This window comes from Hyla sarda, chromosome 2 (genome assembly GCF_029499605.1).
Source record: "Hyla sarda isolate aHylSar1 chromosome 2, aHylSar1.hap1, whole genome shotgun sequence".
NCBI lineage: Eukaryota > Metazoa > Chordata > Amphibia > Anura > Hylidae > Hyla > Hyla sarda.
In genome coordinates, this window is record NC_079190.1 from 79,299,673 (window position 1) to 79,588,030 (window position 288,358).

The 288,358-nt window shown below is 46.1% G+C and overlaps 2 protein-coding genes and 1 long non-coding RNA gene across 4 annotated transcripts; 1 reads left to right on the top strand and 2 right to left on the bottom strand.

The window, feature by feature from the left end:
- Positions 1 to 69,582: 69,582 nt before the first annotated feature.
- On the bottom strand, positions 69,583 to 117,376 carry TROAP (trophinin associated protein). Its single transcript, XM_056562205.1, has 17 exons — positions 117,190 to 117,376; positions 114,339 to 114,610; positions 111,767 to 111,959; positions 108,016 to 108,170; positions 103,109 to 103,202; positions 94,922 to 95,028; positions 94,458 to 94,615; positions 90,260 to 90,324; positions 90,028 to 90,176; positions 88,687 to 88,774; positions 87,269 to 87,369; positions 85,716 to 85,832; positions 85,517 to 85,600; positions 84,181 to 84,243; positions 82,941 to 83,217; positions 78,161 to 78,342; positions 69,583 to 70,051 (listed from the first exon to the last, which is right to left on the bottom strand). The coding sequence occupies exons 2-17, from the start codon at positions 114,549 to 114,551 to the stop codon at positions 70,019 to 70,021; spliced, it is 2,079 nt and encodes a 692-aa protein (XP_056418180.1). The 5' UTR covers positions 114,552 to 114,610; positions 117,190 to 117,376; the 3' UTR covers positions 69,583 to 70,018.
- A 73-nt stretch (positions 117,377 to 117,449) lies between these two features.
- On the top strand, positions 117,450 to 186,189 carry LOC130358660 (uncharacterized). Its single transcript, XR_008889601.1, has 3 exons — positions 117,450 to 117,582; positions 181,506 to 181,834; positions 185,573 to 186,189. It is a non-coding gene; the product is annotated as an uncharacterized LOC130358660 (long non-coding RNA).
- PRPH (peripherin) lies at positions 161,793 to 193,961 on the bottom strand. Of its 2 annotated transcripts, none has more exons than XM_056562208.1 (9): positions 193,367 to 193,961; positions 183,888 to 183,948; positions 176,231 to 176,326; positions 175,183 to 175,347; positions 174,670 to 174,795; positions 173,974 to 174,194; positions 173,377 to 173,426; positions 163,377 to 163,459; positions 161,793 to 162,461 (listed from the first exon to the last, which is right to left on the bottom strand). In XM_056562208.1, exons 1-9 carry the CDS (start codon positions 193,876 to 193,878, stop codon positions 162,414 to 162,416), a joined length of 1,362 nt encoding a protein of 453 aa, XP_056418183.1. In that variant the 5' UTR covers positions 193,879 to 193,961; the 3' UTR covers positions 161,793 to 162,413. The 2 variants fall into 2 exon arrangements, with proteins under 2 accessions (XP_056418183.1, XP_056418182.1); XM_056562207.1 differs by having other exon boundaries at positions 161,793 to 162,464; positions 193,367 to 193,960.
- Positions 193,962 to 288,358: the final 94,397 nt, after the last annotated feature.

Consider the following 288,358-nt stretch of genomic DNA (forward strand, 5'->3'; position numbering starts at 1 on the left):
GCTTCACAATTCCCCCCAAAAAACAACACAATTTTTGAAATTTTTGAAAAAGATTTTGCATAATGGGTGCTACCTATGAGAAAATTTGAAATTACCAGACCCAGGCCCCACAGCGGCATCAGTAACCCATATATTGTCTGAATAACACAGCCTGGAGTTGACTGATTCACGAGTACACACCAGGGCTTCACAATCCCCCCCCCCCCCCCAAAAAAAAACAACACAATTTTAGAAATTTTTTTAAAAGATTTTGGATAGCGGGTGCTACCTATGAGAAAATTTGAAATTACCAGACCCAGGCCCCACAGCGGCATCAGTAACCCATATATTGTCTGAATGACACAGCCTGGAGTTGGCTGGTGCACGGGTACACACCAGGGCTTCACAATCCCCCCCAAAAAACAACACAATTTTAGAAATTTTTGAAAAAGATTTTGGATAGCGGGTGCTACCTATGAGAAAATTTGAAATTACCAGACCCAGGCCCAGCAGCGCTATCATTTTTTTATTTGAAAATTAAAACAAACTTTGAGTGTCCCGGACCCCATAGTGTGGGTACAAAGGACCAAATCCAACAAGCCCCCACAGCAACATCAGTAAAGCATATATTGCCTGAATGACACAGCCTGGAGTTGGCTGATACACGAGTACACAGCAGGGCTTCACAATTCCCCCCCAAAAAACACCACAATTTTAGAAATTTTTGAAAAAGGTTTTGGATAGCGGGTGCTACCTATGAGAAAATTTGAAATTCCCAGACTCAGGCCCCACAGCGGCATCAGTAAACCATATATTGCCTGAATGACACAGCCTGGAGTTTGCCGATGCACGAGTACTGTTATGCTATACGCTCCTGCCTCACACTCTGGCCGTGAGCGCATGGTCCCATTAACTTTTGCTGACGACGGGGCTGGGACTCACATTGCGGGACGCACCCGCATGCAAGCCCGGGTGTTTCCCCTGCCTCTGCTTCCGCCTCTCTGCTCCGGCGTGAGTGTCCCCGTCCCTTAGGGCGTGCGCGTGCCGGAGCTTTAAGATTTAAAGGGCCAGTACGCTCATTAGTGTAACCACCTGTGTCTTGTTGATAAATTCCTCCACCCTCCTCAGTTCTCTGCCGGATCTTTGTTGCCTTGTGCCCTAGAGAAAGCGTTCCTTTGTATTGCCTTGCCATGTACCAGATCTCCTGTTGTTGTGACCTTGACCTTGCTTCTCTGCCGCCTGCCTACTGAACTTCTGCTACGTCCCAACTACGCTACTGTGCCGCCTACCCTGACCTACAGCTATCCTGACTATGAGTTGTCTCATCCCTTCTGTGCTTCGCATCTCCTCAGCCACCTGTGTGGTCGAGCCATTGCCGGGGGTTGCGACCTGGGTGTCGTCTGCAGCAGCAAGCCCATCCTGCTTTGCGCGGGCTCTGGTGAAGACCAGCGGCATCTTAGACACCTATCCTTTCATATATCCTTTATGAAGATCATTCAGTGTACGCACACTATCAAGCATCTTACTTCTACGCATCTGAAGGCACATGGAATTGGTGTGCAGGGTCCCCATTGACCCCTTCTCAAGTATTCCCTACGAATCCCTGACGAGCTACCTGTAGTGATACAAGAGTAGCGAAACGTGTTGGATATGTATGGTTTTACTCATTAATGCATATAAATATCTGAGGTTATGCGTTACAGACAAATGTCTATCTTTGATGTATGAATACTATAACCCCTGGTCACCACCCACGGGTTTAAATTACTCCTTTACCTACCACAAGTTTTTGGTTCTATTGTGATATATCTGTGCGTTTGTATTTTTACCCCACAAGTATAGGGGTCATTCCCTGCTGTCTTTATTATATCTGTATACCATATCTTAGCTCGATTTCCCCTATCCAGCCTGGGGTCTACCAGGAGGTGCCAGTGTAGGCCCAGGTCACTAGGACAGGGGACCTACAGACTGACAGGCAGGCATCCAGACAGGGCTATAATTAGTTGTCCCAATCTGATCTGTTCTACACACTTTAAATCGCTATGTTATTGTTCATGTGTACATTAATTGTCTTGAACCACTTTTACTGATATATTGGTGTGAATGAATGAATAAATAATTCATTTGGAATTTGTTGTTCTTGATATTTTTTCTAGATTATTGTCTGAAACACTGTATATTGTGTTTTTTACAATTTCCCCTACTATGAGAAAAGTTAATATTCTGTCTGACCATTATTCATGACTATTCTAACACTTTGCCTAGCCCTACAATCACATTTATTTCTTTCCAGTTCAAGCAAACAATGCACCGTTCACGGGCAGGTACCCAGCATTTCTTGTTTGAGCCATGACGCTTGTCTTCCCTGCTGTAACAGACAGAAGCATTGAAGTGTGTCTCTCTAAACACTGAGCATTCTCACAGGATGACAGCACCGGTCCTGCCCGGAAGATGGACAGTTCCTCTAAAGTGAAGTCTATATACCCGAAATTATATGGATCGCTTTGGAAGGGCTGACAGCAAGAATCATCTTACCCAAAGAGGGCTATATTTTGGTATTGTACTGTATTGGTAAATGAAGCTAGGACTACACTAAGGCTGTTTGCAGGAAGACTATTTAGCAAATTACTTACTTGCAGAATTCTTTTGTTGCAGCTAATTTCATATGGAGAAAAAGAAGTAGCTGCTATCTGTCATTTGCAAAAACTTATTATACAATGTAGATAATACTATTATATGTATATTTGTATTATACATTGGTTAAAAAAGGTGTATATTTTTGGGTGAAAAAATGCTGTCTCTGCAGCTATTACCTTTGTGTCTCTTTGAGGATCCAAATACAGGAAGTGAGGGCAGGACAAGCAGGGCTCTGAGCAGGCTACTAGCTTGTCAATCATCCTACTGTGTGATGTGGCAGCATGTCATAGAGTCTCAGTACACAGAGCCCTGCCTGTCCTCAGTGTACAGAGCCCGGCTTGTCCTCAGTGTACAGGGCCCTGCTTGTCCTCAGTGCCCAAAGCCCTGCTTGTCCTCAGGTACAGAGCTGTCAGGGTCCGGACTAGCGGCTGGTGAGGACACTGGAGGTGGATCCTCTGTGCCGGAGAGGCGATGACGCGGGTCGTACTGGGGAATTGGTTTTAAGCAGTTACTGGTGTTCACCAGAGCCCGCCGCAAAGCGGGATGGACTTGCTGCGGCGGTAACTACCAGGTCGTGTTCCCCAGTAGCGACTCGACCCCTCTGGCAGCTGAGAATGGCGTGGTACACAAGGACTAGACAGAGGCGAGGTCAGACGTAGCAGAAGGTCAGGGCAGGCAGCGAGGTTCGTAGTCAGGGGCAACAGCAGGAGGTCTAGGTACACAGGCTTGGGAACACACTATAATGCTTTCACAGGGCACAAGGCAACAAGATCTGGCAAGGAAGGGAAGGGGAAGTGAGTATTTATGTGTAGGGAGGTGATTTCACTGATTGGGCCAGGCACCAATTAGCGGTGCACTGGCACTTTAAATCTTAGAACATCGGCGCGCGTGCGCCCTAGGGAGCGGGGCCGTGCGCGCCGGGACGAGACAGCCACAGGAGGAGGAGGAGGGTAAGTAGAATGGGGGCGTGATCCGCAAGCGGGTCTGACCCGCCACGCGGATCGCGTCCCTGCCAGCATGAACACAGCAACGCTCGCGGTCAGAGACAGAGACCGGAGCGCTGCTGTTAGCATAACACCGCGAGCGCTCCGGGGAAGCCGCGGGACCCGGAGCGCTCGGTGTTACAGTACCCCCGCCTTTGGTCTCCCCCTCTTTTTGGAGCCCAGGAACCTATGGATGATATTGTCCTCGGGCTCCCAAAACCTCTCTTCGGGGCCACAATTCTCCCAGTCAACAAGAATTTTTTTTTACCTCTGACAACCTTGGAGGCGAGAATTTCTTTTACCGAGAAGACATCACAGGAGCCAGAGACAGGAGCAGGAACGGTGACCTTGGGGGAAAAGCGGTTAAGAATGAGAGGTTTGAGAAGGGAAACATGAAAGGAGTTAGGAATACGAAGAGAAGGAGGAAGGTGGAGCTTGTAGGAGACAGAGTTGATTTGACTTTTGACTCTAAATGGCCCGAAGTAACGTGGACCCAGCTTGTAGCTAGGGACACGAAACCGAATATATTTGGCAGAGAGCCACACTTTGTCACCAGGGGCAAAGACAGGAGGAGTTCTTCTCTTCTTATCCGCATGTCTCTTCATTCGAGAAGAGGCCAGTGAAAGCGACTTTTGAGTCCCTTTCAAATCAAGGAAAAATCCCGGGTCAATTCATCTACAGCAGGAACTCCAGATGAAGTGGGAATGGGGAGGGGGGGGAAGGGTTACGGCCGTACACCACAAAGCACGGAGACTTGGCGGATGACTCAGAGTCTTTGAAATTGTAGAATTCAGCCCAGGGTAACAGGTCGACCCAATCGTCTTGGCGGGAGGAGACAAAATGTCGCAGGTAGTCACCAAGGGTCTGGTTTACTCTCTCCACTTGTCCATTGGACTGCGGGTGGTAGGAGGAGGAAAAATTCAATTTAATCTTCAATTGAGTGCAGAGTGCTCTCCAGAATTTAGAGATGAATTGAACGCCTCTATCAGAGACGATATGCGTAGGCAGTCCGTGGAGACAAAAAATGTGCAAAAAGAATTGCTTCGCCAACTGTGGCGCAGAAGGGGGGCCAGGAAGCGGGACAAAATGAGCCATCTTGGAGAATCGATCAACGACAACCCAAATGACAGTGTTGCCATGGGATACAGGAAGGTCAGTAACAAAGTCCATCGCTATATGTGACCAAGGCTGTTCGGGCACCGGCAGGGGAAGGAGAAGACCCGCAGGCCTCTGGCAAGGAGTTTTGTCACGTGCACAGACAGTACAGGAACATACGAACTCAGTCACATCTTTTTCAAAGGCAGGCCACTAATAGTGTCTGGCAATCAACTGAATGGATTTTTTTATTCCAGCATGACCCGCCAAGTGGGAGGAAAGACCCCATTTGAGAGTCCGGAGGCGAAGACGTGGAGGGACAAAAGTTTTCCCTGGAGGGACAGGCACCAGAGAAGCAGGAGCAGCAGAGATCAGACACTCAGGAGGGATGATGTGTTGAGGAGAGGCTTCAGCTTCTGTGGCATCGGTGGAACGTGATAGGGCATCAGCCCTTTCATTCTTGTCTGCAGGACTAAAATGGATCTGGAAATTGAAGCGGGCAAAGAACAACGACCACCTGGCCTGGCGAGGATTTAAGCGCTGGGCGGACTGTAGGTAGGACAGATTTTTGTGGCCAGTGTAGATGGTGATAGGGTGAAGAGATCCTTCAAGGAGATGTCTCCATTCCTCTAGAGCCAATTTAATGGCCAACAATTCACGGTCACCAATAGCGTAGTTCCTTTCAGGAAGAGAAAACGTTTTAGAAAAAAAAATGCAAGTGACGTTTTTTCCTTTAGTGTTTTTTTTAAAAAGAACCGCCCCGGCTCCTACTGAAAAAGGGTCTACCTCAAGGAAGAATGGTTTCAGAGGATCGGGCCTAGTCAAGATGGGGGCGGAGGCGAAGGCAGCCTTAAGGCGAGTGAAAGCTTCTTCCGCTTGGGGAGGCCAGGATCTCGGATTCGCATCTTTCTTTGTCAGAGCAACAATGGGAGCCACCATAGTGGAGAAGTGGGGGATGAACTGACGGTAGTAATTAGCAAATCCGAGGAAGCGCTGGATAGAGTGAAGTCCCGAGGGGCGTGGCCAATCCAAGACCGCGGAGAGCTTGTCGGGGTCCATTTGAAGTCCTTGTCCTGAGACCAGGTATCCCAGGAAAGGAAGACAGCTACGTTCAAAGAACCATTTTTCAATTTTGGCGTAGAGATGGTGAATAAGGAGGCGCTGGAGCACTTGATGTACATGGAGGCGGTGTTCCTCTAGGTTGGAGGAGAAGATTAGTATGTCATCAAGATAGACCACAACGCAGGTATACAATAAGTCCCGGAAGATTTCATTGACAAAGTCTTGGAAGACTGCAGGGGCGTTGCAAAGACCAAATGGCATGACGAGGTATTCGAAGTGGCCATCCCTGGTGTTAAAAGTGGTTTTCCACTCATCTCCTTCACGAATTCTGATGAGGTTATATGCGCCCCTGAGGTCAAGCTTAGTAAAAATCTTAGCTCCGGGCAGACGGTCAAAGAGTTCCGAGATGAGAGGTAGAGGGTAGCGGTTCTTTACAGTGATTTTATTGAGGCTGCTGTAGTCAATGCAAGGGCGTAGTGACCCGTCCTTCTTGGCAACAAAGAAGAATCCTGCTTCGGCAGGAGAAAAAGACTTCCTGATGAAACCTTTCTTGAGATTCTCCTGAATGTACTCCGTCATGGCCTTAGTTTCTGGAGCGGAGAGAGGGTAATTCCTGCCACGGGGCGGTGTGGTACCAGGGAGAAAGTCAATAGGACAATCGTAGGGCCTATGTGGTGGAAAGGCCTCTGCCTGTTTCTTGCAAAAGACATCAGAAAAGTCCTGATAAGCCTTAGGAAGGCCGAGCAATGGAGAAGCGGTGGACACTTGGCTAGTAGGTACCGACTTAAGATGCTCGATATGCAGAAAAAATTGGAAACACAAAAGGGAAGCGCAACAATGTGCCGTAAAAGTTTTCAGATATAACAAAGACAAAGAGGTGAAAAAAACTTGCTCACCTTCTGGTGTTGTGCAGTGGGCACAACACCATATCGCGCTTGTATCCCGTTGCAAAGGGAATAGTGAAATCAGGGGGTGCAGCTCACACCGTGGCGTCCTGGCATTCCTGGACGTCTGGAGAATGCAAGAGGTGAAGATCCCCGGGGCTCCGGTTCACGTGTAAAAAAGGTGTGTTCGAGCGCTCACTCCTGTAGAATAGCTTGGCTGGGATCGTGGCAGTAAGAAGTAGCCGGACACGGTTAAAGATATAATAACCGGATTTTATTTGGATAGATCACAGATAACGCGCTTCGAGGGGTGGGACCCCCTCTTCGTCAGATTGATCTGACGAAGAGGGGGTCCCACCCCTCGAAACGCGTTATCTGTGATCTATCCAAATAAAATCCGGTTATTATATCTTTAACCGTGTCCGGCTACTTCTTACTGCCACGATCCCAGCCAAGCTATTCTACAGGAGTGAGCGCTCGAACACACCTTTTTTACACGTGAACCAGAGCCCCGGGGATCTTCACCTCTTGCAGGTACCGACTTAAGGCAGCGTGTGTGGCAGGAAGGGCCCAGGATTTAATGTCTCCAGTGGTCCAGTCGAGGGTAGGAGAGTGACGCTGGAGCCAGGGCAAGCTAAGAAGGATGTCAGAGGTGCAGTTAGGCAGAACAAAAAATTCTATAGTTTCTTGATGGAGAACCCCCACGGTCATGTGCACGGGTTCTGTGCGGTAGCGCATGGTGCAATTCAGTTTTTCTCCGTTAACCGAAGAAATGAAGAAGGGTTTAACGAGACGGGTAACAGGGATGTTAAACCGGTTGATGAAGGAGGCTTTAATGAACTTTCCTGCTGAACCAGAGTCCAAGAAAGCCTCCGCAGAGAAGGAGGCTTTAGCGGCTGGAGAAATCCGCACTGGAATAGTCAGGCATGGAGAGGAAGAATTTACACCCAGTGACGCCTCTCCCACGTTCACTGGGTGCGAGCTTTTCCCTGACGCTGAGGACAAAGGGGACAGCCCGTTAGGAAATGTTCAGAGCTCGCACAGTATAAGCATAAGTTCTCGTTCCTCCGGCGAGTCCTCTCTTGCTGGGTCAGGCGTGACCGGTCCACTTGCATGGCCTCCTCAGTGGGAGGCACAGTAACAGGCTGCAAAGGATGCTGGAAGAGAGGAGCCAGGCGTGGGTATCGCCTGGTGTGAACAAGATCTTTCTCCTGGCGGAGCTCCTGACGTCTTTCAATGTAGCGCATATCAATGCGAGTAGCCAACTGGATGAGTTCAGTCAGGGTGGAGGGTATCTCTCGTGCGGCCAGACAATCCTTAATGTGGCTGGATAAACCTTTTTTAAAGGTCGCGCAGAGAGCCTCATTGTTCCAGGCCAACTCAGAGGCCAAAGTACGGAATTGTATGGCATATTCGCCCACTGTAGAATCTCCTTGGACAAGGTTCAGCAAGGCTGTTTCCGCAGATGGGGAAAAAAAAAGGTTCCTCAAACACACTGCGGACTTCAGAAAAGAAGGACAGGACGGAGGCTGTGGCAGGATCGTTGCGGTCCCAGAGCGGCGTGGCCCAGGCCAAGGCTTTCCCAGATAGTAAACTGACCACGAACGCCACCTTAGACCGTTCTGTGTGGAATTGGTCCGACAACATCTCCAGGTGCAGGGAACATTGGGACAGGAATCCCCGGCACTTCTTAGAGTCCCCGTCAAACTTATCCGGGAGAGACAAGCAGACTCAAGCAGTGGTAGCGGCAGCTCGGAGAGGAGGGGAAGCTGGAGCTGGTGGAGGAGATGGTTGGGGCTGTGGAGGCAGAAGCTGTTGAATCATGGCGGTCAACTGCAACAGCTGTTGTCCTTGTTGGGCAATCTGCTGGGACTGCTGGGCAACCACGGAGGTGAGGTCAGCGAGGCTTGGCAGCAGCACCTCAGCGGGATCCATGGCCGGATCTACTGTCAGGGTCCGGACTAGCGGCTGGTGAGGAAACTGGAGGTGGATCCTCTGTGCCGGAGAGGCGATGACGCAGGTCGTACTGGGGAATCGGTTCTAAGCAGTTACTAGTGTTCACCAGAGCCCGCCGCAAAGCGGGATGGACTTGCTGTGGTGGTAACTACCAGGTCGTGTTCCCCAGTAGCGACTCGACCCCTCTGGTAGACTGAGACTGGCGCGGTACACAAGGACTAGACAGAGGCGAGGTCAGACGTAGCAGAAGGTCAGGGCAGGCAGTGAGGTTCGTAGTCAGGGGTAACAGCAGGAGGTCTAGGTACACAGGCTTGGGAACACACTATAATGCTTTCACAGGGAACAAGGCAACAAGATCCGGCAAGGAAGGGAAGGGGAAGTGAGTATTTATGTGTAGGGAGGTGATTTCACTGATTGTGCCAGGCACCAATTAGCGGTGCGCTGGCACTTTAAATCTCAGAACATCGGCACGCGCGCACCCTAGGGAGCAGGGCCGCGCACGCCGGATTGCGTCCCCGCCAGCGTGAACACAGCAGCGCTCGCGGTCAGAGACAGAGACCGGAGCGCTGCTGTTAGCATAATGCCGCGAGCGCTCCGGGGAAGCCGCAGGACCCTTGTCCTCAGTGTACAGAGCCCTGCTTGTCCTCAGTGCACAGAGCCCCGCTTGTCCTCAGTGTACAGAGCCCTGCTCATCCTCAGTGTACAGAGCCCTGCTTGTCCTCAGTGCACAGAGCCCTGCTTGTCCTCAGTGTACAAAGCCCTGCTTGTCCTCAGTGTACAGAGTCCTGCTTGTCCTCAGTGTACAGAGCCCTGATTGCCCTCAGTGTACAGAGTCCTGCTTGTCCTCAGTGTACAGAGCCCTGATTGCCCTCAGTGTACAGAGCCCTGCTTGTCCTTAGTGTGCAAAGCCTTGCTTTTCCTCAGTGTACAGAGCCCTGCTTGTCCTTATTGTACAGAGTCCCGCTTGTCCTTAGTGTACAGAGCCCCGCTTGTCCTCAGTGTACAGAGCCCCGCTTGTCCTCAGTGTGCAAAGCCTTGCTTTTCCTCAGTGTACAGAGCCCTGCTTGTCCTTATTGTACAGAGCCCCGCTTGTCCTTAGTGTACAGAGCCCCGCTTGTCCTCAGTGTACAGAGCCCCGCTTGTCCTCAGTGTACAGAGCCTAGAGGCTCTGTACACTGAGAACAAGCAGGGCTTTATACACTGAGGACAAGAAGGGCTCTGTACACTGAGGACAAGCAGGGCTCTGTACACTGAGGACAAGCAGGGCTTTGGGCACTGAGGACAAGCAGGGCTCTGTGCACTGAGGACAAGCAGGGCTCTGTGCCGTGAGGACAAGCAGGGCTCTGTACACCGAGAACAAGCAGGGCTCTGCTTGTCCTCAGTGTACAGAGTCCTGCTTGTCCTCAGTGTACAGAGCCCTGCTTGTCCTCAGTGCACAGAGCCCTGCTTGTCCTCAGTGCCCAAAAAATTTATAAAAAGCGATCAAAAAAAGTCCAATCAAACTTCCAATCTGATAAAAACTTCAGATCACAGCGCAAAAAACGAGCCCTCATACATCCCCATATGGGGAAAAATAAAAAAGTTATAGGGGTGAGAAGATGACATTTTTAAACGTATACATTTTCCTGCATGTAATTATGACTTTTTCCAGAAGTATGACAAAATCAAACCTATATAAGTAGGGTATCATTTTAACTGTATGGGCCTACAGAATAAAGATAAGGTGTCATTTTTACTGAAAAATGAATTGCGTAGAAACAGAAGCCCACAAAATGGCATTTTTTCTTGAATTTTGTCGCACAATGATTTTTTTTTCCGTTTCGCTGTGGATTTTTTGGTAAAATGACTAAAGTCACTGCAAAGTAGAATTGGTGGTGCAAAAAATAAGCCATAACATGGATTTTTAGGTGGAAAATTGAAAGGGTTATGATTTTTTAAAAGTAAGGAGGAAAAAAGGAAAGTGCAAAAACGGAAAAACGCTATGTCCTTAAGGGGTTAAACATTCATCATAAACTGCAAGTGATTTCAGTCAAAAAAAAAATTGCAATTAGCTTGACATTGACTCAATGCATTATGTGTGGGGAGAAATTTCTGAGTGATTAAAAAAAAAAAAGAAGAAGAAGAAGAAGAAAAAAGAGCAAAAAAAAAAAAAAACCTGTCTCATTGTAGCCGTAGTCTAACAGCAATGTGAGTTGTAACATCAACAGAATACACACATATTGGCTGACACTATGTGAACATTAATTGATTGAATAGGTCTCTATACTACAGTGTGATATAGTACTGAGAGATGGTGTGAAAAAGAGATAACATGAAAAAAAAAATGCCCATCGCATTCGGCTAGAGGAAACAGGGATTCCTTGTTAAAGGAAATCTGTCATCAGTGTCACCTGCACTAACCTGTCGGTACAGATAGCTGGTGCAGGTGACACTGCCACAGTACATACCTTGTCCCGTTCTGTGCTGTCGTTCTCCGGCAATCCTCTACGGTACCTTCAGCTCTGGGCCCGACTTGAAACTTGGGCGGAGCTTAGTGACATCACCACTGCTGTTTTCTGCTTGGTCCCGCTGCTAGCATACAGCAGCAGTGACATCACTAAGCTCCGCCCATGATCCAAGTCGGGCCCGAAGCTGAAAATACTGAAGAGGATTGCTGGAGAACGACACCACGGAACGGGACAAGGTAAGTACTGTTGTCATCAGTGTCACCTGCACTACCTGTCTGTACCGACAGGTTAGTGCAGGTGACACTGATGACAGATTTTCTTTAACCCTGGTTGATACAGAACAAAACAAAACACAGTTATAATATATGGTTTAATAATTCCCAAAAATGTATAAAGTTGAGGAAGCCTATTTCCAAATACACTTTAAGGGTAGGGTCACATAGCGCATACGCAGTTGTGGTGAGCGTGTGATGAAAGCAGATGGAATTACCTTGGGGGCAGATGGCATTAACTCCTTGTGTTCATGACACCAGGGCGTGGTTTATCCTCTACACCACCCGAAGGAATACCGCTGGGTCCTGGGCTAGACATGGGGGCAAATAAAGACTCTGATGCGAAGTTAAGGAACAACTGCAGCTTTACTGAGTCAGACAGATGTAACAGTCTATACAGCTTGGCTAGGCCCACAAAGGTGACCAGTGACTTTAGAGACCTTAGGGCTTGCTGGGACTTATAGTGGACTTGGACACTTTGGATGCAGGCCACGCTGACTTGAGGCAGGAAAACTTGGACTGACTTGACTATGGCAGACAATGACTCACTTTGCCCCTTCTGTAGCTTACCAGGCTTTGACTTGACCTGTAGGGCAATGAACTTGAGAATCCGTGGCTGCCTGACTGACTTTAGGCCTCCTCTGGACCCCAGACACACTCTAGCAGGACTTGACCTCACTGCAACTCAGCATACAAGAGAGAGAGCAGAGGGTCCACCCAGGGCTTATATGGGGGAGACTCTGGAGGGGTCCCATAGGTCACCCTTAGATCACATGGTCACTGATACCTCACTGGGTTACAATCACATTGTGGTGTCCCGGTACCGCATCCTATGTGGTCCCTTTATGTGTATGGGTCCCCATAGCCAGAGTCCCTAGGACGTAGGGGTCCATGTTGTATAGTCTACCCCTTGTCACCTCTATTTCATCTAGTAAACCAGTAACTTATGCAAGGTTTATGTAAATATAGATATATAAATGTAAATAAATAGTTAATTACCTGCGTGTAGCTTACCAGGACCTGCGGGTCACGTGACTAGGTAAACTCTATGTTATTTCTGCTTGAGGACCTGTGGAGGTCCCTGTGACGTATGCAATCCCATCATTCTGTGTACGAGTGAATGACAGGTATTCGGACCAATCAGATTCACCCCGCCCCCTGCCCATATAAGGGAGCGGCGGCCATTATTCGCTCTCTTGCTCCTGCGCTCCTGACGTGGAAGGACCTATACAGCAATCTCCCGCAGTGAGTTAGGCCTGAGCCTTGCGGCAACGGCTGATTAATGCTAAATTCAGAGACTTTCTAAGTACCTCAAGGTCCGCAACAACTGTCAGTCACTGAGCAATATAAGGACTGTTATATTAGACTGTTATTGTGCCTTGGATGTACCGTAAGCACTTAAGTAAAGTTGTTCAAGTTCAATCTCCTTGTGGACCTTCAGTCATTTCATGCACCTATCGTTACTGGGAAGGGCGGCGATAGGCCGGAGAATTAGCTCAGCATACTAGCCTTCAGCCTGGCGTCACGAACTATATTGTTAATCTTAACCCCTCATATACCGAAACAACATTCCCACTACTATACACCCCCCCAAGGGCTACCACAAAGCCTTTTTGGCGTCACGAACAGGATACGGGTGTGTGCCTACTACAGTTTCCACTAGTGAAAGGGTACTCCCCCCCAGAAAAAGAACTTTATTCATGTGTTGCAAACCGTGTTGCTATGTACAAGAACAGTGCTTGTGGGGCACCATACAAGGGGGCCAAGAGAAAAGTAAGGGGGGAGGCGAAGATTTGTCTACAGTTGAAATGTGTAAACTGCGCAATGAGTTCATGCTGCGATCCTCTGGTCCGGTCGGCACAGGCGGAGCCGAACTGCTGCCGGAAAAGCGCGCGAAGAAAGCCCGCGCTGCGCCACGCCCCGCCCCTGGGCGTGGACACCAAGTTGCTGTATCCCAGCCGAAAGGGAACTCAGAGATGCAGGAGTCGTTTCTGGAGGGACCGGAAGTCGGGGCTGCATCGAATTTGAAGTAGCCCACTATAAAAGCCCACTATAAATATGAAGTAGCCCACTGCATTTGAAGTAGCCCACTATAAAAGACGCCACGCAGAGCAACCTCTTCAGTCTGCAGAGAGAGCTGAAGAGTAGTGTTGAGCGGCATAGGCCATATTCGAATTCGCGAATATTCGCGAATATATGGACGAATATTCGTCTTATATTCGCGAATATTCGCATATTCGTTATAGTCTCGTTTTATTTTCGCATATGCGAATATTCGCGTATGCGAAAATTAACACGTGAATATTAGCATATGCAAGATTAACACACGTGAAAATTCGCATATGCGAAAATTAGCATATGCGAATTTTAGCACGCCAGTCTCACACAGTAGTATTACAGCCTTCTTTACACCACACAAGCTGGAAGCAGAGAGGGATGATCACTGTGATGTGTACTGTGAAGAAAAAAAAAAAAAAAGAAAATACGAATATTCGTAATTACGAATATATAGCGCTATATTCGCGAAATTCGCGAATTCGCGAATATGCGATATTCGCGAATAATATTCGAATTGCGAATATTCGTGAGCAACACTACTGAAGAGTACAGACATGGCGGAGAGCAGCGTTCCACGTGGTCAAGTTGGCAAAATGGCCCCGGAAACACGGAAAGTTGTGGCAGTCGCAGCCCAACTTTTTCAAGAGCTTGCTGACCGTCTGCAGTGGTTGTCATTAGACGAAGATGGGGCCTGCAATCTTCCCCCACTGCCTGATGATGATGACGATTGGCCAGAGACACCTCCAGTGAACAGTGCAGGGACACCTGGAGATGCGTCACCGGTGAGATTGTCCCCTCACCACAGAAACTGGGGCCAGTGGCGTTGCGACCGGGGTGCGGGGGGTGCGGGGGGTGCGGAGGCTGATGGGGTGACACCACTCTGCCAGCACCCCCCCCCCCCCCCGGTCCTCAGCCGCTGACAGCACCCCACCCCGGTCCTCAGCCGCTGACAGCACCCCCCCCCCCGGTCCTCAGCCGCTGACATCACCCGCGTCTGACAGCACCAAACTCCACCCCCACCCTAGCTCCGGCACCCGTCCCGGCTTGTGACGGGACGTCAGCGGGCGGAGCTAGATGGACGGCGCTAACATGACGCGCCGCCGCCCACACTAGTGAGCCCGGGGACAGCTGGAGCACCAGTCACCAGTCAGCCTGGTTGGGAAACAGACTTTTAATATTTAAATTTGTTTTTATCTGCCCTGGCCGGCCCGCGCTGCAGCCACACAAGGGATCCGCCCGGGCAGATAATCGCAAATTTTCCCGGGGGCCATATCGATATATAGCAAAAAAGCAAAAATCGCTATTTGATTGTTTTTGCGATATATCGTGCAGCCCTAGTGTATACTAGTTTATTATATTTAGAGGATACAGTGTCTGGCAGGTTTATAATAATTATTATTATTTTCATATAGAGGATCAGAATGCGCTGACATAGTGAGGAGCCGTCTGGGAGTCACATTCTGCAGAGAGAACATTTAGCTGGACCTGGTGGTATGTTCCATCTGAATTAGATAAGGGAAGACTATAGAGAAGACGTCACCTGTAGTTACTGATATCATTGTGTATTCTCCTCACTATAGAGAAGACGTCACCTGTAGTCACTGATATCATTGTACATTCTCCTCACTATAGAGAAGACGTCACCTGTAGTCACTGATATCATTGTGTATTCTCCTCACTATAGAGAAGACGTCACCTGTAGTCACTGATATCATTGTGTATTCTCCTCACTATAGAGAAGCTGTCACCTGTAGTCACTGATATTATTGTGTATTGTCCTCACTATAGAGAAGCTGTCACCTGTAATCACTGATATCATTGTGTATTCTCCTCACTATAGAGAAGACGTCACCTGTAATCACTGATATTATTTTGTATTCTCCTCACTATAGAGAAGCTGTCACCTGTAGTCACTGATATCATTGTGTATTGTCCTCACTATAGAGAAGCTGTCACCTGTAATCACTGATATCATTGTGTATTCTCCTCACTATAGAGAAGACGTCACCTGTAGTCACTGATATCATTGTGTATTCTCCTCACTATAGAGAAAACGTCACCTGTAGTCACTAATATCATTGTGTATTCTCCTCACTATAGAGAAGACGTCACCTGTAGTCACTGATATCATTGTGTATTCTCCTCACTATAGAGAAGACGTCACCTGTAATCACTGATATCATTGTGTATTCTCCTCACTATGTCCTATCAGAGCTGTAGTCACTTGTAAGTTCTGCAGTTAAGATGAGTGAAACTTAACTCCCAGCATAACCTCACCACTGCTTAAAGGGGTACTCAGCTGCAAAACATTTTCTTTTGAATCAACTGGTGCCAGAAAGTTAAACAGGTTTGTAAATTAATTACTTGAAGGATTCAGATTTTAACTTCCTGGCACCAGTTGATTCAAAAGAAAATAATTTCCAGTGGAGTACCCATTTAAGTAATTCTGGGAGTTGTAGTTTTAAATGGTGAAAACCTCTTTAGCGCTTTTCCATTCTGTGGCAATTGGTATATTTCATTATTATACTGGAATTTTTCACAATGCGCTACACTAGTGGTATCCGTCACAACAGGCTAAAAACTTTATTATGTGGAGGGGGGGGTAGGTATGGGGTGACACCATTTTCTACCGCACCGGGTGACACCAACCCTAGCAACGCCACTGCCTGGGGCTCATGGGCCGAGATCCCATCGGAGGAGTCTGCTGTGAGTATCCCGTCGGAGGCGGCCTATTCTTCCTCCTCCAGCCCTGAGGTCATTCCTCAATCAAGCTTGCCAAGTGCACGACCGTGCTCACCAAAATTGCCGCAGTGGGAGATGAGCCGGAGCTGATCGAGTACATGCACAGAGTACTTCAACCATTACCTGGGAAACCACTCCCACCAATCCCAACTGCAGAAAGGGAAAGGGCCCGTCAAGAAGCCGAGCTGGCCGAATTGATGGCAAAGCTAAAGGCCTGATACAAAGAACTCTATGCTCCCAAGCACGTGCATTTGCCTTATGAAGAAAGAGTGCGGTATCAAGAAAATACCAAAGAAATGGAGGCATTGTACATCCGTAAATGGGATCATCCCCGAGAAGGGGAGGAGCCATTAGAAAGAAGCAACTGTGGCCAAGTTCGACAAGGTCAGAGGTTATGGGACACTCCTTGACTGCCACACTGGGCAGACCATCCTCGTAAACCGGCGAGCAGTGCAAAGGCCATATCTCCATAAGAAATTCTATACCTTGGAGGTGGGTGAAATTGTGGAGTACACCCCGTCCAGAGCCTTCGTGGAGAATGGGCTGCAGCGGTCACCAGAAAAACAGCCCCAACACAGCTTCCCTTCAAATATTTCCCGTTAACGGATTGGGAGTCCGATCCCTTCAACTTGAGGCCGAAAAGGTCTGCTCCTAAAGCCTCCACCAGCGTACCCAAGGAGGAGGAGCCTAAAGAGTCAAGTGCATCATCTTCTATGTACAGCAAAGAGTCAAGTTCATCATCTTCTATGTACAGCAAAGAGTAAGGTTCATCACCTTCTATGTGCAGCAAAGAGCCAAGTTCTTCATTTTCTACAGATCGTCGAGAGTCAAGTCCTGCTCAAGTTCAAGAAAGCAAGCCCAAATTGCGGGCTCCAAAGACCGTACCTAGGCCCTCTTGGAGCAATGAGAGTTTGCCTGCTTCCAGGGTACCAACGAAAGAGTCATGGGTCCATCCTAGTTTGAAGATGGTACTCAAGCCCTATTGCCCCACTTTGATCCCGGCTAGTAAGCCTATAACCCCTTCTCAAGCTGCCTTCCACAACTCCATCCTCACCAATGTGGTGTGGCAAAGCTATGTTAAGTCTAATCCTGCCCCTGATGTTGGCAGACACAGAGGAACTAAGAGAGGCACTACAAGAGTAAAGAAGAATGTCTTCTAAAGAGACTCTAAAGTAATATCTTATTGTTTTTTGTCTAAACACTTTCTTACAGCAACTAAGTTCCAGAATTGTGCCCAACAGGACTGTGCTAAGTTGTTCCAGTTCAAAGTTCAGCAACGTAACCACTAAGCATGTGCCTGACTATTAAGTCAAGAGACTCCTAGCCTGTAGGAGATTCATTAACCCCTTAAGGACTCAGCCCATTTTGGCCTTAAGGACTCAGACAATTTAATTTTTACGTTTTCATTTTTTCCTCCTCACCTTCTAAAAATCATAACTCTTTTATATTTTCATCCACAGACTAGTATGAGGGCTTGTTTTTTGCGCGACCAGTTGTCCTTTGTAATGACATCACTCATTATATCATAAAATGTATGGCGCAACCAAAAATCACTATTTTTGTGGGGAAATTAAAACGAAAAACGCAATTTTGCTAATTTTGGAAGGTTTCGTTTTCACGCCGTACAATTTATGGTAAAAATAACATGTGTTCTTTATTCTGAGGGTCAATACGATTAAAATGATACCCATTATTACATACTTTTATATTATTGTTGCGCTTAAAAAAAATCACAAACTTTTTAACCAAATTAGTACGTTTATAATCCCTTTATTTTGATGACCTATAACTTTTTTATTTTTCCGTATAAGCGGCGGTATGGGGGCAAATTTTTTGTGCCATGATCTGTACTTTTTTTTGATACCACATTTGCATATAAAAAACTTTTAATACATTTTTTATAATTTTTTTTTTATAAAATGTATAAAAAAAGTAGGAATTTTGGACTTTTTTTTCGTTCACGCCATTAACCGTACGGGATCATTAACATTTTATTTTAATAGTTCGGACATTTACGCACACGGCAATACCAAATATGTCTAAAAAAAAAAATTACGCTTTTTGGGGGTAAAATATGAAAAAACGGACGTTTTACTTTTTTATTGGGGGAGGGGATTTTTCACTTTTTTTTTACTTTTACTTTTACATTTTTTTAAAAAATTTTTACACTTGAATAGTCCCCATAGGGGACTATTCATAGCAATACCATGATTGCTAATACTGATCTGTTCTATGTATAGGACATAGAACAGATCAGTGTTTTCAGTCATCTTCTGCTCTGGTGTGCTCGATCACAGACCAGAGCAGGAGACGCCGGGAGCCGCACGGAGGAAGGAGAGGGGACCTCCGTGCGGCGTTCTGAATGATCGGATCCCCGCAGCACCGCTGCGGGCGATCCGATCATTCATTCAAATTGCGCACTGCCGCAGATGCCAGGATCTGTATTGATCCCGGCACCTGAGGGGTTAATGGCGGACGCCCGCGAGATCGCGGGCGTCGGCCATTGCCGGCGGGTCCCTGGCTGCGATCAGCAGCCGGGATCAGCCGCGCATGACACGGGCATCGCTCCGATGCCCGCGGTTATGCTTAGGACGTAAATGTACTGTCACGATGCCGGCTGGCAGGAGGTGGATCCTCTGTGCCAGAGAGGGATTGGCGTGGACCGAGCTAGTGGACCGGTTCTAAGTCACTACTGGTGTTCACCAGAGCCCGCCGCAAAGCGGGATGGTCTTGCTGCGGCGGTAGTGACCAGGTCGTATCCACTAGCAACGGCTCTACCTCTCTGACTGCTGAAGATAGGCGTGGTACAAGGGAGTAGACAGAAGCAAGGTCGGACGTAGCAGAAGGTCGGGGCAGGCAGCAAGGATCGTAGTCAATAAGGTAATAGCAGGAGGTCAAGTACACAGTAAGGACAAACACAGTAACGCTTTCACTAGGCTCAAAGGCAACAAGATCCGGCAGGGGAGTGCAGGGGAGGTGAACAGATATAGTCTGGGAGCAGGTGGAAGCCAATTAAGCTAATTGGGCCAGGCACCAATCATTGGTGCACTGGCCCTTTAAGTCTCAGGGAGCTGGCGCGCGCGCGCCCTAGAGAGCGGAGCCGCGCGCGCCAGCACACGACAGCAGGGACCGGGACGGGTAAGTGACCTGGGATGCGATTCGCGAGCGGGCGCGTCCCGCTGTGCGAATCGCATCCCCGACGGCCATGACAGTGCAGCGCTCCCGGTCAGCGGGACCGACCGGGGCGCTGCGGAGAGAGAGACGCCGTAAGCGCTCCGGGGAGGAGCGGGGACCCGGAGCGCTAGGCGTAACAGTACCCCCCCCTTAGGTCTCCCCTTCTCTTTGTCCGGTAACTGCCTCCCCTGGGATGAGGACACCGGGAAAGAATGGAGGGATTCCTCAACAACAGGCAGTACAGCAGGAGTGGGAATGGGGAGGGAGGGCAGAGGGCGAGGCCTGGCACGGGGCAGTGTGACACCAGGACGGGGGCCATGAGGAGGCACCGAGGCTTGCCTGACTGGACTGGGAGGGGGGGAAAGGCACTTCTTATGGCAGGCAGAGTCCATAAAGACTTTAGGGAGACCGGATACAGGGGAACACACAGGGTCACGGCAGGGAGTACTGGGAACCGGTTTAAGGCAGTCCTTGAAACAAGAGGTACCCCAGCTCTTGATCTCCCCTGTGGACCAATCCAGGGTTGGGGAATGGTGTTGAAGCCAGGGTAGTCCAAGGAGAATTTCGGAAGTGCAATTGGAGAGGACCAAAAACTCAATTCTTTCGTGATGAGGTCCGATGCACATTAGGAGGGGCTCCGTGCGGTAACGCACGGTGCAATCCAACCTGACTCCGTTGACCGCGGAAATGTGGAGTGGCTTGACGAGACGGGTCACCGGGATGCGGAATTTATTCACCAAGGACTCCCGAATAAAATTCCCAGAGGCACCAGAGTCCAGGCAGGCCACGGCTGAGAGGGAAGAGTTGGCTGAAGGAGAAATCCGTACAGGCACCGTGAGACGTGGAGAAGCCGACTTAGCATCAAGAGACGCCACACCCACGAGAGCTGGGTGCGAGCGTGCGTTTCCCAGACGTGGAGGACGGATAGGGCAATCCACCAAAAAATGTTCGGTACTGGCACAGTACAGACAAAGATTCTCTTCCCTACGGCGATTCCTCTCTTCCAGGGTCAGGCGAGACCGATCCACTTGCATGGCCTCCTCGGCGGGAGGCCTAGGCGCAGATTGCAATGGAGACTGTGGAAGAGGTGTCCAGAGATCTAAGTCTTTTTCCTGGCGGAGCTCTTGATGCCTCTCAGAAAAACGCATGTCAATGCGAGTGGCTAGATGAATGAGTTCATGCAAGTTAGCAGGAGTTTCTCGTGCGGCCAGAACATCTTTAATGTTGCTGGATAGGCCTTTTTTAAAGGTCGCGCAGAGGGCCTCATTATTCCAGGATAGTTCAGAAGCAAAAGTACGGAATTGTATGGCGTACTCGCCAACGGAAGAATTACCCTGGACCAGGTTCAGCAGGGCAGTCTCAGCAGAAGAGGCTCGGGCAGGTTCCTCAAAGACACTTCGAATTTCCGAGAAGAAGGAGTGTACAGAGGCAGTGACGGGGTCATTGCGGTCCCAGAGCGGTGTGGCCCATGACAGGGCTTTTCCAGACAGAAGGCTGACTACGAAAGCCACCTTAGACCTTTCAGTAGGAAACTGGTCCGACATCATCTCCAAGTGCAGGGAACATTGCGAAAGAAAGCCACGGCAAAACTTAGAGTCCCCATTAAATTTGTCCGGCAAGGACAAGCGGAGGCTAGGAGTGGCCACTCGCTGCGGAAGGGGTGCAGGAGCTGGCGGAGGAGATGGTTGCTGCTGTAGTAGAGGCAGAAGTTGCGACTGAAGTTGCTGCACCGTGGTGGACACTTCCGACAGCTGGTGGGTTAGATGGGCGATCTGTCGAGATTGCTGGGCGACCACCGTGGTGAGATCAGAGATATAAGGCAGGGGAACCTCAGCGGGATCCATGGCCGGATCTACTGTTACGATGCCGGCTGGCAGGAGGTGGATCCTCTGTGCCAGAGAGGGATTGGCGTGGACCGAGCTAGTGGACCGGTTCTAAGTCACTACTGGTGTTCACCAGAGCCCGCCGCAAAGCGGGATGGTCTTGCTGCGGCGGTAGTGACCAGGTCGTATCCACTAGCAACGGCTCTACCTCTCTGACTGCTGAAGATAGGCGTGGTACAAGGGAGTAGACAGAAGCAAGGTCGGACGTAGCAGAAGGTCGGGGCAGGCAGCAAGGATCGTAGTCAATAAGGTAATAGCAGGAGGTCAAGTACACAGTAAGGACAAACACAGTAACGCTTTCACTAGGCTCAAAGGCAACAAGATCCGGCAGGGGAGTGCAGGGGCAGTGAACAGATATAGTCTGGGAGCAGGTGGAAGCCAATTAAGCTAATTGGGCCAGGCACCAATCATTGGTGCACTGGCCCTTTAAGTCTCAGGGAGCTGGCGCGCGCGCGCCCTAGAGAGCGGAGCCGCGCGCGCCAGCACACGACAGCAGGGGACCGGGACGGGTAAGTGACCTGGGATGCGATTCGCGAGCGGGCGCGTCCCGCTGTGCGAATCGCATCCCCGACGGCCATGACAGTGCAGCGCTCCCGGTCAGCGGGACCGACCGGGGCGCTGCGGAGAGAGAGACGCCGTAAGCGCTCCGGGGAGGAGCGGGGACCCGGAGCGCTAGGCGTAACATGTACGTCCTGGTGCGTTAAGTACCACCGCACCAGGACGTACATTTACGTCCTGCGTCCTTAAGGGGTTAAGGACCATACCCAGCTGAGTTTTGGTTAAGGCCGTGTTTACCTTTCCCTTCCTATGAACTCCTAGTGTAGGTGGACTGCTGATCCTTACACGCCAATTTGTATATTGCCTTGGACTCTTAGTGTAGGTGGACTGCTGATTCTTACACGTCTGCTTTATGTATATACCAGCAGCTTCATAATTGCACTTATCAGGTGAATGCACCTGAAACATGTTGGAGTGTTGATGAATGTATAGTAAATATGTATATGGTTCTGTACACAGGAAGGTATCCTCGTGTCTGTGTACATAAGTAGTAAGTAAAGGTTGTACATAGGAAAATAGTCTAATGTCTATGTACATAAAAAGTAAGTTAGAGTTGTACACAGAAAATATCAATGTACTGTACGTGTACACTCAACACTAAAACATAACTAATTCTTGTACATATAAATGTATAAAATGCTAAAGGTGTTTAGTAGGTAACTCAACAGGGGACACCTCGGCTCCTCCGAGGGTAGTATTATTGCTGTCGCCCATCGCTAGCACCTGTCTCAACAAAAATCGTAGGGAGGATTCCCCTTCAAATAGTACTTGTACACATAGTACCCTAGATTACTAACTTAAATGTACTACCTCCAATTTTTCTAGTACATACATCAAAATAAATGTCTCACTTAAGAAAACACTTAAGGAATTGTAACACATTGATACCCAGTTCCTGCCACTGTTAGGTACACTTCTTCTTGTCTTTCATTGCGTGTGTGAGATGCTCTGCCTGGCCAGTAGGTGCTCTTGCTAATATAGAATTAAACACGTAATTCTAAGAATAACCTAGATAGGTTGTTTTTAAAGTGCTCTAGGGGTAAGTAGGGTGTAGCCGATAGACCCTAGCAGCCAATCTTACTGTGACCTAGCTTCAGGCTAGCCAGTATACCTTTTGTGTACTAACAGGTAACTATTGTTTGGCGAAAAAAATTTAATGTGTAAGATAATACAGATGTTTAGTCAGCTTGAAACTAAATGTATAGAGAGCTGTGCTAATGTTCAGTTTAGCCTCATAAAAATATATGGAGAGCTAATAAAATGTCTTAGGAGCTAGCAACTACATGTCAGATAGCTGCCTAATTGTCTAGTAAACTTGAAAATGTATAATAGGTTTAATAAGGTTGTATAGGAAGCTAGAAACTAAAGGATAAATAGCTTCGTAAATGTCTAGATAGCGTTAAAATGTCTAGATAGCATTAATATGTCTAGATAGCATTGAAATGTCTAGATAGATTTCTATTGTCTAATCCAGATACTAGGAAAGGTATCAATAGAATGTAAATGTGTTTAGTTTAATTAGGATGTACACCAAATGTATAGATCATCCTGTTCTATAGCACCCTGTTCTAGTCCTAGTCCCTCTGTCTCAGGGGACAGACGTTGAGGTTGACTTATCTTAAGTAAGGGGGTTTGTGGTGTCCCGGTACCGCATCCTATGCGGTCCCTTTATGTGTATGGGTCCCCATAGCCAGAGTCCCTAGGACGTAGGGGTCCATGTTGTATAGTCTAGCCCTTGTCACCTCTATTTCATCAAGTAAACCAGTAACTTATGCAAGGTTTATGTAAATATAGATATAAAAATGTAAATAAATAGTTAATTACCTGCGTGTAGCGTACCAGGACCTGCGGGTTACGTGACTAGGTAAACTAGGTATTTCTGCTTGAGGACCTGTGGAGGTCCCTGTGACGTATGCAATCCCATCATTCTGTGTACAAGTGAATGACAGGTATTCGGACCAATCAGATTCACCCCGCCCCCTGCCCATATAAGGGAGCGGCGGCCATTATTCGCTCTCTTGCTCCTACGCTCCTGATGTGGAAGTACCTATACAGCAATCTCCCGCAGTGAGTTAGGCCTGAGCCTTGCGGCAACTTCTGATTAATGCTTAATCGAGAGTGTATCAATCCCCAGACACTCTGCAGCATCACCGGACCTAATCTAACCCCTAAATCTGGACAGATCTGCAATATCTACCCTAAATTCTGCGACTTTCTAAATACCTCAAGGTCCGCAACAACTGTCAGTCACTGAGCAATATAAGGACTGTTATATTAGACTGTTACTGTGCCTTGGATGTACCGTAAGCACTTAAGTAAAGTTGTTCAAGTTCAAGTTCAATCTCCTTGTGGACCTTCAGTCATTTCATGCACCTATCGTTACTGGGAATGGCAGCGATAGGCCGGAGAATTACCTCATCATACTAGCCCTCAGCCTGGCGTCACGAACTATAGGGTTAATCTTAACGCCTCATAAACCGAAACAACATCCCCACTACTATACACCCCCCCAAGGGCTACCACAACATGACAACAGGTTAATCGCATGTCAACTATTCTTAAAGGCATAACACTATTATATACAATACACATCATAAAGATAACTGTACAAGGGGAACAGGTGCAAGGGGTCCTAGGGGACACTGTATGGAGGCTGCCTGACAGGGCAGCTAGGGTACAGGGGTGCAACTCCTGTACTGGGCCACAACACAGTGTATTCTGCACTGTAAGAAATGTGCAGCAGTAAATACTTGCACATTTTGCTATGAGCAGACACACAGGGCTTCCCCACCACAGCCCTGTATGTGCAGTAAGGTTTGGAGGCGGACCAGTGCATCACAGTCACGTCGGCACGCATACCTCCAAACCTTACTGCACATACAGGGCTGTGGTGGGGAAGCCCTGTGTGTCTGCTCACAGCAAAATGTGCATCGTATTTCCTGCCATTGTCACGATTCGGCAGGCTGGAGGTGGATCCTCTGTGCCAGAGAGGGATTGGCGTGGACCGTGTCAGTGGACCGGTTCTAAGTTGCTACTGGTATTCACCAGAGCCCGCCGCAAAGCGGGATGGTCTTGCAGCGGCGGTAGCAACCAGGTCGTATCCACTGGCAACGGCTCAACCTCTCTGACTGCTGAGATAAGCGCGGTACAAGGGAGTAGACAAGAGCAAGGTCAGACGTAGCAGAAGGTCGGGACAGGCGGCAAGGTTCGTAGTCAATGGTGGAATAGCAGGAGGTCTGGAACACAGTATGGGTAACACAGTAAAGCTTTCTCAAGGCACAAGGCAACAAGATCCGGCAAGGAAGTGCAGGGGAAGTGAGGTCATATAGCCAGGGAGCAGGTGGAAACTAATTAGGGTGATTGGGCCAGGCACCATCATTGGTGCACTGGCCCTTTAAATCTCAGAGCGCTGGCGCGCGCGCGCCCTAGAGAGCGGAGCCGCGCGCGCTAGAGCATGACAGCCGGGGACGGGGACAGGTAAGTGACCTGGGGTGCGATTCGCGGGCGGGCGCGTCCCGCTATGCGAATCGCATCCCCGCCGGCCATGTCAGTGCAGCGCTCCCGGTCAGCGGGTCTGACCGGGGCGCTGCAGGGAGAGAAACGCCGCGAGCGCTTCGGGGAGGAGCAGGGACCCGGAGCGCTCGGCGTAACAGTACCCCCCCCCCCCCTTAGGTCTCCCCCTCTTTTTGTCTGGATGTCGCTCCACAGAGGATGAGCACATCGGGAGCGATTGTAGAGTCTCCTTCTGGGGGACAGTGAAGTCCTGGGTTTTAACAAGAATGGCAGACCGGTCAGAAGGAGTGGGAATGGGGAGGGGGGGTAGAGGGTGAGGCTTGGTACGGGGCAGAGTGTCACCAGGACGGGGACTATGAGGGGGCACTGCACAGTCCTGACAGGCCTTGGGGAGACCAGGCACAGGAGGAGACACTGAGGACCGACAGACGGGGCTGGGAGCAGACGTGAGGCACTCTTTGCGGCAAGCAGGACCCCAATTCTTGATCTCCCCGGTGGTCCAGTCAAGGGTGGGAGAATGGTGCTGGAGCCATGGCAGACCGAGGAGGATTTCAGAGGTACAGCCGGGAAAAACCAAAAATTCAATTTCCTCGAGATGCGGTCCAATGTTCATAAGCAGGGGCACTGTGCGATAACGCACAGTGCAGTGCAGCTTGACTCCGTTGACCGAAGAAATGTAGAGTGGCTTGATGAGACGGGTCACCGGGATGCAGTATGTATCAAGCAAAGAGGCCAGAATAAAATTTCCAGAAGAACCAGAGTCCAAGACACCCACAGCAGAGAAGGAGGAGTTGGCAGAAGGAGAAATCCGTACGGGCACAGAGAGACATGGAGAAGCAGACTCCGTACCCAGAGACGCCAGGCCCACATGAGCAGGTTGCGTGCGTGCATTTTCCAGACGTGGAGGACGAATAGGGCAATTCACCAAGAAATGTTCGGTACTAGCGCAGTACAGACATAGATTTTTATCCCTACGGCGAGACCTCTCTTCAATAGTCAGGCGAGACCGATCTACTTGCATAGGCTCCTCGGCGGGAGGCACAGGGGTAGATTGCAAGGGATACAGAGAGAGAGGTGCCCAGGGATTAAGGTCTTTTTCCTGGCGGAGTTCCTGGTGTCTTTCCGAAAAACGCATGTCAATGCGGGTGGCCAAATGGATAAGTTCATGCAGGTTGGCAGGAATCTCTCGTGCGGCCAGCACATCTTTGATGTTACTGGATAGGCCTTTTTTAAAGGTCGCGCAGAGAGCCTCGTTGTTCCAAGATAATTCGGAAGCGAGAGTACGAAATCGGATGGCGTACTCGCCTACTGAAGAATTACCCTGGACCAGGTTCAGCAGGGCAGTCTTGGCAGAAGAAGCTCGGGCTGGTTCCTCGAAGACACAGCGAACCTCAGAGAAGAAGGAGTGTACAGAGGCGGTGACAGGGTCATCGCAGTCCCAGAGCGGTGTGGCCCAAGACAAAGCCTTCCCAGACAGGAGACTAACCACGAAAGCCACCTTCGACCGTTCTGTAGGAAATTGGTCAACCAACATCTCCAAATGCAGGGAACATTGTGACAGAAAACCACGGCAGAGTCTAGAGTCCCCATCAAATTTGTCCGGCAGGGACAAGCGGAGGTTAGGAGCGGCCACTCGCTGCGGAGGAGGTGCAGAAGCTGGTGGAGGAGATGGTAGCTGCTGTTGCAGATGCTGTAGCTGCGACTGTAGTTGCTGTACCATGGTGGACACTTCCGACAGCTGGGCGACCACCGTGGTGAGGTCAGAGACAGCTGGCAGGGGAACCTCAGCGGGATCCATGGCCCGATCTACTGTCACGATTCGGCAGGCTGGAGGTGGATCCTCTGTTCCAGAGAGGGATTGGCATGGACCGTGTCAGTGGACCGGTTCTAAGTTGCTACTGGTATTCACCAGAGCCCGCCGCAAAGCGGGATGGTCTTGCAGCGGCGGTAGCAACCAGGTCGTATCCACTGGCAACGGCTCAACCTCTCTGACTGCTGAGATAAGCGCGGTACAAGGGAGTAGACAAGAGCAAGGTCAGACGTAGCAGAAGGTCGGGACAGGCGGCAAGGTTCGTAGTCAATGGTGGAATAGCAGGAGGTCTGGAACACAGTATGGGTAACACAGTAAAGCTTTCTCAAGGCACAAGGCAACAAGATCCGGCAAGGAAGTGCAGGGGAAGTGAGGTCATATAGCCAGGGAGCAGGTGGAAACTAATTAGGGTGATTGGGCCAGGCACCATCATTGGTGCACTGGCCCTTTAAATCTCAGAGCGCTGGCGCGCGCGCGCCCTAGAGAGCGGAGCCGCGCGCGCCAGAGCATGACAGCCGGGGACCGGGACAGGTAAGTGACCTGGGGTGCGATTCGCGGGCGGGCGCGTCCCGCTATGCGAATCGCATCCCCGCCGGCCATGTCAGTGCAGCGCTCCCGGTCAGCGGGTCTGACCGGGGCGCTACAGGGAGAGAAACGCCGCGAGCGCTTCGGGGAGGAGCAGGGACCCGGAGCGCTCGGCGTAACAGCCATTCAGCTGATTTTTTGAAGATATCCTTACTCTTTCACAGGTGATATAATTATGGCCAGAGCATCAGACAGTACCATAAGTGACCTCCCATAGGCTTACATTGAGGGGGTGTGGCATGACATCACGACCCCTGCCACCCACACCCAGCATTCTAAAAGAATGCTAGGTTGGTGCACAGAGATTGTGGGGGTCCCAGCTGCGGGACCCCTGCGATCAGATATGTCATCCCCTATCCTTTGGAGTACCCCTTTAAGGACTGCACTTGGAAAACACTGCTGAAGAGGAAAGTGCAGCATTACATAGATTTCAATACATTCTTACAAGACCTTATTTGCTTTTCAGGGTCTCTCCCAGATAACTGAGCACTTACTATCAGGTACGTGCTCAGACTACAGCTGATCAGTGCGAATCCCAGCAATGGGCCACAATGTTATCAGCAGACTGTGTGAGAGCCTTCAAATAAAAAAAAGAGAGATTGTGCTAAATAAAAGGATTATTAGTGTGCGCACACACAATAATTGTACAGCCACAATTCTAACAGGCATCAAATGAATAGACGTGCTCTTTTTTTCAGCCGATAATGTCCCAAAAAAGCGGCTATTTTTAATTGGTATTTCTGGAAAACTGGTCAATTTGTTTACAATTTAAAATATCAGGGATTAAAAATTGTATGAACATGACTTTAATCCCCCACTAATTTGCACCTTTGTAACATTTGCATTTGATGGGGAGTGTAAAAGAACATGTCAATTAATTAAAGGAGTAGTCCAGTATTGGAAAACATCCCCTATCCTAAGGATACGGGATAAGTTTCAGATCGCAGTTTCACACAGACCGTATCACGGACCATATCACACCGCTTGGTACTTTCTCAGAGTGCGGCCTGATGAAGCACCAAGCGGTGTGATACAGTCCGTGGCCAGCGTCTAAACTCCCCCCGGTTCCATCTGCCGCCTCCCCACATCGGTCCGAAGAGGACGCCTGGATGTTTATTGGAAGTTTGGTTTATCGGGTGAGTGCTCCGTTACGCTTTTTATGTTTATATATTGGTCAGTAGAAACAGTTCAGGAAGATAAAAAAAAAATTATTATTATTAGTAGTAGTAATGATAATAATCACATCAATTATCCTATCTCAATTATCATGCTTCATTTATGCATCAATTATTCTATGTGTGTTATCATGTGTTAATTATTATGCATCAATTACAAAGCGTAAATTATCACGCATTAAATAATATGCTCCAGTTATCATGCTTTAGTTATATATCACTTAACATGTGTTGATCATCTTAAGTAAATTATCATGCGTCAATTATCCTGTGTCAATAATGTGTCAATTAACATCTGTCAGTAAGAATACATCTGTTGTCATGCATCACTTATCATGTGTCTATAGTATTATGATGTGTCAATTATTGTTTCTACAGTATTATCATGTGACAATTATTATGTGTCTACAGTATTATCATGTGACAATTATTATGTGTCTACAGTATTATCTAGTGTCAGTTATCATGTGACAATTATTATGTGTCTACAGTATTATCTTGTGTCAGTTATCATGTGTCTACAGTATTATCATGTACCAATTATTATGTCAGTACAAGCAGAAGAATGATCCAGCGTTCAGGAACAACTCGGCTTTATTCAAAATGGGCAATTAAAACATCACAGGAAATCCACCATGATCAGCATCAGACGCATTTCAGGCGCACCATTCGTCAGTGATGACAAATCAATTATTATGTGTCTACACAATTATCATGTGACAATTATTATGTGTCTATAGTATTATGTGTCTACAGTGTTATCATGTGTGAGTTATCATGTGTCTATAGTATTATCATGTATCAATTATTATGTGTCTACAGTATTATGTGCCTACAGTATTATTGTGTCTACAGTATTATCATGTGACAATTATTATGTGTCTACAGTATTATCATGTGACAATTATTATGTGTCTACAGTATTATCATGTATCAATTATTATGTGTCTACAGTATTATAATGTCTACAGTATTATCTTGTGTCAGTTATTATGTGTCTACAGTATTATTAGGTCTACAGTATTATCTTGTGTGAGTTATCATGTGTCTACAGTATTATTGTGTCTATAGTATTATTGTGTCTACAGTATTATCATGTGACAATTATTATGTGTCTACAGTATTATCATGTGACAATTATTATGTGTCTACAGTATTATCATGTGACAATTATTATGTGTCTACAGTATTATCATGTGACAATTATTATGTCTCTACAGTATTATCATGTGACAATTATTATGTGTCTACAGTATTATCATGTACCAATTATTATGTGTCTACAGTATTATCATGTACCAATTATTATGTGTCTATAGTATTATCATGTGACAATTATTATGTGTCTACAGTAATATCTTGTGTGAGTTATCATGTCTACAGTATTGTGTCTACAGTATAATAATGTGCCTACAGTATTATCATCTACCAATTATTATGTGTCTACAGTATTATCATGTGACAATTATTATGTGTCTACGGTATTATCATGTGACAATTATTATGTGTCTACAGTATTATCTTGTGTGAGTTATCATGTCTACAGTATTATGTGTCTACAGTATTATAATGTGCCTACAGTATTATCATGTACCAATTATTATGTGTCTACAGTATTATCATGTGACAATTATTATGTGTCTACAGTATTATCTTGTGTGAGTTATCATGTCTACAGTATTATGTGTCTACAGTATTATAATGTGCCTACAGTATTATCATGTACCAATTATTATGTGTCTACAGTATTATCATGTGACAATTATTATGTGTCTACAGTATTATCTTGTGTGAGTTATCATGTCTACAGTATTATGTGTCTACAGTATTATAATGTGCCTACAGTATTATCATCTACCAATTATTATGTGTCTACAGTATTATAATGTGCCTACAGTATTATCATCTACCAATTATTATGTGTCTACAGTATTATCATGTGACAATTATTATGTGTCTACAGTATTAATTATCCCCAACAACATTGTCAGGTCCCATCTTTCCAGATTAGGCAATGAGGCACTCATTAAAGCATTTTGTGTGATAAAGCTGAGAAGCAGATATGAATGACACAATAATTAAAAAAAATACTAAGTCTACAAACATCTATAGAAATAAAATATTTAGAACACATAGGCTTAGTAAAAACTGTGATTGTAATGACATCAGTGGGCTCGCTAGGGGGGGGCCAGAGGGGGCCGTGCCCCCCTTTGTCCCCCCCCCCCCCCCAATTTAAAATAAATAGGACTGTCCCGATACTAGTATTGGGGCCAGGGGCGGACTGTTCGGCTGGGTAAAGAGTCCGCTGCAGCTTCTGAGGATATCCCTGCGCTGCTCCTGGTCTGCATATCATTAGCAGAGACAGGCAGAGCAGGGATGAAGGTACCTGATGATGGCTCCGCCCCCAGCACTGGAGAGGACGGGGCCGAGAGCTGACAGGCCTCCGGAACACAGAGCAGCTTCATGTGAGGTGAGTGATGTCCCGTGTCCTCCCTCTCTCCCCCCTGATCAGCAGTATATCCTGGGGCTGGGTCATGTGTATAGTAGCAGTCCAGTGGGGTCACTTTCCCTCCTTCAGTGTCCACAGGTCACATTATCAGAACAATTTTTGGGGATAATCGCTACAAAATTGCGTGGTTTTACAGCAATCTTTCGTAAATCGCTGTAAAACGTGCAATTTTTGCCGCGATTTTTCCATAAATTGTTCTGGTAATGTGACCTGTTGGTGACCTGTGGACACTGGAGGAGGGAAAGAGACCCCTCTGGAAGGACAACACGTGAACACACTGCTAGTTTATCATTAACCCCTTAAGGGTACATTCACATGTACAGGATCTGCTGCATATTTTTGCTGCATATTTTGTGCAGCTGATTTTGCAACCCATTAGCTTCAATAAGTAGCAAAATCAGCTGCAGAAAATATACAGCAGATCCTGTACGTGTGAACGTACCCTAAGGGCTCATTCAGGGGGGGATCCACAATGTATTTTACCCTACAGTGCTGCCTCCATCTGTGCCTGCTCATAACAGCAATCCTTCACTATGAGCAGACACACTTTGAAGTGTATACTCGCACACATCATGGCCGCTCCTCCTGCTCCCTGACCTAGGCCGAGAGCAGCCGCGATGTGTGCGAGTATACACATCAAAGCGTGTCGTAGCGGAGGATTGCCATTATGAGCAGGCACAGATGGAGGCAGCACTGTAGGGTCCATTGTCGGGGGATCCGCAGCGTAAAATATGCTGGGGATCCATCCGTGTAAATGAGCCCTAAGGACACAAGGCGTATGTGTACTCACAGTGCCTGCTCCCACTGTGTTGTATAAATCATTAGCTAGAACTCTCGGCTAATGCAAGAAATCACCAATCAGGCTGATGTCCGACATTAACACTTAAGATGCCGCTATCAAAGTTGATGGTAGTGTCCAAAAGTTTTAACGCCTTAAGGACATAGCGTTTTTCCGTTTTTGCACTTTTGTTTTTTCCTCACCTTTTAAAAATCATAACCCTTTCAATTTTGGACCTAACAATCCATATTATGGCTTATTTTTTGCGCCACCAATTCTACTTTGTAGTGACATCAGTCATTTACCCAAAAATCTACGGCAAAAACGAAAAAAAATAATCATTGCGCAACAAGAATGTATGAAGATTTTAAATGACATTTTTTTACATTTTTTTTGTATTAAACATGTTCTGCACAGTGTGTGTGTGTATATATATATATTTATGATATATACACGGTATATATATATATATATATATATATATATATATATATATACACACACATACACACACACATTTTAAAATTGCCCCCCCCCCCCCCACTTTTGTCACTGGCCCCCCATGTGCCCCCCCTAAATATGAATGCTGGAGACGCCACTGAATGACATTTGTCTCTTTCCCTATGAACAGTATTCTAGCCAGCAATGAAAATATCCCGGCTATTAAGTCAGGTTGCAACCTGAGGATTTTGCGGGCTCCTGCTCCATAGTGCAGTTGTATGAGCATGCATTGCTTTATAATGCATTGATTTATAAAAATCAATAGATAATGAAGCCCCTCCCCTATTACAGGAAAGGAGATGTGCAGAATAAGTCACTCCAAAGGAAAGACATGACCTTCGTTAATTTCTTTTAGCATAATAGGAGCACTTAACCCTTTAGCTGAAGAGCGGAAAGAATGATATTTGTGTAATGGAGAGATTGTGGCTGCTCTGCTATCTGAGACAACTGGTCTGTAACTCAATATGCGCATGTTGATCATTGATAGGAAATGCAGGAACACTTCTCTGATCTGAGGTCTATGTCGCTGCAATGTCACAGCCATTCATCGCAGCATGCAGAACGTAGAGAGTGACACAGTGAGAAGAGTGACCACCGCACATAAAGGTTTATCTTAAGAGACTGAGATAATGCTTTGCTGTTTTATTGCTGATGCCTTGTATATGTTATGTAAATGATGTGATAATGTATGTATGTAATGTTCTGGTATGTGCTTATTGTACACCTTTAGGTCCTTGGTTGCTGCAAGTGGAAGGCCATGGTTTTAAAACTTGCGGCTGTGCCCTGTAATGACGACTGGCACCTAGAATGGTTGGTTTCACAGCTGTCAGCTAACAGAAAGAGGTGCCACACCAACGCAGGACCAGGATGAGCCGGACACTGATGTGGGCATCCACATTATAAGGTATCGAGTCTCAATACTGATGGTTGGGAAAGAGAGGAGTAGATGTAAGGGAGTGCGGGGAATAAGGGGGAGATTTATCAAAACCTGTGTAGAGGAAGAGTGGTGCAGTTGCCCATGGCAACCAATCAGATCGCTTCTTTCATTTTTCACAGGTCTCCTTAAAAATGAAAGAAGCAATCTGATTGGTTGCTATGGGCCACTGCACCACTCTTCCTCTACACAGGTTTTGATAAATCTCCCTCTAAGAAGGTTACTGTGCAGTACTATGTAATGTTCTTCAACCTGTAAGAAACTAAATCCCCTGTCATGCACTCATCTCTTGTAGGGTAAATGACAAAACTGTTACTTCCAGTGCACAATAAAGAAAAAAATATAAAGGAGGACATTACCTTGTATAATCATGCGCCTGGGCTTAGCGGGCTATCAAATACCTCCAAGGCGGCCAGGCATTCCAAAATGAGTGAAATGTTGGAGCCAGGTCTCCAACCTCTTCGTCAGATGCATCTGATCAATACGGTTTACCCTGAAAACATGTTTTTGCTGTTTTATACAATAAATTACTTCAATTATATTTCTTCAAGTCTCCTGACGATTTGACAGTACCAAACTAGGGTCCAACCTTCTCTCATGTGGTATACCACACAATGGGTTCATCCTTGTAGTACTGCCCAGATGCAGGGTATGCTACAGACTGTGTCATTGATAACATAACTTTCCTTTCATGCATAGTGCATTTATTTATGTATTCTGCATGTTTGGTGACTGCATTAAAGACTTCAACAAGGCCGGAAAAAGTGCACACAGCGCGAAACAGCCGACAGTCGCCTCTGAACGCCCTGCATCATGTCTGGAACCGGTGACGTCCGTGCGAGCAGTTGAAGCGGAGTCGTCTGACTGAAGCCTAGTGGTGAGTGCGGGTAACCGTGTTTCTTCTATAGAGGTTCTTAGCGCACTTTTTGATCAAAACATGTCCCCCCATCCACCCCGCGGAGGTGGCCTCATATCGGATGGGACCCTAACACAAATATTGAGCCTAACACTCATGACACTCACCTCTGCTGGGCATATAGCCTCTGACTGGGTGACATGTTGGATCCACTATCAATCCAAACCACCTCAGATGTGAGTGTTCTGTTATTAGTGTTAGGCTCAATATTTGTGTTAGGGTCCCATCCAATATGAGGCCACCTCCGCGTGGTGGAAGAGGTGACACGTTTTGATCAAAAAGTGCTCTAACAGCCTCGATTTTGTTGACCATGTGTGCTGCTGCCATTTTCTTTTTTAACATGTTTTGTACTTGCCACAGCAGCATGCATCCGTGTATTGGGTATAGGTGCTGACTACATTTTAGTTTTTTTTGTTTTTGCCGTGCAATTTGGGGGGAGTGGCTCCCTCTGTAGCTGTGCATCCCCTTCCCTATTTCACAGGAGGTGGTTTGGATTGATAGTGGATCCAACATGTCACCCAGTCAGAGGCTATATGCAGAGGTAAGTGTTATGAGTGTTAGGCTCAATGTTTGTGTTAGGGTCCCATCTGATATTAGGTCACCTCCACGTGGTGGATGGGGGGGACACGTTTTGATCAAAAAGTGCGCTAAGAGTGTGCTGCTGACCAAGTGTGCTGCTGACATTTTCTTTTTTTACATGTATTCTACTTGCCACAGCAGCGTGCACCCGTGTATTGGGTATAGGTGCTGGCTACTTTTTTTTTTTTTTGCTGTGTTTCTTCTATACTAGTTGCGAAATAAGGAAATGATAGAAAGAGAGATAGTGAGAGAGAGACAGACACATAGACATATGCATAAGCTGATATTCAGGATTTGTTACAATCACTGCCAGTACATTTGTTCTTTGTTGGCGCACTGATTTAACTACTAGACTTCAGTTAGCAACATTAAAAGAAAGATAAAAGATTTTTTCAACCCCAAGTTACACCATAGCTGTTTTAATGTTTTCAATGTGATAGTATATGTGATAATGCACCAACAAATAATGTGATAAAAAAAAGGAAAAAGTGTGATAAAATGTGCCAGGGTATGGCATCACAGCTGAATAGCACATAGTCTGAGCTACGTACAGATGCTCTGTCAGGCAGCATTCAGCTCCATGCTTGTCTAGCAGTAGGTAGAGGAGGGGCTGGAGACCAGCAGGAGAAGCACATAGGGAAATGAATTAAATCATTAGTTAGAGGAGAAAGGCGTTTGTTCCCGGACAGGACCTCTCACCTTGGCTCCCGTCACCGCTTATTAAAGATGCCCCCACCGCCAATTAGCCGCACTTCCCATCCGCCTGGCAGGTGACAGGAGGAGGAGCAGAAGAGGGTCATTGGCAAAATATAAGAGTAATTAACTTTTGTTGGTGGGGGGTGGGTAGGATCCAAGCACAGTACTGAACCTGTCACTAGAGGAATCGATTTTCAGCAAGAAGAAATCCCGGTCATGCAATACATGCATTGTGCTATGACACCTATGAGTGAGATAAAATGTGTTTATTAGATTTAGTCAATCCAGAGATAGAATTATATTAGTGTACACATCTCTTTACAGCATCTTTTGAGCAGAGTAGGTCTAGTGCGCTGAACATCCCCTCCAAACCCCGGATCGGAAGGCTATAAGAGATTACATACTAATATAGAAGGAGTCATGGCGTTGGATGACGGTATGTAATGTGTAACACACAGTATGCAATCTTTGACCAATCAGACTATAAACAGTAAACACCAAAATACTTAAGACTCATTTACATACTGTGGTGGCAGCTATTAACTTGTCCTACAACGTTTCAGATGACTTATTCCATAGTTATCAAACAGCAGAGACATTTCAAAATACTGCATAAAAGGGGTTTTTCAGCTGAAGATGAAAGAGGGGGGGGGGGAATAAAATAAAAATAAAGCAGTATTAACCTACCTAGTCCCTCGTCGCTGCTATTCTGATGGTGCCTGGGTCCCAGCTGATCTCCACTTCCTGGTCCCCGCTTCAGCATACAGGAAATGCCTACACAGTTATCACTGGCTGAGGCGGCTCACCACATACAAGCATAAATATCATGCACTCCTGTAGGTTAATGTTTGTTGCAAAAGGCACAGTAAGGCACATAATGGGGGGAGATTTATCAAAGCCTGTGCAAAGGAGAAGTTGTCCAGTTGCCCATAGCAACCAATCAGATTGCTTCTTTCATTTTGCAGAGGCCTTGTTAAAAATGAAAGAAGCGATCTGATTGGTTGCTATGGGCAACTGGGCAACTTTTCCTCTGGATAGGTTTTGATAAATCTCCCCCAATGTCATTACTGCCTTGTGTCATGGCAACAAATCAGGAACAGAACAATGGGTGACAGCCAGGGTGGGCCAACTTATAGATGAGCATATACATGATGCCTCACTTACCAAGTCACCTTGTAATAATATAAAAACCTTCCTACCTGTCGTATCTATATCTAAAATTAGGTAGCAGGTAAAAAGGTAGAAACTAAACTATATCTAAAACCAGGTAGCAGGTAGAAGCTTCAAGCTTTATTCAGGTATATACAGATAAATACAGGCACAGCATGGTAGCCTACATGTTTCCTGTTTGACTTTTATTCAGTTTCTGTCTGCTCTTTAACAACTTTTAAAGGAACCTTTCATCAGATTGTACCCAATATGACTGTTTGCAACACATTATAGAGGGTAAAATCAGCTTGTTCTCCACATCCGGATGTTTTCATGACAGGCAGTGGACAAAAAAAAGATTGAAAGTTGTCCTGCGACCTGATCCAGGTTGATAGAGTCAGACTCTATCAGTAAAGCGTTGATGTTACATAGAACAGGTTCCTGGAATAACCCTTTAAAAAAGTTTTTAAAAAATATATAAGATCCTCTACCTAATAAAAATGTTAATAACCCCTTTCCTAAGAAACATATACTTGGTATTGCAAAGTGCGGTCTGAACTATTGAAATATTATGCATATGATTCCGCATGGTAAGAGCCCATTTCCTCTTATTTAAAGGGGTATTCCAGGATTTGTTTTTTCATTTAACTATGCTACAGGGGCTGTAAAGTTAGTGTAGTTCATAATATAGTGTCTGTTCCTGTGTGTGACAGTGGTCTCGCAATTGTTCCTGTCCTTTTAACAGCATACAAAATGTCTCAGGTTTTCCCAGGTTGCAGTGCAGCCGAGACATTACATCACTAGTCAGGTGATCACAAGGAGCCTGTCCTGCTTCAAAGAGTGGAGCGATCACTGGGTGGGAGAGAGATCATTCTGCAACTAATTGAATTTTTGCAACAGTTGGAGGCACCTTGGTCTTTTGAATGGAATGCAGCTCATTTGTGTTTCAATGGGTGATGTGTGGGAAGGAGGAAAGTGACCTCACACTTACAAACAAGGAACTATGGGATTTGTAGTTGAAGATGGAAACTCCAACAGGAAATAGCCAGTTCGCAAAAAGATAGCTGCAGCACTATGGTCATTTCACAACATAGCCATTTAGCTCCAAGACAAGCGCAGATCCTTACTAAGCATCTAAGCATGTCCATTACTGTCTGCCCGGTACATACTAAAATCACCTTATGGTGGATAACCCCTTTAATGTTACCATGCCTTTTATTAATCAAAGAAGTGGTAGACCCCCTTCCAGGGGGAAGGGGTGACGTAGGTGATGATTAAGACGAGATGGGCTGGATATGTTGGAGAAACCCCCCATGGCACTTGAGCTTCATTTACATATTAGTAAAGAGGTTTATATCTCTGCGACGGTAAGGACTATGGATATAAGAAAAAAGTCTGCCAGGAATTACTTTAAGATACGGTGCACACTCATCTTACTGCACATGTATTTTTAAAGGGGTACTCCAGTGGAAAACCTTTATTTTTTTTTTTTTTTTAAATCAACTGGTGCCAGAAGGTTAAACATATTTGTAAATCAGAAAAAGAAATGGTGCAGCTCACAATTTCTACACTGACCGAGGTTTAATGGGCATACACCTATACCCAAGGTGTAAACAATATAAATACAAATAAATCTATTTTGCCCGACCTCAAGGAAAGTGTACAGGATTTTTAAAAATATGAAGAATAATTAAATTATTGAAAACCGTGCAAGCACGGTTTTCAATAATTTAATTATTCTTCATATTTTTAAAAATCCTGTACACTTTCCTTGAGGTCGTGCAAAATAGATTTATTTAGATTTGTAAATCACTTCTATTAAAAAATCTTAATCCTTCCAGTACTTTTTAGGGGCTATATATACTAAAGAGAAATCCAAAAAAGAAATGCATTTCCTCTGATGTCATGACCACAGTGCTCTCTGCTGACCTCTGCTGTCCATTTTAGGAACTGTCCAGAACAGGAGAAAATCCCCATAGCAAACATATGCTGCTCTGGACAGTTCCTAAAATGGACAGCAGAGGTCAGCAGAGAGCCCTGTGGTCATGACATCAGAGGATATGCATTTCGTTTTTTGGATTTCTCCTTAGTATACAGCCCCTAAAAAGTACTGGAAGGATTAAGATTTTTTTTAATAGAAGTAATTTACAAATCTGTTTAACTTTCTGGCACCAGTTGATAAAAAAAAAAAATAATAATAAAGTTTTCCACCGGAGTACCCCTTTAAATGTTTTACAGAACAGATGCAAACATAAAAAAAACACTTTTTTCCCCCCAATTTTCAGTAAAACAAAAAAAATATTAAAATAAAAAGATCAGATCCATTAGGACCAGGAAATAACAAAAGCAAACCCATTCGATAGTTGTTGTGTATAATATGTGGCGGTGCGCTGTCTTGAAGGCTGGATACTATTACACTTGAAGTGAGAGAGCCTGAGGACTAGCTGGAGGCTCTCTCTGTGCAGTGGGCATTGTGAGCTCAGAGCGCCCGAGGCGAAGCCTGGAGGTAGGTGAGTATTCCATCTTCTTTGGCAAAAAAGGGACAAATTTTGTTATATATAATAATTATATTGTTATGGTAAATGGTTCAGTGTGACAGATCAAAAAAAAAGGAAATATGCGGCTGCATCTCATGGTCTCCCAGGTTCTAAGTTAAATGGAAAAAAAAGTATCACACAGAAAAAAAGACACAAATCCAGTTTTAAGTGTGTTATCATTTACAAATACCGACTATTTTATTACTAACAAAGCTATTATATTATTTTTACAAACAGATTCACTAGAGAAATAAAAGCATTCATGTTAAGTTTTAACTGGGGGGGGGGGGGGGGGGGGGGGTTCTATCGACCGTAAAATCGTGTGCTGTAATATAGAAGAAAACACACAATATACATAACAGACAGCTCGACAACGATGGGTTCAATGTGGAGGCGCGCAGGCAGCCTAGGGTCACGTCTGTGTAAGTGGCTTTAAGGACAAGCCTGTCTATATGGATTTTTATGTAAGCAAGCTCATCCTTAAAGCCACCAGCGTGGTCACAGCTCAAAGCCAGTGTTTCCCAACCAGGGTGCCTCCAGCTGTTGCAAAACTACAACTCCCAGCATGCCCGGACAGCCAAGGGCTGTCCGGACATGCTGGGAGTTGTAGTTTTGCAACAGCTGGAGGCACCCTGGTTGGGAAACACTGCTCTAGGCAATATGCATGCCCATTCTCTGCGCAAAATTGTAATGAAGTCTACATTACTAAATATGAGTTCTCCATGTGTGGCCCTATTTCACTTTTTTTGTGGATTTTTTGTATTCCCAGTAAGGGCATGCTGAACTAAAACAGGAGGTCCCAAGACTTCTGGTTCCAGCACGTGCCGTGCCAGACAGATAGGTGAGAGCTCTGCTGCTGCAGCCCCAAATCTTCAGGTGCCCTGTAAGGCTAGGTTCACACTGTAAGGCTAGGTTCACACGCGGCACTAGGACCGCACGGACTGCATTGCCATTCCCATAGATGTCAATGCATTTCCGAGCAGATCTCCCAAAAGATCTATCCAGAAATGCATTGCCCTCTATGGGGACGGCAATACAGTCTGTGCGGTCCTAATGCCGCCGGCTAAGTCTCCGGCAGAAATTCTGCCCAGAGATTCCATAGTGTGAACTTAGCCTAAACTATTATAAGCGGTCAGTAGATGGCATTACATAGATCTATGTTATTAGGGTTCGATTGTGTTAGCGGGGTGTGATGAGGGTAGATGTTGTTACCCTAGGGGCAGATGACATTAACCCCTTGTATTCGTGATGCCAGGGCATGGTTTAGCTTAAAGCAACCGGAAGGTATACCGCTGGATCCTGGGCTAGACACGGGGGAAATAAAGACCCTGACTCCAAGTTACGGATAACGGTAGCTTTACTGAGGGTAGACAGATGGTAAAGTCTATACAGTTCAGCCAGGGCCCAAGGAGGTGACCAGTGATGTAGTAGGACTGGACAATTGAATGCTGACCACGGTGACTTGAAAGATGACAGGGACTGACTTAACTCATAAAGCGGTGACTTTAGCTTACTTGACTTGATGGTGGCTGCAGGACTCGACTTTGAGGCCTCCAACACTCTGGACACACACACTAGGCGACTGCACTGGACCTCAACAAAGACTTGTAAGGAAAAGAGAGAGAAACTCCACCCAGGGCTTATATGGGGAGACTAGCAGGGAGCCCACAGGTCACTCTTGGGATCACCTGGTCACTGATACCTCTTAGGCTTGTTTTTTTTTTCTGGCAGTTTTTGGAATACTGCCACTGCAGTTTTTGAGCCAAAGTCAGAAGTGGATCCATAAGGAAGGAGACGTGTAAGTCCTTCCTTTATATGTCCTATTCCTTTTGAATACACTTCTGGGTTTGGCTCAAAAACTGCAGTTTCAGTTTTCCAAACCAACATCTCCCATACTGGGCCACCACATCTGCCTAAGGCAGGCTTTAACAATCACTGAAAGGAGAAAGACGCTGAGGCCAAGGTGAGGCCCTGGGCTTCTACAACAACCCATTGGCACCCTATGATTACGCAATTACATTGTGGGGGAGAGGAGCAATGGGACCACTAGACACCAGGGATTACCAGCATGTAATGCTTAAATGACACAATCAATAGCGATCATGGATTTTAAACATTAAAATGATAGACATGATGTTCTTCATTACTGGCAAATATCCCCTGACCCATAATGTACAAGTACATCAAAATTTAATAAGGGGTTAAAGTAATCACTTTTCTGCTCAGTCAATGGCTCTTTAAGGCTATGTTCCCACATTCCGCAGGGAGATTCCGCAGCAGCAGAGTCCCATTGAATTCAATGGGATTCTGCTGCGCTGTGCACATAGCAGAATTTCCGTGCCAGATGTTTCTGGCGCGGAAATTCAAATTCCAGTGTCTGCAGAAAGAATGGACATGTCTATGAGGATGGCGCATTTCCATAGGTCACTTTGAAGACTGCGGGCAGTGGCATGGCATGCTGGCGCTCGCAGTCAGCAGAATGTCCGCACAGAGATTCTCAGTGCAGACATTCTGACATGTGAACATAGCCTTAGGGCTACTGCCCGATGAGAATGTTGATGACCAAGATCGGTGGTCCACTATCATGCAGCCAGGGCTGCAGGAACACTCGCTGGATAATACGTTTATTGATCACAAATCCCATATTACATGGGGAAATACGAAACTGATTTTTAACCTGCCAGAACAATGTAATAATACAATACAGGTGAATGTGAAATATGAACAATGACATTGGCTAACCCTCAACACTGATGTTAAAATTGAGACATTTGCCAGTATATCCTTATATGAAGGACATACCAGAGCCCACACACCAACGTCAAGGTTTCCCAAGTTGCACGGGACCTAGCACTAACCTACCTGGGCGTGATAAGCAAAACCTGGAGGTATCTGGGAGGAGGCAGTAAGTCGGGCCTAATGCTGCTGTAATTGCCTACTGGCCCCTGTTTTTGCTTATCACACACAGGTAGGTTAGTGTTAGGTCCCGTGCCACTTGAGAAACCTTGGCGTTGGTGTGCGGGCTCAGGTATGTCCTCAATATAAGGATATACTGGCGAATGTCTCAATTTTAACATCAGTGTTGAGGGTTAGCCATATGTCACTGTCTACATCTACCACAGTAGTGCACCTAAATTCTTGTATTATTCTAATTGTTACACATCCACACCGTTTATCTGGTGTAGGATTCTATTGTGGCACTTGTAGTCCGCTGCAGGCATCCCCCATTGTATGCATCTTTATGCTGGGGATCGCCCCTAGCAACAGACCACAAGGGCAGGATCTACTCCCCCAGTATATATGCACAACTGCATTTGGGGTTGAGCACCTCCTGCCTGTCAGTTGCTCTTTTTTGTAATACAATGTGATAAGCTGCTCATTGGTTGATTGCTTGACCTATAAGACAGGACGATATCTGCCTGTTCAGGGCTACCATTGGCCCTGATAAAGCAATGATTGTGCCTATACACTGGAGAATTATTATTAAAACTTTATCTAAACTTTTGTGAAAATTGCTTAAAGGATAACTCTGGAAAGTAAAAACGTATCCCCTATTCTAAGGATAGGGGTTAAGTGTTAGATCGCGGGGGTCTGACCACTGTGGCCCCCCCGCGATCTCCTGAATGTCGCCCAATTCTCAGCATGAATGGAGCGTGTCGACCACCGCACGAAGTGGCGGCAAACACGCCCCCTCCATGCAGCTCTATGGGAGAGCCGAAGCGCTGCTTTCGTCAATCTCCAGCTCCGCCATAGAACTGCATGGAGGGGGCGTGTCGGTCGCAGCTTATTGCTGTGGTCCAAAACGCTCATTACATGCTGGGAGTCAAGGCGCCGTTCTGTAGATCGCAGGGGGCTACAGCGGTCGGACCCCCCGCGATTTTAAACCCCTTAGGATGGGGGATACGTTTTTACATCCTGGAGTTATCTTTTAAGGGTCTTTTCACACATACAGTATCCTGCGCATATTTTATGTGCAGGATTTGATGCTGCAGATTTTAGTGTAAACTAAATGACTGAGCACAGCATCAAACATGAGCAGGATACTGTACCTGTGAATACACCCTTAAATGTGAACTTTGTTAAAAATTAACTTATCTCTTATCCACAGGATAGGGGATAAGCAGCTTATTGCAGGGTGTCTGACCCTTGAGACCCCTGCGATCACCAGGACGGGACCCAGAGCTCAATGAGGAGCATGTGCTGCAGACGGCACACACTCCATTAATTTCTATGGGAGCGGTGAAAAGACCCTAATACACTACTCAGGCATAATCGGCACCCACATAGAAATGAATAGAGCGTGTGCCATGTACCAGTAGACAACACGCGCACCTCACTGAGAGAGCCAGGGTCCTGTCCCAGAGATCGCAAGTGGTTCCAGCAGTCAGACCTCCTGCGATCACCTACTTCTCCCTATCCTGTGGAGTTAACTTTTGTTAAAGTTCTCGTTTAAAGGGAACCTGTCACCTCCATACCAGGTATGGCGCTGCAGATCCTGTGAGATAGCTGCTAGGGAGATAAAACTAACCACACAGCACCCCCTCTATGAAACTTTAGCTGCTTACAAAAAAGACTCTTTTAGAGTTTTACAATGTCTTTTTGCAACCATACTGACTATGTAACTATGTAAATCTAAATGTATAGGTTTGGCACTTGGAATACATGAATTAAAACAAAATGAAAAACAAATTCCCTGACTAAAATAGGCTGGTCACAAACGGGTTAATACTTATACATGAAATTGCAAGGTGCTCTCTAGTGATCCAGATGGGCAGAGTACAGATTGATGGTGGTGATGGAGTGCCCAGCAGGAAGACTAAGTCCATACAAGGTTTACACCCTGAACAGCCTAAATAAATCATCCTATCATTTTCTAGAAGGCACCTTACTCCAAGACCCAGAAAAAAAATAATTCTGGGGAAAACCTAAATACAGATGAGGACAGGAAAAGGACTAGCATGACTGGGTGAACAGATGAACACCAACAGCGTCCTCTACCCCATCTGTTGGTGTGACCAGCTTAGCACATCACAAAACACAATGGGACTTGAGTGCACTCATTTCTTACACCAGTAATTCTCAACCAGGGTGCCCCCAGCTGTGGCAAAACTACAACTCCCTGCATGCCCGGACGGCCATCTGCTGTCCTGGCATGCTGGGGGTTGTAGCTTGGCAACATCTGGAGGCACCCTGGTTTGGAAACACTGTCAAAATGCATTGTCGATTGTGGCCTCCTTGGTCACATTACAGAGACAAAACATACACATAAAAGACATTATCCGATCATTTACCTGCTTCTTAAACTCAATGGATACTTATGCTATAGGGAAAGACATCTGGTTCTTCGCGGGATTCTTATCTGTATTCTGTCCCTACAACTTTTTTATTTTTAAGATAATGTGTTTTAGACCTGGTGTTTTTTATAAGAGTACTTCAAAAGATTACTACCATCATGACGATTTCTTCCATCCACAACTCATCTCCACAGGGCCTACCAGACAAACACTTTAGGCTCCACACTTTTCCAACACCTATAGCGCTCTATACAGTAATAATAACCCCCTTAGTGTCTCACAAGGTAGAGTGGGTAGATAAGTGGGTTGGGGAAGAGTAGGAAGGTCCCCTTCCCATTAAGTAGATGGGTCACCAGTAGGTAGACAGGTTGTTTTCCTTCACATTGTTATCCCCATTACACAGGTGCCCTGAGGTAGGTGTCATCTGTAGGTAGGTCTCTCTGTAGATAACTGTCCCCTATAGATAGTTACTCCCTGTAGGTAGTAAGTAGGGGTTACTCCCTGTAAGTAGATCCCCCTGTAGACAGTTGCCCTTTGTATATAGTTGCATCCCCTTATATGTAGTAGTAGCAGCCCCCCACCTATAATAGTAGCAGTCTTCTTTAGGTAGTAGTAGAAGCAGCCCCCTTTAGGTTCTAATTGCCCCCTTTAGGTAGTAGTAGCATCCCACTTTAGGTAGAAGTAGCAGCCCCCTTTAGGCAGTTGTAGTGGCAGCCCCTTTATGTAGTTATAGAGCAGCCCCCTTTAGGTAATAGTGGTAGAGGCCCTTCCGTTTTGGGCACATGCTGACGTCACTCATGCACTGGAGCACAGAGGAAGATTCGCTTGGCCTCTTGTGGTTGCCTGCATAATGCGAGTGGCTGCAAGAGTGATTGACAGGGCAAGGAGCCAATGGCTCTTCGCTCTGTCAAACACACAAGAGAGCACTACGTTTAACTACAGTATAAGTGTTTCAGTGCTTAAGACCTTATAAGACCTGCTTAAAGTTATCACTAGGGATGTCCCGATACCGATACTGGTATCAGTATTGGGGCCGATACTAGCCATTTGCATGGTATCGGGGACTCGTTTAATATCCCCGATACCCTGCCCGATACCTGGTGCCGCTTTGCTGCCCCATTCTTCCATCCTCCCGTCCGCATCATAGTGTTCCATGGAGGAGCATGTGACACACACATCACTCCGCCTCCTCCCCTGCGCCCAGCGTAACGCTACGCAGGAAGAAGAGTGACGTATATGTCAAATGCTCCTCCATAGGACGACATGATGCGGACCGGAGGACGGGAGAATGGGGCAGCAGAGCGGCAGCACCAGCACCCAACCCGAGGAGGTGAGGTGCCTGCAAGGAGGGGGCTGCTACTAATGTCTAAGCGGGGGGCCCTGCTGCTATCTAAACGGGGGGGGGGGGGCCCTGCTGCTGTCTAAACGGGGGGGGCCTGCTGCTGTCTAAAGGGGGGGCTGCTGCTGTCTAAAGGGGGGGGCTGCTGCTGTCTAAAGGGGGGGCCATGCTGCTGTCTAAAGGGGGGCCCTGCTGCTGTCTAAAGGGGGGCCCTGCTGCTGTCTAATAGGGGGAACAGTAATAAAGAAAGAAGAGACCACTGGAACCAGGCGCTACTTAATCCAAGGTATTCAGAGACGCAAAGAGGATATTATCCAAAGGCTTTTATTCAGGTTACAGGAATACAAGGTTATGTCGCATTTCGGGGCATGTTACCCCTTCCTCAGAAAACCTCTAACATGCACCGAAACGCGTCATAACCTTGTATTCCTGTAACCTGAATAAAAGCCTTTGGATAATATCCTCTTTGCGTCTCTGAATACCTTGGATTAAGCAGCGCCTGGTTCCAGTGGTCTCTTCTTTCTTTATTACTGTTCCGGTTTCTTCAGGACGGGTTGCCCCCTCCTGCAACCATCAGGCTGAGCAGCTGATCCCTCAATTTGAGTACCCTTAAGGGGTGATATGTGTATTATTTCTGCAGTAAGGTGAACGGCCACCCAGATCATAATTCCGGGTGTTATATTCCACACCTACCTTCTGAGGGTAATACACGAGGCGCTGCCTTTCGGTTCTTTTTTACCTTTCTATGTCTAATAGGGGGGGCTGCTGCTGTCTAAAGGGGGGGCCCTGCTGCTGTCTAAAGGGGGGGGGCCTGCTGCTGTCTAAAGGGGGGCCCTGCTACTGTCTAAAGGGGGGGGGCCTGCTGCTGTCTAAAGGGGGGGCCTGCTGCTGTCTAAAGGGGGGGGGCCTGCTGCTGTCTAAATGGAGGGTCTGCTGCTGTCTAAAGGGGGGCCCTGCTGCTGTCTAAAGGGGGCCCTGCTGCTGTCTAAAAGGGGGGCCTGCTGCTGTCTAAACGGGGGGGGGGGCTGCTGCTGCTGTCTAAAGGGGGGGCCCTGCTGCTGTCTAAAGGGGGGGCCCTGCTGCTGTCTAAAGGGGGGGCCTGCTGCTGTCTAAAGGGGGGGCCTGCTCCTGTCTAAAGGGGGGGGCCCTGCTGCTGTCTAAAGGGGGGCCCTGCTGCTGTCTAAAGGGGGGGCCCTGCTGCTGTCTAAAGGGGGGGCTCTGCTGCTGTCTAAACGGGGGGGGGGCTGCTGCTGCTGTCTAAAGGGGGCCCTGCTGCTGTCTAAAGGGGGGGTCCTGCTGCTGTCTAAACGGGGGGGGGGGGGCTGCTGCTGTCTAAACGGGGGGGGGGGCTGCTGCTGCTGTCTAAAGGGGGCCCTGCTGCTGTCTAAAGGGGGGGCCCTGCTGCTGTCTAAACGGGGGGGGGGGCTGCTGCTGTTTAAATGGGGGCCCACTGTCTTAAGGGGGGCTGTGGTCTACAGGGGGCTGCTACTTATGTCTACGGGGGGGGCTGCTGTCTACAGGGGGGCTGCTGCTAATGTCTGCAAGGGAATACTACCTACTATTAAAGACAATCTTACAGCAGAGTCACCTGCACTAACTTGAATTTATAGGTAGATGCAGGTGACCCGGTTTCTACCGCTGCCCGCCATGTGGTCATAGGTCTCGCCCTCAATGCAAATTCCCTGTTCTGTCCAATGGAGAAGAGAGAAATCTTGGCTCATACTACAGCAGCCGCCTCCATTGTACACAACAAGGACCCACATACCATACGGTAAACAACGCCAGAAACCGCGTCACCCTGGGGTCAGATTCCCTTTAAAATAAAAGTACTCGTACTTGGTATCGGCGAGTACTAGAATTAAAGTATCGGTACTCGTACTCGGTCTTAAAAAAATGGTATCAGGACATCCCTAGTTATCACCATCGTATGTAGGATTGGTTACAGAAAGCAGCACCCACACCGCCTAATTCAGACAGCCTGTATAGTCTATCCAGACCGATAGAGGTTTACTAAAGTGGTCACCAGGTGCCTGATGAAATGCCATTCAACATTAAATGTCTGCCGTTGCTCAGGTGAAGACGCTCCTGTAGGATCTGCCCTGCATGTTACTGCACTAGAGGTGTTGCTTTTAATTTCTATCCATTGGAATAAAGACTCATTGAGGAAGATCTTGGATGGTGAGTTCTCTCATTCTTTAATTTCTTTTTGCCCAATGACACTTATAGTTAGTTACATGTGTCCTAGAAAAAACAGCCCTGTGGACGGCCCGACCTACCGGGAAAATGCCCTATGGCAAGTCAAGCCCTGCCTCCAGAAATTATGCTTAGAATTGAGTCCAAAAAGTTTAATCTTGGTCACATCAGACCAGAGAATATGTTTCTCTGCCGAATATGTTTAACAAGAGGCAAATGATGGGGAGACTTATCAAAACCTGTGCAGAGGAAATGCTGACCAGTTGCCCATAGCAACCAATCAGATCGCTTCTTCAATGATAAAAATGACTTTAAAAAATAAAACAAGCAATCTGATTGGTTGCCCTGGGCAAATAGTCAGCTTTTTCTTTGCTCAGGTTTTGATAAATTTCCCCAAGTTTGAATGAAGCCTGACAGGCTTTTCTTAAAGAAAATAGAAGTTTAAGGCCCATCTAACTTATAACTAGGAATTCCATAGTGGCTATCATGTATGATGCTGCATTGTGGTAATAGCAATCTGATCAACTGGTGAATTTTAATTCTCTTCTAATATATGGATAGCTCGTCTATATAATATCACAGGGAACCGTTTATATGGTCTCCAGAGGTGGTCTGGTCAGCAGACTCTTACACGTTCCTTCATTCCAGTCGTAAAGGTGACTCTCTCCGTGACTATGAATATTTTTCAACCTCTCTGTATTCTCCCCCAGACTTTTTTCCTCACATCGTTGCTCAGGTAGAAGTAAAAAAAAAAAAAAAAAAAAAACTTCTCATTCAGTCAGGTTCGGAGCCCTCCCTTTATCTCCTCAAGGAATAGCCTGAGCAAAAAGAAAGGCTGGACTTCCATGTTATTAACAGCTCATAGCCAAAGTAGGCAAAACACATGCTAAATATGACCCTGGAACACTAAACATATAAAACTAACACAAAAAGGAAAATATTTGTAGGGATGCACATGCCTCTGCATGCATTATTTTTACTATTGAATTAGGGGATGCCCACGCTGCGTCATATTTGTAAGTTGTATTATACATGTGTAGAAAGTCTGTAGTATGTTTGCACATAATGAATGCCCTGTTGGCTACCAATAATCATCCCAACCTCCTTGCTGTAAAGTCAGCTGTCCATGTCCTTTACATAGCCTTTTGCATGGTGTAATGAAGCAGGTTTTATCCTGGGAGCTTATTAAAGTATTGCGCACACACACACCATGGCTAACACAACACCAGCTCAGTGAGTGATGTCGAAGGCACCAGACCTAAAGTGAGCCAGACGTAGGGCGGGGAATGAGGGGGGGGAAGCATTCTCTGGCTGGATCTTCTCCCTGTGGAGTCCCAGCAATCCCCTCCATAAATCCAGGGCTCTGCTCTTATCCTTCCATCCAGAGCATTGATCTCAAAGTGTACAGAGTGAGGATTAAACTGAAACAGTGAGGGGAGGGTCAGATCAGACTCGAAGACCCCATGAGAATGAGGCTTAAGGTACTGAATATGCTACCAGAGACGTGTGATATCTGAGTACAACTATAGGAGTGACTAAAAGGGTCATAAAACTGCTCCTGGAGGATCTACTTTAGATTCAACATCTGCCCTAACACAAGACCACCATGGGATGGATGACTGCTTGGTATACAGAACCATCAGCTCATGACGAAAATGGTCAGAAGCAACAGATACAGCCATTAGAAGTTGTGAGGTTCATTAAAGTATATTCTGTTGTGATATACTAATAACAAAGAATGTCCGCCTGGCACTACCTGAATTTAGCGAGAAGCGTTTGCTGGAGAAACACACTCTTCGTCACTTTCCTAGGCGGTGTTCTATTTATATTGAACGTTCATAATACAGATTTCAAAGACATGAAAAAACGACACTCAACTATGGTGGCAATTTTCTTTTTACTTTATTCATCTTCAGTGCATTGCAAACTGCAGCAGAGAGCTGCGTACAGACAGACGAGGGATATATGCCTACGCAGGAAACAGCTGTTGCTGATTTTTATCCCTCATCTGTCTATACGCATCTCTTCACTGCAGTTTGCAATGCACCGAAGATGAATAAACTCAAAAGAAAATTGCCACAATAGTTGAGCTTTTGAATTTTGGACGCTGTTAAAAATAAATATTAGCGTGAAAATCACAGAATTGCGAAACTACCATCACACACAGATACAGACACTATATTATGAACTACACTTTACGGCCACTGTAGCATAGTCAAATAGAAAAAAATCCTGGAATACCACTTTAAAGTGTACCTGTCGTTAACAAAAAAAATTTTACAATGTAGATAATACCATGATATGTATATTTGTAAAATATATCGTTTTTTTTTTTTTTTAAATGCATATATTTTTGTCCTTACAGCTGTTGTCTGTGTGTCTCTGTGAGGAGTCCAAATAAAGGAAGTGTGGGTGGACAAGCAGGGCTCTGTACAGTGAGGACAAGCAGGGCTCTGTGCAGTGAGGACAAGCAGGACTCTGTGCAGTGAGGACAAGCAGGGATCTGTACACTGAGGACAAGCAGGGATCTGTGCACTGAGGACAAGCAGGGCTCTGTACAGTGAGGACAAGCAGGGATCTGTACACTGAGGACAAGCAGGGCTCTGTGCAGTGAGGAAAAGCAGGGCTGTGTACACTGAGGACAAGCAGGGCTGTGTACACTGAGGACAAGCAGGGCTCTAGGCACTGAGGACAAGCAGGGCTCTGCACACTGAGGACAAGCAGGGCTCTGCACACTGAGGACAAGCAGGGCTATATACACTGAGGACAAGCAGGGATCTCTACACTGAGGACAAGCAGAGCTCTGTCCACTGAGAACAAGCAGGGATCTGGGCACTGAGGACAAGCAGGGCTCTGTACACTGAGGACAAGCAGGGCTCTGTACACTGAGGACAAGCAGGGCTCTGTACACTGAGGACAAGCAGGGCTCTGGGCATTGAGGACAAGCAGGGCTCTGGGCGCTGAGGACAAGCAGAGCTCTGGGCGCTGAGGACAAGCAGGGCTCTGCACACTGAGGACAAGCAGGGCTCTGCACACTGAGGACAAGCAGGGCTCTGCACACTGAGGACAAGCAGGGCTCTGTACACTGAAGACAAGCAGGGCCCTGTACACTGAGGACAAGCAGGGCTCTGGGCACTGAGGACAAGCAGGGCTCAGTGTACTGAGGACAAGCAGGGCTCAGTACACTGAGGACAAGCAGGGCTCTGTGCACTGAGGACAAGTAGGGCTCTGTACACTGAGGACAAGCAGGTATCTGTACACTGAGGACAAGCAGGGCTCTGTACACTGAGGACAAGCAGGGCTCTGTACACTGAGGACAAGCAGGGCTCTGTGTACTGAGGACAACCAGGGCTCTGTGCACTGAGGACAACCTGGGCTCTGTGCACTGAGGACAAGCAGGGCCCTGTACACTGAGAACAAGCCGGGCTCAGTGTACTGAGGACAAGAAGGGCTCTGTATAATGAGGACCAGCAGGGCTCTGTGCACTGAGGACAAGAAGGGCCCTGTACACTGAGGAAAAGCAGGGCTCTGGGCACTGAGGACAAGCAGAGTTCTGTGTAACTGAGGACAAGCATGGCTCTGTGTAACTGAGGACAAGCAGGGCTCTGTGTAACTGAGGACAAGCAGGGCTCTGTGTAACTGAGGAAAAGCAGGGCTCTGTACAGTGAGGACAAGCAGGGCTCTGTACAGTGAGGACAAGCAGGGCTCTGTGTACTGAGGACAAGCCGGGCTCTGGGCACTGAGGACAAGCAGGGATCTGTACGCTGAGGACAAGCAGGGCTCTGTGTACTGAGGATAAGCAGGGCTCTGTGCACCGAGGACAAGCAGGGCTCTGTACACCGAGGACAAGCAGGGATCTATACACCGAGGACAAGCAGGGATCTGTACACTGAGGACAAGCCGGGCTCTGTGCACTGAGGACAAGCCGGGCTCTGTGCACTGAGGACAAGCAGGGGTCTGTGGACTGAGGACAAGCAGGGCTCTGTACACTGGGGACAAGCAGGGTTCTGTGCAGTGAGGACAAGCGGGGCTCTGTACACTGAGGACAAGCAGGGCTCTGTACACTGAGGGCAAGCAGGGCTCTGTACACTGAGGACAAGCAGGGCTCTGAACACTGAGGGCAAGCAGGGCTCTGTACACTGAGGGCAAGCAGGGCTCTGTACACTGAGGGCAAGCAGGGCTCTGTGCACTGAGGACAAGCAGGGCCCTGTACACTGAGGACAAGCAGGGCTCAGTGTACTGAGGACAAGCAGGGCTCTGTGTACTGAGAAGGGCTCTGTACACTGAGGACAAGCAGGGCTCTATGCACTGAGGACAAGAAGGGCCCTGTACACTGAGGACAAACAGGGCTCTGTACACTGAGGCCAAGCAGGGTTCTGGACACTGAGGACAAGCAGGGCTCTGTGTAACTGACGACAAGCAAGGCTCTGTATAACTGAGGACAAGCAGGGCTCTGTGTAACTGAGGAAAAGCAGGGCTCTGTACAGTGAGGACAAGCAGGGCTCTGTACAGTGAGGACAAGCAGGGCTCTGTACAGTGAGGACAAGCTGGGCTCTGTACACTGGGGACAAGCAGGGCTCTGTACACTGAAGACAAGCAGGGCTCTGTACACTGAGGACAAACAGGGCTCTGTACATTGAGGACAAGCAGGGCTCTGTACACTGAGGACAAGCAGGGATCTGTGTACTGAGGACAACCACGGCTCTGTACACTGAGGACAAGCAGGGCTCTATACACTGAGGGCAATCAGGGATCTGTGTACTGAGGACAACCACGGCTCTGTACACTGAGGACAAGCAGGGCTCTGTGCACTGAGGACAAGCAGGGATCTGTGTACTGAGGACAACCACGGCTCTGTGCAGTGAGGACAAGCAGGGCCCTGTACACTGAGGACAAGCAGGGCTCAGTGTACTGAGGACAAGCAGGGCTCTTGGTACTGAAGACAAGCAGGGCTCAGGGTACTGAGGACAAGCAGGGCTCTGTGCACTGAGGACAAGAAGGGCCCTGTACACTGAGGACAAACAGGGCTCTGTACACTGAGGACAAGCAGGGCTCTGTGCAGTGAGGACAAGCAGGACTCTGTGCAGTGAGGACAAGCAGGGATCTGTACACTGAGGACAAGCAGGGCTCTGTGCACTGAGGACAAGCAGGGCTCTGTACAGTGAGGACAAGCAGGGATCTGTACACTGAGGACAAGCAGGGCTCTGTGCAGTGAGGAAAAGCAGGGCTGTGTACACTGAGGACAAGCAGGGCTGTGTACACTGAGGACAAGCAGGGCTCTAGGCACTGAGGACAAGCAGCGCTCTGCACACTGAGGACAAGCAGGGCTCTGCACACTGAGGACAAGCAGGGCTATATACACTGAGGACAAGCAGGGATCTCTACACTGAGGACAAGCAGAGCTCTGTCCACTGAGAACAAGCAGGGATCTGGGCACTGAGGACAAGCAGGGCTCTGTACACTGAGGACAAGCAGGGCTCTGTACACTGAGGACAAGCAGGGCTCTGGGCATTGAGGACAAGCAGGGCTCTGGGCGCTGAGGACAAGCAGAGCTCTGGGCGCTGAGGACAAGCAGGGCTCTGCACACTGAGGACAAGCAGGGCTCTGCACACTGAGGACAAGCAGGGCTCTGCACACTGAGGACAAGCAGGGCTCTGTACACTGAGGACAAGCAGGGCCCTGTACACTGAGGACAAGCAGGGCTCTGGGCACTGAGGACAAGCAGGGCTCAGTGTACTGAGGACAAGCAGGGCTCAGTACACTGAGGACAAGCAGGGCTCTGTGCACTGAGGACAAGTAGGGCTCTGTACACTGAGGACAAGCAGGTCTCTGTACACTGAGGACAAGCAGGGCTCTGTACACTGAGGACAAGCAGGGCTCTGTACACTGAGGACAACCAGGGCTCTGTGCACTGAGGACAACCTGGGCTCTGTGCACTGAGGACAAGCAGGGCCCTGTACACTGAGAACAAGCCGGGCTCAGTGTACTGAGGACAAGAAGGGCTCTGTATAATGAGGACCAGCAGGGCTCTGTGCACTGAGGACAAGAAGGGCCCTGTACACTGAGGAAAAGCAGGGCTCTGTACACTGAGGTCAAGCAGGGCTCTGGGCACTGAGGACAAGCAGAGTTCTGTGTAACTGAGGACAAGCGTGGCTCTGTGTAACTGAGGACAAGCAGGGCTCTGTGTAACTGAGGAAAAGCAGGGCTCTGTACAGTGAGGACAAGCAGGGCTCTGTACAGTGAGGACAAGCAGGGCTCTGTGTACTGAGGACAAGCCGGGCTCTGGGCACTGAGGACAAGCAGGGATCTGTACGCTGAGGACAAGCAGGGCTCTGTGTACTGAGGATAAGCAGGGCTCTGTGCACCGAGGACAAGCAGGGCTCTGTTCACCGAGGACAAGCAGGGATCTATACACCGAGGACAAGCAGGGATCTATACACCGAGGACAAGCAGGGATCTGTACACTGAGGACAAGCCGGGCTCTGTGCACTGAGGACAAGCCGGGCTCTGTGCACTGAGGACAAGCAGGGGTCTGTGGACTGAGGACAAGCAGGGCTCTGTACACTGGGGACAAGCAGGGTTCTGTGCAGTGAGGACAAGCGGGGCTCTGTACACTGAGGACAAGCAGGGCTCTGTACACTGAGGGCAAGCAGGGCTCTGTACACTGAGGACAAGCAGGGCTCTGAACACTGAGGGCAAGCAGGGCTCTGTACACTGAGGGCAAGCAGGGCTCTGTACACTGAGGGCAAGCAGGGCTCTGTGCACTGAGGACAAGCAGGGCCCTGTACACTGAGGACAAGCAGGGCTCAGTGTACTGAGGACAAGCAGGGCTCTGTGTACTGAGAAGGGCTCTGTACACTGAGGACAAGCAGGGCTCTATGCACTGAGGACAAGAAGGGCCCTGTACACTGAGGACAAACAGGGCTCTGTACACTGAGGCCAAGCAGGGTTCTGGACACTGAGGACAAGCAGGGCTCTGTGTAACTGACGACAAGCAAGGCTCTGTATAACTGAGGACAAGCAGGGCTCTGTGTAACTGAGGAAAAGCAGGGCTCTGTACAGTGAGGACAAGCAGGGCTCTGTACAGTGAGGACAAGCAGGGCTCTGTACAGTGAGGACAAGCTGGGCTCTGTACACTGGGGACAAGCAGGGCTCTGTACACTGAAGACAAGCAGGGCTCTGTACACTGAGGACAAACAGGGCTCTGTACATTGAGGACAAGCAGGGCTCTGTACACTGAGGACAAGCAGGGCTCTGTACACTGAGGACAAACAGGGCTCTGTACACTGAGGACAAGCAGGGCTCTGTACACTGAGAACAAGCAGGGCTCTGTGCACTGAGGACAAGCAGGGATCTGTGTACTGAGGACAACCACGGCTCTGTACACTGAGGACAAGCAGGGCTCTATACACTGAGGGCAATCAGGGATCTGTGTACTGAGGACAACCACGGCTCTGTACACTGAGGACAAGCAGGGCTCTGTGCACTGAGGACAAGCAGGGATCTGTGTACTGAGGACAACCACGGCTCTGTGCAGTGAGGACAAGCAGGGCTCTGTACACTGAGGGCAAGCAGGGCTCTGTACACTGAGGGCAATCAGGGCTCTGTGCACTGAGGACAAGCAGGGCCCTGTACACTGAGGACAAGCAGGGCTCAGTGTACTGAGGACAAGCAGGGCTCTTGGTACTGAAGACAAGCAGGGCTCAGGGTACTGAGGACAAGCAGGGCTCTGTGCACTGAGGACAAGAAGGGCCCTGTACACTGAGGACAAACAGGGCTCTGTACACTGAGGACAAGCAGGGCTCTGTACACTGAGGACAAACAGGGCTCTGTATACTGAGGACAAGCAGGGCTCGGTACACTGAGGATAAGCGGGGCTCTGTGCAGTGAGGACAAGCAGGGCTCTGTGCACTGAGGACAAGCGGGGCCCTGTACACTGAGGACAAGCGGGGCTCTGTACACTGAGGACAAACAGGGCTCTGTACACTGAGGACAAGCAGGGCTCTGTACACTGAGGACAAGTAGTGCTGTGTGCACTGAGGACAAGCAGGGCTCTGTACACTGAGACTCTCCCGGCTCACACATCAGAATGATTGAAAAGTCAAGAGCCTGGACAGAGCTCTGCTTGTTCCTTCCTACCTCCCTCATTTGGTCTCCTCACTTAGATAGATTTTTTTTTATCAATGTATATTCCAAATATACTTATAATGGTATTATCTACATTATACCACATTTTTTTGTTAACGAAAGGTACACTTTAAGAAGTTCCAATAAAACATATTTCCTTAGCATACATAACATACTGCAACTATTAAATACAAAGCCAGGGATGGATTTAAAAAGAGGAGCAATGTCTTGTCTATACAACTCCTCCATTTATGATCCATTCCTGGCTTTGTATTTTATTAATTGCAATTAAGAACCTGAACATGTGAACATACACTCACAATTAAAGTCAGATCTATAATTGATTTTTCTATAGGACTTGTTCACATCAGCAAAAAAACACATTGATTGACACAAACTCTGCTTTCTGCATCATAAGTCATGCAGTTTTAACTTAAAAAATAATATCTCACATCGATTTTAAAAGGGAAATAAGGTACCATGTGAAAAATAGTGACATCTCTTTTTTTGCATCATCCTGCTTTAAAACTCCCATTTAAACCATTGGGAGCTCCAGTCCTCACTATGCAGACCACTGTTCAAGATGACCGCAGCAGAGCAGCACTAGGGACTGCACAGAGGTGGGTTGGGTTTCCCTAAAATTGCCACATCAAAATCTGGTCTGATTTTAAGGGGGTGTTTTTGGCATGGTTTTTGTCCAAGTGAACAAGGCTTAAAGGGGTACACCACTGCCCAAGCGTCCGGAACATTTTGTTCCCAACACTGGGTGCAGTCAACAAGGGTCGTGACGCCATGCACATGCCCCTTAGTGATGTCGCGCCACGCTCCCTCAATGCAAGTCTATGGGAGGGGGCATGGCGGCTGCCATGCCCCCTCCTATAGACTTGCATTGAGGGGGAGGGGCGTGGCGTGACATCACTTGAGGGCGTGTGCATGACGTCACGACCCCAGTAGCCCACACCCAGCGTTCAGAACAAAATGGATGATGGGGCAGTGGAGAACCCCTTTAAAGTATCCCTCTGAATTTCCATGGAAGTCTATGCATGGTTGCTTCTACCCTTTCTGGTTATAGCTGCATGGCCATGTATCCCCCAGGGTTGAAAACAATCCTCCGATCTTTCTCTGGGTTGCTAAAGTTAATGATATCATACACATGAAGAAATTGTCCTCCATGCTCCATGACTTCTTCTCAATTTTGTGCTAGCACTGGATAAAAAATCCAAGACTCTCCTGCTTATACATTCCTACATAGCTTTCAGTGGTAGGACTTGGCTTGGGCCTGACCTCCTACCTTCTTTGATTGCTTCATTTACCACCTGAAGTACACTGCTCAAAAAAATAAAGGGAACACTTAAACAACACAATGTAACTCCAAGTCAATCACACTTCTGTGAAATCACACTGTCCACTCAGGAAGCAACACTGATTGACAATCCATTTCACATGCTGTTGTGCAAATGGAATAGACAACAGGTGGAAATTTTAGGAAATTAGCAAGACACCCCCAAATAAGAAGTGGTTCTGAAGGTGGTGACCACAGATCACTTATCAGTTCCTATGCTTCCTGGCTGATGTTTTGGTCACTTTTGAATGCTGGCGGTGCTTTCACTCTAGTGGTAGCATAAGACAACCCACACAAGTGGCTGCAGCTCATCCAGGATGGCACATCAATGCGAGCTGTGGCAAGAAGGTTTGCTGTGTCTGTCAGCGTATTGTCCAGAGCATGGAGGCGCTACCATGAGAGAGGCCAGAAAATTAGGAGGCGTGGAGGAGGCCATAGGAGGGCAACAACCCAGCAGGACCGCTACCTCCACCTTTGCGCAAGGAGGAGCAGGTGGAGCACTGCCAGAGCCCTGCAAAATGACCTCTAGCAGGCCACAAATGTGCATGTGTCCACTCAAACAGTCAGAAACAGACTCCATGAGGGGGTATGAGGGCCCGACTTCCACAGGTGGGGGTTGTGCTTACAGCCCAACACCTTGCAGGATGTTTGGCATTTGCCAGAGAAGATTGGAAAATTCGCCACTGGTGCCCTGTGCTCTTCACAGATGAAAGCAGGTTCACACTGAGCACATGTGACAGAGTCTGGAGATGCCGTGGAGAACGTTCTGCTGCATGCAACATCCTCCAGCATGACCGGTTTGGCAGTGGGTCAGTAATGGTGTGAGGTGGCATTTCTTTGGGGGGCCACACAGCCCTCCATGTGCTTGCCAGAGGTAGCCTGACTGCCATTAGGTGCCGAGATGAGATCCTCAGACCCCTTGTGAGACCATATGCTGGTGCAGTTGGCCCTGGGTTTCTCCTAATGCAAGACCTCATGTGGCTGGAGTGTGTCAGCAGTTCCTGCAAGAGGAAGGCATTGATACTATGGACTGGCCCGCCCGTTCCCCAGACCTGAATCCGATTGAGCACATCTGGAACATCATGTCTCGCTCCATCCACCAACGCTATGTTGCACCACAGACTGTCCAGGAGTTGGCAGATGCTTTAGTTCCGGTCTGGGAGGACATCCCCCCGGAGACCATCCACCACCTCATCAGGAGCATACCCAGGTGTTGTATGGAGGTCATACGGGCATGTGGAGGCCGCACACACTACTGAGCCTCATTGTGACTTGTTTTAAGAACATTACATCAAAGTTGGATCAGCCTGTAGTGTGGTTTTCCACTTTGATTTTGAGTGTGACTTCATATCCAGACCTCCATGGGTTGATAAATTTGATTTCCATTGATAATTTTTGTGTGATTTTGTTGTCAGCACATTTAACTATGTAAAGACAAAAGTATTTAATACGAATAGTTCATTCATTCAGATCTAGGATGTGTTATCTTAGCGTTCGCTTAGTGTATCTTTTCTATTTTTTCTTCTTATGGAGTATTTAAAAAAATAAAATAAACCGATGGGACCCCTCAGGAGGGGGCATCACTCCATCTTTCCAAGAAAGAAGATAAAGGTCAGCACTGCCATCATACCTTGTAGGAGTGATGTACCTGCAGCTAAATCACTTAGTATGTCCGGTGGACATGGTGCTCAATCAAGAAAACTAATGGTGTATAAGAACCCGATAATACATGAATTGGATGGCACTCACCATGACCAAAGATCACTTTATTCTCAAAACAGTCAGGTCATGGAACACAGATAATGGCTGACAGACCATTCCACACAAAAAGCATTTGCTCATGATCTCTCAAGGCTGTTTTGTTAAGAAAAGTGATCTTCTATTGTGGTGAGTGCCATCCAATTCCTATATTGTTGCATTCTTATCCCTCCATCTTTCACTGTTCTATTTGATATGGTTGTGCATCATGCTTCGATTATATCAGTGTGTGGGTGTGCTCTTCATTACCTGTCTCTGTTGGAGGGGGTTGTTCCTAACTGGCTTCTAAATAGATTTAAAAAAAATTTATATAAAAAAAATAAAAATAAAAAATAAAAAACAAGTGTCTGTCTTTTCAAATGTTACAGAAACATATTTAAAGTTTTTAACAGTCAGGGTCTGGTTGTTCCAACCCCCACTGATCACTAGAAGGAGCAAGGAAAGGAGAGGCCGAGCTCTCCCAGGGATGTGGAGTTCCTGTAGCCCGACGCCAAGTGAATGCTTCCTGGTGGGCTAGTGGGGTGGATCCCACCCCCTCCTGGTGTCCCGTTGCTCTGTCATTGATAGAGCCTGGCTGGACTAGGTTCTATCAATGGATCACAGAGGACACAGATCAATAGAGTTTAATAGAACTCTTATAGAATCTAGTGATTCCTCCTAAAAGTCTAATAAAGTGTAAAAAAAAAAAAATTAATAAAAGTTTAAAAGACACACATTAACCCCTTTCATGTTAGAAGTTCAAATCCCCCCCTTTTCCTATATAAAAACATGTAAACATAATAAACATATTTGTTATCGCTGCATGCATAATTGTACGAACTATTAAAATATAAAACATTATGTATCCCGTACGGTAAATTACGTAAATGTGAAAAAAATACCAAACCACAGAATTGCAATTTTTATAATATCCCAGAAAAAAAAAAAGTTAAAAAGAGATTAAAATGTCAGATCAATACCAAAATGGTACCGATACAAAAAAACAGATTATGACGTAAAAAATTAGCCCTCATACAGCCTGGTATGCAAAAAAATATATATTATTTTTTTTAACCCCTTAACGACGCAGGACGTATATTTACGTCCTGCGCTGGCTCCCGCAATATGAAGCGGGATCGCGCCGCGATCCCGCATCATATCGCGTCAGTCCCGGCGCTCATCAACGGCCGGGACCCGCGGCTAATACCACACATCGCCGATCGCGGCGATGTGCAGTATTAACCCTTTAGAAGCGGCAGTCAAAGCTGACCGCCGCTTCTAAAGTGAAAGTGACCCGGCTGCTCAGTCAGGCTGTTCAGGACCGCCGCGGTGAAATCGCGGTGTCCCGAACAGCTGACAGGACACCGGGAGGGCCCTTACCTGCCTCCTCGGTGTCCGATCGGCGAATGACTGCTCCATGCCCGAGATCCAGGCAGGAGCAGTCAAGTGCCGATAACACTGATCTCAGGCGTGTTAATACACGCCTGTGATCTGTGTAAAAGATCAGTGTGTGCAGTGTTATAGGTCCCTATGGGACCTATAACACTGCAAAAAAAATGTAAAAAAAAAGTGTTAATAAAGGTCATTCAAAAAAAGCGCATTTTTGGTCACTTTTTATACCATAAAAATTTTTATAAAAAGTAATCAAAAAGTCTGATCAAAACAAAAATCATACCGATAAAAACTTCAGATCACGGCGCAAAAAATGAGTCCTCATACCGCCCTGTACGTGGAAAAATAAAAAAAAAGTTATAGGGGTCAGAAGATGACATTTTTAAACGTATAAATTTTCCTGCATGTAGTTATGATTTTTTCCAGAAGTGCGACAAAATCAAACCTATATAAGTAGGGTATCATTTTAACCATATGGACCTACAGAATAATGATAAGGTGTAATTTTTACCGAAATATGCACTGCGTAGAAACGGACGCCCCCAAAAGTTACAAAATGGCATTTTTTCTTCGATCTTGTCGCACAATAATTTTTTTTTCTGTTTCGTCGTGAATTTCTGGGTAAAATGACTAATGTCACTGCAAAGTAGAATTGGCGACGCAAAAAATAAGCCATAATATGGATTTTTAGGTGGAAAATTGAAAGGGTTATGATTTTTTAAACGTAAGGAGGAAAAAACGAAAGTGCAAAAACTGAAAAACCCTGAGTCCTTAATGGGTTATAGTAGGTAGTTATGGCTATTATAGGGGGAGGAGAAAAAAACGAGAGTGTAAAAATTGGTCCGGACAAGTGGATCGTCATGAGGGACAAGTAGATTTTGCTCCGTTTTAGTCCCGTGGACAAGTAGTTTTTTTTATTAAATTCCCACACCCCTGTCTCCTCTGCCCAACAGGAGATGGATTCTATAGTAAGTACCGTATTTTTCGCCACTTTTTCTTCCCCAAAACTGGGGGGGGGGGAAGTTGGTGCGTCTTATACAGCGAATACACACCTATCGGGTCGGTCCAGGCATCCATCAACGGCCGGGACCCGCGGCTAATACAGGACATCACCGATCGCGGTAATGCCCTGTATTAATCCTTCAGACGCGGCGATCAAAGATGACCGCCGTGTCTGAAGCGAAAGTGACATTAACCCGGGGACTCAGTCGGGCTGTTCGGGACCGCCGCGGTGAAATCGCGGCGTCCCAAATAGCTGACAGGACACCGGGAGGGACATTACCTGCCTCCTCGGTGTCTGCTCCGTGCCGGGATCCCCTGCATGGCCGGCGCTCTCCTTTGACGTCATCGCGCACGGCATCCCGTCATCCAATAGGAGCGGCGTGCGTAGCGACGTGATGACAGCGACGGAGAACGTGGATCCCGGGGAAGAAGACGTCCGGAGTACAGCGACTACACTTTGCCATAGCTATGTTCCTCACCTTGCACTGTACCTGGACACATATTTACTCTCTAGTAATCCAACTATTTTACAAAGATCATTTTGATTAAATGTTATGAAATGTTTTATTGGATTGCAAATAACAAATAGCAAGACAAGCTTGGAGTGGCAAGTATCTGTAAGAAGGGAGATCCTACTTGGGCACCTACACACAGGTTTTCTTCTACGTGTCAATAAGATATAACACTAAGATTAGTCCAGGTGTTGGGTCTGCTCATTCCAGTGTGGCTGTGTTGTAGTCCTCAGTAGAGATAGCGCCACTAAAGAGGTGAAGTAGTAGCTGTGCTTGAGAACTGGTCCTGCCAGTCAGACCTCTTTGCAATAGACAAATCACTTTCATAAAAAAGGGGTTTTAGGGAGGTCTCACAGATTCAGTTTTTAGCACCAAATTCAATGTTCATTTCTACATTTTCTTCTTTTTGGACCCTCCTCAAGTGTGTAGGTGTGATTCCAGCCTAAACATGGAAAAATGTGACCATAAGGCTAAGTTTTTTTCTGGCAGTTTTTGGAATATTGCCACTGCAGTTTTTGAGCCATATCTAGAAGTGGATCCATAAGGAATAGGACATATAAAAGGAAGCACTTCTACTTCTCCTCCCTTATGGATCCACTTCTGACTTTGGCTCATAAAACTGCAGTGGCAGTATTCAAAAAAACTGGCAGAAAAAAGTGGAAACTTAGCCTAAGGAATACAAGCAAGCAAGTCTCCTGAGCTACACATCACCCGAGAGGATTTATGCCTTTAAAGCTCATAATCAATCAGGTTCCACTCCTATAAAACATACATTTTATACCGCTTTCCAATTCTTCCCTAGGGAACACTATACACTGCAAGACTATTAAATTATATATCAATGTGTGTCCTGGTTATAGTTTTTACTGGGTTTTTATGATTTAGGTGTGTATTTACGCATCAAACAATGTTGGGCAGATTTTTATTAGGTCATGAAATTACAGCTTTTTCAAATTACATTTTTGTCCAGTCGCGAGATATCTGATATGAGTCCAGTATAGTCCAGATGTTGATCAGAACATTCATTTTTTTTTTTATTCAGAACAAAGATAGTACCAGACAAAAACACCTAAATCTCATGTTCAGAAAAATGGTAGTCCAGCACCAGATTAGTCAAACAATCTTGTTTTATTTGGGAATTCCTTATGTAATGGAGCGTGTTTCGGGGGTCTCTAGCACTTAATCATAGTGTGCATAGAAAACATATAAAAACATTAAAATACCCTGGATGGGATGTACTTTGGTCTAGTAGTATAAATTTAGTTAGTTTTCTGTATTCACATATAAAACAATATGCAAAAAAGAAATCTAAGTATTCAATAAATACTGTGAAGGACATGTGGATATAGAGAACACAATGGATTACCCAGAGGGAAAATGGCACAATGAAGAGTAGAGAAAACCTAACACACTGCAATGGAAAATAATGATGAGAATAATGTCAAGTACACTAAACAGAAGAACAGAGACACTTATTACATGATCCATGGAGAGGGGCATCTTAAAACACAATGGGGGAGATTTATCAAAACTTGTGCAGAGGAAAACTTGTCCAGTTGCCCATAGCAACCAATCAGATCGCTTCTTTCATTTTTCACAGGCCTTCCTAAAAATGAAAGAAGCGTGCTGATTGGTTGCCATGGGAAACTGGGCAAGTTTTCCTCTGCACAGGTTTTGATAAATCTCCCCCAATGTTGCAACAGATTGTTCCAAGAATAAAATGGCATAAATAAAAAAATGTCTGACCACAGTCCTAACCTATTCAGCACTTATTTTCTTTTTGAATTTCCTATCTGTCTGACCACAGTGCTCTCTGCTAACACCTCTGTCCATGTCTGTCCAGAGCAGGTAAGTTTTGCTATGGGGATTTGTTCCTACTCTGGACAGTTCCTAAAATGGACAGAGGTGTCAGCAGAGAGCACTGTGGACAGACAGAAAAGAAATTCAAAAAGAAAATAAGTACTGAATAGGTTAGGATTTTTAAATATAAGTAATTTACATACATACCTGTTTAACTTTTTGGCACCAGTTGATTTAAAAAAAAAATAAAAAAAAATAATATTATATATATAGAATCCAATATGAAGCAGCACCTCCAGGAAAATCTATAGGTGGGGGCAAGCCCTTGAACCTCGGTGCTCCGGTCCGTTTTTGAATAAAGATGAATATAGGCAGCAACCAGAATTAGTGCAAAGTTAAAGTGTACAAAAATCCTTGGAATAAAAACACTTTAATTTTGCACTAATCCTGGTGTGCTGCCTATATTCATCTATATATATATATATATATATATATATATATATATATATATATATATATATATATATATATATATCTATATATCTATATATATATATATGTTTATTTATTTGCAGGGGAGTACCCCTTTAACAGGAAACTGGTCACACTAAACCCAATACACTGGGTTATTGTGCGTGTAAACAGGAGGCCATTTCGGGATGGTGTCCCTCTGAAGGTCCGCTTCTTTCTTTGGCGAACTGCACCCTGGAGGCGGGCCCGCTCTTGCGTCTACTGAACGCTCAAATGACCAGCACCCAAAATTCATCAATAGCCAACAGTCCAAAAATTCTGATAATCCAACACACAAATTCAGGAGGATTCAAATCTGCTCAGTCTTCTGGTTAAATCTGGACCCCGCGATCATAACATGTCTAGTGGCGGAGTATCCCTTTAAATCAGAGGACTCTGCCAGCTACATTTTACAGGTGACAGCAGCTCATTCTGTACTGGGATGGTATAGTAAACGGTCACAAGCAAGACTTACATACATACTATATACACACACTTGTCAAATATTTAATAATTTGGAAAAAATCGGGTTCGTTAATACCAGAGTAAAAGGACTTTTTTTTACTGTAATTATACAAATTTCTATGCAAAAATAATCCAAAGAAGGATGCCCTAGCTATACAAGTTAACAGGGAAAAAATTATGAGAGCTGGAATTGCAAATGTTAAATAAATAAGTTGTTCTAGGGCAACTAGTCTGATAAATAAATGATTATTCATGTCCTTTAGATTAGAATTCTATTAAAAGGCAGCGACAGGCTCCTCTGACAATAGACTTCAGGAAAGATTACATTGGCTCCTCTTCACAGTTTGGTTCTACAACACTTACCCTTGTATTTTCCCACTCCGCCTCCACTGTTGATAGCTTGTTAGAACAAATTATCTGATAGCATTAGGCTACATGTTGTCTATTGGCCATTCTAACACCGCTAAATTAGGGTGAAGCCTGCACCAGACTCCGTTAATGTTCTAGTCCCGTTTTGAAGGTTAACAGTACAAAGCTGCCCCCTGCTGGTATGTACATTACTAACATTTGGAAAAGCTGGATTATTTTACTAAACTAGATTCTTTTAAACCAGCGTATGACACAAATCGAGGAATTCTCTTTTCTGGATTGTAGGCTCTTCTGGAAAGTGGTGTGTATGTATATCAATTTTCAGTATAACATTTTTCTCTATATGGCTGCAAATACTGGATACGATAAAATGGCATGTCACTCACTTTTACAGCCATAAAATGAGTACATGTGTGAACAAACCTACTGTTTTACTATTGAGTTCAACAGAACTCAGTTTAAAGGGAAAAAAAGCCCTTTTATCAGTTAAAACAGGCAAAAATACATTGGTCTCAATGTTATGTTTAGAAGCATTCTACTTTTGTCTTTGTTCTGCGTGGTATAATTCTAGCGATAGGAAAAAATAAAATCCACAATTCAATAGGCATTACAGGGTTTATAAAATTTGCGTATAGGGGTAGACCTATTTAGACTCCGACTCCTACTAAATTTAGATTGGAATGAAAAAAAAAGCAAGTTTAAATGTCCCAAATCACAAAAAGTTATAATTAATAACTTCTCTACTGTAAGAATAAAGACCAATGCATGCAGTGCCTCATGTAACCGCAAAACGAACACGTTAAGTGACCGTGAAGAAGCTTTTCATGTGCTTCACTATATGGCACGCAACGCACAATTAGGAGCGGCAATACTTATACTTTCCATAGTGTTGTGTTCTGCTGTTACAGGGAACCCATGGGTAACCTAGCCTCTCACTGATATGGGATTAAGTAAATATGTTTTTTGCAGGACTAGAGACACTTGTATAAGTGAAGGGAATGGAGGGTCAATAGTTCAAGACTGAAGCAGTAAATCATTGGAAAAACTGCTGCCATTCAGCTAAGGCTATAAAAACTTGTAAACTCCGATTGTTAGCTTAAACTTTAAAACATTCGCATATTAATACAGAGGAGTCGGAGGTACAAAAAATTGCGGAGTCGGAACATTTATCTACCGACTTCACAGCCCTGGTTTTCCAACCAGGGTGCCTTTAGCTGTTGCAAAACTACAACTCCCAGCATGCCCGGACAGCCAAAGGCTGAACGGGCATGCTGGGAGTTGTAGGTTTGCAACAGCTGGAAGCACCCTGGTTGGAAAACATTGGGATAAGTATCTGATGACAGGGGGGTCCCACCTCTGTACGGCGCTCCGGTTCAACTCGTGCATGGAGCTAGGGTTGACATCCCCTCCATCCAGCTCTATAGGAGAGCTGGAAATACATAACCACGGCAGCTTGTGTATCTTGGGCTCTACTATAGAGATGGATGGAGGGGATGTCAACCCTCGCTCCGTGCACAAGGAGAACCGGAGCGCCTACAGATACTTATCCTTTGGCTAGGGGATAGATTTTCCTAAACAGCACTACCCCCTTTAAATTATTATCTATTAGTGGTTTAGACTAAGTTCACACCAGAAAACTAGCTTGAGTTAAAGTGTAGCTGCCACCAAGTTATATATAATCTAATATGTCGCTACCTATTAGTAATCTAGCCCTAACCCCCTACCTGGCTTTAAAAACATTTTAAAATCGCTTTAATAGAGCAGATTTAGTGCTTCTAAATCTGCTCTATCAAGCAGGGCAGGAAGCAGCGCTTCCCAGCAGGCACGACGTCACTGATGCCTTGCTGGGCGCTTGCTTCCGCCCTCCGATCGTCTATGCAGCGCTCCTGTCAGGAGCGCGCATAGATGATCTGCCAATGGCACGGCAGGCCGCTCCGGGGTCTCCTCCTCCCTGTTTAGCTGTGGATGTGCTATCCAGGGAGGAGGAGTAGAGGAGCAACGCCGGCCTGCCGTGCACGATATTACTGCCGGTGTGAGGTGGTTTTTTGCGCCCCCGTAGATTCATGCGTCCACCTCACACCGGCTAATATAAGACCTCAGATCAGACTTACCCATCCGGAGGATCAGCGCAGCAATGAGTGCTCGCGCTGCCTCCGGACAGGGTAACGGGGGCGGGCAGGGCGGCGCGCAAGGCCAGTGTTGCTGGCCAATGCGCGCAGCCCCAGCTATCAGCGTGCTCGCTCTTGCCTGTTTGATTGACAGGCGGGAGCGAGCACAGCAGTGCCTGAATTTCGACTCATTGCCAGGCTTAATGAGTCGAAATTCAGTGGTGACGTCACTGCTGAATGCATTCGGCCACTAGGAGGGCGACCCCTAGTGGGCGAATTTAAAAGTGATTTTAAACTTGTTTAAAATCACTTTTTTTAATTAAAGTATATTAGAGATATGTTGTAGTACTTAAGTACTACAACATATCAATTTTTGTACTTCATGACAGTGCCCATTTAAATGTTGTAAAACTAGCTGAATGATATGCCAATATATACCACAAATAACAAAACAAAAAAATAAATAAATAAATTATGCTCACAAGTGTACAGAACAAATTGTAATAAATTGATTAAGCCTGGTTATACTGTTTAGGGTGCATTCACATCACGTTTTTGCAATACTGTCGGTATAAGAGTTTGTATTTAGAACTATATACAACTGTATTGCTTGCTGTACTCATTGACTTACAAAAACTTACACAAAAAGATGCATCCATTTGTGTGAGTTTTTGTACATTTGCCTTTCTTAGCGTTTTTCTTTCATGCACAAAACCGTGGTCAACGACCGTTTTCACCCCTGTTCTGTCCTGTTTTGACCCCGGTTCTGTCCTGTTTCTTGAGCCTACGATGGTTTATAAAAACAGTATATAAGGCTGGGTTCACACCATGTTCCCGTATCACGTTTTTGATGAACGAATTCCTCAAAACCGGACTAAACTGTATCAAAACGTGTGTACAAATTTTAACCCGTATACGGTTTGAAAAATGTCCGGTTGCATCCATTTTTTAAGAAAAAAAAAAAAAAAAAGTATACGTTTTTAACTTTTCACTCCATTATGAATAAAGTTTTACTTGTTTGATTGAAATTCCAAGAAAAAAAAAACAAAAAAAACTTCCGGCTTGCACTGCGCATGTGCAAAGTCAAAAACTGTATGGTGCAAACCGGATGGAACCGTACGCACATACAGTTCCCATTGATTCCCATTTAAAAAAAAAAAATAATTATTATTATTTATATTGTTTCAATACGGTTTTTCACCCGGACCAAAAAACCCTCTTAAGCAAAACTGACAAATCTGTACAAGATGCAAAACAGACACAACCGGATGAATGGTTTGGCATATGGTTTTCAATACAGGTTCGTACAGGAACTGTATTGCAAAAACGTGGTGTAAACCCAGCCTAACCTAACATTTTAGTAAATGCAAAGCGCAATAAACACAGCATAAAATTAATACGGTTTGGTCAGGTTTTTTTTGTATACCATCTTAAAAAATATGACACAAAACCATATTACACAAATTGTGATGCGGCTGTAGCCTAAGACGGCTTTCTCATGAATACCACATGCATAGGCTAGCTTTCTGATGTAAATTTAGTCTAAGACTCCAAGGGAAATCCTCATATTTAAAAAGAACTGCTCAAAGAAATATAAAAACACAGATTCAAGTTAAATGGGGTTTCCCCACAAAAGACACTCATCACCTATTCCCAGGCTAGGTGGTGAGTGCCTTATCAATGGGGTCTAACTGCTGGGACCCCCCTTCAAATCACCAAAATAGAGGTCCCACATCACCCCTAATTTAGAGAAGCAGGGTGCATGTCTGACTATCTTCTTCTGGCCCCTAGAGTTGAAGGAGTATAGACAAGTGCTGTACTTTACCATTGAGTAGAATGAGTAGCACACATGTCCAACCACCACTCCACAAGGACAGGGGTCTCATGCCCCCCCTTGTGGGATTCCCAGCAGTAAGATCTCAACCAATAAGATCAATAAATAAAAATAAAAACCTTGAAAGTGTATCTTTAAAATATAAATAGTGTTTTATTTACTTTTACATTATACAAAATAAAAAGAAATTAATACATAGCTTTAGAGGTCCTGGAAAAAAACATTAAATTATAATGGAAAAACAAAATGCATCCTTGGCAGTATTCATCTCAGAACAGGGTATCTGGCAAAGAGATAGGACCCCCAGTGTACGTACAAAACAGTCACCCTTCACGGCTTCCCTTTAATCCTAGGAAATACTAGTAGTCCAAGTAAGAGGCTCCTGCAGTGTAAAATGGAGAAAAATAAACCGCAAGCCCCGACTCTGACAGCATCATATGCAGCAAACTGGGAATCCAAATGTACAGGAACACTTCAGTATGGCACATGACAAACCGCCATTGCTTGCTCTGTGGGAAGCGATAGGCAAGCAGAAGGATGCAAAAAAAAAAAAAAAAATTCTAGGAAGACCGTTTCACGCTATCAGAGTTCTCCAGGAATGATAGGTGTAAAGTGCTGAAAAGAAAAGAAACAGGATATTTTATTCATATTTATGTTTTCAAATGAAGGGAACAACTCAGAGAGAAGCATTCACACCGCTTACATGTTAGGCCCCTTTCACACTACATAATTACTCAGTTTTCGAAGTTTCGTCAGAAAATCGTCAGTAAAACAGCAGTTACAAAATCCTATACGGCCGTAAGAAAATCCCTTTATAGTCTATGGGATTTTTCTAATAGCCGTTTTAACCCGTTATAGCCCGTTATTAATAACGGCCGTGATTTTGTGATGGAAGATAGTAACGGGAGAGTCACAAAATAACAGGCTAGAACGGGTTAAAACGGCTATTGGAAAATCCCATAATAGTCTATTTTTTTCTGGATTTTTTCAACGGCCGTATAGGATTTTTGTAACTGCCGTTTTACTGACGATTTTCTGACGGAACTTCGAAAACGGAGTAATTAGGTAGTGTGAAAGGGGCCTTAAAAGGGAATAGAGAGCAGCACTCAAATAAAAGTATCTAAAATCAAGTGGAAATTTTTTATCCCGTTTTGCAACATTTTCGTTTTTTCAAGAATGAAATAGGCAGAGTCTACCTGAAACATCACATGAAAAGATTGAACTAGAGCAGTGGTCTCCAACCTGTGGACCTCCAGATGTTGCAAAACTACAACTCCCAGCATGTCCGGACAGCCAACGGCTGTCCGGGCATGCTGGGAGTTATAGTTTTGCAACATCTGGAGGTCCGCAGGTTGGAGACCACTGAACTAGAGATTCTAATACAGTGATGCGAGTGCTGCTCTCTATTTCTCTTTATTCTTTTTGCATACATGGGTGAGACCAAGCAGAGATGACTTGTACATATGGGCTCTGGGATCCGTGTTTCACACATCGGTCTTTAGTAAAATCCTACAGCCCTTGGATTTGGCAGATTCATTAAGATGCTTGTGCCTCTTACTATGTCCTGTCCCTGTCAGACAGACATGGCCAAGGTTTTGATCATTTTGAGGTCTTTGTTTTCCGACCGATCTTTAGAGATCACAGAGAGAAGAGCACTGCAGCACACTTCACTCCTCTGCTGACATGCTATCTTTGCCCAGCTACACTGGGCTCTATAAACATATAATGGAGGCTGTCAGCTGGACAAAGATTACTGCCAGCCAGGAAGTGAAGCATGCTGGTAATATCTAGAGACTTAGAGCACTGATCATAGTCTGTGATCAGAATGCAGCAGAAGGCAGGTGAGAGGACCCCCGTCCGCTATGTTGACTCAACATAGCGGCCGGGGGTCCTTTCACCTGCCTTCTGCTGCATTCTGATCACGGAGACTATGATCAGAGGCGAATTTAGGTGGTCCTACTAGTCTCCCGTTATTCCTCAGTATTGATCACAGCATTTGAATGGTTAATGGCAGGCATCAGTGGGTTTGCTGATGTCCACCATTAACATTATCTCGAAAGGAAGTTCAACAGTAAACCTGTCCTTAAATGGACACTCTCATTAAAGCTAATTTTTGCTATTTCACTCCTTATGGTAAATAAAAAATATTTCTAATTTACTTTGTTTAAACAAAATGAAGTTTTCTATGTTTTATTTGTGCTTAAAAAAGCTCAAGAGCACATTTTTCCAAAGCCCAAACACAGGAAGTGCAGCCTGGAGTGCTGAGGGGGGGGGGGGGGTGTCCAGCCTCATCCAATCATAGCTCCTCTCACACTTAACTGCCATATGCTGTTGGTTGGACACACCCCCCTCAGCACTCCAGGCTGCACTTTGTGTTTGGGCGTCGGTCCAAAGTCTGTGTATAAGATGGGGGAAAATGTGCTCTTGAGCTTTTCTTAAGCACAAATAAAACATAGAAAACTTCATTTTGTTTAAACAAAGTATATTAGAAATATTTTTTATTTACCATAAGGAGTGAAATAGCAAAAATTAGTTTTAATGAGAGTGACCATTTAAAGCATACCTCCAATAAAGTTAAGTTTGATGAAAAATTTCTAATGTACACGATCAGGAGCTAGGGACCCGCCGGTAATGGCGGACATGAGCGATCACCGGATGTCCGCCATTAACCCCTTAGATGCCGTGATCAATACAGATCACGGCATCTGCGGCAGTGCGGTACATAGAACGGATGATCGGATTGCCCGCAGCGCTGCCGCAAGGATCCGATCATCCAGCATGGACCTGCCTCCGGCCTCTGCTCTGTGCATAGCACTGAACAGTATTAGAAATCAAATGACTGCAATAAATACGAGCCCTCATACCGCCCCGTATACGGAAAAATTAGACCGTTATAGGTGGTCAAAATAGGGCAATTTCAAACATACTAATTTTGTTAAAAATTGTTTGAGTTTTTTTTAAAGCGGTACAATAAATAGAAAAGCATATAGCATGGGTATCATTTTAATTGTATTGACCCACAAAATAAAACAGGTAATTTTTACCGTAAAGGGTACAGCGTGGAAACAAAATATTAAAAAATTTGCTAAATTGTTGTTTTCTTTTCAATTTTCCCACATTAATATATATATATATATATATATATATATATATTTTATTTTATTTTTTTATTTATTTATTTTTTTTTTATTTTGTGTGCCGTACATTTTATGGTCAAATAAGTGATTTAATTACAATGTAAAATTGGTGACGCACAAAACAAGCCCTCATATGGGTCTGTGGATGAAAATATAAAATAAAAAAATCTTATAATTTTTTAGAAGGTGAGGAAAAAACGAAAATGCAAAAATAAAATTGGCTTGGTTCTTAAATGGGCACTGTCAGATACAAAAACTTTTGATATTTTGTAAAGCATGTAAACCAATAGGTTTTGCAATTGTTTTCATTAGAAAATTTTCAGTATTTCATACAGAAAAAGCCAGTCAAACAACTGCCCCCCCTACCTGCTTGGACACATACTAGTCCTGCTGTGTCCATGCATCATCACCTACATCATGGACACACTTCCTTGATTGACAGCTGTGAGTGCAGGGCTCACACCTGGAGGAAAAATCCTCCCACTGTCATCTTGTGTCCGGCTACTGTCAGTGAGAACAAGCTGGGAGTTGTAGTTTTGCTAATGCTATGGGAGATGTAAGCAGACAGCATACTGAGGGAGGGGGCGGAGACCTGCACAGTGAGGTCACGCCCCCTCACTTCGAGAGTAATTCATACTAGTGAGCTAAATTAAAAGTGTAATAAAAAAAATAAAATAAAAAGGTGCTAGACACATAAAAATTAGATGTACATGGTCAGGATTAGGTACCGAGTGATATATTAAAAAAAATGTTTTTTGTTGGATCTGACGGGTACGCTTTAAGGCCAAAATGGTCTGGATCCTTGACCCCTTAAAGGGGTTATCCACCATAAGGTGATTTTCGTACGTATCTGGCAGACAGTATTGGACATGAAGGATCTGTGCTTGTCTTGGGGCTAAATGGCTATATTGTAAGATTATATAACTGATCGATACAGCCGTATCTTGTGATGAGGTTAGGTCTCCCAATAAGTCAGACAATAGTTCGTATTTAGGGAACCTTAAAATATACCTTTTATTTCTTATTATTAAAATGTGAATAATAAACACTCTAGGTACTAATAGTATTCGGTCACCATTGACTACCTCTTCAATCACCACAGTCATAAAGTGCTAAAGAAAATTGCAACTGTTCCTTCACATGCAGTGTTCTATTGCACAATGCCGGGCAATGTTCAGACTGTGCGATAGTATTGTGGTTCTTTTTTGTGTTTCTCAGAGCTCACAATAAACAGTCTATAATGTGCAAAGTGGCAAGTAAAGTGTCCCGTACTGGTGTCTCTTGTGCAAAGTATAGTATCTCAAGGCATCACAAATCGCACAGTATGTTCCAGACTGTATCCATATAACTAGTGCATGCAGATTATATAATATTGCACAAAGTATCCACAGTCAACTGATATAGCACCATAGGTTTTTGCACATTGCCACTTATCTTTAAATCTTCAGGTAGTAAGGTGCGTCTTTAGTGTGCACTGGAGCTTGTGGTACGCTCAGGGTTGTCGGTCCTACGCGTTTCCTCTAAGCGATTCCTCAGGGACCTTGTTTCGGCTTCCACCTTCCTTATGCATCCATTCATTTGTGCAGCTCCATTTCATCTGTGCGGCACTGATGACGGCCGTACTCCATTTACCTTCCCGCCGAGTTTTTATATTCTCAAACTCCTCCTTCACTCCGCCTCTACTCCGACCAACCAATCACGGTGTATACAGCCATCCACGGCTTTACCTATTACAGAGACTGAACTCTTCAGGTATGGCAGGGAGGGGAGTGTCTTTACAACTCAGGTGTGCTTCTCAGCCCTCGTTCTGAGTTCCGGATATACCTGTGGGTTAGTAGCGGTGCTTGCGTTCCATGGTAATTCTCAGATAAGTTAACTCCTTTGTCGCTGGAGACATTTTAAAACATTCTTTCTTGTTATTGTTCTTTGTTAATTTTATTATAGCTTTGCACTTTGCAGTCCATCATGAAAGCGAAGTCAAAAGTCTAAAGTGCCCAGGTCATAGAAGTCGTACCCCCACCGACAAGAGGGGGGGGGACTGGGACAAGAAACTTCTCCAGAGAGAAGCCTTCTGGACTTATACATTGGCCGCAGTAAAACCAGAGGGCTTAAACGACTTCATATCGTATGCGTGTTTCATAGAGTAGTGGAAGTTACCAGTGATATAACTTCTAAAATCACCATACAACCACATATGCACTAGCCACCTTATCATAATCACTATCTGTATAATAATGCTGAAGCTATAATAAAATTAACAAAGAACAATAACAAGAAAGAATGTTTAAAATGTCTCCAGCGACAAAGGAGTTAACTTATCTGAGAATTACCCTGGAACGCAAGCACCGCAACTAACCCACAGGTATATCCGGAACTCAGAACGAGGGCTGAGAAGCACACCTGAGTTGTAAAGACACTCCCCTCCCTGCCATACCTGAAGAGTTCAGTCTAGGTAATAGGTAAAGCCGTGGATGGCTGTATACACCGTGATTGGTTGGTCGGAGTGAAGGAGGAGTTTGAGAATATAAAAACTCGGCGGGAAGGTAAATGGAGTACGGCCGTCATCAGTGCCGCACAGATGAAATGGAGCTGCACAAATGAATGGATGCATAAGGAAAGTGGAAGCCGAAACAAGGTCCCTGAGGAATCGCTTAGAGGAAACGTGTAGGACCGGCAACCCTGAGCATACCACAAGCTCCAGTGCACACTAAAGACGCACCTTACTACCGAAAGATTTAAAGATAAGTGGCAATGTGCAAAAACCTATGGTGCTATATCAGTTGACTGTGGATACTTTGTGCAATATTATATAATCTGCATGCACTAGTTATATGGATACAGTCTGGAACATACTGTGCGATTTGTGATGCCTTGAGATACTATACTTTGCACAAGAGACACCAGTACGGGACACTTTACTTGCCACTTTGCACATTATAGACTGTTTATTGTGAGCTCTGAGAAACACAAAAAAGAACCACAATACTATCGCACAGTCTGAACATTGCCCGGCATTGTGCAATAGAACACTGCATGTGAAGGAACAGTTGCAATTTTCTTTAGCACTTTATGACTGTGGTGATTGAAGAGGTAGTCAATGGTGACCGAATACTATTAGTACCTAGAGTGTTTATTATTCACATTTTAATAAGAAGAAATAAAAAGGTATATTTTAAGGTTCCCTAAATACAAACTATTGTCTATATTGTAAGATTACCATAATACTGTGGCTAGCTTTTTGTGAACTGGTATTTCCTGTTTGAGTTTTCTTTTTTGCCTACAAATCCCATAATTCCATTTCCTTCCTCCCACACATCAGCCACCCCACCCATTGAAACATAAATGAGCTGCATCCATTCAAAGACCTGTGGTTTTCAATCAGGGTGCCTACAGCTGTTGCATTAATTGCAGATTGATCCCTCCACCCATTGAAGCAGACAGGCTCCCTGTCATCAGCTGACTAGTGGTGTCAGGTCTCGGCTGCATTGCAACCTGGGAATAATCTGAGACAACAGTCATTTTGTATGCTGTTAAAAATAAATATTGGGGTGAAAATCACATAAGAATTGTGAGAAAACCGTCACACACAGGTACAGACACTATATTATGAACTACCCTAACTTTACAGCCCCTGTAGCATAGTCAAATAAAAAAAATTCCTGAAATATCCCTTCAGTTTTAACATTTTCAATTTTTCTTCCTCACCTTTTGGGGGCTTCCGTTTCTACGCAGTAAATTTTTCGGTAAACATTACACCTTATCTTTATTCTGTAGGTTCATATGATTAAAATGATATCCTACTTATATAGGTTTGATTTTGTCGTACTTCTTTGGAAAAAAAATTATAACAACATGCACGAAAATTAATATGTTTAAAATGGTCATCTTCTGACCCCTGTAACTTACATTTTTTTCCGTATACAGGGATGTATGAGGGCTCATTCTTTGCGCAGAGTTTTAATCGGTACCAATTTTGTTTTGATCGCTTTTTATTAAATACGCTATTTTGGACTTTGGAATTTTTTTGCCCGTACGCCATTGACCGTACGGTTTAATTAATTATATATTTTTATAGTTTGGACATTTACGCACGCAACGATACCACATATGTTTATTTCTTTTTATTAACAGTTTTGTTTTTTTACACACTTTTTTTTTTTTGCAATGTTATAGCCCCCATAGGGGACTATAACATGCATTACATTGATTGCAGGCACTGATCAATGCTATGCCATAGCATTGCACTGATCAGTGCTATCAGCGTTCGATCTCAGGCTTGGAGCAATCAATCTCCGATCGGACGCACAGGAAGCGGGTAAGGGGCCCTCCTCGTGCGTCCTAGCTGATCGGGACACTGCGGTTTCCTTTTTTTTTTACTTTTTTTTTTTATTTATACCAGACATCACCACGATCGGTGATGACTGATATTAGTCCCGGCTACCGTTAGCGTGACCCCGCGTTATATCGCAGGAGCAGCGCAGGATGTACAGGTATGCCCTGCGACCTTAAGAGGTTAAAGGGGTACTCCGGTGGAAAAGTATTTATTTTTTTTAAATCAACTGGTACCAGAAAGTTAAACTGATTGGAAAATGACTTCTATTTAAAAATCTTAATCCTTCCAGCACTTATCAGCTGCTGTCTGCTCCACAGGAAGTTCTTTTCTTTTTTAATTTATTTTCTGTTTGACCACAGGGCTCTTTGCTGACACCTCTGTTCATGTCAGGAACTGTCCAGAGCAGGAGAGGTTTGCAATGGGGATATGCTCCTGCTCTGCAGCAGAGAGCCCTGTGGTCAGACAAAAAAGAAATTCAAAAATAAAAGAACTTCCTCTGGAGCATAAAACAGTTGATAAGTACTGGAAGGATTAAGATTTTTTTTAATAGAAGTAATTTATGAATCAGGATAAAGAAAGAAGCACGTACGTGCACCGTGAGGCCAGAAGAAGCACACACTCACGTGCGAAACTGCCGGCGTAGCCTCCGAGCGCCATGCTACCTGCGATGATGCTGAGACCCAGCTCCTCGTGAACCAGACTCCACTACACAGCTATCTCTGCTGAGCGGTGAGTGCACGTACGTGCTTCTTTATTTATCCATATTGATACTTCATACTTGTGTATGTGCACCCGCAGGAGATACTAAGCTAGGTTGTGAGACCACGCTGCATTCCAGTACAGGTGAATCTCGCCTCTTGTGTGCTCTCCCCTTTCTTGTCTCACTACTATTTAATTTACAAATCTGTTTACCTTTCTGGCACCAGTTGATTTAAAATACAAACAAATAGTTTTCCACCGGAGCACCCCTTTAAGGGGTTGAAGAAGTATCCCACCCATAGACATCTTATGCCCTAGCCAAAGGATAGGGGATAAGATGTCTGATCGCAGGGATCCCCCCTCCTGATCTCAGTGCAGCTCCTGGCATTCTGGGACTGGAGACATGAATGGAGGGGGCGTGGTGTGGCGAGGGGGCGTGGCGAGGGGGCGTGGAGTGATGCCCTACTTGTGTCGTTTATAGAACTTTTGCGTTTTCAAGTTTACAAGGAAATTACAAGTTACCTTTATTCTTCAAAACAATAGTATTATACTCACCAGATCTTCTTGCCTCTCCAGGTAACTGGATACAGGATCAATGCAGCTCCTATAAGAGCTGACGGCCCCTCGAGACGTATAGAAAGCACATTCCTCATCGAGACAGGTTTCCCAAAACCTTTGTTTTGCTGACACAGCAGCTTGTATTCTTAATCGTGCAATATCCGGCAAAGAGTAAGGACCTGATGGAAGATAAAGGCATCATGTCACAGTAAATGGATATGGGAGACGCAAGCCTGCAAAAGGTGCTGCTCGTGTTATCACAGCATTAACATAACATTATTATGGTTACACAATATTACAATACAAAGTGGATTAACTCTTTAAGATGCAGCTATTTTTTGTTTTGTTTTTTTCCCTCCTTGTTTCTCAATAACCATAAGTCAATTTTCCACCTACAGCTCCAAAGCAGGGCTTGTTTTATGCAGAACCAGTTGTACTTTATGGTTAACCCCTTAAGGACTCAGCCAATTTGGGCCTTAAGGACTCAGACAGACAATTTTATTTTTACGCTTTCGTTTTTTCCTCCTCGCCTTCAAAAAAGCATAACTCTATTTTCATCCACAGACTAAGGCTGGGTTCACACTACGTTTTGTCCCATACGGGAGCGCATACGGCAGGAGGGAGCTAAAAGCTCGCGCTCCCGTATGTCACCGTATGCGCTCCCGTATGTCATTCATTTCAATGAGCCGACCGGAGTGAAACGTTCGGTCCGGTCGGCTCATTTTTGCGCCTTATGCGCTTTTACAACCGGACCTAAAACCGTGGTTGACCACAGTTTTAGGTCCGGTTGTAAAAGCGCATACGGCGCAAAAATGAGCCGACCGGACCGAACGTTTCACTCCGGTCGGCTCATTGAAATGAATGACATACGGGAGCGCATACGGTCACATACGGGAGCGCGAGCTTTTAGCTCCCTCCTGCCGTATGCGCTCCCGTATGGGACAAAACGTAGTGTGAACCCAGCCTAATATGAAGGCTTGTTTTTTGCACGGCCAGTTGTCCGTTGTTATGCCATCACTCACTTTACCATAAAATATGGCGCAACCAAAAAATTACTATTTGTGTGGGGAAATTAAAGAGAAAACCGCAATGTTGAAAATTTTGGAAGGTCTAGTTTTCACGCCATACATTTTACCGTAAAAATAACATGTGTTCTTTATACTTTTATATTACTGTTGCGCATAAAAAAAAAACAAAAAAAAAACCAGCAAACTTTTTAACCAAATTAGTACGTAAAAAATCGCCCTATTTTGAAGACCTATAACCTTTTCATTTTTCCGTATAAGCAGCGGTTTTTGATACCATATTTGCTTATATAAAACGTAATAAATTTTTTGGGAATAAAAGGTTATAAAAAAGCAGCTATTTTGGATTTTTTTTTCTTTAACGTTCACGCCGTTCACCGTACGTTTTATTTTAATAGTTTGGATATTTATGCACGCATCGATACCAAATATGTATATAATTTATATATAATTTTTTTTTACAATTTTTTGGAGGTGAAATAGGGAAAAATTTACGTTTTTATTAGGGGAGGGGTTTTTTCACAAGTTTTTATTTTTTACTTTTATTTTTACACTGTAATAGACCCCATAGGGGACTATTTATAGCAATAATTTGATTGCTAATACTCTTCAGTGTTTTGCATAGGACATAGCACTGATCAGTATTATCGGTCATCTTCTGCTCTAGTCTGCTCGATCACAGACCAGAGCAGAAGACCCGTGTAAAGCAGCGGAGGCAGGTGAGGGGACCTTCGTCTGCCGTTCCGGATGATCGGATCGCCGTTGCAGCGCTGTGGGTGATCCGATCATCCATTTTAATGACCGCAATGCTGCAGATGTCGTGATCAATACACAAGGGGTTAATGGCGGACATCTGCGCGATTGCGGATGTCCGCCTTTACCGGCGGATTTCCTGGCTGCTATCAGCAGCCGGGACCTGCCGCACATGACCCGAGCATCGCTCCGATGCTTGCGGTTATGTATAGGACGTAAATGTACATCCTTGTGTACCAGCACACCAGGACTTACATTTACGTCCGGCGTCGTTAAGGGGTTAAAGTGACATACAATCTTTAGTCTAAAGGTCCACACAATCCCATCGATGCCCGACTTATATAGGTTTTGTTTTATTTTACAACTTTTAAAAATATAACTTTTTGAATGCTTAAAATTGCCCTCATCCGACCACTATAATGTTTTTATTCTTTTATATACTGGGCTGTACAAGAGCTCATTTGTTGAATTGTGTTATGTAGTGCTTATTGTTATTTTTTATGGGACTTTTGACCACTTTTATTTTACATTTTTTCTGTTATATGAAAGAGAAACATTCAAAGCAGGACAAAAAAAAAAAAAAAACGCTGACTCAATTTGGGTCAGTCAGGCCCTTAGTCACGCCATGACTGAAGGTCAGACTGACCCAAAACGCGACTGCATTTTGTATGTTTCTCTCTGGATGAAAGAATAAAAAGCATTCCATTTTACCGCACCAACAAGCTGGATTCTCTATTGTAGATGTGTATCCTATGAATTGGGAAAAACACCTTCAGGAGCTTTGAATAGAAATGCACAAATGCTATTCATAACGAAGGCTCAAAGTTTCATCAAAATCTCCAGCCAGATGCAGGTCTCATGTCTGGGACCAACATTGCCCTCTAGAGTTGTGGCAGCGCATGGTCGGCGAGTGGCATCTTCATGCTTTTTCCACAATGCCCAAAGAAATTAAAACTAATGAGAGATTATTTGTACTCACCGTAAAATCTCTTTCTCGTAGCCTTTGTTGGGGGCTGCTGCCACTAGGAGCTGACACTTGGCAAAAAAAAGAAGTTGGCCCCCCCCAGCAGGATATACCTGCCCACAGGCACAGAGCTAACTAGTTGTGTCACAAAGCAGTTGGAGAAGCTAAACAAGGAGATGCGTCCAAAGGACAACAGAAAGTAACAACAGGCAACAAACAACCTGACCAGGAGCCGTAAATGAGTGGCTGCTGTGTCCCCCAATGAAGGCTACGAGAAAGAGATTTTACGGCGAGTACAAAAAAAGTCTCCTTTTCTAGGTCGCTTCAATGGGGGACACAGGAGACCATGGGACGTACCAAAGCAGTCCCTGGGGTTGGAAAAACAACTGCCAGAGAGAAAGGTTAGATAGTAAACTGATAAGACCAGTTACTACACTTGATCTTAGTCAAAAAGACAAATGAAGAGAATGCCCTCAAGTCAGAAGCAGGGAGAAAGGGCCACAGCACTGACAAAATACTAGGAAAGCAGGGGATCTGAGGAGAATACTCCAAGCTGTTATACAGACAGAAGCACAAGCAAGGGCTATAGACAAAAACTATGCAGCTGTAATAACTACTCTTGGCCACTAGAGGGGGCCTTGCACAGGAAAGTGAACAGTGTTGTACACAATTCAGCCACTGGAGGGCGCAGAGTGCTCAGAAGAAGCCCTTTTTTTCTCCTTGCCGCCTCCTTTCTTCTTTATATACAGCGCGGCCCGATAAGAATAAAAGGCACGCTAGTGAAGCCACACCCCCGGGTGCTGCCGAAAGATGGCCTAACAGGAAAGAATGAATCCGGGTGATAAATTTATATAGTGCTGTGGGCCTCCCCTGCCGCATCACGGCTCGGCCGCATGGACGGGTAGTTGTCCACAAAATCGGCCTGCCTGGAAAAGTAAAGCGCCTCCCCACCGGCCAGAGACCAGATCTATGGCGTGGCCAGTCCAGTCCTCACCACCCGACAGCGTGGGACCAGAGACCAGCTGACTAAAGAGGGTATGGCCAGCAAGGTAATAATAGCGAGGCGGGCAGGGGCAAGTGGGGGACCAGGACCCAGGGTACTCTGCCAGCCACTGACCATTGGTGGAAAGGGGTTGACGGTCCATACTCTTATGCACTGTGCCCCTTTGTCGCATGTGGGAGATCAGGTAGCACCATGCTCCTGTCCCCCAACCTAGAAAAATAAAGGAAAAAAAAAACAAAAAACTAACTAGACAGCTCTAGCTAGACAATAATAAAATAGAAAAGACCTACTGACACGAAGCCAAAACTGATTAGCTCTGTGCCTGTGGGCAGGTATATCCTGCTGGGAGGAGCAGACTTCTTGTTTTGCCTAGTGTCAGCAGCATAATACCCATGGTCTTGGCTAGAGAGGCCTTTTTTCACATGAATTACTATTTTGTATTATGTTCCCCTACCCTATCCACATTTTATTATAGGAGCTTCCCCTAGATAGGTAGGGATTCTAGTGTAGCTATTCACCTGTACCCTATTCCCTATCCTAACACATACATAATGTTTATGTTTTTATTAGCTTAACAAAATAATGTTTTTAGTATCTTGCGCCTAATTGGTGAATAATTGGTCTAAGAGTTTGTTTCATTTCATCAGTAATGAAAAGAGCATAAAACAGCCCGTTAAGGCATTAAAGTAATCCCAGACACTGCAACCAGGCCGCATTATGCCAGGATGCATCCATTTCAGAAATGGGTGTGGGTTCCAGAGCCAGGAAGAACCCTTTAAAAGCAGATCCCAAGATTTTAAGTTATCACCTATACAGAGAATAAGTTATAACTAGGTAGTTGGTGGGGTCATGAAAACGGAGGTTATTTGTCCCCCAAGAGATTGGAGTAGCAGCATGCCTGCTCGATCACCTCCCCATTTACTGTCTAAGTGACTTGTGAACATACTCAAGCACAGCACTGTAAGTCTTCGGATCTATACATACATGTAGAGCTCAAAAAAATTTAGCCTGTACTCTAGGAGTGTAGCTTACCCAAAGTGCAAGATTGCAAAGCTTGTACAGCAGGATGAGATAAAAAGGAGAGTGGTAAAGAGGTCATCAGGCTAGGTACAATACTGGGACACGGCACAGGAGGGTCAGCATTATGGGTGTTTGACGAAGGTGCAGGAGGGTCCATATTTGTATGTGTTGGGGAGCACCGTGACATCCCAGCATGTGCAGATCCATTGTTCACAGAGTTCTCAGACAGAATTGCACCAATTGTCTTTTGTACATTGGTTTTCAAGCGATCAGATTCTTCTGCTAGGTTCTGGGTGGAAACATAAAATGTAAAAAAAAAATATATACTACAATGAATTACACAGAGAAAAAAAAATATCTGCAAGACAACCACTCAAAACTGCAAAATCATTGTTCATTCCACATACAATTATTATTATTTAAAAGGGGTATTCCAGGGGAAAAAATTATATGTCAACTGGCTCCAGAAAGGTAAACAGATTTGTAAATTACTTCCATTAAAAAATCTTAATCCTTCCAATAATTATCAGCTGCTGAAGTTGAGTTGTTCTTTTCTGTCTAGCAACAGTGCTCTCTGCTGACATCTCTGCTTGTCTCGGGAACTGCACAGAGAAGAAGAGGTTTGCTATGGGGATTTGCTTCTACTCTGGAACGTTCCCGAGACAGGTGTCATCAGAGAGGACTTAGACAGAAAAGAACAACTCAACTTCAGCAGCTCATAAATACTGAAAGGATTAAGATTTTTTTTAACAGAAGTAATTTACAAATCTGTTTAACTTTCCGGAGCCAGTTGATATATAAAAAATATATATGTATGATCTATATATATATTATTGGTGTTATGTTGCAAGTTAAGGCTACATACAAAGGCAGTCCAGGCCTGCTGGGAGTTGTAGTTTTGCAACATCTGGAGGCACCCTGGTTAGGAAACACTGGAGTAAAGGGTCAACTGCTTCCGGCTCTGTACTCTGTGTAGTGTGGACACCGAACAGCCCTGAACTCTCTGCAATCTTTGTCTTACTGCAGGAGATAAGTTTCATTATAAGCCTCTGGCACTCATGTGCGGCAAGACAGATCACAGGGAGTGAAGAGCAGAGCCCAACTATATCTAGCAGTCAGTGGGGGTCTAGACATTCAGACCCTTACCGACAAATTTTCACATGTCCCTTTTCAGTTATTTTTTTGTCACAGGAATAAAAGGGTTTCCCTTTTCAGTTATTTATTATTAAACATTTCTAAGAGTGAGGCTTACCTCTTTCTTATCTGTTTCTCCTGGACATTCAGCATCTGAGAACAACCGCACTGCCACTTGTTCCTATAACAAAATGAAAAGGAAATGGCATTTAGCAGACCCCTATTCTTTTAAAGCCTTTGCTTGGCATTGTCCACCACTAATGTGGAGTTTAAAAACAAATTTCATGTTAGAAGCCTGGCAATAACCCACATGGGTATGCACCAATGCCCCTTTTAAAAAAGGTAAACTGGCTACCTGGCCCTTTGAATTTTAACAGCCCTGAAATACATTGGTACTCTATGGCTGCACTATAAGTGTGCTGTAAGCAGAGGAGTGAAGCATGCTACTGTGCACTTCTCCCGGCTTGTTTGTCATGATTGGTCAGAGTCTCAGCACAGAGACCCTGACCCATCAAAACAGTTGACGTGTCTCTGTGACAAATTTTTGTAAATGACAGGGACCCTTCAAAATAGGGATCAACCGATTATCGGTTTGGCCGATATTATCGGGCGATAATCGCGATTTTGGACATTATCGGTATCGGCAATTACCTTGCTGATATGCCGATAATGCCCCGCCCCCGGCCAGAGACGACCATCGCCGCCGCTGCCCCATCGCCTCCCCCCCATGCTCTGCCCACATACCGCCGCCACCCCATCGCCTCCCCTCATCCCCGGTGTTATAATTACCTGTTCCCGGGGGTCTGCGATCCTTCTGGCTCCGGCGCTGTTGCTGTGCGCTGCCTAATGACGAGTGACGTCCCCAAAGCGACGTCACCATCAGTGCGCACAGTGACAGCGTAGGATGCAGATGGAGCCAGAAGGATCGCGGACCCCCGGGAACAGGTAATTATAACACCAGGGATGGGGGGGGGAGGTGATGGGGCGGCGATGGGGCGGTGGCGGCATGTGGGCAGAGGATGGGGGGGAGGCAATGGGGCAGCGGCGGCGGATGTGGGCAGAGGATGGGGGGGGAGGCGATGGGGCGGTGGCGGCATGTGGGCAGAGGATGGCGGGAGGCAATGGGGCAGCGGTGGCGGCATGTGGGCAGAGGATGGGGGGGGGGGGGGGGGGGGGGGGGAGGCGTTGGGGCAACTGCTTTAAATCATTGATCTGCAACGGCTTCTGCCCCGCCGGCGGGTGGGTTGAGACAGCCGATAACTTATACCAGAATATCTGTATAAGTTATCGGCTATCGGCCTGAAAGGTGACAGATTATCGATATCGGTCGATCCCTACTTCAAAATTTTAAGAATGTTGCAAGAGAAAACTAACAGATAACAATATTGCTGGTAAGTAGAAAGTTTCTACAGATGGTGACAAATATACTGGGAAAATGTCACTACTATACTCACTATTTTGGGCTCATTTTCACAAAGAGTCTCAGACGCAGAAGGCGATGGCTCATCGGCCCACTTTACAGTCGATCTTGCTGAAGGCTACATCAAGAAACAAATGGAATATTTTAGAAATTTCATACAAAAATAGAGCCTTGAAGGTGAAACTACGAGAACTGCCTTCTTTCCTAAATTGAGATGTAAATCTGAAACTTACCTGTGTATCTGAAAGATAGTCTTCTAGTTTTTTATTTGCCATCTCTAGTGCCAAGGCGCGAGGTGTTTTGGGGAAAAATAGCTGTTTTGACCTGACAGAGTGCGGCTGGGAGAACTTCTACAAAAATAAAGGATAGTGATCCAGAGATACTTATGGAAGCACCAGAAATACGTGTTAACAATTTGCATCGTACTACCGATATAGACCCACACTTGCGCCTCATAGGGTCTATTCACACAGCAGAATTTCCGCATGCAGAATTCCGCACAGATTCAGACTCAAATTACAGGCCATTAGACTTCTATGGGATTCCCATAGTCCCATTCACACTTCTAAATTTCCGCATGTGGACTCCACACAAGTCAGACACCACCCAAATGAATGCGGAGGTGGAACTGGTGCGGATGTGCGGAAACTTTGCCATGTGAAAAGACCCATAAACCCATCTGTTGAATAATTTCCACTTACAAGAAGTAGCTTGTTGAAAAGGAAAACTGTCATCCTGTTCCCCCACACCAGTGTTTCCCAACCAGGGTGCCTCCAGGTGTTGCAAAACTACAACTCCCAGCATGCCCGGACAGCCTTTGGCTGTCCGGGCAAGCTGGGAGTTGTAGTTTTGCAACACCTGGAGGCACCCTGGTTGAGAAATACTAAACCCAATACAATGGGTTATTGTGTGGGTGAACAGGAGACCGATGCGGGATCATGGGAGCGCTCTGTAGGCGCAATCGTTCATGTGATCAGGGATCGTGAATATTCACGCAGCAGGCCCGCCTCCTGTGCGCAATTCACCAAAGATAGAAGCGGACCTTTGGAGGGACACTGCAAGGGACTGACGGTACGTATTTAACTCCCCTACCCCGCATCAGTCTCCTGTTCACCCACACTACAACCCAGTGTATTGGTCTTAGTGTGGGTGAACAGGATGACTGGTTTTCCTTTAAGACATGTTTCAGGAAAACTGCTTCTTCAGCTTTACATACAGTTTGATAGAATGCAGAGCCAGGTAAGAATCCTTTCATCTACCTCGCCCAGCTAAAGGTAAAGATTGGTGGTGGGGCATCAGCACTGAGACCCTTACCAATTAAAATTTTTCCTGCCTGCGTGTCAATTTTTATTTTTAAATAACAGCAACGCTTTAAACTGCTAAAGAAATGAGTCTTTAAAGAGGACAATGATCCAATGCACGGAGCAGTCGCCAGCCAGTAGCGAAGCGTCACACACAAAAAAACAGAAGCGATGACCTTGAGGACCTGTCTGCGGATTAACTCCATATTGATCAAAGGTGATGAATAATTATTTACTAATTAGGATTCAATTTGTCTTTAGAGGAACTCTGAAAATTTATGTATGTACTTTCATTATAAAAGGAGAAAAAAAAAAAAGCATTTTTTTTATATGGAGACATGTTTTTTCACTGCTTACTTTAAGACTGAATGCATCTTTTTCAGCAGTTTGTATCAACTCCTGTTTTCTGCTAAAAAGAGTAATCAAAATACTGTATGTAAAATCAGCCTATACATAGATTAAAGAAATTCAGATTAAATACAAACCATGGCAGAGGCGGATAAGTGAGGGACTCTCTTAGCTGAACCACTAGAAGAATTGTCCGTCATCATTGTCTTAGGAACTCGACAGGGACTGAATACTATATCTGATAAGTAAAAGACAGACAGTTTATAATACTCTGGTATAAATAAGACAGTAAAGATCTTTGTTTATTAGAGAATCCGCACAATATGACATTTCGGGTGGGGTACACTTGGGAGGATATGTTTAAAAGGTGTACAAAAAAAATTAAAAATAAAAATGCCTGTAACAACCACAATGCTTTCTCAATTGAAAAAATTAAATAAAAAATAAAGTCTGGGAACAGATTTATAATTAGCAACACTTCCACTTTCCACCCTTTTGCACCATTACTGAAATCTCAAAATCTCCCCCATTGTGTTCTAGATCTAGTGTAATCTCTCTGGTGCTACTTTAGAAGAGGTTATAGGAGGTTGTCCAATGAGGGGAATGCAGAGGAAAGCCTAACCCCTTTTGTTAATTAATGTCTGACATCTCAACACAGACGAGGGGGGGGGGGGGGAATAAAATCACACACGTGACAATTTGCACCTACTTTTGCATTTAAATAAATTGGCAAATATCAGAGCATTTGTATTGAAAAGAATTGAAATGTTCACTTTTTCATTTTGGTGACTGAATGGTTTCCAGATAGTCCTTGAATCACTTTGCTGTCACACCCCCTCACATAGACATGCATAGTGGGGGACGTCACAACCACTGTCGCCTCAACCCAGCTTTCTGAACATAATGGCCCCGATTTACTATTGTAAACCTGACATGTTTTGTCGGGTTGCGCGCCAGATTCTGTCTGTGCCAGAATAAAAAATAAATAAATAAAAAACTGCAAAAAAAAAAAAACACAACAGTGGTAAACATTAGTAAATACTGTGGAAAAATATCTGTTGGGGGGGGGGGGAACACAAAGAAAATAAACTCCACTCTTAGTAAATCAGGACCAATGTTCAAAACACCGGGTGTCTGCAAGGAGATCACGGGGGTCCCAGCAGCTGGACCCCACAATCAGACATCTTATCCCTAGCAACAGAGTACCCCTTTTAAGGCCATCTTTAGCAATATTGTTTTTTTTTTTTATATTGCGAATGACAAAGAGTAACTACGGGCAGTCTGGAATTTTCATCACTTCCAAGTTTTTTCCCCAGACACAGCATTCCTTCAATATTATTTGATTATCTATGGATTTCAACATTGGTGGTCTTCATAAAATCTTTTGCCTATAGAGAGGGTACTTTCCTCTATTACTGAAATGCCCCTGCAGGGTAGTCCACCCAGAGGTTAAATCCTGACAACTTCAGTTGTTCCAATACACATGCATTATAATTTACACCCTCACATATTTGCTAAAATAGAAAATAAAAAAAATCTATTGCAAAACGCTTACCTTTAAGTGGCCCAGCAATGGTTGACATGCGCCCAAAGCAAGGTTTTGGTGTTGTAGGTTGTGTTGCAATAGGGACAGAAGAAGAAGTCTGAAAATACATGAACACTTAGTACATAGTCCAGTGACTACAAGAATCTGTTACTGCATTTTGAGTTCTATTAAGTTTAATATTACATTATATTCTCATTTGAGGAATCAATTAAATGCAGATTGTTTTTCAAGAAATTAAGAACAAGTCTAAGGATGGGTTCACACCACGTTTTTGCAATACAGTTTTTTTTTTCAGGTTTTTGATAAAAAACCGGATTCCTCAAAACCTGACTAAACTGTATCAAAACGTGTGTACAAAGTTTTATCTGTTTGAAAAGTGATGTCCGGTTGCATCAGTTTTTTAAGAAAAAAAACGCATACGTTTTGAACTTTTCACTCCATTATGAATAAAGTTTCACTTGTTTGATTGAAATTCCAAGAAAAAAAACTGTGCAAAGTCAAAAACCGTATGGTAAAAACTGGATGGAACTGTACATACATACAATTCTGTACGGTTCCCATTGACTCCCATGTTAAAAAAAAAACGTATACGGGTCAATACGGTTTTTCACCTGGACACGGTTTTCTGTCCAGAAAATTTTTTTTTTAAAAACTGTGTGGTGTGAAAAACGGAGACAACCGTATGCAATATGGTGCATACGGTTTTGAATGGAAAGTCTATGGGCACGGTTTTCTGTACAGTTGCATAGGGTGTTTTTTTTTTTATTTTTTTTAAACCGTATCCAAAAACTGTATAGAAAATCGTGGCGTGAACCTACCCTAAGAGGGGGGTTTCATGTCTCTGAAGGAGGCTAAAGGCTCCAGCTTTAACAGATCCCTGTAGCACAAACTGACCTTAACAATACAGGACAAACCAATCGGCTGTTAGTTTGCAGAGAAAGCTAATGAACTATATATTCAAGTAAAGGAGAAAACTGTAATGAATATTTGTGAGCTGCTAATGATTTAACCCCCTTCCCAACTTATAATGCACTTGTACATCATGGGTCAGGTGGGGGAAGTATGGAGTGGGTTTGGGAGCTCAGCATGCTCCATACACGATGGGTGCAAGCCACTATCAACAGCTGATACTTACCCTCAATGACCAGCATCAGAAATCAGCTCAATACCGGTCAAGAGAGTACACTCCCACTATATCTAGGGAATAAGTGTATAAGCATGCAGGCTCGTACCTCAAGGACCCCCTGCAATCTCCAGAATAGGCTCCAGCTCTCTGCTGCATAAAGAGGTGGGTTGGCAAGCGCTACAAGCATTGTCTATGGGAGTGCAGGAGATAACCAATGTACTTACAGTGATGCTCTTTACAGAAACATTTCTACCCTGTACAGGGACCCTCTGTGCCAAGCTCAGTTTTCCACAATTTCCAATGCTCACTCCAGTGTTGGAAAGTATACTGGCTAATGCCTGTGAATCTGCAACAAACTCTACAGAAGCTGCACCTGAAATAAATATACAATACTATAAACCCCAAGACAAACAAAAGGAAACCATGAAAGGCTTAGAGAGGAATAATGCTGCTCACCCGTCTTCTTCATGGGGTCCGTTTTCCCTGTAGAAGAATCCATGTCTAATGTATACTTATCACACCTGAAAAGACAATGGAAATGTAACTAACCCTTGCTGGGCATCAGATTATGCACAATGCCACTAACTCATAGCACGAGTCTTGGAGCACACACACACACACACACACACATCAAAACTAATCTGGAGCCAAAAGGTTAAGCTGGTGGGGGGGGGGGGGGGGGGGGGGGATATGGCAGTGGAGTTTCTATATATTAAATTTTACCCCTTTTTAAAAATGCAAAAAAAAAAAATTTATTGATTTTTTTTTTATTTATTTTTTTTAAAGGAGGTACTATGTGGGTATCCTTTTTAATGGAGCTTCCGAACACTCTAGAACTCAGAGCCCTGGCCTCATGCGAGGTGCTCTTTTTTTTCTATTCTGGGAACAATTTTGTCCCCATTATGGTGATCAGTGGGGTTACTGCAATTGTACCCCCACAGATCAGCTTTCTGGAGATAGAAATTCCAAAAAAGGAGATTTTTTTGACTTACCGTAAAATCTCTCTCAAAGGATCCATTGGGGGACACAGAACCTTGGGTATATGCTGCTGTCTCTAGGAGGCTTGACACTATGGTAACCAAAAAGTCGGCTCCTCCCAGCAGGATATACCCGCCTCAAGGCCACTGAGCAATTCAGTTTTAGTCCCAGAGCAATAGGAGGAGACCGACGGGTCAAAGGAAAAACATGAACTGTCCGGGAACCAGAAGAAAAATCAACTGAACACTCCCTCGGACAGATAACTGAAAAGGAACCCCAGAAAAGGGCGGGAGCTGTGTCCCCCAATGGATCCTTCGAGAAAGATTTTACGCTAAGTCTAAAAAAATCTCCTTTTCTCTATCGGCTCCATTGGGGGACACAGGACCTTGGGACGTGCCAAAGCAGTCCCTTGGGTGGGCAGAGAAAAAAGGTCATGCAGTCGGCTGTACCACCGCCGCCTGCAACACTTTACGGCCCAGACTAGCATTAGCCGATGTGAAGGTATGAACCTGGTAAAATCTCAAAAAAGTGTGCAAAGACGACCAGGTGGCCGCTTTACAGATCAGAGAGCCCAGGATGCTCCCACAGAACGGGTGGAATGAGCCAAACCACTGAAGGGTGGGTGGGACCTTCCCCATGCAGCGGTAAGCTTCCGAAATAGCACATTGGATCCACCTAGAAATGGTGGCCTTGGAAGCAGGCTGTCCCTTCCGACGACCTTCCGTAAGGACGAAGCAAGAATCGCACTGACGAAAGGAAGAGGTGATAGAAAGATAAGTCCGAACAGCCCGTACCACATCCAATTTGTGGAGTAAGCGCTCCCTGGATGAGAAGGAGTGGGACAAAATGACGGAAGACGATGTCCTCGTTGAGATGAAAAGGCGAAACAACTTAAGGCAAAAAGAACGGATCTGGCCGGAAAACAACCTTGTCCTGATGAACTATCAGGAAAGGAGAACGGCAGGAAAGAGCTGCCAGTTCAGATACTCTCCTGGAAAAGTCACCTCCCAGGATAGGAGGCGAAGGGGAACCTCCCCAAGAGGCACAAAAGGTGCGTGGGGGGGGAGGGGGGGGGGGGACAGCGTGTGGCACGCCCTGAAGGAAGGTCCGGACATGCGAATTGGAAGCCAGAGGACGCTGAAGAGAATAGAAAGGGCCGAAACCTGACCCTTAAGGGAGCTGAGAGCCGGCCCTTGTTCCAACCCCGACTGCAAAAAAGGAGAGGAGACGGGAAACGGAAAAGGTAACTGGAGAAAAAAAAGGTCTGAGTTTCGCACCAACGAAAGTAAGCCTGCCAGGTACGGTGATAAATCTTCGCAGGGGAGGACTTGCGAGCCCTGAGCATGGTGCGAATGACCTGGGAAGAGAAAAAGCGGCTCCTTAGAACCGCGGTCTCGACCACCACGCTGTCAAATGCAGCGACTGTAAATAGGGGTGACAAAGTGGACCCTGTGACAGTAGGTGTGTACGAAGTGGGAGACAGAACGGAATGTCGTCCAGAAGCCAGACCACGTCGGCGTACCATGCCCTTCGAGGCCAGTCTGGAGCCACCAGAATGGCGGAAACTCATTCCACCTTGAGCTTCCTCCGAACCCTGGGAAGGAGGGGACAGATAGGGCAGGACAAAGCCCGACCACGGAATTACTAGGGCATCCACTGCTAGGGCCAGGGGGTCCCTGGAGCTTGACACAAACGTCGGAATCTTCCGGTTGTGTCGAGATGCAAAGAGATCCACGTCCGGGGTCCCCCAGAGGTCGCAGATCTGTGCGAACACCTCCGGAGGAAGAGACCATTCTCCGGGGTCGGCTGAGGAAATACGCTTCCCAGTTGAGCACTCCCGGAATGAGAATCGCCGAAATGGCCGTAACTTCGTGTTCTGCCCAGAGGAGGATCTTTGTCACCTCGGACATGGCTGAGTGCCGCCCTGCCGACTGATGTACGCCACGGCCGTGGCGTTGTCTGACTGGACACGGTGGCCCTGAAGCAGAGACTCCCAATGCTTCAGACAAGATATATCGTCCTCAGAACCGCCCTACTTGGGAGCCCCGAAAGCGCTCCCTGGAAGGGACCGGGACAATGACTCCCTGGATGAGAAGGGACTGAAGCGCCCCCCGAATTTCCCCCGTTAGCGAAGGGGACTGGGGGGCTCCGGAAGAGAAGCAATTTCGATCCGGTATCCATTGGACACCACGTCCCTGACCCAGGAGTCTTGAATGTGCGCCGCCCAGATGTCTTGGAAAAATAAAAGACGACCTCCCACCCGAGAAAAATTTGCGGGTGGGGGGTGTCCCTTCATGCGGAAGTGGGTTTGCGGGTGCCAGACTTGGCTGCAAAACTGCCAGAACGATTTTCCGATTTTCAAGAGGGGCACGCCCGGAAGGAGGGAACCTTTTTGTCCCGCGAGGGTGCCAGCCCCGACCCATTATTGGGACCAGAAGTCCGAAGGATCGAAAAGAAAAAAAGACTTCCTACGGGAAGCAGTGCAAGCCCTATTCTAAAGGTAATAAGGAACTCTTGCCGCCCGCCTCAGAAATGAACTCATCAAGGCGCTTGCCAAAAAGTCGGGACCCGGCAATGGAAGCTCGGTAAGAGACTTCTTGGAAGCGGCATCCGCGTCCCATGCCTTAAGCCACCTGGTGCGACAGAGGGCCACTAGATTACCAGTGGCAAAGGCAGCACAGCGGGCTGACTGCATGGAAGCAGAACATAGAAAGTCTCCAGCCTTGGAGCACTGGAGCGCTAGGTCAGACAGTTCCTCCAGAGGAGATCCAGAAAAAATACCTTGATGGAGTTGGGAGGACCAAACTGAAGGTGCCTTCCGACACCCAGGCAGAAGCAAAGGCTGGAAGCAGAGAGGAACCCGCCGCTTCAAATGCAAACTTTGCCAAGGTCTCTACCCTTTTTGTCTGCAGGATCCTTGAAGGCAGCCGCATCCGCCAGCTGCAGCGTCGTAGCCCTAGAGATGCGTGAGACTGGTCGGGTCCACCGAAGGAGGAAAAGTCCACTTTGAGATGAGGTCCTTGGCGAAAGGATACTGCGCCCTAACCTTCTTTGGTTCTGAAACCTTTTGTCAGGATGCCTCCAGGCAGATTCCAGCATCCAACATCTTGGGTGCTGGACGGACACGATGAAAGGATACTTCTGGAACTACGTTCAAAGATCCTGGGTCCTCTAGATGGAAGGTGTCTCTTATGGCAAAAACCAATGAGTTCACCGTGTCAGCCATATCCGATCGGTCCTCTGAATCAGATGCCAAATCGGAGACTTCATCCGCAAATTCTCCAGGAGAATGGGAGCGTGTTGAGGTGGCCCTCCTTAAGACACTAAGCAAAAACGGAATTGCTCAGTGGCCTAGAGGCAGGTATATCCTGCTGGGAGGAGCAGACTTTTTGGTTACCATAGTGTCAAGCCTCCTAGAGACAGCAGCATTTACCCAAGCTTCCGTGTCCCCCAATGGAGCCGATAGAGAAATAAATATTAAACATTGAATTAAACCAAAGACAACTCTTAACTATAGCCCTGCAATTTCATTTTCCTGGGATCGATGCTGTCCAGAGTGATAGACAATAAATTAAAAATCACAGCGATACAGCAGAAGCTGCACACCTCTGCTGGATTCTATGCAGTTTCTCTCCAACAACAGATTGTACAGTAACATGTCAACCTCAGCACATACCTAGCCGCTTTCTCCATCTCCAAGGCAGAGCTTTCTCCATCTTCAGTGGCTGGATTGGACTTCACGGAAGTTCTCTCCTGACTCCTGAGGGGAAGTGTAGTAACACTCGAGGTCTGTGCCTGGGCAGTATGATTCATCTGCTGTAATACTGGATTCTCCTACATAAGGATTATAACAACAAACACATGAAAGACTTTCATATTTCTGTACAAGTTGTGTGTTTTTATTTTTTTTTTTTTTACCAATCTTAATAAAAAAAAGTGTCCCTGTCATGTGAAAAAAAAAAAAAAAAAAAAACACACACATCAAGTTTTTATCAGCCAGGGTCTCAGTGCACGTACCTCAACAGATCATTGATCAGCGATCTTTGTCCCACTGCTCCATTCTAAGTGTATGGAACAGCAAGACCAAGATCACCAAGAGCCGGATAGTAACAGGTACTCTGTAAGACAATTACTGCTAACCTGTGACTGAAGCTTATCATCAGAGGCTGCAAGTTTCTTAATGCTTCTGTCAGGGATATGGCTTTTCAAGAGCGTATTCTGCTTAAACACAGGTTGCTGATTGCTTACTAAAGGATGAAAACATCAGAAAATTAACATTCTATGATACAGATTAAAGGTAATGTTTAATTTTAGAATATTTTAAATGTTTGTTTTTATAGAAGACATTTTATACCGAAACAGACAAACAACGAATCCTGAGCATTGTGAAACCAGACATCCACTGTTGAAATTCAGCTCCGAAATTCCTTGCTGAACTTCCGTAGTGTGAACATAGCCTAACAATATACCATTACACGGTATGGTGGAGAAACTATAAAATAAATGCACAAAATTGTTCTTCGATACAAATCCTGCAGTAATAGTCAAGGAACCACAATTAAAGGGGTACTCCACCCCTAGACATCTTATCCCTTATCCAAAGCATAAGGGATAAGATGTCTGATCGCAGGGGTCCGCGATCTCTACTGCAGCTCCCCAGACATCCGATGCACAGAGCAAACTTCGCTCAATGCCGGATGACTGCCAATGAGGGGCGGAGGCTTGTGACATCACGGTCATGCCCACTCAATGTTAGTCTATGGGAGGGGGCATGACTGCCGTCCCATAGACTTGCATTGAGGGTGCATGGTCGTGACGTCACGAGCCTCCGGCGATGCACCCGATGTTCTAAAGAACGCCGGGTGCAGCAGGGAGATTGCAAGGGTCCCCAGTGGCGGGACCCCCGTGATCAGACATCTAATCTCCTATCCTTTGTATAGATGATAAGATGTCTGGGGCGGAGTACCCCTTTAGGGCCCAAATTTCAAGTGCTATATTCCCTACGGAATAAGCCATAGATATATAAAGTGTCTACTCACTCTGATAAACAGACTACCAAAACTAAAAGTATGAAGGGTGGTTTGGGAAGTATATAAAAGGAGATTTTTGTTTACTTACCATAAAATCTCTTTCTCGAAGTATCCATTGGGGGACACAGAGCGTGGGTATATGCTGCTGTCTGTAGGAGGTGTGACACTATGGTAATAAAAAAAGTCGGCTCCTCCCAGCAGGATATACCCGCCTTCAGGCCCTGAGCTAATCAGTTTAAGTTCCAGAGCAATAGGAGGAGACCAACAGGTCAAGAAAAAACCCAAACTGTCCGAGAACCAGAAGAAAAAAAAAAACATAACCGAACACACCCTCGGACAGAGTACCAAAGGAAACCCCAAAAAGGGCGAAAGCTGTGTCCCCCAATGGATCCTTCGAGAAAGAGATTTTACGGTAAGTAAACAAAAATCTCCTTTTCTCTATCGGCTCCATTGGGGGACACAGACAGTGGGACGTACCAAGGCCGTCCCTTGGGTGGGCATATAAGCAGTCAGGCAGACGGCCGATCCACTGCCACCTGCAACACTTTACGACCCAGACTAGCATCAGCCGATGCGAATGTATGAACTCGGTAGAACCTTGAGAAAGTGTGCAAAGACGACCGGGTAGGCGCCTTGCAAATCTGCGAGGCTAAGGCCCTATTCTGGAGAGCCCAGGATGCCCCAACAGAACGGGTAGAATGAGCCACAACCCTGAAAAGGAGGAATCTTCCCCTTACAGCGATAGGCTTCCGAAATGGCGGACCGAATCCACCGAGAAATTGTGGCCTTGGAAGCAGGTTGTCCCTTACGACGACCTTCCGTAAGGACGAAAAAGGAATCACACTGACGAAATGAAGAAGTGATGGAGAGATAAGACCGAGCAGCCCGAACTACATCCAGCTTGTGTAGTAAGTTCTCCTTAGGATGAGAAGGAGCAGGACAAAAAGACGGGAGGACGATGTCCTCATTGAGATGAAAGGCCGAAACCACCTTAGGCAAAAAGGAAGGGTCTGGCCGGAAAACAACCCTGTCCTGGTGGATCACCAGAAACGGAGAACGGCAGGAGAGATCTGCCAATTCAGACACCCTCCGGATGGAGGTGATAGCAACAAGAAATGCCACTTTTCAAGAAAGAAGGCAGAGAGACACCTCTCTAAGGGGCTCAAAGGGTTCACCCTGGAGGGCACTCAGAACCAAATTCAAGTCCCAAGGGGGAGAGGGTGACCGATAAGGAGGAACAGCGTGTGCCACTCCTTGAAGGAAGGTCCCGACACGAGAATTAGAAGCCAGGGGCCGCTGGAAGAGAATAGCAAGGGCCGAAACCTGACCTTTAAGTGAACTGAGAGACAACCCCAGTTCCAACCCCGACTGCAAAAAGGAGAGAAGACGGGGAACCGAGAAGGTTACCGGGGATAAGTCCTGAGCTTCACACCAATGAAAATAAGACCGCCAAGTACTGTGGTAAATTCTTGCGGAGGAGGGCTTACAAGCCCTGAGCATGGTGTGAATGACTTTGGAAGAGAACTCGCGGGCCCTCAAAACTGCGGTCTCAACTGCCACACCGTCAAATGCAGCGACTGTAAATTGGGGTGCTAAAGAGGACCCTGAGAGAGCAGGTCCGGACGAAGCGGAAGGCGCAGTGGAGCGTCGTCCAGGAGCCTGACTACGTCGGCGTACCACGACCTTCGGGGCCCAATCTGGAGCTACCAGAATGGCGGGGACATCCTCTGTTTTGAGCTTCCTCAGCACCCTGGGAAGGAGCGGAAGTGGAGGGAACAGATAGGGTAGGGCAAATCCCGCCCAAGGAATCACTAGGGCATCCACGGCCAGAGCCTGAGGTTCCCGGGACTTGGACACAAAAGGAAGGACCTTCCGATTGTGCCAAGACACGAAGAGGTCCACGTCCGGACTGCTTCAGAGGTCGCAGAGTTGCGAAGACCTCTGGATGTAGAGACCACTCGCCGGGGTCGGGTGAGGACCGACTGAGGAAGTCTGCTTCCCAGTTGAGCACTCCCGGAATGCGAATCGCCGAAATGGCCGGAACCTTGCTTTCCGCCCAGGTGAGAATCTTTGTCAACTCGGCCATGGCTGCCGAGCTGCCGCCCTGTCGATTTATGTACGCCACGGCCGTGGCGTTGTCCGACTGGATGCGGACAGGACGGGACTGAAGATGGGACTCCCAATGAAGAAGACAAAGAAGAATCGCTCGTAATTCCAATATGTTTATCGGAAGAAGGGTCTCTCGGGGAGACCAGAGCCCTGAACCGTCCAATCCCTGAACACGCTGCCCCAGCCCGACAGGCAGGCATCCGTTGTAACTACCTGCCAGTGAAGGGGGAAAAATTGCCACCCTTGGAGAAGAAGGGGGGGGTGGAGCCACCAGAGCAGAGACTGACAGACACTGCGAGGGAGAACAATCTGACAATCGAGGGAAAGGAGACCTGTTCCATTGAGAGAGAATCGCCAGTTGAAGGGGTCAGTAATGAAACGGATGGGGACTGAGACCTGGGTCCGAAGGGAGCGGACCCCCGACAGAAGCGCCAGACGTTTGTCCAGCGGGAGGCAAATTCGGGCAGAGGCCGTGTGGAATCGAAGTCCCAGGAAGGTTAGAGACTGGGTAGGATGGAGGACTGACTTGTCCCGGTTGACCATCCACCCGAAGCAATCCAGAGTGTGGAGAGTGACCTCCAGATTCTGGTTGGAGCCTTGATGAGAAGGGCGTCCAGGTAGGGTATCACCGAGATTCCCCTCGACCGTAACAGGCCCATCACTGGCGCAAGGATCTTTGTAAAGACCCGAGGAGCCGTGGCTAGATCAAAGGGGAAGGCTACGAATTTAAAATGCCCCTCCGGAACCGTGAAGCGGAGGTACCGATGATGGCCTGGAAATATTGGCACATGGAGGTAGGCATCCTTGATGTCCACCCATGAAAGGAACTCCCCCACCGAACAGAGAGATTCCATTTGGAAGTGGCGGATAAGAAGATAACGGTTGAGACGCTTGAGGTCTAGGATTGGTCGCACAAAACCATCCTTCTTGGGAACAACAAAAAGATTTGAATAGAAACCCCGAAACCGTTCCCCTGGAGGAACGGGAACGATAACCCCCTGGAGAAGCAGAGACTGGAGAGCCGCTCGAAATTGCCTCGCCAGAGAAGGAGACCGGGGGCCCGGGGGCGAATTCGATTCGGTAACCATTGGACACCACGTCCCTGACCTAAGAGTCCTGAATGTGTGAGGTCCACCTCCCACCCGAGAAGAAACCGCGGGTGGGGGCCTCATTTCATGCAGAAGTGGGTTTGCGGTTGCCTGATTTGGGCGCAAAACGGCCGGACCGGTTGGAGTCCGACTTCCAAGACGGGCGTGCCCGGAACGAGGGAGCCTTCTTGTCCCGCGAGGGCGCCTGCCCAGACCCTTTGCTGGAGCCAGAGGTCCGAAAGGAAAAGGACTTCCTTTGGGAAGTAGGGCGAGCCTTATTTTGAGGTAACAAGGAACTCTTACCTCCTGTTGCCTCAGAGATAATATCAAGGAGTTTGCCAAAAAGACGGCCACCCGTAAAAGGAAGCTCAGCGAGAGACCTTTTGGAAGCGGCATCCGCATTCAAAGCTTTAAGCCACATAGAGCGGCGGAGAGCCGCTAGGTGACCAACAGCAAAGGCAAAACAACGGGCTGACTGCATGGAAGCTGCGCACAGGAAGTCCCCAGCTTTAGAGCATTGGAGAGCCAGAGCAGATAGATCCTCTGGGGGGGGGATCCCGCTAAGATATCCTGATTGAGCTTTTGGCACCACTTCGACAGGGCCTTGGACACCCATGTCGAGGCGAAGATGGGAAGAAGAGAAGAGCCAGCTGCTTCAGAGGCAAACTTCGCTAAGTATTCAACCTTCTTGTCCGTGGGATCCTTGAAGGCAGCAGCATCTGCCAGAGGCAGTGTAGTCACCTTAAAGATCCGGGAGATTGGTGGATCCACTGAGGGAGGGGAAACCACCTTAGGGACAAAGTCCTTGTCAAATGGATAACGTTCTTGAATCGTCTCGATTCCCGGGAACCTCTTGTCTGAATGTTTCCATGCAGATTCCAGAATGTCGTCAAAGTCAGTGTGAGAGCTGAACCTTTGAGGTGCTGGCTTAGCACGATGAAAGGATACTCCTGGAGCGACATCCGAAGATCCTGGGTCCTCTAAGTGAAAGGTGTCTCTTATGGCTGTTACCAATGAGTTTACCGTTTGAATTGAGGCAGAGCGGTCCTCTGAGTCAGATGCCGGCTCGGAAGCCTCGTCCACCAGTTCACCAGGAGAATGTGAACGAGTAGAGGCAGTCCTGGAGAGGGGGGGGCCGACCCTGACCGAGTACGCGGCTCTGGCGTGGCAGAGCGGCGACTCCGATAATGTCCTCTGGAGGAGCGACGTTTGTGCCCAGATGACATGGGGGAGCGGGACCCACGAGGGGAACGCTCACGTCTATCTGAAGACTCAAGGGAAGAGTCAGACGAGGCACCTCTAGTACGCTTGTGAGAGCGTGAAGTATGTGGAGACGAGGAGCGGGCCCTCTCAGAGGCCCTGCGCAGGGAAGACCCCTTCAAGACAGACACTACTTCCTGGGAGGCCTCAGCCGCCGAATGGGAGACTTGGGTCAAGTCAGCCATATACTGGGTCAGGGAAGAAACCCAGGCTGGTGGAGCGGCTGAACCCACCAGAACCGAAAGGGCATCAGGGGGTACCAGGGGGAGCAGTGGAGCAGGCAGGGCAAGTGGGCTCGGTAGAGCCAGGCATCTTGGTACTACAGTGCTTATAGACAAAATAAGTCACTGACGTTCCAGGTTTCTGTTTAGAGGGAGGAACAGCTGTGGGTACAGACATTATGAGAAAAAAGACAGGAACTTCCTCACCCTAGTCTGTGTCCCCTGGCAGCTGCAGTGAGGAAAATGGCTCTGTGCAGCTAGAGTGAGAAACAGGCCAGCCAATAGTAGAGGGGGGCGTGCCTGAAGCAGAGGCACGAAGTAATTGGCCCCTTCCTGACTGAAAATCGTGCCCACGGCGCTGATTGGAGGCTGCTTCGAGCCTCAGAAGAGCTCTAACAGCCCTGTGGGCGGAGCTAAGACAGGCCAAGAAGAAGCTGTAATGGCGCCCGCTCCTTGTCCCGAGTGCACATGTCAGCCGCATATGCGCTAGGGGGAACAGAGCGGGCGGCCAAAACGCCGTCAGAGACTGCCGGAGAAAGTGAAAGTAAGCCGGCGCGAAGAGCGCCCGGCCCGTACCTGCGCCGCGGCTGTCAGCCGCATATAAGGCGCTGCGGTCTAGTCACTGTAACCACACACACACACACACACACAGTAAAAACAGAGTACATGCCCCCTCAGATGCCACTGCTCCCCCAGAATAAAAGTCCAGAATAAAAGTCCAGAATAAAAGTCCAGAATAAAAGTCCAGAATAAAAGTCCAGAATAAAAGTCCAGCCCCAGTAAGCCAGCCCCATAACCTGCCCCCTGGGCACCAAAAACAGGGGGTCTCCAGAGGTTGCAAGTCCGCACCTAAGGAGAAAAAGAGGGGAAGTACTTACCTCAGTCAGAAGAACTTACCTAATGGAGTCTTCAGTGAAGTCTTCAGTCAGCTTTAGTTACCTGCATCTCACCTGGCTGCTATGCGCGAGCGAGGCGAGCAGGGAAATAGGGGGACCCGGACCCATGAGGTACCAACCCAAGCGCTGACCGTTGGCGAGGGTGGGGGTGGTGAACAGCGCATATACACAATGTCTGTGCCCCCTTACTCGCAATGGGGAAACAGGGAACCGGAGTCCCTGAGTCCCCACCAGAAAACAGAAAAGAAAAAGGAATAAAAAAACACTAACACGTCCCTATACAGTAACCCCCCGACCTACGATGGCCCCGACATATGATAAAATAGACATACGATGGCCTCTCAGAGGCCATCGCATGTCGATGTCAGCATCGACATACGATGCTTTTATATGTCGGGGCCATCACATTAACTGCTATCCGACAGCGCAAAATGCTTAAGCTGCTGTCGGATAGCAGTGTAATGTGCCCCAGCAGGTTCACTTCCCTATTCCCGATGCTCCGGGTCCACTTCGCGATCCTCCGGTGTCTTGCGCATCTTCTCCAGGGTCCGGGCCTTGCTTTCCGGCGTCGTTATTACGTCACTACGCACGCCGTGCCGGCGCAGCAGCGTAATAACGTCACCAGAAAGCAAGGCCCGGACCCTGCAGAAGATGCGCAAGACACCGGAGGATCGCGAAGACGACACCGGAGCAGCGGGACAGCATTGGGAGCCCTTGGAACAGCAGCGGGAGCGGTGAGGACCTGGTGCGGAGCGGCGGGGACAGGCGAGTACAGCTTCCTATACTTTACATTGCACGGATCCCTCAACATACGATGGATTCGACAAACGATGGGTCGTTTGGAATGAACTAACATCGTATGTTGAGGGACCACTGTACTAGGAAAACAAAAAATCAGAAGACCTGGTCTGGAGAATTCCAGACCGTGTCCACCTCCTTTAGACACTAAGCTTAAACTGATTAGTTCAGGGCCTGAAGGCGGGTATATCCTGCTGGGAGGAGACGACTTTTTTTATTACCATAGTGTCACACCTCCTAGAGACAGCAGCATACACCCACGGTCTGTGTCCCCCAATGGAGCCGATAGAGAAACTTAACTTTTAATTAATATGCTGTTAAGAAACTTAGATAACCCAGTGCATATAAGATTCCCAAGGGATACTGATGATGCTACCTTGGTCCAGAAACACAGGAAATTACTCACAGTTAAGAAGTTACTAATACTGTCTTTTTTATGCCAGTCTAACTAAACAAAGTCAGATTATAATTTGTCCTGGTCATAGATCATGAATTGCACACCATGCCCTTCACTACACGTTTCGGTCCACCAATATATGGACCTCATCAGGGGCTTTTTGCAATATGTATACAGAGGAGGACCATTTGCCCTCAAAAATAAACAATTTTCCCAGGGCCGCCAATACAGTAACAGCAGGTTACTGACAGTATGTATTCAGAAATAACTTCCACAGTCGGACGGTTTCTAGCCCTGTGGGAGAAGAATTCAGGATGGCATCTGCATGTGCATGCCCGCAATTTGCTCAGGACATCTGAAAACGGATCTCAAATGCCATCTATGTTTCTTAACAGCATATTAAATTAAAAGTTTTATATGCTATATTCCCTAGCAAGAACATTTCATGATTGAGGGGGAAAAAAAAAAAAAAGAAACATATGTAAAATTTACAGCATCGTTTCACCATATAGGGTGCTTCCCATATACCTTTAGCTTGCATCTTGGAGAAACAAGACATCCTGTCCAAATTGGAGGATGCTGACTGGCTTCTTAGTACAGCATACATAGAACTTCTGACCATCTTCAAACAAAGAAAATAATTGCAATGAGAAACACAAAGGGGAAGAGTTATCAAAACCTGTGTAGAGGAAGACTGGTGCAGTTGCTTATAGCAACCAATAAGATCACTTCTTTCTTTTTTTTCTTTTAAGAGGCCTCTGACAAATGAAATAAGCGATCTGATTGGTTTCCATGGGCAACTGCACCATTCTTCCTCTACACAGGTTTTGATAAATCTAACTAAAAATCCAGCTATAAATAAATAACTTAATAAAATTATTAAAAACTTTTGTACATTCTAGATGCAAAAATATATTACAAACAAACACTATGGCCGGCATCTATCATTGTAGGTGTAAGTGAAGCATTTATCATTGTAGGTGTAAGTGAAGCATTTATCTACACTTTTTTGTGTGCTGGTCATGTGTAGGAGCGCCAAATTTATTAAATGGTCACAGAGCATTTGATACATTTTGTGCAGGTCACATTTTATGAAATTTCTCTCTTCACATACACCAAAAAGCTAAGCTAAGCCTGGGCTGGTGTAGTTTTACAGAGACTTTTCAGTGGCTTTGCGCCTTTTTTGCAGCTTTTCACAAGAAGGCGCAGTTCATAAAATCCTTTCATATCATGTGGATAGCAACTGAAAATCAGCAGAAATGTGTACACCAAAAAGGCGCAATAAAGGCGCAAATCAACCCTGCTTCTAGACACAAAAAAACAGTGTAAAGACAATGATAAATGTCGGCCTTGGTTGTGTAGAAGATGAAAAGTGTTCCCCCGAACTCCTACTGCACTGGCTTACATATTCATTTCTGATCGAATTTACTGGAGAACATGGTGCCACGGGTACAGGACCTGCCACTAGCTAGGAAGAATGTGTTGGCCCCCTGGGGAGGCCATATCCCTTTCAGATTAATAGGACTAAATAGTCTGCAGAAGAAAAAAAAACATAACTGGACTGCAACAATGTACCCAGAAGGAGTAAACAACCAATAACTGAGGTAACTTGGAAATTATCTTGAGTTTTTCAGCAATTATCCAAAAGGACTACCTCTGATTAATGGGCAGAGACGTTGACAGGGAAGGACCCGTTTGTGATGCTTTTGGGCCTCTTATGTGGCTATGTGGTTTTAAAGAGGTACTCCACCCCTCCAAAAGGATAGGGGATAAGATGTCTGATTGCAGGGGTCCTGCATCTGGGACCCCCGCAATCTCTGTGCAGCACCTGGGATTGATTTAAGGCACTTTTACCATTGTTTTAAATTGTGATTTTGTTTATGCACTTTGTATGTCTGACTGTATAAACATTAGTAAGAGGTATTCTTTTTATCTACAATACCATGGTTTTTTTCTTACCTCCCCCTGTACACAATTTTTATGGGTGTACTATCATTGCCATCATTTATGCCTTTTAGTGATTTCAAAGCTATGTATTAAAAGGATAAAAGCAGGGGTCAAGTCCAGGAAAAAAAAAAAAAGTGTGGGAACTCACCCAAGATTTTCACTCAAGGGCTGGTCCTGCTAATGGGAATGATGTTCCTGCTGTGGAAAAGTGCAGGAACTTCGTTCCCATGCGTTCCTGCAGGACTTGAGTCCTGGATTAAAGGATTCCCCAAAGGATAAGGCATAAGATGTCTGATCACAGGGGTCCCGCCGCTGGGATCCCTGTGATCTCTGTGCAGCACCCGGCGTTCATTTAGAATACTGGCACGAGGGGCGTAGCCGTGATGTTCCGTACGCTGGGGCAGTGGTGTACCCCTTTAATGCAGCACTAGCTGGGCTGTTATCTGGAATAGCAGATACTACATGGCCTCGACTATCGTCTGGGTGTCTGAAAAAGCATACAAAAATGGCCTGACCTAGTCAGGGGCAGCATGTCCTAGGAAGCCTGAAAGTGCAAGAGGCACTGGGAGCGGGGAGAATAACAGACAGTTTGTCAGCACCACTGTACAAATATATGAATGGACAGTACAGAGAACTTTCTAGTGATCTTTTTATACCTAGGCCGGTAACCATGACAAGGAGGTATCCTCTACGTTTAGGGGAAAGAAGGATTCACCATCATCATAGATGGGATTCTTTACTGTAAGAGTAGTGAGATTATGGAACTCTCTGCCACATGATGTTGTGATGTCTGACTCAATAAACAAGTTCAAGGAGAACCTGGAATAATATATAATACACTGCTCATAAAAATAAAGGGAACACTAAGATAACACATCCTAGATCTGAATGAATGAACTAATCGTATGAAATACTTTCATCTTTACATAGTTGAATGCGCTGACAACAAAATCACACAAAAATTATCAATGGAAATCAAATTTATCAACCCATGGAAGTCTGGATATGGAGTCACACTCAAAATCAAAGTGGAAAACCACACTACAGGCTGATCCAACTTTGATGTAATGTCCTTAAAACAAGTCAAGATGAGGCTCAGTAGTGTGTGTGGCCTCCACGTGCCCGTATGACCTCCCTACAACGCCTGGGCATGCTCCTGATGAGGTGGCGGATGGTCTCCTGAGGGATGTCCTCCCAGACCTGGACTAACACATCCGACAACTCCTGGACAGTCTGTGGTGCAATGTGGAGTGGTGGATGGAGGGAGACATGATGGCCCAGATGTGCTCAGTCGGATTCAGGTCTGGGGAACGGGCGGGCCAGTCCATAGCATCAATGCCTTCCTCCTGCAGGAACTGCTGACACACTCCAGCCACATGACATCTAGCATTGTCTTGCATTAGGAGGAACCCAGGGCCAACCGCACCAGCATATGGTCTCACAAGGGGTCTGAGGATCTCATCTCGGTACCTAATGGCAGTCAGGCTACCTCTGGCAAGCACATGGAGGGCTGTGCGGCCCCCAAAGAAATGCCACCCCACACCATTACTGACCCACTGCCAAACCGGTCCTGCTGGAGGATGTTGCAGGCAGCAGAACGTTCTCCACGGCATCTCCAGACTCGGTCACATGTGCTCAGTGTGAACCTGCTTTCATCTGTTAAGAGAACAGAGCACCAGTGGCGAATTTGCCAATCTTGGTGTTCTCTGGCAAATGCCAAATGTCCTGCACGGTGTTGGGCTGTAAGCACAACCCCCCCCCCCCCCCCCCCCTGTGGATGTCAGGCCCTCATACCACCCTCATGGAGTCTGTTTCTGACCATTTGAGTGGACACATGCACATTTGTGGCCTGCTGGAGGTCATTTTGCAGGGCTCTGGCAGTGCTCCTCCTTGCACAAAGGCGGCGGTAGCGATCCTGCTGCTGGGTTGTTGCCCTCCTACGGCCTCCTCCACGTTTCCTGATGTACAGGCCTGTCTCCTGGTAGCACCTCCATGCTCTGGACACTATGCTGACAGACACAACAAACCTTCTTGCCACAGCTCGCATTGATGTGCCATCCTGGATGTGTTGCGCTACCTGAGCCACTTGTGTGGGTTGTAGACTCCGTCTCATGTTACCACTAGAGTGATAGCACTGCCAGCATTCAAAAGTGACCAAAACATCAGCCAGGAAGCATTAGGGACTGAGAAGTGGTCTGTGGTCACCACCTGCAGAACCACTCCTTTATTGGTGTGTCTTGCTAATTGCCTATAATTTCCACCTGTTGTCTGTTCCATTTGCACAACAGCATGTGAAATTGATTGTCAATCAGTGTTGCTTCCTTAGTGGACAGTGTGATTGACTTGGCGTTACATCGTGTTGTTTAAGTGTTCCTTTTATTTTTTTGTCCTGGGGTAATTAGTACCGGCCTCATAGGGGTTTTTGCCTTCCTCTGGATCAATACAGTAGTGTTTTAGGTTTTAGCGGAGGCTAAAAACATCCATGAGTTCATGGAATCTGCTGGGAGGAGAAGAAAGTAGGACAGGACTACAAAACTTTAACTTATGCCTCAAGATCCAAATTCCCTCTGCTACATATGGGGTAGGGGGTGGGATGGTCAGCCAGTTAGCAAGAAGATTGTCTCAATACTCACCTATACAACCTGGCACATGGAAGTAACCTCAAAAGGTAGGGTTACTGGCACTCTAACCTACAGATGCCACAAGTAAGGGGTCTGGGTGACTGGTAGAAGATAAAGCAAAGAGCAGAAGTCTGCATGGTTTCCCTCTGGAGAGTGTGAATAGTGGACAGGGGACAAAAGGAAGGTTATACCCTGCCTAGGCAAAGTGAATAATTTTCCAACCCGGTACCATCCTTCTAGTGGTAGGTCTTATATCCATGGTGATATGTATACTATCACATCTTCAAGGTGCAATAATAAAAAAATAAAACAAAAGAGATAGCACTGAGGTGCAACTAAACTGGTTTTTAGCAAACTAAGCCAGTACAATAGAAACATTTACCAATAAGAAAAAGAAAGAAATAAGCCACAATACATCAGAGCATACTATCTTTACCTGGATGTCACCTACTTGTAGAAGCTTGGTGGTGCATGCTACAGACTGGAGTGTGCAAACTGTAAACCACCATTTCCGTCCCACCCTCCCTCAGAGGACATTGTGGATTTCATTTATCAGGTACAGATGTTTGTGCAGCCTGATCACTAGCGTGAGACCCAGCATAATGTGATTTTATGGCACCAGGTCTTATGCTAGAGACTGGTGCTATGGAGACAGAAAGGGAAGCTTTGTCTCCTATTGCATATGCGACAGGGAGCAGGGAGAATGGCTTTGTTGCAGCATTTAGGCACCATATTTAAAATAGATGCACAGTACTGTCATCTTTCATTAAAAGGAACACTATTTGAGGTATGGTTGATATAAAAATGCATTTCCATGTGAGTAAAAGTATGCAGTCAGGTAATTCTGCATAATCCATTCAATGTTACCGTGTTCTTAGAGATGTTGGACGCTTTGGCAATTGACACTCTCATGGGCACCCTCTGAGCCAGGCTAAATTTACCAGTAGCAGGAATTGGTACACCAACGTTAGAGAGGATACTAGCCAAGGCTACAGGATCGGCTTTAAATTCTTCAGAACCACCTGAAAAAAATATAAATAAATAATAATATACATGTGTTTCACTAAACAATATATTCTCTTCCCCCCCCCCCCCCCCTGTGATCTCCATAAGGCTAATGCCAATTCTGCCGCATGGCGTTTTTTGGCCAAAAAACGCTGTGGCCAGATGTTAACTGTGAATCAATGAGAAATCGCAAATCGCTCAATTTGGCGTTTTTATTAAAAATCGTGGCGTTTAGAAGTCTATGGGAGTGAGAAAACGCCAAGAAAAGCAATATGTGGGGTTTAACTTTGGCGTTTTTGCGAGCGGTTTTTATTCTTTTTTGGACTTCAGCGATCCAAAAAAGTGATGGAGATACCCGTTTTAAATAAAATTTCGTAGGGTACCATAAAAAAAAAAATTATTAAAAATAAAAAAAAAATACAGTAGTGAAGAAAAAAAATTGTATCTAACGAAATTTATATTTTTTTTATAAAAAACATTTTATTACTTTTTAAACAGGGATCAATTTGTGTGTGTTGGGAAATAAAAATGTAGCAGACAATTATAAAAATGTATTGTGTGTGTTTTTTAACTTTTTTGCTTTATTTTTAATTTTTTTTTTAGTTAGTACTACTACTCCCAGCATGGAACACACTGTTCCATGATGGGAGTAGTAGTACCTGTACTAATAGACAGATCGCCTGCTGCAATCTTTCTGTATAATGTATAGATGCGGCGGGCGCTCTTCTATGGTCCCCTGCACTGACGTATATATACACATATTCATATTTCCCGCAGAGCTGTGATTGGCTGGAACCATCTGGCCAATCGCAGCTCTCTGTAAGAAATAGAAACGTGTGTATATATACGGCCATGCAGGGGACCATAGAAGAGCGGCCGCTGCATCTATACATTATACAGGAGGATCGCAGCAGGTGTCAGGAGTGATACCCGCAGTGATCTTTCCATAACTTCAGGTAATACTACTCCCAACACTCTGCCTCATGCTGGGAGCTGTAGTACCTGCATTAATAGACAGATCGCAGCAAGTGTCAGAAGTTACATTCGCTGTGATCTGTCTATTAATGCAGATACTACAGCTCCCAGCATGGAGCAGAATGTGCTCCATGTTGGGAGTAGTAGTGCCTGCTTATTGAGTACCTGTCATCAACAACAAAAAATTCATATATTGTTCATAATCATTAATGAAGACATATTGTAATATATCTTCATTAAAAAATATTAATATTTATACCATTTTTTTCATTTTATACTTTTGGCCACTAGGGGTCTCTCTTCTATGCCTGGTCTGCAGGCAGCTTCCTATGCTTTTCATAGTAAGTGTACAGCTTTTAGGACTAATGCTGAAAGGGCTCTGGTCCTTCCACAGGAAGTTCAGTACTCTCAGCTCAGGACTCGCTCCCAGCCTGGAGCAGCACTGTGAGCTACAAGCCTGCACATGCCTCTCATATAACAGCCAGTCACCTCCCCCTCCCCCCTGCTCTGTGTTCTCCCTGCCCTCACCACACGTTATCTTATACATTGTATTATCTCACTGCACTCCCTGCTCTGTGCCCCCCCCCCTAACATTCCTCTTAATTACTGCCTCTGTAATTGCTCCCACCGCCCCTGGTTCTCAGCATTTTAGTGCAGAGAGACAGGCTGCCGCCCTCCCCTGTACTTAGTCTGTATGCACACTGCAGAGCAGTGTTTCCCAACCAGGGTGCCTCCAGCTGTTGCAAAACTACAACTCCCAGCATGCCCGACAGCTGTTGACTGTCTGGGCATGCTGGGAGTTGTAGTTTTGCAACAACTGGAGTTACCCTGGTTGAGAAACACTGCTGCAGAGGGAGAGCAGCATACAGGAAGACTGGCAGAAGCAGAGTCCCGGCCAGGCTTCATGTGACGTCATGTCTGCCGGGACCCGCCTCCATCCCCCCCCTCAGAAAGACAGTGCTCCTGAGCTAAGGAAGAGGGATAAAAAAAATAAATAAAGTGTATTTCCACAGCGTTTTAAACCTCAATAAACACAGGTATAGGCATAGTTAGAGTAAGGGACTGATGGGGATGGGGATCAGGGAAAGTTTAGTTGATGACAGGTACTCTTTAAGGACACATCACAGTGGATGTCCCTACTGACACCCGCTGTGACCGTCCTGTCTATAGCAGAGATACAGAGCGGCTGTATACATCGCTCGCATCCCTGCTCTGCACTATACTCCGGGCCGGCCCCTCACTCATTGATATTTTCCTCAGAGCTGTGATTGTCTGCAACCATCCGGCCAATCACAGCTCTGGGTGGGAAATATGAATGAATTATGTTTTTCACATCACTGGCCGGAGTATAGTGCAGAGATGTGAGCAATGTATACAGCGGCATCTGTGCTATATAATGGACGATCGCATCGGGTGTCAGACCGAAACCCGGGGCGATCTGTCTATTACTACAGGTACTACTACTCCCAGCATGGAACAGTCTGTTCCATGCTGGGAGTGGTAGTACTACCTAAAAAAAAAAATAAAAAAATAAAAAATAAAAAAAAGTGAAAAAAGTGAAACACACAAACGTTATTAAAAAATAATAAAAAGTTTGCAATAAAATATATACATTTTGTTTAATAAAATGTTTTCCATCACTGCAGCATTTTTTTTTTTTTTTTGGTACCCAACAAATTTTGGGTACCAAAGGAAAAAAAAACGCCAAAAGGTGACAAAAATGCAATTTCCACACAAATGAAAAAAAAACGCCGGAAAAAACACCAGATGTAGGACATTGCACTGGCGATTTTTCAGCAGGACAAAAAACCAAGTGGAGACTTAGCCTAAAGGGGTTATCAGGAATAGAAAAACAGAGCTACTTTCTTTCATAAACCGCTCCCCATCTGTCTCCAGGTTTGGTGTGGTTCTGCAGCTCCATTCAGTGAATGGAGCCAAGTTGTAAAACCACACCCAACCTGGAGACAGACGTGGAGCTGTTTATGAAAGAAATTAGCTGAGTTTTTAACCCCTTTAATGTCACCCCAGCTCAGACATGCCTCCTCCATGCATCTCTACTAGAGATACTGGTGTATCTCCAGCTCTCACACAGAGATGCATAAAGGGGGTATGTCAACCCTGCTCTGTGCACAAGCAGTCACACACAGAGATGCATAAAGGGGGTACGTCAACTCTGCTCTGTGCACAAGCAGTTGGTGCAATGTTCAGGAGACTGAAGTGGGTCCCAGTGGTCAGACATTGCAATCAGGAACTTATTCCCTATACTGCAGATAGTGGATAGGTTTTAGTGTACTGGAGTACCCCTTTTAACTTTTTCTGATTTGCATGAACACAAGATCAGGACAGAGTATTTCAGTTAGCCTATGTGCAGACAGGTCTATGATTCAGAGTGCAACCCCAAAACATTTTTAACGGTCCTGTGCCTGTATCCATGGTACTTTTAGAGTTCAGCTTTGAGTGTTGCCGCTACAGACAAGCTTCATGCATGCTACAGGAATCCACATGAAGCTTTTCTGGGGCGGCAACACTCACAGCTGAACTCTATAAGAGCATCCAGTCAGCTGATCACTTTCTGTTTGTAACCAAGACGTATTATACTGAATAAAATACAAGGTTCAAAGAAATCCTTTCTAGACACCTTTCACATCGGCAGCCTTGGATTCTTGATTTTTCTGACCAAAAGTGACTTCAGATAATGGTTCCCTTCTTCTGTGACTTTCTTGAGGGTTCATGGACTGTCCTGTATCTGTAGTCACTTGAGAGCGATCCCTCTTCGGAGCAAAGTTAAATGGTTGCGGACGAGTACATGGTTTCTTTTTTACTGCTTTACCCTAGACAGAAATAACAAAAAGATAAGTAACAAAGGTGCACTGAGTATGCATAGAGAGTGAATGGAGACGACAGCAGACAGCTCCGTACATTGTAGATTGGCTGTGCTGTGTTAGTGCAGTTCAACCAACACTAACGTGAACTGAGCTGCAGTAACCGAGCAAAGCTACTACACAATGGGGGGGGGGGGGGGGGGAGGAGATTTATCAAAAACTGTGCACTGGAAAGGGTGACCAGTTTCCCTTAGCAACCAGCTTGCTTCTTTAATGTCTCAGAGGCCTTTAATAAATAATAGAAGCGATCCGATTGGTTGCTCTGGACGACTTTTCCTCTGCACGGATTTTGAAAAATCTCCCCCAATGTGCGGAGCCAGAAAAGGCATCTGACTCTATATGTTGTGTACATCGGGATGGAAAAAAAAAAAAAGGTATCATGCATAAATATAAGTACAGGCAGGATAGATACAGTTATGCTCAGCACTGCTGGTGTAGCTTTACAGAAACCCCCTCTTATACCGTACCCTGGCCAGTCCTCAGACACGATTCATTGCTAGACTCAAGGCGGTGCTATCCAGAGTGCACATAACGCAGTGTGAATAGAAGAGAGTGTGAAAAAGAAGAGAAAAGATGCACTCACCATGTCTCGAAGATAATTTCTGTTTATTGCAGTGCAGAAACAACAAGACCCTTGCAGCCAGTGATGGGAGTAGGTGCAGGACGATGCAGACGTCTTAAGACGTCTGCAGCGTCCTGCACCTACTCCCATCACTGGCCGCAAGGGTCTTGTTTGTGCACTGAAATAAACAGAAATTATCTTTTACGAGATGTGGTGAGTGCATCTTTTCTCTTCTTGGACATAAATAGAAGTACCCATACACATGCACCAGCTGTCATCATCCATGAGAGAGGATGGAAATATTGCTACCAGACTCCTCTGGTGGCGGCTTATCTCTCAAAGAACAAAAAGATCAGAGAGCTTAAAGTGTCTTTTGAAAAAACATTTGACATGTTGTCCAGACATGTCAAAAGTTTAGATCATACCAGGCTTCACTCCTGAGACACACCGTGACAGCTAGTTCTAAGACCAATGAAGTGCCTTGCAGTGCTTTTTACTCGCCAGCCGGTCAACTTTCTTACTCTATAGCCATGTTATTCAACCAGGATGCCTACGGATAATGCAAAACTACAACTCCCAGCATGCCCGGACGATGCAGAGATTTGTAGTTTTACAACATCTGGAGGCACGCTGGTTAGGAAACACTGGTCTATAGACTAATGCAGTAAGAGAGTTGAATTCAATTGACAGTTGCGGACTGAAGAACGCGCTGTTGTGCACTTCACCAGCTTATAACTTGTGATCGCAGCGGGTCTCAGGACAAAGACCTGAAGCAATCTAAACTTTTGACATGTCTGAATGACATCTTAAATGGGCACTGTCACCAACTTTATTTTTTGATATGTTGTAGTGCTTATGTACTACAACATATCTGTAATATATTTTCATTATTTATTTTTTCATTTTCAGGGTGAATTTTACGTTTGAAAACCGCCCACTAGAGGGTCTCCCTCCAAGTGGCCGGCTGCAGCACGGCGTGACGTCACGCCTGAATTCGGACTGATTGCGGCCGGCCAATTGGTCCTAATTCATTTACACTGCGCTCGCTCCCTGCCTGTAGTGGTAAAACAGCTGGAGGCACCCTGTGTAGATGAACTAAGGGCGGAAGTCGGCCCCCCAGCAGGCATCAGTGACGTCGTGCCTGTTGGGGAAGTCTGCCTGGTAGTGAGTACACTACCAGGCAGACAAAAAGTTATTTTTAATATAGTAAAAAAAATTACTTTAAAGGACAGTGACGCTTTATATGCAACATGCCTGATCTTTCTTTTCCACCAATTATCTTAAGGGAAGAGTTGGTTGGCTGGTCCTGAGAAATCAGCAGAATTGGACACCTTTTTCCCACATGTGTATGGGGGGGAGGGGCTAAGATGACTAGACTACAGTATATCAATGACCCAAGGATATCAGGGAGTCAAGAGAAATCAGTCTATTATCTGTTTATAGTAAGGCCTTATGCACTCAGCAGAGTCACATGCAAGAAAGCTGGAGTACAGAACTGTATATATCCAGAGGAAACGTCACCCTTTTATGATTGGATGACATAGCAGGTGGTAGCGTCAGCAAATACATGGCATCATGGAAGTGAACTCGGAAACAAAATGAATGGAGCTGGCTGCACTTTCATTGTAGGGGAAAATTTGTCCCAGTTCTCGGGATCGTTGGGGGTCCCGGCAGTCAAACCCCCACTGGTCAGCTTGTTATCCCCTATCCTATATACAGGGGATTAGCTATAATGGCAATACCCGTTTAATGCTGCACTCTTATACCTTCTGAAATTGGTTCTGCCAAGACTGATGAAGCTTTTGGAAATCTATAGGGTCCTTGGTTTTTGACAGAACTGGCAGTTTGCTTTTGGGAGGCTCCTGAGACTTCTCCGATGGAAGGTTCATCCCATTTTCTTTCCCCTTCACCCAGGTGTTCTTCTGAACAATGGAGGACTTGCATCCAAACCCCGACGTAGCTTCATTGTAAGACGTCATTTCCAACAAGTAGACAAGTCAGCCGTTTCTCAAATGAAGGTAACCTCCAAAATATTTATCTAAGGAAAAACAAAAAGAATCATAATCATCCCCGAAAGAAAATGGTGCAGTGTTGGGGTGCATTCACACCACGATTCTTACAAACGGGGACCGGATCCGGCTGGGAGATGTAAAAACCAGGCGCTCCCGTATACCCCATCTCATTCACTTGAGTGAGCTGACAGAAGTCAGATAGTGACCCAGATATTGGTAGATTTTAGAACACTGGCACCTATGGATATATCATAGCTGCTACAACACCTATAGTGGCTCCCTGCTATACCACTAGTTTTAAAATGAATGGGAAAAAAAAATGTATATTTGTGGTGTAAGCGTTAATATTATACTGATATAAATGTTATTGTAAATGTATTACAATAATTGTGTTACTGAAGTATTGATGGTTTACCTTTTCAATTAGGATGTTAAATGGCGACTCATGAAAACTAATTTTTGCTATTGCACTCCTTATGGTAAATAAAAAAGATTTCTAATATACTTTGGTAAAAAAAAAAAAAATGAAGTTTCCTGTTTTATTTGTGCTTAAAAAAGCTCAAGAGCACATTCCCCCCCCCCATCTTATACACAGACTTAGGACCGAAGCCCAAACACAGGAAGTGCAGCCTGGAGTGCTGAGGGGGGGGGGGGGTGTCCAACCAACAGCATATGGCAGTTAAGTGTGAGAGGAGCTATGATTGGATGAGGATGGACACACCCCCCTCAGCACTCCAGGCTGCACTTCCTGTGTTTGGGCTTCGGTCTTAAGTCTGTGTATAAGATGGGGGAAAATGTGCTCTTGAGCTTTTTTTTTTTTTTTTTTTTTTTTTAACAAAGTATATTAGAAATATTTTTTTTATTTACCATAAGGAGTGCAATAGCAAAATTTTGTTTTAATGAGAGTTACTTTTTAAATATTCTACCTTTTTATTGTTTATTTCTGTTGTGTCATTTCTATTGTATCATTTATAGTTATCATGCATTATGATATCACCATCTATAATTCCACTTACTATATAGATGTGGTGGTAGGGATGGTGATACCTCCGGACAGGTGTCTCCTTCGGTCTGTATACTGTTAGCGTTCCTATTGCGATGTCTGTGGTAGCATGTGCCGGGAGACTGCCCCGGCCAGCGGCGTCTACAACCAGCTCCACACGCTCTGATAAAATGACCAGAATGACCTACGGCTGCTAGTGACGTCGCTACAGTTCCCAGTGTGGGTCAAATCTAACGCGTTTCGGAAAATAGAGATTTCCTTCCTCAGAGAGGAAGATTTGACCAACACTGGGAACTGTAGTGACGTCACTAGCAGCCGTAGGTCATTCTGGTCATTTTATCAGAGCGTGTGGAGGTGGTTGTAGACGCCGCTGGCCGGGGCAGTCTCCCGGCACACGCTACCACAGACATCGCAATAAGAACGCTAACAGTATACAGACCGAAGGAGACACATGTCCGGAGGTATCACCATCCCTACCACCACATCTATATAGTTTAATAGAAGTAATTTACTAATCGGTTTAACTTTCTGGCACCAGTTGTTTTTAAGGAAAAAAATAAATGGGTTTTCCACCGAAGTACCCCTTTAACGCTGCGGATGCGCTGACAGCAGTCACAGGGGGACTGCTGTGCGAGCTCCTGGCTGCAGCCGGGTAGCTCTGCGTGTCTTTTTCGTAGTGAAGGATTTCCCGCTGGCGACATTCACCACTACGAGCAGACACACAGAGCTATCCAGCCGCAGCCGGGAGCTCGCTCTGCAGTACCTTTGTGACTGCCCTCAGCTAATCCGCAGTGTGAAATATGCTGCGGATGCGCCCCGTGTTACCCTGCCCTAAAAGGTTTCTATGGTCAGCTGACACACCAAGCTCCAGCATTAAGGTGAGACATTATCCCTGACATATACAATTAGTATGCGTCACCTATAGGCTCCCAATATAAAATATAGTAAATATACACAGGGAAACCTCTACAGCAGATCACCTCTTTGAGAAGACCAGACTGGATTTTCATTTGGACAATAAGAAGACCACCTTATTCGGGAATGTTGGGTGGTCGCCTTAGAGAGGGTTTTACTGTATTACAATAATGGCCTGTCTGGAGGACGGCAAATAGAGACATCTCTGCCATCAGCCGGGCCCTATGATGCACATACTGGGAGCTTTCTATGCGGCTACAAATGCAGTGTGAACAGAGCCCAAGCCACACACTCCCTACTCTAATAAATTTAAAAGAATCCCTGTTATGATGCAGTGCCTAGATCTCCAAACTGTTAAACTACAACTCCCAGCATGCTGGGAGTTGAAGTTTTGCAACAGCTGGAGGTCCACAGTTTGGAGAGCAGTGATGTAGTGTAAAGCACAGCATGCTTCCAGACCCTGTACCCCCTACATGGAGCTCTAGGGTGCACATAGCCCAGAATCTGGGGTCCTTTAGTTAACCCTTTACGGGATACGGGCTTCATGAGGTCTCACCTGTTAGTGATAGTTCACACAGCTCTACCGTTACCGCACATGGTGCAGATAGGTTTACTGCCCTATACACCTAGGTGTCCCATACACACAGGCGTCAAGGTTATCACAGAGAACTTAACGTCCATACAAACCTGCTCCAACCGCCTCTCCTGCACTCTCAGCCCGGTGCGACACACGACACTGCCCCGGGTCCAGCATCGGTTCCGGCCCCCGGAGTCTGAAGACTCAGCTCCGATCTCCGGGTCCAGCTCCAAGTCTCACAATTCGTAAAACGCTGCGCTTCCTGATTGGCTGACGGAGGAAACATAAACGTACACGCCCACGTCCTCTATAACCAATCGGATTTCAGAAAGGGCAGTGACGAAGTTCGCGCTAACATCACGTGACTAGATGCCGATTGGCCGATGGCCGAAAAGGGAGCTAACCCTGGAAACCGTTACAAGGCAAGCTGTGTGACACGCATGCGCAGTCTAGATTGTGAAGCTTAGGAACGCCATGACTGTACTCCTTCTAACCGCATAGATGTGAGACCAGAATTTGTACCGTGATTCTTGTGGTTTCTGCAGTGTTGGATGGCGTTTTGGACTTTTGAGTTACCTAACTTTTTCTTATTTCCTCTATATAGACGAAGAGCCCGAGGCTTATGTGTGTGGTGGAAAAGTACTTTATTATTTTTTTTCTTTAAAAAAACTTTATTTGTAGTGTTTGTATTTAGGTTCTGGAAAGTCCAGCAGTTTTCTAACCTACTTTATACCTAAATTCTTCACCACTGGCAAGACCGCTGCTTTTTATTATTTCTATTCATAGACTAAATAGCTAAAACTATTTGTTGTTGGATGTGAGTGTGACTTGGTCCTAAGACTGTGTTCATGCATTTTTTCTTTTTGCCGTATTTTGTATATAAACAAAAAAAAACTATTCTCTAGTCTTTTATGGCTCAAAAGACAAAAAACGTCTTTTTCCAGTTATTACGTTCATTGCAACTCAATGGAATAACGTCTGGTAATGCTCACATTGGGGGTCATTTAGTAAAGCCTTTTTTTCTTAGGTTTTGCGCCCAAATTGTGTTGCACGCTTTGTGAACCAGAATTTGTGAATAAAATATCCACAAAACCCGACCTGCTCCATTTTACTCTGAAAACCTGTAAAGGAGGCATGGCCGCTGGGAAATGGGGGCGTGGTCGTCAAAAAAGGGCATGTCCCTTACATTTTCGGGAAAATCCCAACATATTTACTAATGTTCTCACAGAAAATGTAGTGGATTTGAGCTCTGGAAATCCCGACAGCTGAGAAAAGTTGTAAAAAAGCAAAATGTAGAGAAAAGTGCAAAATGTAGGGAAACATTAGTAAATATCATGGAAAATACCTGTTGGGGGGGAAAAAAACACAAAGAAAACTACACCTATACACCATAGAAAATCACCAATAAGGCTAAGATACCATAAAAACTTGATTTTACTCAAAATACTAGTGTACAAAGACAATGCTGGGATCGTGAAATAGGATACAGGTGAATACCTACTCCAGAGTCCCTACCTATGTAGGTGGCAATCTCCTACTTCTAAGTGTGGATAGGGTAAGGAAAACAAATAACATTTATATATAGGATGTTGTCCTCAGGTTCCCATGATCTCTCCTCTGGGCCGCAATTCTCCCAATCAACCCAAAAAATTTTTTTACCTCTGACCATCTTGGATGCCAGAATTTCTTTCACCGAAAAAACGTCAGAGGACCCGGAAACTGGAGTGGGAGAAACAACTTTGGGAGAGAAGCGGTTAAGGATGAGTGGTTTAAGGAGAGAGACATGGAAAGCATTGGGAATACGGAGAGAAGGAGGAAGAAGGAGTTTGCAACAGGGTTGATTTGGCACTTGATTTTGAAAGGACCAAGATAACGTGGTCCCAGTTTATAACTGGGGACACGAAAGCGGACATAATTGGCGGAGAGCCATACTTTGTCTCCGGGAGAAAAAATGGGGGGAATTCTTCTTTTCCTATCGGCATGTTTTTTCATCCGGGATGAGGCCTGTAAGTGAGAATTTTGAGTCTCTTTCCATATGGTGGAGAAGTCCCGAGTCACCTCATCAACAGCGGGCAAACCAGAGGGCATGGGAGTGGGAAGGGGGGGAAGAGGGTGACGGCCGTACACCACGAAGAATGGGGATTTAGCGGAAGATTCAGAGACTCTGAAATTGTACGAGAATTCGGCCCATGGTAGAAGATCTGCCCAGTCATCCTGGCGGGAGGAAACAAAATGTCGCAAATAATCGCCCAGAACCTGATTAATTCTTTCTACTTGCCCATTGGATTGGGGATGATAAGAAGACGAGAAGTTTAATTTGATTTTGAGCTGAATACAGAGGGCCCTCCAGAATTTAGACACAAATTGAACGCCTCTATCCGAGACGATATGCGTGGGCAGCCCGTGAAGGCGAAAAATGTGTATAAAAAATTGTTTCGCCAACTGAGGCGCAGAAGGAAGACCTGGAAGAGGGATAAAATGTGCCATCTTGGAGAATCGATCAAAGACCACCCAAATAACTGTGTTGCCATGGGATAAAGGTAAGTCAGTAATAAAGTCCATACCAATCTGAGACCATGGTCATTCAGGAACAGGCAGATAATGGAGGAGACCAGATATCGGAGGAACCACAGGGTCTTGACTGACAGTACAGGGAGCAGGCTTAAGACAGTCCTTGTGGCAAGAAGTACCCCAGTTCTTGATCTCCCCGGTGGTCCAATCGAGGGTTGGGGAATGGCGTTGAAGCCACGGTAATCGAAGAAGAATTTCCGAAGTGCAGTTAGAGAGGACCAGAAATTAAATTTTTTCGTGATGGGGTCCGATGCACATTAAGAGGGGTTCCATGCGGTAACGCACAGTACAGTCCAATCTTTCATTATTAACAGAGGCGATGTAGAGGGGTCTGGCGAGACTGGTCACCGGGATGTTGAACCTGTTGATGAAAGAGGCCAAAATAAAATTTCCTGCAGATCCGGAATCCAAGAAGGCCATAGCTGAGAAGGAGAAGGTAGAAGAAGAAATCCGCACAGGCACAGTAAGACGTGGAGAAGCAGAGTTCACATCAAGAGCTGTCTCACCTTTGTGCGGAGTCAGCGTGCGTCTTTCCTGACGTGGAGGTCTGATAGGACAATCCTTCAAGAAATGTTTGGTACTGGCACAGTACAGGCAAAGGTTCTCCATGCGGCGTCGTGTCCTCTCTTGAGATGTCAATCAAGACCGGTCAACTAGCATAGCCTCCACGGCGGAAGGCACAGGAACGGATTGCAGTGGACCAGAGGAGAGAGGAGCCGGGGAGAGAAACTGCCTCGTGCGAACAAAGTCCATATCCTGGCGGAGCTCCTGACGCCTTTCGGAAAAACGCATGTCAATGCGGGTGGCAAGATGAATCAGTTCATGCAGGTTAGCAGGGATTTCTCGTGCGGCCAGCACATCTTTGATGTTACTGGATAGGCCTTTTTTAAAGGTTGCGCAGAGGGCCTCGTTATTCCAGGACAATTCGGAGGCGAGAGTACGGAATTGGATGGCATACTCGCCAACAGAAGAATTACCCTGGACCAAGTTCAGCAGGGCAGTCTCGGCAGAAGAGGCTCGGGCAGGTTCCTCGAAGACACTTCGAATCTCCGTGAAGAAAGAGTGTACAAAGGCAGTGACAGGATCATTGCGGTCCCAGAGCGGTGTGGCCCATGACAGGGCTTTCCCAGACAGAAGGCTGACTACGAAAGCCACCTTTGACCTTTCAGTTGGAAACTGGTCCGACATCATCTCCAAATGCAGGGAACATTGTGAAAGAAAACCACGGCAAAATTTAGAGTCCCCATCAAATTTGTCCGGCAAATATAAACGGAGGCTGGATGCGGCCACTCGCTGCGGAGGAGGTGCAGGAGCTGGCGGAGGAGATGATTGTTGTAGCTGTGGTAGTAGCTGCTGTAGCATCACGGTCAGTTGAGACAGCTGGTGGCCTTGTTGCGCTATCTGTTGCGACTGCTGGACGACCACCGTGAAGAGGTCAGCGACAACTGGCAGCGTGACCTCAGCGGGATCCATGGCCGGATCTACTGTCACGATTCGGCTGGCTGGAGGTGGATCCTCTGTGCCAGAGAGGGATTGGCGTGGACCGTGTCGGTGGACCGGTTCTAAGTTGCTACTGGTATTCACCAGAGCCCGCCACAAAGCGGGATGGTCTTGCAGCATCGGTAGCAACCAGGTCGTATCCACCGGCAACGGGTCAACCTCTCTGACTGCTGAGATAAGCGCGGTACAAGGGAGTAGACAAGAGCAAGGTCGGACGTAGCAGAAGGTCAGGGCAGGCAGCAAGGATCGTAGTCAGGGGCAACGGCAGGAGGTCTGGAACACAGGCTAGGAACACACAAGGAAACGCTTTCACTGGCACAATGGCAACAAGATCCGGCAAGGGAGTGCAGGGGAAGTGAGGTATAAGTAGGGAAGTGCACAGGTGAAGGTACTGATTAAAACCTCATGCGCCAATCAGTGGCGCACCGGCCCTTTAAATCGCAAAGACCCGGTGTGCGCGCGTGACGGGACAGCACAGACGGGGAACGGGTCTGGTAAGCGCATCCCGGCTGGGAACATTATTGCAGCGCACCCGGTCGGCAGGTCTGACCGGGGCGCTGCGAATAGGAGAACGCTGTAAGCGCTCCGGGGAGGAGCGGGGACCCGGAGCGCTCGGCGTAACACAAAGCATGACCCAACATGGGAGAGGGGCCATGAACCCCCCCTCGCCAATGTCCTGTCCCTGTAATATACACACTCAGTGTGGCTGCTGGTACACAATAGCAAATCAATGTATAAACAACTCTGAAAAATGACAAGCAGATGCAATATAACTACTAAATAGAAAGGATGAAATAAATACAAACAGAGTACATAATATCACCAGATGTCGGCAGCCACAGACAGAGGATCCATGGCAATGTGTACAGGGACAGGACCCCAGAACCCCACGCGTTCCGTCACGATCGGTGACTTTGCATCTATTACACCATAGCTGTATAGCTCTCCATGTTTTAACTGCATATTCATGTTTCACCTATATCTTTGTGCTGGCAGTGTGCTGCTGCATTCTTCTGTTGCTGTATATCTAGCCTAGTAGCGTGCACCTGCAGGCCAGGTCCATATAATAGTTTGGTATCAACTAAAGTGCTGGCTGACTTATTCTTTGTCTATATATATGTAAATATAAGTATATATATATGAGACCCAACACAAGGTGATGTGATAAATAAACTGACAAGAAGAAGATATACTGCTTATCAATAGTAATACGTTGTTAGAGATATGGTCAACCAAGACTCACTGATGACAACTCAAAACAAGTACCAAACTAAATAGCCCAGTAAAAAGTATATGTATTCCAGGGCCAATATCCTGTAAAAATACATATGTGCAAATTAAGGGACACAGGCCCAAAGAAAGAATATATATATATATATATATATATATATATAGCCACTAGGGCTGCAACAATTAATCGATTAAAATCGATAACGGGATTCGTTGTCGACGAATCCTGTTATCGAATAATCGCCCGATTCGTTGTCTGCCATCAGTGGCGGCAGTGAATGAATGAATGAAGCCGACATGTCCCGCATATAGGCTACATTCATTCGTTTATTCACCGCCGCCCGACATGTCCCCGCCGCTGCCCTGCTCCTAGTGCAGTCAGCGCAGCGCCGGGATGTGCTGCTCATCTCCGTCGGGTACAGAGATGAGCAGCAGAAAATAGGCATGTCCCGGCGGGGCACTAGGAGCAAGGCAGCGACGGGGACATGTGGGGTGGCAGCACGGCCCCCCCCTTAGACCGCAGCCCCCACCCTTTTAGACAGCTCACCTACAGCTGTCCTCTGTCGGGGCTGCCGTTCCGCTGCATAGTTCTAGCCTCCGCATCATGTAGTCCTATGGAGGACCATGTGACATACACGTCACTCCACTCCTCCCCTGCGCCCGACGTAACGTTACGGAGGAAGCAGAGTGACGTGTATGTCACATGGTCCTCCATAGGACAACGTGATGCGGACGCTAGAACTGTGCAGGGGGGCCCCTGCTGTCTAAAGGGGGGGGGCCTGCTGTCTAAAGGGGGGCCCTGCTGTCTAAAGGGGGGGCCTGCTGTCTAAAGGGGGGGCCCTGCTGTCTAAAGGGGGGGCCCTGCTGTCTAAAGGTGGGGCCCTGCTGTCTAAAGGGGTCTGTAAAAGCAATGGACTGCAGTCTGCACATACACGTGTATCGGATGTGTGCTATATTAAAAAAAAAAAAAAAAAAATGTAAATTTACTGCTCCCCCAATAAAAATTAGCTCCCCCTTTTCCTATTGCTATACAAAAAAAGTTAAATATTTTTTTCTTTTACATATTTGATACTACCGCATGGGTAACTGTCTGAACTATAAAAATATTAGTGAATCATTAACATTTTTTAAATAGTTCAGACAGTTACCCATGCGGCAGTATCAAATTTACGCAGCATAAACATAAAAAAAAAAAAAAAATCCCAAATTGCTGCTGTTTGGTCACATCACATGCTAGAAACTTTTAATATGGCCATTGTACATAGTTTTTCAAGTAGAATCAGCTGAACCCCTTTTTTTTTGCATTTTGACATTTTTTCCGATTAATCGATAAAATAATCAACAGCAAATCGATTATTAAAATAATCGTTAGTTGCAGCCCTAACAGCCACCCTAAACACAGTGGTGAGCATAACCATGAAAAGAACTTACCCCAAGATGTAGGGCGAGATGGATATACAAAGAATGGTAATAAAAGAACATCGGGTCAAGCAGAGGATTCATATTGATATAGGAGGATTCCCAAACTGTAAGAAAGTCCCAAATCAATGCCTATTCCAGCATACAAGATACATGATCTAGAGATACACTGGTTTAAGATAACCTGGCGGTGGTGGTCATATTGGATGGAGAAACAACCAGACAGATGAAGAGAACATCAATAGTGGAGACTGTAAATAAAGTCACAATGGTTACAAGGCTGCTAGTAAGGGTGCACAATAAAAAGCATATTCTAAATAAAGATACGGCTTGGTTAATCCTGGTGGAAGGTAAAATCCTTAGAAAATTTTATTGCTAACAGTATTGTTCCAAAAGGTCTTAGAATCACGTTGATATAAGCAGCACGTTCTAGAACCCCACAACTTATGACAAGGTGGGTGAAAGAGGCCACAAACTAGATTTATGCAACTCCTTCTGGAAGAAGAAAAGACCAACTTGGAAACCGTCACCAACAAACTACAGGAACTCATCAAAACAGCTAACACTTTGAGAAGTGAATCAGATTTCATCAAAAAAGAAAGCAAGTTACAGAACAACATCGAAAAAAAAATATTTTTCCTTAAAGAAAGGAAACAAACAATTCAAAAAAGATATGACGGAGTTCAAGTACAAAAGGGCATACACTTTCATAGGTCAAGACTCCAACAGGATTACCGATACTGACATATCTTCTCCTGAGACAAAATTCTCAGATTCTGATAGGTCAAGAAATCAAAACTATCGGCCTCCATATAAAACTCGATATGGAGGACAAAGATGGAACAGCAATTCCCGTGGCAGAAGCAGAAACACCCGAGGGGGAGAGAGAGAACCTTCAAACCAAACTGGATCTGGTACATATGTACCTTCCTCCTCCTAACAAAACCACACAATGACTTAGTCACAACCTTCTTCTTTTTTGAACAGAGGCCTTCAGGAGCCCACACCTCGGAGTTAGTGACAGCTTCTTATAATCAGATCACATTCGGATTGTGAACTGTCCTTACTTTAAAGAGGCTTATCTTTTGTTCCCACCTCTACCCCTATAGTCTTTGACTGGATCAAGGACATTCACCTCTTTGGTTGCAAGTTAAAGTGGATAAAAAATTTCAAATCACAAGACACCTGTGCAACTTTGGGTCTTTCTTCCACAGACCTAGAAGGTGTAACTGCTCTGAGTTCCTTGTTATCTGACAATGAGAGGAATCTAGGAGATGGCCCCTTTTCTTCCCTCAAACTTAAAGGAGATATCCAGTGGTGAAAAACGTATCCCCTATCCTAAGGATAGGGGATAGGTTTCAGATTGCGGGGGGTCCAACCACTGGGGCCCCCCGCGATCTCCTGTATGGGGCCCCAACAGCCCGTGGGAAGGGGACGCGTTGACCATCGCACGAAGCGGAGGCTGACACGCCCCCTCAATACAACTCTATGGCAGAGCCGGATCGCTGCCTTCGGCAATCTCTGGCTCTGCCATAGAGTTGTATTGAGGGGGCTTGTCGGTCACCACTTCGTATGGTGGTCAACACGCGCTATCTGGCCAGCGAGCCGGGGCCCCGTACAGGAGATCGCAGGGGGCCCCAGCGGTTGAACCCCCTGCAATCTGAAACTTATCCCCTATCCTTAGGATAGGGGATACATCTTTCACCACTGGACTACCCCTTTAAAAGTACGAAATATCCACCGGTGGGTGAGCATGACTGCATTGACACCTTTGTTGAAGTAGTCTGCCAGAATATTGAATCATTTCTTTCCAGCTTCCACATCTCACAACACAATCTAAGTTTGTCCGAATTTCGGGCACTAAATTCGCTCAAAATAGATAAGAGTATTATTATTAAGCCTTTAGACAAAGGAGGAAATTTAGTGCTTCTTAACCAGGGGGACTATGTCAATATGTATCTGAAAATACTGAATGATTCTACTACCTATCAAATTCTCTGCACCAATCCCATGTCAAAATACTACAATGAACTAAAAATCATCCTTTCAGAAGCTAAATCTGCTAATTTGATAGATGAAAAAGAATTCTCCTTCATGCTACCCTCTCATCCTCGTTTGGCTACCTTTTATAGTTTACCTAAACTACACATAGGGTTTCCCCCCCTAAAATGTCGTCCAATTGTCTCTGGTGTTGACAATCTCACCCAGAACGCGAGTATTTATCTAGACCATTTCACCATTTTGTCTTGAGTCTACCTTCTTACATTAGAGACACTACGGACCTCTTGCTCAAAATAGAGGGTATTACCTTGGAGGAAAACTACTGGCTTTGTGCTATTGATGTAGAAGCACTATACAGCTCAATTCCACACACATCGGGTCTGGCTGCTATAGAATTCTACCTCAAAAGTAGGAGTACTCATCTAGTACCACATAACAAGTTCATCATGTCTCTACTTTCATTCATCTCGACACACAATTTTTTCATCTTCAATAACAGGATCTACCACCAACTCAGGGGCATGGCAATGGGGTCCCCAATGGCCCCCACCTATGCCAATATGCTCCTGGGTTTGTGGGAGGAGACTATTGTCTCAGTATCATGACTCTATTGTGTTTTGGGGCCGCTATATCGACGATATAGCTATTATTTGGTCAGGAATATCCGAGTCATTCGATGAATTTATGTTGGTCTGAAATTCACTTGGGAAATTAATAAAAACACTCTTAATTTTCTGGATGTAATATTAGAACGTAATGAGGAGGGCAGTATCAACACCAAGATTTTCAGGAAACCTACGGCAGGAAACAACCTGCTTAGATGGGAAAGCCCTCAATCTCTACCTCTAAAAAGAGGGATCCCCAAAGGACAATACTATCGGGTCAGAAGAAATTGTTCCTCAGAGACTAATTTTCAAATTGAAGCACAACAACTTAGGCCACACTTCAAAAACAGAGGGTATCCTGATAGGATTCTAAAACATGCCTACCAGAGTGCTAAAAAAAAAGAACAGAACTAGCCTCTTACAACCGAGAGCAAAAGATGAGGATAATTCTACACCCCCACGAATCATTGCAACCTTTGATGCGGCAGCAGAGGACATTAGAAAAATCATCAACCAGTTCTGGCCTATCCTTAAATCAGATCCTTTGGTAAGCCAACTTATACCACTTATAGGAGGGCCAAAATTTGAATGACCTATTGGTCCATAGCCACTATTCACCTCCAACAAATTCCACCTGGTTGGACCACCATACTAAAGGCACTTTCAGGTGTGGGATCTGTAAGGCTTGTGACTACACAAAAGTTTCTAAAACCTTTGAGAGGTACACTGAAAACCATAACTTAAAAAAATATAATTATGCCAATTGTAAAACAGGAGGTGTCATTTACTTGGCGTCCTGTCCGTGTCCTAAAGGTTATGTGGGAAAAATACATAGACAATTTAGACGTCGCGTCTTGGAACACGTCGGGGACAGTTAAATGTGATAGCAGAGGAGGGTATATTGATTAAAAAAAAAAACTCCTCCAGATGGAGGCCAGATGGATGTACCGCTTGAACACGGTGTCTCCCTCTGGCCTAAAGGAAGCACTCTCATTTACATCTTTCCTTTAACTAATTTTTTGGACCATATATTTTTGGACCATTCATATAGATATATATATATATATATATATATATATATATATATATATTCTTTTTTCCTTCCTGACTCTTGCTATTTTATTTCTATTTTTTTCCCCGTCCACTCTGCCACTCTGTTACTTTAATTTGATCCATTCTTATTTATGTTGGTGCCATTATCTGATACTGAATACTGTGAAGTTCTATCCCAGGACATCTATTTTATCTTGTACCATCACAGTATACAGTGGGTGGTGGCTGTCTAGCCCCTATAGTATCTAACCCATACTATGGTTATCTTTCTTCATCTGTGCAAATAATGTATAGATATCATTATACATTGCATTATCTGGATAATTCATTAGATATTCCAGCCTATTACTTATATTTGCTATCTATTTCACTATCTTTAATCTTTCTGTTTGGTATAGCTGGTTCTGTTCTAGCACCATCTGCAGCGCTAGCTTTTGTTCCACCAGACAGGAAGGCACGTTCCACCAGACAGGAAGGCACGTCAATATGCGGTCCACGGAACTGGATGTGACGCCACGGTGCATTCCACAGACCTGGCTTCTTAAGCGCCGGCCATGTGGTCCAGTGTAGCGGCGTCTCCGGGCACAATAGCAGCCATTATCTACCTCTGGCGACTAATAATATGTTTTTCCAAGCCATATCTATATTAAGAATATGCTTTTTATTGTGCACCCTTACTAGCAGCCTTGTAACCATGGTGACTTTATTTACAGTCTCCACTATTGACGTTCTCATCATCTGTCTGGTTGTTTCTTTATACAATATGACCACCACCGCCAGGTTATCTTAAACCAGTGTATCTCTAGATCATTTATCTTGTATGCTGGAATAGACATTCATTAGGGACTTTCTTACAGTTTAGGAATCCTCCTATATCAGTAGGAATCCTCTGCTTGACCCGATGTTCTTTTATTACCATTGTTTGTATATCCATCTCGCCCTACATTTTGGGGTAAGTTCTTTTCATGGCTTCATGGTCACCACTGTGTTTAGGGGGGCTATATATATATCTATTCTTTCTTTGGGCCTGTGTCCCTTAATTTGCACATGTATTTTTACAGGATATTGGCCCTGGAATACATATCCTTTTTACTGGGCTATTTATTATTATTTTTTATATATATATTAATGTTTTTATTTCTTTTAAATATAAAAATTTACAAAAATACAGTATACGATTCAAATATACATAACAACACCAGTCAAAAGAAGAAGGCCATATAGCCATACTTATACTAGTCTGTATCCGAAAAAGAATACATATTCATTATTAATTTAGTGTTATCTGAACCCTTCTCATCATACTCATCCAATTCCAACACTTCATATATGTTCTCTTTCTCCTTATCTACTACAATCTTCTCCATATATCTAGAATTCCTCCAGTTCACAATTCGTACCAACTGCGCAGCCAAATAGTAAACAGAAAAGTTGGGCATATCCAATCCCCCCCTATCTCCGGGGGCCATAAAATATCTGTACTTCAAATGGACCCTTTTTCTTCCCCACAGCAATCTACCCAGTATTACTTCTATCTTCCGGAACCAACCCTTGCCAATCCACATTGGCGAGGCACTAAGGAGAAACAGGATCTGTGGAAGGACCACCATCTTTACTATCGCCATCCTTTCTGACATCGAGAAAGGCATTTTAATCCATACTTCTACTCTCTTCCCTAGACTATTTAATAAGGGGCGTAAATTATTAGTCACAAATCTATCGTTAATGGCTGCCATTTTTACTCCCAAATAGGGGAAGCATTCGTTTTTTTTTAACACGGATAATCTTCCCACCGTCTCCCCCATGTCTTCATCTAAGGGGAACATAGTAGATTTACTCCAATTTATCTCCAACCCGGATAAAGGGGCAAATATATCGAACAATTTCATAATCCGGTGTATTTTTTATTGTGGGTTAGTTACAAAAAGGAGGATATCATCTGCGAATAACAATATCTTATTTGCTTCTCCGTTTACTCCAAATCCCTCATAGAAATTATCTCTTATCCAAGCCGCTTGGGGTTCAATATAGATTAAAAATAAAGAGGGTGAGAGGGGGCAACCCTGTCTTGTTCCTCTACTAAGTTTAAATGGGTAGGAGGGAATTCCATCCACCACTACACTCGCCTCCGGATTAGTATACAATAACTGAATAAATTTCCCATAGATTCCTGTTCGGAACCCAAAAATCCCTATGTTCCCATATATTATTATAATCAGTGTTCCCACAAGCTTTATTAGAAATTAACTAAATTATAACAAAAAGGAAGAATTTGCACACACTTTAAAATTACACTCAGCTCGGGCCAGTTACATAGCTTTTATAAGATCTATGCTTTTGGGGAGTTATACTCCTCTCTTGCTGATAATTTTTAGGAAAGCATGCCTGCAGTTACATGCTATTCCATTTGCTGGCCTCCGCTGGTGCGATTAAAAGAATCCCTACTCTGCCCCCCTCGACATGTTTCGCTACTAAGTAGCTTTATCAAGAGGTAGCGGGCATATGAGCGCGGGCGCCATCTTTGCTTTATTTATAGACTTCCTCCGGTATCGGCGTGATTGCTTCTTTGAGTTTATCACCTATCAGTGGTTTTCCTCTCCACGAATGCTTTTACGATTAGTTATGCCATGATTGATGTTTGCCCTAACCAATCGGATCTAAATGCCATCTGGGCCAATAGGATCTTAGGCTTAATCCCAAGCCCTTCATTGGTAGTGTCAGAGGCACGTCATCTGCGCATTCCCGTCTGCGTACGGACTTAAAACCTGGGCAGCATATGATCGTCTGCGCAGTCTCGTATGCGCTGGAACTTAGGTATTGATTTTCTGTTTCTCACTGCGCACACTCCGGGACTTATATTCTGCTGCGTCTTTTTTCCGGGACTTAAGATTCCTGTGTCATACTTTACTGCGCAGACTCCAGGACTTAAACTTTTTTGTGTGTTGTTCAGTGATGGATGTGCCTATGTTAACTTAGATTCCACTATATGTACAATCGTATCTTATTATATTTGGTTATTTATTCATAGTAACCATGTACAATGGATCCCATTATTTATTTGTTTTGATTTTTGTTTTTTTAGAATTCATACACATCCACTCCCACTCATGGCCCGGATGAATCTCTCTCAAGGTAAGTGTCTTATTGGTATATCTTATTGTATGTTCTATCTCGATTAATTAATTATTAGTCCACTGTGGATCTAACCGCTTGTTATCTGCATTCTGAAGTAGTCTATCTAATTATTTGTTTTTCAGTGTTAGTTCTTCCTCTAATCCAGTTTCCACTCTATTATTCGATGTCATGTTATAATTTTATTTGAATAGTTTTTAATTTTAGGCAGGTTTACAGAAAGGCTGAAAAGGTGAATCCCTCATTCAAGCCTTGAGGGCTCAATGATTTGAGCCTGTATATCCAAATTGCTTCTTCCTTTAGCAATTTTTTATCTAGGTTACCACCTCTGGGACCCATTCTGGGTTTAATAAAGCCCCAGAATTTTAAGCCCGTTACGTCTCCTTTGTGGATGTCCCTCATATGTCTTGCTAATGGGGTATCTGCACCCGTCCTAATTGTGCTTAAATGTTGTGACACTCGCCTCCGTAATTGCTGAATCGTTTTACCGACTTACAGCTTGGGACATCCACATTCCGCAATGTATACAACCCCTGTCGTTTGGCAATTTATGAAGTCTCTGATTTCCAATACTCGCCCGTCAACTGGGTTTGTAAAATTCTTTTTCTTTGGTATGAATTTACAAAAAGTACACGTACCACACGGGTATGATCCCTTGGTACCAGATTCTAACCATGATGCCTCTCTCCATTTCTCTTGATAGTGACTTCTCACCACATGCTCCCTGATGTTCCGTCCTCGCCGATATGTGATGCTGGGGTAAGGGGTAAGTACTTCCCTGATGTCACTGTCTGCTACTAGAATTGGCCAGTACCTCTTCAATATCGCAACAACTTGTTTGTTATTTTGGTCATATGTACCTATACATCTCAACTGTTTTCCTTCCTGTATTGGTGATTTATCACTTAAAAGTTCTGACCTAGGTGTTGCTCGGGCCCTAGCGAAAGCCCTGTGCAAGACCTTCTTGGGGTAGCCTCTAGCTGTAAACCTTTGATATAATACATTTGATTCTTTCAAGAAAGCCTGTTCACTTGAGCAATTCCTTTTGGCCCTGAGGTATTGGCCAACAGGGATTCCATTTCTAAGGGGTCTAGGGTGATAGCTTTCCCATTGGAGAAAGCTATTCGTGGAAGTAGGTTTCCTATAAATCTTGGTCTGGACGCTGCCCCCAAGGCCAAAGGAGATCTCCAAGTCTAAAAAATTGAGTCTTTGTGTGCTTATCTCTGATGTGAAGTGCATCCCGATTTGATTAGTGTTCAGTGCCTTAACAAATTCATTAAAGGAAGTGATGGTGCTCCCCCAAAACAATAATATGTCGTCAATATAATGACCCCAAAACATAATGTGTTGTGTGAATTCCTTGTGAGTGTCTGAAAAAACTATCGTGTCTTCCCACCACCCTAAAAATAAATTAGCAAAATTTGGTGCACAAGAAGTGCCCATAGCTGTGCCTCTCATTTGTAAATAAAATTGCCCATCAAAAGTGAAATAATTGTGTGTTAGAAGAAAACGTAAAAGTGTAGTAACAAGTTGATTGTGACTTGTGAATTGTATTCCCCTAGTGCTTAGAAAATATTCAACCGCCATAATTCCGAACTCGTGTTTGATATTGGTGTAGAGTGCTTCTACATCCAAGCTTGCAATCAGTGTATCTGGCGGAAAAGAGATCTCCTGGAGCTTGGAGACAGCGTCCCTTGTATCTTTTATATAGGAAGGCAAAATGGTCACAAAAGGGGCTAATACCTGGTCTACATACAAGCTAATACCTTCTGTCAGGTTATCATTACCCGAAACTATCGGGCGACCTGGCATCGGGAGTTTCTGTTTATGCAGTTTGGGTAATGCATAAAAAGTAGCCAAGGTTGGTTTTGCATTAAACATCACTCTAAATTCATCCTCAGAGATTATCTGATTTAATTTGGCTTCCACCAAAATTTCTTTCAATTCTTTAACGTAGGTTGTAGTTGGATTGGAGGTTAGTTTGGTGTATGTGTCCTTATCCTTAAGCAGGCGTAGTACCATATTCTTATAATCCAATTTGGTCATGATCACAATATTGCCCCCCTTATCGGAGGGCTTGATCTCTATATGTTCATTCTCTTCTAGCTGTTTCAGGGCTTCCTTTTCCCTTTTGGTCATATTACTGTTATATGATTTGGGGGACAGTTTTTCTAAGTCAGTAGTAACCATTTTAACAAATGTATCTATGTTGTTGTACTGGCTAATTGGGGGAGTTAGTTTCGATTTTGGTTTTAAGTTAGAGAACGGTGCGGATTCAGGTGTGCGAATCCCAGTTTCATTCTCATCCAAGAGGTCAGTTAGATCTGCAATTACTTGTTCATCACGTCTGCGGTCTTCAGTTATGTCCCGTGTTCTATTCTTATACATTTTATGTAAAGCAAGTTTCCTTGCGAACAAATTCACATTTTTGATCCATATGAATGGGTCATATCTTGGTGTTGGTGTGTATGATAGACCCATCTTTAGCACTTTAATTTGTTCCTCTGTCAATTCCATCGACGTTAAATTGCAGATCTGCATTTCTTGATCCTGTTTTATTGTCTTGGATGCAATGGGTTCTGATAACCCCATTTCTCTCTGTCCCTCAATTGTATGCCAGCCCCTAAAAAAAGAGGGGAAGAGTCCTGATTTCCAGCTTCCATTGATGTTGCAGGCATGGTCATCGTGTTTTGCTGTTGTTGTATTGGTGGCATGGCCTGCGACATATGTAATAATTGTGATCCAGAGGAGAAGGGTTGGAGTGGGGGTGCTGATATATTTATACCAGTCCGATTTTGGGGTTGGAGTGCCACATTTGACGTCCATGTTAGCTGTTGTGGATTGTGATTCTTCTGAATTCCAGTCCCTTCTCTCAGTTGTTGTACTGGATTTGCTTCCTGTCTTTTTAAACCTTGGTCACTCTGGTTATATTGATAACTCTGATTATATTGATTAAATCCACTTTTCTGTACTTGGGTGTACCCTCCTCCTTGTCCTCCTCCTTTGTTGTAATAATATATGGGAACATAGGGATTTTTGGGTTCCAAACAGGAATCTATGGGAAATATTGATTGACCCCTCCATATATATTGGTCTGTTTGGTGAATGGTTGTTATTGGGGTTATACGTAATTACCCTACGTATAAGGCCAGGCTATAATTAAGCCAAATTGAGTTATGGCAGGTTTTTTGTCCGGTAAATTAAATCCGGAAGTATTCACTGTTACGCCGAGCGCTCCGGTTCCCCGCTCCTCCCCGGAGCGCTCGCTTCTCTCTCGCTACCGCAGCGCTCCGGGCAGCTCCACTGACCCGGTGCGCTGCGATACCGTCTCCAGCCGGGATGCGATTCGCGATGCGGGTAGCGCCCGCTCGCGATGCGCACCCCGGCTCCCGTACCTGACTCGCTCTCCGTCTGTCCTGTCCCGGCGCGCGCGGCCCCGCTCCCTAGGGCGCGCGCGCGCCGGGTCTCTGCGATTTAAAGGGCCACTGCGCCGCTGATTGGCGCAGTGGTTCCAATTAGTGTGTTCACCTGTGCACTCCCTATTTATACTTCACTTCCCCTTCACTCCCTCGCCGGATCTTGTTGCCATTGTGCCAGTGAAAGCGTTTCCTTGTGTGTTCCTAGCCTGTGTTCCAGACCTCCTGCCGTTGCCCCCGACTACGATCCTTGCTGCCTGCCCCGACCTTCTGCTACGTCCGACCTTGCTTCTGTCTACTCCCTTGTACCGCGCCTATCTTCAGCAGTCAGAGAGGTTGAGCCGTTGCTAGTGGATACGACCTGGTCACTACCGCCGCAGCAAGACCATCCCGCTTTGCGGCGGGCTCGGTGAAAACCAGTAGTGACTTAGAACCGATCCACTAGCACGGTCCACGCCAATCCCTCTCTGGCACAGAGGATCCACTACCTGCCAGCCGGCATCGTGACAGTAGATCCGGCCATGGATCCCGCTGAAGTTCCTCTGCCAGTTGTCGCCGACCTCACCACGGTGGTCGCCCAGCAGTCACAACAGATAGCGCAACAAGGCCAACAGCTGTCTCAACTGACCGTGATGCTACAGCAGCTACTACCACAGCTTCAGCAATCATCTCCTCCGCCAGCTCCTGCACCTCCTCCGCAGCGAGTGGCCGCTTCTGGTCTACGACTATCCTTGCCGGATAAATTTGATGGGGACTCTAAATTCTGCCGTGGCTTTCTTTCCCAATGTTCCCTGCACTTGGAGATGATGTCGGACCAGTTTCCTACTGAAAGGTCTAAGGTGGCTTTCGTAGTCAGCCTTCTGTCTGGAAAAGCTCTGTCATGGGCCACACCGCTCTGGGACCGCAATGACCCCGTCACTGCCTCTATACACTCCTTCTTCTCGGAAATTCGAAGTGTCTTTGAGGAACCTGCCCGAGCCTCTTCTGCTGAGACTGCCCTGTTGAACCTGGTCCAGGGTAATTCTTCCGTTGGCGAGTACGCCGTACAATTCCGTACTCTTGCTTCAGAATTATCCTGGAATAATGAGGCCCTCTGCGCGACCTTTAAAAAAGGCCTATCCAGCAACATTAAAGATGTTCTGGCCGCACGAGAAATCCCTGCTAACCTACATGAACTCATCCATCTTGCCACTCGCATTGACATGCGTTTTTCCGAAAGGCGTCAGGAGCTCCGCCAGGATATGGACTTTGTTCGCACAAGGCGTTTTTTCTCCCCGGCTCCTCTCTCCTCTGGTCCTCTGCAATCCGTTCCTGTGCCTCCCGCCGTGGAGGCTATGCAGGTCGACCGGTCTCGCCTGACACCTCAAGAGAGGACACGACGCCGCATGGAGAATCTCTGCCTGTACTGTGCCAGTACCGAACACTTCCTGAAGGATTATCCTATCCGTCCTCCCCGCCTGGAAAGACGTACGCTGACTCCGCACAAAGGTGAAACAGTCCTTGATGTCTACTCTGCTTCTCCACGTCTTACTGTGCCTGTGCGGATATCTGCCTCTGCCTTATCCTTCTCTACTATGGCCTTCTTGGATTCCGGATCTGCAGGAAATTTTATTTTGGCCTCTCTCGTCAACAGGTTCAACATCCCAGTGACCAGTCTCGCCAGACCCCTCTACATCAATTGTGTAAACAATGAAAGATTGGACTGTACCATACGTTTCCGCACGGAGCCCCTTCTATGTGCATCGGACCTCATCACGAGAAGATTGAATTTTTGGTCCTCCCCAATTGCACTTCCGAAATCCTCCTTGGACTACCTTGGCTTCAACTCCATTCCCCAACCCTGGATTGGTCCACTGGGGAGATCAAGAGTTGGGGGCCCTCTTGTTTCAAGGACTGCCTAAAGCCGGTTCCCAGTACCCCTTGCCGTGACTCTGTGGTTCCCCCTGTAACCGGTCTCCCTAAGGCCTATATGGACTTTGCGGATGTTTTTTGCAAAAAACAAGCTGAGACTCTACCTCCTCACAGGCCTTATGATTGTCCTATTGACCTCCTCCCGGGCACTACTCCACCTCGGGGCAGAATCTATCCTCTGTCCGCCCCAGAGACTCTTGCTATGTCGGAGTACATCCAGGAAAATTTAAAAAAAGGCTTTATCCGTAAATCCTCCTCTCCTGCCGGAGCCGGATTTTTCTTTGTGTCCAAAAAAGATGGCTCTCTACGTCCTTGCATTGACTACCGCGGTCTTAATAAAATCACGGTAAAGAACCGCTACCCCCTACCCCTCATCTCTGAACTCTTTGATCGCCTCCAAGGTGCCCACATCTTTACTAAACTGGACTTAAGAGGTGCTTATAATCTCATCCGCATCAGAGAGGGGGATGAATGGAAAACGGCATTTAACACTAGAGATGGACACTTTGAGTATCTGGTCATGCCCTTTGGCCTGTGCAACGCCCCTGCCGTCTTCCAAGACTTTGTTAATGAAATTTTTCGTGATCTCTTATACTCCTGTGTTGTTGTATATCTGGACGATATCCTGATTTTTTCTGCCAATCTAGAAGAACACCGCCAGCATGTCCGTATGGTTCTTCAGAGACTTCGTGACAATCAACTTTATGCCAAGATAGAGAAATGTCTGTTTGAATGCCAATCTCTTCCTTTCCTAGGATACTTGGTCTCTGGCCAGGGACTACAAATGGATCCAGACAAACTCTCTGCCGTCTTAGAATGGCCACGCCCCTCCGGACTCCGTGCTATCCAACGTTTTTTGGGGTTCGCCAATTATTACAGGCAATTTATTCCACATTTTTCTACCGTTGTGGCCCCTATCGTGGCTTTAACCAAAAAAAATGCCAATCCCAAGTCTTGGCCTCCTCAAGCGGAAGACGCCTTTAAACGGCTCAAGTCTGCCTTTTCTTCGGCTCCCGTGCTCTCCAGACCTGACCCTTCTAAACCCTTCCTATTGGAGGTTGATGCCTCCTCTGTAGGAGCTGGAGCGGTCCTTCTACAAAAAAATTCTTCCGGGCATGCTGTTACTTGTGGTTTTTTTTCTAGGACCTTCTCTCCGGCGGAGAGAAACTACTCCATCGGGGATCGAGAGCTTCTAGCCATTAAATTAGCACTTGAGGAATGGAGGCATCTGCTGGAGGGAGCAAGATTTCCAGTTATTATTTACACCGATCACAAGAACCTCTCCTATCTCCAGTCTGCCCAACGGCTGAATCCTCGCCAGGCCAGGTGGTCTCTGTTCTTTGCCCGATTTAATTTTGAAATTCACTTTCGGCCTGCCGATAAGAACATTAGGGCCGATGCTCTCTCTCGTTCCTCGGATGCCTCGGAGGTTGAACTCTCTCCGCAACACATCATTCCTCCTGACTGCCTGATTTCCACTTCTCCAGCCTCCATCAGGCAAACTCCTCCAGGAAAGACCTTCGTCTCTCCACGCCAACGCCTCGGAATCCTCAAATGGGGTCACTCCTCCCATCTCGCAGGTCATGTAGGCATCAAGAAATCTGTGCAACTCATCTCTCGCTTCTATTGGTGGCCGACTCTGGAGACGGATGTCGTGGACTTTGTGCGAGCCTGCACTGTCTGTGCCCGGGATAAGACTCCTCGTCAGAAGCCCGCTGGTTTTCTTCATCCTCTGCCTGTCCCCGAACAGCCTTGGTCTCTGATTGGTATGGATTTTATTACAGACCTACCCCCATCCCGTGGCAACACTGTTGTTTGGGTGGTCGTTGATCGATTCTCCAAGATGGCACATTTCATCCCTCTTCCTGGTCTTCCTTCAGCGCCTCAGTTGGCTAAACAATTTTTTGTACACATTTTTCGTCTTCACGGGTTGCCCACACAGATAGTCTCGGATAGAGGCGTCCAATTCGTGTCAAAATTCTGGAGGGCTCTCTGTAAACAACTCAAGATTAAATTAAACTTTTCTTCTGCATATCATCCTCAATCCAATGGACAAGTGGAAAGAATTAACCAGGTCTTGGGTGATTATTTACGACATTTTGTTTCCTCCCGCCAGGATGATTGGGCAGATCTTCTACCATGGGCCGAATTCTCGTATAACTTTAGAGTCTCTGAATCTTCCTCCAAATCCCCATTTTTCGTGGTGTACGGCCGTCACCCTCTTCCCCCCCTCCCTACTCCCTTGCCCTCTGGTTTGCCCGCTGTAGATGAAGTGACTCGTGATCTTTCCATCATATGGAAAGATACCCAAGATTCTCTTTTACAGGCTTCATCTCGCATGAAAAAGTTTGCCGATAAGAAAAGAAGAGCTCCCCCCATTTTTGCTCCCGGAGACAAGGTATGGCTCTCCGCTAAATATGTCCGCTTTCGTGTCCCCAGTTACAAACTGGGTCCACGCTATCTTGGTCCTTTCAAAGTCTTGTGCCAAATTAATCCTGTCTCTTACAAACTTCTTCTTCCTCCTTCTCTCCGTATTCCTAATGCCTTTCATGTCTCTCTTCTTAAACCACTCATCATCAACCGTTTCTCTCCCAAGTTAGTTTCTCCCACTCCTGTCTCCGGTTCTTCTGACGTCTTCTCGGTGAAAGAGATACTGGCCTCCAAGACGATCAGAGGAAAAAAGTTCTTTTTGGTGGATTGGGAGGGCTGTGGACCTGAAGAGAGATCCTGGGAACCTGAGGACAACATCCTAGACAAAAGTCTGCTCCTCAGGTTCTCAGGCTCTAAGAAGAGGGGGAGACCCAAGGGTTGGGGTACTGTTACGCCGAGCGCTCCGGTTCCCCGCTCCTCCCCGGAGCGCTCGCTTCTCTCTCGCTACCGCAGCGCTCCGGGCAGCTCCACTGACCCGGTGCGCTGCGATACCGTCTCCAGCCGGGATGCGATTCGCGATGCGGGTAGTGCCCGCTCGCGATGCGCACCCCGGCTCCCGTACCTGACTCGCTCTCCGTCTGTCCTGTCCCGGCGCGCGCGGCCCCGCTCCCTAGGGCGCGCGCGCGCCGGGTCTCTGCGATTTAAAGGGCCACTGCGCCGCTGATTGGCGCAGTGGTTCCAATTAGTGTGTTCACCTGTGCACTCCCTATTTATACTTCACTTCCCCTTCACTCCCTCGCCGGATCTTGTTGCCATTGTGCCAGTGAAAGCGTTTCCTTGTGTGTTCCTAGCCTGTGTTCCAGACCTCCTGCCGTTGCCCCCGACTACGATCCTTGCTGCCTGCCCCGACCTTCTGCTACGTCCGACCTTGCTTCTGTCTACTCCCTTGTACCGCGCCTATCTTCAGCAGTCAGAGAGGTTGAGCCGTTGCTAGTGGATACGACCTGGTCACTACCGCCGCAGCAAGACCATCCCGCTTTGCGGCGGGCTCTGGTGAAAACCAGTAGTGACTTAGAACCGATCCACTAGCACGGTCCACGCCAATCCCTCTCTGGCACAGAGGATCCACTACCTGCCAGCCGGCATCGTGACATTCACTAATCAAGCGCAATACGTCTTCTCAGCTAATGAATTACCTCTGAATCAAATTGACATAAATGCAGCATTTCGGAGTTTACAAAAAACATACAAACAATATCTAAGGTCGTGGTGGGAGATTGCAAGTTTGGAGACATACTGTAAGGAAAAGATTGTATACAGAGGGTTGAGGATAAACATCACCCCCAATTCACACAAAGAGGATACTGAATTTATTAAAGGGTGGCAAGAACTCTTGACAGTTAACTCATTACGTATGCTAGAATATCTACTGGCATACGAAAAACAAGTGTTTAATAAACTTACAACACAATTGGAAGGACAAATTGAAGAGATCAAGGTGTTTAAAAACCAAACAGAGTTCAGTGCCCTTGAGGTTAAGTTACAAAAACATATTGAAAGCTTCCAATCAGATATTCAGGAGAGGAAACATCGCAAGTATATAAGAGACAAGAGAGATTTTGAATCCGGTCTCATATACATCAAACGTGGAGTTGATAATTATAATCAGAATAATCAGTATACAGATATTTCTGAATCGGAGGTATCAGAAACTGACGAACAAACAGGATCAAGAGGACCCTATCCGAACCAGGATAGATTTAAAAATAAGAACAAACGTAGAGCCTATAGTAAAAAATCATATAACAAAGGGAATTACAACAAAGGAGGAGGACAAGGAGGAGGGTACACCCAAGTACAGAAAAGTGGATTTAATCAATATAATCAGAGTTATCAATATAACCAGAGTGACCAAGGTTTAAAAAGACAGGAAGCAAATCCAGTACAACAACTGAGAGAAGGGACTGGAATTCAGAAGAATCACAATCCACAACAGCCAACATGGACGTCAAATGTGGCACTCCAACCCCAAAATCGGACTGGTATAAATATATCAGCACCCCCACTCCAACCCTTCTCCTCTGGATCACAATTATTACATATGTCGCAGGCCATGCCACCAATACAACAACAGCAAAACACGATGACCATGCCTGCAACATCAATGGAAGCTGGAAATCAGGACTCTTCCCCTCTTTTTTTAGGGGCTGGCATACAATTGAGGGACAGAGAGAAATGGGGTTATCAGAACCCATTGCATCCAAGACTATAAAACAGGATCAAGAAATGCAGATCTGCAATTTAACATCGATGGAATTGACAGAGGAACAAATTAAAGTGCTAAAGATGGGTCTATCATACACACCAACACCAAGATATGACCCATTCATATGGATCAAAAATGTGAATTTGTTCGCAAGGAAACTTGCTTTACATAAAATGTATAAGAATAGAACACGGGACATAACTGAAGACCGCAGATGTGATGAACAAGTAATTGCAGATCTAACTGACCTCTTGGATGAGAATGAAACTGGGACTCGCACACCTGAATCCGCACCGTTCTCTAACTTAAAACCAAAATCAAAACTAACTCCCCCAATTAGCCAGTACAACAACATAGATACATTTGTTAAAATGGTTACTACTGACTTAGAAAAACTGTCCCCCAAATCATATAACAGTAATACGACCAAAAGGGAAAAGGAAGCCCTGAAACAGCTAGAAGAGAATGAACATATAGAGATCAAGCCCTCCGATAAGGGGGGCAATATTGTGATCATGACCAAATTGGATTATAAGAATATGGTACTACGCCTGCTTAAGGATAAGGACACATACACCAAACTAACCTCCAATCCAACTACAACCTACGTTAAAGAATTGAAAGAAATTTTGGTGGAAGCCAAATTAAATCAGATAATCTCTGAGGATGAATTTAGAGTGATGTTTAATGCAAAACCAACCTTGGCTACTTTTTATGCATTACCCAAACTGCATAAACAGAAACTCCCGATGCCAGGTCGCCCGATAGTTTCGGGTAATGATAACCTGACAGAAGGTATTAGCTTGTATGTAGACCAGGTATTAGCCCCTTTTGTGACCATTTTGCCTTCCTATATAAAAGATACAAGGGACGCTGTCTCCAAGCTCCAGGAGATCTCTTTTCCGCCAGATACACTGATTGCAAGCTTGGATGTAGAAGCACTCTACACCAATATCAAACACGAGTTCGGAATTATGGCGGTTGAATATTTTCTAAGCACTAGGGGAATACAATTCACTAGTCACAATCAATTTGTTACTACACATTTACGTTTTCTTCTAACACACAATTATTTCACTTTTGATGGGCAATTTTATTTACAAACGAGAGGCACAGCTATGGGCACTTCTTGTGCACCAAATTTAGCAAATTTATTTTTAGGGTGGTGGGAGGACACGATAGTTTTTTCAGACACTCACAAGGAATTCACACAACACATTATGTTTTGGGGTCGTTATATTGACGACATATTATTGTTTTGGGGGAGCACCATCACTTCCTTTAATGAATTTGTTAAGGCACTGAACACTAATCAAATCGGGATGCACTTCACATCAGAGATAAGCAGACAAAGACTCTATTTTTTAGACTTGGAGATCTCCTTTGGCCTTGGGGGCAGCGTCCAGACCAAGATTTATAGGAAACCTACTTCCACGAATAGCTTTCTCCAATGGGAAAGCTATCACCCTAGACCCCTTAGAAATGGAATCCCTGTTGGCCAATACCTCAGGGCCAAAAGAAATTGCTCAAGTGAACAGGCTTTCTTGGAAGAATCAAATGTATTATATCAAAGGTTTACAGCTAGAGGCTACCCCAAGAAGGTCTTGCACAGGGCTTTCGCTAGGGCCTGAGCAAAATCCTAGGTCAGAACTTTTAAGTGATAAATCACCAATACAGGAAGGAAAACAGGTGAGATGTATAGGTACATATGACCAAAATAACAAACAAGTTGTTGCGATATTGAAGAGGTACTGGCCAATTCTAGTAGCAGACAGTGACATCAGGGAAGTACTTACCCCTTACCCCAGCATCACGTATCGGCGAGGACGGAACATCAGGGAGCATGTGGTGAGAAGTCACTATCAAGAGAAACGGAGAGAGGCATCATGGTTAGAATCTGGTACCAAGGGATCATACCCATGTGGTACGTGTACTTTTTGTAAATTCATACCAAAGAAAAAGAATTTTACAAACCCAGTTGACGGGCGAGTATTGGAAATCAGAGACTTCATAAATTGCCAAACGACAGGGGTTGTATACATTGCGGAATGTGGATGTCCCAAGCTGTATATCGGTAAAACGATTCAGCAATTACGGAGGCGAGTGTCACAACATTTAAGCACAATTAGGAAGGGTGCAGATACCCCATTAGCAAGACATATGAGGGACATCCACAAAGGAGACGTAACGGGCTTAAAATTCTGGGGCTTTATTAAACCCAGAATGGGTCCCAGAGGTGATAACCTAGATAAAAAATTGCTAAAGGAAGAAGCAATTTGGATATACAGGCTCAAATCATTGAGCCCTCAAGGCTTGAACGAGGGATTCACCTTTTCAGCCTTTCTGTAAACCTGCCTAAAATTAAAAACTATTCAAATAAAATTATAACATGACATCGAATAATAGAGTGGAAACTGGATTAGAGGAAGAACTAACACTGAAAAACAAATAATTAGATAGACTACTTCGGAATGCAGATAACAAGCGGTTAGATCCACAGTGGACTAATAATTAATTAATCGAGATAGAACATACAATAAGATATACCAATAAGACACTTACCTTGAGAGAGATTCATCCGGGCCATGAGTGGGAGTGGATGTGTATGAATTCTAAAAAAACAAAAATCAAAACAAATAAATAATGGGATCCATTGTACATGGTTACTATGAATAAATAACCAAATATAATAAGATACGATTGTACATATAGTGGAATCTAAGTTAACATAGGCACATCCATCACTGAACAACACACACAAAAAAGTTTAAGTCCTGGAGTCTGCGCAGTAAAGTATGACACAGGAATCTTAAGTCCCGGAAAAAAGACGCAGCAGAATATAAGTCCCGGAGTGTGCGCAGTGAGAAACAGAAAAACAATACCTAAGTTCCAGCGCATACGAGACTACGCAGACGATGATATGCTGCCCAGGTTTTAAGTCCGTGCGCAGACGGGAATGCGCAGATGACGTGCCTCTGACACTACCAATGAAGGGCTTGGGATTAAGCCTAAGATCCTATTGGCACAGATGGCATTTAGATCCGATTGGTTAGGGCAAACATCAATCATGGCATAACCAATCGTAAAAGCATTCGTGTAGAGGAAAACCACTGATAGGTGATAAACTCAAAGAAGCAATCACGCCGATACCGGAGGAAGTCTGTAAATAAAGCAAAGATGGCGCCCGCGCTCATATGCCCGCTACCTCTTGATAAAGCTACTTAGTAGCGAAACATGTCGAGGGGGGCAGAGTAGGGATTCTTTTAATCGCACCAGCGGAGGCCAGCAAATGGAATAGCATGTAACTGCAGGCATGCTTTCCTAAAAATTATCAGCAAGAGAGGAGTATAACTCCCCAAAAGCATAGATCTTATAAAAGCTATGTAACTGGCCCGAGCTGAGTGTAATTTTAAAGTGTGTGCAAATTCTTCCTTTTTGTTATAATTTAGTTAATTTCTAATAAAGCTTGTGGGAACACTGATTATAATAATATATGGGAACATAGGGATTTTTGGGTTCCGAACAGGAATCTATGGGAAATATTGATTGACCCCTCCATATATATTGGTCTGTTTGGGGAACAATAACTGAATATAACTCAGAAATCTCGGGCCCACCCCCACCCTCCTCAAAACTTCCCAAAGGTATCCCCACTCCACCCTGTCAAAGGCTTTAGTAGCATCCAGTGACAGAATGGAGCGGGGGCCCCGGGATCCACTCTGGATTGTCTCATATACCTGGTGGATATTGTCGTGGACCGACCTTCCTGCCCTGAATCCCCCCCTGGTCTCTCCCCACCACTACCTCCACCACTTTATCTAATCTCCTTGCCAATACCTTCGCTATTATCTTTATATCCGTATTGAGCAGGGAGATAAGGCTATATGAACCCAAGTCCAAAGGATCTTTATCTTTTTTCCTAATAAGTCTGATATTAGCCTCACACATTGATTTAGGGAGAACGCCCCCCCTCCAGGATTCATTAATGATACCCAGCAGTTTTGAAAGCAGCAGGGTTGAGTATATCCTATATATCTGAAATGGAATACCATCAGACCCAGGGGAAGTATTCCCCTGAATTGATGCCAGTGCATCCTCCAATTCCTGGAGGGAGATTGGATCATCCAAAGCATCCCTAGCATCCTCTGTTAAACTTGGAATATTAATTCCTCTCAGGAATTCCACTACTTCAGCCCTATTAATATTGCTACTTATATAGAGATTGGAGAAAAAGGAGCTAACCATTTGAGCTATTTCTTCTCTCTCTGTAGTTATGCTACCATCCACCCTCCTCAGAGCGACAATACCACCTTCCTCACCTTGATTTTTAAGTAGTCTTGACAATGTCTTATTTGGTTTCCCTTTCTCAAAAAAGTTAAATTGCCCATTAAAGAATAGTTTGTTTTGTGCCTTTTTAAGTAGATATTCTTTGTAATCCTCTTGGGCTGCCTTCAACTCTAGCAGCCGTTCACCCCCGCTGTCCTCGTCTATCCCAGTTTCTAACGTTACCACTTTACTATTCAGCATTGATTCCTCCTGGGCAAATTCCTTTTTCTTTTTATTAATTCGCCCTATATATAGGCCCCTCAAGAATGCCTTCATGGCATCCCATACTATCTGAGGACTCGCAGAATTATAGTTAATCTCCCAGAATGCTTCCATTTCCTGTCTAAACCAGTCCTGGTCTCCCACTAGTTCTATCCAGTGGGGGTTGAGCCGAAAGCCCAGCCTTTTTCCATCCGTTGCCTTGCCCCCAATTTCCACCACCACTGGACAATGGTCCGACAGGGTTTTGGCTCTATACTGCACTCTACTGGTCCAGATCATCGCGTTCTTATCACAAAGACAGAGATCAATTCGGGAAGCAGTGTTATATGAAGTACTAAATCATGAGTACTGTCTTACTCCTGGGTTTAGTTTCCGCCACCCATCAACCCAATTCATCTCTCCACAGTACCTCGCCAATGCTGTTTCACTCCCCCCTACATTCCTACCTAGTTTGTATCTGTCCATACTAGGGTCCATTACGTTATTCATATCCCCAACTGTCCATAATGCCGCATATGTCTACCTTTCGCTATAATTCACGAGATCCCTCAAAACATCCACTCTAAAGGGAGGAGGAATAAATACAAAGGCCAAGATAATATCCCTACTTTCCCACATTCCATAAAGAAATACGTATCGACCATACCTATCTACTTTTGAGTCATTTATTTCGAGTGGCACCTTCCTATGAACATATACTGAGACTCCCGCAGAGTACGAAGAAAATCTGGAGTGGTATTCTTCCTTAGCCCACCTCCTTGGTAATATCTGCTCATCTCTTGACCTATGGGTCTCGACTAAGCATATGATAGCAGGAAGGTACCCCCGAATGTAATCAAAAATTGCACACTTTGTAACTCTCTCCGACATACCTCACACATTCCAGGCTAACATCTTAAACGAAGACATATTAATCTAAGAGAGGAGAAGAAAAAAAAAAAGGATTTCCCTCCCCTTCCCCCCTCTCTCTCCCCCCTCTCCGCCTCCCCGCACCATCCCTCTGCCTCCCCGAACCATCCCTCCCCCTTCCCACTCCCCCCCTCCCCCCACACACCCACCCCCCTTCCTCCCTCCCAATAATGCACCGTATTTCTACAATGCATTTCAATCCTAGTGACACCCCGCAAACCCCCCACCCCGCCCCCCCCAGACGCAGAATTATTACTCAACTAATACTTCTAACCCCTGGTGCCGCAATAATATCCTAGACTACATGCCTTCTTTATCCATCCAATCCGAGACCTCCTGTGAGGTTCCAAATATTATTACGTTTCCCTTATGCTCTACCCGGAGTCTCGTTGGAAACAGAAGAGAAAAGGGGACCCCCGCATTCTTTAATCGCCTTTTTATCTCCCGAAAGGATGCCCTTTTCCTCTGGGTCTCCCAGGAGAAATACGGATATGCAAAAATATTCTGCCCATTATACTGTAGGTCCCTCACCTCTCTTGCCCTCCTAAGGATCGTGTCCCTATCCTGGGAGGTATATAACTTAATTAGGATTGTCCTAGGGGGGCCCCCCGGAGGAGGTATCCGCCTTGGTACCCGATGAGCTTGTTCAATCCCAAACATTGGGGTAAAGTGCCCCTCACCTATCACGTCCTTCAGCCATCTACTGAGAAACTGGATAGCAGAGTCCCCCCCCCCCCCACACCCCTTCAGGAAACCCCACCATCCTTATATTACAACGTCTAGATATATCTTCAAGGTCAGTGAGCTTATCTTTGATGGATATCTTCTCCTTTTTCAAATCATTAACCTCCTCCTCCAGAACCTTAATCCTATTTTCTGTTTTAGGGGCTACTTCCTCCAATCTGGAAATCCTATCTCTCATCTTAGTCATATCGTGTCTTATCAGAGATACCTCAGTAGATACCACACCCAGTTGTTTATTTATTTCCTCAATTGCACAGTTAGATTTTTTTTTACCCCTCCCAAGATTTCCTCCAACATCTGAGTTCCCATAGGTGGCACAGTCTGCCTATCCTCAGTTTCTTCCACCTCCAGTACCGAGTACCTAGAGCCGGTTTTACTAAGGGAGAGATCCTTCTGGGTTCTAGTTTTAATACCCACAGCTGGAGACTTCCATATTTTATCCAGTTTACCCATAGCCCCCTTATCTTTTTGTGGCGAGCTACCCCCTGATCTTCTGGGGTTCACCTTGGGGGCCATTTCTCCTGCTTTATCTTTTATATTTATGAGGTGTACGTACCGCCACCAGGGTGCCACCTATTATCTTAGCGACTTTATGCACTGTGGGCCCCACCCACTCAGTAATTTACATCCCATTATTTACTACATACAAGGGTGAGGATTCGTAGTCCCACACAGCTCTGGGGTACGCTTTGAGCAGAGAGGATCACAGCCTGATCTAGCAGTATCCACCGCCAGATATAGTATAGTAATATGAAATAAAATCGTTAGCGTGTTCACGCTCCCCCTGATAGACAGTCCGATATCCCCCCAGAGTCACTGAGCTTAGTGGGTCCAGGGAGAGGGTCCAATTCCATGGAAGAGGGGGTCTGCTAGGGCAAAGTTGTTCAATTTAGTCTGTGAGTCCAGGTTACTCCTGTATAAGAGAGAGAGAGGGAGGAATAAGTCCTCTAGAGACATCAGTTTAGCAGTAGGACAGGCTGTAGATGCATCTGCGTGGCCATAATTATACCGCCCATACTCCTCAGAGTCCATGCAGATTTTCATTCTGGGCAAGGAATTTCCATAGTTAAGAGCAAAAGATGCCTAAAAGAAGGAGGGAGGGGGGCGCCAGTCCCACAACGCTCAGTAAATTCAGTTCCCCAAGCCCCCGGTTATCCATTAGGGCTTAGCCCACATAAGCAGGACAGGAGCATCACTACCACTGTAATTAGGAATATCGTAACTCCCTTCCCATGTGTAGCAACCAAGTGAGCCCCCCTATTAACCACCACAGGGGGGAGAAGGGGGGGGACCTGGTCATATCCATTGCCACGGCTATCACTCACCAAGTCGCTAGAAGGAGTGGCCAGGCGGGGTGTCTGGCGTCCAGTATTCTCTATTCCACATGGGACCAGTGCTGGGGACTGCTGCTGTTTAAAATATTGCCGAAGTATTAATAGCGGGTTTCACCTATTAAAGGAAATCCGTGAGTAGATTTCATAGCAGTTTATCCCCATATTAGACTCCTCCATCCAGGGAAACTGCCTACTTAAGTGTCCTGCTCCCCAAAAAGAAGCAATAACTCACCGGCTTAGCGGCTATTAAGATAATTATCACATGTAGCCTCAGGTCTTTTTCTCAATTCCTCTTTCCTTTCCACCAAAAAGGGATCTGGTCCGGCCTGATCTAGTCCCAGCAAGGAGTAGCGGGACACCACACGTACCCCTCACCACCTCCACACCGCTACACCGCGCTGTAAGACAGGTGCCACCATATATGGGCTTCCGGAGCAGGCCCGAGACTCCTCTCTGTTACTGGCCGCGAAAGTCCACACCTCCCTCTCTCTCACCTCGTCTCCGGCGTCTCCCTCCACTGCACACGTGGGGGGGGGGGGGAAGACCTCGGAACCCCACCTCCGCCTCCCATCCTGTCCAGCAGCGGGTCGCGCCATCCTCATCTCGCTCCTTCCTCCTCCCGCGGCTGAGTCCAGCGCCCCCAGCTCTCACAGGGCATCCGGGTTGGCAAGTAGTACTGGCGGCGTTACTCTGTGAGTATCCCGGCATCCTGAGGTCGGCATGAGCTCCACGTCCGCTCCGAGGGCGGGGCCGGAGCCCCGGAGCGCGCGACCCTAGCTCATGCCGCCGTCACTTCCTCTCGCCTTTTACTCGGCTATTTAGTTTGGTACTTGTTTTGAGTTGTCATCAGTGGGTCTTGGTTGACCATATCTCTAACAACGTATTACTATTGATAAGCAGTACATCTTCTTCTTGTCAGTTTATTTATCACATCACCTTGTGATAGGTCTCATATATATATATATATATATATATATATATATATATATTTATTATTTTTTCTTGCAGCATTGGACAAGAAAATACAACTTGAGGTACTGCATGAAACTGCTTCAGCATCTTTGTCCTGATTTTTGCCTATCTTTATGACATTATACCAACAAACATACTCTACTTCTGTCCACTATGTACCTGTCTTTCATCTTATATTGACAGTGACTGCTGTTCTCATCTCCAAGACTGGTTGACACTCACCAACCTACTGGCGCTGTACTAATATTAACATTATCAATTTTATGTGCTTACTTCACTAATTTTGTGTTTTATTTGTGTACTATTATTGTTCTTTGTATCCGATTGTGGCTTCCTCTCACTCCCGGGTGAGCCCTGATAATCTATGGGCGAAACGCGTTGGCAAGAGAGGGCCGCCAACCTATATATAAATGTTATTTGTTTTCCTTACCCTATCCACACTTAGAAGTAGGAGATTCCCACCCAGATAGGTAGGGACTCTGGTGTAGGTATTCACCTGTATCCTCTTCCCCGATCCCAGCATTGTCTTTGTACACTAGTATTTTGAGTATCTTATGTATCTTAGTATATTTTATGGTATCTTAGCCTTATTGTTGATTTTCTATGGTATATATTATTTATGTTGTTATTATTTATGTGCCAGATATCATTTTCCCTTTTTGTGTTACTCTAGAAGATTCGTCACAACAAGATGTTTGTCCCAGAAAAAGCAGCAAGTTCTAGAGGCTTCCATTAAAATTAGTCCTTAAAAAGTAGTCCTAGAGCAGGCGTCTCAAACTGGGTGGCCCTCCAGATGTTGCAAAACTTCAACTCCCAGCATGCCTGGACATGCCCAGACGGGAATGCTGGGAGTTGAAGTTTTGCAACAACTGGAGGGCCACCAGTCTGAGACCCCTGTTCTAGAGGATTCCATTAAAGGAGTACTCCAGCGCAACATAACTTATCCCCTATCCAAAGGATAGCTCGCTGGGGCCCCCCGGGATCTCCTGGACGGGGCCACAGCAGTCTGCAGGAAGTGTAGTTTTGTCAGACACACCCCCTCCATGTATCTCTATAGGGTACATGGAGGGGCGTGTCAGCCGTCGCATCATGCGGGGATGGAAGGCCCCCCTTTACAGCATACTGCCGCGGCCCCGTCCAGGAGATCCCAGGGGGTCCCAGCTCTCGGACCCCCCACGATCTATAACTTATATAAGTTATATTGCACTACAGATGTCCTTTAAAAGAAGCAAGCCACTCTAGAAGCCTCCTCTGGATAATTAGGTGACCGATACTGGCCAGGCTAATACTGATGGGACTAATCCATATGGGAAGAGGGTAACTGATGCTATTAGTAGTGTGCAAGATGCCGAACAGGACTCAAACTTTTTGAAGCATCCGGAATGGTTATTTATCTACAGCTTGTGTTTTCTATAGGTGTATACACTTTCATCACAGACTTATTGAGAAGGTTGTAACTTTTATTGTACCCTATCTGTTTATATGGGCATTTACCTACCTTGACTTTGGTGTATACACTAGAGCCCTGCGCGGGACTGTTTTTTCAATTACCCACCCCGCCCTCTCCCGCAGGGTGTTTTCTCCACTCCCACCTGCTCCCGCAACATCTGTGCCCAATCCCACCTGCTCCCGCTAAAATGTTTGTCCAATCCCGCCCGCTCCCGCTTACATAGAAATGTACAGACACCAAGGTGCAATGCTCTGCACATACTCCTCATGTATAGCAGTGTGTGTGTAGTACATTTTATATAGGTTTTATTTTACTACTTTCAAAAAAATTATAACTACATGCACCAAAATTAGTATGCTGGTAAAGGTCCTCTTTTGACTCCTATAACTTTTTTATTTTACCGTATATGGGGTCGTATGAGAGCTCATTTTTTTTAAGCACCTTCTTGGGGATGATTCTAAAATCTTCACCGGGAGGCCATCTTCTCTGCTCCGGGCCGACACCGGACTAGTGACGATGCATTGACGACGACGCGCAGGGACATCTGTGCGCAGCAGACATCCGTGACGTTAGGGGCGTCCCTGCACATGGACGTCCCTGTGCGGCGGTGACAATGCAGCATAACTAGTCAAGGGGCCGGCCCGGAGCGGAGAAGAGGGCCTCCCTATGAAGATGGACTGCCTAGACTGGCTCACCCTCCCCACCGGAATGCGGACGGTCCCTGCAGCATCGATGGACGAAGATGGACGGCCAGACCCGGAGAACCACCCCCCCTACTCCCCCACCGGTATGCCTGAAGCGTTTTTTTTTTTGGTTCACTCGAGTATAAGCCGAAGTTTTAACCCCTTAACGACGCAGGACGTATATTTACGTCCTGCGCCGGCTCCCGCGATATGAAGCGGGATCGCGCCACGATCCCGCATCATCGCATCGGTCCCGGCGCTCATCAACGGCCGGGACCCGCGGCTAATACCACACATCGCCGATCGCGGCGATGTGCGGTATTAACCCTTTAGAAGCGGCGGTCAAAGCTGACCGCCGCTTCTAAAGTGAAAGTGACCCGGCTGCTCAGTCGGGCTGTTCGGGACCGCCGCGGTGAAATCGCGGCGTCCCGAACAGCTGACCGGACACTGGGAGGGCCCTTACCTGCCTCCTCGGTGTCCGATCGACGAATGACTGCTCCGTGCCTGAGATCCAGGCAGGAGCAGTCAAGCGCCGATAACACTGATCACAGGCGTGTTAATACACGCCTGTGATCAGGATGAGAGATCAGAGTGTGCAGTGTTATAGGTCCTATGGGACCTATAACACTGCAAAAAATTTTTTTTTTTTAAGTGTTAATAAAGGTCATTTAACCCCTTCCCTAATAAAAGTTTGAATCACCCCCCTTTTCCCATAAAAAAAATAAAACAGTGTAAAAAAAATATAAAATAAACATATGTTGTATCGCCGCGTGCGTAAATGTCCGAACTATAAAGATATATCATTAATTAAACCACATGGTCAATGGCGTACGCCCAAAAAAACGTATTTTGGTCACTTTTTATACCATTAAAAAATGAATAAAAAGTGATCAAAAAGTCCGATCAAAACAAAAATCATACCGATAAAAACTTCAGATCACGGCGCAAAAAATGAGTCCTCATACCGCCCTGTACGTGGAAAAATAAAAAAGTTATAGGGGTCAGAAGATGACATTTTTAAACGTATAAATTTTCCTGCATGTAGTTATGATTTTTTCCAGAAGTGCGACAAAATCAAACCTATATAAGTAGGGTATCATTTTAACCGTATGGACCTACAGAATAATGATAAGGTGTAATTTTTACCGAAATATGCACTGCGTAGAAACGGAAGCCCCCAAAAGTTACAAAATGGCGTTTTTTTTTTCGATTTTGTCGCACAATGATTTTTTTTTCCGTTTCGCCGTGCATTTTTGGGTAAAATGACTAATGTCACTGCAAAGTAGAATTGGTTCCGCAAAAAACAAGCCATAATATGGATTTTTAGGTGGAAAATTGAAAGGGTTATGATTTTTAAAAGGTAAGGAGGAAAAAACGAAAGTGCAAAAACGGAAAAACCCTGAGTCCTTAAGGGGTTAAACTCGGCTTATACTCAAGTATATACGGTATTCCACATTCACTTTAAACACTTTTAATGCATATTATGTTAAACCCAGGTATAAATATTATGGCCCTGTGGAGTGGAGGTTTCTTTGTGGGGTTTTTTTCCCCAAAAGATATTTTTCCACAGTATTTACTAATGCTTCCCTACATTTTGCACTTTTCCCTACATTTTGCTTTTTTTACACATGCTTTCAAATCCACCCCATTTTCTGTGGAAACCTTAGTAAATATGTTGGGATTTTTAAAAAATGTTGGGGGCACGCCCCTTTTCGGCAATCACACCCCTTTTCTCGGCAGTCACACCCCTTTTCTCGACAAAACATGTTGTGTTTACAATAGTAAATGTTTGATTAAAAGAGAAATTAAAGGGGTGCTAATACATCTTATCTCCTATCCAAAATAGATAAGATTTCTAATTGCCCGCCGCTGGGGACCCCCGCAATCTGTCATTCAGCATCCACCTTTGTGAGCTCTCCGCAGTGCTGGAGGTTGTGAGTGTGCAGCGTGACGACCACAGGGCCGCCCCACCCCCTCAATGCAAGTCTATGGGAGGGGGCGTAACGTCCTTTGCATAGGGGATATGATGCCTTAGGGCCGGAGTACCCCTTTAAAGGGGATAAGTTATCTTTTGCTGGAGTTCTCTTTTAAAACCAGAAAATAAAAGTAACTTGTCCTAAAATGCATATTCCATGTTCACTCTTAAAGGAGTACTCCAGTGCAAAATAATTTATCCCCTATTCAAAGGATAGGGGATAAGTTAGAGATCACGGGGGGTCCGAGCGCTGGGGCCCCCCGGGATCTCCTGGACAGGGCAGCGGCAGTCTGCAGGAAGTGAAGTTTCGTCCCCAGCAGAAAGCCGCGGCAGACACTCCCCCTCCATGTTTCTCTATGGGGTACATGGAGGGGACGTGTCGGCCGCCGCGTCATGCGGGGGCAGAACGCCCCCTTTCCTGTTCATTGCCGCGGCCCTGTACCGAAGATCGCAGGGGGGCCCCAGCGCTCGGACCCCCCGTGATCTATAACTTATCCCCTATCCTTCGGATAGGGAATAAGTTATTTTGACTATAGATGTCCTTTAATGTGTATTTATGTTAAAATACAGGTCAGCTCACTGCTTTGCTAAGCTTGCTTTGTACTGTAATATGATAGCTTTAATGAACTCTTTCTGCAGTGACACTGCTGGGACCTGTGGTGGACACAGTAATGCAGGGAGTTGACAGGACTAATGCAGGGAGTCACGGTCTAATGTCAGCCCATTTACTGCTCAAGTGCATAGGGTTTTACAAGCCTTCTAAACTCACTCCCATGCTGCCTTCTGATTGGCCTGTGAGCTGTATGTCACATAATGCAAGCGATTATTGGATAACCTGGAGTCATATGATGTTGCAGCTAGCTGCAAGGTATGCTGGGCTTCCTAGATGTCATTTCTGTTTTCCTAGTTCTTCTTCCAATCAGGTGCCATGTTTTGATCATCCCTTCTGATAATATTAGCAGCAATCCCAGGCTTGCCCAAGCCATGACTGGCAAACTTCCAAAGTTCTGCAAACCGAATTTACCCTAAAGTTCTGAGCAAAATCAGGTTTGCGGGGCTGGGCTCCTGTTACGCCGAGCGCTCCGGGTCCCCGCTCCTCCCCGGAGCGCTCGCTTCACTCCCTCCGCTGCAGCGCTCCGGTCACGTCCTCTGACCCGGGGCGCTGCGATCCTGCTGCCAGCCGGGATGCGATTCGCGATGCGGGTAGCGCCCGCTCGCGATGCGCACCCCGGCTCCCCTACCTGACTCGCTCCCCGTCTGTTCTGTCCCGGCGCGCGCGGCCCCGCTCCCTAGGGCGCGCGCGCGCCGGGTCTCTGCGATTTAAAGGGCCACTGCGCCGCTGATTGGCGCAGTGGTTCCAATTAGGGTTTCACCTGTGCACTTCCCTATATTACCTCACTTCCCTTGCACTCCCTTGCCGGATCTTGTTGCCTTAGTGCCAGTGAAAGCGTTCCTTGTGTGTTCCTTGCCTGTGTTTCCAGACCTTCTGCCGTTGCCCCTGACTACGATCCTTGCTGCCTGCCCCGACCTTCTGCTACGTCCGACCTTGCTTCTGCCTACTCCCTTGTACCGCGCCTATCTTCAGCAGCCAGAGAGGTGAGCCGTTGCTAGTGGATACGACCTGGTCACTACCGCCGCAGTAAGACCATCCCGCTTTGCGGCGGGCTCTGGTGAAAACCAGTAGTGGCTTAGAACCGGTCCACTAGCACGGTCCACGCCAATCCCTCTCTGGCACAGAGGGTCCACTACCTGCCAGCCGGCATCGTGACAGTAGATCCGGCCATGGATCCCGCTGAAGTTCCTCTGCCAGTTGTCGCTGACCTCACCACGGTGGTCGCCCAGCAGTCACAACAGATAGCGCAACAAGGCCAACAGCTGTCTCAACTGACCGTTATGCTACAACAGTTGCTACCACAGCTTCAGCAGTCATCTCCTCCGCCAGCTCCTGCACCTCCTCCGCAGCGAGTGGCCGCTCCTGGGATACGCTTATCCTTGCCAGATAAATTTGATGGGGACTCTAAGTTTTGCCGTGGCTTTCTTTCCCAATGTTCCCTGCATCTGGAGATGATGTCGGACCTGTTTCCCACTGAAAGGTCTAAGGTGGCTTTCGTAGTCAGTCTTCTGTCCGGAAAAGCCCTGTCATGGGCCACACCGCTCTGGGACCGCAATGACCCCGTCACTGCCTCTGTACACTCCTTCTTCTCGGAAATCCGAAGTGTCTTTGAGGAACCTGCCCGAGCCTCTTCTGCTGAGACTGCCCTGTTGAACCTGGTCCAGGGTAATTCTTCCGTTGGCGAGTATGCCGTACAATTCCGTACACTTGCTTCAGAATTGTCCTGGAATAATGAGGCCCTCTGCGCGACCTTCAAAAAAGGCCTATCCAGCAACATTAAAGATGTTCTGGCCGCACGAGAAATTCCTGCTAATCTACATGAACTTATTCACCTAGCCACTCGCATTGACATGCGTTTTTCTGAAAGGCGTCAGGAACTCCGCCAAGATATGGACTCTGTTCGCACGAGGCGTTTCGTCTCCTCGGCTCCTCTCTCCTCTGGTCCCCTGCAATCTGTTCCTGTGCCTCCCGCCGTGGAGGCTATGCAGGTCGACCGGTCTCGCCTGACACCTCAAGAGAGGACACGACGCCGTATGGAGAACCTCTGCCTGTACTGTGCTAGTACCGAACACTTCCTGAGGGATTGTCCTATCCGTCCTCCCCGCCTGGAAAGACGTACGCTGACTCCGCACAAAGGTGAGACAGTCCTTGATGTCTACTCTGCTTCTCCACGTCTTACTGTGCCTGTGCGGATGTCTGCCTCTGCCTTCTCCTTCTCTACAGTGGCCTTCTTGGACTCTGGATCTGCAGGAAATTTTATTTTGGCCTCTCTCGTCAACAGGTTCAACATCCCAGTGACCAGTCTCGCCAGACCCCTCTACATCAATTGTGTAAATAATGAAAGATTGGACTGTACCATACGTTTCCGCACGGAGCCCCTTCTTATGAGCATCGGATCTCATCATGAGCGGATTGAACTTTTGGTCCTCCCCAATTGCACCTCGGAGATTCTCCTTGGACTTCCCTGGCTTCAACTTCATTCCCCAACCCTGGATTGGTCCACTGGGGAGATCAAGAGTTGGGGGTCCTCTTGTTCCAAGAACTGTCTAAAACCGGTTCCCAGTAACCCTTGCCGTAACTCTGTGGTTCCTCCAGTAACCGGTCTCCCTAAGGCCTATATGGACTTCGCGGATGTTTTCTGCAAAAAACAAGCTGAGACTCTACCTCCTCACAGGCCTTATGATTGCCCTATCGACCTCCTCCCGGGTACTACTCCACCCCGGGGCAGAATTTATCCTCTCTCTGCCCCAGAGACTCTTGCCATGTCCGAATACGTCCAGGAGAATCTAAAAAAGGGCTTTATCCGTAAATCCTCCTCTCCTGCCGGAGCCGGATTTTTCTTTGTGTCCAAAAAAGATGGCTCCCTACGTCCTTGCATTGACTACCGCGGTCTTAATAAAATCACGGTTAAGAACCGCTACCCCTTACCCCTCATCTCTGAACTCTTTGATCGCCTCCAAGGTGCCCACATCTTCACTAAATTGGACTTAAGAGGCGCCTATAACCTCATCCGCATCAGAGAGGGGGACGAGTGGAAAACGGCATTTAACACCAGAGATGGACACTTTGAGTATCTGGTCATGCCCTTTGGACTGTGCAATGCCCCTGCCGTCTTCCAAGACTTTGTCAATGAAATTTTTCGTGATCTGTTATACTCCTGTGTTGTGGTATATCTGGACGATATCCTAATTTTTTCTGCCAATCTAGAAGAACACCGCCAGCATGTCCGTATGGTTCTTCAGAGACTTCGTGACAACCAACTCTATGCCAAAATTGAGAAATGTCTGTTTGAATGCCAATCTCTTCCTTTTCTAGGATATTTGGTCTCTGGCCAGGGACTACAGATGGATCCAGACAAACTCTCTGCCGTCTTAAATTGGCCACGCCCCTCCGGACTCCGTGCTATCCAACGCTTTTTGGGGTTCGCCAATTATTACAGGCAATTTATTCCACATTTTTCTACCATTGTGGCTCCTATCGTGGCTTTAACCAAGAAAAATGCTGATCCCAAGTCCTGGCCTCCTCAAGCAGAAGACTCCTTTAAACGACTCAAGTCTGCCTTTTCTTCGGCTCCCGTGCTCTCCAGACCTGACCCTTTCAAACCCTTCCTATTGGAGGTTGATGCCTCCTCAGTAGGAGCTGGAGCTGTTCTTCTACAAAAAAATCCTTCCGGGCATGCTGTCACTTGTGGTTTTTTCTCTAGGACCTTCTCTCCAGCGGAGAGGAACTACTCCATCGGGGATCGAGAGCTTCTAGCCATTAAATTAGCACTTGAGGAATGGAGGCATCTGCTGGAGGGATCAAGATTTCCTGTTATTATCTACACCGACCACAAGAACCTCTCCTACCTCCAGTCGGCCCAACGGCTGAATCCTCGCCAGGCCCGGTGGTCTCTGTTCTTTGCCCGATTTAATTTTGAGATTCACTTTCGTCCTGCCGATAAGAACATTAGGGCCGATGCTCTCTCTCGTTCCTCGGATGCCTCAGAAGTTGATCTCCCTCCGCAACACATCATTCCACCTGACTGCCTGATCTCCACTTCTCCTGCCTCCATCAGGCAGACTCCTCCAGGAAAGACCTTTGTTTCTCCACGCCAACGCCTCGGAATCCTCAAATGGGGTCACTCCTCCCATCTCGCAGGTCATGCGGGCATCAAGAAATCTGTGCAACTCATCTCCCGCTTCTATTGGTGGCCGACTCTGGAGACGGATGTTGGGGACTTTGTGCGAGCCTGCACTATCTGTGCCCGGGATAAGACTCCTCGCCAGAAGCCCGCTGGTTTTCTTCATCCTCTGCCTGTCCCCGAACAGCCTTGGTCTCTGATTGGTATGGATTTTATTACTGATTTACCCCCTTCCCGTGGCAACACCGTTATTTGGGTGGTCGTTGATCGATTCTCCAAAATGGCACATTTCATCCCTCTTCCTGGTCTTCCTTCTGCGCCTCAGTTGGCTAAACAATTTTTTGTACACATTTTTCGTCTTCACGGGTTGCCTACGCAGATTGTCTCGGATAGAGGGGTCCAATTCGTGTCTAAATTCTGGAGGGCTCTCTGTAAACAACTCAAGATTAAATTAAATTTTTCCTCTGCATATCATCCCCAGTCCAATGGACAAGTAGAAAGAATTAACCAGATCCTGGGTGATTATTTGCGACATTTTGTTTCCTCCCGCCAGGATGACTGGGCAGATCTCCTTCCATGGGCCGAATTTTCGTATAACTTCAGGGTCTCTGAATCTTCCTCCAAATCCCCATTTTTCGTGGTGTACGGCCGTCACCCTCTTCCCCCCCTCCCTACCCCCTTGCCCTCTGGTCTGCCCGCTGTGGATGAAATTTCTCGTGACCTTTCCATTATATGGAGAGAGACCCAAAATTCTCTCTTACAGGCTTCTTCACGCATGAAGAGGTTCGCGGATAAGAAAAGAAGAGCTCCCCCCGTTTTTTCCCCTGGAGACAAGGTATGGCTCTCCGCTAAATATGTCCGCTTCCGTGTCCCTAGCTACAAGTTGGGACCACGCTATCTTGGTCCTTTCAAAATTTTGTGTCAAATTAATCCTGTCTCTTATAAACTTCTTCTTCCTCCTTCTCTTCGTATCCCTAATGCCTTTCACGTCTCTCTTCTCAAACCACTCATCCTCAACCGTTTTTCTCCCAAATCTGTTCCTCCCACTCCTGTTTCCGGCTCCTCGGACGTCTTCTCGGTCAAGGAAATTTTGGCTGCCAAAAAGGTCAGAGGGAAAAATTTTTTTTTAGTAGACTGGGAGGGTTGTGGTCCTGAAGAGAGATCCTGGGAACCTGAGGACAACATCCTTGACAAAAGTCTGCTCCTCAGGTTCTCAGGCTCCAAGAAGAGGGGGAGACCCAAGGGGGGGGGGTACTGTTACGCCGAGCGCTCCGGGTCCCCGCTCCTCCCCGGAGCGCTCGCTTCACTCCCTCCGCTGCAGCGCTCCGGTCACGTCCTCTGACCCGGGGCGCTGCGATCCTGCTGCCAGCCGGGATGCGATTCGCGATGCGGGTAGCGCCCGCTCGCGATGCGCACCCCGGCTCCCCTACCTGACTCGCTCCCCGTCTGTTCTGTCCCGGCGCGCGCGGCCCCGCTCCCTAGGGCGCGCGCGCGCCGGGTCTCTGCGATTTAAAGGGCCACTGCGCCGCTGATTGGCGCAGTGGTTCCAATTAGGGTTTCACCTGTGCACTTCCCTATATTACCTCACTTCCCTTGCACTCCCTTGCCGGATCTTGTTGCCTTAGTGCCAGTGAAAGCGTTCCTTGTGTGTTCCTTGCCTGTGTTTCCAGACCTTCTGCCGTTGCCCCTGACTACGATCCTTGCTGCCTGCCCCGACCTTCTGCTACGTCCGACCTTGCTTCTGCCTACTCCCTTGTACCGCGCCTATCTTCAGCAGCCAGAGAGGTGAGCCGTTGCTAGTGGATACGACCTGGTCACTACCGCCGCAGCAAGACCATCCCGCTTTGCGGCGGGCTCTGGTGAAAACCAGTAGTGGCTTAGAACCGGTCCACTAGCACGGTCCACGCCAATCCCTCTCTGGCACAGAGGGTCCACTACCTGCCAGCCGGCATCGTGACAGCTCCCTCATTTCTACTGTCGCATACAGTGAGGCAAAAAAGTATTTATTCAGCCACCAATTGTGCAAGTTCTCCCACTTAAAAAGATGAGAGGCCTGTAATTTTCATCATAGGTATACTTCAACTATGAGAAACATAATGAGAAAAAAAAATCCATACTATCACATTGTTTGATTTTTAATTAATTTATTTGCAAATTAAGGTGGAAAATAAGGATTTGGTCAATAACAAAAGTTCATCTCAATACTCCCTTTGTTGAAAATGACAGAGGTCAAATGTTTTCTGTAAGTCTTCACAAGGTTTTCACACACTGTTGCTTGTATTTTGGCCCATTCCTCCATGCAGATCTCCTCTAGAACAGTGATGTTTTGGGGCGGTCGCTGGGCAACATGGACTTTCAACTGCCTACAAAGGTTTTCTATGGGGTTGAGATATGGAGACTAGCTAGGCCACTCCAGGACCTTGAAATGCTTCTTACAAAGCCACTCCTTCATTGCCGGGACGGTGTGTTTGGGATCATTGTCATGCTGAAAGACCCAGCCACGTTTCATCTTCAATGCCCTTGCTGATGGAAGGTTTTCACTCAAAATCTCACAATACATGGCCCCATTCATTCTTTCCTTTACAAGGATCAGTCGTCCTGGTCCATTAGCAGAAAAACAGCCCCAAAGCATGATGCTTCCACCCCCATACTTCACAGTAGGTATGGTGTTCTTTGGATGCAACTCAGCATTCTTTCTTTCCCAAACATGACAAGTTGAGTATTTACCAAAAAGTACTACTTTGGTTTCATCTGACCATATGACATTCTCCCAATCCTCTTCTGGATCATCCAAATGCTCTCTAGCAAACGTCAGATGGACCCGTACATGTACTGGCTTAAACAGGGACACACGTCTGGCACTGCATGATTTGAGTCCCAGGCCACGTAGTGTGTTACTGATGGTAGCCTTTGTTACTTTGGTCACAGCTCTCTGCAGGTCATTCACTAGGTCACTCTGTGTGGTTCTTGGATTTTTGCTCACAGTTCTTGTGATAATTTTGACACCACGGAGTGAGATCTTGCGTGGAGCCCCAGATTGAGGGAGATTATCAGTGGTCTTGTATGTCTTCCATTTTCTAATATTTGCTCCCACAGTTAATTTCTTCACACCAAGCTGCTTGCCTTTTGCAGATTCAGTCTTCCCAGCCTGGTGAAGGTCTACAATTTTGTTTCTGGTGTCCTTCGACAGCTCTTTGGTCGTGGCCATTGTGGAGTTTGGAGTGTGACTGTTTGAGGTTGTGGATAAGTGTTTTTTATACTGATAACATGTTCAAACAGGTTCCATTAATACAGGTAACGAGTGGAGGACAGAGGAGACTCATAAAGAAGAAGTTACAGGTCTGTGAGAGACAGAAATCTTGCTTGTTTGTATATTTGCAAATAAATTCTTTAAAAATCAGACAATGTGATTTTATGGATTTGTTTTCTTCTCATTATGTCTCTCATAGTTGAGGTATACCTATGATGAAAACTACAGGCCTATCTCATCTTTTTAAGTGGGAGAACTTGCACAATTGGTGGCTGACTAAATACTTTTTTGACCCACTGTATATGAGTAAAACATGCTATATATGCCGGCAGTAAGATGAGCTCCGCTGTCCAGCACCTGTGCGGTGTGTCCGACCTTTCGGCATAATTGTTAACTGCCCCATTCAAATGAATTGGATTAGTTTTGCAATCAGTTTCCCTCTAGTGCTTTTCTACAGTGCCATAGGAAAACACCTCCAGATCGCCAGATATATGGGAAGAGGGCCTAACTTCTTCAAAAATTTCTATGGGTCCATGTTTAGCATAACCCTTGTACCCCGTGGTGGTTTACCTGAATTTTGAAGATGTAATACAAAATATATACATATCCATACAAACAATTCATCCTACTATTTATACTTCATTGCTGCAAACATTTTATTAGCTGGATAAGCAGACATGGCACATATACAGTACATTGCTACAATGCTAAAGGGTAGTGTCCCATTCAGTACAGACAGGAAGGAAATATATAGCACCAAAGTCGCTTTGCAGCTAACTTTAATCTAACTTTTAGCTAACTTTAAGCATTTCCAGTTCTGGACAGCAGCCCAAAGCCAACCAGCGAGCTTACGTTTAGACAAAGTGTTAGGCAGAGAAGCCGTACTTCAATACCTAGGATATTTATTAAGTGTATTGAGACGAGCATTTACCATTGTACGCTCATACTGTATATCAATTAATTGAGTTACATTTCAGTGGTGTTCGCATGTTCTTAGGATGTGAATGGGAAAGACATATCACATATTCATAATGTGAGAAATCAGTAGAATATAAAAGACACAACACAATCTGGGACACAGGCACTTAAGAGATGTTTTACAATGGCAGAAATGAATAATTGTGAACGCCACATAGATGACATTCAAAATGAAAAAAAGTCACACTCATTTATTATAGCACAGACTGCTCCCCGGTCTTTAGGTTTCTCATAGTTAGGGGTGTTACATGGGCACCAGGATCCTAGATCTACGCATGTTTTCACTTCTCCCCTTCAGAAGCTTGCTCCTTCCTGGACTCAGTCACAACCTGCTATATGTAAAGGTAGACAAGAATATTTTTTTTAGATCAGGTTAAATAGATGCACAGCAATACAAAGAATCATATGCCCCATAGTGCATAAAGGCTGTCAAAGGCTACAGTACCACTCATAGACATTTTGCCTAGTTGCCACACTTTGACAGAGGGTGCATCACTGGACTGAGCAAAGCAGGATCGCCATTTCGACGAACTTCTTGCCATCTAGGCTGTTTTGTCCACGCTCTTAGGGGATTATGGGAGTATTGGTTACGTAGGGGCAGGCACTCATGGTGAACAGGCTCCAAATCTCACAGACAGACCACAAGTAGGATAATTTGATCCTTCAACAAGCTCAATCAGCTCCCAAAGCTTTCTTGTCTACCAACCAGACACAGGTGACACCTTCATTACACAGAAGTTTAATGCCCAGACCGTTTCCAGGTGCTTAGCAGAAAGTAGAAATGTAGTGTCATGGTGCCCATTACATGGCCTATCATTGACAGCCAGTCACCCTTATTTGCACTAGTGTTGTGAACGAGAAACCAGAACTGCTATGGAACCATATTGTCTTTAGCGACCGATCCAGGTTCTGTTTGGGATCAGACAGTGGTCAGGTTAGTATGGCGGCCTTGTGGTGGGTGCTTCTATCCTGCCTTTGTTGTGGAGCGACACTGACCCATGAGAGCCACTAATAGCTCAGTAACATGTGCAGGACATCTTGCAGCCACATGTATTGCCTCTCATGGCTTCCAACTGGCATTTTTTTAGCAGGATAACACTCACCAACACACAGTAATATATTATTTCATTCGATTCCAGCAACTCTTTCTTGGTCCATTTTTTTGGGTCAAAGAGTGTACATTAGGAAAGTGTTTTACAGACAACATTCTGAAATCAGGACATAACATATACTCAAGAGCTCACCTCTCCATCTCGAGTCTCAATAGTTTTAATCACAACAGTTTTCCTGGTGTGAACTTCAGAGCTGGGATCTGATTCATGAGGTGCTAAAAGATAAAATTAAAAAACTTATGCCATAGAATAGTATTGCTGCACCTGGAACACATAATGCCAAATGCTAGTCAAGATAAACTACAGCTCATCCTGCAGAAATGACTCCCCACACAGTACCAGAAAGTGCAATTTTGCAAAGTAATTTTTTATGTTTCTTATCTTTTAAAGGTAAAAAATATAGCTAAAGCTGCATGAATTTGGTAATGTTGTAATTGTACTGACACGCAGCATAAACTTAAAGGGGTACTCCCGTGGAAAACTTTTTTTTTTTTATTCAACTGGTGCTAGAAATGTAAACAGATTTGTAATTTACTATAATTTACTGTAATTTACTGTAATTTTCTATAAAAAAAATCTTAATCCTTTCAGTACTTTTTAGGGGCTGTATACTACAGAGGAAATTATTTTCTTTTTGGATTTCTCTGATGTCATGACCACAGTGCTCTCTGCTGACCTCCGCTGTCCATTTTAGGAACTGTCCAGGGCAGCATATGTTTGCTATGGGGATTTTCTCCTACAATGGACAGCAGAGGTCAGCAGAGTGCACTGTGGTCATGACATCAGAGAAATCAAAAAAGAAAAGCATTTCCTCTGTAGTATATAGCCCCTAAAAAGTACTGGAAGGATTAAGATTTTTTTAATAAAAGTAATTTACAAATCTGTTTCACTTTCTGGCACCAGTTGATTTAAAAAAAAAAGTTTTCCACGGGAGTACCCCTAGCAGATGTCCAGTGCTAAGCAATTAATCCCCTACCCGCAGGGGGGGGGGGGGGGTCCGACAGCTTGAACCCCCTGCGATCTCCCCTATGGGCCCCCCCTCGGCCCCAGCTAACCTGCTGTGTGTGGAGTTTTGCACACAGCAGGTCAGCTGATACAATCATGCCCCTTTTATTCATCTCTATGGAAGAGGCGGAGACACAGTGTTTCTGTGTCACCACCTCTCTTATAGAGATGAATGGAGGGGCATGTTTGTACCAGCTAGTCTGCTGGGTACGAAACATGCTCTAGCAGCGCAGAGCCGAAGCTCCATATGGGAGATTGCGAGGGGGTCCCACGCGGTCCTGCAGAGCATCTTCTTTAACAGGTCAATTTCAATGCTGTAAAACCGTAAGGCCCCCAGTACCAAATTTTTTTTTTTGTTTTGTTTTTTTACTCCCAGATATTTTTTATTTCTGAATACATTATATAGAAAAATAAAAGGCGCCATTAAAAAGTATAACTCCTTCCTGCACTAAACAAGGTCTCCTATGGCTATGTTAATGAGGAACAAAAAAAACTTACAGCTCTTAGAAGGCAAAAAAAAAAAAACAGACTGGTGCTTAAGGGGTATGTTTTAATATAAACATTCACTATCTGCTCAGCTGAGCATGCATGTTTGTTTTAATAGAGAGATAAGAACAAGCTTCTTGCAGATCACTCTGGCAGTGGCATTTTCCTAATGTTGTGATATACTGAGCATATCCAATCTCTGTGAACTGTCTTACTATCACATGCAGTTCTTGGTTCTGGCTATTAGATCCACATAGTCACTGGCAGCTGGAGGTTATCAGTAAGAGATGACATGTTGCCTTCTGCCTACAGGTTAGTGTGAATTATTTCATGTTCAATATGAGAAAACTTCATTGCAAGCTTCTGAATATATATTACCCAAACATCAGGACTTTGACTGTAGGGATGTCCCGATACCATTTTTTAAAGACTTAGTATGAGTACCGATACTTTAATTCTAGTACTCGCTGACTAATTACGAGTACTTTTATTTTAAAGGGAATCTGACCCCAGGGTGACCCAGTTTCTGGCGCTGCTTACCGTGCTGATATGTGGATTACTTGTGTGCAATGGAGGCAGCTGCTGTAGTATGAGCAAAGATTTCTCTCTTCTCCAATGAACAGAACAGGGAATTTGCATTGGTGGTGAGACCGATGTCTCCGGAGCGATTGCGCTGACGTTCACATGGTGAGCAGCGGTAGAAACCGGGTGACCTGCCCTATCTACCTATAAACTCAAGTTAGTGCAGGTGACTCTGCTGTAAGATTGCCTTTAATAGTAGGTAGTATCCCCTTATAGGTAGTATAGATAGTTGCAGACATTAGCAGCAGCCCCCTGTAGACAGTGGAATTTGTATCGGCCGACGCTCGGGACATGCAGTTCCGGGCGCCGAGCAGGTGAATTTTTCAGGCCCTTAGTCCTGCTTCGGGCAAGCAGAGCCGGACCTGAAAGCCTCCAACAAGCACAGCGGCGCTCAGGGTGTATGGAGCGGGCTCCGGACTCGTACCCGCTCTATACTCTGCTGGCCCCAGCTGTTTTCAGTAGCTGGGTGCTGCCGCTAATAGCCAGCATGCGGCGCTCACCGCGGCTGGCTATTAACACTTTAGATCGCCACTGTCAAAGCTGACAGCGGCGTCTAAAGGGACATGTGAATGCTCCCTGATGGGCTAGTGGGGTAATTGGCCCACCCGCAGTGCGATCGCTGGGGGGCCATCCACTATAGAGGTAGCCGGAGGGATTACCTCTGCTTCCCTGGTGTCCATGGCTCTGTCATTGATAGAACCTGGCTGGAGTAGGCTCTATCATTGGATCGCAGGACACACAGATCAATGGAGTTCAATAGTACTGCATTGATCTGCATGAGGAATCTAATGATTTTTGAAAGTGTAAAAAAAAAAAGTTTAATAAAAGATTGAAAGACACACATAAACGCCTTCCATATTAAAAGCTCAAACCACCCCCTTTTCCTATATAAAACATGTAAACATAATAAAAATAAACATATTTGGTATCGCCCCGTAATTGTAAGAACTATTAATATTATAGCATTATTGTCACGATTCGGCTTCCAGGTAGTGGATCCTCTGTGTCAGCGAGGGATTGGCGTGGACCGTGCTAGTGGACCGGTTCTAAGAGGCTACTGGTTTTCACCAGAGCCCGCCGCAAAGCGGGATGGTCTTGCTGCGGCAGTAGCAACCAGGTCGTATCTGTTACGCCGAGCGCTCCGGGTCCCCGTTCCTCCCCGGAGCGCTCGCCTCATCCTCGTTGCTGCAGCGCCCCGGTCAGATCCACTGACCGGGTGCGCTGCGGTACCGCCTCCAGCCGGGATGCGATTCGCGATGCGGGTTGCGCCCGCTCGCGATGCGCACCCCGGTCCCCGTACCTGACTCACTCTCCGGCGGTCCTGTCCCGGCGCGCGCGGCCCCGCTCCCTAGGGCGCGCGCGCGCCGGGTCTCTGCAATTTAAAGGGCCAGTGCACCAATGTTGGTGCCTGGCCCAATCTTCCCAATTACCAATTAGTGTGATCACCTGTGTACTTCCCTATATTACCTCACTTCCCCTGCACTCCCTTGCCGGATCTTGTTGCCTTAGTGCCTAGTGAAAGCGTTCCCTTGTCTGTTCCTAGCCCGTGTTCCTGACCTCCTGCCGTTGCCCCTGACTACGATCCTTGCTGCCTGCCTCGACCTTCTGCTACGTCCGACCTTGCTTCTGCCTACTCCCTTGTACCTCGCCTATCTTCAGTATCTTCAGCAGCCAGAGAGGTGAGCCGTTGCTAGTGGATACGACCTGGTCACTACCGCCGCAGCAAGACCATCCCGCTTTGCGGCGGGCTCTGGTGAAAACCAGTAGTGGCTTAGAACCGGTCCACTAGCACGGTCCACGCCAATCCCTCTCTGGCACAGAGGATCCACTACCTGCCAGCCGGCATCGTGACAGTAGATCCGGCCATGGATCCCACTGAAGTTCCTCTGCCAGTTGTCGCTGACCTCCCTACGCTGGTCGCCCAGCAAGCTCGTCAGATCGCCCAGCAGTCGCAACAGATAGCGCAACGAGATCAACAGCTGGCATACTTGACCTCCGAGGCACTGCGTATTCAGTCACAGATACAGCAGCTGCAGCCGCAGATACAGCAACAGCTACAGCTGCAACTACCATCTCCTCCGCCGGCTCCTGCAACTCCTCCGCAGCAACCGGTCCTTCCTAACCCCTGCTTGTCCCTGCCGGACAAATTTGGCGTAAAGATCGCCCAACGAGATCAACAGCTGGCATACTTGATCTCCGAGACACAGCGTCTTCAGTCACAGTTACAGCAGCTGCTGCCGCAGATACAGCAACTTCAGTCACAGCAGCTGCTGCCGCAGATACAGCAACTTCAGTCACAGCTACAGCTGCAACAACCATCTCCTCCGCCGGCTCCTGCAACTCCTCCGCAGCAACCGGCCGTTCTTAACCCCTGCTTGTCCCTGCCGGACAAGTTTGATGGGGACCGCAATGATTCTGCCACAGCCACAGTCCAGTCCTTCTTCGCTGAGGTCCGTGGTGTCTTCGAGGAGCCTGCCCGAGCTTCTTCTGCCGAGATTGCCCTGCTGAACCTGGAACAGGGTGTTTCTTCCGTTGGCGAGTACGCCATTCAGTTCCGTGCTCTTGCTTACGAGTTGTCCTGGAATAGTGAGGTTCTCTGCGCGACCTTTAAAAAAGGCCTATCCAGCAACATTAAAGATGTTCTGGCCGCACGAGAGACTCCTGCTGACCTACATGAACTCATTCATCTTGCCACTCGCATTGACATGCGTTCTTCCGGATGGCGTCTGGAGCTCCGCCTGGATATGGACTTTGTTCGCACGAAGCGTTTTTTCTCCCCGGCTCCTCTCTCCTCTGGTCCTCTGCAATCCGTTCCTGTGCTTCCCGCCGCGGAGGCTATGCAAGTTGACCGGTCTCGCTTGACACCTCTAGAGAGGACACGACGCCGCATGGAGAATCTTTGCCTGTACTATGCCGGTACCGAACACTTCCTGAAGGATTGTCCTATCCGTCCTCCCCGCCTGGAAAGACGTACGCTGACTCCGCACAAAGGTGACACAGTTCTTGATGTCAACTCTGCTTCTCCACGCCTTACTGTGCCTGTGCGGATATCTGCCTCTACCTTCTCCTTCTCTACTATGGTCTCCTTGGATTCCGGATCTGCAGGAAAAATTTTTTTGGCCTCTCTTATCAACAGGTTCTACGTCCCTGTGACCAGTCTCGCCAGACCCCTCTACATCTATTGTATTAACAATAAAAGATTGGACTGTCTCATGCGTTTCCGCACAGAACCCCTCCTAATGTGCATCGGACCTCATCACGGAAAAATTGACTTTTTTTTCTTCTGGTTCTTTGGCCCCAAGAAGAGGGGGAGACCCAAGGGGGGGGGTACTGTTACGCCGAGCGCTCCGGGTCCCCGTTCCTCCCCGGAGCGCTCGCCTCATCCTCGTTGCTGCAGCGCCCCGGTCAGATCCACTGACCGGGTGCGCTGCGGTACCGCCTCCAGCCGGGATGCGATTCGCGATGCGGGTTGCGCCCGCTCGCGATGCGCACCCCGGTCCCCGTACCTGACTCACTCTCCGGCGGTCCTGTCCCGGCGCGCGCGGCCCCGCTCCCTAGGGCGCGCGCGCGCCGGGTCTCTGCAATTTAAAGGGCCAGTGCACCAATGTTGGTGCCTGGCCCAATCTTCCCAATTACCAATTAGTGTGATCACCTGTGTACTTCCCTATATTACCTCACTTCCCCTGCACTCCCTTGCCGGATCTTGTTGCCTTAGTGCCTAGTGAAAGCGTTCCCTTGTCTGTTCCTAGCCCGTGTTCCTGACCTCCTGCCGTTGCCCCTGACTACGATCCTTGCTGCCTGCCTCGACCTTCTGCTACGTCCGACCTTGCTTCTGCCTACTCCCTTGTACCTCGCCTATCTTCAGTATCTTCAGCAGCCAGAGAGGTGAGCCGTTGCTAGTGGATACGACCTGGTCACTACCGCCGCAGCAAGACCATCCCGCTTTGCGGCGGGCTCTGGTGAAAACCAGTAGTGGCTTAGAACCGGTCCACTAGCACGGTCCACGCCAATCCCTCTCTGGCACAGAGGATCCACTACCTGCCAGCCGGCATCGTGACAGTATCCACTAGCAACGGCTCTACCTCGCTGACTGCTGAGAAGGCGTGGGACAGAAGGACTAGGCAGAGGCAAGGTCAGACGTAGCAGAAGGTCGTGGGCAGGCGGCAAGGTTCGTAGTCAGGATGGGTAGCAGAAGTTCAGGTACACAGGCTTTGGACACACTAAACGCTTTCACTGGCACAAGGCAACAAGATCCGGCAAGGGAGTGCATGGGAGGAGGTCAGATATAGTCAGGGACCAGGTGGAAGCCAATTAAGCTAATTGGGCCAGGCACCAATCATTGGTGCACTGGCCCTTTAAGTCTCAGAGAGCTGGCGCGCGCGCGCCCTAGAGAGCGGAGCCGCGCGCGCCAGCACATGACAGCAGGGGACCGGGACGGGTAAGTGACCTGGGATGCGATTCGCGAGCGGGCGCGTCCCGCTGTGCGAATCGCATCCCCAACGGCCATGACAGTGCAGCGCTCCCGGTCAGCGGGACTGACCGGGGCGCTGCAGGGAGAAAGACGCCGTGAGCGCTCCGGGGAGGAGCGGGGACCCGGAGCGCTAGGCGTAACAGTACCCCCCCCCTTAGGTCTCCCCTTCTCTTTGTCCGGTAACTGCCTCCCCTGGGATGAGGACACCGGGAAAGAACGGAGGGTTTCCTCAACGGCAGGCAGTACAGCAGGAGTGGGAATGGGGAGGGAGGGCAGAGGGCGAGGCCTGGCACGGGGCAGTGTGACACCAGGACGGGGGCCATGGGGAGGCACCGAGGCTTGCCTGACGGGACTGGGAGGGGGGGAGAGGCACTTCCTGTGGCAGGCAGAGTCCCAGTTCCTGATCTCCCCGGTGGTCCAATCAATGGTGGGGGAATGAAGCCGGAGCCAAGGCAGACCGAGGAGGACCTCAGAGGTACAGCCGGGGAGAACGAATAGCTCAATCCTCTCGAGGTGGGGTCCAATAGACATGAGGAGGGGTTCTGTGCGGTAACGCACGGTGCAGTCCAATCTGGCTCCGTTGACCGCGGAAATGTAGAGCGGCTTGACGAGACGGGTCACCGGGATGCTGAATTTATTAACAAAGGACTCCAAAATAAAATTCCCGGAGGCACCAGAGTCCAAGCAGGCCACGGCCGAGATGGAGGAGTTGGCTGTAGGAGAAATCCGCACGGGCACCATGAGACGTGGAGAAGAAGACTTAGAACCAAAAGATGCCACACCCACGTGAGCTGGGTGCGTGCGTGCGTTTCCCAGGCGTGGAGGACGGATAGGGCAATCCACCAAGAAATGCTCAGTACTGGCACAGTACAGACAGAGATTTTCTTCTCTACGGCGATTCCTCTCTTCCTGGGTCAGGCGAGACCGATCCACTTGCATGGCCTCCTCGGCGGGAGGCCCAGGCGTAGACTGCAAAGGATGCTGTGGGAGAGGTGCCCAGAGATCAAAGTCTTTTTCCTGGCGGAGCTCTTGGTGTCGCTCAGAAAAACGCATGTCAATGCGGGTAGCCAAATGGATGAGTTCTTGGAGGTTGGCAGGAATCTCTCGTGCGGCCAGCACATCCTTGATGCGACTGGATAGGCCTTTTTTAAAGGTCGCGCAGAGAGCCTCGTTATTCCAGGATAGTTCAGAAGCAAGAGTACGGAATTGTATGGCGTACTCGCCAACGGAAGAATTACCCTGGACCAGGTTCAGCAAGGCAGTCTCAGCAGAAGAGGCTCGGGCAGGTTCCTCAAAGACACTTCGGACTTCAGCGAAGAAGGACTGGACTGTGGCTGTGGCAGGATCATTGCGGTCCCAGAGCGGTGTGGCCCAGGACAAGGCCTTTCCTGAAAGAAGGCTTACTACGAACGCCACCTTAGACCGTTCTGTAGGAAACAAGTCTGACAACATCTCCATATGCAGGGAACACTGAGACAAAAATCCACGGCAGAGTCTGGAGTCCCCATCAAATTTGTCCGGCAGGGACAAGCGGAGGTTAGGAGCGGCCACTCGCTGCGGAGGAGGTGCAGGAGCTGGCGGAGGAGATGGTTGCTGCTGTAGCAGAGGCAGAAGTTGCTGTAACATGGCGGTCAACTGCGACAGCTGCTGTCATTGTTGGGCAATCTGCTGCGATTGCTGAGCGACCACCGTGGGAAGATCAGCGAGACTTGGCAGCGGCACCTCAGCGGGATCCATGGCCGGATCTACTGTCACGATTCGGCTTCCAGGTAGTGGATCCTCTGTGTCAGCGAGGGATTGGCGTGGACCGTGCTAGTGGACCGGTTCTAAGAGGCTACTGGTTTTCACCAGAGCCCGCCGCAAAGCGGGATGGTCTTGCTGCGGCAGTAGCAACCAGGTCGTATCCACTAGCAACGGCTCTACCTCGCTGACTGCTGAGAAGGCGTGGGACAGAAGGACTAGGCAGAGGCAAGGTCAGACGTAGCAGAAGGTCGTGGGCAGGCGGCAAGGTTCGTAGTCAGGATGGGTAGCAGAAGTTCAGGTACACAGGCTTTGGACACACTAAACGCTTTCACTGGCACAAGGCAACAAGATCCGGCAAGGGAGTGCATGGGAGGAGGTCAGATATAGTCAGGGACCAGGTGGAAGCCAATTAAGCTAATTGGGCCAGGCACCAATCATTGGTGCACTGGCCCTTTAAGTCTCAGAGAGCTGGCGCGCGCGCGCCCTAGAGAGCGGAGCCGCGCGCGCCAGCACATGACAGCAGGGGACCGGGACGGGTAAGTGACCTGGGATGCGATTCGCGAGCGGGCGCGTCCCGCTGTGCGAATCGCATCCCCAACGGCCATGACAGTGCAGCGCTCCCGGTCAGCGGGACTGACCGGGGCGCTGCAGGGAGAAAGACGCCGTGAGCGCTCCGGGGAGGAGCGGGGACCCGGAGCGCTAGGCGTAACAATTATATATCGTGTACGGTAAATTACGTAAATGTAAAAAAAATACTACACCCCAGAATTGCAATTTTTTATAGTATCCCAGAAAAAAGCAATTAAAAAGTCAAATCAATACCAAAATGGTACCAATACAAAAAAGAGATTATGGCGCAAAAAATGAGCCTGGTACAGCCTGGTATACCAGAAAAATAAAAAAGTTACAGGGGTCCAAAAAATGGCAATAAAAAAAAATCCTAAAAAGTTCAGAATGTTTTTTAAATGAGTAAAATGTGACAGAAACTATACAAATCTGGTATTGCTGTAATCAGGTTGACCTAAAGTATAAAAACAACATGTTAGCCTCACCACAAGGAAAATGGTGTTAAAAAGAAAACCACCAAATATGCAAAATCGGCTTTTTTTATTTATTTAAAGTACTCCGGTGCACACTTTTTTCATGTTATCCCGTCCGGGCTGCAAAATAAAAGAAAACACACTTTATCTTACCTGCCAACGAGTCCCCGGAGCTCCGGTACAGGTGTTCGGTTTCCGGGCTGTATTCTTCTTACTTCCGGTTAGCCCGGCACGTCACACGGAGCTTCAGCCTATCACTGGCCGAGGCGGGACATCGCTGCGGCCAGTGATAGGCTGAAGCTCCGTGTGACGTGCCGGGCTAACAGGAAGTAAGAAGAATACAGCCCGGGCACCGAACACCTGTACCGGAGCTCCGGGGGCTCATTGGCAGGTAAGATAAAGTGCGTTTTCTTTTATTTTGCAGCCCGGACGGGATAACATGAAAAAAGTGTGCACCGGAGTACTCCTTTAAAGTTTTTTTTTTGCTTCAGAGCATATGTTGTGGAAAAATAAAAGGTGTCATAACAAAGTGCAATTGGTCCCGCAAAAACAAGCCCTTATATGAGTCTGTAGATGGAAAAATAAAAGAGTTATGGCTATGATAGTGCGTGGAAGAAAAAATAACAAGTGGCCCGGACAAGTGGATCGTCATGAGGGACAAGTAGATGGGGCTCTGTTTTAGTCCCTTGGACAAGTATTAAATTTTATTTTTTTTTTAAATGTCCATATCCCGAGTTGTAATCTAGTGCAATTATGGAAATATACTTAAGGAAATATATTACGACTATGAAGAAGAATCACATACCTGTGCTTTTAATACTTAGAGAGCTCATGGAGTGAATTGGTACAACAATCCTGAAAAAAAGAATGAATGAGAAATCAAATTTCACTATGTCCGTGTCACTATGTCCTATGTGTCATGTGGGACATTGATAGTATAAATAACTTTGTTAAAGAACATTGGATCAACTAAAGATAGCAAAAGTAAGCCCTCATACAACGCCAGAAATGGGAAATATAAAAAAGTTATGATAGTCGGATGTGGCATTGTAAATCCTTTTTTAACCTGCAGAATAAAGTTAAGATAAACACCATAAAAATAAATCCCAAAGAAACACTTGTTGCCTTTAAAGGGAATCTGTCAGCTCTATATCATGCTCAAAGCTGCAGTAAAGGGCAGATATCTGATAGAGAGATAAAACAAAATATATCTGTCTCTTAGCTGATGTATAGTTGCAATTTTAAGAGAGAGTCATGGTGGCAGTGTTGACCTGCAGTCCTGTACATTAACAGGGAACCATATCAGAGGGAAGAAGGAAGCCCAGTGGCAATCCGCCCTTAAAACATCTTCCCAACTCCTTCCATAACACTGGTTACCATGCACCAATTTATGAATCTTCACCTGCTCTCTTCCCCTTCCAAGAGTTTTCTGTAAGTTGCAATCTCAATATCTAATGCCATCTTGACATTGAGGAGGTCTTGATATTCCCTCAAGTGACGTGCCATTTCCTCTTTCATATGTTGCACATCTTGTTCCAGACGTACAATTGTATCCTGGTAATTTGCTGCTTCTGACCCAAATTGTTCTTCCATATCCTTCATCTGACGGATTAAAGCTTCATTCTATAAAGGAGAATAAAACACATATCCATGTTAAAAAAATTTCTTGAAAAAAATAATAATCTGTAAGTCTAACATAAAGGAAACCTTTAAACTGTGCTTGTACTGGGTAAGATGAAGGAAGCTGATGAAGCTGGTTATAGCAAAACATACTTTGGGGTGGGTATGTCTTGCATGGTATTGATTTAAGGAGCTTTTACCATCTTCTTAAATTGTGATTTTGTGTATGCACTTTATATGTCGGACCTTTCACCACCCTGCACTTCTACATAACTACAGTTCCCTGCACTCTCTAGGTGATTGGCTGTTCTTGCACTGTGTGGTCTGTGCTTGCTTCCTTCTTTGAATTTGTACATTATCCAATAGGAAGAATAAGATTTGTGGCATTAAGCGGGACTCACATAAAAAAGGGGCTCATGGAGAAGAACCCAGGAATATGTAAACATATTTAAAAGCAGACTTGTAAGAAAATACTTACTGTTCCTTTAAGTCCATCAATCTCAGAGGTCAGGCTGTGGACCTGTCGTCGGGTTTCGTTCATCTCTTGCTTGGCATGACGCAACGCCTCATTATTGCGATTTGCAGCATCAGACAAGTCTGCAAACTATGGAGCAAATAACAGAACAACCTATAATTCTATATGTAATGTTTATATTAGTTTTATGTTGCCCAGCAGCAGCTACACCAGCAGAATTTACCATGTTTTTTACTCACTTAAGTGCTGCCCCCCTCAACATTGCTGCCGTCGGTACCAGATGCCATACCATATATTACAATATAACAAATACATGAGGTAAATTGAGAGGATTCAAAATTAAACCTAAGTATTGTCAATTATTTCCATTATGTTTGAATACAAATATCATAGGCCTATTTTTTTTTATTACACAATGCTGGAGAGCTACAAATTACATGTACTCTTCCCCAATAAAAACAAATATCTGTTCTTTTACTCATCTATTATTATAGCGTATCCACATTTTCCATTTACCTTAGATTTATACCACTCCTCAGACTCTTGCAGATTCTTGACTGCAATGGTTTCATATTGGCTGCGTATCTCCCGAAGTGCAGAGGTCAAGTCAGGCTGCTTTGTAGGTTCAATTTCGGTATGAATTGATTGTACCTGTACAGAGACTTGCACATCTTGGATTTCCTGTGTTGGGAGGAAATTACAATCTTTAGTATATTTATGAGCTACTCAGAACACTCATAACTTTGCATCAAAGCGTAAAATTTACATATACTACATATATTATTGGCTAAAAGCAAAAACCTATCTGCACAACTCTCTCTTGCACATAGTGCATGGCTAAATCCTGTCCCCACTATGTTCTGAAATAGCTGTTACTATATGTTAATATATATATATATATATATATATATATATATATATATATATGTGTGTATATATATATATATATATATATTCCAAAGCCACCACACTACCTAGATATGATCCTAGTTGTCACATGTAAACCATCCTGCCTGATATGCATGGCTCCTGTGGTCCCTGTTGTCTTCTCTGGTTGTTTGATATTCTTTGCTATCCTTGCCTTCCCATGCCTACATCTCTCAGCAATCAGTACAGCTCTGCCAGCCAGCTCACTCTCTGAGAGCAGCCCCACCCTCCTCCTCTAAAAAGCAGAGAGAAAGGTTCAGTGTATAATTGGCTAAGGCTGCACACATCTCCCAGTTCTCAGCACTAAATAAATCATGACTCAACAGTGCAGGGCAGAAACCACATGGTCTGTGTCTCTCAGGAGGGCGGGGACTGCTTTCAGAGAGGGATTTGGACAGAGACAGATTGGATGGCTGGATGATGTTGTTCCTTTACTTAAGACTAAGTGACAACCAAAGAGGGAAAACTGCTCTATATAGCTAATGAATGATATTTAGACAATTAAATAGGTTAATGAAAGGGAAAGGATGAGTTATGGGTTTAGTTTCCCAGAGTTCCCCTTTAATGATGAGCCTAAACAGCGAAAGACAATATTGCAGCAATTTTATGGGACAGACATGTAGAAAAACAGACCAACCTCTTCATGAAGTTTCTTTAAAAATTCTATTTCATCCATCAATGATTCAATTTTCCTTTCAAGCTCCAGACGGGAGAGGGTTGCATCATCAACATCCTGTTAGATAATAAGAAAATAAGTGATATACTGTATAAACATGTATTTTTACTTTTGTTACATACAATTCTGAAGACTTGAATCAGTGAGTTGAGTCAATGGGTGTCTATTGATTTCAGTAGTTATGGTTAGTGCTGCAAAGTGGGGAGCTCTAAATAAAAGAGCATCAGACAACCTTAAAGGGAACCTGTCATCCTGAAAATTCTGTCTAATCTGCTGGTATTATGTTATAGTGCAGGAAGAGGTGATCTGGTTGATATATAAGAGATATTCAATATAACTGTAACGGTCCAGACAGGAGACTGGAGGTGGATCCACTGGACCAGAGGGGTGATGGCGTGGGCCGTACCCAGGGAACGGAATATAAGGAGCTACTGGTCTTCACCAGGGCCCGCCGCAAAGCGGGATGGTCTTGCTGCGGCTGGTAGCCCCCAGGTCGTTCCATCAGATAGCGACTCGACCCCTCTGGTTGCTGAGATATGCGCGGTACAGGAAGAACAGGCAGAAGCGTAGTCAGACGTAGCGAAGGTCAGGGCAGGCGGCACAGGATCAGAAGCGGTAGTCACTAGCAACAGGTCAAGGCAGGCAGCACTGGTTCAGAGGCTGAGGTCACAGGCAAGGGTCGGCAACTGGCAGGGAACACTATAATGGTATGGAACGCACAAAGATCTGGCAAGGGCAGGAAGGAGCAGGGAACATTTATAGGCACTTTGGGCCAGGCACCAATTAATGGTGCGCTGGCCCTTTAAATTTCATGAAGCCGGCGCGCGCGCGCCCCAGAGAGCGGGGATGCGCACGCCGGGGCACAGAGAGGATGCACAGAGCAGCAGGAGGTAAGGGGCGGCATCGGAATTCGGCGCGTGTGCGGGGACCTCTCGCCACGCTAACCGCATTCCTGACAGGGCAAACTCTGCGCTCCCGGTCAGTGTGTCTGACCGGGACGGAGGCAGTAATAACTTGTAAATTATTGATAGAAATCCATGCCCATTCCAGGCTTAAAGGGGTATTCCAGGAAAAAAACATATTTTTTTCATATCAACTGGCTCCAGAAAGTTAAACTGATTTGTAAATTTCTTCTATTAAAAAATCTTAATCCTTCCAATAATTATCAGCTGCTGAAGTTGAGTTGTTCTTTTCTGTCTGGCAACAGTGCTCTCTGCTGACATCTCTGCTTGTCTCGGGAACTGCACTGAGTAGAAGAGGTTTGCTATGGGGATTTGCTTCTACTCTGGACAGTTCCCGAGACAGGGGTCATCAGAGAGCACTTAGACAGAAAAGAACAACTCAACTTCAGCAGCTCATAAGTACTGAAAGGATTAAGTTTTTTTTAATAGAGGTAATTTACAAATCTGTTTAACTTTCTGGAGCCAGTTGATATATAAAAAAAAGTTATTTCCTGGATAACCCCTTTAAGAGTCCACTGGGCAGTATAAGTCAAGACTTTGTAGCCATCGCTACATGTCAAACACTAAGTAAGACTGCCAATGGATTCCTAAGCCCAGAATGAGTGGGAAATTAAATTACTAAATTCAACTTATAGTATTTATTTTTCAACAAACTGTATAGCTAGATAGATATAGATATATAGACAAATGGGGTAAGTATCCTCCTTGGGGAGGGACACCCCTAGTGGAGTGCTAATGGCCTTTGAATCTCCACACACCAGAAATGGTGTCCTTCCTCAAGGAGGATACTGGCTCCTTTTGGTTAGGCGACAGGCCTCTCACCAGCCGAGCCAGAACACCATTCTCTGAACTGATGAGGGGCAGGACCCCAAAACTATGTTGTCTGCAGATGGGTCCTTCTTTCTTCTGGGGAGAATTCTGGCTTGACAATTAAACCCAATCAGTTTTTGAGACTCCGTAACTGGAGCTAAAGCTGATGTTTAGGGAATGCTACCTGTGAAGGTATATTGGCAGGTCAGAATGCTCATTCAATGTGATGGGTTCACTTTAAATATTGTATGAACACAAATTAATTTCCAAGGATGCTCTGCAGTAATGGTATATGTACCGTATTTTTCACCCTATAGGACGCACCGGCATATAAGACGCACCCAATTTTAAAGGTGCAAAATCTAGAAAAAAAAGATTCTGCACCCAACAGTTATCTTCAACATGCAGACCTCCAGATGTTGCAAAACTACAACTCCCAGCGTGCCCGGACAGCCGTTGGCTGTCCGGGCATGCTGGGAATTGTAGTTTTGCAACATCTGGAGGTCCGCAGGTTGAAGACCACTGGTATAGGAGGTAATACTCACGTGTCTCTGCCGCTCTGGACCCGTCACCGCTGCCCTGAATGACACTCCGGACGTCCTCTTCCCAGGGATCCACGCTCTCCGTCACCGTCATCACGTCGCTCCGCACACCACTCCTATTGGATGACGGGACGGCGTGTGCGACGACATGATGACGTTGAAGGAGAGCGCCTCCATGCAGGGGATCCCGGCACGGAGCAGACATCGAGGAGGCAGGTAAGGTTCCTTCTGGTGTCCTGTAAGCTGTTTGGGACGCCGCAATTTCACCGCGGCGGTCCCGAACAGCCCAATTGAGCAGCCGGGTTACTGTCACTTTCGCTTCAGACGCGGCGGTCAGCTTTGATCGCCGCATCTGAAGGGTTAATACAGGGCATCACCGCAATTGGTGATGCTCTGTATTAACCGTGGGTCCCGGCCGTTGATGGCCGCAGGGACGGCCGCGATAGGGGTGTATTCGCCGTATAAGATGCACCACCTTCCCCCCCCCCACAGTTTTGGGGAAGAAAAAGTGCATCTTATACGGCGAAAAATATGGTAATGGTATATTGCGGAAATGTAACAATAGTTGTCAGCTGAAGACATATGATTCTGCATTATTATTCAGCAGACTAAGAACAACCCAGAACAATAATAAATTGTCTTATCAGCCGTGTTACAATATCAGTAAAAATATAATATGCCTCAAACACTGCAGCGCTGGGCATGAGATGCTTACCTACAGACCTAAGTACTTACCCTCCAGGGCTATAGGTGTACACATACATACACATGAGCTTAAGTGAAAACAGTGAAGAGACAGAATAATAACTAACTAAAATAATAAGACCCAATGGGAATAAGATAGTAAGAAACACAACACCTGCTAGACATTGTTTGTGCAGACTTGATGTATGCTAAATGTATACAAAAGAAAAGCTTAATGGGTGATTATACAGTGTCACAGGGACGGGGTTGTGGAATCAGCATATTTATACTGTGTGTGGTAATAGAGTAATAGAAACATAAAGTACAATAACTAAAAAAAAAATATTTGAATTATGGGAAAAGACGCAATATAGAACTATGTTATAAAACTGAAGAAAAATGACTCCTTATGAAGCTCGAGGACAAATCTTATTAGCACGGAGCAATGAGTTCTGTGGAAGACATACTGGGAAAAGAGCTGTACAATTAATATGCATTATTTCATTACCTAACAAGTATTGGATTACCTTGTTTACATAGGGTAATGCACACAGGGTATTTTTCCATTTGGAAAAATATGCAGTGAGATATCCATATGTTTCTGCCGTGCATATGGCTGACATGTAGTCGCCATGTATGGCTGACATGTAGTCGCCGTGATAAAACGGCCTGCAAAATTGTGTAGCCTTTAACAGTCAATTTGATAACCACGCTGACCACATGTGATCATACTCTTACTATGACAACTATTATGTCCTGAATTAAGTTGCCGCATGCAGAGAAAACCACACTCACATGCGGTTGGCTGACGGCCACATAATGTTGCTAATAAGTCATGTGGTCAATGGCCACCACAAGTGGGCACGATTCCATCCATAAGTTACTCCGCAGCTAGACATGTTATCCCTTATCTAAAGGATAGGGCATAATATGTCTGATCACGGGGGTTCTTTTCTCCGCCGTGTCACCCCAGTCATCTTGTGCCGGCGATCACAGCCACCACGTTCCTTTCATTCATGTCTATGGAAGGAGTCCTAGGCTTCCGTGGTCGTAATGCCGCAGCATCTGCCCCGGAGATCACAGGGGGTCCCAGCGGCCAGAGCCCCCGTGATCGGACATGTTATCCCCTATCCTTTGGAACCACAAAGTTAGAGCATACTCTTACATATAAGATTATTAGGAACTTTTATTGACCAGATACCTTATTCAAGAGTACAGGTGGCCAAATAAACAAAATGATAACAGTTTTTTTTGTCCAGTGTCTTGGAGGGCTCTTTATATGTAGAAAACAGAATTAGGCAGAACCTCCATTAACAAAGTGAGAACAAATGAGCTGGTGCACACCGCCATGGCACATGTGAAACAGACAAAAGAAAAGTTGCATTCTGCATATGCTAAGGTACAGGAGCACTGTAAATAGGAAATATTTTTTATTGTGTTACTGCTATATTAAAGGGGTACTCCAGAGGGGGGGGGGGGGAACATTTCAAATCAACTGGTGCCAGAAAGTTATACAGATTTGCAAACCACTGCTATTTAAAAATCTTAAGCCTTTCAGTACTTATCAGCTGTTGTATGCTCCAGAGGAAGTTGTGTAGTTCTTTCCAATCTGCTGACACCTCTGTCCGTATCAGGAACTGTCCAGAGTAGAAGAGGGAGAGCACTGTGGTCAGAATGGAAATTACTGCACACCTTTCTCTGGAGCATACAGTAGCTGATAACAACTCATAAGTACTAGAAGGCTTAAAGGGGTATTCCAGGCAAAACCTTTTTTTATATATACCAACTGGCTCCGGAAAATTAAACAGATTTGTAAATTATTTCTATAAAAAAATCTTAATCCTTCCAATAGTTATTAGCTTCTGAAGTTTTCTGTCTAACTGCTCAATGATGATGTCACGTCCCCGGAGCTGTGCATGATGGGAGAATATCCCCATAGGAACTGCACAGCTCCCGGGACGTGAGTCATCAGAGAGCAGTTAGACAGAAAACAACAACTCAACTTCAGAAGCTAATAACTATTGGAAGGATTAAGATTTTTTAATAGAAGTAATTTGCAAATCTGTTTAACTTTCCAGAGCCAGTTGATATATCAAAAAAAGTTTTGGCCTGGAATACCCCTTTAAATGAGCACTGGCTGATTTTAAGAACTTTTTATATGTTGTACTGTATCTTGGCAAAACATTAATCCTTTTAATATATGTCACAAAAAAAATGTAATTTCTTTTATTTTTGTAGAAATCATGGCTTATATAGAAGACTAATGGGGGTCCCCATACCATCTAGAACATAATCCTGTCTGGCTGCAGTATCATCTTTGTCCCAGCTGAGGCAGGGGCATGGACAAAGTCCAGTAAGTGGGGGCGGGACTAGTACTTCTATGTGCTTGTTCCTGTTCTATCAGACTGCAGCATGAAAACAGAGGGAAGGGGATTACAGAGCAGCCTGCAGTGATTGGATGAGGAGACCCAGCACAGCAAACTCAGGGAGAAAGAGTAGTCATGCTGAGTGAGGCCACACCCCCTCCAGAGCACAGGATGACAAACCAAGTGAGCAACAGATTGAAGGTATGTGTGAGACAAATGTAGGTGCAAGACACATAAAAATATATGTACATGAACGGAATTAAGTACTGAGCAAGAAATAATTTTTTTTTTTTGTGGAAAATGGCACCAGTTGATTTGAAACCCCTTTTTTTCCTCCTTAGTACTCTTTTAATTATAAAAGAAAATTTGAGTCTCTTAGTGCACTTTTTGATCAAAATGTGCCCCCTGCCCGCCTGCAGAGGTGGCCTTATTTCAGGTGGGACCCTAAAATTTTAGGGCTCTTTAGAGTGTATTAGAGTGTTTTTAGGGTGTATTGGAGGGCTCTTTAAGATACATTGGAGGGCTCTTTAGGGTGTATTGGAGGGCTCTTTAAGATACATTGGAGGGCTCTTTAAGATACATTGGAGGGCTCTTTAGGGTGTATTGGAGGGCTCTTTAGGATATATTGGAGGGCTCTTTAGAGTGTATTGGAGGGCTCTTTAAGATACATTGGAGGGCTCTTTAGGGTGTATTGGAGGGCTCTTTAAGATACATTGGAGGGCTCTTTAGGGTGTATTGGAGGGCTCTTTAGGATATATTGGAGGGCTCTTTAGGATACATTGGAGGGCTCTTTAGGGTGTATTGGAGGGCTCTTTACAGTGTATTGGAGAGCTCTTTAAGGTGTATTAGAGGGCTCTTTAGGGAGTATTGGAGGGCTCTTTAGAGTGTATTGGAGTGTTTTTATGGTTTATTAGAGGGCTCTTTAACCTCTTAAGGACTCAGGGCGTACCTGTACGCACTGCGCCCGGTCCCGGTCTTAAACGCGGGGTCACGCCGGGTAGGTCCCGGCGGCTAATGGCCACCAGGACCCTGGGCTAATAGCGGGTGGCACCGATCGTTGTGCCGCTATTAACCCTTTAGATGCGCCATTCAAAGTTGATCGCCGCGTCTAAAATTAAAGTAAAAGCTTCCCGGCAGCTCAGTCGGGCTGATCGGGACCATCGTGGTGAAACTGCAATGTCGCGATCAGCTATAACGCAAGCGGAGGTCCCCTCACCTGCCTCCTTTGGTTCCGATCGGCGATTGATTGCTCCAAGCCTGAAATCCAGGCTTCAGCAATCGACCGCTGATTACACTGATCTTTTCCATGTCAATGCACGTCAATGATCAGTGTATAAGATCGGTATTTGCAGTGAAATAGCCACCAGGGGGGCCTATAACACTGCAAAAAAAAAGTGTAAAAAAGATCATTTAACACCTTCCCTAATAAAAGTATGAATCACCCCCCCTTTTCCCATTTAAAAAAAAAAATACTGTGTAAATAAAAATAAACATATGTGGTATCGCCGGATGTGGAAATGTCCGAACTATAAAAATATATCGTTAATTAAACCGCTTGGTCAATGGCGTATGCGCAAAAAAATTCCAAACTCCAAAATAGCGTATTTTTGGTCACTTTTTATATCATGAAAAAATTAATAAAAAGCGATGACAAAGTCCGATCAATATAAAAATGGTACCGCTAAAAACCTCAGATCACGGTGCAAAAAACTAAGCCTCATACCGCCCCATACGCGGAAAAATAATAAAGTTATAGGGATCAAAATATGACAATTTTAAACGTATTAATTTTCCTGCATGTAGTTAGGATTTTTTTTAGAAGTACGACAAAATCAAACCTATATAAGTAGGATATCCTTTTAACCATATGGATCTACAGAATAAAGATAAGATATAAATTTTACCCCAAAATGCACTGCGTAGAAATGGAAGCCCCCAAAATTACAAAATGGCAGTTTTTCTTCAATTTTGTTACACACTTAATAATTTTTCTGCTTCGCCGTGAATATTTTGGTAAAGTGACTAATATCACTGCAAAGTAGAATTGTTGGCACAAAAAATAAGCCATAATATTGAATTTTAGGTGCAAAATTTAAAACGTTATGATTTTTAGAAGGTGATGAGGAAAAAAGGAAAATGCAAAACGGAAAAACCCTGCGTCCTTAAGGGGTTATGATGTATTGGAGGGCTATTGCAGTGGAATTGGAGAGAATTTTCATCTTTGATCAGCCTATGAAATATAAGTATCACTTACCTTCCTGAAGAGAACTAAATTGTTCTCAGCATCTTCTCTCTTGTGAACTTCTTCATCTAGTCTAGAAAAAGAAATAAACAGTGAGAAAGGTTCTCCCCCTAAAAGATAGATGATAGATAGACCATAGATAGATAGATAGGAGATATATAGATATAAGACAGATAGGAGAGATGATAGATATAAGATAGAAAGCTATGAGATGGATAGAAAACACAGAAGGTAGCAGTACACCGTCAGAGTAGATTAAAGGTGGGTGCAATTCAGTGGGAGTCCCAGGTCAAAAGGCTCCAAAGATACAAGGCTTGAAAAAGGCTGCAGCTGAAACGTTGCCTATTGCACCTTGATGGAATAAAACACTTTTTACAAGTTTTTCACCTAAGAATCGAAGTGCTGCAGTGTTCTTACATTTTAGATAGATAGATAGATAGATAGATAGATAGACAGATAGATAGAAAGGTAATCGATATATAGATAATGGATAGATCAGTGGTCACCAAACTGAGGCCCTCCAAATGTTGCAAAACTACAATCCCCAGCATACATGGACAGCCGTTGGCTGTCCAGGCATGCTGGGAGTTGTAGTTTTGCAACATCTGGAGGGCCACAGTTTGGGGACCACTGGGATAGATGATAGATAGATTAGATATGAGATAGATAGATAGATATGAACTAGATAGATAGATAGATAGATAGATAGATAATGGATAGATAGATTAGATATGAGATAGATAGATGGTAGATAGATAGATAGATATGAAATAGATAGATAGATAGATAGATAGATAATGGATAGATGATAGATAAATTAGATATGAGATAGATAGATAGATAGATATGAAATTGATAGATAATGGATAGATGATAGATAGATAGATTAGATATGAGATAGGTAGATATGAGATAGATAGATATGAGATAGATAGATATATATGAGATAGATAGATAGATAGACATGAGATAGATAGATAGATAATGGATAGATGATAGATAGATAGATATGAGATAGATAAATAGATAGATAATGGATAGATGATAGATAGATATGAGATAGATAGATAGATAGATATGAGATAGTTAGATAGATCGATAGATAATGGATAGATGATAGATCACAAGAGGACATAGTTTTATATTAGAGGGATAAAGGTTTATGCAGTAATATCAGGAAGTATTACTTTACAGAGAGAGTAGTGGTTGCATGGAATAACCTTCCTGCAGAAGTGGTCTCTGCAAATACAGTGAAGGAGTTTAAGCATACATGGGATAAGCATAAGGTTATCCTTCATATAAGATAGAGATAGACATAAGGCTATCCTTCATATAAGATAGGGCCGGGGACTATTCATAGGATTCAGATTATTGGGCAGACTAGATGGGCCAAATGGTTCTTATCTGCCGACACATTCTATGTTTCTATGTTTAGATTAGATATGAGATAGATAGATAATGGATTGATGATAGATAGATAGATAGATAGATAGATATTAGATAGATAGATAGATAGATAGATAGATAGATAATGGATAGATGATAGATTAGATATGAGATAGATAGATATAAATTCAAGATGGATAGATATGAAATAGATATGAGATAGGTAGATAGATAAATAGACAGACAGATAGATAGACATAGATTTGAGTTTGTATTTCCTTTCTCATATCCTAATGTTTTCTGTACTGTAGAACAGACAGTCTTGCTGGACATCTGCCAGATCTTCAAGGAGAAGCCCTCTGCCGCACCCTGAAAGTGATCATTTATTATCTGTCTGCCCAATACAGACAGAATGTAGGGATTGCCATATGTCCCTGGTCATACTGATCAATCCATCACATGACCATTAGTTTTTACAATTGATTATAACAATGGTCCTGTTTTTATTGTGTTAGCTGTTTGCATAACTAGTTGTACCACATTTTAGAGTTCTTAATCAGTAGCTATCTAAATGAAAATACAGCACAAGTTATAAAGATTTTGTCTCAATCATTTCACTGAATGCAAGTAAATGATCATTGACTATAGAATGTAACAACAGCCTTAGACATTATATTTAGTTCTTCACTTGGTAAAAAAAAACAGTCACGTCCAAATTCTCTTGCCATATAAATTAGGCTACTTTGGCCAAATCCACTGATTTCATCAGGATTGTATAATCATCTAATGCTGTGTTTTCCTATTGGTGTGCTTAAAGGGGTACTTTGGTGTAAAACACATTTTTTAAAATCTATTGGTGCCAGACAGTTAAACAGATTTGTAATTTACTTCTATTTAAAAATCTTAATCCTTCCAGTACTTATCAACTGCTGTATACTACAGAGGAAGTTCTTTTCTTTTTTAATTTCTTTTCTGTCTTACCACAGTGCTCTGCTGACACCTGTAGAAGTAATCTGTTTAACTTTATGGCACCAGTTGATTAAAATTTTTTTTCCACCAGAGTACCCCTTTAAAGCTGTTGCAAAACTACAACTCCCAGCCTGCCTGGACAGCCAAAGGCTGTCCAGGTATGCTGGCAGTTGTAGTTTTGCAACAACTTCAGGCAACACTGATCTAATGTGTATTTGCTGTTTGGTTAATGTTCGTTCATTTCATGTTAAAGGGGTACTCCGCCCCTAGACATCTTATCCCCTATCCAAAGCATAGGCGATAAGATGTCTGATCACGGGGGGCCCGCAGCTTGGATCCCCCGCGATCTTCCTGCAGCACCCGGCATTTGTTTAGAACGCCGGCTTCTACACCGGAGGCTCGTGACGTCACGGCCATGCCCATAGACTTGCATTGAGATAGAGAGGGTGTGACATCATGAGGGGGTGTGCCCATGACGTCAGCGCCACATCGCTAGTCATCAGGCACCTGATGACTGCAGAGCCGCAGCAGAGATCGCAGGGGGTCCCAGTGGCGGGACCCCCAGGACCAGACATCTTATTCCCCTATCCTTTGGATTGGGGATAAGAGGCCTAGCGGTGGAGTACCCCTTTAACCCCTTAAAGGAGTAGTCCAGTGGTGATTCAGTGGTGAGCAACTTATCCCCTATCCTAAGGATAGGGGATAAGTTGCAGATCGCAGGGGGTCCGACCGCTGGGGCCCCCTGCAATCTCCTGCACGGAGCCCCGACAGCCCGCGGGAAGGGGGCGTGTCGACCTCCGCACGAGGCGGCGTCCGACACGCCCCCTCAATACAACTCTATGGCAGAGCCGAAGCGCTGCCTTCGGCAATCTCCGGCTCTGCCATAGAGATGTATTGAGGGGGCGTGTCGGCCGCCGCCTCGTGCGGGGGTCGACACCCGCTATCTCGGCGGAGAGCCGGGGCCCCGTACAGAGAGATCGCAGGGGGCCCCAGCGGTCGGACCCCCCGCGATCTCAAACTTATCCCCTATCCTTAGGATAGGGGATAAGTTTTTCACCACTGGACTACCCCTTTAAGGATCGGGGGGGTTTTCTGTTTTTGCATTTTCGTTTTTTGCTCCTTGCCTTTAAAACATAACTCTTTCAATTTTGCACGTAAAAATCCATATGATGGCTTATTTTTTGCGCCACCAATTCTACTTTGTAATGAAGTTAGTCATTTTGCCCAAAAATCTACGGTGAAACGGGAAAAAAAATCATTGTGCGACAAAATTGAAAAAAAAACGCCGTTTTGTAACTTTTGGGGGCTTCCGTTTCTACGTAGTACATTTTTCGGTGAAAATGACACCTTATCTTTATTCTGTAGGTCCATACGATTAAAATGATACCCTACTTATATAGGTTTGATTTTGTCGCACTTCTGGAAAAAATCATAACTACATGCAGGAAAATTAACACGTTTAAAATTGTCATCTTCTGACCCCTATAACTTTTTTATTTTTCCGTGTATGGGGCTGTATGAGGGCTCATTTTTTGCGCCATGATCTAAAGTTTTTAACGGTACCATTTTTGCATTGATAGGACTTATTGATCGATAAGTGACCAAAAATGCACTATTTTGGACTTTGGAATTTTTTTGCGCGTACGCCATTGACTGAGTGGTTTAATTAATTATATATTTTTATAATTCGGACATTTCCGCACGCGGTGATACCATATATGTTTATTTTTATTTACACTGTGTTTTTTTTTTTATTGGAAAAGGGGGGTGATTCAAACTTTTAATAGGGGAGGAGTTAAATGATCTTTATTCACTTTTTTTTTTAACTTTTTTTTTGCAGTGTTATAGCTCCCATAGGGACCTATAACACTGCACACACTGATCTTCATCATTGATCACTGGTTTCTAATAGTAAACCAGTGATCGACGATTCTGCCGCATGACTGCTCAGGCCTGGATCTCAGGCACTGAGCAGTCATTCAGCGATCGGACAGCGAGGAGGCAGGTAGGGGCCCTCCCGCTGTCCTGTAAGCTGTTCGGGATGCCGCGATTAGCCACGGCTATCCCGAACAGCCCGACTGAGCTAGCCGCCAACTTTCACTTTCGCTTTTAGCCGCGATCGGCGTTGCGCACTATTAGAGGCGGGTCCCGGCTTCACTATGATGCCGGGCCCGCCATGATATGACGCGGGGTTACTGTGTAACCCCGCGTTATATCAGGAGAGCAGGACCAAGGACGTACCGGTACGTCCTTGGTCCTTAAGGGGTTAAAGATAAAAGGAAAACAATCTGTTGTTCTCAGGGGAGCTAAAAAGAGATAACCCCCCATTAGAGGTGTCTGACAGCGGCATATTCGCCTCTCCACATTGAGAACACATCTATACGCTGAATTGAGCATGCAAGTGCATAAGGAAGTTGGGAGGAATAGCTGTTGACCGAACATGCTGACACCTATGGAAGGTGTGCGGCCACATTTAGATTCCCTGAGAAGACTTGCTAAAAGCATTCTGGAGCATAATGACAATAATAGGTGACATCACTTAGCGAAATGACCTGCTTACTGAGTTACAGCCTCCTGCAGTCTCGCCATTAACTGAATTCATTATTATGATTAGGTGACATCATGGTCAATGAGGTAAGCTTTGTTACTGTCTGGATTAAGCAGGATATATATATATATATAAATAACTCTTCACACAGTATATACCGTATTTTTCGCCGTATAAGACGCACTTTTTCTTCCCCAAAACTGGGGGGAAAAAGTCGGTCCGTCTTATACGGCGAATACACCCCTATCGCGGCGGTCCCTGCGGCCATCAACGGCCGGTACCCGCGGCTAATACAGGACATCACCGATTGCGGTGATGCCCTGTATTAACCCTTCAGACGCGGCGATCAAAGCTGACCGCCGCGTCTCAAGGGAAAGTGACACTAACCCGGCTGTTCAGTCGGGCTGTTCGGGACCGACTGAATAGCCGGGTTAGTGCTTACAGGACACCGGGAGGGACCTTACCTGCCTCCTCGCTGTCTTCTCCGTTCAGGGATCCCCTGTATGGCCGGCGCTCTCCTTCCTCGTCATCACGTTGTTGCGTACGTGCGTCGGCGTGCGTAACAACGTGATGGCGGCGACGGAGAGCGAGGATACCCGGCCGGCAGCAGAGACGTTCCAGAGTGACGGGGACACGGCGACAGCGATGGAGCGATATCCAGGGCAGCGGTGACAAGTCCGGAGCGGCGGGGACACGTGAGTATTACCTCCTATGCAGTGGTCTTCAATCTGCGGACCTCCAGATGTTGCAAAACTACAACTCCTAGCATGCCCGGACAGCCAATGGCTGTCCGGGCATGCTGGGAGTTGTAGTTTTGCAACATCCGGAGGTCCGCAGGTTGAAGACCACTATTGGGTTCAAAATCTTAATTTTTTTAGATTTTGCACCTATAAATTGGGTGCGTCTTATACGCTGGTGCGTCCTATAGGGCGAAAAATACGGTATATACCTTACGGTAAATATACTATCTCTACCGTGCATGCTTGTTAGCATAAAATGATTTTATAGCACTATTTGCTTCCCTAAATTTATATTTCTGCAAAGCATCAGTACATATGATGTACTATACAATATAAAATGAGTTATCTAGTGCTATAGTAAGCAATGGCTTTTTGAGGGTATGTTTAGGTTTTTCATTGCAAATATTGAATACAAGGGAACAGATCAGAAATGGTGGAGACGTATATAGGAAAGATTGGGACTAGAGATGAGCGAATTTACAGTAAATTCGATTCATCACGAACTTCTCGGCTCGGCAGTTGATGACTTTTCCTGCATAAATTACTTCAGCTTTCCGGTGCTCCGGTGGGCTGGAAAAGGTGGATACAGTCCTAGGAGACTCTTTCCTAGGAAAGCTTCCACCTTTTCCAGCCCACCGGAGCACCTGAAGGCTGAACTAATTTACGCAGGATAAGTCATCAACTGCCGAGCCGAGAAGTTTGTGACGAATCGAATTTACTGTAAGTTCGCTCATCTCTAATTGGGACTTTCCCTCTTTTCAAATCCATTCTTGTCTTTGAAGTCTGTAGTTGCAACCAGTGCTGTGTGTACCTCTAGTTTGACCAGATTACTTAATGATATTATGATATTAAGTTAACCACATCCTATACAATCTCATTTTGGGGAAGCAGCCGGCTGGCAGACCCTCCCAGATGGATTCTGACCCTTATGGCATCTCTGATTGACAGGTCATAAAAGTCCCAGCTGGGAAAACCAATAAATGCTTCTTTGTTTTTTAATAATTGTAAAAAAAAAAATCACAAATTTCCAGAGTTTTTCCTTTCAAACTGATCAACAATTTTAAACAAACTTAAAACTAAATAAAACAAAAATTTAAAACACAGGTGAAAATGTCACAAATTCCAGGTAGCCTTAAAGGGAGGCTGACAGCAGGGTCACCCGCACTAACCTGAATATACAGGTACATAATGTAGGTGGCCCTGTTTCTAATGCTTCTCACCGGGTGGAAATCGGTGCAGTCATTTATTAGATATTTATCTTGTTGCCAATATGGTAATTACTTCTTACCTGCACTGGGAGGCGGCTGCTGCTGTATGTGTAATACTTTCTCCCACCCACTTAGTTGATAACCCCACCCCCTTCTGAATATAACCCCACCCCCTCTATAAATATTTATCCTATCTTTCTCAGAATGTCTGTAAAGGGGGCATAATTATTGGCAGAAGGGGGCAGGGTTATCACCAAAGAGACACGGGTGAAAGCATTGCACATACAGCAGCAGCCACCTAAAAGAAAATACCATATTAGCAACCAGATGACTATCTCCTGAATGGCTGCACCTATTTTCACCCAGCAAGAAGCATTAGAAACAAGGTCACCCACCTGTATTCAGGCTAGTGTGGGTGACCCTGCTGTCAGTTTCCCTTTAAAGAGATATCCCCAGCATCAAATGTTGTCCCCTATACACAGGATATGGAAAAGCAAGCTGATAGGTAGCGGTCTGAATGCTAGGACCCCTATGATCACACAAACTGGGTCCCCACTTATCAGCTTATTGTCCCCTATCCTGTGTATAGGGAAGAACTTTTGATGTTGGGAATACCACTTGGATCTTCTCAGAACTGGAAATATGTAAGACAAAGAAGTAGTTATGTGGCAAAAAATTTGGTTGGATCAAAATATAGTCAGCAATCTACTCAGCCTAAAATGGTTGTTTCCAAGAAATACAATTTAACACTCCATTGGGGCTACAAATTCTAAATTGGTTCAATTACTTGACCCTTCTACTACAAAAGTGACATCAACGATGACAGAACTATAGCTCCTGTTAGGTCCGCTTTGACTAAAGTGAATACTAAACATGTCCCTTCTCCACAGTGACCCTGTGAGGGACATACTCTATGGGAAAGTTACGAGAACAAAAGGACCAATGCTTCTTTTATGTTATAGTTAACAAAAGCACAAGTATAAATAAGTGACAAAACACAACTACAGCTTTACCAAGCCAGTCTATAGCAACTTTATACTGTGTTTCAAGCATTTTAGCTAAAAAAAATACTATTCCATATAAATGGGTAAACCCAGGGCTGAATTCAGAAAACTTTAGTAGGAACTTGTTAAAAAAAAACAACAAAGGTTTAGAAAACACAACATGTCAGAATAAGCTCAAGTAAATTCCATTGCAAAACATCTATATAACTGCAAAAAATGCTTCTAAAAATTAGGATTTTCATTTTTGCTTCTTTTGCTGGTTATATAGAAGGGTCCAATGCCAAAGTGCCATCTATATGGAGAACCACACCCTATTTGTTCTGCCAATGGTAACCTGTTGGAGGCGCTCATTCCTCTGTGGCATGACGTGTCTTAAGAAAGGTTGAGGCTGGGGCTACGCCTAGACTTTTTGTAGAAAGACTTGTGATTGAAACCTAAACATTTGATTTTAGGTTTCAATTGGTATTATAGTCTGTGGAGGAAAAAGTATCATGCAACAATTGAAAAAACATTTTTTATAGCAACTCACTTGACTTCAGACATTTTTAAGAAAATGTTCAAGCTACTCAGTGCATGGATTCCTAAGGACAGTTATATCACAGCAAATTTTTTGTAGTGAGATAAAAAAAAAAAAGTCGACGTGTATTCCTAGCAGTATATGTGTGTGCTACATATTACAAGGTCTAGCAGAGGAAGGCATTGACTATATCAGAAATTCAACTCTGTTTGTGAAAAGTGTTCATTCAGTGATAAATGTTAAAATATAAGGTAAACCACATGAATGCTTTGCACAATGTAAAATTATGGGACTACTTACAACTTTTATAAAAAAAAAAAAAATATTCTTGTCCATAATCATCATACAAAGCACAGCACTTTAAAGCTAACGTCTTTCTGAAAATTGTTGCCAGTTTCAAGGATGGTCCAAAAATGTCAGTCCTTCCTGGTGTTGCTCATCTCTGGGCTATTAGCCAAATATAGGTGTTGCCATGCCAATGATGGATTTGTTCTGGGTATTAGCATGTGTAAGTATCATATATAGTACCAACTAGTGCACTTAAATGTTTGCATTTGTTATTCTTAGTTTAGTATATATATATATATATATATATATATATATATATATATATATATATATACCCATTTAGCATAATCATTTATCTTTATAAAGGAATGGTTACAATCATTCCTGAATTAAAAAAAATTGCATTCAATTTCTTAATTTATACTAAAACACAGTTCACATATTGCCTTGTGGACTTGTAGTTCTTCATCAAAAGCTTTTTTATTTTTTTAGAATTTCAGTATACCTTTAGCTATAGTATGTTGTCACCAGTTTTTAATATTATCAGAGTGCAACACATATTAGTGCAACACATAATGCATCATCTTGGAAGATATTTCTGAGACTATCTTGGAAGATATTTCTGAGACTATCTTGGAAGATATTTCTGAGACTATCTTGGAAGATATTTCTGAGACTATCTTGGAAGATATTTCTGAGACTATCTTGGAAGATATTTCTGAGACTATCTTGGAAGATATTTCTGAGACTATCTTGGAAGATATTTCTGAGACTATCTTGGAAGATATTTCTGAGACTCCCCCCCCCCCCCCCCCCGCCCAAGGCTCTCACCTCTGTTTGAGAAAATTGAGATCCTCTGCAAAGTTGTCCCTTTCTACCTGGATACGGTCCCTTTCCTTGCCCAGAGCATCCAGCTGTCTTCTCAACTCTCTCAGCTCTTGTTGGCAGAGGTCTGCAGCCCTTGTGGGCTCCTTGGACCTGGCTTGATTGATCTCGGTCACCAGCACAGCATTCTGCTGCTCTAAGTAACGGACCTTCTCTATGAAGCTAGCAAACCGATCATTAAGCTCTTGGAGTTCTGCCTTTTCATTACTGCGTGTGGTCAGGAACTCCTGGTTGAGAGCCTCAGCTACGGAGAAGTCCACCCTGTCTGCGACCCGGATTGGGGTGCTGGACCTCACCCTATAGGCCGATGAGGAACGGCTGGAGGGGCCTGGGGAGGGGCTCCCCAAATGTCTTGAGGTTGAATATCTAGTAGAGGAGTAGGACAGTGGGGATAGAAGAGGAGCCCCAAAAGTGCGTCTGTAAGAAGTTGAAGAGGTTCTATGTCCGGCGTGACTCATGGTGTTACGGGAAATATTGCTGCTCCAAATATAAGCTTCGGAAATGCTGTGCACTCTTTCTTCTGAGAAGCTCTAGAGAAAGTCTGTGTCTCATGCAGCCAGCTTTATAAGACAGCACGGAGGGAGCATCATTGTGCCCCTCCCTGTGGGACCACATGGATCTATTATCCTGGCCTCGGGGAGGAGGGGGCCTTCATCTCCATCCCACCACACCCACAAGCTGCTGGCCTCTGCATATTGTGCTTGCCAATGCTGCTGAGATGAAAGTTTGGGACTTTGTTCAAGACATTTTACAGGAAAGTGACCGATGATATAGCAAAATTTTCTGCACCTTGATTTAATGTCCTACAATACATTTTAGTAAATTATTATAGAACGCCGGCACGATGCATCTCTAAATATTAATTGTAAGCAGATGTAAATGTCCCGCAGTAATAAAAATGGCAAGAACAATTACCTTATCTTAAGGTCAGATGCTGCAAGACTCCAAGAGCTGATAATATTGAAAGCAACATTGTAATAGGTGGACTACATTTTGAATATACACATATAAGGCCTCCTTTACACATTGTTTTTTGTGGTGTTTTCTTTCTGGCTTGTAAAAAAAAAAGTTAAAATTTGTTCAGGCATTTTTACCATACCATTACCTTTACCATTACCATTATAAAGAAATCTACTGGGGAAAAATCTAAAAAAACAAAACAAAAGCCATGCTATGTTTATTAAGAATGGCAAAAACTCATTGAAAACTAAGTAAAAATGACAGTGGAAGTTCCAGGTCTGTCTTTGAAGCATAACTTAAAGATGTCATGTTAAAAATGCAGTCTAATCTGCAGGTATCGTGTAATAGAGCAGGAGGCGCTGAGTAGAATTAAATATAGTTTTGTGGGAAAGGTTCCAGGATACCTTATATTTATTCATGTCTACCTCTGCTCATTCTGGGCTTAGTAGTCAAGAGGGCGGTCCTACACAGTGACTGACATTTCTCTATATGCACACTTATACACAGATAGCTGTCAATCACTGATAAGCTCTGTCCAGTTGAGTACTTATGGTTTACATGAATAAATGACAAGTTAGCATGATGTTGCTATTGAGAAAGGAGTATAGTGTTCCCAGAAACGCGTCTAGTACAGTGCCCTCATACTGTATATACCATGTATCAGCAATATTTGCTTCTTCTTCTCCTGGATCAACTGCTACCTCTCTATTAAACCTGACCCCCACTTTACACAACTCCACTATACCGGTAATTGCAACCTGCCTCAGCTGAAGGACGGGGACTTGTCAGTGGCCAGCATTTGCTTTAAAGGGGTACTCTGCTGCTCAGAGTTTGGAACAAAATGTTCCGAATGCTTAGAGCCGGCGCCGGGAGCTTGTGATGTTATAGCCCCGCCCCTCATGACATCATGCCCCGCCCCCTCAATGCAAGCCTATGGGAGGGGTCGTGACATCCCCTCCCATAGACTTGCATTGAGGGGGCAGGACGTGACATCATGAGGGGCAGGGCTATGATGTCACAAGCTCCTGGCACCGGCTCTAAGCATTCGGAACATTTTGTTCCAAACGCTGAGCAGCGGAGTACCCCTTTAAGCGCATGTGTCTGCTAAGCAACCTATGCAATATTATATGTGACTTTGGTTGTATTTTCAGGTTTAGCCACTTGTGCGACTTTTGAGCATGTGTGTCGCTGGCGTGACTTTGTTCATGTCCCCCATGGTTTATCAGGACTTTATTGTATGCCATGGATGTACTGCACAGCTACTGATGCTGGACATGACTGCTGGCTGCTTTGTGTGAACAGAAAAACTATTGCGCAGTGTAAGCAAAAAGCCTATATTGGGGTGTATGAATCACTAGTAACCCTAGGCATGCAGTATTAATCATGTGTATTCTGTTATATGCAACCCAGAAACTTATGCATTAAGCCTACAGAAATAGTTGCAGCAAACCACACAAATAAAGTATATACTTTAATTAAAAGCAATGTAAAACATGTTACAAATACATAATAAATAAAAAGGACATACGTCAACAAAGGATGAAAGCACTCAGGGGGCTACTCAGGCAAATATATTATTAAGGAATACATCTACAGTGATCCCTAAACTTACAATGGCCTCAACATACAATAGTTTCAACATACAATGGTCTTTTCTGGACCATTGTAACTTGAAACCAGACTCAACATACAATGTACAGACAGTCCAGATCTGTGATACGTGTCAATGGCTGGAAGATCTGACCAATCAGAATGGGCAATTTACTGGTAAAACACCTGTATTACTGAAGCGTATGCACTGACTGATGTCTGGTAACGCCCCCTACAGAACAGAGAGGTATTACATGTTCTGTACACTTTACCTGTACCAGGGTTACCTGCTCCTCTGGACACCAGGTGAGGGCGGCTCCATGTTACTTTTTTAGGACATTGCATGTACCGTATGTACCGTACAGGACCCTGAAGAAGCTCCTGTCCTCTACATAGACCAGTGTTTCCCAAGCAGGGTGCCCCCAGCTGTTGTAACAGCTGGAGGCTCCCTGCTTGGAAAACACTGACATAGACAGTGATCTACAGCTCCCAGCAGTTCTTATTACTTTTATCTATATTGGTTATCTACTTATTTTTCTTTAATCCTCACCTTTTCCTATTTTTGATGACATTTTGGGGCTTTAGAACCAATTACCAGGTTTCCATAGAGTTCTGGTCTCAACATACAATGGTTTCAACATACAATGTTCGTCCCAGAACGAATTAATATTGTAACTTGAGGGACCACTGTACTGTGATGAAAAACAGCTAGATAAGTAAAGTCAATGTAAACAGCAAGACTATTGCACAAATACCAGATGCAACAAAGTAAAGTGCAAGTGCAGATAAACTAAGCAAGCTGCTTAAAGGAGATCTGCAGCAATACAAACACTTATCCCCTATCCTCGAGATAGGGGATAAGTGTTTGATCGCGGGGGGTCCGAACGCTGGGGCCCCCGGCGATCTCCTGTATGGGGCCGCGGCTCTCCTGTGCAGGGGGCGTGCCAGCCGCAGCATGACGTTGTGGCCGGCACGCCTCCTCCATACATCTCTATGGGAGAGGCGGGGAGGCAGCATTCGTGCCTCCCCGCATCCCCCATAGAACTGTATGGGGACGGGGAGGAGATGGGGCGTCACCGTCGACCTCTAGGTTGACACTACGTCACCATGGGCGCTAATGCCGGCGCCCCGTTAGGGAGATTGAGGGGGGTCCCATCGGTCGGACCCCCCGCGATCAAACATTTATCCCCTATCTTGTGGATAGGGGATAAGTGTGATTCCGCTGCAGTTGTCCTTTAATGGTCTATTCACACGTACAGTATTCTGTGTAGATTTGATGCGCAGGATTTTCTGCTGCAGATTTCAATGTAAACTGAATGACTGAACACAGCTTGCAATCCTGTGCATCAAATCTGCGCAGATTACTGTACATGTGAATAGACCCTAAGAGAGAATATGCATTACCACGGTCGAGAAGCCGTGAGGTCACTCACCCCCTGTTATGTGAACAGTGCTCATTCTGCATGATCTGTATATTTTAACTGTATGTGAATATATTTATAACAATGCAACATTGCTTATTGTTTATTATACATTGACCCCCTGACCTACGATGGCCCCAACATACGATCATTTCAACATACAATGGCCACTCAGAGGCCATCGCATGTTGAAGGCAGCATCAACATACGATGCTTTTGTATGTCGGAGCCATCGCATAAATGGCTAGCCGGCAGCGCAGACTTCTTCAGCTGCCACCGGATAGCCGTTTACGGTGCCCCGTGTGGTCCGCTGACGATCACTTACCTGTCCTCCCGAAGAGGACGCTCCGGCGCGTCCTCTTCGGGATCCCCTGCATCGTCGGCACTCTTCATCACGTCGTCATCACGTCACTGCGCGCTGTCCCGTCATCCAATAGGAGCGGCGTGTGTAGCGACATGATGGCGGCGACGGAGAGCGAGGATGCCGGGGAAGCAGAGGCCTTTCCGGAGCGTCGGGGACACCCCGGGGACGTGGCGACAGTGATGGAAGGCGTCATCCCGGGCAGCGGTGATGAGCGGTGACGGTCCGGAGCGGCGGGGACAGGTGAGTACAACTTCCTCTGCCAGTGGTCTTCAACCTGCAGACCTCCAGATGTTGCAAAACTACAACTCCCAGCATGCCCAGACAATGGGATGCCCATTGTGTTGGTTTGTCAATGCAACCCTCTTCTCCCACTCTTCACACACTGATAGCAACACCGCAGGAGAAATGCTAGCACAGGCTTCCAGTATCTGTAGTTTCAGGTGCTGCACATCTCGTATCTTCACAGCATAGACAATTGCCTTCAGATGACCCTAAAGATAAAAGTCTAAGGGGGTCAGATCGGGAGACCTTGGGGGCCATTCAACTGGCCCACGACGACCAATCCACTTTCAGGAAACTGTTCATCTAGGAATGCTCGGACCTGACACCCATAATGTGGTGGTGCACCATCTTACTGGAAAAACTCTGGGAACGTGTCAGGTCCGAGCATTCCTAGATGAACAGTTTCCTGGAAAGTGGATTGGTCATTGTGGGCCAGTTGAATGGCCCCCAAGTTCTCCCGATCTGACCCCCTTAGACTCTTATCTTTGGGGTCATCTGAAGGCAATTTTCTATGCTGTGAAGATACGAGATGTGCAGCACCTGATCCTACGGATACTGGAAGCCTGTACTAGCATTTCTCCTGCGGTGTTGCTATCGGTGTGTGAAGAGTGGGAGAAGAGGGTTGCATTGACAATCCAACACAATGGGCAGCACATTGAACACATTTTATAAGTGGTCAGAAACTTGTAAATAACTCATGAAAGAATAAAGTTACGTTAAAACCAAGCACATCATTGTTTTTCTTGTGATATTCCCAATAAGTGTGATGTGTCACATGACCCTCTTCCTGTTGAAAAAACAAAAGTTGGATTAAAAATGGACAACTTCAAAATGACCGCCATGGTCACCACCCATCTTGAAAAGTTTCCTCCCTCACATATACTAATGTGCCACAAACAGGAAGTTAATATCACCACCCATTCCCATTTTATTAAGGTATATCCATATAAATGGCCCACCCTGTATTTAGTATCCCCTTGTAGGTAGTATAGATAGTTGCAGACATTAGTAGCAGCCCCTGTAGACAGCAGGCCCCACCCCTGTAGACCGCAGCCCCACCCCTGTAGACTGCAGCCCGCCTTGTAGACAGCACCCCCCCTTGTCCCCCTTGTAGACAGCACCCCTCCCTTGTCCCCCTTGTAGACAGCACCCCCCCCTGTGTCCCACTTGTAAACAACAAGTCCCCCTTGTAGACAGTGCTCCCTCTTGTCCCCCTTACAGACAGCAGCCCCCCCCCCCCCCCTTGTAGACAGTGGGGCCCTCCTTGTAGACAGGGACCCACCCTTGTAGACAGCACCCACCTTGTCCCCCTTGTAGACAGCAGGCCCCCCCTTGTAGACAGCAGCCCCCCCACTTTGTAGACAGCAGGCCCCCCTTGTAGAAAGTGCTCCCTCTTGTCCCCCTTGTAGACAGAAGGGTCCCCCCATGTACACAGCAGGCCCCCCCTTATAGACAGCAGGCCCCCCCTTATAGACAGCAGCCCCCCCCCTTATAGACAGCAGCCCCCCCCTTATAGACAGCAGGCCTCCCCTTGTAGACTGCACCCCCCCCCCTCCTCTTGTAGACAGCTCCCCTGCCGCTGTCCTCAGGTGTTGCCGCTCCGTTGTCCCGTTCTCCCGATCGCATCATGGCGTCCTATGGAGGAGCATGTGACATACACGTCACTCTACTTCCTCCATAGCGTTACGCTGGGCGCAGGGGAGGAGGAGTGACGTGTATGTCACATGCTCCTCCATGGAACGCCATGATGCAATCGGGAGAACAGGACAGCGGAGCGGGGCCGCACAGCAGCAGGTATCGGACATGGTATCGGGGACATTGAACGAGTCCCCGATACCATGCAAATGCCGAGTTTCGGCCCCGATACCGATACTAGTATCGGCCTCAAGACATCCCTCATTTTTACTTTTTTGCTTTTAATTTACATTTTTTTTTTGTATTACACATTGTGCTCCCTATGTGATCAAAAATATAGATGGACAGGCATTGCAAATAAATGGCATGATGCTGGTGTTACCTAACCTGCTAGTCACCCCAATACCAAAAACAGAGAAGAAAAAAGGTTGGCAATGCAAAGGAGTTACACACAGATTTGAAATAACAAAAATGTAAAAACCAAAACCAAAGAATAAAATAATAAAAAAAAAACTTCTGGGTGCAGTTCCTAATAAGTTGCTAACTCTCCATACTGTATTCAGATCCACAAAATGAAATAAATATGAAATACAAACAATTGCAGTAGAATAATACCCCCTATCACTGCAGTATCAGTGTACCCACTAATGAAACAAAAAAAAACATAAAATTATGCACCCTACATTGTGAACCCTATAAAAGACCTATGGGGGGACATTTTAACATTACAATATTTTTTTTGCTATTTGTGATGTAGTGTAATATACCCAGTTGCAGGGGTTATCTAGTATTTTAAAGACGCATTTACACTATGGAATTTCCAAGTGGAGAAATTCCGGGCAGACATTCTTGGGGAGATTTATCAAAACCTGGGCAGAGGAAAAGTTGCCCAGTTGCCCATAGCAACCAATCAACTCACTTCTTTCATTTTTATCAAGGCATCTGCAAAATGAAAGAAGCAATCTAATTGGTTGCTATGGGCAACTGGGCAACTTTTCCTTTGCACAGGTTTTGATAAATCTCCCCCTCTGTGCAGTCTGTGCTGTGATTCAGTCGGCGCTGGGACCGCTGAGACATTCAATGTCACTATGCAAACGGTTTCTGCCAAAAGAATGACCATGTGCATTAAATTGGCATAGTCTGAAATAAAAATTTACACCTCAGAATTTTAGCTGGCTACCAAATTTTTTTTTTGCTGTGCCAGTTAGGGGGAGTGGCACCCTCTTTTGCCGTGCACCCCTCCCTGTTCAAATGAGGTTTTTTAAATTGATAGCGGTTCCTGCATGTCACCCAGTCAGAGGCTTCATGCCCAGCAGAGGTGAGTGGAATGAGAGTGTTAGGCTAGGTTCAGACTACGGAATTTCCGGCAGAAATTCAGTTTTAAAATTTCCATCCGAAATTCCGCTTGCTAAAAAGTACATGCGAGTCAATGGGATTTCCATGCACCTGTTCATACTTCGGATTTTTTCACTCGGAATTTGCGTGTCTAATTTCCGCTAGAAAATTTCCCCATGAAGAAAGGAGGTGCTCTTTCTTCAGATGGATTTCTGCAGCAGAATCCCATTGGCTTCAATGGGACTCTCATTTCCCGGTGAATTTTTGTTCAAACACGGAATGTAGGCAGATTGAAAGCAGATTACATGTGGAAAATCCGTACGGATTTGAGTCAGAAATTTAAATATGATCAGCCCACTGGTTCTTGGACTAGCCCACATTGAAAAAATTGACTGACCTGGTTTGGGTCGTGTGATCACATGGTCCAAAAGGGGCTGAACTTGGCTCTTAGCACTCCCACTGTTTTCTGCTTGTAATTGAAGCGGAAATTTAAGGTGGATTTGGTGGCGTCCTTTCTGTGCGGAATAGCGACAGATTACTCGTGGAAAATTTTGCAGGCAGACAGTCGGAAATTCCGTAGTCTGAACCTAGCCTTAGGGTCCCATCCGAAGTAAGGCCACCTCCACATGGTTTTGATCACGTTTTGATCAAAAAGTGTGCTAAGAGCCTCAATTTTTTGACCAAGAGTACTGCTGCAATCCTCTTTTTTGTATATTTAGAATTCTAGCAGTGTGCACGGTACAGCAGAATTCCATTGGAGACAATGGGAGGCTGCTGCACTAGAATTTCTAAGAGGAATTCCTCTGCTCTGAAATTCCTTAGTGTGAATGCGCCCTAACACACCCTGGCGAGCTTCTCTAGGTTTGCTAAGACCCGGGAGCTCACGCAGCTACCGGGCAGGCACATGATCGCTTTATTGAACCCTATGTATACAGAGATCAGGAAGGCAGGGACAGGAATAAACCATCTTTGCATTCTTTATGAAGAGTCCGGCTGTCTCGGACAGTCAGCTTTCCCGCTCTGCAGTCCCATGATTTTCATGCAGCGACAAGGGCATTCCGTATTTTTCTTTATAGCATCATTTGTAGACCAGCCGAATAGTCTTAGTTTTTCCGAGTACCACAAGTGGATGTTATGCGATCGTCTCTCGTTTTTATCTGTAAATTGTAGTTTAGATTTCAGCTGATATCCTGTTGCCAAAGAGCAGTGAATTGTGGGAGCTCAGTTACTTAGAGCGATCTACGATATTAGGTATATACGGCAGACACCGGAGAATATCTAACGCGCTGTCTGTTTCTATGGGCAACCAGCAGAATATTGAAAATTTGGAAAGAGCAGCCACCTCTCTGGAGCATTTCCAAGAATATGAATACAAGATAATGTCTTTCTATAGGGAGATATATATTAGTACGATAAAGACAGTTGGGTAAAAGAGAAGACTATAAGAGGAGGGAAAAAAAAGTGATGCCAGGATAAATGCATTACATCCTCCTTTGGGAACATTCAGGCCAGAGCATCTCAATTACCAGATAATGGAGAGGTACAGACAGCTGCTGCTTACTGTTAATGGACCATACCCCTTCCTGTTAGAACCTGCTATGTATTCCATCCTCCCCATTGATCCTTGAACCAATCATAAGACGTCCACTTTTACACATAATAAATAAAATAAAACGTCTAATCTTCCGGCAACACGCCATAAATGGTGAAAATCCCACATTTTTTAAATTGATGTCTGGAAATTGTATAAAACTCGACAGAACAGATGAGCCTGTATATTGGCTAACCTAAGTGTTTACAGTGCGTAGGCATCATGCAAAACGCACTGCAAACACTTAGGTTAGCCAATATACAGGCTCATCTGCTCTGTCCAATTTTAGACAATTTCCAGACCTAAATTTGCAGCTGTCTAGGAAGCTACTGACATCCCCCCTGAATAGGATTAGAAGAAACACTCACTCAGTGCAAGTAAGAGAGTCCTAAAATGTCATATCACAAACATTTCATTAGCCAAAAGCTTTATTCATTTGAACCCATTGACTTGTTTTTGCTGCTCCCTTTTGGTTACATTGTTACCCTTTTTATAAGGGCAAATTAAAGTACATCTTAGAGTGAATCCAGCCTGTCTTCTTCAATGACACGTTGGCCATCACGTAACTGAGCCTTTTCTTCTAGAGGCCTCCTGGGAGCTTACTAATGGCACCGAGCACATCTGTCGCCCTGCTATGTGCGTATTGATCAGAGGCCTGCACCCGAAAAAAAAGGATGAGCAGGAGCTGCCACAGCTGTGCATGTTACTGAATGAACGGCGTAGGGTAAAAGGGGTCACTGTCTCCGCTATAGTCCTCTCTGAAGCTTAATTCTGCTAACAACTTAATACAATTAAACAAGGAACGTGTTAGACAATAACTGTGTTGTGTGAGGATGGGGAAGGTTCATGTGCCAGACTTAATAATGATTTTATTATACAATTGTTTGCTAATTTGATGTTGCCATTTTGTCGCATTTATTTCACCAAAGTAAAAACCTGCAGCCTTGAGTAACATCATTCTATAAGGAATATCCCAAAGACCCATAAGTGTGGGTATCAGGGTAGACGACATAGCAATAATGGCACAGAGGTACGATGGAGTTATTGATCACTGTGGAAAGGGGGGTGTACTATACTGTAACAACATGTAGGCATCATGGGCGGATCCAGAGTGGAGTCTCGGGAGGGGCACTATTAGAGTATTTTGTGTTGGCGGACAGAAAATAAGATGTTGCTTACGGAACTTACAATATTATAAAATGTATCATACAGTCCTAACCTTGTTTAAGACTCTTAGGCCATGCTCACATGTCAGAATAATTATCAAATATACCAATTGCCACAGAATGGGAAAGTGCTAAAGAAGTTTTTACCATTTAAAACTACAGCTCCCAGTATGACCTAAGCAGTGGTGAGGGGATGCTGGGAGTTGTTGTTTCACCCATCATTACTGCAGAACTTACAAGTGACTCCAGCTCTGATGGGACACACACAGGAGGATACAGAATGATATCAGTGTCTACAGGTGACGTCTTCTCTATAGTCTTTCCTTATCTAATTCAGATGGTACATACCACCGGGACTTGTTCCAGCTAAATCTTCTCTCTGCAGAACTTGACGCCCAGATGGCTCCTCACTATGTCAGCGGATTCTGATCCTTTATATGAAAACAATAATTATTATAAACCTGCCAGACACTGTATTCTTCGAATATAATTCTGGCACATACCTTCTGAATATAATTCTGATACACTGTATCCCCTGAATAAACAAAACACTGTACCCTCTGAATATAATACCGGGACACACCGTACCCTCTGAATATAATACTATCATACACTGTACCCTCTGAATATAATACTACCACACACTGTGCCCTCTGAATATAATACTACCACACTGTGCCCTCTAAATTTAATACTACCAAACACTGCACTCTCTGAATATAATACTACCACACACTGCACTCTCTGAATATAACACTACCACACACTGTGCCCTCTAAATTTAATACTACCACACACTGCACTCTCTGAATATAACTTGCTGTGCAGTGCACCCTCTGAATAAAATACCCAAATGTATTGTTGCTCATAAAGAAAAGTACCACCCCAGAAATTCCTCATAATATACACTATACTTCTGAAATGCAGAACACTCTGTGCCTTCACATATAGTAATAATGCCCCATCTTGTGCCCCTACATATAATAATTATGACCCGTCCTGTTCCCCCCACATAATAATGCCCTGTGCCCCTAACATATATTGCCCCCTGTGCTCTGCCCTTCACATATAATTCCCCCATTCTTTGCCCCTCACATATAATGCCCCCATCAAGCGTCCCTCACATATAATGCCCCCTGTCCTGTCCCCTCAGGGGGCATTATATGTGAGGGGCACAGCACAGGGGGCATTATATGTTTGGGGCACATGACAGGAGCATTATATGTGAGGGGCACAGCACAGGGGGCATTATATGTGAGGGGCGCACGATGGCGCATTATATATGAGGGGCACAGGATGGGGGCATTATATATGAGGGGCGCAGGATGGGGGCATTATATGTGAGGGGCACAGCACAGGGGGCATTATATGTGTGGGGCACAGCACAGGGGGAATTATATGTGAGGGGCGCATGATGGCGCATTATATATGAGGGGCACAGGATGGCGGCATTATATATGAGGGGCGCATGATGGGGGCGTTATATGTGTGGGGCACAGCACAGGGGGCATTATATGTGTGGGGCACAGCACAGGGGGAATTATATCATATAATGCCCCCTGTGCTGTGCCCCATACATATAATGCCCCCTGTGCTGTGCCCCTCACATATAATGCCCCCTGTGCTGTGCCCCACACATATAATACCCCCTGTGCTGTGCCCCCCACACATATAATTTAAATGTGTGGGTACAGCACAGGGGGCATTATATGTGAGGGGCACAGCACAGGGGGCCCCCCTGTCATGTGCTCTTCACATATAGTGCCCCCAGTGCTTAGCCCTGCAGCCCCTCACATTAAAAATTCCCCTTTCTCTTCCCCCTCCCCCCTCCTCCTGTACGATATAGTGCCCTTAACAGTGGCACATATTCTGTCCCCCAAATCCCCTGGGCCCTGAGCATACTCTTAGTACTTACTGTATGCTGGCCGCGGGGACGGGATTTCCAGGCGCTGGCGCAATGATGTGACGTCATCGCGCCGGCCTGCAGTGGATCGCGACCCCGCAGCTCACACGCTGTGTACTCATAGCGTGTGACAGCCAAGGTTACCCATTCTAGGGGGCAGCAATCTCGGGGGGGGGGGGGGGGGGGGCAATTGCCCCATTGCCCCCCCCCCTGGATCCGCCACTGGTAGGCATTATACCAGTATGTGTCAGCATTATGTTATGTCTTCCTTTATTTCATGTCCTATGATGTCACTGTGTACTTGGTGACCTTTTTTGTTTGCATTGTGATAGCCTGGGGTGTAGGGTATATGGGGTGTAGCTGTGCAGTAAATAAAGGGTATCTGTTTTACCCTTTCTATTCGTGACACCAGGGTGAGGGCTCTTCTGCAATGCTTGTCCTACCGCCACCATTCCCAAGAGCGATAGGGAGGTATGGAATAATTGAATGTCCACAACCGGAGAGTTTGCTGAAAACAGTCAGAACTTTTACTGAAGATTTTATGCAAGCTTCATAACCGGAACAGTCTCTATACATGCAAAGTCTCTTAGAGATTGACAGTGGTTGGGATCTCAAGCGTTTTAGAGTCCGTAGACTGATATGCGCTGTTCCGCTGGATTTAGGGGATTTAGTTGAGGTCCAGTAGTCACGCTAGCTTTAGCAGGGATTTAGTTTAGGACTCACGGTTTGATTGAGGCTGAGGCCGGCAGGTGTCTGGCCTAGCTTGTCTTTGAAAGTTGCGCAGATCCGTCCTGTTAGTTCGGCATCCACGAGAGCAGCAACCCAAGAGAGCGATCATTTGCTACAGCTCCCTTATATGGGCAGAGGCTGGACTTAAGCTAATTGGTCAATCATCTTTACAAAGGGTTATGGGTAACCATGTGACCCAAGGACCTCCAAAGGTCCTAAAACATACCATTGAGGAATTAACATACCAAAGGTCCTGCGACGCTACAAAGGTAAGTATACTAATATGCATTATATTAAATATATACATTATTAAATATGTACTCATAAACATTATAAAATTAGAGAAGGAGGAGGCGACTAGGGGCTGTCCCACCTGGGGGACCCTACCTGATCGTAGTAACTCTGACTTTGAGGACCACCATACAAGATACGCTATGCAATACGGTACCGGGACACCACAGCATTATGCCTATGTAATGACATCATAGTGTGTATTATCCTTGCACTGTGTTTATTATGCCTGCGTTGTGTCTGTTATCTCTATACTGTGAGAATACAGTGTTTATTATCCTTGCGTTGTGACATCATATTGTGCTATGTCTTTATAGTGTGACATTACTGTGGTTAATAATTCTGTACTGTGATCTTACTGTTCAGTATCCCTGGACGGTGACATGACCCATGTCTATTATCTCTGTACTGTGACATCGTAATGTGCATCACCTCTATACAATGAGGATACTGTGTTTATTATCTTTGTACAGTGAGTTCACCATGTGCATTATCTTTGCACTATAATTTGACATCAAGTTGTGCATTAACTTTCCACTGTGACATAGTTGGCATTATCACTATTACTGTGGGCATTATCTTTGGACTGTGGCATAAATGTGTTTATTACCTCTGTACTATGACATCATTGTGCACATTATGCTTGTTTTGTGACATCACTGTGTGCATTATCCCTGCACTGTGACATCACTGTGCGCGTTATTTCTGTACTATGGGGGAGATTTATCAAAACCTGTCCAGTGGAAAAGTTACTGAGTTGCCCATAGCAACCAATCAGATCGCTTCTTTCATTTTGCAGAGGCCTTTTCAAAAATGAAAGAAGCGATCTGATCGGTTGCAACTCGGCAACTTTTCCTCTGGACAGGTTTTGATAAATCTCCCCCAATGACCTGTGACATCACTGTGTGCATTATTCCTCTATTGTTACATCACTTTCAGGAGAATTTATTAAACACATGTCAATGTTCTGGCATTAAAAAGTCTTAAATTTTGCACAAACCTTGTTTTTTGAGACTTTTACAACTTTACATTGCACTCTCCAAGTGAACAGGCCCTGGTGTAATATGACCAGGCTTCATAAGTAGGGACATGGTTTCCCACAAAAACTAAATTTACTAAAACATATACGTGCAAGCAGAAATAAGTTTGGATGCAAGAGGCTGTTCATCCGAACTGTTTAGTTCTGCCAGGAGACCCACCTCCTCTTCTTTTCGTCTTATTCTTTTTTTTCCTCTGGCTTTTTCTTGTCTTTTTTTTCTAAATGGTAAATCCTTTCTTTATTGCTCTTTCCTCTAACGCTTCCCATTTTTCTTTTTACTTGTATAAGCCTAGCACGCCCAGCACTCTATATATACAGTGACCCCTCAACCTACGATGGCCCCGACATATGATAATTTCAACATGCGATGGCCTCTCAGAGGCCATCGCATGTTGAAGGCTGCATCATCATACGATGCTTTTTTATGTCGGGGCCATCGCATAAACGGCTATCCGGCAGCGCAGACTGCTTCAGCTGCTGCCGGATAGCCGTTTACGGTGCCCCGTGAGCTCCGGTGATGGTCACTCGGGGCTCCGGCGCATCTTCTTCGGGATTCCCTCCATCGTCGCCGCTCTCCATCGACGTCATCACGTCGCTTCAAATGCCGTCCCGTCATCCAATAGGAGCGGCGTGCTTAGCGACGTGATGACGGCGACGTGAGAGCGCGGTTGCCGGGAAAGCAGAGGCCTTGCCGGAGCGTCGGGGACACCTCGGGGACGCGGCGACAGCGATGGACGGCGACATCCCGGGCAGCGGTGACGAGTGGTGACGGTCCGGAGCGGCGGGGACAGGTGAGTACAACTTTCTCTAACAGTGGTCTACAACCTGCGGACCTCCAGATGTTGCAAAACTACAACACCCAGCATGCCCGGACAGCCAACGGCTGTGGGTTAGTACGATTAAAATGATACCCATGGCTAGATACTGTTATATTTTTGTACCGCTTAAAAAAAATCTAAAACTTTTTGTGCAAAATCAGTAATCTAAAATCGCCCTATTTTGACCACCTATAACTTTTTCATTTTTCCATATATAGGGCGGTATGGGGGCTCATTTTTTGCACCATCATCTGTACTTTTTATCAATACTACATTTGCATTTATAAAACTTTAAGATCACTTTTAGATAATTTTTTATTACATTTTTTTAATAAAATGTGACAAAAAAGCTGCATTTTTGGACTTTTTAAATTTTTCACGTTTACGCCATTCACCGTACGGGATAATTAACATTATATTTTGATAGTACAGACATTTACGCATGCGGCGATACCAAATATGTTTATTTAAAAAAATTACACTTTTTGGCGGTAAAATGGGAAAAACTGACAATTTTTATTGGGGGAGGGGATTTTTCACTTTTTTTTTCTTTTCTTTTTACATTTTTCAACTTTTATTTTACACTTTTTATGTCCCCATAGGGGACTATCTATAGCAATCATTTGATTGCTAATACCGTTCAGTCCTATGTATAGGACACAGCACTGATCAGTATTATCGGTGATCTTCTGCTCTGGTCTGCTCGATCGCAGACCAGAGCAGAAGACCCTGGGAGACAGCCAGAGCCAGGTGAGGGGACCTCCGGCCGCAATCCTGGATGATCGGATCGCCGCGGCAGCGCTGCGAGCGATCCGATCATCCAATCAAAGTACCACACTGCCGCAGATGCCGTGATCTGTATTGATCACGGCATCTGAGGGGTTAATGGCGGAAATCCGCGCGATCGCGGATGTGGGCCATTACGGGTGGGTCCCCGGCTGCTCCCCGGCTGACGCGAGCACCGTTCCGATGCTTGCGGTCATACACAGGATGTAAATGTACGTCCCGGTGCGGGAAGTCCCGCCAAACCAAGACGTACATTTACGTCCGTGGTCGTTAAGGGGTTAAGTTCAGCAACCAGAGTAATGCCTTTCTTAAACAGAAGGCATTTGACCAGCTTATGTGCCACAAAAATTGTTTACATAAAAATGATCATTGTTGTTAAAATAAACTTTATGCATAAATAAAAAGTACAAGTGAATAAAATAAACTTTGTGCATTAATAAATAGTACAAGTGAATAAAATAAACTTTGCTATATATCTAATCAGAGCCACATGCTTCTTCCTTCTCTTTTAAAGCTAACCCCCCAACTCATTGTTAATTCAGAAAAAAAATACATACCGGTATTTGTCCTAAGAGGCCAAATGTACTCACTGAGGGATAAGATTACCTGCTGTCCATACAAATGTATGGAGAGGGGATGGTGGAGAAGGAGTAGCTGTAGAGAGACATAAGCAAATAGAAATACAACAGAGAGATTACTACTGTAAGTTAACAGTGAGTATTAAATCTTACCTCATTGTTGGATTCACAGCATGTACGGCTCATACAAAGACATTTAAAAATGTTACCAGAGTTTATTTCTTATTTATGTTATTGTAATGTATTGTACTTTATGACTTGTATAATAATGTTTGCTTTGCTTCTGCAGTTGCACAGTTACATTGCATTGTCACAGACCTATCACAGACCTATTTCTTCTACAGTTATTATTTTGTGGAACATATCAATGTAGGAGCAATGTAAAGTCTACCACTCCAATAGTATGTTCCTAGGAGCATTATAAGGTAACTAGAGCTGCATGACAGTAACAGGCAGAGAGTCATGGTGCAGTAGGGACAGATATAATCCCCTTTACCTACATACAGGATAAGTACCATCTTCTGATATACAGGTGAAAAAATGTGAATATCGTGCAAAGTTCATTTATTTCAGTAATGCAACGTAAAAGGTGAAACTAATATATGAGAGAGACTCATTACATGCAAAGCAAGATAGTTCAAGCCGTGATTTGTCACAATTGTGATGATTATGGCTTACAGCTCATGAAAACCCCAAAGCCCCCTCCCCCCCAATTACTATGATTTGGGGATCCATGTCATCTGCTGGTGTTGGTCCACTGTGCTTCATTAAGTCCAGGGTCAACACATCCGTCTACCAGGAGATTTTGGAGCACTTCATGCTTCCTTTCCTTTTAAGTTGCACTAATAAAATAAAATGGACTTTTGCACAATATTCTAATTTTTCAAGTTTCACCTGTAAATCTATTGCTCTCCAAGACCAGTAAGAATGTTCACTTTCTACATTATAGTGGTCTAAGCAATATTGGTATAGAAGGGAAAGACTGGTCCCTCATAACAGGTATTTTTGAAATTGTCTACATTTTAAGGAGTAAGACTAACGGTTAAGACTGCATTGTGCATCTACTAGCCATATGGGACAATATCTTTTTGTGCCAGATCTGTCTGAATAGTATGCTACCCCTATACAGGGTATTAAAGTAGGGGGACAGATCCACATCCCTATTTAATCTCCATAGACTCCATGATCTGTGTAGGACAGGACTGTTACAGTGGGCTTACAACAATCATCTACACCTATCTTGGGCTATCGTGGGGGATTGCTAGGGCATCATTTAGCTCCATAATGTTCTACTGCAGTTAGAAGGACACAATGAAATAACCATGTATGGGAAAGGGACAATGATATATAAAGTTAATTGTCCCTACATTTTAAGTTACCTCTTGACAATTAAAAATGAGCAATTAAAAACTGATTCAAGGATTGTATTCTGTTTTTTAGAAATGTAAAGGAACAATATCATTATCTGAATACTAGTTACTGTGAGGTCATGGCTTCCTGTCATACTTCCATTATATGGACCGCAATGCAGAGTAATTTTTTCCGGCAAGGGTTAAGATGATTTGCAGAAAACACTTCTACAGGATTATGGGTAGATTTTCAGAATGCTGAATCATTCTCAGCAATAATATGTATCTGCATTGGCAACGCCCGGGCATAGTTCCAAAACCAGGCCAAGATGAGTTTGCTCTATCTGATTCTAGACAAGATGCATCAGACAGTTACAAATAGAAGGTTTCTCATGTTTTCTTTAGCCAATAAAGAAGCTATATACTGACCATATTATATGTCATCAATTTATAGTCTTTGTTACTGCCTGGTATAAGTATTGTTCCCCTACTTGGACCTTGCAGGAGGGCAGCAATGCACGTCTCTGATGCTATAGTTATTGTTCAGATTTACTGAATGTCTTATGCATAAACTTTTGTGGGACTATGACATTTTTGCAAATGCCGCATATAACCTAAAGTAGAGAGACACAGTTAAAAGCCATATAAAGGCTATTGTTCTCAAAGTGCTATCACTATGTGAAATAGTGGCTAGAATGCAAAAATAAATGTATTACTAAACACAAAAAGAATATTAAAGGGGTATTCCAGGAAAAAACTTTTTTTTATATATCAACTGGTTCCAGAAAGTTAAACAGATTTGTTAATTACTTCTATTAAAAATCTTAATCCTTTCAGTACTTATGAGCTTCTGAAGTTAAGGTTGTTCTTTTCTGTCTAAGTAAACTCTGATGACACGTGTCTCGGGAAACGCCCAGTTTAGAAGCAAATTCCCATAGCAAACCTCTTCTAAACTGGGCGGTTCCCGAGACACGTGTCATCAGAGAGCACTTAGACAGAAAAGAACAACCTAAACTTCAGAAGCTCATAAGTACTGAAAGGATTAAGATTTTTTTAACAGAAGTAATTTACAAATCTGTTTAACATTCTGGAGCCAGTTGATATATAAAAAAAAGTTTTTTCCTGGATAACCCCTTTAAAATTGTGTATCACCTATTTTACTGGTTGAGCAAATTACCTTTGTGTTCAATGGGAACATAACCTAAACTGTTTATATCCTATGCTGCCTCCAAATCTCCTAAATTTTAAGTGAACATGTAAAGTAAAATAAGGTGTCTGATCTACAGGCAGGATGTTATGGAAGAGGATTCGCTGAGCAGATTTCATAGAACTTGTATTCTAATAATTAAATTCTCCCATGGATTGTCCGATTTAGTGATTGACAGCTCTGATTGACATTCCTGTACACACACTCATAGGGGAAAATTGTTAACCATTAAATTAGACCACCCACCTGACTCCTAAGCAAACAAAGAGGAATTAAATGGGCACTGCCTGATTCTAAAAACTTTTGTATGTTGTACATCTTGACAAACCAGTAACACTCCTAATATTCTTCATGAAAAAGTTATCTCCTTTTTATAGAAATCATGGCTTATAAAAAGACCACTAGAAGTCCCCATGCAATCGAGAAGATAATCCTGTCTGGCTGCAGCATAATTCTTGTCCCAGCTGAAGCACAGGCTGGGACACAGTCCAGTAAGTGAAAGCAAGACTAGCACGCCTCTGTGCTCACTCCTATGCTATTAGACTGTAGAGCACTCATTGGTAGCGAACACAAAAGCCTTAGTGCAGGTCTGAGCTTTATTGACGGAAGACTTGTATCACTCTCCTGCAGTTCCCCACTGAAAGTATATATATATAATATATATATATATATATATATATATATATATATATATATATATATACATACACATGGCCGTAAATGCTGGCACCCCTGAACATTTTCAAGAAAATTAAGTATTTCTCACAGAAAAGGATTGCAGTAACACATGTTTTGCTGTAAACATGTTTAATTCCCTTGTGTGTATTGGAACTAAACCAAAAAAGGGAGGAAAAAAAGCTAATTGGACATAATGTCACACCAAACTCCAAAAATGGGCTGGATAAAATGATTGGCACCCTTTCAAAATTGTGGAAAAATAAGATTGTTTCAAGCATGTGATGCTCCTTTAAAGTGATGCTCACTTGGGGCAAGTAACAGATCTGGGCAATATAAAAATCACACCTGAAAGCAGATAAAAAGGAGAGAAGTTCACATAGGCTTTGCATTGTGTGTCTGTGTGTGCCACACTAATAATGGACAACAGAAAGAGGAGAAGAGAACTGTCTGAGGACTTGAGAACCAAAATTGTTGAAAAATATCAACAATCTCAATGTTACAAGTCCATCTCCAGAGATCTAGATTTGCCTTTGTCCACAGTGCGCAACATTATCAAGAAGTTTACAACCCATGGCACTGTAGCTAATCTCCATGGGCGTGAACGGAAGAGAAAAATTGATTAAAGGTGTCAACGCAGGATAGTCCGGATGGTGGATAAGCAGCCCCAAACAAATTACAAAGATATTCAAGCTGCCCTGCAGGCTCAGGGAGCATCAGTTTCAGCGTGAACTATCCGTTGACATTTAAATGAAATGAAACACTATGGCAGGAGACCCAGGACCCCACTGGTGACACAGAGACATAAAAAAGCAAGACTAAATTTTGCCAAAATGAACTTGAGTAAGCCAAAAATCCTTCCGGGAAAATTTCACAGATGAGACCTAGATAGAGCTTTTTGGTAAAGCACATCATTCTACTCTTTACCAAAAACGGAATGAGGCCTACAAAGACAAGAACACAGTACCTACAGTGAAATATGGTGGAGGTTCAATGATGTTTTGGGATTGTTTTGCTGCCTCTAGCACTGGGTGCCTTGAATGTGTGCAAGGCAAAATCCAGCACACCCGACCCTTCTACAGATGATGTCGGAGAAGAGTCGGGAGGCCGCCATACACCTTATACAGTGACTGAGCCTGCCGGTGACCCTGGGTTAGGCTGAGTTTAGTAAAAGGTGTATGCGCACCTTAAGTTTTTCCTACATCAGATACATTGTCTGTGTAAAGACTCTCAAATCACTTTTGGTCCCCTAAAGCACAAGGGACCAAATGTGACTGCTATCTTTGCACCTTTAATATCTATGCCCCTAACGGGCCAATGAAAAACCTCCTAACCCAAAAGGTTATGTTCATAGTACAAGATTGGGTTTTTACCTCAGAGTTTGAAGCAAAAGAAAATGCAACCAAAATCTATCCTTATGGGGCCCCCTCCCTAGCTGAGTAAAAACCCTAACAGGCACCTAAAATGTCCGACCATTTTCCCCCAGGTCAAGGATTCAGAGGAGATGGTTAAGAAGCTACAATGCTGTTCATTGTTTGACTGCAGAAATGTTTGCGGCTTACGGTGTAAAGTTACCAAATTAAAATAATTGCTGTTTTGGTTGAAAACAAGGAAAGCAAATGAGGCGTATCAAAAGGCAAAGCTTTAAAATATAATAGTAAGATATATGGGTGCAACGGTGGAAAGAGCAGGCATTGTCACAGTTGCCAGGAAACGTTGTCACCTCTGGTCAGTGAGTAGTACATCTAAACTCTTCTGTAAATATGCACCCTGTGAAGATTTATTTGCAGTGATGTTGAGGACCGAAACAGAAAACAAAGACTCAGTGCTAATTCAGGAAGGACTAAGCACAAGAGTCGAGCCAGCATTTCTTGCCTGGCCCCAGTAAACAGTGATGGGAACTCTCTATGGATGTACTTGGAAACACCAGAAATCCTTTATCCTCTTGGAACTTGTCTCCCCAGTGAATGAAGTCTTGTGTGCTGAGCGGCCCCTTTTGTGCTCACCCAGTGGCCTTGTAGAATTAATAACATGAAGTAAAAGGCCTGTGAGGTTCGAGGTGATTCGATAGCTTTGTCTTTTGGGAAGAGAAGTAGAAAAGACGAAAAAGACTTTATTTCTTGGATCATGGCAAACAATATTTTGTGCCGAGAATTCAATGCCAATGTTAAAAGTTAATCTTGCAGCTAATCAGAAATTTCCTGACTTAATGCTGGTAAAACAAGATGTTTACTCAGGGGTTTTAGTTTTTTATTACAGTTTTTGAATAGTCCTTTAAGCAGCAAGAATTGTTATACTGTTGTTAGACTAATATGTTCATATATAGGTAAAGTAGGGCTATAGGCCTGCTCCATGAATTTAAATAACATATTGTTGTTTTTGTGACTCTTTGTGTTAAAGGAGTATCCCAACTTTGGATAGATGTTTAGCTATCTTCGTAACTCTCATAGAAATAACTGTAGAGCGCCCTGTGCATACATGGTCGCCTCTCCCAACTTTGGCTGGATGTGAAGGCCAGTTTTCATCTCAAGTGGCAAAATTGAGCCTAGGGAACTCTCACTCTTCATATAGGTGCAGGTTTCACACGAGAGTATGCCACAAATATCCAAGGAGGAATACCCCTTTAAGTAGTTATGTAAGTAGTAATGCCTATTCGGCCCTTTAACCCCTTAAGGACGAAGGACGTAAATGTACGTCCTGGTGCGGTGGTACTAAACGCACCAGGACGTACATTTACGTCCTGTGCAGAACCGCGGGTATCGGAGCGATGCCCGTGTCATGCGCGACTGATCCCGGCTGCTAATCGCAGCCAGGGACCCGCCGGCAATGGCCGACGCCGCGATCTCGCAGGCGTCCACCATTAACCCCTCAGGTGCCGGGATCAATTCAGATCCCGGCATCTGCGGCAGTGCGCGATTTGAATGAATGATCGGATCGCCCGCAGCGCTGCTGCGGGGATCCGATCATTCAGAACGCCGCACGGAGGTCCCCTCACCTTCCTCCTTCCGGCTCCCGGCGTCTCCTGCTCTGGTCTGAGATCGAGCAGACCAGAACAGAAGATAGCCGATAACACTGATCTGTTCTATGTCCTATACATAGAACAGATCAGTATTAGCAATCATGGTATTGCTATGAATAGTCCCCTATGGGGACAATTCAAGTGTAAAAAAAAATTAAAAAAAATTTAAAAGTAAAGGGAAAAATCCCCTCCCCCAATAAAAAAGTAAAACTTCAGTTTTTTCCTATTTTAACCCCAAAAAGCGAAAAAATTAATTTTATAGACATATTTGGTATTGCCGCGTGCATAAATGTCCGAACTATTAAAAGAAAATGTTAATGATCCCGTACGGTGAACGGCGTGAACGGAAAAAAAAAGTCCAAAATTGCTACTTTTTTAATACATTTTATTAAAAAAAATTATAAAAAATGGATTAAAAGTTTTTTATATGCAAATGTGGTATCAAAAAAAAGTACAGATCATGGCGCAAAAAATGAGCCCCCATACCGCCGCTTATACGGAAAAATAAAAAAGTTAGAGGTCATCAAAATAAAGGGATTATAAACATACTAATTTGGTTAAAAAGTTTGTGATTTTTTTTTAAGCACAACAATAATAGAAACGTATGTAATAATGGGTATCATTTTAATCGTATTGACCCAGAGAATAAATAAAACACGTCATTTTTACCATAAATTGTACGGCGTGAAAACAAAACCTTCCAAAATTAGCAAAATTGCGTTTTTCTTTTTAATTTCCCAACAAAAATAGTGTTTTTTGGTTGTGCCATACATTTTATGATATAATGAGTTATGTCATTACAAAGGACAACTGGTCGCGCAAAAAAACCAGCCCTCATACTAGTCTGTGGATGAAAATATAAAAGAGTTATGATTTTTAGAAGGCGAGGAGGAAAAAATGAAAACGTAAAAATTAAGGCCAAAATGGGCCGAGTCCTTAAGGGGTTAAGATTTTGATTTTGCATTCAGACCCAGAAGCTTTAAGTTCCATCTTTAGTTTCTGGAGCTAAATATATAGTCACAGTCATTTACAGTGCACAAAAAGGATGCTAGTTATAACTTTCCCCATTGTAAACTTTCAATGCAATGAAGAGAAATGTGTTCTTTTTATGGATGAAATTAATAAGTCTCTACCCATAGCTGCAATGATGGCAAATAGGCAAAAGGTTTGCCTATTTGTCAGACATATAGTACAGGACTTGTTAGAGGTCTGGAAAGGCAACAAAGAGAACGATAGCTCTTAAAGAGTGAATGTCATCAAATAAAACTTTTAATATAGTGTTCCTTCTGTAATTAGCATACACTTTCCAATTTACTTGCTTTTAAAATTATCAATATAAATATGTTTAAAATGTAATAGAAAAAAACAGCTATGAGGTCACTCTGTTTTGTTCCCTGACACAATTAATGCAATGAGTTTGGTCTCCTCCCAGCCTGTCAGGAGACCAAGCTCGGGAAGTGTTTCTCTGCATAAAGCTTGATTGTCAGCTGCACAAAAAGTGAAAGCTCCACAGATTCTCACTGAAAGCTGCTGCACAGAGCCTAAGGTCTTCTATTCATCACAGCACTGCAACAATGTGAGGGCGGAAGTAGTCCCCAAGCAGGCTTCAGTGATGTCATGCCTGCTGAGATATGCCCACTTTCTCCTGCTGGGAAATTGCACTTTGTGAGCAAAAAGAAATGTATGATACAGAGCTTTTTAAAGCTCTGAATTTTTTTTTACGGGTGGGAGGAGTGTTAGGAGTAGTTAGGGATCATAGCCTGTGTTAGCTTAGAACTGTTTATTTGGTGACGGGTACTCTTTAAAAGTTAATACACTGTACACCAGAGAAAATGTAGAGCTTACACTTAAATAAATCTATAAAAATTTAAGCTTCGGGCCCAGTATTATTGCATAGAAAAAGCACCATACCAAATATTACAATAATATATCACAGAGTAACCAAAAGAACATGATATCTTATACACTGTTATACTATCAATTTACCTATTACCCAGTACTTTTGTGCCACCGATGTGACGGGAAGCAACACTAATCAAGTCCGGGCAGGCTCGCTGAACCTATATCATACTGTCTCCATTATAAGTGCATCTGGTGCCAAAATATTCTCACCCATTATTCTGGTGCCTCACTGCTCCACTATCCCAACAGTTGCTGTTTCGGCTCCTTCTTCAGGGGCTCTGTCTGTCATCCCTTTCCCCTTACATATGGTGCATCTCTGGCCTCTACTTCTGGAGCACTAGTTTCACTTCCGTGCGCTTGCCTGTAACCTGATTCGGCGCTGGCTCAGCAGGACGCCGGAGAATCATGCATTTGCATACTGGCTTCACCGCGCTACTGTGCATGTCCAAGCCATCTCAGTTAATACACAAAGATAAGAAACTCTGTAGCTTTAACTAATTCTCCACAACTTCATGATGCTTCACTACAGTATTTGGAGAAACCTCCTCTTTTACATGATATTCTACCACAGTGTTATGGAGGAATCTTATTACTTAAAGGATGCATACAGTAATATGGACAAACCTTGTCAAACCTTGTCCTTTATAGGATTCTCCCCTGCAGCATTATAGAGGAACCTGTTTTTTATTTTTTATTTTTTTATCCCTGAAGTATTACGGTCATTTAAAAAAAAACTTTTGACGTTTTGATCAGCAGGTGTCTGGGTGCTAAGACCCTCCACGATTGCTAGAATAAAAGAAAGAAGAGAAGCGCTCATCTGAATGTTATATCTCCCCACCTCTCCTAACCACAGGAAGCAGATGTGTGACAGGACTGACACATTTCGGTCATTTGACTGAAATCATATGAGCGCAAATACCCCCCCCCCCCCCCACCTCGTGATCATGAGAACATGGACTTCAGTCTCCTGTCAGAATGGAACACATGTTCTTGGTCACTCCAGTTATTCTCTATGGGAGCTGTGGGAGATAAATGTGTACCGCACTCGGCTATCCTAGTGGCGCCCATAGAGAATGAATGAATGCACATAAGTGTCCTTCTGCTCCATTCTAACAGTAGGCTCTGTAGACTCTGGTCCCTGTTCTTAAAATTAGGGAGGATCCCTGCAGTCAAACCTGAGATTGCTGAGATTGCTGGGCGACCACGGAGGTTAGGTCAGCGATACTGGGCAGCGGCACCTAAGCGGGATCCATGGCCAGATCTACTGTCAGGATCCGGACTGGTATGTGGGGAGGACACGGGTAGTGGATCCTCTGTGCCAGAGAGGCCACGGCGTGGGCCGTACCAGGGGAGTGGAATCTAAGGGATTACTGATTTTCACCAGAGCCCGCCGCAAAGCGGGATGGACTTGCTGCGGCAGGTAACCCCCAGGTCGTTCCACCCGGTAACGACTCAACCCCTCTGGCGGCTGAGACTGGCGCGGGACACAAGGACAAGGCAAAGGCAAGGTCAGATGTAGCAGAAGGTCAGGGCAGGTAGCAACGGTTCGTAGTCAGGAGCAACAGCAAGGGTCTGGATACACAGGCAATGGGCTCACAAAATGCTTTCACTGGCACAAGGGTACAAGATCCGGCGAGGACAGGAAGGTGAAGTGGGTTTAAATGTGTTTGGGAGTGATTGGGAACAGATTGGGCCAGGCACCAATTAATGGTGCACTGGCACTTTAAATCTGAGAGACCCGGCGCGCCAGCGCCCTAGAGAGCGGGACTGCGCACGCCGGGACTGATCAGAAGGAGGACGGGGCAGGTGAACAGAAAGGGATGCGACCCGCAGGCAAGCACGTCCCACCGCGCGGATCGCATCCCCACCGGGGAAACAGAGCAGCGCTCCTGGTCAGCGAGTCTGACCGGGGCGCTGCAAACAGGAGCCGAACGCCGCGAGCGCTCCGGGGGAGGAGAGGGACCCGGAGCGCTCGGCGTGACACCCCCTTACCCTGATTCATATTCTCTCAGCCTCAGAAAATTACATAAGGCAGTCTGACAATGAAGAGAGTGACTGTAAAGAGAAAATCCACAACAGGCTCTGCAGGGGTGGGAAGGGGGCACGGCTTATCATCAGTGTCTGTCAAAAAAAGAAGAGATCCCTCACTGGCTGTAAAAGCAGAAAGCAGTACATGAATGAAGCTATGCTGATATATGAGAACTAGTGCTGGCAGCAACATCCTGGATACAAAGAACTCACATGAATTACTGGGAGGACACACACATGAGAAAAGTCTAAAACTAGGAGCAGTTTGCTAACAGAGTATCATGGTGTCTGGACTTTTTAATCTTTAAGGGCAAAACAGGAGTGCTGAGAAGTAGAAGAGGGAGTAACTTTTGTGCATCGGACAACCGTTTTAAAAGGGTACTCCGCCCCTAGACATGTTATCCCCTATCCCCTGATCACGGGGGTCCCGTCGCTGGGGACCCCTGGAATCATGGCTGCGGCACCCCAGACTTTCGGTGCACGGAGCAAACTTCACTCTTCCGGATGACTGGCAATGCGGGGCGGAGGCTTGTGACGTCGCAGCCACACTCCCTCAATGCAAGTCTATGGGAGGGGGCGTGACGGACGTCACGCCCCCTCCCACAGACTTGCATTGAGGGGGCAAGGCCATGACGTCACAAGCATCCGGTGCTGCACCTGACTCTCAAAACGAATGCCGGGTGCTTCAGGGAGATCCTTTGGATAGGGGATAAGATGTCAAGGGGCGGAGAACCCTTTTAAGTAATTTATTACTTTAAAATGTGCTCCTATAGGACAGCATCCTCTATAAAGAATGATATACAGCAAGGGCTAAGGACTAAGTCAGGGACAGAATGGAGAGAGCAGAAGGGAGGACAATAGAGCTTAAACTGTAATTGCACATGTTCTACATTTTCTTGTCTTAGCAAGGGTATCAAGGATAGTAAGACTTGGCCTTTGTGATAATTGTCTAACATCATCTGCAGCTAAAAATACACACATTACATAACACACAAGTAATCAATGCTTTATTTTATTCCATACAAATCGTTCAATGTTCAAAAGGATTATATATTTGAGGCTAAATGCAAAGATAATGTTGCTGATGATTCTGTTTGTAATGACCTCTATCGATTCCACAAAGCTTGATGGATCATCAGAAGAAACAGGCGCAATGTGTTGGCGCCAGACTTTTCCCTCAAGGGTCAAGTCTGCTGAACATCTCTGGCTTGGCTGGAGAATTCATTACAACAGAATACATATCACAATCATAAGAGGCAATCGTGAGAGTGTACTGCATTTCATTGGAACCATTCATATGTGCTACTTACTAAATTACTAGAAACTGAGGTAACATATACAACATAGTAGTTAGTTGGATTTAGAATGTGTTCAGATATTCAGATGCATACAAGTGACCTGCACGTGCAGTGTGGATGGAGAGATTTTATTATGGCAATAAAGAAGCACTGCAGGAAATATATATATATATATATATATATATATATATATATATATATTATTATTATTATTATTATTTTTTTTTTTTTTTTTTTTTTTTCTTATATAGTGCAGCATAGGCTATTATTAGAGAAAATGTACAGGTTCCTTTGTATGCCTTGTGCTTACCTGTTTTGGCTGATATGGCAGGCATGGATTTTCAACTATATTAATTCCTATTTCCACACTGAAATGATTTTCTAATGCTGCCTACATTTCCCATGAATCATCTGGCTTTGCAAAGATAGGGGGTGGAGTCTCATGAATGCAGTCCATCTAATCAGGCTGCTGATGCAGCAGTTGATCCAGGTGAGCTAATGAGACGCATAATCGAGTTAGGGTCAGTTCACATTAAGTGCAGTTTTTATGCATTGAAGCCTTTTATACAAATTTGAAGTCTTCAGGCTGTGTTCACACATTATGATTTTCCAATTTTTTTTGCATTTTTACCAAGTTTTGGTCCTGTTTTTCATTGAGCAACAACAGCCATCACAATCCCTGCCATAGACATGAATGGAGGAGACATGACATCACGGCCACCCGAAACCGGTGATCTTAACATAAATGTTCTGAACGCTGTGGTGCTGGGCCATAAATCGCAGGGGTCCCAGCGGCGGGACCTTCTGTGGTCAGACATCTTATCCCCTATCCTTTGGATAGGGAATAAAATGTCTAGGGGCGGAGCACTCCTTTAATGTAGCCAAGTTGTAATACTACATACAACCTGAGGACAGGTATTGTGCTGTTTTGTAAGTAAGCAGCTATGTTTTTCTAATTCCAGATAAACCCCTTCAATCACTTTTCAGAGGAAAACTCGCAGAATAAGTGACTTTGCTTTCACTTCATCCGTTAAAAGATCCGTTATAAACGTCCGTTCAGGCATATCTGACATGCACACAAAACAAATATTATGGTGTAAAGTCAACTGCGATTTAAATCAACGGTGTTCACATTGTATGCCAAAATGTTTGTCAGGAAAATAATAGAATTAGAGATGAGCGAATTTACAGTAATTCAATTAGTCACGAACTTCTCGGCTCGGCGGTTGCTGACTTATCCTGCTTATCAGGTGCTCATGTGGGCTGGAAAAGGTGGATACAGTCCTAGGAGAGTCTCCAGCCACCGGAGCACCTGAAAGCTGAACTAATTTATGCAGGCTAAAGTCATCAACTGCCGAGCCGCGAGGTTCGTGACGAATCGAATTTTTGTAACTTCGCTCATCTCTAAATAGAATCTACCAGGAGATATCAGGAGACTTTCAGTCAGTTTCTATTGACATTACATTATTGTGGCTCTGAGATGTAATGTCTGTGGTTAGCTTTATGTCTATGACCTGCCCCATCTATATTTTAGGCAATGGGGAGAATAACATAAATTGTGCATTTAGGATATGTTCACTTATTTTATAACACAATCTGCGGCAAAACACAAAAACATTATTATTATTATTAGTGGGGTGAAATAAAAAAGAAAAGCCATTTTGCTACTTTTTAAGGCTTCCGTTTCTGCGCAGTGCACTTTTCGGAAAAAATTGCACCTTATCTTTATTCTGTATGTCCAGTTACAGGGATACCCAATTTACGTAGGTTTTATTTATTTTACTACTTAAAAAAAAATATAACTACATGGACAAAAATTAGTATGTTTAAAATTTTCATCTTCTGACCCCTATAACTTTTTTTATTTTTCCGCATAGGGGACTATATGAGGGATAATTTTTGTTTTTATGGGACTTTTTGATCGATTTTTAGGAATATTTTTATGTTATATGAAGTGACCAAAAATGCACGAATTTGGTCTCTTTGCTTACATAAAAAAAGTTTACCTTTTTTTTTTACCTATGTAATGGTTGTTTTTTGTTTGATCCTGCATATACAGTTAAAAGAGGTCTTAGTTTATTTAAAGTGTCCATGCATTACTGAGAAAATTCGACAGCAGTTTGAAGACCGACACATTTCTGACACGTAGGTGACTAGGCTACAAAAACGCGTTGGTGTTTCAGCTGCTGTCCAAATTTTCGCTCTAATGCATCGACACTTCAAATAAATTGAGACGTTTTTAACTGTATATGCAGGATCCAATCGTTGTTTGTTCTGTTCGTTTTTTAAGCTATCTATTTTATTAAATAAAACATATTTACATATGAGTTTTATAAAAATAAAAAAGTTGGACTGTCTTTGCAGCTTGCATGTCTTAAAACTCGTCCACACTACTAACATTCAGCCAGCAGATCTCTGCTGGCTAAATGTCATCTTGCAGCAGGCACTGCCAAATACTTTGGTGGTAGGACCTCACCAACGTTGACATCTCCATAGACGGCAATGCAGAATTCCACCAAAGAATGAACATGTTCTTTCTTTGAGAGGACATACTTTCTGATGGCGGAATTCTGCTGTGGGGATTCCAAAGTCTTAACAGAGTGGCAGAATCCCATTGAAAACAATGGGACTCTGGTGCAGGCGGAATGTCCGCAATGTGGACGAGCCCTTACAATACAATACAAGCTGCTGGATGTTTTCATAGATCCATAGGCTTAGGAACCGGGGAGACAAGGGGGACACATCCCCCCCAGAAAATCATGCGGGAGGACAGATAATGGGGGAATCTCCCCAGTTCTGCCTGCAGACTGTTACGCCGAGCGCTCCGGGTCCCCGCTCCTCCCCGGAGCGCTCGCTTCACTCCCCCCGCTGCAGCGCTCCGGTCACGTCCTCTGACCCGGGGCGCTGCGATTCCGCTGCCAGCCGGGATGCGATTCGCGATGCGGGTAGCGCCCGCTCGCGATGCGCACCCCGGCTCCCCTACCTGACTCGCTCTCCGTCTGTTCTGTCCCGGCGCGCGCGGCCCCGCTCCCTAGGGCGCGCGCGCGCCGGGTCTCTGCGATTTAAAGGGCCACTGCGCCGCTGATTGGCGCAGTGGTTCCAATTAGTGTGTTCACCTGTGCACTTCCCTATATCACCTCACTTCCCCTGCACTCCCTTGCCGGATCTTGTTGCCATTGTGCCAGTGAAAGCGTTCCTTGTGTGTTCCTAGCCTGTGTTCCAGACCTTCTGCCGTTGCCCCTGACTACGATCCTTGCTGCCTGCCCCGACCTTCTGCTACGTCCGACCTTGCTTCTGCCTACTCCCTTGTACCGCGCCTATCTTCAGCAGCCAGAGAGGTGAGCCGTTGCTAGTGGATACGACCTGGTCACTACCGCCGCAGCAAGACCATCCCGCTTTGCGGCGGGCTCTGGTGAAAACCAGTAGTGGCTTAGAACCGGTCCACTAGCACGGTCCACGCCAATCCCTCTCTGGCACAGAGGATCCACTACCTGCCAGCCGGCATCGTGACAGTAGATCCGGCCATGGATCCCGCTGAAGTTCCTCTGCCAGTTGTCGCTGACCTCACCACGGTGGTCGCCCAGCAGTCACAACAGATAGCGCAACAAGGCCAACAGCTGTCTCAACTGACCGTTATGCTACAACAGTTACTACCACAGCTTCAGCAGTCATCTCCTCCGCCAGCTCCTGCACCTCCTCCGCAGCGAGTGGCCGCTCCTGGGATACGCTTATCCTTGCCGGATAAATTTGATGGGGACTCTAAGTTTTGCCGTGGCTTTCTTTCCCAATGTTCCCTGCATCTGGAGATGATGTCGGACCTGTTTCCCACTGAAAGGTCTAAGGTGGCTTTCGTAGTCAGCCTTCTGTCCGGAAAAGCCCTGTCATGGGCCACACCGCTCTGGGACCGCAATGACCCCGTCACTGCCTCTGTACACTCCTTCTTCTCGGAAATCCGAAGTGTCTTTGAGGAACCTGCCCGAGCCTCTTCTGCTGAGACTGCCCTGTTGAACCTGGTCCAGGGTAATTCTTCCGTTGGCGAGTATGCCGTACAATTCCGTACTCTTGCTTCAGAATTGTCCTGGAATAATGAGGCCCTCTGCGCGACCTTCAAAAAAGGCCTATCCAGCAACATTAAAGATGTTCTGGCCGCACGAGAAATTCCTGCTAACCTACATGAACTCATTCACCTAGCCACTCGCATTGACATGCGTTTTTCCGAAAGGCGTCAGGAACTCCGCCAAGATATGGACTCTGTTCGCACGAGGCGTTTCTTCTCCTCGGCTCCTCTCTCCTCTGGTCCCCTGCAATCTGTTCCTGTGCCTCCCGCCGTGGAGGCTATGCAGGTCGACCGGTCTCGCCTGACACCTCAAGAGAGGACACGACGCCGTATGGAGAACCTCTGCCTGTACTGTGCTAGTACCGAACACTTCCTGAGGGATTGTCCTATCCGTCCACCCCGCCTGGAAAGACGTACGCTGACTCCGCACAAAGGTGAGACAGTCCTTGATGTCTACTCTGCTTCTCCACGTCTTACTGTGCCTGTGCGGATGTCTGCCTCTGCCTTCTCCTTCTCTACAGTGGCCTTCTTGGACTCTGGATCTGCAGGAAATTTTATTTTGGCCTCTCTCGTCAACAGGTTCAACATCCCCGTGACCAGTCTCGCCAGACCCCTCTACATCAATTGTGTAAATAATGAAAGATTGGACTGTACCATACGTTTCCGCACGGAGCCCCTTCTTATGAGCATCGGATCTCATCATGAGAGGATTGAACTTTTGGTCCTCCCCAATTGCACCTCGGAAATTCTCCTTGGACTTCCCTGGCTTCAACTTCATTCCCCAACCCTGGATTGGTCCACTGGGGAGATCAAGAGTTGGGGGTCCTCTTGTTCCAAGAACTGTCTAAAACCGGTTCCCAGTAACCCTTGCCGTAACTCTGTGGTTCCTCCAGTAACCGGTCTCCCTAAGGCCTATATGGACTTCGCGGATGTTTTCTGCAAAAAACAAGCTGAGACTCTACCTCCTCACAGGCCTTATGATTGCCCTATCGACCTCCTCCCGGGCACTACTCCACCCCGGGGCAGAATTTATCCTCTCTCTGCCCCAGAGACTCTTGCCATGTCCGAATACGTCCAGGAGAATCTTAAAAAGGGCTTTATCCGTAAATCCTCCTCTCCTGCCGGAGCCGGATTTTTCTTTGTGTCCAATAAAGATGGCTCCCTACGTCCTTGCATTGACTACCGCGGTCTTAATAAAATCACGGTTAAGAACCGCTACCCCTTACCCCTCATCTCTGAACTCTTTGATCGCCTCCAAGGTGCCCACATCTTCACTAAATTGGACTTAAGAGGCGCCTATAACCTCATCCGCATCAGAGAGGGGGACGAGTGGAAAACGGCATTTAACACCAGAGATGGACACTTTGAGTATCTGGTCATGCCCTTTGGCCTGTGCAACGCCCCTGCCGTCTTCCAAGACTTTGTCAATGAAATTTTTCGTGATCTGTTATACTCTTGTGTTGTTGTATATCTGGACGATATCCTAATTTTTTCTGCCAATCTAGAAGAACACCGCCAGCATGTCCGTATGGTTCTTCAGAGACTTCGTGACAACCAACTCTATGCCAAAATTGAGAAATGTCTGTTTGAATGCCAATCTCTTCCTTTTCTAGGATATTTGGTCTCTGGCCAGGGACTACAGATGGATCCAGACAAACTTTCTGCCGTCTTAGATTGGCCACGCCCCTCCGGACTCCGTGCTATCCAACGCTTTTTGGGGTTCGCCAATTATTACAGGCAATTTATTCCACATTTTTCTACCATTGTGGCTCCTATCGTGGCTTTAACCAAAAAAAATGCTGATCCCAAGTCCTGGCCTCCTCAAGCAGAAGACGCCTTTAAACGACTCAAGTCTGCCTTTTCTTCGGCTCCCGTCCTCTCCAGACCTGACCCTTCCAAACCCTTCCTATTGGAGGTTGATGCCTCCTCAGTGGGAGCTGGAGCTGTTCTTCTACAAAAAAATTCTTCCGGGCATGCTGTCACTTGTGGTTTTTTCTCTAGGACCTTCTCTCCAGCGGAGAGGAACTACTCCATCGGGGATCGAGAGCTTCTAGCCATTAAATTAGCACTTGAGGAATGGAGGCATCTGTTGGAGGGATCAAGTTCTCCTGTTATTATCTACACCGACCACAAGAACCTCTCCTACCTCCAGTCTGCCCAACGGCTGAATCCTCGCCAGTCCCGGTGGTCTCTGTTCTTTGCCCGATTTAATTTTGAGATTCACTTTCGTCCTGCCGATAAGAACATTAGGGCCGATGCTCTCTCTCGTTCCTCGGATGCCTCAGAAGTTGAACTCTCTCCGCAACACATCATTCCACCTGACTGCCTGATCTCCACTTCTCCTGCCTCCATCAGGCAGACTCCTCCAGGAAAGACCTTTGTTTCTCCTCGCCAACGCCTCAGAATCCTCAAATGGGGTCACTCCTCCCATCTCGCAGGTCATGCGGGTATCAAGAAATCTGTGCAACTCATCTCCCGCTTCTATTGGTGGCCGACTCTGGAGACGGATGTTGTGGACTTTGTGCGAGCCTGCACTATCTGTGCCCGGGATAAGACTCCTCGCCAGAAGCCCGCTGGTTTTCTTCATCCTCTGCCTGTCCCCGAACAGCCTTGGTCTCTGATTGGTATGGATTTTATTACTGATTTACCCCCTTCCCGTGGCAACACTGTTATTTGGGTGGTCGTTGATCGATTCTCCAAAATGGCACATTTCATCCCTCTTCCTGGTCTTCCTTCTGCGCCTCAGTTGGCTAAACAATTTTTTGTACACATTTTTCGTCTTCACGGGTTGCCTACGCAGATTGTCTCGGATAGAGGCGTCCAATTCGTGTCTAAATTCTGGAGGGCTCTCTGTAAACAACTCAAGATTAAATTAAATTTTTCTTCTGCATATCATCCCCAGTCCAATGGACAAGTAGAAAGAATTAACCAGATCTTGGGTGATTATTTGCGACATTTTGTTTCCTCCCGCCAGGATGACTGGGCAGATCTCCTCCCATGGGCCGAATTCTCGTATAACTTCAGGGTCTCTGAGTCTTCCTCCAAATCCCCATTTTTCGTGGTGTACGGCCGTCACCCTCTTCCCCCCCTCCCTACTCCCTTGCCCTCTGGTCTGCCCGCTGTGGATGAAATTTCTCGTGACCTTTCCATCATATGGAGAGAGACCCAAAATTCTCTCTTACAGGCTTCATCACGCATGAAGAAGTTCGCGGATAAGAAAAGAAGAGCCCCTCCCGTTTTTTCCCCTGGAGACAAGGTATGGCTCTCCGCTAAATATGTCCGCTTCCGTGTCCCTAGCTACAAGTTGGGACCACGCTATCTTGGTCCTTTCAAAATTTTGTGTCAAATTAATCCTGTCTCTTATAAACTTCTTCTTCCTCCTTCTCTTCGTATCCCTAATGCCTTTCACGTCTCTCTTCTCAAACCACTCATCCTCAACCGTTTTTCTCCCAAATCTGTTCCTCCCACTCCTGTTTCCGGCTCCTCGGACATCTTCTCGGTCAAAGAAATCTTAGCTGCCAAAAAGGTCAGAGGGAAAATTTTTTTTTTAGTGGACTGGGAGGGTTGTGGTCCTGAAGAGAGATCCTGGGAACCTGAGGACAACATCCTAGACAAAAGTCTGCTCCTCAGGTTCTCAGGCTCTAAGAAGAGGGGGAGACCCAAGGGGGGGGGTACTGTTACGCCGAGCGCTCCGGGTCCCCGCTCCTCCCCGGAGCGCTCGCTTCACTCCCCCCGCTGCTGCGCTCCGGTCACGTCCTCTGACCCGGGGCGCTGCGATTCCGCTGCCAGCCGGGATGCGATTCGCGATGCGGGTAGCGCCCGCTCGCGATGCGCACCCCGGCTCCCCTACCTGACTCGCTCTCCGTCTGTTCTGTCCCGGCGCGCGCGGCCCCGCTCCCTAGGGCGCGCGCGCGCCGGGTCTCTGCGATTTAAAGGGCCACTGCGCCGCTGATTGGCGCAGTGGTTCCAATTAGTGTGTTCACCTGTGCACTTCCCTATATCACCTCACTTCCCCTGCACTCCCTTGCCGGATCTTGTTGCCATTGTGCCAGTGAAAGCGTTCCTTGTGTGTTCCTAGCCTGTGTTCCAGACCTTCTGCCGTTGCCCCTGACTACGATCCTTGCTGCCTGCCCCGACCTTCTGCTACGTCCGACCTTGCTTCTGCCTACTCCCTTGTACCGCGCCTATCTTCAGCAGCCAGAGAGGTGAGCCGTTGCTAGTGGATACGACCTGGTCACTACCGCCGCAGCAAGACCATCCCGCTTTGCGGCGGGCTCTGGTGAAAACCAGTAGTGGCTTAGAACCGGTCCACTAGCACGGTCCACGCCAATCCCTCTCTGGCACAGAGGATCCACTACCTGCCAGCCGGCATCGTGACAGTAGATCCGGCCATGGATCCCGCTGAAGTTCCTCTGCCAGTTGTCGCTGACCTCACCACGGTGGTCGCCCAGCAGTCACAACAGATAGCGCAACAAGGCCAACAGCTGTCTCAACTGACCGTTATGCTACAACAGTTACTACCACAGCTTCAGCAGTCATCTCCTCCGCCAGCTCCTGCACCTCCTCCGCAGCGAGTGGCCGCTCCTGGGATACGCTTATCCTTGCCGGATAAATTTGATGGGGACTCTAAGTTTTGCCGTGGCTTTCTTTCCCAATGTTCCCTGCATCTGGAGATGATGTCGGACCTGTTTCCCACTGAAAGGTCTAAGGTGGCTTTCGTAGTCAGCCTTCTGTCCGGAAAAGCCCTGTCATGGGCCACACCGCTCTGGGACCGCAATGACCCCGTCACTGCCTCTGTACACTCCTTCTTCTCGGAAATCCGAAGTGTCTTTGAGGAACCTGCCCGAGCCTCTTCTGCTGAGACTGCCCTGTTGAACCTGGTCCAGGGTAATTCTTCCGTTGGCGAGTATGCCGTACAATTCCGTACTCTTGCTTCAGAATTGTCCTGGAATAATGAGGCCCTCTGCGCGACCTTCAAAAAAGGCCTATCCAGCAACATTAAAGATGTTCTGGCCGCACGAGAAATTCCTGCTAACCTACATGAACTCATTCACCTAGCCACTCGCATTGACATGCGTTTTTCCGAAAGGCGTCAGGAACTCCGCCAAGATATGGACTCTGTTCGCACGAGGCGTTTCTTCTCCTCGGCTCCTCTCTCCTCTGGTCCCCTGCAATCTGTTCCTGTGCCTCCCGCCGTGGAGGCTATGCAGGTCGACCGGTCTCGCCTGACACCTCAAGAGAGGACACGACGCCGTATGGAGAACCTCTGCCTGTACTGTGCTAGTACCGAACACTTCCTGAGGGATTGTCCTATCCGTCCACCCCGCCTGGAAAGACGTACGCTGACTCCGCACAAAGGTGAGACAGTCCTTGATGTCTACTCTGCTTCTCCACGTCTTACTGTGCCTGTGCGGATGTCTGCCTCTGCCTTCTCCTTCTCTACAGTGGCCTTCTTGGACTCTGGATCTGCAGGAAATTTTATTTTGGCCTCTCTCGTCAACAGGTTCAACATCCCCGTGACCAGTCTCGCCAGACCCCTCTACATCAATTGTGTAAATAATGAAAGATTGGACTGTACCATACGTTTCCGCACGGAGCCCCTTCTTATGAGCATCGGATCTCATCATGAGAGGATTGAACTTTTGGTCCTCCCCAATTGCACCTCGGAAATTCTCCTTGGACTTCCCTGGCTTCAACTTCATTCCCCAACCCTGGATTGGTCCACTGGGGAGATCAAGAGTTGGGGGTCCTCTTGTTCCAAGAACTGTCTAAAACCGGTTCCCAGTAACCCTTGCCGTAACTCTGTGGTTCCTCCAGTAACCGGTCTCCCTAAGGCCTATATGGACTTCGCGGATGTTTTCTGCAAAAAACAAGCTGAGACTCTACCTCCTCACAGGCCTTATGATTGCCCTATCGACCTCCTCCCGGGCACTACTCCACCCCGGGGCAGAATTTATCCTCTCTCTGCCCCAGAGACTCTTGCCATGTCCGAATACGTCCAGGAGAATCTTAAAAAGGGCTTTATCCGTAAATCCTCCTCTCCTGCCGGAGCCGGATTTTTCTTTGTGTCCAATAAAGATGGCTCCCTACGTCCTTGCATTGACTACCGCGGTCTTAATAAAATCACGGTTAAGAACCGCTACCCCTTACCCCTCATCTCTGAACTCTTTGATCGCCTCCAAGGTGCCCACATCTTCACTAAATTGGACTTAAGAGGCGCCTATAACCTCATCCGCATCAGAGAGGGGGACGAGTGGAAAACGGCATTTAACACCAGAGATGGACACTTTGAGTATCTGGTCATGCCCTTTGGCCTGTGCAACGCCCCTGCCGTCTTCCAAGACTTTGTCAATGAAATTTTTCGTGATCTGTTATACTCTTGTGTTGTTGTATATCTGGACGATATCCTAATTTTTTCTGCCAATCTAGAAGAACACCGCCAGCATGTCCGTATGGTTCTTCAGAGACTTCGTGACAACCAACTCTATGCCAAAATTGAGAAATGTCTGTTTGAATGCCAATCTCTTCCTTTTCTAGGATATTTGGTCTCTGGCCAGGGACTACAGATGGATCCAGACAAACTTTCTGCCGTCTTAGATTGGCCACGCCCCTCCGGACTCCGTGCTATCCAACGCTTTTTGGGGTTCGCCAATTATTACAGGCAATTTATTCCACATTTTTCTACCATTGTGGCTCCTATCGTGGCTTTAACCAAAAAAAATGCTGATCCCAAGTCCTGGCCTCCTCAAGCAGAAGACGCCTTTAAACGACTCAAGTCTGCCTTTTCTTCGGCTCCCGTCCTCTCCAGACCTGACCCTTCCAAACCCTTCCTATTGGAGGTTGATGCCTCCTCAGTGGGAGCTGGAGCTGTTCTTCTACAAAAAAATTCTTCCGGGCATGCTGTCACTTGTGGTTTTTTCTCTAGGACCTTCTCTCCAGCGGAGAGGAACTACTCCATCGGGGATCGAGAGCTTCTAGCCATTAAATTAGCACTTGAGGAATGGAGGCATCTGTTGGAGGGATCAAGTTCTCCTGTTATTATCTACACCGACCACAAGAACCTCTCCTACCTCCAGTCTGCCCAACGGCTGAATCCTCGCCAGTCCCGGTGGTCTCTGTTCTTTGCCCGATTTAATTTTGAGATTCACTTTCGTCCTGCCGATAAGAACATTAGGGCCGATGCTCTCTCTCGTTCCTCGGATGCCTCAGAAGTTGAACTCTCTCCGCAACACATCATTCCACCTGACTGCCTGATCTCCACTTCTCCTGCCTCCATCAGGCAGACTCCTCCAGGAAAGACCTTTGTTTCTCCTCGCCAACGCCTCAGAATCCTCAAATGGGGTCACTCCTCCCATCTCGCAGGTCATGCGGGTATCAAGAAATCTGTGCAACTCATCTCCCGCTTCTATTGGTGGCCGACTCTGGAGACGGATGTTGTGGACTTTGTGCGAGCCTGCACTATCTGTGCCCGGGATAAGACTCCTCGCCAGAAGCCCGCTGGTTTTCTTCATCCTCTGCCTGTCCCCGAACAGCCTTGGTCTCTGATTGGTATGGATTTTATTACTGATTTACCCCCTTCCCGTGGCAACACTGTTATTTGGGTGGTCGTTGATCGATTCTCCAAAATGGCACATTTCATCCCTCTTCCTGGTCTTCCTTCTGCGCCTCAGTTGGCTAAACAATTTTTTGTACACATTTTTCGTCTTCACGGGTTGCCTACGCAGATTGTCTCGGATAGAGGCGTCCAATTCGTGTCTAAATTCTGGAGGGCTCTCTGTAAACAACTCAAGATTAAATTAAATTTTTCTTCTGCATATCATCCCCAGTCCAATGGACAAGTAGAAAGAATTAACCAGATCTTGGGTGATTATTTGCGACATTTTGTTTCCTCCCGCCAGGATGACTGGGCAGATCTCCTCCCATGGGCCGAATTCTCGTATAACTTCAGGGTCTCTGAGTCTTCCTCCAAATCCCCATTTTTCGTGGTGTACGGCCGTCACCCTCTTCCCCCCCTCCCTACTCCCTTGCCCTCTGGTCTGCCCGCTGTGGATGAAATTTCTCGTGACCTTTCCATCATATGGAGAGAGACCCAAAATTCTCTCTTACAGGCTTCATCACGCATGAAGAAGTTCGCGGATAAGAAAAGAAGAGCCCCTCCCGTTTTTTCCCCTGGAGACAAGGTATGGCTCTCCGCTAAATATGTCCGCTTCCGTGTCCCTAGCTACAAGTTGGGACCACGCTATCTTGGTCCTTTCAAAATTTTGTGTCAAATTAATCCTGTCTCTTATAAACTTCTTCTTCCTCCTTCTCTTCGTATCCCTAATGCCTTTCACGTCTCTCTTCTCAAACCACTCATCCTCAACCGTTTTTCTCCCAAATCTGTTCCTCCCACTCCTGTTTCCGGCTCCTCGGACATCTTCTCGGTCAAAGAAATCTTAGCTGCCAAAAAGGTCAGAGGGAAAATTTTTTTTTTAGTGGACTGGGAGGGTTGTGGTCCTGAAGAGAGATCCTGGGAACCTGAGGACAACATCCTAGACAAAAGTCTGCTCCTCAGGTTCTCAGGCTCTAAGAAGAGGGGGAGACCCAAGGGGGGGGGTACTGTTACGCCGAGCGCTCCGGGTCCCCGCTCCTCCCCGGAGCGCTCGCTTCACTCCCCCCGCTGCTGCGCTCCGGTCACGTCCTCTGACCCGGGGCGCTGCGATTCCGCTGCCAGCCGGGATGCGATTCGCGATGCGGGTAGCGCCCGCTCGCGATGCGCACCCCGGCTCCCCTACCTGACTCGCTCTCCGTCTGTTCTGTCCCGGCGCGCGCGGCCCCGCTCCCTAGGGCGCGCGCGCGCCGGGTCTCTGCGATTTAAAGGGCCACTGCGCCGCTGATTGGCGCAGTGGTTCCAATTAGTGTGTTCACCTGTGCACTTCCCTATATCACCTCACTTCCCCTGCACTCCCTTGCCGGATCTTGTTGCCATTGTGCCAGTGAAAGCGTTCCTTGTGTGTTCCTAGCCTGTGTTCCAGACCTTCTGCCGTTGCCCCTGACTACGATCCTTGCTGCCTGCCCCGACCTTCTGCTACGTCCGACCTTGCTTCTGCCTACTCCCTTGTACCGCGCCTATCTTCAGCAGCCAGAGAGGTGAGCCGTTGCTAGTGGATACGACCTGGTCACTACCGCCGCAGCAAGACCATCCCGCTTTGCGGCGGGCTCTGGTGAAAACCAGTAGTGGCTTAGAACCGGTCCACTAGCACGGTCCACGCCAATCCCTCTCTGGCACAGAGGATCCACTACCTGCCAGCCGGCATCGTGACACAGACTTTGCAGTATTATATGCTCCCTGGGTCTTTTTAACCCAAGGAGCATCCGTAGCCAGTCACTCACCGCCTGAGCCCATGACCTCTGCCCTGATGCAGGCACCTATGACATTACTCATCGCCGCCTGCACTGTAGAGAAGAGAGAACTCGGCCTGGCTCTTCTGGAAATCGCTGTGTGGGACTAGGTAAGTATTTTCTTTGTTATTTTTTTTGTACCCTCAGGTGGGGGTGAGGGACAAGGGTGGTGTGGGGTGATGACCGGAAGGGGGGGGGGGGGGTTGTTTGGCTAATAATACCTAGCTATTAAAGCTACCTACCAAGCTGCCTGCCTACCTTCCTTTTGTTCCTGCCTACCTGGAAATCTACCTGCCTGGCAACCTAGCTACCCTACCTACCTGGCTGGCTTTCTACTTACCTAGCTACCTACCTGGCACCCTACTTACTTGGCTATTTATCTACCTAGCCATCTAACTACCTAGTTACCTACCTACCTGGCTATTTTGCTAACTACATTGCTACTTACCTGACTAGCTACCTACCTGCCTAGCTATTTACCTATCTACCTGGCTACTTACTTCCCATACTGGCTACCTACCTAGCTTCCAACCTACCTGTGTCTATCTACCTAACTCCCTGGCTAGCAACCTGGCTACCTACATGCATGGCTTACCTACCTAACTGGTTACATATCTACTTACCAAGCTACCTGGCTATTTACCTAACTACCTGACTGTCTACCTGGGTAACAACCTAGCTACCTACCTAATGGGGGTTACCTACCTAGCTACCTACCTACTTTATCTACCTAGCTACCTAACTATCTGACTTTATCTACATGCTATCTACCTAGCTACCACAACTACCAATCCACCTAGCTATCAACTTATCTAGCTAGCTAAATACTAACCTACCTTCCTTATAGATAGTAATTTGAATAGGTACCTTGCATACAACAAAATTATACCTTGTATTAAGGGGGTTATCCAGGAAAAAACGTTTTTTATATATATCAACTGGCTCCAGAAAGTTCTCACCTGTGCACTCCCTACTTATACCTCACTTTCCCTGCACTCCCTCGCCGGATCTTGTTGCCATTGTGCCAGTGAAAGCGTTCCCTTGTGTGTTCCTAGCCTGTGTTCCAGACCTCCTGCCGTTGCCCCTGACTACAATCCTTGCTGCCTGCCCTGACCTTCTGCTACGTCCGACTTTGCTCTTGTCTACTCCCTTGTACCGCGCCTATCTTCAGCAGTCAGAGAGATTGAGCCGTTGCTGGTGGATACGACCTGGTTGCTACCGCCGCTGCAAGACCATCCCGCTTTGCGGCGGGCTCTGGTGAATACCAGTAGCAACTTAGAACCGGTCCACCAGCACGGTCCACGCCAATCCCTCTCTGGCACAGAGGATCCACCTCCTGCCAGCCGAATCGTGACAGTAGATCCGGCCATGGATCCCGCTGAAGTCCCACTGCCAGTTGTCGCCGACCTCACCACGGTGGTCGCCCAGCAGTCGCAACAGATAGCGCAACAAGGTCACCAGCTGTCTCAACTGACCGTGATGCTACAGCAGCTATTACCACAGCTCCAGCAACAATCTCCTCCGCCAGCTCCTGCACCTCCTCCACAGCGAGTGGCCGCTTCCGGCTTACGATTATCCTTGCCGGATAAATTTGATGGGGACTCTAAGTTTTGCCGTGGCTTTCTTTCGCAATGTTCCCTGCACTTGGAGATGATGTCGGACCAGTTTCCAACTGAAAGGTCTAAGGTGGCTTTCGTAGTCAGCCTTCTGTCTGGGAAAGCTCTGTCATGGGCCACACCGCTCTGGGACCGCAATGACCCTGTCACTGCCTCTGTACACTCCTTCTTCACGGAGATCCGAAGTGTCTTTGAGGAACCTGCCAGAGCCTCTTCTGCTGAGACTGCCCTGCTGAACCTGGTCCAGGGTAATTCTTCTGTTGGCGAGTACGCCATCCAATTCCGTACTCTTGCCTCCGAATTATCCTGGAATAATGAGGCCCTCTGCGCGACCTTTAAAAAAGGCCTATCCAGCAACATTAAAGATGTGCTGGCCGCACGAGAAATTCCTGCTAACCTGCATGAACTTATTCATCTTGCCACCCGCATTGACATGCGTTTTTCCGAAAGGCGTCAGGAGCTCCGCCAGGATATGGACTTTGTTCGCACGAGGCGGTTTCTCTCCCCGGCTCCTCTCTCCTCTGGTCCTCTGCAATCCGTTCCTGTGCCTCCCGCCGTGGAGGCTATGCAAGTTGACCGGTCTCGCTTGACACCTCAAGAGAGGACACAACGCCGCATGGAGAACCTATGCCTGTACTGTGCCGGTACCGAACACTTCTTGAAAGATTGTCCTATCCGTCCTCCCCGCCTGGAAAGACGTATGCTGACTCCGCACAAAGATGAGACAGTTCTTGATGTCTACTCTGCTTCTCCACGCCTCACTGTGCCTGTGCGGATATCTTCCTCTACCTTCTCCTTCTCTGCTACGGCCTTCTTGGATTCCGGATCTGCAGGAAATTTTATTTTGGCCTCTCTCATCAACAGGTTCAACATCCCGGTGACCAGTCTCGCCAGACCCCTCTACATCAATTCTGTTAACAATGAAAGATTGGACTGTACCGTGCGTTACCGCACGGAACCTATCCTAATGTGCATCGGACCTCATCACGAAAAAATTAAATTTTTGGTCCTCTCCAACTGCACTTCTGAAATTCTTCTTGGATTACCGTGGCTTCAACGCCATTCCCCAACCCTTGATTGGTCCACAGGAGAATTTAAAAAAGGGGTTTATCCGCAAGTCCTCCTCTCCTGCCGGAGCTGGATTTTTTTTTGTGTCCAAAAAAGATGGCTCCCTACGTCCTTGTATTGATTACCGCGGACTTAATAAAATCACGGTAAAAAACCGCTACCCCTTACCTCTTATCTCGGAACTCTTTGATCGCTTACAAGGTGCCCACATCTTTACCAAACTGGACTTAAGAGGTGCTTATAATCTCATCCGCATCAGGGAGGGGGACGAATGGAAGACCGCATTTAACACCAGAGATGGACACTTTGAGTATCTGGTCATGCCCTTTGGCCTATGCAACGCCCCTGCCGTCTTCCAAGACTTTGTTAATGAAATTTTTCGTGATCTCCTATATTCCTGTGTTGTGGTTTATCTGGACGATATTCTGATTTTTTCTGCCAACTTAGAAGAACACCTCCAGCATGTCCGCATGGTTCTTCAGAGACTTCGTGACAATCAACTTTATGCCAAAATGGAGAAATGTCTCTTTGAATGTCAATCTCTTCCTTTCCTAAGATACTTGGTCTCTGGCCAGGGACTACAAATGGACCCAGATAAACTCTCTGCCGTCTTGGATTGGCCACGCCCCTCCGGACTCCGTGCTATCCAACGTTTTTTGGGGTTCGCCAATTATTACAGACAGTTTATTCCACACTTTTCCACTATTGTGGCTCCTATCGTGGCTTTAACCAAGAAAAATGCCAATCCCAAGTCCTGGTCCCCCCAAGCGGAAGACGCATTTAAACATCTCAAGTCTGCCTTTTCTTCCGCTCCCGTGCTCTCCAGACCTGACCCATCTAAATCCTTCCTATTGGAGGTAGATGCCTCCTCAGTGGGAGCTGGAGCTGTCCTTCTACAAAAAAATTCTTCCGGGCATGCTGTGACTTGTGGTTTTTTTTCTAGGACCTTCTCCCCGGCGGAGAGAAACTATTCCATCGGGGATCGAGAACTACTGGCCATTAAATTGGCGCTTGAGGAATGGAGGCACCTGCTGGAGGGATCAAAATTTCCAGTTATCATATACACTGATCACAAGAATCTCTCCTACCTCCAGTCTGCCCAACGACTGAACCCTCGCCAGGCTAGGTGGTCGTTGTTCTTTGCCCATTTTAACTTTGAAATCCATTTTCGCCCTGCTGACAAGAACATTAGGGCCGATGCCCTCTCTCGTTCTTCTGATGCCTCTGAAGTAGAGGTCTCTCCGCAACACATCATTCCTCCGGACTGTCTGATCTCCACTTCTCCAGCTTCCATCAGGCAAACTCCTCCAGGGAAGACCTTCGTTTCTCCACGCCAGCGTCTCGGGATTCTCAAATGGGGACACTCCTCCCATCTCGCAGGCCATGTGGGCATCAAAAAATCCTTGCAACTCATCTCTCGATTTTATTGGTGGCCGACTCTGGAGACTGATGTTATTGATTTCGTGCGGTCCTGTACTGTCTGTGCCCGGGATAAGACTCCTCGCCAGAAGCCTGCTGGTCTCCTTCATCCTCTGCCTGTTCCTGAACAGCCTTGGTCACAGATTGGTATGGACTTTATTACGGACTTGCCCTCATCCCGTGGCAACACAGTTGTTTGGGTGGTCGTTGATCGATTTTCCAAGATGGCACATTTTATTCCTCTTCCTGGTCTTCCTTCAGCGCCTCAGTTGGCAAAGCAATTTTTTGTACACATTTTTCGCCTTCACGGTTTGCCCACGCATATCGCCTCAGATAGAGGCGTCCAATTCGTGTCTAAATTCTGGAGGGCTCTCTGTAAACAGCTCAAGATCAAATTAAACTTCTCTTCTTCTTATCATCCCCAATCCAATGGGCAAGTAGAAAGAGTTAATCAGGTCCTGGGTGACTATTTACGGCATTTTGTTTCCTCCCGCCAGGATGACTGGGCAGATCTTCTACCATGGGCCGAATTCTCATACAACTTCAGAGTCTCCGAATCTTCTGCTAAATCCCCATTTTTCGTGGTGTACGGCCGTCACCCTCTTCCTCCCCTCCCTACTCCCTTGCCCTCTGGTTTGCCCGCTGTGGATGAAGTGACTCGTGATCTTTCCACCATATGGAAAGAGACCCAAAATTCTCTTTTACAGGCTTCATCCCGGATGAAAAGATTTGCTGATAAAAAAAAGAACTCCCCCCATTTTTGCTCCCGGAGACAAGGTATGGCTCTCCGCTAAATATGTCCGCTTTCGTGTCCCCAGTTACAAACTGGGACCACGCTATCTTGGTCCTTTCAAAATCAAGTGCCAGATCAACCCTGTCTCTTACAAACTCCTTCTTCCTCCTTCTCTCCGTATTCCCAATGCCTTCCATGTCTCTCTCCTTAAACCACTCATCCTTAACCGCTTCTCTCCCAAAGTTGTTTCTCCCACTCCAGTTTCCGGATCTTCTGACGTCTTTTCTGTGAAGGAGATTCTAGCATCCAAGACGGTCAGAGGTAAAAGATTCTTCTTGGTCGACTGGGAGAATTGCGGCCCTGAGGAGAGATCCTGGGAACCTGAGGACAACATCCTGGACAAAAGTCTTATCCTCAGGTTCTCAGGCTCCAAAAAGAGGGGGAGACCCAAGGGGGGGGGGGGGTACTGTTACGCCGAGCGCTCCGGGTCCCCGCTCCTCCCCGGAGCGCTCGCAGCGTTCTCTCATTCGCAGCGCCCCGGTCAGACCTGCTGACCGGGTGCGCTGCGATATTACTCCCAGCCGGGATGCGATTCGCGATGCGGGACGCGCCCGCTCGCGATGCGCATCTCGGCTCCCGTACCTGACCCGTTCCCCGTCTGTGTTGTCCCGGCGCGCGCGGCCCCGCTCCTTAGGGCGCGCGCGCGCCGGGTCTCTGCCATTTAAAGGGCCGCTGCGCCACTGATTGGCGCAGCAGGCCTAATCAGTATTCTCACCTGTGCACTCCCTACTTATACCTCACTTCCCCTGCACTCCCTCGCCGGATCTTGTTGCCATTGTGCCAGTGAAAGCGTTCCCTTGTGTGTTCCTAGCCTGTGTTCCAGACCTCCTGCCGTTGCCCCTGACTACGATCCTTGCTGCCTGCCCTGACCTTCTGCTACATTCGACTTTGCTCTTGTCTACTCCCTTGTACCGCGCCTATCTTCAGCAGTCAGAGAGGTTGAGCCGTTGCTGGTGGATACGACCTGGTTGCTACCGCCGCTGCAAGACCATCCCGCTTTGCGGCGGGCTCTGGTGAATACCAGTAGCAACTTAGAACCGGTCCACCAGCACGGTCCACGCCAATCCCTCTCTGGCACAGAGGATCCACCTCCTGCCAGCCGAATCGTGACAACAGATTTGTAAATGACTTCTATTAAAAAATCTTAATCCTTTCAGTACTTATGAGCTGCTGAAGTTGAGTTGTTCTTTTCTGTCTAAGTGCTCTCTGATGACACCTATCTCGGGAACTGTCCAGAGTAGAAGCAAATTCCCATAGCAAACCTCTTCTACTCTGTGCAATTCCCACGACAAGCAGAGAGCACTGTTGCCAGACAGAAAAGAACAACTCAACTTCAGCAGCTGATAATTATTGGAAGGAATTATTGGAACTTTTTTAAGCGTACTGTAGTGCATTTTTCTCCCCTCATAAGTGCATACCCCATACGTACATCTAAGTGGTGTATTATTTTGTCCCTGTTAAAGTCTCAAGGGCCTAGATAATGTGAAAGGCCAGGCAAAATCACACACCTGCTGGTGTTGTAGATAAATACTGTTTTAAGCGTAGTGGAGCGTATTGTACTCCCCTCATATACGCACTAAGTATGTCAGGCAGAGAAGTGCCAGGACGTGTACAGAGGAGTGGCAGAGGTTTAAATTCATTAGGCAGAGGTCACAGCAGACTAGGGGCGAGTGGCAGCAGGAGTCACAGCGAGAGGCCTGAGCTCCTGTTATCAGCTGTCACGATGCCGGCTGGCAGGTAGTGGATCCTCTGTGCCAGAGAGGGATTGGCGTGGACCGTGCTAGAGGACCGGTTCTAAGCCACTACTGGTTTTCACCAGAGCCCGCCGCAAAGCGGGATGGTCTTGCTGCGGCGGTAGTGACCAGGTCGTATCCACTAGCAACGGCTCACCTCTCTGGCTGCTGAAGATAGGCGCGGTACAAGGGAGTAGGCAGAAGCAAGGTCGGACGTAGCAGAAGGTCGGGGCAGGCAGCAAGGATCGTAGTCAGGGGCAACGGCAGAAGGTCTGGAACACAGGCTAGGAACACACAAGGAACGCTTTCACTGGCACAATGGCAACAAGATCCGGCAAGGGAGTGCAGGGGAAGTGAGGTGATATAGGGAAGTGCACAGGTGAACACACTAATTGGAACCACTGCGCCAATCAGCGGCGCAGTGGCCCTTTAAATCGCAGAGACCCGGCGCGCGCGCGCCCTAGGGAGCGGGGCCGCGCGCGCCGGGACAGAACAGACGGAGAGCGAGTCAGGTAGGGGAGCCGGGGTGCGCATCGCGAGCGGGCGCTACCCGCATCGCGAATCGCATCCCGGCTGGCAGCGGAATCGCAGCGCCCCGGGTCAGAGGACGTGACCGGAGCGCTGCAGCGGGGGGAGTGAAGCGAGCGCTCCGGGGAGGAGCGGGGACCCGGAGCGCTCGGCGTAACAGTACCCCCCCCCCTTGGGTCTCCCCCTCTTCTTAGAGCCTGAGAACCTGAGGAGCAGACTTTTGTCTAGGATGTTGTCCTCAGGTTCCCAGGATCTCTCTTCAGGACCACAACCCTCCCAGTCCACTAAAAAAAAATTTTTCCCTCTGACCTTTTTGGCAGCTAAGATTTCTTTGACCGAGAAGATGTCCGAGGAGCCGGAAACAGGAGTGGGAGGAACAGATTTGGGAGAAAAACGGTTGAGGATGAGTGGTTTGAGAAGAGAGACGTGAAAGGCATTAGGGATACGAAGAGAAGGAGGAAGAAGAAGTTTATAAGAGACAGGATTAATTTGACACAAAATTTTGAAAGGACCAAGATAGCGTGGTCCCAACTTGTAGCTAGGGACACGGAAGCGGACATATTTAGCGGAGAGCCATACCTTGTCTCCAGGGGAAAAAACGGGAGGGGCTCTTCTTTTCTTATCCGCGAACTTCTTCATGCGTGATGAAGCCTGTAAGAGAGAATTTTGGGTCTCTCTCCATATGATGGAAAGGTCACGAGAAATTTCATCCACAGCGGGCAGACCAGAGGGCAAGGGAGTAGGGAGGGGGGGAAGAGGGTGACGGCCGTACACCACGAAAAATGGGGATTTGGAGGAAGACTCAGAGACCCTGAAGTTATACGAGAATTCGGCCCATGGGAGGAGATCTGCCCAGTCATCCTGGCGGGAGGAAACAAAATGTCGCAAATAATCACCCAAGATCTGGTTAATTCTTTCTACTTGTCCATTGGACTGGGGATGATATGCAGAAGAAAAATTTAATTTAATCTTGAGTTGTTTACAGAGAGCCCTCCAGAATTTAGACACGAATTGGACGCCTCTATCCGAGACAATCTGCGTAGGCAACCCGTGAAGACGAAAAATGTGTACAAAAAATTGTTTAGCCAACTGAGGCGCAGAAGGAAGACCAGGAAGAGGGATGAAATGTGCCATTTTGGAGAATCGATCAACGACCACCCAAATAACAGTGTTGCCACGGGAAGGGGGTAAATCAGTAATAAAATCCATACCAATCAGAGACCAAGGCTGTTCGGGGACAGGCAGAGGATGAAGAAAACCAGCGGGCTTCTGGCGAGGAGTCTTATCCCGGGCACAGATAGTGCAGGCTCGCACAAAGTCCACAACATCCGTCTCCAGAGTCGGCCACCAATAGAAGCGGGAGATGAGTTGCACAGATTTCTTGATACCCGCATGACCTGCGAGATGGGAGGAGTGACCCCATTTGAGGATTCCGAGGCGTTGGCGAGGAGAAACAAAGGTCTTTCCTGGAGGAGTCTGCCTGATGGAGGCAGGAGAAGTGGAGATCAGGCAGTCAGGTGGAATGATGTGTTGCGGAGAGAGTTCAACTTCTGAGGCATCCGAGGAACGAGAGAGAGCATCGGCCCTAATGTTCTTATCGGCAGGACGAAAGTGAATCTCAAAATTAAATCGGGCAAAGAACAGAGACCACCGGGCCTGGCGAGGATTCAGCCGTTGGGCAGACTGGAGGTAGGAGAGGTTCTTGTGGTCGGTGTAGATAATAACAGGAGAACTTGATCCCTCCAACAGATGCCTCCATTCCTCAAGTGCTAATTTAATGGCTAGAAGCTCTCGATCCCCGATGGAGTAGTTCCTCTCCGCTGGAGAGAAGGTCCTAGAGAAAAAACCACAAGTGACAGCATGCCCGGAAGAATTTTTTTGTAGAAGAACAGCTCCAGCTCCCACTGAGGAGGCATCAACCTCCAATAGGAAGGGTTTGGAAGGGTCAGGTCTGGAGAGGACGGGAGCCGAAGAAAAGGCAGACTTGAGTCGTTTAAAGGCGTCTTCTGCTTGAGGAGGCCAGGACTTGGGATCAGCATTTTTTTTGGTTAAAGCCACGATAGGAGCCACAATGGTAGAAAAATGTGGAATAAATTGCCTGTAATAATTGGCGAACCCCAAAAAGCGTTGGATAGCACGGAGTCCGGAGGGGCGTGGCCAATCTAAGACGGCAGAAAGTTTGTCCGGATCCATCTGTAGTCCCTGGCCAGAGACCAAATATCCTAGAAAAGGAAGAGATTGGCATTCAAACAGACATTTCTCAATTTTGGCATAGAGTTGGTTGTCACGAAGTCTCTGAAGAACCATACGGACATGCTGGCGGTGTTCTTCTAGATTGGCAGAAAAAATTAGGATATCGTCCAGATATACAACAACACAGGAGTATAACAGATCACGAAAAATTTCATTGACAAAGTCTTGGAAGACGGCAGGGGCGTTGCACAGGCCAAAGGGCATGACCAGATACTCAAAGTGTCCATCTCTGGTGTTAAATGCCGTTTTCCACTCGTCCCCCTCTCTGATGCGGATGAGGTTATAGGCGCCTCTTAAGTCCAATTTAGTAAAGATGTGGGCACCTTGGAGGCGATCAAAGAGTTCAGAGATGAGGGGTAAGGGGTAGCGGTTCTTAACCGTGATTTTATTAAGACCGCGGTAGTCAATGCAAGGACGTAGGGAGCCATCTTTTTTGGACACAAAGAAAAATCCGGCTCCGGCAGGAGAGGAGGATTTACGGATAAAGCCCTTTTTAAGATTCTCCTGGACGTATTCGGACATGGCAAGAGTCTCTGGGGCAGAGAGAGGATAAATTCTGCCCCGGGGTGGAGTAGTGCCCGGGAGGAGGTCGATAGGGCAATCATAAGGCCTGTGAGGAGGTAGAGTCTCAGCTTGTTTTTTGCAGAAAACATCCGCGAAGTCCATATAGGCCTTAGGGAGACCGGTTACTGGAGGAACCACAGAGTTACGGCAAGGGTTACTGGGAACCGGTTTTAGACAGTTCTTGGAACAAGAGGACCCCCAACTCTTGATCTCCCCAGTGGACCAATCCAGGGTTGGGGAATGAAGTTGAAGCCAGGGAAGTCCAAGGAGAATTTCCGAGGTGCAATTGGGGAGGACCAAAAGTTCAATCCTCTCATGATGAGATCCGATGCTCATAAGAAGGGGCTCCGTGCGGAAACGTATGGTACAGTCCAATCTTTCATTATTTACACAATTGATGTAGAGGGGTCTGGCGAGACTGGTCACGGGGATGTTGAACCTGTTGACGAGAGAGGCCAAAATAAAATTTCCTGCAGATCCAGAGTCCAAGAAGGCCACTGTAGAGAAGGAGAAGGCAGAGGCAGACATCCGCACAGGCACAGTAAGACGTGGAGAAGCAGAGTAGACATCAAGGACTGTCTCACCTTTGTGCGGAGTCAGCATACGTCTTTCCAGGCGGGGAGGACGGATAGGACAATCCCTCAGGAAGTGTTCGGTACTAGCACAGTACAGGCAGAGGTTCTCCATACGGCGTCGTGTCCTCTCTTGAGGTGTCAGGCGAGACCGGTCGACCTGCATAGCCTCCACGGCGGGAGGCACAGGAACAGATTGCAGGGGACCAGAGGAGAGAGGAGCCGAGGAGAAGAAACGCCTCGTGCGAACAGAGTCCATATCTTGGCGGAGTTCCTGACGCCTTTCGGAAAAACGCATGTCAATGCGAGTGGCTAGGTGAATAAGTTCATGTAGATTAGCAGGAATTTCTCGTGCGGCCAGAACATCTTTAATGTTGCTGGATAGGCCTTTTTTGAAGGTCGCGCAGAGGGCCTCATTATTCCAGGACAATTCTGAAGCAAGAGTACGGAATTGTACGGCATACTCGCCAACGGAAGAATTACCCTGGACCAGGTTCAACAGGGCAGTCTCAGCAGAAGAGGCTCGGGCAGGTTCCTCAAAGACACTTCGGATTTCCGAGAAGAAGGAGTGTACAGAGGCAGTGACGGGGTCATTGCGGTCCCAGAGCGGTGTGGCCCATGACAGGGCTTTTCCGGACAGAAGGCTGACTACGAAAGCCACCTTAGACCTTTCAGTGGGAAACAGGTCCGACATCATCTCCAGATGCAGGGAACATTGGGAAAGAAAGCCACGGCAAAACTTAGAGTCCCCATCAAATTTATCCGGCAAGGATAAGCGTATCCCAGGAGCGGCCACTCGCTGCGGAGGAGGTGCAGGAGCTGGCGGAGGAGATGACTGCTGAAGCTGTGGTAGTAACTGTTGTAGCATAACGGTCAGTTGAGACAGCTGTTGGCCTTGTTGCGCTATCTGTTGTGACTGCTGGGCGACCACCGTGGTGAGGTCAGCGACAACTGGCAGAGGAACTTCAGCGGGATCCATGGCCGGATCTACTGTCACGATGCCGGCTGGCAGGTAGTGGATCCTCTGTGCCAGAGAGGGATTGGCGTGGACCGTGCTAGAGGACCAGTTCTAAGCCACTACTGGTTTTCACCAGAGCCCGCCGCAAAGCGGGATGGTCTTGCTGCGGCGGTAGTGACCAGGTCGTATCCACTAGCAACGGCTCACCTCTCTGGCTGCTGAAGATAGGCGCGGTACAAGGGAGTAGGCAGAAGCAAGGTCGGACGTAGCAGAAGGTCGGGGCAGGCAGCAAGGATCGTAGTCAGGGGCAACGGCAGAAGGTCTGGAACACAGGCTAGGAACACACAAGGAACGCTTTCACTGGCACAATGGCAACAAGATCCGGCAAGGGAGTGCAGGGGAAGTGAGGTGATATAGGGAAGTGCACAGGTGAACACACTAATTGGAACCACTGCGCCAATCAGCGGCGCAGTGGCCCTTTAAATCGCAGAGACCCGGCGCGCGCGCGCCCTAGGGAGCGGGGCCGCGCGCGCCGGGACAGAACAGACGGAGAGCGAGTCAGGTAGGGGAGCCGGGGTGCGCATCGCGAGCGGGCGCTACCCGCATCGCGAATCGCATCCCGGCTGGCAGCGGAATCGCAGCGCCCCGGGTCAGAGGACGTGACCGGAGCGCTGCAGCGGGGGGAGTGAAGCGAGCGCTCCGGGGAGGAGCGGGGACCCGGAGCGCTCGGCGTAACATCAGCTAGCGGTCATTTCTTGACCAGCAACCCATCTGCCATCATTAATTGGTTAACTCAGTCATCCACTTCATCCCAAGTGACATCTGACACCCCCAGTCAATGGGTCAGTGGGTTGTATAGCAATTATTTGTTTAAATTATATTAAATATTATTTAAAAGTTTACAAGTCACATGCAGATTACAGGTGTTGCTAGTAAAAATCACTGCCGCAGAGCATCTGGATGTGGCATCAGGGTCGGGAGACCATATGGTGTCACAATTTAAGTGATTTACCTCTTCAGGACCCATGACGTATGCATACGTCTTTACACCCTGGGTCTTAAGGACCCATGACGTATGCATACGTCATGGCGTTTTCCGGTCTCTGCCGCTCGCCGGGCAGAGATCGGAACTGGATGCCTGCTGAAATCCTTCAGCAGGCATCCAGGGCAAACGCCGAGGGAAATCGCAAGGGAAATCGCCATTGCGATCTGCGGCGATACCGGGCTGATCGGGTCTCTGGGACCCGACCGCCCGGTAATTTCGCATGATCCCGGCTGTCACAGATAGCCAGGACCATGCTAATGTATAGGAGCGAGGTGGCAAGCCGGCCACCTCCTCCTATACCCTGCGATCTGTCGGTTAGTTAACCGACCAATCGCAGGAGGGGGGGCCCCTGAAAGTCCGGAGAGAACGGGAGGAAGACCGGAGGACGCTGCGGGGGACGGGGAGTGCTGGGGACCGGCCCCGGTACTTACCTCGTCCCTGAAGACCCGGATCCCGGCGATGAAGACGGCGGCGGCGGCGACAGGTGAGTAGATCTTCAGCCGCGGTCGGGCCCTTTACAGCAATGCACGTCGCCGTAAAGCGACATGCATTGCTGTAATAGGACCCTGTAAACTACAACTCCCAGCATGCCCAGACAGCCCTTGGCGTCTGGGCATGCTGGGAGTTGCAGTTTTGCAACATCTGGAGGTCCACAGTTTGGAGACCACTGTGCCCTTCCAGATGTTGCAAAACTACACATCCTCAGCATGCCCTTACTCTCCAGGCATGCTGGGAGTTGTAGTTCTGTAACATCTGGCCCTTCAGATGTTGCAGAACTACAACTCCCAGCATGCCTGGACAGTTTTGGCATACTGGGAGTTGTAGTTTTGCAACATCTGGAAGGGCACAGATTGGGAACCACTGTATTAGTGGTCTGCAAACTGTAGTCCTCCAGATGTTGCAAAACTACAACTCCAAGCATGCTGGGAGTTGTAGTTCGGCAACATCTGGCTCTAAAGATGTTGCCGAACTACTACTCCCAGCATGCCTGAGAATGTTTGGGAGTTGTGGTTTTGCAACAGCTGGAGGCACACTGGTTGGGAAACATTGTTTCCTAACTCAGTGTTTCCCAACCCGTGTGCCTCCAGCTGTTGCAAAACCACAACTCCCAAACATTCTCAGGCATGCTGGGAGTAGTAGTTTTGCAACAGCTGGAGGTCCCCCCCCCCCCCTGTGAATGTACAGGGTACATTCACATGGGCAGGTGGCTTACAGTGAGGAGAAGTTTGCGATGCAGCAAATTTTGCGCGGCAGCTCAAACTCGCTGTAACCCCCCGCCCGTGTGACTGTACCCTAAAAACACTACACACCACTACACTAACACAAAATAAAATAAAAAGTAAAAAACACTACATATACACATACCCCTACACAGCCCCCCGCCCCTCCCCAATAAAAATGAAAAACGCCTGGTACGCCACGGTTTCCAAAATGGAGCCTCCAGCTGTTGCAAAACAACAACTCCCAGTATTGCCAGACAGCCGTTGACTGTCCAGGCATGCTGGGAGTTTTGCAACAGCTGGAGGCACCCTGTTTGGGAATCACTGGCGTAGAATACCCCTATGTCCACCCCTATGCAAATCCCTAATTCAGGCCTCAAATGCGCATGGCGCTCTCACTTTGGAGCCCTGTCGTATTTCAAGGCAACAGTTTAGGGACACATATGGGGTATCGCCGTACTCGGGAGAAATTGACTAACAAATCTTGGGGGTCTTTTTCTCCTTTCACCCCTTATGAAAAGGTGAAGTTGGGGTCTACACCAGCATGTTAGTGTAAAAAAATAAACTTTTTACACTAACATGCTGGTGTTGCCCTATACTTTTCATTTTGACAAGAGGTAAAGGGGAAAAAAGCGCCACAAAATTTGTAACACAATTTCTCCCGAGTACGGAGATACCCCATATGTGGGCGCAAAGTGTTCTGGGGGCGCACAACAAGGCCCAGAAGGGAGAGTGCGCCATGTACATTTGAGGTGATTTGCACAGGGGTGGCTGATTGTTACAGCGGTTTTGACAAACGCAAAAAAAAAAAAAACCCCACATGTGACCCCATTTCGGAAACTACACCCCTCACGGAATGTAATGAGGGGTGCAGTGAGAATTTACACCCCACAGGTGTCTGACAGATCTTTGGAACAGTGGGCTGTGCAAATTAAAAATGTTGTACAGCCCACTGTTCCAAAGATATGACAGACACCAGTGGGGGGTAAATGCTCATTTTATGCCTTGTTACGTTCCTCAAGGGGTCTAGTTTCCAAAATGGTATGCCATGTGGGGGTTATTTTGCTGTCCTGGCACCATATGGGCTTCCTAAATGTGACATGCCCCCTGAGCAAAATTTGCTCTCAAAAAGCCAAATATGACTCCTTCTCTTCTGAGCATTGTAGTTCGCCCGTAGTGCACTTCAGGTCAACTTATGGGGTACCTCCATAATCAGAAGAGATGTGGTTACAAATTTTGGGGGGTATTTTCTGCTATTAACCCTTGCAAAAATGTGAAATTTGGGGGGAAACACACATTTTAGTGATTTTTTTTTATTTTTTTTTTACGTATGCAAAAGTCGTGAAACCCCTGTGGGGTATTAAGGCTCACTTTATTTCTTGTTACGTTCCACAAGGGGTCTAGTTTCCAAAATGGTATGCCATGTGTTTTTTTTTTGCTGTCCTGGCACCATAGGGGCTTCCTAAATGCGACATGCCCCCGAGCAAAATTTGCTCTCAAAAAGCCAAATATGACTCCTTCTCTTCTGAGCATTGTAGTTCACCCATAGTACACCTCAGGTCAACTTATGGGGTACCTTCATACTCAGAAGAGATGGGGTTACAAAGTTTGGGGGGTATTTTCTGCTATTAACCCTTGCAAAAATGTGAAATTTGGGGGGAAACACACATTTTAGTGAAATTTTATTTTTATTTTTTTACATATGCAAAAGTCGTGAAACCCCTGTGGGGTATTAAGGCTCACTTTATTCCTTGTTACGTACCTCAAGGGGTCTAGTTTCCAAAATGGTATGCCATGTGGGGGATTTTTGCTGTTCTGGCACCATAGGGGCTTCCTAAATGCAACATGCCTCCCAAAAACCATTTCAAAAAAACGTACTCTCCAAAATCCCCTTGTCGCTCCTTTGCTTCTGAGCCCTCTACTGCGCCCCGCCGAACACTTTACATAGACATATGAGGTATGTGCTTACTCGAGAGAAATTGGGCTACAAATATAAGTATACATTTTCTCCTTTTTCCCCTTGTAAAAATTCAAAAATTGGGTCTACAAGAACATGCGAGTGTAAAAAATGGAGATTGTGAATTTTCTCCTTCACTTTGCTGTAATTCCTGTGAAACACCTAAAGGGTTAAAACGCGGACTGAATGTCATTTTGAATACTCTGGGGGGTGTAGTTTTTGTAATGGGGTCATTTGTGGGGTATTTCTAATATGAAGACCCTTCAAATCCACTTCAAACCTGAACTGGTCCATGAAAAATTGTGAGTTTGGAAATTTTGTGAAAAATTGGAAAATTGCTGCTGAACTTTGAAGCCCTCTGGTGACTTCCAAAAGTAAAAACACGTAAATTTTATGATGCAAACATAAAATAGACATATTGTATATGTGAATAAAAAAAATTTTTTGGGAATATCCATTTTCCTTACAAGCAGAGAGCTTCAAAGTTAAAAAAATGCAAAATTTTCAAATTTTTCATAAAATGTTGGGATTTTTCACCAAGAAAGGATGCAAGATACCACAAAATTTTACCACTATGTTAAAGTAGAATATGTCACGAAAAAACAATCTCGGAATCAGAATGATAACTAAAAGCATTCCAGAGTTATTAATGTTTAAAGTGACAGTGGTCAGAATTGCAAAAAATGGCCGGGTCCTGAGGTGTAAAATGGCTGGGTCCTTAAAGGGTTAAAGAGATTTTTTTATTTAATTTTTATTTAATTTTATTTTTATTTATTTAAATCCTTTTTTATTAAGGGCCCATTGGAGGGCAAGTCTGGGGTTATTCCATCTCCAAGTAGTGGAAATGTTAAGATTTATAAGTAGAAGAAAATTACAAATCTAGATAAAATTGTTTTGAAACCAACTGGTGGCAAAACATTAATCTCAGAGTTCCCCTTACTCAGGTTTATGGAACGGACTTCAGAAATTTCTACAACTTAAACTGCCCCCGTTTAAAATCCACCCTTGATGACCTTGTCACATATAATACTACCTTGTTTCTGATAGCACTTTTATCACAGATGTTAGTGTTTTTTGAAGTTTGCATTTTTTGCACTTGCATGTTCTGTAATCAGGGCTGTAGCTCCAATGAGGCGAGCGAGGCGATCGCCTCAGGTGCGCTGTTCCAAGGGGTGTCCAGCACACATTACACTGAGGCATTGATTCCCAACCAGAGTGCCAGGACACTCTGGTGGGAAATATGACACTAACATTTTAGATTTTTCTGCCCAGGCCTGCGCACCTGTGAGTCACAGGCGTGCAGGCCAGGCGGGAGGGAAGTCTGTGTGCAGTGTCGGGACAGATGATGCTGCAGCTCCAATCCTCGTGTATCTTCCCTCTCCTGTGGAGAAGCTCTTGACTCTGGATTTTCCCTGGTCCCTCAGCAGAATGATGTGGATGAAGGGAAGGAGCAGGGGCAACGCTGACAGAGGCCTACCCAGTCTCAGTTAGTGCACCCCCGCCCTTCTTTCACTCCTCTACACCTCTCTGTCACCCCTTGTAACCTATCTGTAACCCCTGGACACCCTTCTGTCACCCCTCTACACCCTTCTGTCACTCCTCTGTCACCCTTGTACACCTCACGGTGACCCTGTGTACCCCTCTGTCACCCATGTATGCCCCTCTGTCACCCATGTACACCTCTCTAAACCCCTGTCTCCCATGTACACCCCTCTGTCACTGTATGGGATAAGTTTGCAGACTTTGTTTAAAGATGTTTCATAATTTATGAAAAGTGATTTAATAAATTTTCATAATTTATTGTGCGTTGTGGGAAGGCTGGTGGCATTATGTTTGGAGGAGGCTGGAGTCATCTGTAGGGAAAAGCAGGATAATGCTGGAAAAGTGCAGAGCCTAATACTAATATGTTTGTGTTGCAGGTTCTGCCCAAGAGTTTTGGCTGGAACAGATTATCATGATGCCCTGTGCCAGATGGAGAAGAAGAAATAGGGAGAATCACTCTGATGAGTGAATATGTCAGTTGTGAGTCGCTGCATAAAACCGTACTGTAATCTACATAAGAATCATATTTAAAAAATTATTTGGTAAGGGTGTCCCGCTAATTTTTTCCCCAAGGGGTGCCCCAAGCCAAAATGGGGGGGCACAATTTACTGTTCTCGCCGTAGGAGCAAAAAGAGCTCGCTACAGCTCTGTCTGTAATGCACATCATGTAACAATGTTTAGCACTTATCTGATCCCCTTGTAGTTTGCAGACTTTTTTTTAATACTTTTTATAATTTATGAAAAGTGACTTGTCCATTTTGAAAAACAATGTAATAGAATTTAAATAAATAATTTTGATCCATAAAAGCCAGGTAAGACGTCTGGAATGGAAGGTAACTCTTGTCACTACATTCTTATGGCATGAAGGACATTTCCAAAATAATCTGCATGTTATATGTGTGTTACAGAAAGGCAAATTGTTCTACACCCCTATTGAGGCTCTCTGTAGGCCAGAAATAGCTGTTTTTAATTGCGATTCGCTGCGAATAAATTCGGACCGAACCAAATTTTTTCGGAAAATTCGGTGAATCGGCCAAATCGAATTTTTAAAAAATTTGCTCATCTCTACTAACTACCTGGCTATCTACCTAGCTCACTAACAACCTACCTAGTGAGCTACCTACCTGACTACATAAACAAGGATAAGTTGGCCAGCACATACTGATACCAAAACTACTTCATGGACTTGGCATACAGGTACACACTGCTAGGCTGAATATACATAAACATGTCTGTATACAGTGGTTTTATTCTGTAACAGTATGATGCATAGTTAGAGTCTCAGTGTGCAGAACCCTGTTTGTCAACCCTCACTTTCTATATTTGGACTCCTCATAGAGACACACAAACAATAGCTGTAGCTACAAAAATATACAAATTTTTTAACCAATGTATATTACAAATATACATATAATGGTATTATCTGCATTATATAAAAAGTTTTTGTTGATGACAGGTACACTTTAAATCATTTGCATTTGCCATTTTGTCCATTGGAGAGGAAGACAGTCCAAGAAGTGTAAGTTTAAGTGTAGTGCAATAACCTATGAGCTCTCTGGGGAGATGGGCCGTGTAACATCTGCCTCATTTATACTACAACAAAACTTATTGAAGGAACACTAAAGTGCCATGAAATATGTCTTCCCTTCCGCTGTAAGTACAACTAAATGGCTCCATTGTATTTTATACCTCACATGGGAGCTTGGGTGGGTTTCACAAAGAACTAATTATGGTTATGACATAGTTATCTTATTATACATTAAATATTACACAGGGGAGCTAGAAAAGCTATAGACAACAGAGGCAAAGATTCATTTTGGTGTGAAATTATTAACGCTGGAAAATGATATTGACTTCATAATACTTCAGGAAGAATCCCGTCCTATAATATTTAGTAGTAGAGTTTGCTATAAATGATGAGGTTCCTCCATAATTGCAGTGGAGAGGAGTGTAAAGGATATAGTAATTTTTGCAGAGAAGCAGTGAGATAAGCAAGCAGTCACTGCTGAGTATTCACCAGAGCATAAAGGGACAATTTAAACTAGATGATGAGGTACAGTCATCTTCTCAGGTGATACATCCTTTGGTGGTGCTCAATCTTTCAATAGCAGAGAGTCCATAACCAATATTTCATAGTAGAATTAGCAGAAGGCACTCACCAAGTGCTGCAAATGACAACTTTATTCTGTGATAAAATAGTAGGTTCACAAGTGTTACGATTCGGCAGGCTGGATATGGATCCTCTGTGTCAGCGAGGGATTGGCGTGGACCGTGTCGGTGGACCGGTTCTAGGTTGCTACTGGTATTCACCAGAGCCCGCCGCAAAGCAGGATTGGCTTGCTGCGGCGGTAGCAACCAGGTCGTATCCACCGGCAAAGGCTCAACCTCGCTGACTGCTGAGAAGGCGTGGGACAGAAGGACTAGACAGAGGCAAGGTCAGACGTAGCAGAAGGTCGGCGCAGGCGGCAAGGTTCGTAGTCAATGGAGATAGCAAGAGGTCAGGAACACAGTAATGGCAAACACAGTAAACGCTTTCTCAAGGCACAATGGCAACAAGATCCGGCAAGGAAGTGAAGGGGAAGTGATGTTAAATAAGCAGGGAGCAGGTGGAGGCTAATTAGACTGATTGGGCCAGGCACCAATCATTGGTGCACTGGCCCTTTAAATCTTAGAGAGTGACAGCCGGGGACCGGGACAGGTGAATGACTTGGGATGCGATTCGCGAGCGGGCGCGTCCCGCTATGCGAATCGCATCCCCGCCGGCAGTGTCAGTGCAGCGCTCCCGGTCAGCGGGTCTAACCGGGGCGCTGCAGAGAGAGGAACGCCGTGAGCGCTCCGGGGAGGAGCAGGGACCCGGAGCGCTCGGCATAACAACAAGCAGGTGTGAAGAAGTGACAATTGTTTCATGCTGAACATGCTTCCTCTTGGCTTACACAATACACCTAGTACTCCTGCACTATAAACCCACTGCCTCTTGATGATGTTTAACGTCAGCTGATACCTTAGCGTTCACCTGACCACTCCGGAACACCTGTGAGAAAGAGTGGAGGGGAGTGAGGGAGGCAAGACCTTGACTCCCTCCCTCCCCTCCACTCCTCACCCCGTCCCTATGTGCCGGACCGGACAAGGAAAAGACCAGTCTGAACTGTAACTGAGGCCTCCCTCTAAATTGGACCCAGACATCTATGCCCAAGGGTGAGTCCCGTGCCCTTAGTCATGAAAATCTGTTGCTGGTCAGGTATAGGGATAAGAGGCATGTCCTTATGCTGTCTACAATTCATGGTAACAGCAGCTCACCTGTCCCTGTGCAAAGTACCACAACAACGGTCCTCAAGCCTGATTGTATTCTGGACTACAATCAGTATATGGGGGGAGTTGATCACTCTGATTAAATCCTCAAGCCATATAACGCCATGTGGAAAACACGGGTATAGTAGAAAAAAAGGTTGCGGTCTACTTGGTACAGGTTGTCATGTACAACTCTTTTGTACTGTCCCAGTACGCTACGCTGGCAACACAGGGACATACCTACAGTTCCAAGAAGAAGTCTTAAGGGTCCTGATCTTTGGCGACTGGGAAAGAGCAGACCGGAGTTCCCAAGGAACTAAAGTTATAAGTGCCAAGATCGTCCCAGGCCAACACTTTCCAGGTGAAGTCCCCCACACTGGAAAGAAGGGACGATACCATAAAAAATGCTTCAGGGTGCGTTCACACACTATTTGTTCTTGCGGGTTTTCCGCTGCGTATTTGAAAGTGAGCGGGCACTTCTCGGCTGTCCGTAGCAGATTTTCCGCGGCGGAATTTACGCTTCGGAAAATCCACTGCAGTCCCTAGTGACTTCAATGGAGCTTGCGGCGCATTTTCCGCAGCGTAAATTTCTCCGTGGAAAATCTGCTGCAGACAGCCGAGAAGAGCCTGCCCCCTTTCAAATACACAGAGGAAAACCCGCAAAAACAAATATCGTATGAATGCACCCTGAAGCATTTTTTCTGGAATTGTCCCTTCTTTCCATCGTGGGACCCTTAGGGAGTATCACACTTCCGGGCAGTACTAAATTTTGCCTATTCATTTTAATTTCTCATAATTTGCCCACAATGTACCAAGTCCAGGGTACATTCCAAATTTTAGCCCAATAAACCACTAAATTGCCCAAAAAACTGTTTAATAATAAAAAATAAAAAAAAACTGATAGGACCTCTGGAGGTATTTTTTCCAAAAATGGGTCACGGGTCACTGAGTCACTAGCATCAGGGACTTTTTTATGTTGCCTCAAATGTGCAGCGCTCTCTCTCCACCTGAGCGGGGTGCGCATTTGAGGCAACAGGTTAGGGACGGCCACACATGTCACATTCCCAGAATGATGATTCAGAGCATAGGGTTTGGGGTGGGCATATTTTTTTTAGTTTCGGCTATGCTCTGGATCATCATTCTGGGAACATATCCTATTTTGTCATTTTACGGCCCACTGTACCCCACTTTACTAACTCAGTGTACCCAATGTAACGTTCCTTGAGGGGGGTTGTTCTGGCTCCATAGTAGCTCTGTAAATGCTCAAGGCCCCTGACTGCGCTCCTGCTCTTCAGAGACCTGGTGTGCACCCGCAGAGAAGTTTACGTCAAAATGTGAGGTATGTCCTTACTCCAAAGAAATGTATTTACAAATTAACGGTGACATTTTCTCCTATTACCACTTGTGAACATGAAAAATTTGGGGTAACCCCAGCATTTTAGTGTAAAATATCAAATTTTTCCTTTTCACATCCCACTTTAATTAACATTTATCAAACACCTGTGGGGTGTTAAGGCTCACTGTACCCCTTATTACGTTCCTTGAGGGGTATAGTTTCCAAATTAGTATGCCATGTGTTGTTGTTTTTTTGTTTAGTTTTTTGCTGTTCTGGCACCATTGGGGCTTCATGAATGCGACAAGCCCCCCAAAAACCATTTCAGCAAAATTTGCTTTCCAAAAGCCAAATGTGACTTTGTAGTGTGCCTGTAGTGCACTTGAAGTCCACACATGGGGTATTTCCATACTCAGAAGAGATAGGGTTAAATTTTTTTTTTTTTGGGGGGGGGGGTTTCTCCTATTACCCCTTGTAAAAATGTAAAATTTGGGGAAAACCCAGCATTTTAGTGAAAAAAATTCATTTACACATCCAATTTTAATGAAAAGTCATCAAACACGTGTGGGGTGTTAAGGCTCACTGTACCCCTTGTTAGGTTCATTGAGCGGTGTAGTTTCCAAAATAGTATGCCATGTGTTTTTTTTTTTTTTTTTTTGCTGTTCTGGCACCATAAGGGCTTCCAAAATGTGACATGCCCCTCAACAACCATTTCAGAAAAACTAATTCTCCAAAATCCCATTGTCGCTCCTTCTCTTCTGAGCCCTCTAATGCACCCACAGAGCACTTAACATCCACATATTAGGTATTTCCTTACTCAAGAGAAATTGGGCTAAAAATTACAAATTACCCCTTGTAAAAATGAAAAAAAAAACTGGGTCTACAAGAACATGCAAGTGTAAAAATGAAGATTTTGAATTTTCTCCTTCACTTAGTTGCTATTCCTAAAACACCTAAAGGGTTAATACACTTTCTGAATGTCATTTTGAATACTTTGAGGGGTGCAGTTTTTATAATGGGATAATTTATGGGGTATTTCTAATATGAAGGCCCTTCAAATCCACTTCAAAACTGAACTGGTCTCTGAAAAATTCTGATTTTGAAATTTTTTTGAAAAATTGGAAAATTGCTGCTGAACTTTGAAGCCCTCTGATGTCTTCCAAAAGTAAAAACATGGCAACTTTATGCAAACATAAATTAGACATATTTGATTTGTGAATCAATATATAATTTATTTGGGATGTCCATTTTCCTTATATGCAGAGAGTTTCAAAGTTAAAAAAAATGCAAAATTTTAAAATTTTTCATAAAATGTTTCGCCTTTTTCACCAAGAAATGATGAAAGTATCGACAAAAATTTACCACTAACATAAAGTAGAATATGTCACAAAAAAACTATCTTGGAATCAGAATGAAAAGTAAAAGCATCCCAGAGTTATTAATGCTTAAAGTGACAGTGGTCAGATTTGCAAAAAATTTGAACAGGGTATCATATCAGAAAAATATGCTGAAAAGCTGTTTCCAAAGTGTCCTCATAAACCATATTGGTACTATGTACCCAAAGTGCACAAATCACTGAGCCAACTCCTGGGACGTCCCATCGTCTCAGAGATCGGCTCGATCACAGGAAGGTTATCTAAGTATATTGATTGGCTGATTAGACTAATACTGGCCAAACTTCCTAAATACTTAAAGGACAAAAGGGAATTTCTACAGGCTCTAGAAGCGGTGTATTGGCAGGAGGATTTCCAACTGGCCTCCATCAACTGGCCTCCATCAACATGGAGAGCCTCTACACCCGGATCACCCAAAATGTGGGGGTCCAGGTGGTGGGAGAACTCCTCACTGATATGGGCATAGAAAAGGGTTTAGTTGAAATCCCTAACATTCATTCTAACCCACAATGCTTTCAAATTCAATAACATGTGGTCAAGACAGGTCTCAGGAGTGGCGATGGGCACTCCTGTGACCTATTCTTTTGCCAATCTATTTTTTGCAGCCTTCAAAAAAGTTTGTGTTTTCCAAAATTAATCCCTTTGTGGGTCACTTGAAAACCTTTCTAAGATATATGGACGATATATTTATCATGTCTGGATCTGAACCCCAGTTTAACCAATTTGTCTCGTATCTCAGTCAAAATGGGTGTCACGATGCCGGCTGGCAGGTAGTGGATCCTCTGTGCCAGAGAGGGATGGCGAGGACCGCGCTAGTGGACCGGTTCTAAGCCACTACAGGTTTTCACCAGAGCCCGCCGCAAAGCGGGATGGTCTTGCTGCGGCGGTAGTGACCAGGTCGTATCCACTAGCAACGGCTCACCTCTCTGGCTGCTGAAGATGCTGAAGATAGGCGCGGTACAAGGGAGTAGGCAGAAGCAAGGTCGGACGTAGCAGAAGGTCGGGGGCAGGCGGCAAGGATCGTAGTCAGGGGCAACGGCAGGAGGTCAGGAACACGGACTAGGAACAGACAAGGGAACGCTTTCACTAGGCACAAGTGCAACAAGATCCGGCAAGGGAGTGCAGGGGAAGTGAGGTGATATAGGGAAGTGCACAGGTGGGAGCCAATTAAGCTAATTGGGAAGATTGGGCCAGGCACCATCATTGGTGCACTGGCCCTTTAAATCGCAGAGACCCGGCGCGCGCGCGCCCTAGGGAGCGGGGCCGCGCGCGCCGGGACAGGACCGAGGGAGAGCGAGTCAGGTACGGGGGCCGGGGTGCGCATCGCGAGCGGGCGCTATCCGCATCGCGAATCGCATCCCGGCTGAAGGCGGACCCGCAGCGCACCCGGTCAGTGGATCTGACCGGGGCGCTGCAACAACGAAGATGAGGCGAGCGCTCCGGGGAGGAACGGGGACCCGGAGCGCTCGGCGTAACAGTACCCCCCCCCTTGGGTCTCCCCCTCTTCTTGGGGCCAAAGAACCTGAGGAAAAAAAACTCAATTTTTCCGTGATGAGGTCCGATGCAAATTAGGAGGGGTTCTGTGTGGAAACGTACGAGACAGTCCAATCTTTTATTGTAAAAACAATAGATGTAGAGGGGTCTGGCGAGACTGGTCACAGGAACGTAGAACCTGTTGATGAGAGAGGCCAAAAAAATTTTTCCTGCAGATCCGGAATCCAAGAAGAGCATAGTAGAGAAGGAGAAGGTAGAGGCAGATATCCGCACAGGCACAGTAAGGCGTGGAGAAGCAGAGTTGACATCAAGAACTGTGTCGCCTTTGTGCGGAGTCAGCGTACGTCTTTCCAGGCGGGGAGGACGGATAGGACAATCCTTCAGGAAGTGTTCGGTACCGGCATAGTACAGGCAAAGATTCTCCATGCGGCGTCGTGTCCTCTCTTGAGGTGTCAAGCGAGACCGGTCAACTTGCATAGCCTCCACGGCGGGAGGCACAGGAACGGTTTGCAGAGGACCAGAGGAGAGAGGAGCCGGGGAGAAAAAACGCCTCGTGCGAACAAAGTCCATATCCAGGCGGAGCTCCAGACGCCATCCGGAAAAACGCATGTCAATGCGAGTGGCAAGATGAATGAGTTCATGTAGGTTAGCAGGAGTCTCTCGTGCGGCCAGAACATCTATAATGTTGCTGGATAGGCCTTTTTTAAAGGTCGCGCAGAGAGCCTCACTATTCCAGGACAACTCGGAAGCAAGAGCACGGAACTGAATGGCGTACTCGCCAACGGAAGAAACACCCTGGGCCAGGTTCAGCAGGGCAGTCTCGGCAGAAGAAGCTCGGGCAGGCTCCTCGAAGACACCACGGACCTCAGCGAAGAAGGACTGGACTGTGGCTGTGGCAGGATCATTGCGGTCCCAGAGAGGTGTGGCCCCAGACAAGGCCTTTCCAGAAAGGAGACCACGGCAGAGTCTAGAGTCCTCATCAAATTTGTCCGGCAGAGACAAGCAGGGGTTAGGAGCGGCCGGTTGCTGCGGAGGAGTTGCAGGAGCCGGCGGAGGAGATGGTTGTTGCAGTTGCAGCTGCTGTAACTGTGACTCCAGTTGCTGTGTCACGGTGGACAAGTATGCCAGCTGGTGATTTTGTTGGGTGATCATCGTGGAAATGTCGGCAAGACTTGACAGCGGCACCTCAGCGGAATCCATGGCCGGACGCTGCGGAGGAGTTGCAGGAGACGGCGGAGGAGATGGTTGTTGCAGTTGCAGCTGCAGTGTCAGTGGCAGCAGCTGCTGTAACTGTGAGTTCAGTTGCTGTTCCACGGAGGACAAGTATGCCAGCTGGTGATTTTGTTGGGTGATCATCGTGAAAATGTCGGCAAGACTTGACAGCGGCACCTCAGCGGAATCCATGGCCGGATCTACTGTCACGATGCCGGCTGGCAGGTAGTGGATCCTCTGTGCCAGAGAGGGATGGCGAGGACCGCGCTAGTGGACCGGTTCTAAGCCACTACAGGTTTTCACCAGAGCCCGCCGCAAAGCGGGATGGTCTTGCTGCGGCGGTAGTGACCAGGTCGTATCCACTAGCAACGGCTCACCTCTCTGGCTGCTGAAGATGCTGAAGATAGGCGCGGTACAAGGGAGTAGGCAGAAGCAAGGTCGGACGTAGCAGAAGGTCGGGGGCAGGCGGCAAGGATCGTAGTCAGGGGCAACGGCAGGAGGTCAGGAACACGGACTAGGAACAGACAAGGGAACGCTTTCACTAGGCACAAGTGCAACAAGATCCGGCAAGGGAGTGCAGGGGAAGTGAGGTGATATAGGGAAGTGCACAGGTGGGAGCCAATTAAGCTAATTGGGAAGATTGGGCCAGGCACCATCATTGGTGCACTGGCCCTTTAAATCGCAGAGACCCGGCGCGCGCGCGCCCTAGGGAGCGGGGCCGCGCGCGCCGGGACAGGACCGAGGGAGAGCGAGTCAGGTACGGGGGCCGGGGTGCGCATCGCGAGCGGGCGCTATCCGCATCGCGAATCGCATCCCGGCTGAAGGCGGACCCGCAGCGCACCCGGTCAGTGGATCTGACCGGGGCGCTGCAACAACGAAGATGAGGCGAGCGCTCCGGGGAGGAACGGGGACCCGGAGCGCTCGGCGTAACAATGGGAATATGAATTTGCATTTCATGGCAGTCTTTGGTGTTTCTTTGGTCTTTATAGAGTTTCTGGATGTGAAGGTGGAAGCATTGGAAGGTGAATTAAAGACAACAGCTTTGGGAAATCTATAGCTACGAATGCGTTATTGCATTATTGCCATACCCTACGGCCAGTTTATTAGAATTAGATGTATCTGCAGTGAGAATTACATTTTTGAGAAGCAAGCTCATGATTTAGTGCACCGTCTGTTAGCCAGGGGTTACCCCTGTGATCTTATACAGAAGGCCTTGGAGAGAGCAAGAGCAATGGACTGGAGCTTTCTGTTATAAAAACAAGAAGCGAAGCAAAAATAACAGACGGTTAATTTTTCATTTTTGCATTCCCTGATTGATAATGTTGTACAATCATCTATCCATCGTCATTGGCATGTTGTGGAAGGAGACCCTGATTTGAGGGAAATTGCGGTTACAAAAAAATATATATTTTTCTATTGTAGGAACTTAAGTGTGTTAAGGTCAAATGCACAAAATACCTGGTTCGAAAAATTGTCACCGCCAGGTAACCATCGGTGTAGACAGTGTTCACACTGTGCTTTTAACATGGAAGCTAAATATGTCCGTTTAGGTGGTGCGGAATGGAGAGTAAAAGATTTCATAACATGCTATTAAAATTTTTTAGTTTATGTCATCATATGCCCGTGTGGGCGATATTACATTGGCAAAACCATCCGTCACCTTAATGTACGTATACGCAAACATTTGAAATCAGTTGTTACGGGCATAAGATGTACTCGCCTCATAAATCATGTAAAGGAAAGCCATCAAGATTATACCAGTGTCTTACGATTTGCCGGACTTGAATATCAACCTGTCCCTAAAAATGGGGGAGATCGACACAGATTATTACTTCAACGAGAAGTGAGGTGGATCCCCAAAACGGACGCTTTAGGCCCTTTGGGTCTCAACGACAAAAATTATATGAGTGTGTTTTTGTAACCTCCTTCACTTGTATTATTATGTATTGGGATGTTATGGTATCACTTGTTTTATAATATTGACAATTATGTATATTTAATAGTAAACATAGTCATTTGTATTAGTTTAGGGTAGTTGTGCAGCATCTTCAGTATATATATATTTGCCACTGCTAGTTAGAAGTTAGGATACAGTTCAGACTGGTCTTTGCCTTGTCCGGTCTGGCGCATAAGGGCAGGATGGGGAGTGAAGGGGAGGGGGTCAAGGTCTTGGCTCCCTCCCTCCCCTCTATTCTTTCTCAGTGGTGTTCCGGAGCGGTCAGGTGAACGCTGAGGAATGAGCTGATGTTAGAAGTCTTCAAGAGGCAGTGGATTTATAGTGCAGGAGTGCTAGGTGTATTGTGTAAGCCAAGAGGAAGCACGTTCAGTGCAAAACAATTGTCGATTGTTCACACCTGCTTGTGTACCTGCTATTTTATCACAGAATAAAGTCATCAATTGCAGCAATTGAGTGCCTTCTGCTCATTCTACTATGAAATGTGTTCTGCAAAGAACAGGGGTTTTCCATATTACTGTAAGAGAGTGCGCTATAAAGCCAAGAGGGGGGATATTCGAAGTTGAATTCACAATTTTTTGCAAAATTTCAACTCCCAGCATGCCCGGACTGCCAATGGTCTGGAGGGCCACAGTTTGAGAACACTGGTATAGATTGGGCACACAGTGTAAGATGTCCAAGATGTTTAGAGTCAGTTTTAAAAAGATGGGGCAATCTTATACTGCTTGGGCTAAGTAAGACTGGGCACTTTTAATGAAAATAAACCCCAAGGTTTCTCTTCTAATAAAGATATTATATGAGGGTCCAGTCAATAACTATCACTGAAATAACTTGCTAAAACCTAACTTTTGTTATTTCCAATAAAACCTGCATATAAAAATAACAGGGATAATTAAAGGGGTTATCCAGGAATCGAAAAACAGACCTATTTTCTTTCTATTTTCACTTTGGGTGTGGTATTACAACTTGGCTCCATTCACTTCGATGCAGCTGAGCTGTAGAACCAAACCCAACCTGGAGACAGACAGGGAGCGGTCTTTGAAAGAAATTATCTCTGTTTTTCGATTCCTAGATAACCCCTTTAACACGATGTAAATGCATATCAAGCAAATAACACAATCGGAGACAAAATAAATATATGAACGGTAACTCACATATGGATTTATGCATACATCCATTTTTTATCTACAAGATCTGAGTAAAGAAAGACTTAAAGAATATGTCCAGTTGTAACAAATGTATCCCCTATCCGCAAAATAGTCTGATCCGTGGGAGATCTGAAGGCTGGGACCCCCCCAGGGATCTCCTGTACGGGGCCCCAACTTGGTCCCCGGCTGAGCTGCTGTGTGTGGTGTTTCGCACACAGCAGGTCAGCTGGTACAAACACGCCCCCCTCCATTCATCTCTATAGGAGAGGCGGAGACACAGGAACGCTGTCTCCGCCTCTCCCATAGAGATGAATGTAGGGGGCGTGTTTGTACTGGCTGACCTTACTAAAGTAAAACAGAGAATAAGAGAATAAGAGCACCTGTAGTAAGTTCTAAATATATCAGTGCATCGAACAACTATCGACAGGAATCAGTGGGTAATATGTAAAAGAAACACAGCGCAAGGGATTATAATGGAAATAGGATGAGACTACACCAAGGCTAAACCTCACCACCAGGCTGAGTTTATAACAATAAATGAATGCATCGGGAAAGCAAGCTGTAATATTTGCCCATCAGCATTTCGATCTGACTTTCTCTAAGGATGCCAAGCAGAGGCATGGCGAATGTATTATGCATGGATTTGTCATTTCTCATCCATTTCTCATCCATCGCCTGTCTGATTCACACGTGCCATGTATCAGAAACACCAGATGATCTTGTACTTCCTGTCATTATTAATCCTTATGTATAATAATGTAGTGATCACCGGTTTTATTCTTTCTCTGTGTTGACAGAAAAGGTTATACATTATGTAAGCCTCTATATAACCTACTGTGCATATGATACCGGGGTATATGTTTTTAGGTTAATTATTATACGTGCTATTATTAATAGGCCTTTAAAGGTTTTTTTTCACTTTGGACAGTCCCTACTTTTTAGAAGGGTCCCCTGAGAATAAACAGAACACAAATTGCCCCCTAATGGGACCCTGGGTGACCAGCAGTAATCTATACAGCTAAAAGATGTGGTTTTCAATTTCCCTGCAGCACCATTCAAGAGGGAACTAAACAATATACAGTAAATCGGGGGATCTCCTGTATTCATTCACTATTTCCCTATAGGGTGTCCTGACAAAACGTGTTTTGCAGTCAAAGACCAGGGGTACGCAACTGGCGGACCGCGGCAGCCAGTCATGCGGACCGCCCGCCAACTTTCCTCTCATTCATTTGTATAGGCCGGGCCGGACTGGCCATCGGGCATACCGTTTTTTTTCTTTCAATTCTCCCCTCTTCGGCCAGTCCCCCGACCCCAAGTAAAGTGAGCTGGGGCAAAGACGATGCCACTTTAAGATGTCCATGTGTATGCATGCCCGACGTCACGCATGCGTCCCTGCCCCGGCTGCTACGTCGCAGAAGGAGATCCCGCCGCCACCGAGAGCTGCATCGTCTACAAGGTGTGGTCTCTAGGGAGATGTACAGAGGGGTGGGGGTGGGCTGGTTTTGGCTGGGGATGAAATATGTAATTTAGGATGACAGAGGGTTGGGGCGCACTGTAGGAGTGTGGAGAATGATTGGGGGAGTGGGGGTGCTATAGGAGTTTGGAGGATGGGGGGCTATAGGAGTGAAGAAGGACAGGGGAAGAGGGGGCTATAGGAGTGTGGAGGATGGGGGTGTCACGCTTCGGCTGGCAGGAGGTGGATCCTCTGTGCCAGAGAGGGATTGGCGTGGACCGTGCTAGTGGACCGGTTCTAAGCTGCTACTGGTTTTCACCAGAGCCCGCCGCAAAGCGGGATGGTCTTGCAGCGGCGGTAGCAACCAGGTCGTATCCACTAGCAACGGCTCAACCTCTCTGACTGCTGAAGATAGGCACGGTATAAGGGAGTAGACAAGAGCAAGGTCGGACGTAGCAGAAGGTCGGGGCAGGCAGCAAGGATCGTAGTCAGGGGCAACGGCAGGAGGTCTGGAACACAGGCTAGGAACACACTGGGAAACGCTTTCACTGGCACGATGGCAACAAGATCCGGCAAGGAAGGGAAGGGGAAGCGAGGCTAAACAGGGAAGTGCACAGGTGAATGAACTAATTAAGCCAACTGCGCCAATCAGCGGCGCAGTGGCCCTCCAAATCGTAGAGACCCGGCGCGCGCGCGCCCTAAGGAGCGGGGCCGCGCGCGCCGGGACAGGACCGACGGAGAGCGAGTCAGGTACGGGAGCCGGGGTGCGCATCGCGAGCGGGCGCCACCCGCATCGCGAATCGCATCCCGGCTGGGAGAGGTATCGCAGCGCACCCGGTCAGCAGGTCTGACCGGGGCGCTGCAATTGCGAGGATGTTGCGAGCGCTCCGGGGAGGAGCGGGGACCCGGAGCGCTCGGCGTAACAGTACCCCCCCCCCTTGGGTCTCCCCCTCTTCTTGGAGCCTGAGAACCTGAGGACCAGACTTTTGTCTAGGATGTTGTCCTCAGGTTCCCAGGATCTCTCTTCAGGACCACAGCCCTCCCAATCTACCAAAAAAAGTCTTTTTCCTCTGACCGTCTTGGAGGCCAGTATCTCCTTTACGGAGAAGATGTCAGAAGAACCGGAAACAGGAGTGGGAGAAACAAGTTTGGGAGAGAAACGGTTGATGATGAGTGGTTTAAGGAGAGAGACATGGAAGGCATTGGGAATACGAAGAGAAGGTGAAGAAGGAGTTTGTAAGAGACAGGATTAATCTGGCACAAGACTTTGAAAGGACCAAGATAGCGTGGTCCCAGTTTGTAACTGGGGACACGAAAGCGGACATATTTAGCGGAGAGCCATACCTTGTCTCCGGGAGCAAAGATGGGGGGAGCTCTTCTTTTCTTATCGGCAAACTTTTTCATGCGAGATGAAGCCTGTAAAAGAGAATTTTGGGTCTCTTTCCATATGGTGGAAAGATCACGAGTCACTTCATCTACAGCGGGCAAACCAGAGGACAAGGGAATAGGGAGGGGGGGAAGAGGGTGACGGCCGTACACCACGAAAAATGGGGATTTAGCAGAAGATTCAGAGACTCTAAAGTTGTACGAGAATTCGGCCCAAGGTAGAAGATCTGCCCAGTCATCCTGGCGGGAGGAAACAAAATGCCGTAAATAGTCACCCAGGACCTGGTTAATTCTTTCTACTTGCCCATTGGATTGAGGATGATAAGCAGAAGAGAAGTTTAATTTAATCTTGAGTTGTTTACAGAGAGCCCTCCAGAATTTTGACACGAATTGGACACCTCTATCCGAGACAATCTGCGTGGGCAAACCGTGAAGACGAAAAATGTGTACAAAAAATTGTTTTGCCAACTGAGGCGCTGAAGGAAGACCAGGAAGAGGAATAAAATGTGCCATCTTGGAAAATCGATCAACGACCACCCAAACAACAGTGTTGCCACGGGATGGGGGTAGGTCTGTAATAAAGTCCATACCAATCAGAGACCAAGGCTGTTCGGGGACAGGCAGAGGGTGAAGGAGACCAGCAGGCTTCTGGCGAGGAGTCTTATCCCGGGCACAGACAGTACAGGCCCGCACAAAATCAACAACATCTGTTTCCAGAGTCGGCCACCAATAGAAACGAGAGATGAGTTGCAAGGACTTTTTGATGCCCGCATGGCCTGCGAGGTGGGAGGAGTGACCCCATTTGAGAATCCCGAGACGCTGGCATGGAGAAACGAAGGTCTTCCCTGGAGGAGTTTGCCTGATGGAGGCTGGAGAAGAGGAGATCAGACAGTCAGGAGGAATGATGTGTTGCGGAGAGACCTCTACTTCCGAGGCATCCGAGGAACGAGAGAGAGCATCGGCCCTAATGTTCTTGTCGGCAGGGCGAAAATGAATTTCAAAGTTAAAACGGGCAAAGAACAACGACCACCTGGCCTGGCGAGGATTCAGCCGTTGGGCAGACTGGAGATAGGAGAGATTCTTGTGATCGGTGAAAATGATAACTGGAAATTTTGATCCCTCCAGCAGATGCCTCCATTCCTCAAGTGCCAATTTAATGGCCAGTAGTTCTCGATCCCCGATGGAGTAGTTCCTCTCCGCCGGAGAGAAGGTCCTAGAAAAAAAACCACAAGTAACAGCATGCCCGGAAGAATTTTTTTGTAGAAGGACCGCTCCAGCTCCCACTGAGGAGGCATCAACCTCCAATAGGAAGGGTTTAGATGGGTCAGGTCTGGAGAGCACGGGAGCAGAAGAAAAGGCAGACTGGAGCCGTTTAAATGCGTCTTCCGCTTGGGGAGACCAGGACTTAGGATTGGCATTCTTCTTGGTTAAAGCCACGATAGGAGCCACAATAGTGGAAAAATGTGGAATGAATTGTCTGTAATAATTGGCGAACCCCAAAAAACGTTGGATAGCACGGAGTCCGGAGGGGCGTGGCCAATCTAAGACGGCAGAGAGTTTATCTGGGTCCATTTGTAGTCCCTGGCCAGAGACCAAGTATCCTAGGAAAGGAAGAGATTGACATTCAAACAGACATTTCTCCATTTTGGCATAAAGTTGATTGTCTCGAAGTCTCTGAAGAACCATGCGGACATGCTGGCGATGTTCTTCTAAGTTGGCAGAAAAAATCAGAATATCGTCCAGATACACAACAACACAGGAATATAAGAGATCACGAAAAATTTCATTAACAAAGTCTTGGAAGACGGCAGGGGCGTTGCACAGGCCAAAGGGCATGACCAGATACTCAAAGTGTCCATCTCTGGTGTTAAATGCAGTTTTCCATTCGTCCCCCTCCCTGATGCGGATGAGATTATATGCACCTCTTAAGTCCAGTTTGGTAAAGATGTGGGCACCTTGAAGGCGATCAAAGAGTTCAGAGATAAGAGGTAGGGGGTAGCGGTTCTTTACCGTGATTTTATTAAGTCCGCGGTAATCAATGCAAGGACGTAGGGAGCCATCTTTTTTGGACACAAAGAAAAATCCAGCTCCGGCAGGAGAGGAGGATTTGCGGATAAACCCCTTTTTTAAATTTTCCTGGATGTATTCAGACATAGCAAGAGTCTCTGGGGCGGACAGAGGATAAATTCTGCCCCGGGGTGGAGTAGTGCCCGGGAGGAGGTCAATAGGACAGTCAAAAGGCCTGTGAGGGGGTAAAGTCTCAGCTTGCTTTTTGCAAAATACGTCAGCATAGTCCATATAAGCCTTAGGGAGACCGGTTACAGGGGGAACCACAGGGTCACGGCAGGGAGTACTGGGAACCGGTTTAAGACAGTCCTTGAAACAAGAAGTACCCCAGCTCTTGATCTCTCCTGTGGACCAATCAAGGGTTGGGGAATGGCGTTGAAGCCACGGTAGTCCAAGGAGAATTTCGGAAGTGCAATTGGAGAGGACCAAAAACTCAATTTTTTCGTGATGAGGTCCGATGCACATTAGGAGGGGTTCCGTGCGGTAACGCACGGCACAGTCCAATCTTTCATTGTTAACACAATTGATGTAGAGGGGTCTGGCGAGACTGGTCACTGGGATGTTGAACCTGTTGATGAGAGAGGCCAAAATAAAATTTCCTGCAGATCCGGAATCCAAGAAGGCCTTAGTGGAGAAGGAGAAGGTAGAGGCAGATATCCGCACAGGCACAGTAAGGCGTGGAGAAGCAGAGTTGACATCAAGAACTGTCTCACCTTTGTGCGGAGTCAGCGTACGTCTTTCCAGGCGGGGAGGACGGATAGGACAATCCTTCAGGAAGTGTTCGGTACCGGCACAGTACAGGCAAAGATTCTCCATGCGGCGTCGTGTCCTCTCTTGAGGTGTCAAGCGAGACCGGTCAACTTGCATAGCCTCCACGGTGGGAGGCACAGGAACGGATTGCAGAGGACCAGAGGAGAGAGGAGCCGGGGAGAAAAAACGCCTTGTGCGAACAAAGTCCATATCCTGGCGGAGCTCCTGACGCCTTTCGGAAAAACGCATGTCAATGCGAGTGGCAAGATGAATGAGTTCATGCAGGTTAGCAGGAATTTCTCGTGCGGCCAGAACATCTTTAATGTTGCTGGATAGGCCTTTTTTAAAGGTCGCGCAGAGGGCCTCATTATTCCAGGATAATTCGGAAGCAAGAGTACGGAATTGGATGGCGTACTCGCCAACGGAAGAATTACCCTGGACCAGGTTCAGCAGGGCAGTCTCAGCAGAAGAGGCTCGGGCAGGTTCCTCAAAGACAGTTCGAATTTCCGAGAAGAAGGAGTGTACAGAGGCAGTGACGGGGTCATTGCGGTCCCAGAGCGGTGTGGCCCATGACAGAGCTTTCCTAGACAGAAGGCTGACTACGAAAGCCACCTTAGACCTTTCAGTAGGAAACTGGTCCGACATCATCTCCAAGTGCAGGGAACATTGTGAAAGAAAGCCACGGCAAAACTTAGAGTCCCCATCAAATTTATCCGGCAAGGAAAGTCGTAGGCCGGAAGCGGCCACTCGCTGCGGAGGAGGTGCAGGAGCTGGCGGAGGAGATGATTGCTGAAGCTGTGGTAGTAGCTGCTGTAGCATCACGGTCAGTTGAGACAGCTGGTGGCCTTGTTGCGCTATCTGTTGCGACTGCTGGGCGACCACCGTGGTGAGGTCGGCGACAACTGGCAGTGGAACTTCAGCGGGATCCATGGCCGGATCTACTGTCACGCTTCGGCTGGCAGGAGGTGGATCCTCTGTGCCAGAGAGGGATTGGCGTGGACCGTGCTAGTGGACCGGTTCTAAGCTGCTACTGGTTTTCACCAGAGCCCGCCGCAAAGCGGGATGGTCTTGCAGCGGCGGTAGCAACCAGGTCGTATCCACTAGCAACGGCTCAACCTCTCTGACTGCTGAAGATAGGCGCGGTACAAGGGAGTAGACAAGAGCAAGGTCGGACGTAGCAGAAGGTCGGGGCAGGCAGCAAGGATCGTAGTCAGGGGCAACGGCAGGAGGTCTGGAACACAGGCTAGGAACACACTGGGAAACGCTTTCACTGGCACGATGGCAACAAGATCCGGCAAGGAAGGGAAGGGGAAGCGAGGCTAAACAGGGAAGTGCACAGGTGAATGAACTAATTAAGCCAACTGCGCCAATCAGCGGCGCAGTGGCCCTCCAAATCGTAGAGACCCGGCGCGCGCGCGCCCTAAGGAGCGGGGCCGCGCGCGCCGGGACAGGACCGACGGAGAGCGAGTCAGGTACGGGAGCCGGGGTGCGCATCGCGAGCGGGCGCCACCCACATCGCGAATCGCATCCCGGCTGGGAGAGGTATCGCAGCGCACCCGGTCAGCAGGTCTGACCGGGGCGCTGCGATTGCGAGGATGTTGCGAGCGCTCCCGGGAGGAGCGGGGACCCGGAGCGCTCGGCGTAACAGGGGGGTTGTAGGAGTGTGGAGTATGAAATTGGGGGGGTGTACTGAGGACTGTGGAGGATGACGGGTGTAAAAAAAAAACCCTATTAAGGCCCGTGGGTTTGGTTATTGTAATTGTCCCCTTACTCACCTGGGGTACAGCAATTGCAATGACGGGAGGGGGGCCGTGCTGTAGGAGTGTAGAGGATGACGGGGGGCACTGTAGGGTTGTGGAGGATGACAGGGGGCACTGTAGGAATGTGGAGGATGACGGGGGCACTTTAGGAGTGTGGAGGAAAGACGGGGGCGCTGTAGCAGTGTGGAGGATGACGGGGGCGTTGTGGGAGTGTGGAGGATGATGGGAGGCGCTGTGGGAGTGTGAAGGATGATGGGGGGTTCTGTAGGAGTGTGGAGGATGACGGGGGCGCTGTGGGAGTGTGGAGGATGATGGGGGCGTGCTGTGGGAGTGTGGAGGATGACGGGGGTGGCGCTGTAGGAGTTTGGAGGATGACGGGGGGCGTGCTGTACAAGTGTGGAGGATGACAGGGGGTGCTGTAGGAGTGTGGAGGATGGGGGGCTGTAGGAATGTGGAGGGTTAGGGACTGTAAGAGTGTGGAGGATGGGGGGCTGAGAAGTGTGGATGATGACAGAGGGGCTCAGAGAGAGGGGGTTAAAAAAGTGGAGGAGAAGGGGTCTGGGGCAAAGGAGTGTGGAGAAGAGGGGTCTAAAGGAGGACTTAGGGGTCTGGAGGAGGACTTAGGAAGCAGGACTAAGAGGTATGGGGGTACTTAGTGCTTGTCCACACTGCAGAGATTCCACCTGTAAAATTATGTTGCAGAATTTCACTAGCAGCAGAGTCCCATTGTTTTCAATGGTATTCTGCTGCTCTGTGCATATTGCAGAATCACAGCAGCGGAATTCTGCTGGTGGAATGGATGTCTAAAGAATAAACATGGGCATTCTAAGGCTGGGTTCACACTGCGGAATCTCTGGGCAGAATTTCTGCCGGAGATCGAGCTGGTGGCACTAGGACCACGTGGGCTGCATTGCCATCCCCATAGATAGCAATGCATTTCTGAGCAGATCTCCCAAAAGATCCACCCAGAAATGCATTGCCGTTTATGGGTGTAGCAATGCAGTCTGCTCGGTCCTAGTGCTGCCTGCGGGATCTCCTGCGGAAATTCCACCTAGAAATTGTGCAGTGTGAACTCAATCAGAGGTGTCTAATAGGTGGCGCACGTCCGCATAGTCCTATTCGGTGGTGCCCGCTACAAGGGGACATTCCCCCTGCTGAATGTTTGCAGTGTGGACAAGCCCTTAGGAATCTGGGGGAGGACAGTACAAGGGTGGAATTCTGACAAACAGACAAAACAGTGTCTGGCAGGGTTGTGTTCAGGGGGCACAGTGTATGGTAGTATTATATTCAGGGGGTATAGTATTTGACAGTATTATAATGATTTTTGCCTTTATATAGAGAACGAAGATCTGCTGACAAAGTGAGGAACCAATGATGTCCGGGCGTCAGCCTCTGCAGAGAAGTTGGAATTGGAAGAAGACCTAATGTCTGGACCAGATAAAGAAGAAAAGAAAAGGAAAGAAAAGAAAACAGAGAAGACGTCACTCAGGTCACTGATATCATTGTGTTTTCTCCTGACTGTCCCATCAGAGCTGTAGTAACTTTTAGGTTCTGCAGTGTTGATGGGTAAAACTGTACCCCAATCTGTGGCTCTCCAGGCATTTTGGAAGTTGTAGCTTTGCAACAACTGGAGGGCTACTTGAACCAATGGGAGTTTAGACTATACAGCCCATTTTATTTTGGCAGGGTCCCACTGTTGAGACCCCCCCCCCCCCCCCAAAAAAAATGGGCTGCATAGACTAATATGCCCGGGCCTATTTTTGGTCCCAGTCTGGCCCTGAGTATAGGTGTTTTTAAGACACCGATACAAATGAACAGCCACAGCCCGAAGCAAGGGAACGCTGTGCTCCCTGCCCGGCACTTATCCTGTGATGCAGGTGGCGTGATTAGCGCTGCCTACATCATCTGCTCTGGCTAGGTTTAACTAGAAGAGGCCAGAGCAGCGCGGGACCTGGGACGGGGAGCCTAATTTTCTAGGTGAACAGTCATTCCCCCACCTCTGACTCTCCAGTTGTTACAGAACTACAACTGCACAGACAGACGGTCATGATGGGAGTAGTAGTTTGCAGAAGCAGTTTATGTGGTAGCACAGTGACGTTATGTGTTCTGCGGGCACAGTGACATTATGTATTCTGGGGGCACAATGACATTATGTATTCTGGGGGAACAGTGCTGGGGGCACTGTTACATCATGTATTCTAGGGGCAAGGGCCGTTTGAAGGAATTTGGGGGCCCAAAGCAAAATATGCATGTAAAGTCTGGACACAGGATATATACCTTATAAGTGATTATATACAGGACCATATAGTGATTATATATCACCAAAAAGTTGCAATTTTTTGTGCAAATTAACTTTTTTGCAAGAGTTTCCGACTTTTGAATGCCAGAAAACTGGCTTACCAAGCATGATAAATTTGCCCATTTGTTTCTCCTGGGCATTTGTCCAACTCACCCATTTCACGTTATCCTCTACAGAACTCTTTGTATACCTCCAAATACAATTTTCTTCAGTCTCTGACAAAAACCCATTAACAGTCTTTGTAGGTTCTGAAGAGGCTAATGTATTCTGAAACTGCATAGAAAGATTACCGAGGTCTTCCTTGGAACACAGGTCTAGCCCAGGGGTGGGATTCAGCTAGTTAAAATAACCAGAATACCAACCTAGCTTTTCCTGGTTTCCATTGTATCTACATTGTTAGGGCAGCAACAGAAGAATGCAGCAGCACACTGCCAGCACAAGGATATAGGTGAATCATGTTATAAAGTGGAGTACCCCTTAAAGGGTTATCCGATGCTCCAGCGCTCTTTACATTTTGTTAAGAGTGCTCGGAGCCGGAGGCCATGATTGTGACTTCAAGGCCACACCCCCCTCATGACATTACACCCCCTCCATTCATGTCTATTGGAGGGGGTGTGTCGGCCGACACGCCCCCTCCCATAGACATAAATGGAGGGAGCGTGGTGTGACGTCATGAAGGGCGTGGCTGTCACAACCACTGACACAGGAACCTGGCGTTTGTCTAGAATGCCAGGTGCTGTGGGAGTTCGTGGGGGCCCCAGCAGTGGGACCCCCATGATCAGACATCTTATCCCCTATCCTTTGGATAGGGGATAAGATGTCTATCATCGGAGTACCCCTTTAATGAGCAAAGATGTCACCTAACACTGTCATACAAAACTAACTATATTTTGATGCAGCCTTATGGAGGAGGAGTAAACCGCTATCAGTCGCCTGTGATGTTATATCCCTAAGGACAAAAGGATTGGGCTGTTGAAATCCAACATACAAAATCTTCTCTACCCCCACATCATCTGTTGGCGCAGAGTTGTGAGGCCCCCATACACACTAGATAAAGGGTCCTGCCAAACTTGGCCAAATGTGTATAGGGGCTTTTACAGCACTGTGGAATTTGTTGACACTATGTAAGTGATTGGATGAGACTGGATTCCAGACTATGACAAATATCTCTAATAAAGTACTTGTGTAAAGTACTGTCCAAAGTTTTCATCCAACTGTTGCATTACTTCAGACCCGAGTATTGCGGTCTAAAACATGTTCTGTGGTGTAATGTAAATGATGAAGTATCAACGTGCTTTGAAGTGATCTAGTATTGATATTAAATTATCGTGAGTTGAATGAAATGTAAGTTGCAACATTTCCTTATTACATCCAGTCAGTATTCTCAGTGATACTATTATTCCACTACCCAGACAGGATGCTGGAAATGTGATTACATGGCTTATTAGGGATATGCCTTATAATGATTTACTATACAATGATAAGATGGATACTCCATCCATACTCAGCCATGAGATAAAAACTCTGCTTGCAGAATTCCGCCTCAAATTAAAGCCCATAGAATTCTATGGGATTCCACACTCCAATTCACACTTCTGAATTTCCGCTTACGGAATTCTGCGGAATTCCGTAAGCGGAAATTCAGAAGTGTGAATGGGAGTGTGGAATCCCATAGAAGCCTATGGGCTTTAATTAGAGGTGGAAATTCCACCGTGTGAATAGACCCTGACTGCTGGATTATCTTGTGACAATTGTGCTGTTACGCCGAGCGCTCCGGGTCCCCGCTCCTCCCCGGAGCGCTCACGGCGTCTCTCTCCCTGCAGCGCCCCGGTCAGTCCCGCTGACCGGGAGCGCTGCACTGACATGGCCGTCGGGGATGCGATTCGCACAGCGGGACGCGCCCGCTCGCGAATCGCATCCCAAGTCACTTACCCGTTCCGGTCCCCTGCTGTCATGTGCTGGCGCGCGCGGCTCCGCTCTCTAGGGCGCGCGCGCGCCAGCTCTCTGAGACTTAAAGGGCCAGTGCACCAATGATTGGTGCCTGGCCCAATTAGCTGATTAGTTTCCACCTGTGCACTCCCTACTTATACCTCACTTCCCCTGCACTCCCTTGCCGGATCTTGTTGCCCTTGTGCCAGAGAAAGCCTTTCCTTGAGTGTTCCTAGCCTGTGTTCCAGACCTCCTGCCGTTGCCCCTGACTACGATCCTTGCTGCCTGCCCTGACCTTCTGCTACGTCCGACCTTGCTCTTGCCTTATCCCTTGTACCATGCCTATCTCAGCAGTCAGAGAGGTTGAGCCGTTGCCGGTGGATACGACCTGGTTGCTACCGCCGCTGCAAGACCATCCCGCTTTGCGGCGGGCTCTGGTGAAAACCAGTAGCTACTTAGAACCGGTCCACCGACACGGTCCACGCCAAACCCTCTCTGACACAGAGGATCCACCTCCAGCCTGCCGAATCGTGACAGTAGATCCGGCCATGGATTCCGCTGAGGTGCCGCTGTCAAGTCTTGCCGACATTTCCACGGTGATTGCCCAGCAATCCCTAATGATCACCCAACGAAATCACCAGCTGGCATACTTGACCACCGTGACACAGCAACTTCAGTCACAGATACAGCAGCTGCTGCCGCAGATACAGCAACTTCAGTCACAGACACAGCAGCTGCAACAGCAACAACCATCTCCTCCGCCGGCTCCTGCAACTCCTCCGCAGCGACCGGCCGCTCCTAACCCCTGCTTGTCCTTGCCGGACAAATTTGATGGGGACTCTAGACTCTGCCGTGGTCTCCTGCCTGGGAAGGCCCTGCCATGTGCCACACCGCTCGGAGCACCTCTCTCACAGTATCCCTTGCAATCCACCCCTGTACCTCCCGCCGAGGAGGCTATGCAAGCGGATCGGTCTCGCCTGACCCCTGAAGAGAGGACTCGCCGCAGAAAGAAAGAAGATTTACTTCCATACTGCACTGTGCGTTACCGCACAGAACCCCTGCTCTTGAGCATGGAACTTCATCTCGAAAAAATTGAACTTTTTGTTTTGCCCAAATGCTCCTCTGAAGTCCTCCTCGGTCTGCCATGGCTCCAACACCACTCCTCTACCCTTGTCTGGACCACCGGGGAGATCAAGAGCTGGGGTGCTTCTTGCCACAGAAAATGCCTCACGTCTGCTCCCAGTCCCGTCAGTCAAACCTCTGTGTCTCCTCCTTTACCTGGTCTTCCCAAGGCCTATCTGGACTATGCTGTGTCTCCTCCTCACAGCCCCCGTCCTGTTAACACTCTGCCCCGTGCCAAGCTTGACCCTCTTCCCTCCCTCCCTACCCCCACGCCTTCTTGTGTGCCCGCTGTTGATGTGGTTTCCCGGGGCTTCGCCACCATCTGGAAAAAGACTCTAAAATTCCTCATACTAGCCTCATCCCGGGTGAAGAAGCTTGCCGGAAAAAAGAGAAGAGCTCCTCCTGTTTTTGTGTGGCTCTCCGCCAAGTATATCCGCTTCCGTGTCCCCAGTTTTTATCTGGGACCATGTTACCTTGGACCCTTTGAAATTAAATGCCTAGAGGAAGCTACTCCGGTCTCCGGGTCCTCAGACGTCTTCCGGATTAAAGAATTTTCAGGTCCCAAAAAGAGGGGGAGACCCAAGGGGGGGGTACTGTTACGCCGAGCGCTCCGGGTCCCCGCTCCTCCCCGGAGCGCTCACGGCGTCTCTCTCCCTGCAGCGCCCCGGTCAGTCCCGCTGACCGGGAGCGCTGCACTGACATGGCCGTCGGGGATGCGATTCGCACAGCGGGACGCACCCGCTCGCGAATCGCATCCCAAGTCACTTACCCGTTCCGGTCCCCTGCTGTCATGTGCTGGCGCGCGCGGCTCCGCTCTCTAGGGCGCGCGCGCCAGCTCTCTGAGACTTAAAGGGCCAGTGCACCAATGATTGGTGCCTGGCCCAATTAGCTGATTAGCTTCCACCTGTGCACTCCCTACTTATACCTCACTTCCCCTGCACTCCCTTGCCGGATCTTGTTGCCCTTGTGCCAGAGAAAGCCTTTCCTTGAGTGTTCCTAGCCTGTGTTCCAGACCTCCTGCCGTTGCCCCTGACTACGATCCTTGCTGCCTGCCCTGACCTTCTGCTACGTCCGACCTTGCTCTTGCCTTATCCCTTGTACCATGCCTATCTCAGCAGTCAGAGAGGTTGAGCCGTTGCCGGTGGATACGACCTGGTTGCTACCGCCGCTGCAAGACCATCCCGCTTTGCGGTGGGCTCTGGTGAAAACCAGTAGCTACTTAGAACCGGTCCACCGACACGGTCCACGCCAAACCCTCTCTGACACAGAGGATCCACCTCCAGCCTGCCGAATCGTGACATGTGCCTGTGAAGGGTGGAATATATAAGGCAGCAAGTCACACAAGAAAAACGTCCGGCACTCGGGAAGATGCAGGTAAAACTTGTCAATGGCTTTATTCACACGCTTAAGGCAGGACACAATCTGACGCGTTTCGCACGCTCAGGTGCTTAGTCGTAGATAGACATACACTCAATAATACGGGTTAAAATACACATGAGTTTGGTCACATGACCACATAAATCTTAATTAGAAACAGTTGGTTACAAAACATGGCATTGGGAATCATGATCACATTTAATCATTCAGAGAAAGTTCACAACAGGGTGCAAATGCTGCGGTTTTTATTTTAATTTCAATTCCGAATAATCCACACACTAGTTATTAAATGTTACTCCTAAATATTCCATCACCGAGAGTTTTTATACTCATTTGGAGTTCGTATTTACCGGACTATAAAGTTTGAACTATACCTATAGATCAAGGTGTAAAATATTTGTGTGTGGACTATTAACCGCATAGCATGCATCTCCCTGTGTGAACACCCCCTATATATATTAACAACACTCCAAAAATTTTTGTATATACGAGAGTATATATTGGACCGGGAACTAAACACACACGGTTAGCAATAAATTGTAAACATCAGATATATTTTCATATTCCATTTATGTACACGTTAACATTAAATCCAATCTTTTATTTAACCCTTGCGGGTATCTTTTTCCCAAGAGGAATAGCCAATATGCTTCTCTATTGTATAATTTCTTTCTGAGATCACCTCCCCTGGGTCCTAGGGTGACTTTTTCCACTCCTAATACTCGTAAATGGGTGGTATCTCCTAAATGGGACTCTCTAAAGTGACGTGACAGCATGGAGATGCTTGTTAAAGTACTTTTAGCATCCGTAATATGTTTCCTAAACCTAATTTTTAATGAATTCCCCGAGCATCCTACATACTGCAAATTGCAAACTATACATGTTGCTACGTATATAATGGATTTGGTGTTACAATTAATGTACTGGTGTATGTTATGTGTCCTACCTGTTGCGCAAGACGTTACAGTATTCGAATTTACCATGTGTGTACACGTGATGCATCTGGTATGACCGCATTTGCGATTACCTATGTTCCTCAACCAGTCCCGGTCCTTTTCACTTTCCCTTTGACTGATAAATAAACTAGGTGAGACTCTGGTTCCAATAGTGGGACCTCTCCTGGACACAATGGAAATACCTTCTGATAATATGTCTCTTAATATTGGATCTGTTTCTAATACCGGAATATATCTATTTATTATTTTCTTGATCTGTCCAAATTGGGTACTATATGATGTCACGAAAAATGGTTGTTTATCCTTATTCGTATTTTTGTTTTCATTTTTATTATTTTTATTTTTGGCTATTTTTCCTCCAGCCTTGTGTGAATCCCTTCTATTTTGATGTCTTCTAGAATAGGATACTAGTTCCTCGCGCCCCAGTCCCTCTATTTTTATCTATGCTTTTTTAATATTTTTTCGCTATATCCCCTCTGCTCAAATCTGGTATGGAGTTCTTCAGCTGCAATTTTAAATTGTTTATCGCAAGAACAATTGCGTGTTATCCAAGACGTGTCGTGGATGGCAGGAGGAGGCCAATAAAATGGAATTAGAGGCTGTATCTTTTCTATAAGGACGAATTTCTATACCTTCACTCCCGCCAATCAACTAAATGTCCAAAAAATTTATTTTATTTTTATCGAAGTGTGAGGTGAACCCCAAATTTAGATTGTTGTTCCCAATGTACCTGACAAATTCCGAAAAGTGTGTCTCCGTACCCCTCCAGATTATCAATAAATCGTCTATATAGCGACTGATCCAATGTATATTATCATGATATGGGTTATTATCACTAAAAATGAAGAGCTGCACCCAATAAAACATATAGATGTTTGCAAAAGATGGGGAATATTTGGCCCCCATTGATGCTCCCCTGGTCTGCAGGTAGAAACCACCATCAAACACGAAGTAATTGTGTTTAAGCAAGAACTCGGTGTGTTTAAGCAAGATCTTAAGTTTTAGTGGGGTAATTTTTTAGTTTACAGTAAGTTGATGTGTCCGATAACATATCTTCATTAAGTTTTTTGTATAACCCTGAATCCAAAACAATAATATTTCCACCTTTGTCGGCATTACGTATCACGATAGATTTATTCTCAGATATTTCTTTCAATGCTATACGTTCATTTTTATTCAGATTATCATAAACATTATCACGAGACACCTGTTCATTAAGTTTCACTAAGTCCCGTTCGACCAGCTCCTGGAATCTATCCAGTGCCTCCGAACGGGAGGCAACAGGATAGAAACCAGGGTTGGCCGAGCGGTAGTGTTTGTTCAGACTATCATCAACAACTGCGTTTTCTTTCTGCAAGCAAGTAAGTTGTAATAATACATTTTGATCCTTGAAATTAGTGACAGTAACATTTACTTCATTAACCTCACCACTGCTCGCTACTTGCCCCTCCATGACTATGCCTGAAGGTTCCCCCTCCTCATGACTCATAACCCCCTTGTGAAAATGTCTTTTGAGAGTGAGTCCTCTTGCCAATTTATTAACATCTAATATGGTGTTGAAAAGTTCAAACTTACTTGTCGGCACAAAATTCAGTCCTTTGCCAAGTACAGCAATCTGGTCAGCAGATAGAATGCATGCAGATAAGTTCATTACCGGATTTATCTCGGGACTAATAGAGAGCGCAGGGGGTATCTTCTTTCTTCTATGTTTGCGTCCAGCTCTCCTGGTTTTTGGCCTTTTAGGCTGTCGGTCTGTCCCAAACGGTTTTTTGGAACAGCTCCAAGTTCTTTAGGTGGTACGGCAATAGATGTCGGTTTCTTTTTCTGTTGTTGTACTGATGAATACTGTGCACCTGTACTTTCCTCCTGGGAACTTTCAGGGTCTGAAAAGCTCACTTTTCTTGCAGATCGATACCTTGGGTGATAACTAATGTGTGGATTATTCGGAATTGAAATTAAAATAAAAACCGCAGCATTTGCACCCTTGTGTGAACTTTCTCTGAATGATTAAATGTGATCATGATTCTCAATGCCATGTTTTGTAACCAACTGTTTTTAATTAAGATTTATGTGGTCATGTGACCAAACTCATGTGTATTTTAACCCGTATTATTGAGTGTATGTCTATCTACAACTAAGCACCTGAGCGTGCGAAACGCGTCAGATTGTGTCCTGCCTTAAGCGTGTGAATAAAGCCATTGACACGTTTTACCTGCATCTTCCCGAGTGCCGGACGTTTTTCTTGTGTGATTTCTACTAAGCCGGGAGCGGTACCGGTGTCCGTAGCACGAGATCGTGCAGCACACGCGGGAGTGGTGAGCAGCCTTACCTCGTCTGCACATAAGGCAGCAAGTGTACAGTTAGTCCTTGAGGTTGATGTGATGGAAGTTGGAAAAATGGGCAAAGGTAAGGATTTCAGTGATTTTGACAAGGGTCAGATTGTGTTTGCTAGTTGCCTGAGAACATCTCCAAAATGACAGATTGTGTGGGGTGTTTCTTGTATGCAGAGCTTAGTATCTACCAAAAGTGGTCCATAGAAGGAAAGCCAGTAAACCAGTGACAGGTTCATAGAGACCAAGGCTCATTGATGTGCATGGGAGCAAAGGCCCATCTGGGTGACTTTAACAGATCTAATGTACCACAAATTGCTGAAAAGGAAAGGGTTTTGTTGGTTATAACAGAAAGGTTTCACTCAGAACACACTGTGCATTGTAGCTTGTTGTGTATAGGACTCTTAAGCCAAAGATTGGTCAGAGTGCCCATCGTAACTTTGGGTGCGTGTGCGTCACTTACCTGAAGAAGAGATGGCACAAGGCACAATGCACTATAGGAAGAACACAAGCTAGCGGTCGCAGTGTGATGCTCAATGTTGTGCTGGGAATTGGATCCTGGCATTCACCTTTACATACCATCTACCTAGAGATGTAACATTTTCAGAAATTTTGAAACCATGTAAAAAAAAAATTTTTAGTCTTTTTCCGAAAAAACTGAAATATTTAGAAAAAAAATGTAGTGTGGAGTAGTTTTACCAATTAGAAAACCTGTAATGCTGGATGTTGGCTCTGCGCGGTTAGTGCTTGTGTCATCTACCTCACTGAGATCAGCAGACACACCCCCTCCATTCAGCTCTATGGGAAAGGCGTGAAATGCACGAACGCTGCATATCTGCCTCTCCCATAGAGATACATGCCTCCTGCATGGGAAGAGCCATGGCAGAACCAGCCCACCCCACCCGAAATTAAACACTTATCGTTATATACCGATGCAGATCTCCTTAAATAAAGATGATATGAGTAATTCTTATATTATGGTCTTTTTAGTGGTGTTTCTATTTGTATTTAGTTCAACTAGATCCTTGCATTTTTGCTTTATATTATAGTGTCCTTACACTTTGTTTGGTCATTAAGACTCTTTTGCACATTAAGAAAATGTGCAAAGATTAGCTGTGAGTGGGAGAACATTATCTGTGATGGGGAAACATTATCTGTCATAGGGAAGAACATTATCTTTGATGGGCCGAACATTATCTGTGATAGGGGTGAACATTATCTGTCATAGGGGAGAACATTATCTGTCATAGGGGAGAACATTATCTGTCATAGGGAAGAACATTATCTTTGATCGGCAGAACATTATCTGTAATGAGGTAGAACATTATTTGTTATGGGGCAGAACATTATATGTGATGGGGAAGAACATTATCTGTGATGGGCAGAACATTATCTGTGATGGGCAGAACATTATCTGTGATGGGGAGAACATTATCTGTGATGGGGAAGAACATTATATGTGATGGGGAGAACATTTGAACATTATGTCTGATAGGGGAGGACATTATCTGTCGTGGGGAAGAACATTATCTGTGATGGGGAGAACATTATCTGTAAAGGGGGAGAACATTTTCTGTGATGAGGTGAGAACATTAACCTCTTCAGGACACAGGGCGTATGGATACGCCCTGCATTCCGAGTCCTTAAGGACACAGAGCGTATCCATACGCCCGTGGGAAATCCGGTCCTCACCGCTAGTCGGTTGGGGACCGGAGCCGGATGCCCGCTGAAATCATTCAGCAGGCACCCCGGCACATCGCCCAGGGGGGTCCTGAGACCTGTGACCCGATCACCCGGAAAATAGGGCTGATCGGAGTTGTCAGCAACAGCCCTGATCAGCCTAAGGGATAGGAGTGAGGTTGCAGAGCTGCGATCTCCTCCTATACCCTGCCATTAGTCAGAACGGAGTTCTGACCAATGGCAGCGCAGGACAAGGGGTCGCCATGGCAACCCCCCATTTTGCCCGCCTCTGGATGTCGAGGGGATCTGGGAAGAAGATGAAGGCCGTACCTGCAGGAGAAGATGCCTGGGGACCCGGGATCTTCACTGGAGCCTGCTGGATACTGGATCAGGTAGGGAATCGTCGTGGGGGGGGGGGGGGGGGGATTGAAAGTGAAAGTAAAATAATCTTTACTGTGGCAACCACTAGGAAGGCCAAACTGCAACTCCCAGCATGCCCAGACAGCCAAAGACTGTCTGGGCATGCTGGGAGTTATAGTTTTGCAACATCTGGAGGGTCACAGTTTGGAGACCACAGTTACAGTGGTGCCCAAACGGTAGCCCTCCAGATGTTACCAAACTACAACTCTCAGCATGCCTCGACTGCCCAGGCATGCTGGGAGTTGTAGTTCTGTAACATCTGTCCCTTCAGATTTAGCAATTTTCATGACATTTTTTTAAATTGCTGCTCTACTTTGAAGCTCTCTAATTTTTTCAAAAAGCAAAAATATGTCCATTTTATGATGCCAACATAAAGTAGACATATTGTATTTGTGAAGAAAAATAAAATTTATTGTGAATATCCATTTTCCTTACAAGTAGAGAGCTTCAAATTATAAAAATGCTAAATTTTCAAAATTTTCATGACATTTTGGGATTTTTCACCAAAAAAGGATGCAAGTAATGCTGAAAATTTACCACCAAAATAAAGTAGAATATGTCACGAAAAAACTGTCTCAGAATCAGAATATTCCGTAAAAGCGCTTTTGCGTTATTAATTCGTAAAGTGACGGTGGTCATAATTGCGAAAAAGGGCTCAGTCCTTAAGGTGAAAAAGGGCTGTGTCCTTAAGGGGTTAATAAGAATCAGACAGATAAATGTAATATAAGGCCAATCAGAGAGGACAAAAAGAATCAGTTTATGTATACCAACAAGACGGAGCCCAGCCACAACCAAACTAAAACAGACAGCAATATCAGAAGGCTGTGATGGTTTCCATGTTCCGGCCCCCCAGTATATCTTTATTCCAATTACATTGTTTGTTATTCCAAGATGATTCTAGCCCTCTTGCCAATACCTGACAGGGTTTGCATGACTCTGTTGTGCTGTTAATGTACTTTTTTGTTATATATAAAAATTGCTTATAAAAAGATAATTGACAAAAAATAATAATTAATTCTGAGTGTTTGACTTCTGAGTGTTCTGGGATTTGCTTGTCTTCAGGTGACACTGGAGAACTTGCAAATACTATATCCTCAGTGGTCTTTTATGAAGGTCTAAATGTTATATAGTTAATAATTCCCAAGATCTCAGTCTGATCAAGCCTCTGTAGGCTGTGCTGAAAAAATAAGTTGAATATAAGGAGGCCGCACCTCATAGATTACAGGAATTACAGGGGTACTCCGCCCCTAGACATCTTATTCCCTGTCCAAAGGATAGGGGGATAAGATGTCTGATTGTGGGGGGTCCCGCCGCTGGGGACCCCTGTGATCTCTCCTGCAGCACCCTTGTTTCTCAGCTGCACGGAGTGAGGATCGCTCTGTGGCTGATGACGGTCAATGCAGGGGACAGAGTGTAGTGATGAAACGCCCCGTCCCCTCAATGCAGGTCTATGGGAGGGGGCCTCGCTCTGTGCAGCTGAGAAACGGGGGTGCTGCAGGAGAGATCGCGGGGGTCCCCAGTGGCGGGACCCCTGCGATCAGACATCTTATCCTCTATCCTTTGGACAGGGGATAAGATGTCTAGAGGCATTTCCCCTTTAAGGATCTGCCCCCAGATACAACAGGACACCTCCTGAGGTCTTGTAGGGTCTATGCCTCCATAGATTTGAGCTGTTAGAAAGACATAAGGAGGACTTACACAACAATAGGTTTGAATCCTAATGCTAATTGGTTTATATAAGAAAGATTTAATGTAGCTACAAGTAGTACAATATAAAATGTCATTACCCTCTATAACACATGTTGGTATTTTATTTGGATTCTATCTATTTGCAATATATCTTGCAGGATTTACAAGAATCTTGCAGCATTTACAGGAATATACTTATAGTGAGCGAGACATGCTCTTACTGCCACCTTCAGGAACTATAGCAGAACGTCAACACATTCATGGAAAAATATCTATGGATAGCACTTTAGGGTTACAACTGGGTAAACTGTAAGAAAATAGGCAGTTAATAACAGGCAAAGTTCAAGTAGATGGTGGTTGCGCTTGATGGATGGGGAATTATCCTGAGATCCAGGGCTGCAGGGCATGTATTAAAAGAGTTGTGTCACAGCATCATAATGATATCATCCTTTTAGTTTTAATAGCCACTTAAAATGACTAACCTGTCCTATATATAGTGGCCTGACGAAGCACCGGAGGGTGCGATACGGTCCGTGGCCAGCGTCTGAGAACTCCCCCACACGCTATAGCTTTCTCCTGCGATGCTCCTTGCGGATAGATGGTGACCCGGATTGGGACCCTCTGGTGACGGCACTCGACTTCGGGTGAGTGCGTTCTGATCTCTTCGTATGTACTTGTATGTATTGCCTCTTACTTGCTACAGAAGAGCACCACCCTCGTTTTCATACATAGTCGATCCTCGTGCTGGCACACTCTAAAGTGGAACTATAGTATTGGACGAAATTAATTATTGTGTCCGAGATACAGCTATATGGTGGGATTGCAATATACCTAGCGGTGCCGGTGGTTTCATTTCTTTGTATATTTATACATATGTCCTATATAGAGGTTTAGAAATGATGTCCCTTTTATAAGTATGGGTTATCAAGTATGGCTTCCCTGTAGGTGTTCTACGAGGGTCACAGTTCAGTAAGGGTTCCCTCTGGAGAATTCCAGATGCTCCACATTTTAATAACAGAAGGTGATTATTCCTGATAAATGGCTCTGTCACTGATTTAATAATTATTCTGCAGAGAGTCTACACTAAGAGCACAAGGTGAGTGGAATACATGATGCCATCCTACTTCTCCCACTGAAACATAATCTATGGATGTGTCATCCAAGAAGAAATCCATACATGGGCAGCTGTTCTAAAGAGAAAGAAACCAGTATATCTCAATACACATTTTCTGTAAAACCATACAAAATCTGTTACCTCTAAGGGATACAAAGTTAATACGACCACTACTTTATCCAGACGAGATTTCCTAAGGACAGTTTTCGGTGACAATGCATACTGTTTTGCATTTTCGTTTTTTCCTCCTTACCTTTAAAAAATCATAACTCTTTAAATTTTGCACCTAAAAATCCTTATGATGGCTTATTTTTTGCGCCACCAATTCTACTTTGTAATTACATCAGTCATTTTACCCAAAAATCTACGGCGAAACGGAAAATAAAATCATTGTGAGACAAAATTGAAAAAAAAAACACAGTTTTGTAACTTTTTGGGGCTTCCGTTTCTACGTAGTACATTTTTCTGTAAAAATGACACCTTTTCTATATTCTGTATGTCCATACAATTAAAATGATACCCTACTTATATAGGTTTGATTTTGTCGTACTTCTGGAAAAAATCATAACTACATGCAGGAAAATGTATACTTTTAAAATTGTCATCTTCTGACCCCTATAACTTTTTTATTTTTCCGCGTATGGGGCGGTATGAGGGCTCATTTTTTGCGCCGTGATCTGAAGTTTTTAGCGGTACCATTTTTGCATTGATAGGACTTATTGATCGGACTTATTTTTCTTAATTTTTTCATGATATAAAAAGTGACCAAAAATGCACTATCTTGGACTTTGGAATTTTTTGCCGCGTACGCCATTGACCGTGCGGTTTAATTAACAATATATTTTTATAATTCGGACATTTACACACGCGGCGATGCCATATATGTTTATTTTTATTTACACTGTTTTTTTTTATGGGAAAAGGGGGGTGATTCAAACTTTTAATAGGGGAGTTGTTAAATGATCTTTATTCACTTTTTTTTCCACTTTTTTTTGCAGTGTTATAGCTCCCATAGGGACCTATAACACTGCACACACTGATCTTTTACATTGATCAGTGGTTTCTCATAAGAAACCACTGATCGATGATTCTGCCACTTGACTGCTCATGCCTGGATCTCAGGCACTGAGCAGTCATTCGGCGATGGGACAGGGAGGAGGCAGGTAGGGATCCTCCAGCTGTCTTGTAAGCTGTTCGGGATGCCGTGATTTTGCCGCGGCTATCCCGAACAGCTCCCTGAGCTAACCGGCATGCTTTTCACTTTCACATTAGACGCGGTGTTCAACTTTGAACGCCACGTCTAAAGGGTTAATAGCGCGCGGCACCGTGATCAATGCCATGCGCTATTAGCCACGGGTCCCGACCGTTGTTAGAGGCTGGCCCCGACCCGCTAGATCGGGAGCGGACTCATGACGTACAGATATATCATGGGTCCTTAACAGGTTAAAAAACAGTTTTAAATGTTTTTTTTTTTTAATGTAAAATAAAAACATATTTGTCATCGACACACTGTGACATAGAAACATAGAATGTGTCGGCAGATAAGAACCATTTGGCCCATCTAGTCTGCCCAATAATCTGAATCCTACCAATAGTCCCTGGCCTTATCTGATATGAAGGATAGCCTTATGCTTATCCCATGCATGCTTAAACTCCTTCACTGTATTTTCAGCGACCACTTCTGAAGGAAGGCTATTCCATGCACCCACTAGTCTCTCAGTAAAGTAATACTTCCTGATATTACTTTTAAAACTTTGCCCCTCTAATTTAAAACGATGTCCTCTTGTGGTAATTTTTCTTCTTTTAAATCTCCTCTCCTCCTCTCCTCCTTTAAAGTTTCTATCATATCCCCTCTGTCTCTTTTTTTTCCCAAGCTATACATGTTAAGGTCCTTTAACCTTTCCTGGTAAGTTATATCCTGCAATCCATGTACTAGTTTAGTAGCTCTTCTCTGAACTTTCTCTATAGTATCTATATCCTTCTGGAGATACGGCCTCCAGTACTGCGCACAATACTCCAAGTGAGGTCTCACCAGTGTTCTGTACAGCGGCATGAGCACTTCTCTATTTCTACTGCTTATACCTCTCCCTATACATCCAAGAATTCTGCTA

Excerpts from the sequence above, each read along its gene's own strand:
- TROAP (XM_056562205.1), bottom strand. The coding sequence starts at position 114,551 with ATGACGTCTTACAATGAAGCTACGTCGGGGTTTGGATGCAAGTCCTCC. Across the intron at positions 85,601-85,715 it reads ACTATCTTTCAGATACACAG|CCTTCAGCAAGATCGACTGT; the intron begins GTAAGTTTCAGA and ends TTCTTGATGTAG. Across the intron at positions 70,052-78,160 it reads TGGAGAGGCAAGAAGATCTG|CACTTTACACCTATCATTCC; the intron begins GTGAGTATAATA and ends TTTTCTTTTCAG.
- PRPH (XM_056562207.1), bottom strand. The coding sequence starts at position 193,878 with ATGAGTCACGCCGGACATAGAACCTCTTCAACTTCTTACAGACGCACT. Across the intron at positions 174,195-174,669 it reads TTGATGGACTTAAAGGAACA|AATGAAGCTTTAATCCGTCA; the intron begins GTAAGTATTTTC and ends TCTCCTTTATAG. Across the intron at positions 163,460-173,376 it reads TCTAAGTATTAAAAGCACAG|CACCTCATGAATCAGATCCC; the intron begins GTATGTGATTCT and ends TTTATCTTTTAG.